The following is a 205,838-nucleotide window of genomic DNA, read 5'->3' as shown; positions in this document are numbered from 1 at the left end:
TCTGGTCTCAATGCAACTAGCCCAATCTGCATCTGAAAAGCCATAAAGATGTCTAGAGCTTCGAGAGTGAAGGAAGATACCAAGACTAATAGTTCCTTTAACATAGTGCATAACCCTCTTTAGTTTATGAAAGTCTGCAACAGTGGGCTGCTGCATTTTCTGACATAACATGTTTGTAGCATAGGCAATATCAGGACGAGTTAATGTCAGATATTGAAGACCACCAACGAGGCTTCTATATTCAAGAGGATTGGATAAGGGAATGGAATCAGTTTGCAGGACAGATGGTCTCTGAGATAGAGGAGTAGAGATTGGTTTACAATCAACCATGTGAGCTCGAGTAAGGAGATCGAGAGCATATTTGGTTTGACAGAGAAACAGATCAGTAGAGATACGTTTAGCTTCAATGCCAAGAAAGTAGTGAAGATATCCTAGATCTTTCATGTGAAACTGAAGGCTTAGAGAATGAAGTAATTTCGAAAGTAACGGGGGTGAGCTACCAGTTAAGACAATGTCATCAACATATAGTAAGAGAAGTACTGTGTCTTGTCCATCATGAAGAATAAACAGAGATGGATCAGTTGAGCTGCAGAAAAAACCATTCTCAAGCAAGAAGTTATTGAACTTATCAAACCATGCACGAGGAGCTTGTCGAAGGCCATAAAGAGATTTCTTGAGGAGGCACACATGATTGGGTGTTTGTGACTGTTTGAAACCAGGAGGCTGTTCCATGTAAACCGTTTCAGTCAATGTGCCATGTAAAAATGCATTCTTAACATCAAGTTGATGAATTGGCCATTGATTCATCATTGCTACAGAGAGGACTAATCGAATTGTAGCATGTTTGACTACTGGACTGAAAGTTTCTGTAAAATCAATACATTCTTCTTGATGAAATCCTTTAGTTACAAGTCAAGCTTTTAACCTATCAAGACTTCCATCAGATGCCATTTTTGTTTTAAACACCCATTTGCAACCTATCACATTCATGTGATTAGTTCGAGGAACTAAAATCCAGGTGTGATTCTGATATAAAGCATCCATTTCTTCTTTCATAACTGTATACCATCCTTGATCTGCTAAAGCTGACTTGACTGATCTTGGTTCAGCAGGTACTTTGTACTCAGCAAGACAAGCATATCTAGGATTTGTTTTTATAATTCCAGATTTTGATCGAGTCTGCATAGGATGAGATGAAGTTGTACCATGTAAGATAGAACTAGCAGGAACTTGGTCGACACTATTTCCAGTTGAGTGTACAGCTTTAGAATCAGCTGCAGAACTAGACACTTCCTAATCTTGTGAGGAGTAATGATCTTGATTATTAGGAACTTCAGCTTGTGTTGTTGTAATGGAAGTGGGATTCCCCTGTTCTACAGGAGGCAAATAAGATGAAGTAGAATGATTGATGCCATTATTATGTAGCTGTCTTGTATAGTCATGTGAAGATGAAGACATGACACTTCCACTTACTGGGTCATCCAGAAATTTAACCTCTTCTGTCCACAGTCGATATAGTGTTGTATAGGGTGTGTGCTCTGTTACACAGGTCTTAGTAAAAGGGAAGAAATTTTCGTCAAAGATGACATGTCGACTGATGTATACTCGACCAGTAGTAGGGACAAGGCATCTATATCCTTTGTGACGTTCACTATATCCAATGAACACACAGGTAAGTGATCGTGGATCAAGTTTGTGCTGTGCATAGGGTCTGAGGCAAGGAAAACATGCACAGCCAAAAACTCTAAGATGATCATAGCTCGGTTCTTTCTGATAAAGTTTACTATAGGGTGATTGCATCAGTAACTTGGGTGTAGGAAGCATATTGATGATATAGATAGCTGTCATGAATGCATCAACCAAATATTTCAAAGGAATTTTAGCATGATAGAGCATAGCAAGACCCAATTCAACAACATGGCGATGCTTTCTTTCAGAAACACCATTCTGTTCGGTGTATGAGGGCAGGATACATGTTGCTTAATGCCACAGCTCTGTAAATGTGTCTGAAACTTGCGACTAATGAATTCACCTCCACCATCACATTGAAAGATCTTGATTTTGCAATCAAGTTGATTTTCAACTTGTCTTTGAAACAGAACAAAGATGTCATAGAAATCTGATTTTACTCTCATTGGATAAATCCAGCTGAACCGAGAGAAATTGTCTACAAAGATGACATAATACTTGAAGTTTTGAAATGAAGTGACTGGTGAAGGTCCCCAAATATTACAGTGAATCTTTTCTAAAGGTCTAGATGTTACAGATTCAGACAATGGAAAGGGTAGAGTAGTATGTTTTGCAACTTGACAGCTTTGACACACATTCTGTACTCTGGTATTGCAGTAAATGAGTTGTTGATTTTGCAGGTACTGCAATGTTTTCAGATTGGTGTGCGCTAAACGCTGATGCCATAGATCCTCTCCTAGTGCTCTATGTCTCTGAGTTAGGAATGCCTCTGTGGTATGAGGATCGACTTGAGACAACCCTTTAACTTTCCTCCCGAGCAGCAAAGTTGTGTTGGTGTAATTGTCCTTAACATATACACCAGTTTTATCAAAAACAAAAGAACATGGATAATAATCTGTTAGTTTCGATACTGATAGAAGATTCTTCTTTATATTAGGGACAATTAACACATCATTCAGAGGTAATGAAACCATTTTAGTATGTAACAATGTATTACCAGTATAGGTGATAGGTAGAAATGATCCATTTCCAATCATTACTGTATCAGTTCCATTGTATCTAGAAGGATTATGGAGAATACCCGAGTTTGCAGTAATGTGAGCAGTCGCACCAGTGTCTGGATACCATTAATTTCCTTTTGAATCTTCGATGTGCATAGCTGCTAATGCTATTGGAATTTCCTCTGCTTGGTATGAATTGTCAAAGCGATACCAGCAGTGAAGTGCATCATGGCCTGGACGTTTACAAATTTGACACTCCAATCTAACATTGTTAGTTGATTTATCAACCTGCAGATCTTTGGAAAAGGTTAGATTTGAAGAAGGATATGATTTGGTCTCTTGATATTGTTGTGAAGAGCCAGCATAAGGGCGAAATCCCGATTGGAACTAGGACCAGAGATATTACTAAATTGTCTTGATCTTGGACCTTCATAGTTGCCATTAATTGATCTGTAACTCAAATTCCTTCCAGGATATCTATAACCACGACCTTTGTTATTGAAAAATCGTCCTCTTCCATAACTACGTCCTCCACGATTAGTAACTCTCGAACCTCCAAAACCAGAGTTTTGCTGAATAGTTTCTCTGTCAATTTCTTCATTTTGCTGAACTTCAGTTTTTCTTTGACCATAGTAAGCTAGATTAGGGCTGTATTGGTTTGATGAGTAACTTTGTAGTCGTGATTCGAACCTTTCTAGCTGTAAAATTACTTCATCATACTCTGGCTGAGGTTTTAAGCAGTATATAGTAGTTTTCAGATTCTCATATTCAGGTCCTAATCCCTCAAGAACCCCAAATAGCTTTGTTATCTCATCTAAAGGCTTTCCTATTGCACTGAGTTGATCACAAATTGATTTATATTCTCTGAGGTAAACTGACAATGCTCGATCTCTCTTTTGGCAAGCTTGCAGTTTTCCTCTCAACTCGAATTCTCTAGCTACAGACTTTTGCATAAATCGATTGAGTAGGGTTTGCCATACCTCATATGCAGTGTCTAAGTCGATTATCAAACTCAGTATATTTTCTGAAACAACTCCACTAATCCATGATGATACAAGCTGATCAATTTTGATCCAATCACTGTAATCAGGATTCACAACTTCTGCAACATTTCCTTCAACTTCAACTTGTAATAGTTTTGCAGGCGATGGTATTTCTCCATTGATGAATCCAAATAATTCTTGACTGCGCAGAAACCTATGAAATTGCGCTTGCCAGAGGAGAAAGTTATCTTCAGCTAGCTTAATAGTAACAAAGTTAGAGATGTTGACATGAATCGGAAATGGATACTTTTGAGTTCTTGCAGTCATCTCTCACTTTCAAGTCTTGTTCTTACTATCAGCTTGAGCGAATCTTCAATCTGTTGTAGCTTTCGACATTGAAGACTTTCTTCCACATATGTAACTTGCCATTTTCGAAGGCTGATGAAAACGAAAACAACAGCAACAGTATACAGATTCAACGAAGGATAGATTCAGATTACCACATTGTTCGTGATGCTCTTCGGATTTGCTCTGATACCATGTGAAGAAGACGAGAACAGAAACAGAGGAGAAGAAGAAAAGGCTAACAGAGATGATGAATCGAAAAGAAAGTATTGAGCTTCTGTATTCAATCAATTTGAGAGAGAAAGAGTTTCACAAAGAGCACCACACTTTATCTTCTATACAACTCAGTATTTATCTCGTTCAACTTATGACGAGAGAACAACAAACTTGTTAACCGAACTAACAGAAGCGAAAATAACAGAAAAAGTAAGTATTCAGTTCCAACTTAAAACTGAATATCTATTATGTAATGAGCACGTGTTGTTGACGTAAGTCATGTTATCTTCGTTCAGCTTATCTCTATCCTCAAAAGTAGAATTAAGCTCGTTGCTTCCAGTCTTGATTGAATCACCAATAATATCATTTGTTACTTCATTTTCCAAATCAGCAGACTGCCTTACTTTACTTCCCCTGTTTTCACCAGAACTGATCTTTCGAACATCATCATTTAGCTTCGGCTTCAGATTGAACTTCCTTACTTCACTTTCCTTGTTTTCACCAGAACTTAACTCTTGATCAGCAGCATTTAGCTTATCAGTCGCATTTAGCTTCGGCTTTGACTTATATCCTTTAACAGTTTTCTCTATCGTGGTCCTCATGGGTACAAGTATTCAATATTTTTGGTACGACTTGAGTCGAGTAGTCCGTCACAGGATCATTCCACGCACCCCACGCGATGATGGGCTAATAAATGGTTTATGACCCTTTCAGCCTCCAAGGTAACTACTACTACTCGTGCATTACATTTTGATTCGGAGTCATTAGGGCTCAACGAAGCCGGTGGTCGGATGCAAAGGGCGGTGGTAGCAATGATTGAACCGCGGCAGCTATATCTAATTTACCGAAAAGGAAAAGTGCAACATGAGGAAGGCATTTCAAGAAATTGAATTTATTAAGGATGAAATAGTATTTATGAATATATTTATGATACTTAAAATGACTTACAAATTTTGCGAAAAATCAAAGGCAGATCAATACCCGACCGGGCAGACCAGCAACCATGGGCCGTTTAGGCTTATTGAACACCTGAGTCGTGTGTAACAGTGTCCGGCCACCGTTCAAATCGATTATTGGACTATTCAATCCCAAACTAAAACAATTGCGATTCGAGCTCGAGTATATAACAGCTCGAGCTTTACTCGACTCGACAAAATGCATACCCTAGAACACGAGGGACGCACTTATTTTGAGGGCCAAGATCAATACTAGTGTTTTCCTCAACGGTAGAAGAAAGCAAAAGTTGATTGGCGGATTATGAGGCCAGGAGGGAGATGAACTTGACCACGGCATCGACGGCGTTCTGAGCAGCAAGGGAGGCGAAAGTGGTGGCCTCATTGGAGAGCGAGGAGCCGCCGCCGGCCAAGTCGGAGAGAGACCTGAAGGCGATGAAGGGCGTGCCGAGCTGGCGACACACCAGAGCAACGCCGGCACTTTCCATGTCGATCGGAGTGGCGTTGAACTTGGAGCTCAAGAACTCCCTATAAGCTCTGTTGTCCACAAACACGTTGGCGCTCACTCCCCTCTCCACCATCACCACCCTTGGCGTTCTTGGCAAGCAGGTTGAAGAGTTGACACAAGCCTCTAGCTTCAAATCCTGCATTTCATGTCAAGTAGATTATTAAGTTTTGACCGGCATTCGTGGAAAATCACGTAGTGTTTTTGGAAGCAGCAAGGTTATTGTTTTTACGAAAGTTAATTACCGTGATTTTGGTCGATAATTTATAGTAGCTCTTGTCAACCGGAACCCAGAAGGCAAGCTGTCTGACTTCAGGAACGCCGTCGATCGGGAAGACCTCTTCGCGCTGATGCCACACCCTGTTCAGAAAATTTCCCACTCCCTCCCCATTTCTAGTCGCGTTGTTGTAATCGTCGAATTCGAGATACCCGAATTCCCTCGTGTCGTCCCCGCTCGATTCGAAAGCTAGCTCATCGTCGGGCCCGTCACCAAATCGCTGCATGAGATTAAAAGCAAAAATATAGGGTAAAAATCCCACGACGAAAATGATGAGGGGACTCGGTAGGCTTGACCATAATTTCCCTTGTTCCGTCCTGAAAACTTATGGTGAAATGGTAATAAGTTAGGCTCGACCCATTGCCTGTTCGATATAAATCTAAGTTAAACACCTATTGTAGGGAACATCTATTGCGAATTTTTAAGGCGATTTACAAAAAATTAGGGTACCTGCCAATTCCAGAGTCCGGTGTGAGCCCAATACTGTGGAATAGTCACGTCTCCGATCTGGAGTTGAGGATTTGCATTGCCTGCAATCCCGTAGTGCACCACTCCCTTCACATCAAATAGAGCGAGAAGCAATTCTGTGGTTATGCCTGCATTGAGCTTCAAAAGCAAAAATAAAGAAAAGAAGGAGGGTTTATCAGGAAATTATCGCGATCAAATAGACCAAATTCTTAATATATAGATTGGGAAATGAAAAAGGGAACAAAAGATGAATCAAATGGATATGTATATATACTTACCATGCTCAATCCAGTCATGACAATGACTACCTTCTTATTTTTGACCTTCCCAAATCGAAACCTCCTTCCTACAAGACATGAAATTACCCGTGAATTTAGTGTGCGACTATGTCTTGTCCCCTCAATTCAAGTAGAATTTAGGTTGCAACTTTACCCGTGGCGTAGCTGACTCATGCCATAATTACATGAAACGATCGGACAGTCTAAAAGTGACCCAAAATCGATATAACAAGGTTTTATTCGCAGGCAATATCATGATGAAATTAAGTAGCCAAATCCACGGTTTTTGAAAAAGTAGCATGAAACTGAATGAAAATGGTCGAGTGTAAGGCACTGTGAGTGTTGTGCTTCCTCAAGTGAAGGCACGAACTCTGAACTTATGTACTTGATCACCAGTTCTAATTTTCTTTTACCTAAGATATCCAAGTAAGGGAAGTTCGGATCGGATCGAAAGCTCGGAGATTGGAGAAGAGGGCTCATCTCGAAAGAGTTGGGCACGATTACTCCCGCGTATGGACCTCGGCTGTTCATCCTTCTGATCTTCGCCATCGAGCTCGGAGGGACTGCTGCGCCATCTGCTGTCTTGACCATTCCAGCGACAATCCCCAAAGCAAGAATCCCCACAAGCGGTGCCATTCTCAAATGACTCACCATCCTTCAACTCTTCCAATTCCAGAGAAAATGGCAAGAAGAAATCAGAAATTTAGATAGCTCAAGGTGTGAAGATGGAGACGTCAAACCGACCATAACAAAAAAAGAGAGAAGAAGATAGAGACGTCAATCATTGTATTTTTGGGGGAAAGTTTGGTCAAATTATCTTGTGTGTGTTTATCGCATCGTGGTCCTCGTGGCTTCAAGTATATACAATTTCTCAAGCCCGGCCCAGGATCATTCAACGCACTCCAAGCGATGATGGGGCTACTTTATAGTTTATTCCCCTCACATCCCACGTGAATTATAGTTTATTGCTCATGCCTCACGTTTTACTTAAAAACTCATTGGTTAAGAGCCTTGCATCTCGGATTCGACCAATGATATCTGTCGTTCAGACTAACTTACATTAAGTTCACGTTTATTGCCTGTGTGTGGAGCGGCGCCCGGTATGGATGAGCATAAAAGGATGCGCGTTCGAATGTCGCGTGTTACAAAAATAGAGGAACGATTTGAAATGGTGAGTCTCCACGCCCCCTCAGCACACCGCACGTGACCAAGTACCGCCGTTGTATGGTGGGTGGAAGGAAGAGAAACCACTAGTAAAGCCCAAGTCGCGGCTTGGCTGAAACCTTTGGCACGATGGTTGTGGGACACGGGCATGACTTGACTTGTAAGGAACAAGTCGTTCCTAACAAGAAGTAGAACGGAGAATTATTTATGAAAGAAGAGGTGAATAATTTGGATAAGGCAAGCAAATGAGTCCAAATTTGTATAATAAGGTTTTTAAGCTCTCACATCATGCGTCAATATGTGATAAGCCTCTCGATTCAATCATGAATCCCTTAATGGATGATTGATGTTATATTTAAGGGCACGTTTGATAACAATTATGTTATCGGGAACAATTTCTGAGCAAAAGAACGCGTTTGGTAACTGCACAAAATTTCTAATTCTGAAATAAAAAAAGAACATAAATGTATTTAATAACCGCATAAAATTTCTATTCCAATTCTTTTTCAATTACCTTTTTAGATGAGTGTAAATTTGATATTGAATTCTCATAGACCACTCACCAATATAATTATTTTCTCATGAGTGAAGAAATCATATTATATTTTATTATATTTTCAATTTCAAAAGAATTCGAATTTAGAATTCCATTCCATTCTAAAATTCTATCAAATCATAGAAATTCTATTGATTAATTATATTTATACTAAGTAATAAAAATATTAACTAATTAAATTTTTTATTAAATAGTAAATAATAAACTATAGTATAAACTATAAATATAAATACTAAATAATAAATTAAAATACAAAATTAAATATGTATTCTATATATAACAAAATTTCAATTCCTACTTCAAATCATTTTTTTTATTTTTTAAATAATTTTTTTATTTAATTCCTTTTTTTCTTCTTCTTTTCCTTTCTTTCTCCTCTTCCTCTTCTTCTTCTTCTTCAAGGTGGCCGGTCGCCGGCCTTGGGATGACCAGTGACCGGCCAGATGAGGTCCAGCAACCTCACTGGAGCGTTGCCAACCCTTGGCGAGGTCATGCCTCGTCGGCCAAGCCTCACCGACAGTTGGGAGCTTGTTTGTTAAAAGTGTTTTTGTTCATCGGAACAAAATTTCTGTTCTTTGCTCCGGGAACAAAAAAGAAGTTTATTAAAAATTTTGTTCTCGAGAACAGATTTGAAATAGAAACGAGAAGTAGAAAAAAAATAGCTTCTTATTTTCGGAAACAATTAGAGAAACAATTGTTCAAGGGAACAAATATAGAAAAAAATGTTCCTATTAAAAAATTGTTCCCAAGAATAGAGTGGTTACCAAACGTGCCCTTTAGGGTCTGTTTGTTAAAAATTGTTCTTATTCCCCGGAACAAAAATTTCTGTTCTTTTGTTTCGGGGAACAAAAAAAGAACAAAAACGTATTTGGTAAAAATTTTGTTTTCGATAACGAAATAAGAAGTAGAAAAAATAATTTCTTATTATGAGGAACAATTTCGAGAACAATTTTCTCTCTCTTCTTTTTCCTTCTCTTTTTATTTTTCTCTTTTCTTTCCTTCTTCTTCCTTTTGGCCGGTCACCGCCCGCCATGGCCGGCGACCGGCCGACGAGGGCCGGCGATGCCAAGCCTTGCCAAGCCATCGCCAGGTCGGCGTTGCCCAGCTAAGGCGAGGCTCCGGCGCAAGGCTTGACCTTGCTAGGCCAGGGTAAGGCCAACCTCGCACCACTTGGGTGAGGGCAAGCCTCGCCGGTGGCTTGGCCAGTGGCTTGGGAAGGCTCACTTGGCCACCGAGGCCATTGTTGAGGCTTGGCCTTACCCGGCCCTAGCGAGTTTTTGACGAGCTCATCGGACCTCACCCAGTCGGTTGCCGGCCACCACCGTGGCCGGCAACCAGCCACAAAGGAGAAAGAAGGAAAGAAAAGAAAAAGAAAGAAGAAAGAAGAAAAAATGAAAAATATAATAAAAATATTGAAAATTTGAAAGAAATAACAAAATTATACCAGTTTACCAAACGCATTTCTATTCTTGAAATATAAATTTTTTACAATTACTAAGCGCGTTTTTATATTCAGAAATTGTTCCAAGAACATAAACAAAAAAAAAAAAATATTTCTTATTAAAAATTATTCTCTGAAACAGAATTGTTCTCAAACGCGCCATTAGTTATCATTGACATTAGATCCACTTGAGCGTTAAATCAAAAATAAATATAGACATTATGGTAGATTCTACATGACAAATCACTCCTATTTCGGGGCAATGGCAGAGAGACTTCACAAGCTACTCCAAGAATCTAACGTTCAAATCGTTCAGTGATACCGCTAGGAAAGTCAACTTCGACTACCAATTTATTCCCAGGGAAGACAAACATTTCAGCAATAGAATTCGGATCTTTTGATGTACTCAATTTGTAGGCTTGTCATTGGTTAGGCTTTAGATATGTCTCTATCCCACGGTACCGATCGTATGACGACTCTTGTGCCGTGAGATAAGCATCATGCTATTTCAAACTTGCCCGGTACACATTTTGCTTGCACAGACCCCGCATATATCCTCTCTCTCCCCCATGGCTCGTGGATGGTCGCATTTGGGCTGCCCTCCCATCTCTGCCCTCGTTTCTTTGGGTTCCAATCTCGCATCATCATGATTGTCGGGATCAAGGCCGCTCGAGGTAGTCGACCGGACCGGACCAAAGCTTAATTCAAGGCGGTGAGTGCTCGGCGATAGCCTCCGTCTCCGAGCATGTGGTGGTGCTAGCAGAGAGAGAGAGAGAGAACGGTGGTGTCACGGCTTCTGCAGGGACTATGAGACCGGTAACGTAGGCATCTTTGTCATTCTAACTCCTTAAAGTTTGTATGAAGCTAAAATTAGAGTGAATTTAGCGCTACACTATTGCATATTATACAAAAGATTTGAAAAGGTGAGGAATAATCATAAATATTTTTATTTCTGATTAAAATCAGTCTCAATTCTTAATTTATTGGGCTTCAAAGGTGAGATCGACAGGGAACCAATCAAAACATGACAACAAATGGCATATCTTCGTTGACCGGACGATAATCTTTTTTCCACGAATCGACACAAAAGGTACTATGTTCGGCCTTTTCTGGGGGGTGAATTGTTGATTTCCGAAAATAAAATTCCCCAAGATGGCATCAAATGCTGATAGAGGAAATCACTCGACAATGGCATCAAATGCTATTTTATTTTTTTTAAAGGGTATTTTTCTTTTTGGAATCTAACTTGTATAACGCAGACAATCATGTCCCGTCGATGCAATGTCTCTCAAGAATTCGATCTTGTCTAGGCAGAAGGAGAAAAATAGAAGCCAAAAGAGGGACGAAAATAATATCTCTAAAGCAAAAGCCAGAGGACCCGCCATTAACATGATTTTAACTTTGAAAAGGGCACGAAGGATATGCCAATTCCCACCATTATTGCTCTCGGAAAAGGGCCAATGATGCTGTCGAGCTAATATAAACTCTCTCTTTTCTTTGCTTTGTCATGACCTGCGTTTATACCAGATGTTATTTTGGGGAGGACAAGTCAAAAAAGTCTTCATGTCCCCCATGGACAATGTCTTGCTGCATGAACATGCGAGAACATAACGACAGTCAAGAATCTGAGGTAAAATTACCGCCTAAAATTGTCAATTTATCTGAATAGACCAAGATAGACTAGTGAGAACAAATGTGTTCAATGTAACGTGAGGTAGATTCAACTGAAAAATGGATTGTCACAAGGCAATTGTCTTATCTAGGGCCAAAACTTAAACCTTTAAATTAAGGGTTAAACAATATGAGCGAAATTCAAATAGTCAGGGACTAAATTAGAATCTTTTCTCTCTCCATTCTATGTCTTTTTATAAACCGTTGAAAAATGTGAATATTGATGGTTTCAAAACTTGTGATTGGATATATAAACGTTTAAGATTGAGATTGTTTGGGTCCCATATATTATATGAGAATATAGGATCTCCATCCCTAAGAATCATCTCTTCTAAGACAACGTCAGCTGTGAGCAAAATCTAATCCTTGTAGGGAATTCTCGATTTCTACTTAGCAAAAGTTTAGCATTGGTGATTGAACAGACTTGATTATGCTTTTAAAAAAAAGTTTAGAACTTATTTGTGATGATTGAAAGACGTAATATTTGATTGTAAAGACGACTTTTCATAAAAAAATTCCCATTTTTGTCCTCTAGCTTGCACCATTATTTGATCTTGCTCTGCAGCTCTTTCATGTAATGGAATACTATAATTTCTCATGTTTTCAACTAGTACTTTGGCGAGTCCTCATTAGTCACTCAAATAAACCGATGACATGAGATATTCTGGCCAACAATATCAATTCTAGTGATGATACCCAACATAAACATAGTGAATTTGGTATCAGTCTTTTCCTATGGATTTTCGACCAATTTTTCCCAGCAATACAAAAATCTTCACAAATTTAAGAATCTCATATTGACATGACTCAACATGCTTATGAAAAAGTACATTGTTGGCAAACTCGAAAGTGATATGTATGAACTTAGGATATGTCGTTTTTTAACATGTTCAGCCAAAAAAAATAAAAAAAAATAGAACAAGAACAACGTGAGTCGATTTAAATTCATGATATGGAATTTGACTAGCGAACACAAACTAGGACTCAAGACAAGCCATCCAAGAGCCAAAGGTACATACATGGTTTGCTAAGCTCAGCCCCATATGCAAACGGTGAAATGACTTGCAAATTGAAAGGCAAATACCTTTTCTAAGCATAATAATTACAGCAAAAGGGCACTAGAAAATACCACTAAATTGACAGGGATGAGCTAGGTTAATTTATCGAAGGATGCCGTTGTCCCCCGAGATACACAGCACAAGATGACTCCATCTTTTCTCTTTAACATGATATACGGCATCATGAGCAATCAGCCTTTCACCTTTTTCTTTTATTTCCTTAGCAGATTGACGGCTCATGATGTTATATCATCTGATCATGAAGCTCTTGCTGTACTATTTTCCCTAAAACCCCAAGTCATTCGAAGAAGTCTCATCGTAGGCCTCCTCCTCCAAAAGCAGAGGCCCAGTAGTCCGCTCCATTGTCGCTTCCTACTTGGAGCGTGCACGAGACCGGGACCAGACACAATCCTCTACTCCTCAAATCGTTCTTTGGCTCTTCATTGATGGATTCCTGTTGAAAAAAGTGCAAGAAGAAATTAGAAGGATGTGAATTTGTTGATCGTAATGACAAATAATTGCAGTATCTAAGTATCTTAGGATAGGCTCTTAACAGTAGATTCATGAAGAAGTGATAAACTCTTTGCCATGCTGTTAATTAATTACCAGTCACTGTTTATCTTAGTCTTAACGATTTTTACCGTGTTTTTCCGGATTAAAGATCATTCTGTAGACTAAAAAGTAGGCTTTCTGAACCATTCTTTTAGACCCATCCCCGACTTAAAACAGTTATGTGTATCAATACAACATCTATCAAGCTACATGACTACTCCCAAGCAGTGAATGCATTTCAGAATGGGCGAACTATAATTTTTTTTTTTCCCATTTTGTGTGTATTGTGCAAACTATGTTTCCCTTTACCCGTCGCTGATGGAAGCAATTGATACCCAAGCAGCATTCTTTCTTATTGACAAGTGCCATGCACAGTGGCTATTTTGCTTTTCTTGTATGCTCGATGCTAACGAAAGAAAGCTCTGTGGGGCATGTCTACAAATCCCTGAGGATCCTCAGGGATGGGTGATTGTTGGATCGCAAAAGAATAGATTTCAGTCGTCCATTGATGACCTTTGAAATGTTTGTATAGTACGACATTTTGTGTGGGGAGTTCGACAAATAGCAGGAGGGCCTGAGGGACCATATAAACCCCGCATGTTTGTGTATTGATCTCATATCCATGACCGTGCAGAGGGAGAAAACAATCCATTTTTGAAAACGTTACTCCTCTTTACCTTCTTTAATGAATGTAAACATCGTTGTAGATCTCTATAAAAAGCTAAAAACAGTCTCTTTGTTTCTCAAAGTAAGTCTATAAAGCTGAAAAAGAAATAGTGAAACCTTTAGTCAATCTGGGTTGTCTACTTTAATCAATCTAAAGTGATGAAAAATGGTGAAGTCTTTATATTGGTGTCTTCTTTTAGTTCTTTACAGCAATAAACTGAACATATTCTTAACTTTCCCAAAAAACAAAGGTAAATACTCCATTTACTCTAACTATTTAAGGGATCCGATAAAGCACTCATACCTGACCCGAATCCTCAGAAAACATAGGACTCCTCTCCCCTCGAACCTTGCATACAATTACGTACTTTAATCAGTAAAATTTGTAATACATATTAAAAACAAACGTAACATGCACATGCGCATGTTTGTGCACTTGTCAAAGCAGAAAAAGTAGGGATTTCTTACAGATTGATGGTGCCTCGTTTTTCCTGAAGCACTGCCAATGTAAGGTGAACTGAGCGCCTGCAAAGAAAATTAAACAAGAAGAATATTTAGTACTTCCTGTAACTATTGAAAGAGACATCATCGCTAGTCCATGTTTTTTCTTTTTTTCTTTTTGCACAAAACCAAAGGGATATGGAATATCAGCTAAAGAAAAAGCAACCACCTCAATTTGATTCTGAAGAAATCTGATATACCCGATAGCTTCTAATAGTACTGAAGCGGTGTCGGTCTGCAAAAAGATCCAACAAGAAAGAGATAAAGAAGGAAAATAAACCAGTTACAAAGTCTTTATGTACTCACTTCTTCTATATCTCATAATCACAAAAAGGAGAGACAAAGTTTCATATAATCTTGAAGAAAGAATGAGAGACTAATTGCTCTTGAAAGAAGTAATAATGCGACATAATTTAACACGTCTCCAACATTTAATACCTTTCCAAATGGGGAAACTAGCTGGTGCAGGGCGGAGATTCTGTCTCCTAATTTCTCTTTCCTCACCTGTTACAAAAACACCAGAAGAGGGAAAGAAATGATTTAATAAATGAAGTAAGATGCGTTTCGTCTATACTATTGTTCATTCTAAATCCACTTTCCTCACTTTCTACTTTTTCCATCTCTGTTTTTCACTCGATTGGAAAGTAAGATGTTAGCTTATATGAGAGATTGATGCTGCTGGAACTAGTGGACAATGAGAGAGAGACAACATTGCCCGTTGCACACGCGCTTGTGTGTGTGTGTGTGTGTGTGTGTGTGTGTGTGTGAGAGAGAGAGAGAGAGAGAGAGAGAGAGAGAGAGAGAGAGAGAGAGAGAGAGAGAAAGAGAGAGAGAGAGAGAGAGAGAATGATTAGGTACCTTGAAGGTATTAGATTGGCTGGTTGAAGGAGGCTGGACCTTAGCTTTCTTTTGTACCCCACCAGTTGCATTGCTGTTACACTGACGAAAGAGCAAGAATAATAAAAAAAAAATGGCATCAGAATCTTATTAATCTAACAACAATCTCATGTTTTTTAGACAGGAGAGACTAATGTGAAAAGCATAAATAGCATGACTAGAACTCAACCCACTCTTTTTTATTGTTTGGGATTTTCGAACTGATTCACAAAGTCATAGTTTTAATTTATGTTACATGCATTTATTCAGTACGCATCAAAGGAAACTGAAGAAAATTACGGACACATAATCTCTTACTATCCCTTTTATTTAAAAATTTTCCTCACCTCAGAGGATAGATCTGGTGGGGTTTGCCTCTTATTAACTGGCTTCTTGTTCGAGAAATCCAACATGCTGCTGCTGAAACTTGTGGTGACACACGACTTGGGTGGTGAATTAGGAATCATAGCGTGGTGATGATGTTGAGACCAAGCAGACTTGTTTGTTGTCCCTTGAAGAGCATGATGATCACTTGCTGCACCCCCATACACACCGTAGCTGCTTGCTGAATCTTCCTGCTTCACATGAAGATGATGATGCTGATTGTCGAGAACAGAAGCATCATTCGGGGATTGCTGAAGCACTTGTTGCTCCTCCCAATCCTCCACCCTCTTTTCTTGTAAGTAATTCATCATCACACTGCTCTTATCTTCTTCTCCAACCAATCCACCCCTAAAACACACCACATGACCCACAAATTAAGCTTATATACATATATCCATACATGCAAATTTATGTGAGATTGAAACAAAAAAGATGGGAACATGAGAGAGAGAGAGAGAGAGAGAGAGAGAGAGTTTATTACATGAGGAGTTGGCTCAATGACTCTGGAAGCTGCTCTTGGTTAACATTATTATTATAGACCCAGGAAGGATTGAGATGAAATAAAGAAGAAAGAGAAGAACTGGGTGGGTATGGAAGGAAGAGGTTAGGAGAGGAAGAAGAAGAGTGGCAAAAAGGAGAGCGTGGTGGTGGAGGATTGATGTTGTTCCACCAGTAATTAGGGTTACCAGACATCATGTGTTGCACTGGTGATGAGCTCTGCAAATAAAAACCTTGCTTCATGCCTCTCTCTCTCTCTCTCTCTCTCTCTCAAACCCAAGGAACAGAAAAGGAAAAGTCTGCACAAATATTTCACACTGTGCTTCCTCTCTCTCTCTCTCTCCCCCCTCTGTGCTTCTTCTCTCTCTGTCTCTCTCTCTGTGTCTCTCTGTCTCTCGAAGGATAGTGAAAACAGGGAGTGTGTAAGGTAGTCTTTGTGGAAAACTTTGGGAGGTTTTCTCGGCCTCTGATTAAATAGAGGAAGTGATGTGTTGCAAAGTAAAGTAGTCTCTGAGAGAGACGGAGAGACTCATTGCTCTACGAGAACCCTTTTGTGTCTTTGTTGCCCAACTTTACTCTTTAAATATATTTGCCCTCGTCTGTTTTTTCCCCTCTCATTGCCTTTTTTAAAATGTGTGCTTTCCTTTTTTTCTTTCCCTCTCTTGCTTTTTACTTCCTTTTGCTACCTTTGTCTCAAAGTTGGACAGGAAAGGTGATGGCATTTTCTTTTCTATAGGGGGAGGAAAACTGGAATTAATGGATGGACTACAGTGACCTTGAGTGCAGGATTCTCCCACATCCCATCTACGACAGGTGTCGAGTTACTAAATGTTAAGTAAAGTAACTATTTTTTGTGGTTCAGTGAAGTAGTAACTTTTAAGTTCGTATATGTATTAGATTGGTAAAACTTACATGTATAGGTACCGCTCATAGATTCTACAAATTAGAAGTGAATATTGCTTTTGTGAAGTTATGTAGATAATTTTCTGACAAAATACCCAACCAAATAACATCAATCTTAACTTCTGGAACATTACTCCTCGGTAGGGGAGTATCGACTCTTCGGCTTGGAAGTCACGCTAACTTGAAATAATCTTATTGTTCCATTCTTGATTTGACTCCAAAAAGTTCAAACGAATTTAAAATTTCCGTCACATGTCAGAATCTCATACTCTTTAAAAAAATTGTTCTTTGAAAATTTCAAAAATTCATATTCATTAAAAGATTGTCGTAGATCTCAAATGAATTATCTAATCATGAGAAAAAAAAAAGTTTCAGGGTCTCTATCGACTAGCAAAATGGTTAAGGCGTGAAAAACCTCTTACAAAAAATAATTATAGCTAGCAATGGGATTTTGGGGTTTCTATGTTTATTCCATTTAAAAGCTTAATGGAAAAATAAATAAATTAGATAAATATAGAGAGAGATTTTTCTTTTTTTTTCTCTTTTACCGACCAATTGGAAAAAGAGGAGAAGGGGTGATGACGAGGAAGACAAGATTTAAAATTTGGGTGATGAAAGTTTTGACGTTGGTATTATTCGTGATGGTGTCATCTTCATGGACAGGGAAGTGAATGATGGATACCCTGCAACCATATGCTTTTGTATTTTATGTCTAACGGTATAAACAGATAAGAGTCTGAAAGCTGAATGTGAGGGTGACCCGTGAGAGAGAGAGAAGAGGAGAGGAGAGAGAGGACACCCCACACTTCTCATAGAGGGTCAAAATCTAGGGTTTAGAGATTCCTAATTGATTTCAAGATATTCAAGAGAATGCTAAGGGTGTTATTAATAACTAAAATATTGATTTCCCACAACAAAGTGTAAGCGGGTACATCGCCTTTGAGTACCTAGAATGAAGATTCAACACTGCCGGTGTTTAGTCCGTCACTTTGTTTCTTGATACGGGTACATCCTGATTTGGAGAGAGCTTATTATGTCATATTATCTATATCATGCAACACTAACGTTGTCATTAACACGACCGAGTGATCTAGTTTTGAGGCCGACCTAAGAGAGAAATTGCCATTGGCTTTCAAGAGTTCCGATAACAAGTTGATCTGATTGGGCGCATGATTCCACATCAACACGTCACACTAGTGTGAATAAAGGACGAAGAAAAGCCAAGGTACCACGCTGAAATCTTTAATCAATGTAAAAGGGTTGTTTTCTTTGTTTAAGAACCCAAATGGCTGAATCTCATTTCACGTGCATGTAAGTAAAGATCATCGGATCATTTAAAATGCAGTGATGGGCATGAGTACCGCATAAAACACTACTTCTCTCAAATATAACCCAGAAAAACTTTCATTCATTCAGTCGAAGTCACTCGAGCATGGATTTTTTTCTTCATATTTCCTTAGTTTCGAGGAACATTCTGCCTAAGAATATTAAAATGACAAAGGACATGACAACAGAAACTAAAATATGAATAGATTCATTCTCTTCGGCGATTGTTTATGCTCATATTCCGCGGCAAAACATTCCCCAAGCCCGCATTTTCATACGACATCCAAACAAGCAAACAAGCCCTTGAAATCCTCGAGCTGCTGTTCATTTGTTTTATTAGGACAATGAATTCTTTTGATGATTAATATTCGTTTTTGAACGATTATTTTATGGGGGATGAATGGCGGGGGGGAATGTTTGGTCCTCACTGACAAATTTTTTTGTCACGGGGCACAATGTCTTATGTGGCATGCACCCTTTCCATGTAGCTTTCTTTATATTTTAATCCTTGTCTCCCTCCCATGTCCTTCCACAGAACAAACATGGAGCTAAACCAGCTCTCCCTTGTCCTTATCTCAGCCCTTATATTCCTCTCTCTCTCTCTCTCTCTCTCTCTCTCTCGGAAAATCTTTTCGATATTATGTAGAAACTATAGTAGCAACAAAGTAATAGTCTTGATCACATGAAAGATGGCGGGACAAACCAAAATATTGTCTGTCACTTCACAGGGCAAAATTATATCATCAAATTTAAACCATAAGTTGTCACGTAAATCAGATAGAGAAAACACATTGTTGAGCTAGTAAAAGACTCGTGCGGCGCATGGCACAAAAAAAAATAAAAATTCTTTAGCTATTTTTTTTTTCAATTTTTAAAGATATCACTATTTTGGTTCTCTTTATTTATACAATGTCATTACATGTTAATTTTTCAATGCCAAATATTTCTCGTACCATATTTCGCTTTCTAAAAATGAAAATAAAGAACTAGGCAACTGCTTGCTATGACCAAGGAGGGGTATTCCGGATATTCAGATTAGATTAATTTTTATGATGTTTATTGGAGCGAAGAAAGACAGCCTCTAGGGTCGGTTCCTTTGTAAAGGAAGATAGCGAACCCACGCTGAAGCTTACCTTACCCCAAGACAGATCATAGGATAGAGTGAAACGTATGATGGTGCTCTAGCTCGGACGGACTAGATAATGGTAAGTTTGTCTAGCCAGATTTTGTTCATTCAGCTCTTAGCTTTTCTCCTGATGTTTCGATTGGTTACTTGTGCTGACTCTACTCTTAAGTGGAAGAAAGAGCTCAAAAATCCATCCATACTTTCCAAAGTTCATCCATGACTGACCGTGACCGGACTAGACCAATAAATGTGCTGAAATATGGATATTTATGGTTATATGTATAAATCGATCACTCTATTCATGGCAAAAACCTATTTATAAGAAAATGAATGAAAATAATTTGATCTAAAACTCAATTAATTTGACGTTGATTGGAAGAAATAAATAAGAAAGCAAATCATAAGCTATTTTTTTTTGTAACAACTTTTGTGATATTGGAAGGATCGAACGTTGTGAAGGAAACTCAAATGTAACAAAGGATATGCTCACCACCTAAAAAATCCATCCTAGGATGCACGGTGTGTAACTCCCCACTCGATAGGATCCACCAAAGACATAAAGTTCTAGAGATACTCTAATCTAACAGATCAAATATGAAATTTCATTTATCAAAGCACCCTAACCTCAAGGAGGTCCTAAATGGATTTATATAGATTCAACTTGGAACAACCCTCCAAGCTAGGCAATTTCCAAGATATCTTATGTTTTATTTTCCAATTAAGACTAACAAACCCCCAAACAAAAATAAATATGAAATCGACTCTTGACTCTAGAAACGAAATAGATTGCACTGGACTCAACAAAAACATAGAAATACTAGAAAGATTCATTCTCGAGTAAAACTGAGCACGAGTTGGTAATTTGACCATAATTTTCTTTAGAAGACTCCAGATTGCTTGAAACTTGTTGCATTAGAAAGTAGACACATAGGGTTTTCCAATTTTATATTAGAAGACCAAATTAAAGCATGGTATCATCATCAAAGCTCAAACGAAAATGGCTCTTGAAATTCTGCCCACTTCACCTCTCAGCAATTTTGCATCGAGCATTGGATAAGGCTTACTCCTCTTGAGATGATCCTTCATCATTTTGTTCTTAATCTTACAACACACTTAATTCTAACAATGAGTAGGAGAGATGACCCAGAGTTTCGACTTAACTATTAAAATTAAATGAAAATATCATCTAATAGAACATAACATGGAAAAAAGAAACTTATACACCTTGAAAATATCATCTAATACAATATAGACGTGCAATACAAGTTTTTAAAATGTATTTGTTTGGATATATAAGTTATGTTTATACAAGTGAATTTTCAAGAAAATAAAAATCAACTTCATGTAAGTATGTATGTTATAAATACATCAAGTTGTGAATACGATTTCTTAAGTTTTTGCTGAGTTAAATAGACTATATCATATATTTCATTTTTATAGTTGGTTGAATCATCGAAATTATATCATTTAAGTAAAAGTTGCATCATTCAAGAATGTTTTTTTTTTTTTATCGTAGTCATATAAATTTTGCTGAATGAAATAAATTATAGTTAAATATATTTGGTTTAAGTAAATAACAGTTTCCATCATTCGAATTGATAGTTCATCATTTAAAATTTATTTAAAATGTATGCTTAAAACAAGCTATATCATTTTAAAATGTAGTTGAGATACTTTCTGTTTATCAATTTAAAAAAAAATTAAACTCAATAAAATATAGCTGGTAAATCAACTACTTATCATTGGTTGAATGTGGCCACGTGAGAAAATCATGCCATGTGTTCTGCCATGTGGCCACATTATTTTAAGTGATAGATGTCTGACAAAATTATGCTTTGTGTCTACCATGTAATATTATTCATTATTTTCTATTATTTTAATGTCATTTCATGTTTATTCTAAATGGCTTTAATCAATAGGCGATAAAACAACATAAGTATAAATTAGCTACGGTTTATTACTTGTTTCATGTTAATGTTTTTATAATGAGTTATATTACATTATTGTGTTTTTTTTTCTTTTTTTTTGGTTATGAAAAACCAACTTGTATTGCAAAATAGGTTAAAAGGTGACTCCTTCGAGAAGTTAGAGCAAGTCATTGTCGCTCCTTCTACATTGGCCTCTTTTTACATTTACACATGAAAGAAATGACACGCCAAGTTTCGACAAATAATTTGTCAATCTTAAATTAATCTTGTCCTTAGTATAATAACCAAAATGAGAAGATGGAAATAGATCAAACGATCCTTATCGATTGAGAAGATGGTAAAAAAGTGTGATTGGTGTTGGTTTTCATATTAGATGCACGTAGCCAACTTTATCACCAAAGCTAATACCATTCAAACTTTACCATCATCTTCTCAATCGAAAAGGATCGTCAAATCTATTCCCATCTTCTCACCATTGTCATTATAATAGCCGTAAGATTAATTTAAGGTGATATAATTAAGATAGACAAATTATTTGGTGAAACTTGGCATGTCATTTCTATGGTGTCCGAATAATGCTTGTGAAAAAGGCGCTCTTTTTGGGTTCCATCTTCTTCGTGCTTGGATCATAGGATTCCTTCATCACATGCTCGAAAATTCTCTGCAATCAAACCAATATTTTACCTTTCTTATGATCCCAAGACAGACTTACTTTACGACTATATATATATATAACAGCTTTGTAGTACCTCTAAAAACCCTACGTCTTGTCTTCTTTTCTTGGTTTAAACGCTAAGCAAACACAACAGGAAAAAGAGAGATTCCGCGTAACAAATATTCCCTAGGTAGCTATTCTAATGTCATTATGCAATTGCACTTTTTTTTTATGTTATTACATCATGAAGACAAGAGAAGTGAGATGCAATAATTGGCGGAAAAATATTAAATGAGGCACATGTTTGCGATTTGCATAGTTAAGATTTGAAATATTAAAAAAAAAAAAAGAGTAAAAATAATTTTATATTCGAACCAAATGAAGAGTACAATCCCCCTATACAATAGGGTCGGAAGATAGTTAGACCTAATTATAATTAATGTAAATTACAATAAAAGTATCTCAAATAGTAATGTTACACCGTAATCAAATATATAAATTTAACATGCTCAATGAAATTTATAATCAGAGGGAAGCAGAAGAAACATTTTGTTATAATCAAGCAATACAAAGAAGAGAACTATGGCTTGATGTCTTTCAGATGTTTTTTTCCCTCGGAAATACACCTACTAATCTCACATATTCGCTTTCACAAGAATCTCTTTGTAAAAGAATACGGAAAAACCACGTAAAAAATCGCTACAGCTTTATCTATAATATATTTGGCGACCTTACATTAATGTGGGAGGCACATTGGAGGATCCTATTGAAAGGGTTCGAACAACTGACTAACCTTAATCAGGCCCTTGCCGGAGACAAGGCGCCACTCGAGCACCTCGCTAGGCTTGGTCAAGCCCCCTAGCACATACAAGTAGGGGTGTAAATGATTCGATTCGGTTCGGTTCGATTTTTCGACTTTTGGTTTTCAGCTTTTTGCATTTGTTTTTTTTATTTTGTTTTTTTTTCTATTGTATATATTTTTCATTTCCAAGAAATAAGCTCTTATCGGTTTATTGGTTTAGTTCGATTTGGTTAACCGATAAAAACCGAACTGATAACAAAAATTTCAGTTTTAAATGAGAATCGAACCGAATGAAAACTAAACAAAAAAAATTGAATATTTTGGTTCGGTTCGGTTCGGTTTTCGATTTCTTTTTAACGCCCCTACATACAAGCACGAACACCTTGTCCGTCTTTGGTTAGGTACCCACCCTCATCTTTAGGTGCTCGTCAGTTGTTCAAGCAACTATAGGGCGTCATCCCGCCACTTGTCAAATCCTTCGAGCACCAGCTCTTGTCATGACTTATGTAGCACCGACACGACACAACACACCGACACGTCATTTCTTAAAAATAGAGAATTTTGACACGTTCCGACACGTTATATATTAAATATATTTTTATATATAAATACATAAATAAATAATAATAAAAATAGCCTAGAATTAATTTACACGAAAAATATTAAATAATATCATTCATTATTTTAATTTGTTACAATAATACACTAAACTTAGAGGAAAAAAACATTGTTTAAAGAAAAATGCTGAAATGATATTTTTAAATTTATTTATTTATCATATATAGCATTTTTCAGTACTTCTTTCATAGTAAAAGACTTTTTAAAAAAATAAAACAATTCTAAAAATACAAAACTAAAAAAAAAAAAAAATTGACCCCGTGCGTGTATATTTTTAGCAATTTTATTACTTCTTTTATTACTTCTTTTGTGTATATTTTTAATTTGACCCCTCAAGTATTATAAATTTTTAAAATTGACTTCGTGTGTGTCGGAATCGCGTGTTGGAATTCTGGACTCGCGTGTCGGAGCATGTCGGAGAGAGTTGACCACATGTCGGATTTTTCGACACTCGTTGACCGCGTGACGGAGCGTGTCGGGAGGTGTCAGAGCGTGTCAGACACGTGTCGGAGTGTCAGACACTACACAAAAATTTCTGGAGTGTGTCCGTGCTACATAGGTCATGACTGCATAAATTCCACTTTCGAACCATTTTGCTCATCGATCGCATTGTTTTTAAGATTGATTTGGATTCAAACTCCATACATCATTTCAACAACTCTCCATAAGAAATCCCGCTGTTGTGTCATATTTATGCTATCTCCATAGCTTCGCAATGGGACCTACCTACAGAGAAACGAAAATATGATGGTTCTAAACGTACTTGAGAAAAGCAAAAGTGCAACCGGCAAGTCCATTAACGTGCGAGTCAAATGCTAAGTAGCACCGACACTGACACGCGACACGCGACATAATACGACATGCCGATACGTTGTTTCTCAAAAAATAAAGAGTTCCGACACGTTGTATATTAAATATGTAATTATCTCAATCAAATTAATTTGAATTAAATTCATAAATAAATAATTAATTTAAAAAGTTTACAATGAATTTATACTAAAAATATTAATCCGCCATTTATTAATATCATTCATTTTTTTCAATTTGACAAATTCAACTTTATTTCAATAATTCATAAAACTTAGAGAAAAAATAAGTGATCAATATTCTGGACTCGCATATTAGATATGTTGGAAAAGGAGAAAAAAACTTAAGGGGCGAATTGTGTATCACGAGAGAGTCAAAAGAGAAGACTAAGTTTTTCTTCTTTCTCCATTTATTATTTTTATTATTGTGCTTTATATATATATATATATATATATATTTTTGACCTCTCATTTTTTGAATTTTTAAAATTAACCTCGATATTGAAAACTCGTATATCAAAATTCCAACTTGAGTGTCAAAAAGTATCGTGAAAGTTGACCAAGTGTCGGATTTTCTCGACATATGTTGACCGAGTGTCGACACGTGTTAAAATGTCCGACACGACATGAAAGCCTTTGAAGAGTATTGGTGCTTCATAGGTCAAAGGCCATCACATCGTTGAGCCAAAGGCAAATCAATCGAACTACAGTTTCCCAATAGAAGGATGGATGATCATACAAGCTAACAAAAAGACTCCTTTCCAACGCAATTTACACTAATGACGAAAAGAAAATCATTTTCTTTAAAAAAAAAAAAAAAAGAAAAAAGAAAGATATAAAGTACTCCACTAATCTTACAAACTAAATGGATGCAACCTGAAATTACACTAATGACGAAAAGAAAAACAGTTTCTTTAAAAAAAAAAGAAAAGAAAGAAAGATAGTCTATCGCATAAAGTACTCCACTAATCTTACAAACTAAATGGATGCAACCTGAAATTCGGATGAAAGGACGGATCAATTCCTTAAAATAAGAAGATAGTCGATCCCCGAAAATACTCCACTAATCTTATAGATTAAATGGGATGCGAGCTGAAATTCGAATGGAAGGACAAATCACGAGATTCTTTACACACTGTGCTGCAAAAAGTAAAACTTATATTGCGCACCCAATTTATAAATATATGCTTGTTTCTCAATTATTAAGTTGAGTCCATATGATTCTCAATAAGAATATCGATAATACTGTAAAACCTCAAGAAATTAATATCTTAAGGCAACAAGTGTGGCGACTAAAGGCAGCCGCTGCCTTTATATTGTGTTCAATGATATTATTTGTACATTTTTTTGTAAGAGAAAAAAAGGGAATAGATATAGGGAAGAGGAGCAATGCTAGGGCTTCAATTATAGTAACATTTGTACATCTCTTTGTAAGAGAACGAATGGGGATAAATACAAGAAAGAGGATTATAGTAACAAATTATAGAAAATAACAAAAAATATATATATACAAAGACAAATCAGGGAACTAATCATGGAGGAAATTTTTGTTGAGCTGTAGCCTTGCTACCTAACAAACACAACACATTAAATCAAGAAGAAAGGGAAGTGATGATAACGAAAACCATCGTTATTTTGATTTTTTTTTCCTCCTTCGTTGTATAGTATATACACTTCACATTGTCTCATTTTAAAATCATTTATTGAGTAGCATGCCTCAAACAATACATTTTAGGCTCACACTAAGGACGATTAGCTAATGAAATTATTCCCCCAATCCTTTACAATATACTTTTAAGGAATAATGCAAATTCGTTCTTGGTGACAGATTAGTGGGGGCCACGGTGCTTAATTTATTTCCTATTAAGTTGCATTTCCTATCAATTATGAAGGACAATATCTCAGTACTCAATTTTTAAAGTACCATCGACGCTCCTCCCTTTGTAAAATTAACAATTGACCAAATCCAACTAGGGACCCGCATCCCGATGCATCCACGTCATCATCTCCACTATTCTAATTAATTTTAATTTTTTTGGCCCAAATAAATTTTATTAATCACCCATGCTTTTTTTTTTTGTCTTCTTATCCATCGCATGCGAATTTCTTTCGACAGAGTAAATCAGTCACATAATTACACCACCAATAAGGCCCGAATCAAAAGTCGAGGCAATGACTCAAACCTAGGATTAGACTGATCTCTACCACCCAGGACGATCGTCTCTCCATCACATGCAAATCGGGTCGCCGTCCTAGAGATACCACTCGAGATCAATCGGATCCTAATGGTCAATGCTCTCAAATCTCAGTCAAAATCCGTAAAGAAAAGGACAATCAGTGGTCCAATTTTTATCACGGACCGTCTTCATTTATATGGCTACGACTTTGCCGCCGGAGTAAAATCCAATCAGCCCAAACAGAGACCAAAGAGAGAAAACAGATAAAAGTGAGATCACATGCCTCCTTGCCAGAGAAAGCGGAATTTTTCCTGACCAATACAAGAAGAAGAGATACGATTTTGTCCCCGGTCCGTGACGTGCCACGCTATGAAAATTAAGTATGGGAAAGGCTATAAACCTACGAGACGATTTTTACAGGTTCATTGATTCAACTCCACATGGTGCCAAAGATACCTATTTCATCTGTATGGGATTTCGACATTTTTAACAGTGGTCGAAAATGAGTTAGATATTTTCGTAAAGATGGTTCAGAAGTTTTAGGAATTCGCGTGCTCCTGCCCATATTGTCTAGCTTTGGATCTAGCTGTTGACGAGGAGGAAGGCGAACAGGAATGGCTCCTTTTTGTCCTCTCACTTGAGCGCTTATGGAAAGCATTCTAGGTAGGGGCTCGAGCAGAATAGTTCTAGTTATTTTTCCAGTGTCTTAAAAGATCGGTTAGATCTAGGGCGCGTTTGGTAAAGTTCTATTTCGAGAAACAATGTTTGAATAGAAATATATTTTTCTAATTCTATTCCCGGAAACAATTTTTGAATAGAAGAACGAGTTTAGAATCGCATAAAATTTTTGTTCCCGGAATTTAAAAAGAATATAAATACGTTTGATAAATTTGTATAATTTTTTTTCTTTCTTCTTTTTGGCCGATGAGGGCTAGTGGCCTTGCCTTGGCTAGATGAGCTCGAGCTCGCCTAGATCCGGCGAGGCCGAGCTCGCCCGTGGCCGACAACACTTCAGCGAGGTCACCGGCCAAAGAAAAAAGAAGAAGAAGAAAAATGAGTGTTTCTCGGAATTGTTCCCGGAAACAAGAAACAAGTTTTTTCTACTTCTTATTTCTATTTTAAATCTGTTTCCGAGAACAAAAGTAAGAACAAACGCGTTTTTGTTCTTTTTTTGTTTCCCGAAACAAAAGAACAAAAATTTGTGTTCCGGGAAACAGAAACAAATTTAAACAAACAACCCCCTAGTCGCCGCATCGTGTAAATTGGTCTCTCCTTGCGCACACCTATGATTGCTTGTTGCTCGTGTACCGAGTAACTATAATATAATATAAGAAGTTCTCAATCGACTCGATTTGGGCCAAAGAAGACATGTCTAATTTCCTTTGATTTTTGTTTGTTTTTTTTTTGGGACACTATAGATGACATAAACGATTCCTTAAATTTGGTCAAATGTGCAATGCCATCTCTAAACTTTTAATTCATTCAATGTAATTCATAAATTTTGGTCCAATGTTCGACACCATCCTTGAACTTTTAATTTGTTTAATGTAATTTATGAACTTTGATCCAATGTTCATCGTGGTTCCTAAACTATCGATAGATGACAAATATGCAATTAATTCCCTAAACTACATAAAAATATTTAGAAGTTCAAATACAACATTAAACAAATCAAAAGTTCAAGGATCATGTTGAACATTAGATTTAAATTTAATGGCCATGTTGAATAAATATAAAATTTATGAATTATATTTTATATTAAATCAAAGTCCAAGACTTGTACAATTATCCCGAACGTCACGCTTCCTCATCGCCGCCCGGGGCTACTTCTATACCCGCGTGCTACTTAATAAACTCCGATTCATTTTATCAGTCATGATTTCTAAAAGTAGAGAGAGAGAGAGAGAGAGAGGGAGAGGGAGAGCGTGGTGGGCCCGGAGGCCCAAGGTTGTCGGATAGCTCGGGTCCTAGGGGGCTAGTTGGCTACGGGCTAGATGTCTGGGCCGACCATTGGATCAAAACGAAAGCGATGCCTGTCTTTGGACTGTACGGCCGACAGTAGAGCTGGGCCCACCCGCAATTCCCCCTTACCGACCACCAACGACTTCCTCCATCCTTTTTCCCTTTTTCCTTTTTCCCTTTTTTCCTTTTTTTACTTTTTATTAAATTAATCTTTTTTTTGTCACGACTAGTTGCTCCACGAGTCCAAGTTGGCCATCATTTCATTTTATTTTATTTTATTTATTTTTTTCCCCCAATCACTATTATCACATGCGAAGTACACAACTAGCGGTTGGCTCCCCGTTTTTTAAATGTCGCCCTTCTCTTGCTCAATCATTGGTATTTATGACGTCACCAACACGTCAATTGTGACGTATTGGACATCATGAGAGCAGCACCTTTCAAGACGGCAAGAACAAATAATTCATGCTATAGCTTCAATATATATTTCAATTCCCTTTTGATTTTAGTTGAGTAATTCCAAATTATCATCATCAAATTGTGTATGATTGCATGAAAAGTGTGTTTATCAGCCAAGAACGCAAAGAGCCGCACGCATGATCAGACCCTATTAATAATGATATCTGCGATTTCGTGCATGATCCAATTATAAAGAGTGATTGTAATGCTTCTGTCAACACTTTGGAAAAATGCTTTCACAACAAAAGAGAGAAATAATGATTAATTAAAGACTCCGAGCACTTTCCAATAAAATTCATAGCTGAAACATATGGAGCTAATCCACACGTCGAGATCTCGTGGGATGACTTTTTTTTTCACTTTTTTCTTTCAATCGAAATGAATGGTGATGACTTGCTTTTGTTCGTATTGAAATGAGGAGGGGTGATGTTTACATGCATTGATTTTTTCTAAATTTAAACAATCCAATGCAAAAGGAAGAAAGATGCGCCTGGCCCTAGTGATCTGTTCTTCTCCGACAACTTTCTTCTAGTAAATCGATTTGTCAAACAAAAATAGAAGATGAGTGGATAATCTCGACCCATTAAGTTAAGGCTGCTTCGACCCCCCAAAAAAAAAAAAAAAAGTTAAGGCTGCCCAATTAGAGAATCATCTCCTTCACCTAATCCGACAGCGACACTGACTCTCTCTCTCTCTCTCTATCTCTGTGACATTTGGTGGTTGACCTCCATAATTGGGCGGTGGAAGCAGCAGAGGGTCACGAAGCCCTCATCCTACGCCCGCAACGAACGTGGGGGAGACAAATTTCCAACGGAGATCATGCTTTGTAATCATGCTTCTTGGACATTGTTGCTCTTGCCATGGAGGTTTATTTGTGTCCCATGATTACCACTAGTTTGAACAAAGGGTCTGTTCGAAAAAAAATTATTTTCTGACTTTGATGGAAAATCAATCATTTACGAGATTCCATGAACTAAAAATAATAAATTTAGATCCCGAGAGGGAGGGAAGATGACTCTTCCTTTTCACAAGAAAGAAATCACTTTTCCTAAACCCTTCGAATTTTATCATGAAATTTTCAATGAAACAAATGTATCCAACATCCCCCAAACCTAATTAATTCATTGTTTTGGGAAATTAGGTAAGTTTATCATTAAAAGATTTTGGAATTGTAAGAGAATTCTATTGTAGATGCTCTAATCTTAGTTCACATGTCAAGATTCAATCACGAAGTTAGATGAGTGATGTGTTTCGACGCCTTGGGTCACTTCATTATTGGATTTAGTCCTCGTTTCTTCTGCTTTAAAGTTACGATTAGTTATCAATAAAATCAACATGATTGGGGGTGTCCAACACAAAGGTAACATCAATGCTTAAGACAAAATCAAGCTAATGATAATAAGTGCAAGCATCCAAAATTAGCCAGCTCGACATGAAAGATGTAGGTGCAAGAATTTCTAACCCTCAAAGAGTGTCAAATTCGTCGTCCTCACATGCAGAAATTCTGAAAATTTAATGGAAATACTACTGATTGTTATAAAAAAAATTAAACTTTTAGGCAAATGCGTTATTTTATATTTAAATGATTCAACAGAATTTATTTTGGTGTCATCAACTACTTATTGTTTCTCTTAGGGGTACATTGATCAAGTTAATGTGTTTGCAGACCTATAGCTCTATTCTCGAATTTGCTTTACATATATATATGAATAGCTGTAAGTTGTTATGTATTCTCCCCGTGCAATGTGCAATATATCGAGTATCATCGAGAAGAAGATCATTCCGATCTCCAATTAATTAATTTGATCCCCAAAATATTATCGACAATCTAATACCTAAATTTTGGGATCTCTTCAAACTTCCGGTTCATTCATCCAAGAATAAAGTGCAGTAGAATCATCCCTCAATTGCCCTAAAACAATTTAGGTTAAGCATGAATAGATTGCATCACTCGCGGTCATCATCTTTCAAGCTGCCTAAGTTAGACGTGTTTAGCGGGCAACTTGCTGGACTCAATCAAATGAATTTTGTCCCCTTCTTGTACTTGAAGACTAAGTTGACCAAAAGTGATCATCTTTAAGTAGTTTTCATTAGTCTAATCCAAATAATAAGTTAACAAACACATGTCAATCACACTCTCATCAGAATAGACATCCCCGTTCACCCTTTTTTGACAATTTCTCTTCGAATGCTTTCTTTTCGTACCACAAGAAATATTATCAAATCGAAAAGATTGATGCGAATCAGTTGACCCTACTGACTCAATCCAATCCTAAAGGTTGATCAAGACAAGAAATAACTCTATTGAGAGGTGTTTCGCTCAGACAAATTTGGTCTCGGATATCATTTTACTTTAGATTCTCGAAGCACCAATCTTGCCGAAAGGGGTTAATTTCGTGAATAACATAACTTGGTATTGTTTTTCTTTATTATATTTGCATGATCTCACTTTTGTCGTTTTGACTTTTCGAGATTTTTTTGAATATTGAAGGTGGAAAATAAGAGATGTAAGATTACGGTAAAGGTGATTAGACAAGGATTATATTTTTCAAATCAACATGATTGAAGTTCTGAAACACCATCATCAATCATGCTTAACGGGAAAACAAAAACTAATTCATTAATGTAATGAATTTAACGTCATCTACATCAGACTACGGTTAGTGAAATCCGGATTCGTACAAATTCAGAATGCTAGTTTTAAAAAAGAAAGACAAGAAAAAAACTTTTGCGAAATTTGAATCTTGAGATCTTAAATTTGTTAAAATCATTACTGAATCCCAAGCATAGAGTATAATTTCCTTGATCTTCGTATTTATCTATGTATGTATATATGTGTCTATCTATCTATTATGAAGGGAAAGCTTGCCTCTCGGTCTCGCTTTAATATCCCGTGATCGCATGCTTCCCATATCACAACCAGTAAGTGTTCCCTAATTTTCTAATTTTCCCTCCACTACTCATAATTCATTTTCGCATTGCAGAAATTTTCTTTTAGTTTAACAAAAATTAAGCCGGACTAGAAATGAATCTTGGTAAGATTTGACGTAACCGTTTCAAATAAAATAAATAATGAAATAAAATTCAATGAAGGGCGACCTATTGGATCAATTGCTGTTCAATTTTGTATTTTTAGGCACGGCATGTGCACTTTCTAGCAAGTAATCGAGCTCCTAGGGTCGCAGTAGCCTATCGGTGGAGGTGAACTTCTGGTGGCCTCATCTGATCTTTCTAATTTCTGATCCATCCGCCGGGAGCTCCGTATGGGGATTTCCCTTATGAGACACCAAAGCTTTTTCTGCAATAGCCTGAGGGAAAGAGGAAGTTCATCCTCTGATATACTAGAAGCAAGCAAGAGAGAGGAGGGATCACTTCCACGCCCCAATCTCCCCCCCGGAAGAATATGTGCTTCTAAAAGATCTTTTATACTGTGCCCAATCCCGAAGTTAGTTCTATACATATGACCAGCAATAAGAAAAATAAATGCAATAGCCAAATGATGATGAGCAATATCAGTCAACCATAAACTCTGTGTTTGTGGATAGAATCCCCCTAGAAGGGTTTGAATGGCAGTTTCTAATCCTTGGGAGGTACCAAATAAATGACTATTTGAATCGGGATTTTAGGCATAAAGATTCCACTGACCTAGAGTTCAACCTTGGAGAAACTCAGGCTAGCTTGAAGTCACTACTCGCTCTATCTACCTCTTCTAAGGAAGATCATTTTCGTTTCGATCATGTCATGTCGCTCATGCCACGTCCTCCTTTTGTTTTTTTTTGGAGCAGCACCTATAATCGCAAGCGATTCCAATTGGCCGAGTTGCCATCCCAGGAATGAATAGTTTGTCTTTCAAAACAGTAGCGAAGTTGCCGACAGAAGCAACGCTTGTAACGAAACAAGTATATAAGATTAGAAACTTACATAAGAAGCATAATGCTGTAAAGCATATGGAACCTTCTGCCTCTTAACTACCGCTTTTCCTCTGTACATTATGTTTAAAGTTTTAGCACCCTTTCCGACCTTTCTTTTCCTTTCTTCGTGTTTGATTTGCCATGCTGAAAAAGCGTTCAGGTAATAATGTATTATGAGAACTGAGGAATCGAACAATAGTGTCTCCCTTTCTATTATTAGAAAAGAAATGGTAGGATTCGAGACCATAGCAACGACACCATGATAACTAAAGTTCGATGACGACTCGAACAGCTCTCCGCCTTCTCATCTCAAGACTCGAGCATAGGAAGAGACGCACAAACACTACAGTCATCGTATCGATAATTGACACCAATAATTAAAGAGAGAGCGAGCCTTCCTATCAGGAATGAGAGGCAGCTCATTAGCGCACCGACACACAATAAGAACAACGAGAAACTGAGATAAATCTCGTGCATGTAATAGAAACTGACCGTATCCCAAGGCTATAACTATACTCAATGGTACAAGATCCGTATCGGACTCGGACTGAAATTCTCCCCTGGACTACCCTGTAAGCATCTATAATTAGTTCCTACAAAATTGCAGAAAGATGAAATTGATTGGGGATTCCCTTCAGGGAGTAAAGTTTCTACCACTAAAGCGAACCAGACGGGAAGCTGAGTTCCTGGTGCTATTACGTGCATCTCAATTCATCATCAAGAATAAGCTGGCCCTTCTCTTAGTCTAAATAGCAAGGTTTACTTGAAGTAATTCTTCCTTCGAATATTCTTATCCATCCTTGTCCTTCAACACTCTTCTGCGTCGCGCAATGTGACAAAAATGGCTTCCACACTGAGTCATCATAACTCATCATGAAGCTTCGACTCCGGCTCGTCCACGCTCTCCTGCTCAGCTTTTTCATCGGCAGTGCCATCTGTAGCCTTTGTTGACTGGTCATCTGCAGAGGGTGCTTCCTCAGAAGCTGCATCGGACGAGCCTGTGCCATCTGTAGCCTGTGTTGACTGGTCATCTGCAGAGGGTGCTTCCTCAGAAGCTGCATCTGACGAACCCGTGCTCTCAGGTTTACTCTCTGCTGGCTTCTCTATTTTAGGCTTTGGCTTCGGAATTCTATTTATAATTGCAACCTAGACAAATAGCAGCAGAGAATCAATACACCTAGTAAGTCCGACATAGTTACACTAGTACATTACAAAATGTGGAAACTGAGGGACAAGAGTACCTTATCTTGCAAAGTGAAAACCTTCATATATACTTCTTCAGATGTAAATGCAGGTTTTGAAAACCCAGCAGTCCTACAAGATTGATAATAGCAAAAGAAACATGATCATATAGCACAAGATAGGTTCAAAGAAGTATTACAGCCACTGCAGCGACTTAATATATGCTTAAAGGATGGGGGAACTAGAATTGACAGAAAACATGAAGTGTACATATCCTACAAACTGAGGGCACGTGCAGTAAAGGAACCTCAGTAAAATCAGATGTGAAGAGCAAAATCAGGCCCCACAAGATGATAGAAATTTCTTATTGGACAATTGTCACAGGGCTTTTTCTCATATAAACATAAACCCCAACCAATTTCTAGGGTCTAGCTCTTCAATATTGAGCTGACTGTATCTGCGACATTGAAAATTATCATTTGCAATTGATCCTTGTAGACATGGGAATATTCCATCTACGTTAGGACAGGTTAGGAGGCAGGACAGGATAAGATTAGATATGAAAATCCCCTGGAATGTCTATACCCTATCTCCTGTTAAAATGACCGAATATGATAGCAAATATTATCAGTTACTATCTAATTCAATGTTTGGCAAGTATTAAACAGAAATAAATTGGCTACAAAATCAACAAAAAGAATTAGGCCTGCTAAATTATGGCTAGATGATCAATATTTCTTGCCAGCCAAGAAAAAACTTCATCAATCAGCATCGAGTTGAAAGTAACTGTGTCTGCAGCTGGCATATCAGAGAGAGAGAGAGAGAGAGAGAGAGAGAAGCGAAATTTCCATCAATTTGCTGATGCTGATGACTAGTTCAAAAGACCCAAGTTACTATCAAATCCTGGCTCTGACTTGGAGAGACAGGCAGAGCCAGAGGTAGGTGGCAACATGCTTATCGGAGATCATTGTTCTACTGTTATCAATAATGGGGAACATGCCAGCAATGAGCCATAGGAGTTATACTTTGGCCTCATCTAAGCCTTCACCGTCTGATTGCTTAAACAGTATATGCTATTTTAGGGCATCTCCAAAAGGTGATTCATTCTTCTATATTATTTCCAAAGTCGTATACAGGCAACCAAAGATAGCCTCCAAACAGTAGCCAAAAAGGAGGCTCTTTCATGCTTTTAGTACTATATCTAACCCCAAAAGAAGAAACAATTAATTCATCATGCCCCTTTTAGTTTTATGGGTCTTATTTACATGGGCAATGGCATAACTTCAAACTTAGACCAATCACAAGATACTAAACCAAAAAACAAAAAAATGTAAAATTGGCTCATTTCATTGCAGCAAATATCAGGTGGACCACAGGCCAGGTGATTAAAAAACGAACCGAAGTGAAGAACCCAAGTTGAAAAGAAATAATTAGCATGAAACTCACTTCTGTTCAGTCTCCTTCTCATCCAACCAAATCTTTAAATTGTCCGCCTCTTTTAGAACCTGTAGGGCACACACTTATTTATGCCTTCAGAAGAAGCTTATTTGAAATAATCAAAATAACCTGAAGACAGTCCTAAGCAGAAATGAGATGACAACGCACCTCATCAATTTTCTCTCTAGGAAGCCAGGATTTTTTGCTTTCCCAATCCTGTACAATCTGAGAACCAAAAAAGCAATGTCAGGGTGGTGGCAATCCACATTACATTATACACAAGCAGTCAATAACATAGCAATACGAAGATGCAGAAAAAAAAGAAGAAAAAATATCAATGTTAAAATTAAATTGCTATTTTGTGAACTATTGAGGTCGGTTCTAGCCATACATAGGACCTACAATTCTGTGAAAGAGAATACAGGTCAATTTGCAAAGCCCATTGAAAACCACAGACGGCAAAAGATAATACAAGAAGATAAAGATGGTGGAGACTGGAGAGAAAATTCAAGTGGAACCGTCAACAATGTATTTTGATGTGCCTATTCTGTTTCTAAGAAGAAAAGAGGCTCTTTTCTTCATCCCTCAAGAGATTCAGCATAGTAAAACAGTTTGCCTAATTGTTGTAGAACACATTGTGTTGAGGTCTCATAGCTGGTTACAGAACTTTGGAATAACTTGCACTTTGGACCACTAAGCTTTGATTCAATTCATCAAGTACACAACTTTTACTTGCTCGCAAGTGATGATGCAATATGTCCTACTTCCATTTATTTTCAAAAAAAATATCCAAAGTGGCTGCCTGGAGCATGTCATCACCAACAGTACAATAAGCAGCCATTTAGAATTTTAACTGAAAAATTGGTCATAAAATGCCCAAAGTGCATCAATTTGCAAATAAATACACGTTCAAATTCAATGAACAAGAGTAGAGTTCAGCATGTCACTCCAGAATACAGTAACCACCATTGAAAAGCATCCCTCCTACTAGTGTCATGTTTAAACCAACAGCACACATGTGCATCTATACTTCAAAGTTTATCTTTGAAGAACATGAGATTTTGTCATGCTTTGATCGTGACACAATCACTAAAAAAAAATCCTTTTGTAGCGAATCATTTTCTAGGAAAAATTTAGAAGCTTAACACAAAGGCAGAAAAAGAAATAACAATAACTTGGACGTTGATTCACATCACTTTGATATATTCAGCCACAAATCCATAGATCTACCAGATGTCATAGAGATTGAGATTAAAGAAACAATAATCTATAGAACTCTGAGACTAATAAAAGGCTATTTCGTCATGCCCGATGTCGTCAATTGACAGTCCACACACAATGAAAAGTGTTGCCAAACTAATGCTCCCAAACCTAAAAAAGTTTGTTGTTATTACATGTAGAATGAGCATGCAAGAAGTCAAATGGACATAATCACTCTGTCATTTCCAAAACCGCAAGGAAAATGCACCAACACATAAGAATTGCCATGAACCTTGTGACAGCAATAGAAAACTGAAAGAACTTTAAAACAGATTACAAGGAGGCAGCAATGAGAGAGATCATCTAAAAAGGAGCGTATACAGGAAGCTAAAAGTAGATATTAGCGCCGACAACCAATCTATTTTTGAAGGGACAAACAGGCTCATTCTTGTCACTCATCATAGTTAGATACTGGCCATTGATAAGTATAGGCTTGAATAAATAGTTCTCAAGATTAATATTGGGCAATCAGAAAATAATAGAAATAAAATTATTTCCAATGGGAGTGCCATCTACTTTCAATTCACAATAACCATTTTTATAGATACCTTTTGCAGTTGATCCAGGTAACTTCGAGCATGCCCAACTGCCGCTGGCCGTTCTGTAAGTTCTTTCAATCTAAAAGGACCAAAATCTCATGGTTAAAGTGTATATTGCAAGCTAAATAAGAAAATGACAACTGAAAGAGAACTGTTCCAGATATTCCCTTGGTCAAAAGCCATCATTTCCTCTTGAGGATAAAACCAACCTGAAAAAAATTGGATCACCAATTGCTTTTAGCGAATTCAAACGCTCCTGAAACTCTGCCGCCGTACCATCTTCACCATCCATGTAAAGCCATTCTTGCACCTAAAACAATAGCCAAATAACTAATTAAATACCAGATTACGTTGTATTTGTCTAAGCTATTGGGGACGAGAGGGAGGGAGGGAGGGAGGGAGGGAGGGAGGGAGAGGATAACCTCATCAAGCTTTGCAATGAAAGATTGGCGTTCATCAGCAGTAGAGACCTTTTCAAGTTCCTCAGATGTCTCAATCTGTGAGCAACAGGAGGCAAAAACATTAGCAACATTAGTTAGCATGATAGACGATAGGGCAAGTAGAGGAGAGACACAAATGCAAAACCTTGGAACAATGGAAATGAAGATAATTTGAAAGTCAACAATGTCCTCCGGCAATACAACATTAGACCAAATCCAGAGATACAAGAGATCATATAATTAACTCTTAAAATTATGGACAGAAGCAATAGACTATAAGCATCTGAATGGGCTTCGAGAGAAAGAGACATAATTATTCATAGATCATTCAAACTTCCTAAACTTCCTAAATCAAGATTCTTACTTTTTCTTTTGTAGCATATATGTAACCTTCCAAATTGTTCTTCAACTCGGCAGTTCTCCTTCTCTCTGCATCCTTCTTGTCAAGTAGTTCTAGTTTGTTCTTTGCTTCCATAAAAGATTCTTCAGGTAGAGATATCCCAGGACCCAATGTCTTGTTAATTAGCTGGAACCAAAGCAAAATTATGACTCGATAATGCCAAAAAAAGTCATGCAAAGGAAGTATCATGAAAGAATTGTATTAGCAGAACGTTCTCAAAACATTCTTTTTACCTTCAGCGGAACCCTGTATGTACGCTTTTTCAATTTCTTTTCCGTACCCAAATCTGCAGACCCTTGTTCTACTTCACTAGAGGTAGTTTTGTTATTCCCGCCATCATCAAGCTGTGTCTTCTCCGTGCTTTCTTCAGTGGTACTGTTAGAACTATGTTCAACTGATACATTCTGGGAAGCATTAGTGGAGTTTTCCAAAGTCGGTTTCTTTATAGGAACTTCAACCCACTCCGATATCTCAACAACAGCTTCAGCCCGTTCCAACGAGAGTACCCCACTTCTACTAAGAGAGAAATGCAGATTTGCCTTTATTGGTGAAGACAAGTTTCTACCTGAATATCTGGAAAAAAATAATTAACAATTAATGCAACCATGTCAGAGTTTATTAAAAGTAATTCATGGAGGTTAAGTTTGCTGCAGAGATATTCAGAGATAGCACCATATCAAGAATAATCATAACTCTTACTTCTCAGATGCATCTGCAAGTCCAGACACTGCATATTGAGCAAATACAGGAGAGCTAACACCAGGAGGTAAAAGGTCTTTACTCTCGTATGCAAGTGAAACCTCAAAATCTTTGTTGTGAGCAATCGATCTATACATCTGTCAGATAACAATGACAATAAGCAAGTGACAAAGAGACTATAATAAGCTGGATCTTAGGTGATTCTTCATCATCACCGCTTCCCTCAGAGGAAGTTTTCAAGATTGATATACCTTACTGGGAAGCTTTTTCATCCGGGGCACAAGTAGCTGCCTTGTGTTGTCATCTTTAACAAGATCAGGACCTTCTAATTCCATAACAAACCCAAAAGGAGAACCATCAATCATCCCTAGCTTCCTATTCAACTTAATTCCATCACTTAAATTGGCAGCATATAATGCTGCACCAAGAACTACAGCTTCATCAGCATCCAGATGTTTATCTAGCTCTTTCCTTCCAAGAAATTCTTGCAGTTTAGCCTGTTGTGAGTCAAGAAGGAATCCTCATCAGAATCATCCTCTTTCAACTAAAGCAAGAGTAGCAGACAGTTAATTCAAACTTAAAAGCAAAACTGTAATCGGCTGAATGAAATTGGTACACTAATCAAAGACAATAACAAGGATTCCCTTTGATATTGAAGTCACGCGAAACGAGCACACATTTTTTCATCTACCAGATAGTCATCCACGAATTGTAACCCTACTTGGTGTAAACTCTACTGATGCACCAACCTTCTATTTGGAATAAGTTCTACTTTTCGCTATTATATCTTGATACTCCACAGTATCACGCAAAGCACCAGATATTTTTACTGTACAAATATTATCATATGAAAACATATACAGCTTTTTCATAGTTTTTGAAGTTAAAAACGAAATTAGAGTTTTGGCAGATAATCATCAAGTAACATCTTGCTGAAAAAAGCTGCAACAGAGGGGCCTAGATTTATTATTTTCTAAATGCAACTGACGTGAGACGTTGCTGTGGAGTCGTGAAATTTAATGTTTCGTCTTTCTTCTCACTAGGTACATGGGAGAGGAGCGAAAATGTTCCACTAAGGGGTGAGATTTTGATCTGATGTTTTCTTTTTCTTTCCTTCTGTGAAATAAGGTGTGGGCGGCAAGGAAAAGCTTCTACAGTCCAAGCAAAATTAATAGTATCTATAGCTGTTACTCTAGCATCCTTACAAGCAAGATTGACACCAAAAACAAACAGTTAACTACAAACTTGGCCCATTCGTAAACTGTCCAAATGAAGAAATTACAATTCAATATTACCTAGTCACATTATAATTGTTTTTCTCAAATACACTATATTTGCAGGAGGTAAGAGAACATCTACTTCATAAATGCCCAATAAAGTACATTACAAATCACACACCAATACCCCGGCACTATTATTGGTCACTAGAAGTGGAAATTACTAGAATTTGAGGAGCTCCTGCAGATGAATCTCAAAGCCAAATTATTACTCTATATCTAGTTTGAGTATGGATTTACTGCAATTAGCATATCATGACTACCTCTCTAGAGAAATTCATGAAATCAAAGGACAGACAGATAACAATGTTTGCCCGAGAAACAAAGAACAAACCTGCAACTTTGGCACTCTAGTGGCACCTCCAATCAACTCCACCGCATATATTTCATCTGCCTTCATACCAGAGTTCTCAAGGACTTCTTTTAGTGGTACAAGAGCTTTCTCCCACAAATCTGCACAGAGCTCTTCAAACTTCTCACGGGTAATAGTACTCCTGCAGGAAAAACATATTATGGATTAGTGTTTCAGTCTTAATGTACACACCTCCGGTTTTCATAAAATTAATAATATTCAGACAATGACCTAGCCTACTTTTGCATGAACTACATAGAATAAACTAGTATGCCCATGGTGCTCTACCCAACAGTTCCATTCATTCATGGTGAAACTGGAAAAGGGAGAAGGCCAGCCACACCGTCAAGCTGGTCGTGCGTAGAACAGACTCATTTTATGTTCGTTTTTTGGTACATAATGAACAATCATAGCGATCATCCATACTGATTTACTACTGTAACTTCTTCATAGTTACAAATTAGGCTCTGAAGGAATGTAACTGGATACAAATAAATTACAAATTCAACTTATTTACCATCATTTCATAAGTTCATATATTAGGATACAAGGCCAAAAAAGACATGGCATATGCCACTGCGTGATGGCTTAAAAGGATCCATGTCACCAGTCACCATTAAAAAGCAAAGGCTCAGTTGCCATTGGTACAATATATAATGGTCCAGGATGTACTGTATAAATCTCAATAATAATCTAATATCTAGTTAGGTTGTTGCTCATACTTTTCTATTGCTATATGACACAGTTGGAATTATATAATTAATCACGACGAATACCAATTTGAAAGGGCTATACTCTAACTGAGCACTAGTCTATGTAGCTCCTAAATTACCAAATTCCATGTGAAAGGAACCTAACAATGCTGTACTACAATGTAGAAAAGGATATATGGAATGTTATTTCGGTTAATTAGCACTGGAGATGGCCCTCAATATAATTATCAAAAAGAGCTTGCAGCACTCTTGAGAGTGAAGGGTAGCAGATAGAAAAGCAATGGCAAAAAACCGGCTTTCAGTTTGACAAGTATGCTTTTTATCCAATCTCCATCTTTGAGAAGTCATAATTTATGTGATACAATAGAAAACAGCTCATAATGGAAAAATGAAAGGCACGCAATATATAAAGACTCGTAATAAGTGATAGGGCAAATTGCCAATCATGGAAACCTCATGCATGTGGACAACATTTTGCACACAAAAGTCTATGTGATTAATGCTTCACTAACCTGAAGTCCCGATCATCATACAAGGATTCAACTGATATTGGAGCCATTGTGTTTGCACTCAAAATTTCCTTTGTCCGTTTGACCTGTTTTTTTAATTTAGCCATTGCCTTGGGGAATTTTCGCACATCAATCCCACTTCCAACTTCTTTGTTGAATTCATCTGCAAAGTACTCCACCAGCCTTAATTCCATATTTTGACCTCCAAGTTCAGGGTTCCATCTAACATCCTTGACCTGCAGGCACCTTAAGAGTTGTAATCATACTCAGGAAGAGAAAACTATGCACTTCACATGGTGAATGAAGTGAGTGTCTTAAAAAGAAAGTGCACACGCATGTGTATAGAAAGAGAGAGAGAGAGATCCCAACTGCTAACAAGAATTAGTGAACACAAATAGGAGAGAGGCTAACGGAGAATATATATGCATGACTCTGGTGGTTAAAGCCACGTCACTTGCAAAGGTTAGCAGTCACAGAAAAGTGGCTGACCCTAAAGATATATGCTTGGGAAGCCTAGGCATTGCACACAAAACAATCTGGGTGACGTCCAAGGGATCCATCAGCACTGAGCTCTTTTATGTTGAATCATAAGCCTACCCCCCCCCAAAAAAAAAAAAGGAGCAATAAGTGTTGGTACCCCCTTAGCACCTTCATAATGAAAAGTCATTTGTCATTAAACAAAATGATTTCCCAATTTTCTCCTTGAATTCGAACACAAGATATCCATTCCTAGGGTCTGTGCTCAGCATTTGGACACTAAACAGACCTCCATAGTTGAACCATTAATTTTTTCGTTATGGACAGGTTCCTTCTTTTCTACATATTAGACAGAACTAGCATCGATTGCACAAACACAGAAAATGCCTTGGAGCAACTTCAAATCAAATCTACTGCTGCCCAGAAGCATCACTCTGTCAACATTATTAGAGCATGTCATCTAGATTTCCTAGGAAGCACAGATTTCCTTAAATTGGCATCTTCATATGTCTTCCCATCCCAAGCAAACTATTCCTAAATTCCACCTTCACAATTCACAAACTTTACCCTTTTTAACCCAGCCAGCCATTCTAACCTTCTCCATGGTCCGACTATTTTCTTCGCCATTCTATAAGTAATATAAGTTTGCTGACAGATACCCATCTAAATAGCTGCTCAGTTAAGGCATCAGTAGAATAGGCAAACATAACAAGTCATTCTACCTGAAACTGGTTGACCGAAACCGTCTTCCCAAACTCCTTAGCATTATAAGCCGAGAAATGCACCAATGTTGCATAAGTACTGCTAGACCCCATATCATAGAATATAACATTCCTTGAGCCATTCGAGAAATCCTTATCGATCCCATACTGCAATGCCGCACCGGAGTGCTCGTGCACCAGCGACAGGACATTGATCCCCGCCAGCTGAGCCGCCTGAAGCAACCCCTTGCGCTCGGCCTGCCCAAAGTAAGGCGGCACCGAAATCACCATGTCTTTTATCGGCACCTTGGAATGGAACTCGGCCAATCTAGCCGCGTACCCCAATATCATAGCCACCAATTCCTCGACCGAATAAACGGCCCCATCCTCCCCCTCGCCGCCGCCGCCGCCGTGGATCCTGAAGGCCACCGCCCCTCGCGAATCCTCCACGACGCTGAACGGCAGGTACGTCGAGTCCAGGGCCCTCCTGGCGTGATCGAGGGGCTTCCCGAGCAGGTCCCTCACCTGGGAGAGCACCCTGTCCGGGTACCGGGCGACGAGGCCCGCGGCCTCCTCGCCGATCAGGCGGGCGCCGGGCTGGAACGCCACGAGGGCGGGGGACTTCCGCTTCGACATCTCGTTGATGGCGACGGTGATGGGGCTCTGGCCGGGCCGGATGTTGACGACGGCGACCTTGATCCACTCCGAGCCGAGATCCACGCTGGAGACCGCGGATCGGGCGGGGACGGGGGCCAGCGAGAGGACGGCGAGCCACAGCACGAGCCCGAGCCCGAGCCCGAGCCCGATCTTCGTCGTCGGCGCCGGCGCCGGCGGCGGCCTCATCTTCGATCGCCCTGCCTCCGCCGTCGCAGCACGAAGCGGGGAAAAGAGGAGCGATTTTCGGTTTTTTTCTTTTTTTCCTCGCGTTCTTCGATTTTTTTCTTTTTTTTTTTCCGTGCTTCGTGGACGAGCAAAGCGCAACGGGCAGCTAGAACAGGGTGCAGTGTGTATATATAGTGGAGAGGCGAGTTGGAAGGCGGAAGGGGCTCTAGCCAATGGGAGGGCGCCGCGTGGCGAAACGCACACGTGGCTCGCCAGGAGGCGTTTCGATGATGCGGGTTTCGTCGTGCCTCTTGCTCCATGGAGTCTTTGGAGAAAAGGGGGAAGTCTCCAGGTGGAAAAGTCAGCGGGGACACTGTCGTTTATTATTGCAAATACGGCATATTTTTCCCCGAATTTTACGATTATTAAACAATATTTTTTCTGTTAAAAAAAAACATAATATTTTTTAATATGTTTATTTTATCGCAATTATAAATACCTTTTTTTTTTTTTCTGTTAATACACTCAATGGGCGCTACTCTTAGGAGATAAAACCTTATTTACAAAAAGAGGGTCGGCCAACGGCAATAAGCAACAAAAGATGTCTTGGGACGACGGATGGGAGGCTTGCCAATAGCAAGGGGGAGTAACGAGAACAATTTTTATTTTTATTTCTATAATAGAAATATAAAATTTTTACTTTTTATTTCTATCCAAATACCATTTTGGCTAAAAAATTATTCTTATTAAATGAATTTCAGTTACAAACCAAATAGTTATCATATGCACCATTAGCAGTCAGGTGTGGTAATGAGAGCCATTGACACTCTCCCCGCCAATGGAGGGCCGTTGCCTCAATTTGGGGCAAGGGTCGTGCCCTAATTGCAAATTTGGGCGAGGGCCGCCCTTGCCGTCTGGGTCAAGGATTATTAGAGAGAAGGCATATGCTATGGTGCGGTAAAAGTGCCAAAGAAACGTCAGGGTCGAAAGCTACCATTTCCTAATGTTCCAATTGCGTAAACATTGGGAATGAATTGAATGAAGAAGGGAAAGTTGGCGATGACTCTTTCTTTAAAAAAAAATAAAAAATTATAGGATTGGTTGGAGGATAAGAGGATTGACTAAAATGACTGATCGGGAGTTCAAGAAAAACTTTTTTCTAACTTGTTAATCACGTCGAAAAATACAATGTCTAGGAACAAGATATATAATCTAATACTATTATTCTAAAAAGAGCCATATTCAACTTGTTATCGAGGAGTTAGGATTGCAATCTTTCTTAACTCTCGTACTTTTCTAACAAAGTCTTTTTGATGGGAGTTGGTTCACCTATTGCATCCCATGATTTCTTAATGCGATTACCATCCAAACCTTCATCTTCATCATCCCATTTATTTCTCGAGCACACAAATAGAATCCATTTATCGCCCTAATCAGCCATTATCACTCTATATTACCTTCTCATCATCGAGATCAAATTTTCATGCCCTTTCAAAAGTTTACATGCTCTACCAAGAACCCTCCACTCTTCTTATAGACATCTAATAAAGGTTTAGAGATGTAAGATCTCCATTTATTTCACAAGAAATAAAATGGCTTGGATGTTATTTTTCTGAAATATTATAGCTTATTAAATGATAAAAAATATTTTATTATCGACAACAACCTATGTCTAAATATTTTCTTGGACAGCAAATTTTTTTTGTTCCTTCATTTCTGTAAACGATTATTTTTAGGAATTTTTTTTTCAAATCATTATTTTTTTACGAAACAAACGAATTGAGTATTGCATGTAATAAAAATCTGGGCCTAGGTCAATGGTTTCATGGGCTTCTTCTTGGGCCGGGGTTTATGGGCTTGGGCTTTCCGTCTGCTGGCCCAAACTCTCTCCCCCTTTAAAACTCCCAAGTCACTTCGTTTTCCGATTTCGAGCGTCTCTGTCTTCTCGCTTTCTCCCCCTCTTCCATCCTCGAAGCCGCGACCGGGGCGAGAGCAGCAGCTCCTCCGCCGCCCTCCGCCGCTGCTCCAACGCGCGATTAGGGTTTTCCTCCGCCGCCGATGCCGCCGCATCCGCCGCATCCGCCGCCGCCGATCCGGGACACGGCCCTGTCGGAGGAGGAGATCACCCGCCTCCACCGAATCCAGAGGACGGTGTTGCAGATGCTCCGGGACCGGGGCTACCTCGTCACCGACGGCGAGCTCAACATGACCCGGTTCCAGTTCATCGAAAAGTACGGCGAGAACATGAAGCGGGAGGACCTCGTCATCAACAAGCACAAGCGCAACGAAAGCTCCGATCAGGTAAACCCGCGGCCGATAGGGTTTTCGAGCGCTCTGTCGCGCCGGACGTCGTCAAAGTTTGATTTTTTTTGTTTTTGTTTTTTTTTTTTTTTTTTGCGCCGCAGATTTACGTGTTCTTTCCGGAAGAGGCGAAGGTCGGGGTGAAGACCATGAAGACGTACACGACCCGCATGAATTCGGAGAACGTGTTCCGGGCGATATTGGCTGTTCAGCAGAATTTGACTCCCTTTGCTCGGACTTGTATCAGCGAGATATCGACGAAGTTCCACTTGGAAGTCTTCCAGGTAGAGTCCACTGGTTTTGCTTCTGTTGCCATTCGCCTGCTTCGTGTTGGGATAGAATAGATGTTCTTGTCATCGAATCGCATACGGATACGGGTAGTTTGTGGCGGTAAGCATGAAACGTAGGTTGCATCACGTTGCTAATCCCATTGGGCAATGCGGGATGATGGCTAGCACAGATTTATGAGCCCTTATTATTTGGCTCCCCAGTGTTCAAGTGCTCACTAGATGATGTGAATTTTAAGGATTGGGCAGTCTTTTCTTGTCTTTGGCATCACTTGGTGAAGCGAGCGAGGAGATGTCAGTATGTCCCATTAGTAAAGATTGCTTTTTTGAAGTCTGGTTTCTGCACGTCATTGTGTATGCTTATGGAAACCACTTTTGGAACCTGATGCTCTTTCACGAAATGAATGACCAGTTGATGTCATGAAACGGATGGGCAAGAATACATTAGTTTGTGTAATAGTCTGAGCGTATATTATTGCAAAAGTCATGATGGCCCCATCCCGTACTTTCTGCTTGAAGAACATATGGTTGAACCTCAGGCGAATTTCTTCCTATTCTAATCAGCTGCATGTATTGAATTTGCCAAAACCATCAACTGTGGATTATAGCAAGACTTTTGGCTGTTTATTGTTTATGATGGATGAAAAGCCACCTTATTTGACAAATTGTCATGGTTCCAAGATAATTGAATCTGGAATCTTTTGAAAAAGAATTGCTTTCTGTCTTATTATGTTAGCAGTTGTTCAGTTGATCTTGCTTCTAGTTGATAATACCATTACCTGTATTTTCATCTAGTTGGATCCTAATAAGTGCTTTTGAGGCAGCATAATGCAGTGTATCTTCAAGCCCTTTTTTTCTTTATAATGTCATGTTTTTATGTTTGGCTGCCTGGGTCAATTATCTTTTCTTCCATTGAGTATCTTGTGTTGTTATGGTGCAGGAGGCGGAGTTGCTAGTCAATATCAAAGAGCATGTACTCGTTCCTGAGCATCAAGTGCTTGCTAATGAGGAAAAGAAGACTTTGCTACAGAGATATACAGTGAAAGAAACACAGGTTAGTGTCCACTGGGATTTGGTGTTTGCATGCTTTATGTGGATGCAGCTCTTCTAATGCATACCTGTGCATGGCATGCACCCACAGTAATTTTTATAATGTATTAGTTGGGAAATATGCATGATTATAAGGTTTGGCCTTCATGCTGTCATTCCAGAGCAGAAGATCTGCTCTCTTTGTATATATTGCTCATCTCTTCACGTTTTTAGGACTCTAGCTTAAATCCCAGCCAAACATCTTTGAGTTACGTTAGAGAAGATTCTTGTAAGATGATAGATTGATTGGTGTAGAAAAAAGGCATTTAAATGTTGCAGGGCATATCCCACTTGACATTCACTTCTTCTCAGGGAACTGTCATTGCCATTTTGGCATGTTTGGCCAGCCTTTCTAGTCTAAATAATTTCTTTTTCTGGCGGTGTTGCTTTATGTATCTGCCCCATTCTCTATGGACCTGCTTCTCTTATTTTTATTATGGTATGAGTTCAATATTATTTCCTGTTACTAATTCCAGTGGATACTTACATCATGCCGTTTCTCATTGTTTTGTATTCTGGGGGGATCGAGTTCAGCTACCGCGTATCCAAGTCACTGATCCGGTTGCGCGCTACTATGGCCTGAAGCGTGGACAGGTTGTGAAGATCATAAGGCCGAGTGAAACAGCAGGGCGATACGTCACTTACCGATATGTTGTCTGAGATTCCTATTCTCCAAGCCCAGTGTTGAACTCGAGTCATAAATTATGTATAGCAGGTGCTGAGGAGGCACAAATGTTGAGTTCTGTGGAGTTTGCTCTTTTGCCTGTCCGTCCTTGCAAAAGCTGAAGATGCCATAATCTCGAAGCGGATGATCTTCTTTCCAAGCATCTGATTCTGTGGGAACTCAGAAGTTACAGTGTGTCTGTATAATGTCCTATGATTGCAAGTGAGACGTTGCTGGGCTCGTTCCTAACTGCCTAGCAGATCCATGTATTTGTCTGGCAGATAATCCATTAAAGTCGTGGCTGTTCCTGGGAGATTTTTCCCCATTGTTGAAAGAACAGTTATTTCATGGAAATAGAGACATATTAGGGTAGGCTTCTATTTTTTACGAGTATACTGCTTAATAATCGATGGTATAACCAACTCATTGCAAGGTTAAACGTCACCAGGACTCAGGAATCAATCCATTTTCTGTGCAATGGTAATTTGAAACGAAGATTTCTGTCGAGGATGTTCTCGAAACCAATTAACGGGAGTCGAACAAGAATTGGTCCGTTTTTATTTATTTATTATTGTTATTTTGTGCAAATGCAATGTTTTGAACAAAGTCCACAGCCAGATTATCAGTTTTGAGATGACCAAATTTGCGACGCCTGGTACGGTAACGAAGGTAGTAAAATTTAAAAAGCCTCTGCAACCTGTTATGTAAGGATAAAAGAAATATAAAGCTCTCTTTCTATGGTCTGTCACCAAAATGTAGCTGTCGCGGTGAGACACCGTACAAATTACCATTGCAATTCAAACTTTGATATAATCTTAATATGTAAGATCAAAACTCATTCTCTCTCCTAAAATTGGTGTCGCCGATCGTCCAAAGGTGGTTTCGGCCCGCTAATTCTATTCATCTCCTGCCTTGGCATCTTCAATTGCCTCCCCGAGAGTGAACCTGACGAACCTCCTTACTTTCATGTTCTCGCCGAGAGCTGCGATGGTTTGCTTCACCTGGTCCTTCACCAATAGAGAGTCGTTCTTGATGAACGGTTGCTCTAGGAGAGCAAGCTCTCCGAGTCTCTTAGAAATTCGTCCCTCCACAATCTTCTCTCTGATGTTCTCTGGTTTCGACTGGAGGTCCTCTCTCTGCATCTCGAGCTCCTTTTCTCTCTTCACAATGCTCTCAGGAATTTCATCGATGGAAACGAACTCTACCTGAGGGCACGCTACCACTTGCATTGCCAGATCATCGACCAGCTCCTTGAATTTTTCACTTCTACCCACAAAGTCCGTCTCAGAATTGACTTCAATCAGCACTCCAATGCGAGAGTCGTGGATGTAAGAACCAATTCGGCCTTCAGCAGCAAGGCGGCTTGATTTCTTGTCTGCAGTGGATAGACCCTTCTTTCTGAGGTACTCTTGAGCCTTCTCAAGATCGCCTCCTGTTTCAGAGAGAGCTTTCTTGCAATCCATCATTCCCGCTCCAGTTTCTTCACGTAATTGCTTGACAAGTGCAGCAGAAACTGCTACCGTCGGTGGCCTGTGAAAAGGAGTTAGCATATTGTGCTTGTAAAATTTGTGACAAGAAAAGATTGCAATGTTAAATGATTCAGATGAAATGTCCATCCAATGGTCAAAAGACTCAGGTTTTTCTATGAGCGTTGCTGCGAGAAGGAAGCCAATATCCATATGTGCACGTGCAAGATGAGATACTTCATGGACTAACAACAGGTTTGTCTAATAGGAACAGCAACAGATTCTACACAAGTATTTGCAGTCCAAATGAAGCGATGGATCACCTGTCTTTAGTTCTAAAAGAAATCTAAACTTAAAAATTGTTAATGCACCATACATTAAGATCTTCATGTTCACGATCGTATCTAAAAGTAGGGATGGTGCCAAAGAGAAATGGCAGGACATTAATGTAGCCACAAGAGTATCAGAAACAGGACCAAGTTAGCATCAACATTATCAGAAATTGCTCACAAGTGATAGTCTAAGAATCATTGGGGATTTCAGTATACAATAACTCAGGGAAAGCACTAGCTTACTTTTGAACAGTTTCCTCGGCTTTGGCAGCTACAGGTTCCTCTTGCTTTGGAGGTGCTTGAGGTTTTGCCGTTGTTTGCGCAGCAACCTCGGCAGCAAAATCCTGGCTCTTCTTCTCCAATCCTTCTCCAAGATTGAGACGCACAAATCTTCTAACTTTAATATTTTCACCAATGGTAGCAATTGTCTGCTTCACCCAGTCCTTTACTACCATCTTGTCGTTCTTTATGTAGGGCTGTTCCAGTAGTGCCAACTCCTCAAGCCTCTTCTTGATTCTCCCTTCAACAATTTTTTCTCTAATCTGCTCTGGCTTTGACGAGAGATCCTCCTTTTGCATCTCAATGTCTCTTTCCTTGCTGACAATTTCTTCTGGGACATCCTCTGTCACCAGATACTGAACTTGAGGGCATGCAGCCACTTGCATGGCTAGATCATCAACCAGTTCCTTGAAAATGTCACCCCGAGAGACAAAATCCGTCTCGCAGTTTACCTCTATTAGGACTCCAATCCTGCTATCATGAACATAGGAGCCAATTCTGCCTTCAGCAGTTGCTCTACCGGCCTTCTTTTCTGCACTAGCTAAGCCTTTCTTTCTTAGGAATTCCTGAGCCTTCACAATGTCACCTCCACTCTCTGAGAGAGCTCTTTTGCAATCCATCATTCCTGCACCAGTTTCTTCACGAAGCTGCTTTACAAGAGCTGGTGATATACTGGCTGCAATAAAGGACCTTTAACATCAACATCCACTGTATGCACTAAAAATATCAGCATCATATAGAAAATGTTAACCTTTTGGTCCACTTTTGTTTGGCAAACCACTGCTAGCATTTCCACTGGATACAGCAACAGTGCCATTTTCCTTGGTGACATCTTCAATTGGTGCTCCAGAAGATACCACAGAATCACCTGAAGATATTGGTTCAAGTGGCTCATTTGTGGCATTATCGAGTTTTGTCTCTTCAACTTCTTCACTCTGACTGTCTGAAGACAGGATTGCATCATCTGCAGGTACTCCGGATATATCAGAAGTGTCCACGATTCACAGAAGGCAATACATGGAAGCATTATCAGAAAATACATCAAAGAAATAGGAAACAAAGGGTCCCATTGAATGAGAAGTTGCACTGATATATTGAGATATATGAGTGGCATACATCCATAAAAATGTCAGCCATTTGAGGACGGACAGTCACCACATCACTGGAAAAACTAAATGAAACTTTTTACAAGCAATTTAAAAAGCCAAAAAAGGTGAGGAAAAGAAGTGACTAGGAACCTTTAGCATCTGGAGAAGAATCATCTGTCTGCACATCTGAGCCAATCATGCTGCCCTTTTCATCCGTAGAAGTTCCTAGCCCATTTACTTTTCCAGATACTCCATCAGCAACTTCATCTACAGTTTTAGGTTTTTCAATTTGTTCTTCCTCTTTTGGTATGGCACTATCTGATTCACTCTTTGCGACTTGGTAGGCTGTTGGGCTTTCTGAAGATGAGAGCTGACTAGTTGTCTCCCCAGAGGATTCAGGAACTTCATTACTTGTCTTTTCATCATTTGGAGCAGCCTCCTCAACTACCAATTCGCCCGTCGGAGCCACCTCCACAGGTACCAACTCATCTTTTGGAGAAGCCCCCTCAGCTACCAACTCGACAGATGATTCTTTTCCTTCAGTAGTCAAGGCTTCAGGACTGACCTCCACTTCTTCCACAGCTGCTTGGGTAGCACCATCCACACTTTGTGACAAGCTTGAAGCCGCACTTTCTGGTTCACTCTTTGTGACTTCATCGGCTGTTGGGCTTTCTGAAGATGAGAGCTGACTAGTTGTCTCCCCAGAGGATTCAGGAACTTCATTACTTGTCATTTCATCATTTGGAGCAGCCTCCTCAACTACCGATTCACCCATCGGAGCCGCCTCCACAGGTATCAATTCATCCGTTGGAGAAGCCCCCTCAGCTACCAACTCGACAGATGAGTCACTCCCTTCAGTAGTCAAGGCTTCAGGACTGACCTCCGCTTCTTCCACAGCTGCTTGGGTAGCACCATCTGCGCTTTGTGACAAGCTCAAAGCCGCAATTTCTGATTCCTTATCATCAACAGTGGAACTGGTTGACTCCTCATCTGCTTTAATGTCTCCCAGATCCACACCAGCTGAAGAAGCTGCGGTATCTCCATTCACAGTGGAAGGGACCGTAGCTGTTGTTTCGCTGCTATCTGCTGGTTGACTCAGCACTTCAGTAACTGATGCAGTTTCACTTTTGCCTGCTTTTCCTTGTATTTCATCAGAAGCAGTTGGCGCCATTGGTTTCTCCAATATTTCTCTCTCATTCAAAAATGCAGAAATTTCCTTGTTGTTCTGGAATGCCAGCACAAAAGGGTTTGTTGCAACATGTACAACACCTTGGCTAAGCTGAGCATCTAAGTTCTTAAGATTTTCTTCCTTCTTCATTGTCAATGTAGCCTGTCCTCTTGATATCCGTAAAACTCGAACGTTCAACCTCTTGACCTATCTCAAGTGAGGAGCCTCCCATCATGCTTACAAATCCATCATCAGATTCTTCTGATGTTGGCAGAAACCCTTCTTCACCCTCAGGAAGAGATATAAAAGCACCAGACCTGGTTAAATTCTTAACTGTGCCCTTAAGATCTTGCCCCTTCACAAACTTCGAGCTTTTCCTGGCCTCATCTCTCTTCTGTGCAACATTACTTTTTCTAGAAGGTCTAGGCCTATCGCCACTTGCAGGAGCATCTCTCCTTTGCAGTGTGTCATCACTTTCACGCATGGATAAAGAAATCCGCCCTGTCTCATTATTTGCTTCTAGTAACCTGACCTTTACCTCTTGTCCAACAGAGACAATACTTCCAACATCCTTAACGAAGCGGTCACTCAACTGGGAAACATGTACCAGGCCATCGGTGAAAGCTCCAAAATCAACAAAAGCACCAAATGGCTGTATAGATCTTACTTTCCCAGTAAAAGTTGCCCCAGGAACCAATTCTTCATTCTTTATAGGTGGCATTTCACTTTTTCTAGCGGGCTTTGACCGTCTAGCTTGAGCAGGCATTGAACTTGATTCTGGTTGGACAGAGGCTTGCTCGCTCGTTTCAACTTCACTAGGTGTGCTTTCAGATGATTCACTTGAATCTTTCTCTGCAACAGGAGGCTCTTGTTCCTCTGTTGCTACATCAGTTCCTGTGGCAAATAGTATGTGACTCCTATATTTGCAACGCAGCCCATACCCCAATCTTGGAAACAATATGATGGATGATGGTAGAGGCAAATTGTGTCCTCTTGAGAATGAGGTGCGAGTTGGCCGTGTCCCTGATATGCCGCATTGGGTAGATCGGTTATTCTTCCTTCGCAAAAAGGCATTTCCAGGAATAAGGGTGATATTGCTCACAGAAGATGGAATAACTGGAGTCATTTTGTCTTCGATTAATGCAAATTTTGTACAATATGCAGCTATGATAGCTGCTTATTTTTGCTTCACCTGGAAGAGAAATGAAATGGGTTAACAATTAACATCGAGATATTTTGGCCCAATGCCTATCTAGACTGAAAGACATGCAATAGGAGTAGCACGCACAAGAACCAGGATGAGATGCACTAAACAGTCACTGAAGACCTAGGTATGTCCAAGCAATATTCTGTGTTCACAAGCAAAAGCTCAAGCCTAAATCAGCACCTTAAATGGAGCAAAAAGCTAGAATCAGCACCTTAAATGGAGCAAAAAGCTAGCTTATGGCTGTCCTGTCTCATTTGTCTTATGGCTGTCCTGTCTCATTTGTACATATAGATTGATGAGTGATTTTACTAGCTCCAATTTCAAACATCATAAGAGGAGTACATCGTATGCTCGCCAAGCCCATGAAATGGTTAGAATCACAAGGAAAGTGCTGAAAAAGAAAATCAAGAGTGGAAGCTTCTTTTCACCTCTTGTGGAGCACAATCATTGTAAAGTAGGATCCATCATGGTTTACTACATCATCTGCTTGTCAAGTCTATTATTTTAAAGTTTTTCCCCCATGGTTGTGGACAATGATCTGCTTCTCAAGTATGGCATGTGAGACATACAAGCATGGCCTAAACTTAACTTTCCTTTTATTACGAATTTTTTTCTACCCATCAAATCTCACTTAATCTTATGCCAATGAGTTAGAATAAGTGAAGCACACTAGCTTCTCCTTTGACAGTAGTTATCCCATGTAAGATACACTTTTCATTCACTACTTACACATACATTGTAACAAAGAAGATGAAAGCTTCACTCCTAGCTCCCCTAAATAGACAAGAAGCGATCATCGTTCACTGTTTCCAAGGAGAGACCGATGATTATTTGTTTTCTCCATCTGAATTTAACAAATGCTGGTAATTAGACAGTCTAAATCTCAAACAACGATCATCTTTGCAATAAAATTGCACCGTAAGTTCAGAGAGCAAAGAATATGTTCCCTTCGCATTGAAATTCCATAGAAACTCTCCTTTCACTTAAAGAAGAGACCAAGCCATAACAACGCAAAGCAACCAACACAGAGCCACAAACTTAACCTTAAAAAGCATTCACCTCATAAAATAGTCAAACTCCACAGCTCAGTCAATGCGAGTAAATTAGCATTTTTTTCTTTCATATCGTGCAACAAGTCTTGCATTTATCTGCTCAGAGTAAAATTGTTATCTAAGTTGGAGTGCTCAACTCTTATCCGCATGCTTCCCTGACATGGCTAAAGGCACAATTCCGATGAACATAAGCACTGGACAACCACAGAAGATTCAAAAAACGGACAATAAATATTTAAAGTAGAATATTTCACATTACAAGGACCAAATCCTCAGACACAAATATCGCAAATTCAAGTAGAATTCTCCTAACCACCAATGAAGACAATCCGAAAAGATAATGCAGCTCAGCAGCACAGCCGAAGAAGGCGAAAAATTTCACGAAAACGAACATTTTCACAGCAAAATGTATAAACAGCTCTTTCTCCGCACTCCGGATTAACCGAACACCGACTCGCATAAATCCATCGCCCGAGTTCTTAGCAGCGAATTGAAGACTCCAAAAAAGCAACGGATTAAAAACGCGTTCGTCATCCTCAATCGCCGCGCAGCAACCGCAAGCGAGCGCGTTCTCTATACAGTAAACGGGACGGGAAGCAGGCGCTAACTCACCGGAATTCGGCGAACCGCAGAACCGGAGGCCGGCGGACAGAGAGCCGCCGCCGCCGCCGCCGCCGCCGCCGCCGCCGCCGCGGACTGGAACCGCGGGGATGGTGGAGATGAGCTGGCGCTGGTTGGAGAGCGCCGGAGCTCAGCGGAGTGGCGAAGAAGGAGAAGATGAAGAAGATGACGGTTGGAAGGAGAGGGAAATGAAAGGTGGGACTTTGGAATCTTATCTTATGCTCCTTTCTCTCTCTCTATATCTCTTTCTCCGTCGCTCTCTGCGCGCCCTGCTCTCGGTGTCCATATCCAATGGCCATCCTTTCTCCGGCTGTCCGGCTCGGCTCGGCCGATTTGGACCATCTTGAGATTAATATTATGAAAAATCTTATATTGAAATACTTATTACAAATGATAAATTTATCATTCGTTAATTTTCATTAAATTTTATTGATAATTGACGGGTATATTAATTTATGGTTTCACTTTTCGTTTTGTTACAAGTATATCGATTTGTGATTTTTCGTTTTATTAATTCAATTAAATAGAAACTAGACCTATTAAACAGGCAGGTCGGGCTGAGTTTGAATCGGGTTATAAATAGTCTGACTCAAATCAATATATTTAATCTGTTTATGACTTATTTATTGTAGTGCAAATTTTTTGACACATATCATATTCGACCTATATCCAACCCATTTAATTAAACTTAAAAAAAGCTTATTTCTTATGATTTTTTTTTAAAAATGGTATTAGTAATATATTTCATGCAATACAAATTTAATACACGATTTTTATAATTTTTTAAAAATAGATTTTTAAATTATTTTTATTTTGTTTTTTAAGAATATAATTTTTTTTTCTTCTTCTTCTTTAGCTAGTCGCCGACCACAACAACGATCGACGATCGGCCACAAGCGAGCCTCCAGCTTGCCGAGCTCACCCTCGCCCGACGCCGACGAGCTCAACTCTCACCGGACGGCGAGGCTCGAGCCTCACCAACGTCCGGCAAGCTCGAGCCTCAAACTCATTGGATCTTGCTAGCTTGAGCTCACTCAATCCTCACCGTGCCCTTAGCTAAAGGAAAGAAAAAAGAATAAAAATTAAATATAAAAAAATTATAATTTTGATTTTAAAAAATATATTTTTCTAAAGTTAAAGAGGGAAGAGAGAGATTGTGAGACTTTAGTTGAAAATGAGTTCTAAGTCCAACCATTTAAGAGTCATTTATTTTTTTTGAACTTTCAATCTTTAAATCAATTTAACAAGTTTATTTAAAAAATAAGTAATTCATACATGATCAATTTATTATTTAAATGGGTTATATACGGGTCTAAGACCCATTTTCCCCCTCTAATGGAAACTAACTATGGAGGTTTTTATGATCAAAATATTAATTTTGGATAAATTTATCATAGGCGTATCAGTTTATGATTTTTTTCATGATATTAACCCCAATTATTATGTTAGACCGACAATAATAGCAAATCTAATTTCCTACTTCTAATATACATGCTAAATGAATGTAGATCACTATCGGTGAAAGAACAATCGAAAGCCATGTGTAAATACGTGCATTGTACATGCTTGTCGTAGGCACATACGCTGTTATTTGGATAAGGGGCTCATGATATTTTCAAACCCCCCCTTATTTTTGTGCTCTCTCGACCTTTTTTGTCATTCGAATGACCTATTTTCTTTCGAGCCATGGCGTATGTTATTACGTGTAACTTGATTCGGTTATAAAATGTAAAAAAAGACAAAATGCTTCTTTGTCCTAGCTGAAAGGTCATAAATCATTTCTTTGAAGAATACGTCAAGAATTTTTTTTTTGGAAAAGCAAATGAACACTTCTAATAAAAAAACGATTTTTTTTTTCTTCTAAAGACTTGGGCCCAAAAAGCCACGAGTGGAAACAAAGATGAGAAAACTGGTCGTGTGGACTCTGGTTTCATGAGACGAAAGCCCAATCAGAAACAATAAGTGGGCCTTATCATAATAAGATATAAAGGCCCATGAATCAAGGCCCATTCAATATACGTTGGGCTTGGCTCAACCTTTTTGCTTTTATTTTTGTGCGGAATTCAACCTCACATGAATCCAATATAACAATTTCAGATTTTTAAAGATTGAGAAAAGAAATCCGGACCTAAGCAAATCCCCAAAATGATTCATTTGGTTCCTTATACGGATTTCCGGATTACTTGAATGCAAAACAAAAAGAAGACATTGTTGGGTAAAGAGCAAGAAAAACATATTGTATCAATTGAGGGATACAGGGTGTACGGGCATCATAATACGTTAAAATAAAAAATGTAATCACGGAGCCTACCATCTCTACATATCAAAAAATAAAAAAAAAGAGGCAGGTGAAACTTGTGCAAGAGAGGCCCTGTATACAAGCTGATCACTGAAACAACACATTGCTTAGACTCATTTTATTATTCGTGTGATCCACATAACATGTAAGATTCATGTCGTTTCATGAGATCCGATCATAAAAAATCTCTCCCGTGTTTCTTCCAAACATCACCGGTTGAGTCAATAACGAGTCTCGGCAATACTTAGTCGACCGCCATCGTCGCTAAATGTCGCCTAATCACTTGTCCAAGAAGCTCATCAGTATTATCGAGCAAGCCAAATAGGTTATAGGTGCGTCATAATGCAATGCGTGGTGAGGTACGCACACACAAGTTTAATATTAGATGGGACAAGCTTAAGCCGCAAGCCTATCGAACCATGCATTCACCGTCGGCGTTCCTCATGATTCGGACACAATCAATCGAGAGGATTTATTCATTAAAGCCTACCAACCTTACCGCCAATTGATCCTTTCACTTAATCATGATATTGGAGGTAGTTCAGACATACCATTATTCCCTCATGCATTCCGTTACGTGGTATGTCCACATTTTGACTGATTTTAATGCATTTTGACGCAACCCTAATGATCCGAGAGGAAGAAGACAAGCCTAGTGTACCTTATTTAGGGTGACTATTTCTTCATTTTGATTACTTGAGCTCTGCTAGTTTTATGGGAATTGGATGAGTTGGAAACTACTTTCTTATAGGTGATTGCTTTTATTGCCCTAAATAATTAGTCAATGAAAGATATTTTCATCATCGACAACAATTTATGTCTAGGTATTTTCGTGGATGAAAAATACTACTTTTTCACTCATTTTTATAAACAATATGGGTGATCCTTCCAGGAAAATGTTTTATAAGTCATTCATTTTTCGCGAAATTAATGGAATCTTAATGAAAAAGCATTTTTCTTAACATTGATTAATTACCAGATATGGCCATTTTTCATGCATCGGTTATGATGTCCACTTTAAGGCTGTAAACTTTCTCTTTCAATCGGTTGAAAGCCATAATTTTATACAACATTCACTTGAGTGCTGTAAATTTTTTTAAAATGATGCGGCATAACACTTGTAGTGCACATTTTTTAAAAGTGATAATACTCAAATAATCAATTGAAAGTTATAACATTTAAGCGAATGTGTTTTTTAGAGGTCATAGCACTCAAGTAATCGGAAAAAAAAAATGTTACAACCCTTAAGTGAGTATTATGCGGAAATTGTGACACTCATGGTCTGCTTATACTGTTTATTGCATAAATTACATATAAGAGAATCTATCGGGATCGAGCGTATAGGAAATAAATTTTTCTACCAACTCCATTTTATTAAGAATTCACCATTGAACGTCCATTTATTAAACAAGAACAGACACGCAGCAAAAGTCTATGTGCGCGACCATTCTTTAGGACAAGTGTGCATGTAAGTTGTGTTTGCGACAGAAGACAAAGCATGCATTGTTGGCAATTTCATTAGTCATCATATTCCTTGGCGGGCCCAATCAGACCCTCTTCTTTCCCCCCACAAAGCATTGCAATCAGAATTTCCATTTTACACATGGCTAGTGAAAATTAGAAAAATTCTCTGAAAAAATTAGTCATATAATCATTCTTATGTTGATCAATAGATAGATAAATAGTTACATAGAGATTTATTACTTAAAACCAAACTTATGTACGGAGAATATTATTTCCATGGCATATTCAATTGGGGGAACAAATCCACTTGTATATTCCACAGGTAATTTATAAATAATCTTGCTTGGAAATAAATTTAAGAGAAAAAAAAATATGATTATGGGAAGAAACTTAAAGAAATGTCACATGATTGAGCAAGATGACATCAAATCTACTCAGACTACATTACAATAACAGGAAGAAGGCTCACAAGTTGTCGTGCACGGATTGCAAGCTACTTAAATAAGATGCTCTCCTTCCTTCCCAAATTGCTTATATTCAAATTTACTAGGGCATTCAAAGAGACATATTATATTTCCCACGTGAGAGACGTTGTGGACCTTAATTTAATTGTCTTTCAAGTTTAGTAAACAAAAACAAAAACAAAAAAAAAAGGAGTATTATCGACCTTATATCATGGACTTGGTGGCCTTTATACTCTAGCAACTATCAACAAATAATAATTTAAGTTTTTGAAATTCCTCGATAAGATTGGGCACGATAATTCATGGCATTGGAATTTATCCACCAGGTGTATAATCTACGTGTAATAATAAAAAAAGGAAAACAAAAAATATTCGTAGACTAATGACGAGGTTTTTGCATTTGATTGAACTTAATATGTGAATCTTGTGCTGTTACTTCGAATGGACGATTCTTCTATTCTATTAAAAAACTGGATTTTTTTTTCTGTGTGTTTATAAGTGTAAAAAAACTATTGTTAAATAAAAAAATTACTAGTTGTCTAATTTCCCAGCCACTTGTTAGTAACTTACGGCTAATTTTATGAAATAACCAACTACTTTTTGTAATTTGAAAATTACGGGCTTACTTTTTATCAACTTTAATTTCCCTTTCTTAGCAATTCATTAAATTTACAGGATCTTATATCCTTTGGTCAATTTTTGTTTGAGTGATTTAACAATATTTTTACGACTGAATAACCAATTATTTTTTGTTACCAACTCTTATTTGAGTTATGTACTAGCATATATTTATTCCTTATTCAATTTGTCAACTTTTGTTATCATTTACCAACCTTTATTTGTCATTCTTATGAAGGCCTTAAATTTATTAACACTTTATGAATTTATTGACTTTTGTTTGTGTAACTTACTAGCTTTTCTATCATTAGGTTAGTTTTAGCTTGTCGACTCTCATCTGAGTTTTTTACTAAGGTTTATCAACTTTTTATTTCCTTATCCACTTTTCCATTGAATTACCAATATTGATTTGCCTCTCTAATCCCTCTGAAAAATCTATCACTTTTTACATAATCTTTTATTTACCTTTCCTACTTACCAACTAGTATATGAAACTACCAGCATCTATTCGAGAGACTTACCAACTTATTTCCAATTCAATTTTCAATTAGTTTGAGTTTATTACACCATTTATTTGTATAAGAGTTAGCAAAGTCAAAGCATTAAAAGTCATGCAAGTAAAAGTATATGAGTCAGATTAAGAAATTGATCATTTATAAACTATTGAAAAAGTCGGCTTTTTCGTAAACTGTCTTGATACATTACCAATAAGTTAACTGCAAAAAAAAAAAAATAAAAAAAAAGTCAGCCGTCATTAATCGCCAACAGTTTTTAAACATTCAGCCTAGGTGCCTCCGCACCTAACAAACGAGAATTCCTAGACCTGGTAATTTCACTCTTCAAATGATTCATACATTCTACATACCTATGCCAACGATATGCTGCTTTAGGAAAATACATCATTGTCATTGTTGGGTTAAAAATCATACCGGTCAACTTGCTTCAAATGGCAGCAAATCAGTATAATTCGATGGTTCAGTGTCAAACTTCTGTTTTTGTCGGGGCCACTAATGGTAGATTTAGTCAGGAGAAAACTTCAAAATGTAGCATCATGATCCTAGAGCTCTACCTAAAGCAGCTTAGATATCACCTTTAGTCAGTACATGAATTCATGAATTTATCTTATCTGGGCATGTTGGTTTTCTGACCGCCATGGACCAAATGCTTTAGATTAATCTTGCTTTTTGATCATGTCGATATCCTGACATTTTCCATAGGATATATTCTTTTTAAACTGGCAAAATGAAGAAAAGAAATCTTAAAAGCACTGTCCCTACGAGGGCATTTCCACCCATAAGTTTAAGAGCCCAAAAGGAAAGGTGTCTGAAACGAGCTCTGCACACTTTTAGGGCATCTCCAACATGTGGGTCGAGGAAGCTCCCCATGAAGTTTCCAAGGTTCAACATCCCCCGCAATATATTACGGCTGACATCATTATATATTCAATTCAACAGAGACTTCTTATAGTATAATAGCCAGAAATACATGGAAAATCTCCCACTTTGGGCCTAAGACATGAATTCATGGGTATAATATTATAGTGTGACAGTACAGCATCATAACATAAGGAAGATCTAGGTATCCGTATCTCCCCCATAGGGTCCGATCCCTGGGCTCAATCATGCATCGTTTTTATAATCGACCACACACCATAGAGTCCCATATACTTCACTTACCACCACATCAAAAGACATATCTTTATTTTAAGGTATGCCCACATGATGATGAGTAACGTTACCAAACTCCCAAGCTGGTTTTTTCTTCCGATGGCTTATTATCCGATGAATATTCAACGCATGCTTAATATAATAATTGCTTGAATTTGTCATTGAAAATGACCATCTATCAAAGTTGACGTCATTGGTTTGTAAGATCTTGAGATTTTATTTGTTTATTTCTTGCGTTGTGAATGTCTAGACCAATGAACAAACTATGGGTCGAATTTAAACATTAAGTACTGAGCATAGCGATGATCTTTCTTTTTATTTTTTGTGCTTTTTAACAGTGAGCCAGTGTTGGTATATGTAGCATTCTTGAAGTTAGAATTCGTACCCATGTATGTTAAGAGATCGAGCTATTTGGAGATCTCCATAGAGAGGGTAAGCTGAAGCATGCGTGCTCAATGTGAAGATTTCTCTCTATAATATAAAGCAAACCATAATCATTCTTTGACTAAATTTTAGATTTTTACAAGAAGAGAGAGAGAGATATTGACCTCCCCACAACATAAAAAGCAATTACTTCAGCCTAACTTGATGGATTAGATATACTGCGTGTCTGTTGATGAGCATCGAGATTATTATACTCTAGTGTGAAGTCGAATTGATTATCTTTGACACTATTCAATCACTTTATTATAGATAACTGGGTGGCTTACTTTATCGGTCAGGAACATACATTGTAGATGTACTTCTCTCTGCTTGAAAGGGTTTGGCTGCCAACCTTCTTCATGATACCTATTTGCGACACAAGATACAATCAAAACCCTTAAGCACTAAGTCATATTATTCGACGTTGCTTCCCTATACTATAATCAGATGTCGTCAGGTAATTAAAGCGAATAAAAAATAAAATTACTAATCAATTAGCACCAATCCAATTGCTCAAAGTGATCATTGAACCTTTGCCCTCTTCAAGAACTAAACAACTAGATCTCCTTTTAGGACCGAAGCTTCACCTATAAAAAGCACACATCATACGAACTTTTTCCCACAAAAACAAAGAATAAACAATGATGAATAATATTATTCTAAATCATGATCCAACAAGGCAAGAGCTTTTATGTATTGTACTTCAATCTTCTGCGAGAATCTTGGAGGATTTTGTCTTTCCTTTTTTCCTCGTTTAACTTAATTCAAGAAGCGGGGAACAGAACCCTAAAGAGAGGATCACCTAGAGAAACTCGCAGGCCCCTCCCTCCATCCCAATGTCTCCCCGCTCCAACCCTAGAGGGCCTGAATGCAAGCCCCCATGCATGTACTGCGCGTGTATTGGGAATATTCAATTTGCGTGATCTTATATTTTATGTAATTTAGGATATGATTTGGTGTGAACATATGTGATGTACATAACTTTAAGAAAAAAAAATTGGGAAAAACAACTTAGCGTTGTTCAAGGGATTTTCTTTGCGCAACGTGTTGAGTGTCGATGCACCATCTTGGGGTTTGCATGTGCCCTCAAATCTACAGTAGATATGATATATTCTCTACATATCTTCATCCACTCACATTTGTCCTTGATTTTGTTTTTAAAATTTTTCCCCTTCATTTTTTTATTTTAATAGTAGATACTTCAGTTGTCGAATCGAACCTAATCTGCTAAAAAAATTCCTTGTTTTCTTCGATATTCCCCTTTTGCCTATGAGATCCTTTATTTGTTGGCATTATCATTTATTTTATCCAAAAGATAAATGGTCCATCCTCTCTTTCTTCTACAACTTCATAAAAAATTACCATAAGAAGGGGACCATTAACTTCATGTCCTCAAACCCTGTTAAGCAATAATGCGATAAGAACCAATCCATTAAAATGTCTAAGACGTATTTGCGACACGCTAGCTTGGTTCTCTAGAAAATTCATGTCTCTTTGCTTCGGCCACTCCATAGCCGGATAGACAACTTTTCCAAAGGAAAGAATAATACCATCATCAGAGTAAAACTAATAATTACATCGGGCCTAATTAGCATAGATCGCATTGAAAAAAAAAGAAAAGAATTAGGCACGAATCGAACTCGCTTAAGATTAGATTAACTTTCCTGGGCTTCTTGTATGCGATTAAGGATGCAGGGCAGAGAGAGGTCAACACCACCACATGCGAGTGTGTTCATGTTTGGTGCATCATCTGATTCACGACACGCAATACAATATTTGGTTTTAGCCGATGTCGTGAGCTAACATTCTGAATGGACTGCATTGTTCACAGGTTTGCGTCAAGAGCCGGTAATGAAATAATGTGGATACACTTGGCTGCTTGCTGGCCACAAGGCACGCTCGAATGGAGAGCAAAAAAACAAAAAAAAATTCTTAAATTTTTAGTGTTTCAAATCGAATGCTTACAACGTGCATCTTAATTAATATTTTAAAGCGCATCTTTTTCTTAATTTCTTTGTTACCTTGTACGCTTCGTTCAAACTCACCACCTAATAAATTTTCATATGAGGGCAGGTGATGTTGACATGGTACGCTGTAACAGTGTGGGGAAAGCTATGGATGTGGCATGATCTTTGACATTTGAGAAGCTGAAACGCCACTGCTTATTGGTGACTTGGGCTCTTGGGTTTTGTCACATCAGAAAAGAAAATCCCACCCTTACATCGTTAATTTATTATATATATATATAATGGCAGCTGCAGCCTTGCAAACTGACAATTGCACAGTAAAGCGATAAGGTAACAAAGGTTTTAGGTTTAACATCGTCATGCATATGCTTACCTACTACTAAAGAGCTTAGGTCCCGGTGCAGGGTATCTATATATATGAATGCCCCCAAAGGAATTTGAATTCGATCTAGGAAATTGACCACTGATTGCATCTATGACTGCATCTTACGGATCAGTCAACAGAATTTGATCAGCAATTTGATGGCTAAATGTCTTTTCAAATAAAAACAACAAACAAGAAATCGGGATTCTAAGGTTTGAATTGTCAGCGAAGTGGGTGAATTTCATCACGTAAAGAAAATCTCACTGGCTCAGTTGATGACTGACGCGACGTAAAAGTTAATTATTTATATAGAGTCCATAAATATATTTAATGTGTAGAATATTCATCAAGGAGGTGAAAAATAGGACTTGCGAAATTTACTCTAGATTTTAGCTCTATGACCAACCTTTCGGAAACCAATCACCCTAATTTTGTGGGATTCAAATGCCTTCGTTGGTACCATTTGACTGTCTTGATTATGAAATCACACGATTCATAGACCACACAATGGAAAACAAACCAAGATAATCCTTGAAATTCAAGTCATGTGCAAGGATGATGACCCGAATATAATGCACGTATGCTGAGAGACCACAGCCTCACCGGTGAGAGTTCATAGAGACCAAGAGTTTCAAGTTTTTAGTATGTTTTCTTATATATTTGAGTGAGATTTTAACTTGGACATTCTTTTTGTTGCAACGTGATCTTGTTATGATATATAAGAGTCAAGTTTGTTAACTAAAAAATTTAGCGTGGTCCAATTGACACTTATTTAAAAAAATCAACTCATATTAATATTATAATTTCTTCGAGTTAGGTGGGGTCAATTGTCCCATCTCGACATTACCTGCTTGTAGCTAAGTTATAAAATTTTTCTAGGCGAATGGGCAAGTCCCAAACTACCAATGAAAAACATTGCACCCTTGTTAACAACCATACCACATATGGCTTAGGTCGTTTCACCACATTATTTACAGACTCTTTCCTTGTCCTGCATCGATCCTCATAGATAACGATGAATCTAATGCGACAAATAATCAATTATAAAGTTAAACGGCCCGACAATGGCGGATACAAATGATCCTTTTTATATTCATGAAACTGATAATCCATATATGAATCTTATCTCTTAATCATGGAATAATCAAGAGAACTATTCAGCTTGGAGTAGGGCCATGAATTTGGCACTTCAGGCAGATACTAAACTTTGATACAACAAAAAGCCAGATTAAAAACATTTTAGAGTATTTGGATGTTTATGTTATATTACAAATAACATATAAACATTAAACTAAATTTCATCTTAGAGGATATAGATATGTGTTTGTCGGATATCTTCAAGGAAGTTCAAGGTTTTAAAAGTTATAATTTGGAAACTAGGGGCGCGCATGACAAAATTTTTAGAATATATATCAATTTCTGGCCATAAATTGATTTCTCAATTTTTATTTCATAGACGAGTTTTTGAACAAAGAAATGCATTTGATAACGATTCAAAATTTCTATTTCTGGAGTAAAAATTCGTTTGATAAGAGAATAAAATTTCTAATTCTAGGAGCAGCGACAGCTGGCGTTCAGTGGCTGGAGTTTGATATCCGGCGATCGGCATTTGGCGTCTAGCAATTGACGGCGGGTGGTTGGAGTTTAATATCCAATAATCGGCAACCGTCATCCGAAGTCGGCATCGGCGTCGATGTCCGGAGTCCGATGTTCGACATTTGACATCCGAGTTCGGTGGCCGGCGGCGGCCGGCGATGCTTTGCCAACGGCTTGAGTCCGACGGTCGACATCTAGTGGTCGATGGTGACTGGTGGCAACCGGGCGATCGATGGCAGACGTCAAGTGGTCCAATGGTGGGCCTCCGGCATCCAATGGTTGGCAATGAGCAGCCAATGATTGACAAGCATCCAACATTTGACGGCTGGTGATCGGTGACGGGCAGTTGGAGTCCGATGGTCGATGGTTGACGTTCGGTGGCTAGCGGTCAATGGTGGTGGGCAACCAGCAACTGATGGCAGGTGTCTAGCATCCCACAGGTGGCGGGTGGGTGATGAATGATGACGAGAATGAACGATGAAAGAAGTTTTGATTTTTCATTTCCATTCAAGAAATAGAAAAGTTAAAAATTTTAACTTCTAATTTCTACTCCAAATCTATTTATGGAATAGAAATTTGTTCTAGAAATAAAAAAAATAAAAATGAAATTACATTATCAAACAGATTTCCGTTCCAAACTTATTCCAGGAAATAAAGAAATAAAAAAATAAAAACGTTGTCATGCGCGCCTAAGAGAGTACGAGTCCCCACACATTTACAATTCCATAAAAATATTTTTCAAGGACATTGAAGTTGATCGCAAAGTGGCATGTCAAATGAAATTAAGGCATTGGAATTGATATGATACTTGGACTGCCGTTACTAGGCCACACAATGTACATCCAAATAGATATAGGGAAAAATACCCAATCAATTCTAAACTTATTGTATGGGTGTCAATTTAATCATAAAATTTAGCCCCAAACCTTTGCGCAAAATTTCAATATCGTCATTAGGTCATTTTTTGCTTGAAATTGCTGATGCTATGGTCAAGTTATCGCCTGCTGTCTTACATGGTACACTTCCACGTCAATGATTTCTGATTAAAATTGACCAAAATAATTACATTGTAAATTCACATAAATACTTAAAACAAAATTGGTAAAATTGAAAAGTTTAAGATTAAATTGATATCTATACAATAGATTTATGATTGATTAGCTAAGTTTCTCAATATATATAAATGAGTCTATAAGACGAGATTTAAGAGTGATGGAAGTATCGAAAGATACAGTGCATGCTTAGTGGCTAAAGAATATGCCCAAAAAAGAGGATATAGATTATAATGAGACTTTTGCACTAGTGGCCACAATGCTACCTCTAGAAGTGTTCTTGCTATAGTTGCAATCAAACAGTGGGAGGTGTTCATTTAGATGTCAATTACGCCTTTCTTCATTGAGATTTGATGTTATATACAGGCTTTGTTCATCTCACAAAAAATAAATAATTTGAAAACCATTTTTTAAATGAAATCGTTTGCATTGCTAGAGATGATTAGTCCATGAGGATAACAGTTTATGTATAAATTTTTTTTGTGTACGATGAAAAATATTTTTCATTAATTTATTTTTGTAATGATACAATCTATCATTTTTAGGAAAATATTTTTTTGAATTATTTATTTTCAGCTAAATAAACGGAGCTCTAGTTAGACTACAAGGATTTCAATGTGGTTTGGATTTGACAAAAGATTAATTTGTTTGAGTTAATTGAACAGTTAAAAAACTTACTTGTGTGGGGACTAGGTGTACAATAAAGAAAAAGAAAGCATTGCATTTCCAAGCATAGTTGCCGATAAATCCGTGAAGAAGAATAAATATTATGAAGTTAAGAAAAAGATATCTTCCCATTCCCCACTAAAATTGAATATAGAATCCTTTTGTTTTGCGAAAAATGAGCGTTTTGGAAAACATTTTCCCAAAAATGATCTCTGGTATTGCTTTTAAACTTAAAACATACCATATCACAGGTTTTAGAGTCATTTTCAACTTCTATCAAGATTCCATTTATACCTTTAATTGAACGATTATAGTAAACTATTACATCTAAAAACTACCATTTGCTAAAATCCATTGATCACAGCTCATATTTAGACACACAAAAATTATGACATATTAACAAAGTAAAAGTTTCAGTCATAAAAATTATCGAAAATGAGAATTTAGACTAATGGTTTCAAATTACATAGAATGCTGTAGGATCACGCAAAGACATAGAGCAAAAAAAAAACACAAATATTTGTTCCGGATTTCCGATTGCCGATTTTACTTAAAACCTACGTGTTGGAACATGTTCTCTAATTTTTGGAACATGAAATCTATCTTGCATATGTTAAAGCTTGGAATCGGACCCGTCCCTACCAGTTCGACTGATCTAGTTCCACTTTAGAACTATGCTTATTCCTAAAATATATATATATTAAAAATTACATCGTAAAAAAATCAATCCACGAAGAAGCAAATTCTCTCCATATGCATTGTTCACCCCTAACGAACCGAAAAGTGGCACTGTCTCTCGAGAACCCTTAAACAAACAAGCTTAAGAGAACTAAATATAAAATTAATTAGAGCTCTTTCCTCAATAAAATAATTAAAATCCTTTCTTTTTCCCAATTTTATTTCTCTCTCTCTTTCTCTCTCTCTCTCTCTCTGTCAATTTGCGCAATTCCGATTCTTGTGCTCAAACAAGCAACATCGCGGAGGTGATTTGCGTAATTGCACGAGTTCACGTGTCGGATTAAGGAAGAAAAAAATAAAGGAGGGGAACCTGTGGGATTCCCGCTTTCCACCACAAAAACAACTCATATCATATGACCCCACGAATCATGCGTCGAACAGCTCGATTAGATTTGGTTCTTAGCATTAATTCGCTTCTCCCCTCAATCGACATCCCTAGGTCAAATTAATGTGCGAACCAAAAATATTTTTTCCTGCAAAAAAATAATAAATTATGAATAACCATTTTCCCCATATATATATATATATATATATTTTTTTTTTTTCTTTTTATGTAATGTATCGATCGCATTGAATGGTCGCCATTTGGGAAGTCAACCGCCGGGTGAAAAGGGCAGACGAGATTTTCTAGAATCTATAATTATTAATGGACGATTTGGGGTCCAACATTATCGCTTAGAATATCGCTTCGTTTCCACATTACAGCTAGGGTTTTTCGTTACGGTTTTTATTATAATGGTAGGCTTAGGATTCATGTGGTGGGAAGAAAATGATTAAAAATTCGAGAAATGAAGGGTAGAACAGATGATCGGACGGGACCACGACTGACCAGAAGACTTTGTAACATTAGCGATGGTGGGGGAAAAATCCGAAATCACTACAGGAGAATCGAGCTAATTCTTCTGTCTTCATTTACATGGAAGTATCATTGCAAGATCGGATTTTACTGGCATGATCGAAATCCACGCGACCGAACAAAATGCAGGGGGGCAAGATTTAATCAAAGTCGGTTGCATCAGATTTCGTACCTACATCGCGTATATACGTATCGTTTCTTACCTTATACACCAAACAAAATTATGACAATTAATGGTAATGAATGTGAAATCTTGATTTAAATTTAAATTTAAATTTATTTTGATTTTTTAACTTTTAACTTTTCATTTTGCATTATTCCGTGAGCGTGACACGCAAGTCGTACCTCGAAAAAGTAGGAGGGGCGAAACTGATGAGCGAAATGAGGGCACATAGGCAAGTGCATTATTATATTGAGCTCGTTCATGGTGCACTTGGTTTTTAAAAAAATTAAATATGTCGAACCTAAGTTATAAAATAAACTCTAATTACGTGTGGGGGCTACTGGCTAGGAAAAACCCTTATCTTATTCGAATTTTTTAACGCTTGAATCGTAGACAATCGCTTTCAAAGTCGTAGTCTTCGAAGTCCTTCTTGAGGAGCTCTTGAAAAAAGGGAGGGAGAGAGAGAGGGAGAGAGGAGTAAATAATTTCGAATATAATAAGGGGAAAATTGTCCAAAGAAAAGAATATTAAATGATGAATATGTTAAGAGTTTGCAAATATAAGGAAAAGGGAGGCATAAAATCTAGAGCATATAAAACATGGAAATCTATAGGCAATCCGATCCAGCGATGCAATAATTAGTGGGGAGGTGTTGGCAGAAAAAAACCAGCTTAAAAAGAGGCCAAAGAGATCTCTGTGATCTCTCACTTGATCACCATCATCGATCAGCTCACATTTCTTGTAATTTTTTTTTCTATCTATCTGTGGGGGGAGAAATCTTCAGGAAGGAGAAGGAACTCGTTCTTGCTCTCTGCTTGATTTTTAGTGGAAAAGGGAGGAAGAGATATAGAGAAGGAAGATGGGGAGCAGTTTCTTTGGGGATCCGAACATGAGAGGCTCGTCTTCGTCGTCGTCGAACTCGACAAGGAAGAGCAAGAAGAGCAACCCGGACAAGCCGAAACAGCCGCAGAGGGGGCTTGGGGTTGCTCAATTGGAGAAGATCAGATTGCATGGCCAATTGGGTTGTCCCAGCTTCCTTCCCAGCAATTCACTCCCCAACCCTTATCACCATCCTCATCCTCATCAACCCTCCACCTTCGCTCAAGTAAGTCTCTCTCTCTCTCTCTCTCTCTCTCTCTCTCTCTCTCTCTCTCTCTCTCTCTCTCTCTCGCTCTCTCTAGAGGAAGAATGGAGGATTTTGGTTAGGGGGTTGTTCATGTTCTGGTGTATATTTGCACATGCAGGAGGATTTGAGAATGCAAAATGCTTATTCATCAATACCATCATCATCCTTCTCTCACTCTTCATCTTCCTCTCCCTCAGCTTCTTATGGATTCAACCCCCACTTGATGGTAGGTTATAAGGTTATACACAGTACCAATCACTCCCCATGCATTCTTATTAGATGGCCAGATCAAGAACTAATGTATATCGAAGTACCATGATTTGTGCCTAGCGAGTCGCCACAAATGTGCATGCCAGAGCTCACTCAAGCTTTTTCATTTAAGCAAATCTTCTTGCTTGAGTCCACCTTTTTACAATTTCCTGTTAGTGATTCTTATGTATGTTTTGGCACAAAACCCAGAAACCCTAGGTATATATTTACTTTCTCGGCCAATTTTCAAGTTCCCACTGGCAAAAGCGATTTCATCCTTTTCCCTTCTTTCGGGAATTTTCCAGACCTTTTCTTTTTATTAATGTCTAGTATCCCAATCCGAAATATAATGTGCCAAGAAGAGAGAGTGTTAACAGTGCTTGAAAAATCCATAAGGGTATTGCTTTCTAGCTAGGTCTCTTGTTGTGGGTCCCTAAAATTCTGTTTGAATGTGATTTTGGTGCAGGTGGGTTTGAGTGATTATGAGAGAGCAAACATCAGATATGATGATTCCCAGCCTACTAATATCGCAAGGTACAAAATTGGCTTTGCCAAGTTGAGCAATTTGAGTTTTCTAAAGGCTTAATTATTGTGGGTACTTATGGTCAAATCTCTAGTACATAATGCAATGCTGTATGTTTTTGTCCTTATGATGATTACTCAGTTGGAACGCTGGCAATGGCATCTTGGAGATCCCACAATATGGGCAACACCCAAATATGACCAGACACCTCCTTAATCTTCAAGTTGAGGTGTCTACTTTTTTTCCCCAAGTTCTTTATGTGAATATATCCTAAATAGCCACCCCATTGTTTCACCACTTGTTCATAATGGACGCATGTTATTGCTTTATATTGATTTGTGAAGGATTTCGATTGCAGGATTCTCAAGAGAAGAAGAACAAGAAGCACAGAAGCAGCTCGACAGGCTCGAGCAGCCAAAACTCCGAGTCTAACGACAACCAAGAAGTAGATTTGGAGCTCAGACTCTCGCTCTGATATCGATCATATCATGAGAAAGGATATCGCGGGGATATTGAATTCCAATGCTCTTTACTTGCGTTTGCGGAAGTTCAGTACGATGGGAATCTATGGAAGTGTTTGAAAGGTGGAGCAAGGAAACTGAGGCCGACTTATTTGAAGTTTCATCTACGAAGAACTTGTGTAATGAAAGGTAGATTGACTTCTGCACAAGAACAGTGAAATATTTTTTTCCCCTCATTAGTTGTCAAAGAAAGGAGATGTGCATTGTTTCTTTTATCTTTTTACAAATCTATAAGGTTCGCCAAGAGCGTCTTTAAATCTTTTTCGGATTGTCCAAATACACTTTGCTTTCTATGCTCAACAGTATATGAAAAGGATGTAGAAAGCAACCAAAAACATTGAACATGTGCAATAGAGATTTCAAATAATGCGAATAATGATCGTACTTTGTGATTGGAGATTGAGATTCTAAATTGAGGCTGTTAGTGCTGGACAACTTTCAACACTTTTGAGGGAGCATCAATTACCTATTAACAAACAAATATGGTTTGCGATAATAAGTGATAACATATCATTTTGTAAATGTCGTAGATTCATGTCCAAAGCCACAGAGAAAATGAGGGGGTAGTTTTAATGACATGTTGTTTTAGCTGTATTATGAGAAGATAACTCGTAATATGTGTGATTATGATGCGCATGACATGATGGTTTCCATACCCTTGTCAACACAGAAATGGTCCTTAAAGTTAGAAAGGTGTGCGTACTATGTTTCTGTCATCCACAGGAGGAAAATTCCCAAAAATGAGTTCTTGAAGTAGCTCCAAAATTAGCAAGATCTCTTCTTTATTTCAAGGTTTTCCAAACATAAAGCTTGAACGGTAAGCAATATAGATATCACATTGATTTCCGTTAGATCCTACAAAATGATGCTGCTCCTGAAAAGCTCTACAACTCTAGGGTGTTGAGTGAATCTCTCAAATTTGAAAAGCTAGGCTTAGCGTTGATGGAAATGAGTAGTTCTCCATCTTTTTACTGAAATTTTTAATTTGAAGAGGCACTGCATATCATTAGGTTCTCTTAATGTGATGGATAAAACACTACATCAATCAATCAAAATTTCTACATGTCGAGATATCTATTCAGAATCCTTCAATAGCTTCTCTACCCTTAACCATCAAAGAAAAAGAAAAGAAAAGAGCCTCATTTAGCTTCTTCAACACACACATGACTTCTCCTAGCTAAATCATGTCCCAACTTTCTTCAAAGCTAAGCTAGCAAATAGCATTATAAAGAGATACTATATGCTTATGTTAAGGCAATTTAATTTAAAATAGGTAGAGACAAAATCAGTACTCTTGATTCCTTTTTAGTTCTTTTGGATGCTTTGTCTAGTTCCATGAATGATTGACAAAATTAATTTATCAGGCAGTTTTTTTCTGTGACCTGCATTCAGTCAAGTATGCTTTGTTTGTCTTTTGGCTTTTGACGCACAGCATTTTCTTTTCTAAAAGAGAAATATTTTCATGCATTGCTCTTGTTATGATCACCTTCACTCAGCATCACTCTTGTCAAAAATGGCATGGCCTTAGAGTACTATTGCTAACTTTTAGCCGACTAATGCCACTCATTTGGCACTTTCTGCTTCTTTTTTGGTTTGAACATTGCCACGCAGCCATTATAGTGTTCATTCTGTGAAGAACTAAAGCTGTAATCCCTTATTCATATATCAGTGTTTGCCGCGGAGCCATATTATACTTCCATGAAGAATGACTATAGACGTCATTTCTCTATTTTGAGCTTGATGATGAGGGTTAGCGACACTGTGCCCCTCAAGTTTGGGATCTGTCTCATCATGTCTCTCTGTTGTTATTAATTTAACCAAGGTATCACTCCAGGATTTACCAAGAGCCGTCTTCGGCGTAACTTGAAACCTATTGTCAGTAGCCAAATAAACGCTAAACCTTTGTAACTTGAACCCACATATCTCTCGTGTCCGACAACCGACTAACGAATCTTGCCCATGGTTATTATGACATTTTGAAAGACAAAGCTTGATACACAAGATCGATTTCCATCTTGACAGTCTAAAAGTGTAAGCTATTACTTATTACGAATGAGTAGCCTGAGTGACCTATGATGTAACCCGGGAAAAAAACTTGCCCTTCAAAAGTAATGTTATTGCTGGAGGTTTCTGATTCTAGAACAAGGAATTAACTTCCAAATTGATCATGTCTCTGCATTTTTTGTGGGTCCAAAGGACAATCTAATTTCTGTGGACTGGAAAACTTCAAAAGGTGACATTTATTGTCCATTAATTTTAAGCTACTGTATTCATTCCTTTGATATAGGGTTTTCCTGAGAGAGATGACCCGACTCCTTACATGAGGGTGCGTAATAAAACCAGTCCGACATAAACACTATCTTGAGTCAATGAATGCTTACCTTACCATAAACTCTGGAAAAGAAAAGAAAACAACATACAAGTGATGGAAAGCTTTCTCTCACGTTTCTCTTTTCTTAGGTAAGGCAATGCACGTCGCGAGTTTCTTCAAAGCTAAGCCACAGCAACAAGCATCATTCATATAGCAGACACAAAGCAACAAGCATCATTCATATAGCAGACACAACACAATCAGCTTTTAGGTAGTAAGGAAATTAAACTTCAGACATGAAGAGAGAAAGTCGCTCACAGATCAACTTTTTCTTATGCTGCTTTGGGATGCTTTATCATTGCTTTTGTCAGGTTTCGATGGATCTCTTGGCAATCTGATCCTTTAGCATTGTCTTGTCAGGAAGCTTTTGGGTTATCTTTTTGCTGTATAACTTGTTTTTCATTTTGCTAGTTATCACATGTATTTAAATAGTTTCTCTTATCAGTTTCTACCACTATTTTATGACTTTCTGGAAGTCCATAGGCTTTTCGTGTAGGAACATGTTCACAAAGGCTAAACATAGTTTGGCTTTAGAGCCATATCATATTTAGCATGAATGCGCTTTGGTTTTTTTTTTTTTTTATGACCGAGAGACCGCCGGAGATCACCCTTTGGGGATCACATGACCCTCCGGTGCTCTGTAGCACCGGTAGGGCCTCACCGTGAGCGCTATTTAGACGTAAACCCTTGGGCTGCGTTTGGCAGTCGGGATAAAATTCGGGATAGGATATGATTTATCCTATCCTACGTTTGGTGCTCGCTCAGGACAGGATAAAGTCGGATATAAGGGGAATATAGACAGGATAAAATTATCCCATGGGGGAGGTGGGATAAAGGTGGATAGGATTTCTAATGTCCATATTAGGAAAGTTATTTTTCTCGAATAATAAATTTATTAAATTAATAAAATTGAAATTATATTTCAATATAAATAATACTTGAATTACAATTTAAAAAATTAAAAATTAAAAAATTAAAAATGATTATTTGAATTATAATTTAAGATTTTTAATTAATCCTATTTTAATGTATATATTCAACTATAATTCTATCTTATAATAAACATTCAATCTATAAATTAAATATTTATATTTTATATATATTTATAAGTATTTTTGTATTTTAGCTATGTTAGTACAATTTACTATTTGATAAAATTTTATTAAAGAATGATGAAAAGGGGAAAAAAGAAATAATAAAGAAAATAATATAAAAAAGAAGAAAAATAAAATAAAAATAAATTAAGGAATAGTGTTACAAGAGATTTTCACCATTTCCATTTATGAACATTTAGGTTCATTTACAATGATATACCGTTTATATAAAAAAAAAAAAAAATGTACATGATATGATGTCATATCCGACTTTAATATTGTGATTCACCAAACAATTGATAGGATATAAAAAAATCCTAGGATTTCATATCCTATCCTATCCAGTCCTATCCCGATTAGAAATCCAGACGACCAAACGTAGCCTTGGGGGTTGGCCTAGTAAACCACCCCTGAGACCCCCACTTAAGTAGCAAGCATGCGGAGATTCGAATTCGTTCCCTCAACGATGAAGTAGTGAGGCCCAACCATCACAACTACCTACTGGTGGGTATAAATGCGCTTTGTTGCCATGGCCAAAGTCATAGATTGCAACTAAAATGACATTTTTGTGAAGCTCTTCAACTTTAGGAATGATTCTGTTTTTTTCCTATGTACAAGTAAATTTCCAAAAGAGTTGGTAATAAGCGTAAACACTCATAGATTGCAACTAAAATGGCATTTTTGTGAAGCTCTTCAACTTCAGGAATGATTCTATTTTTTTCCTATGTATAGGTAAATTTCCAAAAGAGTTGGTAATAAGCGTAAACACTTGCGTGCAAAAAAAAAAAAAAAAACAAAAATACCATTTCCTAGTTTTTAGGTAACTTGTAAGTGAATTTCCAACACTTTTGTCAAATCACAATCTTCAATTTGCAAGTTACCGATTTTTATTTTGTCTGTTTTACCAATCCTTAAAATTACCAACTCTTACATGAACTTATCAATCTTATTTCAGTGACTTACCAACTTCTTTCCAATTAAATTACTACCTCTTTTGGGTTCCCCTTTATATTGGAGTAATTTATAAATGGGGATAAGAATGTCACAATTGCCCTAACTTTTGTACAGTAACCACTTAAGGTCTACAACTTTTTTATTGATCACTTGAGTATCCTAACTGTTAAAAATTATTCACCACAAGCACTCAAGTAATTGATTGAAAATATATGACACTTAAGTGAATATCCTGTGAAAGTTATAATGCTTGTGGTATCATTTTCCCTTTATAAACGATTATTTGGCTTTTGTGTTTTGTCAACTCATGTTATCAATTTCCAAGTTTTTCTTAATAATGCCATAAGCTATCAATCCTTAAACGAATTTACCAAACTTTTTTCGTTTGGCTTACTAGCTTTTTTTCTCATTAGTGTACTAGTTAGTTTTGGTTTACCAACTATTATTTGAGTTGCTTACCAAAGTTTATTTAATTTATTTTAAAATTTACCAACTTTTCTATGGAGTTGCTAACTTTATTTATCTTACTTGCCAAATTCTTAGAAATTACTAACCTTATTTTAGCACTTATGAAATTTTCTTCGATTAAGTTAGGTGCTAATTTTGAGTTATCAACTCTTATTCAAGTTAGTTACCAATACTTTTGTTTATATTACTAAATTCTCTTATCTCTGACCAAATATATATATATATATATATATATATATATATATATATCTCATAAGGTACAAACTTTTATTTTTTATTTTTACCTATACCTTAATTTTTTTTAATTATTATGTGAAATTACCAACTTTTATTTGAGTGACTCATCAAAAAGTTGGTAAGCTGCTCTAATTAGGGTTAGTAATTTCTAGCAAGAGTAGGTAAATTGAGGGCATTGCTAAGAAGTGCCCTCAAAAGTTTGTAAATGATAAGAAAACGTGGTGAATAAAAAAACAAAATCAAAATATCCTTAGGTAAGTTGAATGACATTTGGAAACCCAATATTATGTGCCAATTTAATGGAAAAAAGTTGGTAAATTACACTAACTTGAGTTTGTTATCTTTGAAAAAAGTTAGTAAATGTAAGGAGCTGCTAACCAAGGCATATAAAATTGGTATAGAGAATTTAATTTTGGTAAATATCTCAAACAAGAGTTGATAACCTAAACTAAGTTGGTAATTTTAACTAATAAAAGTTGGCCAATCACCTTAATTTAGGTTGACAATTTCATTTAAGAGAGTGAATTCAAAGTGTTAGTAAGTTATGCAAATAAAAGTTATTGCTACCAGTTTTACCTTTTCAAATTGGTAACTTGCAAACAAATTGAAATTTACGATCGATGTAAAAAACCCACATTTTTTTTTTTGGTTCCAAACGATATAGTTCTGCTGAGTTCAATATCCCTTCCCACAAAGTAGTTATGAAACTCAAAGCCGTTGAATTGAGTATGTCCACTAATATTTGCTGATGCCCTAGGAACTTGATAAGACAACGAATAACCTTAGCTTATGCTTGAAGCGATTCCAGCCTGCTCAGCTTTTTCATTTTCACTCGTGGAAAAGATGGCTGCTTTAAAGCAGCCTTGCTTTATTACCTTATCTGTCAAAATGTTAAAACTAGGAACCTCAAATCAAGGCACGGATGCAAGTAATGTGGATCAACTGCGTGTCGTGTCAATCGACAAGGAAAAGATTGACGAAGACAAAAAGAAGCTTACTCGACAATGCGATTCCTGGCCAGCAGCTAGAAGTCAAGCAGTGAAAAGGTTGTGTATTGCGGAAACGCTAAGGGGTAAATTCCCGGTTGACTGCTGTGGCTAAAGTACATATCTCCAAATTATGTCAAAAGAGATTGGAGGTCCATGATGAGGTTAAATCTGAGCAAGCTCAAGCCTTCATGTGTTTTCTATTTGTTATGTCATAAATTATGCGTATGTACAATATATCATCCCAAGAACCGGATGTCGGATATTAAGTTGCACCCTTTGTTGTATTGTTTCCATCGGACACTATCGTTGAAAAAGAATATTTCGCATTAAATACCATTTAATTTCTTCAAAGTACTATCCAAGGTACCATTTAATATTTTCCATGAAAATCATTATCAATGGAAATTGTTGGTGTTTATTTGTTTGGTAGTTTTAAGGTAAGTGATTTTCTTTTTGCTAGAAAGAAAAGTTGTTTTCTCCCAATCCAAATTTGTTATTTTCAACCTACGGAAAACGTTTTTCAATAGATTGATTAGTTTCCTATTGTCCAAATGCGGAAAAGTCGGAAATCAATTTCCCAAAAGTAATTTCCTTCAGACAAATGGGCCCTTAGTCGCTTACTGTTTCCCATTAATGCGTTTTTGCTTTTAAAACTCTTCTTTAGATCGTAATCAAGAAATGAAATGAGGACAAACCAACATTGTCTTTGCATTATAAGGAATAGTGCTTCAAAAAGAAGGATATCGCTTCAAAATCTTAAATCAAGAAAATTTGTGCCTGTCATGACCTCGCTAGATCTCAAGAATCTAAGGAAAAGAACGACAAGATTGGATCCATTTAAACGACAAGACTGGATTCATATTCCTCCCGACATGGGAGTTGTGATTTGAATTCGAATCCGATTTGGGGTTGGAAAGCAATTTACTGCAGATTTTTAAAAATCTCAATCTTAAGGTGTTAACTCATAATATACGCCTTTTACGATCATTTGATGGAGAAAAGATTGAGATAATTTATCGGATTCTGGTTAAAGCGCATGAGTTGCAAAAGACTAAAAAATTTAATGCATTGGACGATTGGAATCATTAGTCAGTAAACTACTTCCAAAATCCACGAATCAAACTTGAGTTATGCAATTGCAAAATTCACTTAACTTCGATCGTACATGAAAAATTACCAATGAATAAGCATAAATCACATCTCAATGCTTGGGGATATGATTGGTTGCGCTAATGGTAAACAGAAACTTATTCTTTTGTTTTTTGTTTTTTTTGGTCGGTAAACAGAAACTTATTCAAAAAAATGCAATATGTTACACCTTGAGCAAAAAGGAATTTGGTACTCATACGATAAATAGTACTCTCTTTTTTTGGCTAAATGAATAAGAGAATATATCTAATATAGAAGGCAAAATCTCCAATTGGCTCGCTTTTTTGTTTCCCATCAAATCCCTCGTGAACTCATTTTTCTAATTGTAAATCAAATAAGGGAAACGATGAAATTGATAGAGAAAAGGATATAAAAGGGATGACAAAGAGATTGACTATTCACTTTCTATTAAGAAAGTGCGTTTAGGGAATTCCTTAGTTGCCCTTGCACTCCAATCAACCTCATCCTTACACTGCGTGAGAAATTTAGAATTATTTTCATTGATTTTTCAAATTGCATATAGAAGTTTGTTTTCTCTTCTTAAAAAACTAGTGAATAATTTATTTATTTTTTTCACACAAACCTGTCGGGTACCATGTTAGCAAGTCAATTGATAGACTTCAGGCTGACACAGCAGAATGCAAGGCCCCAACAGGGGCCTCCTGCGTAGCTTAGTAACCTAGGGCATAACCAGGATATGTTCCTTATGTTAACGTGACAATGTCCGCCTATCCTGCTCTCCAATTCCTACCATACATATATTTTGGGTACTCGGGAACCGCCGTACAACGTAAACCCAGGGGGCACTAGTGCGGGAACCCACCTCCCACGGCACCCCACTTAAGTCGCGCATCGTGATGAGTTGGGGAATCGAACCCTGTCTAGTGGTGTGGTCAACGTACGCCCGAACCAACTCGCCCATCACGGGGTGGGTTCTTGGATAGGTGGGAATAAGGAAGTGACAATTGGAGAGTCCCACCCTTGAGGGTTCTTCTCTTTGTTTCTTCTCTCTTGAGCCTTTTAAGGACTAACTCAAGTCCAAGAGAAGAATTTATATAGGAGCAAAAGAACAAGATAATGTCAATTTTTTTTTTTTATATATTTCTCCATGCAACTAAAATTATAAATTTTGTTGTTAAACTTATTATCCAAAAGAATCTTGCATTCATAATCAACAAGTACGCATTTTTCTTCAAGGTCCACTGACCCTCGTCTCTGGTTGATTGCCAGCCATCGTCAAGGCCCAACAACTGGCTATAGGAGAAAGGAGAAGGAAGGGAAAAAAATGAAAAGAAAACAAGAAGAAAATGATCTTGTTTTAGAAATTGTTCTTAAGAATAAAGAAGTCGTTTTTTTTTTTTTTTTTTTTTTTTTTGTTTCTATTTCAAATATATTTCTATGGGGAATAGAAAAATTAGTTTATATTATCAAATGGATTTTTGTTCTTTTTTCTGTTTTGAGGAAGAAAAGAACAGAAAAATAGAATAAGAAAATAGTTACCAAACATGCCATAAGGAAGCATAATAATGTAGGCAACTCTATAACTAGGAAAAGTGGCATCATGGAAGGCTCTATTTGTTCAATAAAAAATGAATGATTTCAAAAGTATTTTCCTAAAAATGATAACTTGTATTGTAATTACCAATGAAAATGTTCTCGTTGTTGACAACAATTTATATGTAAACATTTCAAAAACGATGAAAATATTTATTGTTTATTTATTTTTATAAACGATATAAGAGATAAGTTTTAGGAAGATAATTTCTAAATGATTCATTTTCAGAGAAACAAACAAAGCTGAAGTTGAATAAAAAATACAAAGCCGAAGTCTGATTCTTCATGATGGAGACGCAAAGCTTGAAGAAAAATCGGATATCATACTTTTGGAAAGTATGATATACCATAACTTTAACTATTAAATAAATGCAATTTGAATATCATACTTTTGGGAAGTCAATCGACGCGCACAAATTCCTCGAGCCGACGACTTATTCATTCATCTATTTCAGTACTGATTAGCTGAACTCAGGATTCATGGGCAACGACCCAATTGATAATTTGAAAATTCCCCAGCTTCTGCAAACGCCCGTGAACGTGCACACATCAAGCCGAAGAGCGAATGGAATTGAATTGAATTGAATTTGAATCCGCCGGTGGAATTTATGATTGGGAATGAGTCCCACGCACGATCCTGCGGCTGCTCTCCTCGTTCCCACCGCGTCCCCAGCTGGACCACTCCCTCAACACCAACCCAAACCTAACCTCAACATGCCCAACCTTTCTCCCTCCTTGGACCCTTCAACATGCTCGGCCAATTCCAAGGCTGTCTCTCGCTAATCACTTGATTTAGCTCTGTTCCCCGGTACTTAGAGAAACAAAGGGTCTTGTTCCTGGCATTGTGGTATTAACAAAATGTCTCCTGCAGTCCACATTTGACTAATGAACATCCTAATCTGACCTTATTTCCTTAAAAGCATTGGCTCCTGCAGAGTCCGTGAAACAAACTTTTGCATTTTTGCAGCAACAATCGGGTCCCCCGATTGCGACTAATGCAACCAATGCGATACCGACTTTGATGGGCGTCAGCCACCCTGAGTAAATTGGCTGTCAATCACCGGCCGAATCAATAGCAAAGTCCTTATTTTCTCTGTGCGTGCTGAGAGTTCAGAACTTATCCCGGGATTATGTGGCTGGACAAATTGTATTCAGTTCAGATTCCTACTATGGCACACAGACAACATGGGAAATTGAAAAATTAGAAGGCCTGCTCTCGCCTGTGATGCAAACAACTATCTGTGCAAGACCTTGACAAGGTCATCGGAATGTAAAAAATGCATTTAAAAGTGTCATACATTCAGGTATGCCTGAGGAGCTCATGACTCACGAGCTATAAAAGCTCTCATAAGTTAGAGGAACCATCATCCCCTTTCAAATTCGTAGGCTCCGACACAGTACAAGAGGGGGAAATCTTCCTCGATTTCGAAATGGCTAGCTTACATGTCTTGTTGATGGCCCTCGTCCTGTGTGGAATCGCGCTGCATCAAAGCCATGTCGAGGCCAAGTTCTCCAAGAGCATGTACATCAACTGGGGCACTCAACATTGCTCCATTTCAGGCAATGGCGAAGACGTGCAGCTTGTTTTGGACCAAAATTCAGGTAATGCCCGTATCCCATGCTTTGTTAGATGTTTTCTATACTTCAGTTTCAGATTTTATGCCGGACTAAGTACATTCATATGATCAACAGAAACAGTTTCAGGTGTTCAACATAATATCTTCAACGATGAAGTGAAATCTGTAGTGCATGAAAACACCAAACCAGGAAAACATATGAGATATCTACATAGAAACAATCATGCAAGAAAATGCGCAAGATTCACCATGGTTTTTTAAAGATAAAACTAGATCGCAGGTCGATGCAGAAACTATTTGAAGGCTGTTGCACTAGATACATGATAGTTGCACAAATCAAGCCTACCTTGACCACTAGAACTATGAAAAGGCTCTAGGGACCAGACTTGATAAATGTTCAGTGTCATTGATGACTTGATTTTGCAGGCTCCGGAATTCAATCAAAGAGGGCCTTCTTGTTTGGAAGCATTGAGATGCTAATCAAACTGGTACCCGGAAACTCTGCCGGAACAGTCACTGCATACTACGTAAGTGCAATAAATCGAAGAAAGATGGTCTTTACAACCTCTGAAAGAGCTTATTAAGCTTTTTCCATCACCTGATACATGATCTAAGCACACACAAACACTCGTGTACAACCCAATTGGTTAAATTCTTATTAGCCTTTCAGAGTGCTTTGTATGCAGTAGCACACACGGAGACCAGTGTAATCCCCCCTACATTGTATCTTTTTGCAGCTTTCGTCTACTGGAAGCCGGCACGATGAGATAGACTTTGAGTTCCTAGGCAATGTGTCCGGGCAACCGTACATCATCCACACCAACATCTACACACAAGGTAACGGAAGCAGAGAACAACAATTTTACCCATGGTTTGACCCAACAGCTGCCTACCATAATTACACCATCCACTGGAATCCAACAGAAGTTGTGTAAGTTAACTTCCTCTTCTTGTGTCCTCCTCCAAAGATACCATTCGCTAGGAACAGTGACAACGAAGTCATTTCCCTCTAATTAGTTAATCCATATCGTCTACTATTCCTAATCTGATATGCAAGTACTTAATACCTCTCCACTAATCTGCAACCTCATCCTCGACCATACTTTTTGACAAGTTCCTTATGTGTCAAGATCACCAAGAATGACGTTAGACATGTGACCATAACTTCAGGTGGTACATTGATGGATTGCCAATTCGAGTATTCAGAAACTACGAGAGCGAGGGAATAGCATATCCAAACAAGCAAGGGATGAGGGTCTACTCGAGCCTATGGAATGCGGATAACTGGGCGACAAGAGGAGGTCTAGTCAAGATTGACTGGAGCAGTGCACCATTCAGAGCAGGACTACATAATTTCAGGGCGAGGGCTTGCAAGTGGACCGGACCCGTCAGCATAACCCAGTGCGCCGCCACTTCGCCGGCCAACTGGTGGACAGCCCCGACCTACAGCCAACTGAGCTTTGCTAAGCTTGGGCAAATGAAGTGGGTCAGAGACAACTACATGATCTACAATTACTGCAATGACACCAAAAGGTTCAATGGCCAGATGCCTCCTGAATGCTCCAAACCCCAGTACTAAGAGAATGGTCGGCTCAACAGTATAACTCATACCATGGCAACAGAATCGAGCCACACCAAATTATACTTCCTCCACCATACTCTATCCAATTACTACCATCCTTTTGTCCATCTACGAAATTTGTTCACTCGTTTCCTTGTGTTTTCCAACAAATTGGTCGTTTTTCTACCGTCATATTGTAATCGCCTTGGTAAACTATTGTGGTCCTCCTGGAATTCTTTATAGACACGAATTCAACTCAGCAGTTCATATCTCATCATAGCAGACTATGAGCTAATCAATCACAAGCTAGGATGCAGAACAAAGAGAGAGGAAAAAAAAACTAAAAAGGTTCAACTTAGCTGAAACAGAGGATAAATACAAACAATGGACGCAAAACTGGATCTGACAAGCGAAAAACAAGAGCTTTCATCGTATCCGAGATACAAAGCCAGACATTCACAAGATGCAAAGCCAGACACCGACAACGATGAGACCCGTACCCAGAACCGCGGGACCCAAGCGGGTCTCCTCGCCGAGGGCCGCGCCGCAGACGGCGGTGGCGGCGAACGTGGTCGCGTTGGTCACGGGCACGGCGAGGGAGATCGGCGCGTGGCTCAGGATGGCGAAGAAAGTGGCGGATGGCCGAGAGGTTGATCACGAAGGGGACCGAGTACTGCCAGATCAGGATGAGGCCGAGCCAGCTCCTGAGCGAGGCGAGGGCTCTCCGGTGGATCTTGCGGCGGTGCTGGGGACCGGCGGGCGGCGGCGGCGGCGGCGACTTGAGGGATTGGTCCCAGAGGATCGCGCCCCGCCGCATGAGGGCATTGGTGGCGCCCCAGACGAGACCGACGGCGACCATCTTTTCTACGTCGCCGATCATCTCCGATTAGAGCTCGTGGTTCGTCGCGGCTGAGGAACTCGCCGTCGCCGGAGGTGACGCGGGTACCTTGAGCATTCGGACGGCGCTATATGGAAACGAGCAAGGGTCGTTCGTGTTCGTCTTGCAAATTATTTTATATTTTGGGTGTTTTCATTTCGCAAAAAGTAAATAATATAAAAAGTATATTTCAAAAATTGACCGCTTGTAGTGTGTATAAACGAAAAGAAATTCCTTATTTATGAAAGTACATAAACATACACCGTTCACAGTACTAAAAATAATTATTATCAACTAATCATTCTAAGTGATATAAATAATTATTTCTTTTAAATTATTAATTTTTGCGAGAAAAAAATCTGGCGAAAAGACGCCGGCGATTATCATGTTATCACAACAGAGTAAGTTGGCTCAATTATGTCGTTATTCCTACGCATGGGATGCCTTTGAAGATCGGGGGGACTTTTCTGGCGACTTTGGCGCCCCCCGGACGCCACAATAGCCTCTTTCTTATTTTCAACTTCGACGTATTCCTACGCATGGGATGCCTTTGAGAGGGGCTTTTCCAACTTTGGGCGCCCCGGGCCACAATAGCCTCTTTCTTATTTTCAACTTCGACGTAGTCGAGTTTTAGGTTAGTAAGGGTGTTTTTGTTCGGGCAAAAATTTCGTGATAAAAGAAAATATTTTTTTGATATACTCTAGGAAAATGATTAATTTTCTTTTGTCTATTAATTGTCACCAAAAACGTTTTCTTGTGTTTGGTTTTCATTTGATGAATGATCTCAAACTCATTATTTTATCTCTAATAAAAAATCAAATTTTTAAATTGTTTTTTTATTTTTTTTTCTATTTCCTTCTCCCTCCTTAGTGATGGCCACAGATGAGCTTGAACTTGCAGGCCTTAGATGAGCTTGAGCTTGCTAAGTTTGATCAAGTCTTGAGTTTGCCAATTGAGTCATGACTAGTTGCTTGGCTACTGACGCTCGCTGAGGCGGGTGGTCACTAAGGAAGGAGGAGGAAGAAACATAAGGGGAAAAAGAGAGAAAAAGAAGACAAAAAGAAGAAAGAAGGAAAAAATAAATAAGATATAATAATAATGATAATAATAAATTTAATTAAAAATTAAAAATAATTCTAAAATTTTAAAAAAGAAACATTTATATAAGAACAACCTTTTCATCAACCAAGGACTTGACTTCAAGCGTTAATGATCCATGCACCATCTCTATGAACCTAAGCCTAAGGGTTGGAACCAGAGGTAGAGCATTGTATATTCAAGCATGACCTCTATAGACACAAGTTCGGGTGCCGAAGTATTAGGTATGGGCACTAAGGCTTCGGGCCTCATCCTGATAAACTCGGGTTGGAATCCAGGCTCGACCACTAGGGTCCCAAACCCCAGCCTCGATGGACTTGGGCTTGGCCTTGATGGAATCGAGTTCAGTCTCTCGAACTGTGAAACCCAAGAACCAAAGTTGGGACTTTCATGTGTAAGTGTAGAGTTTTTGAGTCTAAGTGTGGGTTCTTTTAAAGAGGAAATCGTATTTCTAAATATAAGTTTTGGTTGGAAAACCTTTTTTGCTGACTCATTTTTTAAGATAATCAAATGTTGGAAAAAAGGAAAATAGTTTCTCAGAAAATGTTATTCATGAAACAAATGAACTCTAAGATAGATATTTATTATCACGACATCAAACAGTAATTGCCTAAAGTCACTCAATAATTTTAACCAACACATATAATAATTTTATGATTAATACCACAAAAAAGGTCAAACTAGTATTCATAAAACAAATTTACCAAAAATTAATTTTTTGACCATCCAAAATTGGTAAACCCATGATAAATTTATTCAAAACTAATTTTCTCACCACGCAAACCTCAAAATAATACACATTGACAAATTTACCATAAACTAATTTTTTGACCTCATGTAACAAATTCATCCAAAATTAATTTTTTAATGACCAAAAACCCTATTTATAACAAATATATCATCCGTCAAATTAAATTAATAACACGAAAAATATATAATTGGTATATCTATGACAAATGAATGATAAAACCTTTAATTTGTATACTCGTAAACTATCACATGTCATCCAATTTAGTACTTTGATAGCAAAACTTAATGGGAATCAACAAAGGAAATTTATTGCATGTGTACCGATTTAAAATTTTTGTGATAAAAAATTAGTTTTGGGTAAATTTGTTACAAATATACCGATTTATGATTTTTAAATGAAAAAAAAAATTAATTTTGAGTAAATTTGTCACTAATGCACTAGTTTGAGTTTTTAGTGATAAAAAAATTAGTTTGGGATGAAATTTGTCATGTGTGTACCATTTAGATTTTTTCATTATTAAAAAATTAATTTAAAGTAAATTTGTTATGTATATATCGGTTTGAGGTTTCTCATAATATTAATCCATAATTTTATCAATATATTCCATTTTTATAGGTGATCACCAAAACTCTTGGTGTGCGGACATATAATGTGCACGGGGATTTACATAGTCTCGATGGTTGCCGGCTCCGTATTTGTTATCTTAATTAATTCCATTAGAAACGGCCGATACGGTATCGACAAATAATTAATTTGTTATCATCACATCATGGCAATAGTTGCCTTAGGTCCCTCAATAAATCTTAACCAACACGTATAATAATTTTATCGACATCTTTCATTTTCAGAGGTGATCGCCAAAAATTCACCTTCTCTCAGTACGTGAAAATATAATATGCATAGGCATATATAAAATCTCAATTTGTTGCCAGCTCATATTCATCATCTTAATTAATTTCGTTAGAAATGACTGACATGATATCGGCGAATAATTAATTTATTATCATGACGTCACAATAGTCGTCTCGAGTCACTCAATAAATCTTAACCGACACATATAATCATTTAATGATATCTTCCATTTTCAGAGGCGATCGCCAAAAAAATCCACAATTCTCTTGGTACGCGGAAAAATGATAATGCTCCGACATTTACAAGGTCTCTATTGTTGTCAGCTCCATATTCATTATCTTATATAATTTCATCGAAAGTGGCTGATATGGTATCGGCGGATAATTAATTTACTAGACCAATAATTGGTAGCTTACAAATTACACCTAATATCTTAAAATATATCTTACCCAAAGAAGGAAGCATTCTCAAAAAAAGCCGTGGGGGGGGGGGGAAAAGGCCAAATCGGCACAATTTAGTAACGCCAGCTGGGCAAAACCACCAGGAGGGCTCATCCCCATCCCCAACAATCTTATCCACTCTCCAAAGAAACCGGTCAAAGTCAACCAACCCCTTCCGAAATATTAAAAAAAGAAGAAGAAGGACAAAAGAAAAAAATAATAATCTGAAATGCCGTATATACCCTCCAATTTCTGGAATACGTTTTTTTTTTTTTTTTTTAATAATAAAATGAAAATCGCTGTCTCTCCATCCGTCGTTAGTTGGCGAGGAAGCGTCCCCTCCCCCCCATCCGCGAGTGGCTTCCGTTTCCGCAGATAACAGATCGGGAAAACGCATTAAAAAAAAAAAAATATATAAATTACGGGAAAAAAAACCAACCAAAAAAGAGCACAAGCAATCTCTCTCTCCTCTTTCTCTCTCTAGCAGCTGCTCCGCCGGAGTTCGTGAAGCCCTAGCTCTCTCGCTTTATGCCGCTTCGGATCCGACCCTCCCCCTCCCGCTCCCGCTCCGATCCGTAGCTGCTGCAGCTGCTGCTTCTCCTCCTCCTCCTCCTTCGTCGTCGTCGGCCATGGAACGCGTCGTCGGCGGCAAGTACAAGCTCGGCCGCAAGATCGGCAGCGGATCCTTTGGCGAAATTTTCCTCGGTCGGTTCATTCGTGCCGGAACTTTTTTCGTTTCCTCTGCGTGCGTGCGTGCGTGCGTGCGTGCGCCTGTGTCGTTTGATCGGCGATTGGATTTGGATTTTTGGATTTGGAGAATTGGTGGAGGACGCGGTTTGATTGATTTCGGTGGCGTTGTTTTTGTTTGATCCTTTTTTGCAGCGTCGCACATCGACACGCTGGAGATCGTCGCCGTGAAAATCGTGAGTTCCCAGTTCGGCTGTTTCGTGCGGTTTTTCTAGCGCTTTACCGTTGATGCATCGATGAGCTCTTTCTTTATCTATATTTTTTATTTTTATTTCGCGCGCTTGATTTTGTGGGGATTATGATCTGATCCCTAGCTCGATCGATGGGCAATTGAATGCATCGGTGGGGTACTCTGGCGAATGAGCTGAGTTAGATTGTTATTGAATCGTTTGAACGAGGAGCTTAATTCGCTGCTTAGGGTGATTTTTGTAGTCGCTGAAGTTGCTTTTGTCGCAGGAGAACAACAAGACAAAACATCCGCAGCTGCTATATGAGGCCAAATTGTACAACATTCTTCAAGGAGGGAGTACGTGTTCGTTTCCTCGATCGGATACGAGGTGTCGGTGCATTACGTGTTTAATTGACTTGATATTTCCTTTTTGGCATTGTTCAGGCGGTATTCCCAGCTTTAAGTGGGCTGGCGTGGATGGAGAAGATAACGTGCTCGTTCTCGATTTGCTCGGGCCCAGTCTCGAGGACTTGTTCGTGTATTGTGGGAGGAAGTTTTCGTTAAAGACGGTCATCATGTTGGCTGATCAAATGGTAAGTGTGAAATTTTTTGAGAATCTAGCAGTCGAGTGAGGAAAGATATTTATCTCATCTTCCCGTTATGGACCATAAATCAGCCTAAAGTTTTTCCGGTATCGCGTTTTGGTACTTGTAAAGCCTGGCCGGCACATGAGCTTAGCTTTTTCCACTTTTACTCTTAATGGTTTTTGTGAGTTATTTTTTTAAGTTAGTTACTCATTCTACTCTTGCTTAATGGTATCGTGGCTTTTTTTTTTTTTTTTTTTTTTTTTTTTTTGTCTCACGAAGTTTTTATTTTGTAGCTAACCAGAATTGAATATGTGCACTCAAAGGGATTTCTTCACAGAGATATCAAACCTGATAACTTTCTCATGGGTCTTGGTCGGAAAGCAAATCAGGTGAGGGTTATGATTTTTCAATGACGTCTGCTGCTGCTGTTTAGAGGCAAGCCTTTTTTGATTCGTAAATTTGCCATTTGTCTCCTGTGTTTTTGGATGTTCAGGTTTATGTAATTGATTTTGGGCTTGCAAAAAGATATCGAGATGCTACAACCAACCGGCATATCCCATATAGGTCTGTGCTCCATCCCATAAATCATTTACTGTTGCTGATTTCTTATCTCAACTGGATAGCAACATCTTTGCCTACGCCCTTTATTTTGTGTTTTTCAGTTGCGCATATATTCTAGTTTTTGCTTTTACATTGAAAATGAACCATTGCACATTTAGAGTATTTATTTCATAGATTCATGGTTATGAGTATTGCATTGCTTGTGCAGGGAGAACAAAAATTTAACTGGCACTGCAAGGTATGCGAGTTGTAATACTCATCTTGGCATCGGTAAGTTACCTATTCATATTATGTTACTCTCATTTTGTCTCTCCTCTTGAGACTCCTGAACATTTTACAATATTTTATTTAGAACAAAGCCGTCGAGATGATCTGGAGTCACTTGGATATGTACTGCTATATTTTCTTCGAGGAAGGTAAACCATCTTTCTCAGCTTTTTATTGGCATTGGTTTTTCTGTGAGGAAATCATGACTATCAATAGATCTTTGGACAAAATGAAGACACATTTATTATGATGTATAGTCTTTGGGGCCATTTTGCTTCTCTTATTGTATATGATGACAGCAAGATGAAATTTCTGTTTTCTGTAGCCTCCCGTGGCAGGGATTGAAGGCAGCCACAAAGAAGCAAAAATATGACAAAATATGTGAGAAGAAGTTATCAACTCCTATTGAGGTGTGTCTCACTTATTTGTTTTAACAAGTTCGCTGTCAGGTAATTATCCATGAATTACATTCTCTGAATGGTCATCTCTTCATGCTTTGAAGGTTTTGTGCAAATCTCATCCGGTGGAATTCGCATCATATTTCCATTATTGTCACTCATTGACATTTGATCAACGGCCAGATTATGGATTTTTAAAGCGCCTTTTCCGTGACTTGTTTTCTCGTGAAGGTATGGACCGTTCATTACAATTAGATTTACGTTAGAGAATACTTTGATCAAAGAAACAGCATGATTGGCACGTTTTATTGTTTAAATTTTTCAAAAATTTATTTCTGTTACCTTCAGATTAAGCATGCACCATGCTCATCAATTTCATTCTCGGTAATCCATACCGGATTTGTTTGCTTTTCAGTACATGAGGTTGTTCGCAGAGGTTGCAGATTTAATTTTCTTTTGATTGTTTCTCTTATAGCTGCTTCTGGAATTTTTTTTTTTTAACTGTGAATGGTAAACAAGTAATGTAAGGCCCCCTGTAGATGATCATATTTACCCAAAAAAGTTTAGACCCTGTTTTTGTATAGGGGTTTCATAAGTGGCCATAGCTTTACATAAGGAATATAATTTATAGGTGACAGGAATGGAAGAGAATCTGTTTTATGATCAGCGATAAGAATTACCAAGAGTACACTCTTTAGTTGAAAAAATATGCATTTCAGATCCACCTTAGGGAAGGATAATCTAGGATGTGCAATTGTCGAAATATCATTGTGGTTCCTTTGACACAAAATGTTTTTTCTGGTTTTCTTTCCTTAGGATATGAATTGGACTATGTCTTTGACTGGACCATCCTTAAGTACCAGCAAGCCCAAAAGAGCAAAACTCAGCCTCGGATGTCTGTGAGTATGATTATTTTCAGTCTAGCTTGTTTTGGTTGAAAAGTAACTGTTGACTGCAGGCTGTTGAAAAGGATCAATTCGATTATGGTTACTTTTGATTTACAATTGATATCTTGATTTCATCATTCCTTTGATAAGATTGAGTTCACTTTGACAGCCAGTTGCTGGGGGAAGCAGCAATCCTGTGGTGCCAATGAAAATGGAAAATAATCAAGGTTAGAAATGGCTCATGTGCTTTATATCTATGAATAGACTACGACTTTATGGTGGCTTAAATTCTTTTATGCTGTACTAAGCTTTTGGGTTACGGACACTTCTAATTGGGCTGATAGCTTGTGTGTTGACAATGTCATTGAGATTAGGAGCATGGCACTCTCGTCCCTGCTAATCTTCCTTAAATAATTCCTAGTCTGTTCGAGAGTTAGATAATGACATAATATCAAATGATTATCTGTTTAAAGCAAGAGACATTGCTCAAGTAATTTTCATTGCTAAGAAAGCAACTTATCTCTATTTACATTCTCATATATATGACTGCAGCGATAACTTCCCTTCAAGGTTTTTGAATGTGAAACATAGAGTAATGATATAGTTCCTCCTTTGGGTTTTATTATTGAGTCTTGTCATTGTCATCTTGCTTGGCATTGTGTATCTTCTTGGAGAAGATATGGAATGAGAAATGCATCTGTGCAGTCTCCACAACTTGACAAATAATGCAAATGGAATCCAGAAGTTCATGGTTGACATATTTTGGGGAAGTCTGGATTATTGTACTTTGCTTGTTAAGTGTGACTTCTTGCTGTAACCGGAATGAAAAAATACATGTGGCATCAGACTGCACATATTTCCCATCTCACCTCCTTTAGAGAGACCCCTAGTTTATTAAAAGAACCCTCTGTGAAGTCCTGCGCATATTTTGATCTGTAAGTGGTGAGGATGAATCACTGTTCCCTATATTGGCAGGAAGTTCTACTGTTGGTAGACTTAGCATGATAAATTTCTCAATCCTTCTTCTGTTGAATGACTGCAGGAAATACTAGCGCTGCCTATTCGGTTGAGGCCAAAGAGCGTCTTAGATTGGGTGGTGCTGCTGGTCCTGCTGTGCAGATGCAATTTAAGTCGCCAAAGGGCAAAAACCCGAGAGATGAACAACCTGCTAACAAGCATGTAGGCCTCTCAATGAACTCTAATTAGGTGGCCCGACAGTTAAAATTGGCATAGATTAATAAAGAATGAAATACATGCTCCTGAGTGGATCTTTATTGGAGTTTGTTTGCTGATCTGTTCAGTCATGGATGTTAATGTGACTCTGTCAATTTTTTTCAGGCCATTGGTGAAGCTAGCATGCCATCGACTTCCTTTGCTCTGGGTGGTATCACCAAAAGGAATACTCTGAAAAACCAATTTTTAGCTGAAGCTGCAAACTCTGGCAATGACAATGGTAATAGAGTTGGTCAGTCGAGCAGCTGGATTTCATCACTCCAGCGTAATTCATCTGCCAAATAAAACTGTGGTGAGTTGCTGAATTTATGCTGTCTATTCATTAATGACAATACTCCTGTTTCATCATTCATGCTTTCTCTCGCATTTCTCTTCTCCAAGGCCTGACAAATAATGCCTTTTCGAGACCTCCTTACTTTGGTATATTTATGCAACCATCTTGTTGAACTTGTGTACTGATCTGTTGATAACTATAAAATTATTTGACTGGATGTTATATTTCTTTACCCCAGATGAGTAATTGGTTGAGGACATTCTTCTTGCATTGCTGGAGGCTTGGAATGTGCAGGGATGTGCTCTGGCCAATGTCTTTCATGCATTTCTAGGGATACTTCCATGGGGAGACGATCTTCTACTTTGACCGTGAATCTGGCTGGCAGGTTTTTGATAATCTACTAGCGAAAGCTGGCAAGCTCCAAATGGTTTTTGAATCCAGTGAATTGGGACCCGATGAATTGCATTAGTTCTTCTATAGGCACCAGCTGGCATTTTTCCTCTGAAGGTGACTACAACCTATTGGTGACTATGAGATGTAGACCATGATAAAGTCTGTTTGTTGTACAGAGACGTCACAAATTATAGCAACCTTGTATTTATGGGATTATGTAGTGCTGAATTCAGACAGAGGTTTGTTTGTTTGTGTTTTTCTTTTGAGATCGTTGTCTTACTGAATTATACACTTTATTCTGTACTGTTTGGTGGTTTTCCAAAGCAATTCTCTACTAAAGTTAGGTTCAATTTGCTCTCGTGTTTTGTATTTATATCTTTTAAATTCTGCATCAGGGTGTCTGGACTCTGGAACTTCCCAGGAGCGTCTTTTACCTCTGGTGCTTACTTGTTTCCACCGCTTGTGAGAAGTATTTGCAGCCAGAGGGATCTTTGAACGAAGAACGGCATGCACTCTCACTTGCACATGAGGCAAACATTAACTTGTGGATTTCACAAATGGACTTTTTTCTCTGCATGCTTGTACAAGGCATGCACGATCTTTTTGAGGATACTCCATCTCCACATATTGTTTATGTTTGGACAAATTCTGATCCTGGACATGCGGTCACAGTTCAGGTTCCTGAAACTTTTCATAGATGTTCTGTCTATACACGGGGACATCTTTCTTCAAGAGCTCCTTAGGCTTGGAGATCAGGACGGTAAAAGGTGGAGTTAGGGGGTGCAGGTTTGCAGTAACTCCTGATTTCTCTTCTTACTGGTTCGTCATACTTTTGAAAGCTGATATGTACTGTAGTGGACCCTGGGTTGTATAGCTTTCTGTCTGCGGGATTTGAACCTTCATCTGGGAGTGAGTCCTTACAAATCTTTTATTGGATATTAGTGGTTGGTTCTCTTCCTCAAGAACTTACAGGATCAGATTCGTAGCTTGGTATGTGTTGGTATTTTGACGACATTTTGTGAACTTTGTTACTTCTCTTGTTTTACTGGGGGAAGTTTGTTATTTTGATGTCTCTGTTTCATGTAAAAAATGCCTTCATGCCATCTTCCAGTGACATATTAGGGTTGCTTTCTCTTTTGCAGGAGTTATTTGTCATGTAATATGAAAAACTACAGGAGTAAGCATGCCTAACTTCTGTTTCGGGCCAAGGGATGAGCCTATGTTGGAAGATCATCGACCAAATGTGGTATAATGATTTTTTTCCCCTTTCTTTCTGTTGGAGGTGGTATAACAAGTTTGAGTAATGAATTTGGGTCTACAAAATAACTACACTTATTGGACTTAGCATATTCTTATTACTTGTCGAATCACTTGTTTTTGCGAGACAATATGACTTGTTTAAATGCACTCGGCAATGGACGCATCACTTGGTGTGTAAATCTTTGCAGAATACATCTTCCAGGTTTTATCGGAGTGGTGGAAATGCATGAATATTATCGGTTCAATTCAACCACTAGTCCTCCGAGTACTGCCTCGGTAAAACATTTGGGAGAAAGCTAGCAAATAGCTTGCGGCATCGTTGTCTCTTGCCATTCATGTTCCATTCATTTGCCGACTTCGGAGATCAGGGACGGAATAGATCCATGGTATAACTTCTTGGCGTAGAGTCTGGACCAGCATCATGCCTAACATGAGCTGAGTCATGTCAATATATATTGGACTAAATACACCTGCGGTCAGAAGAGGGCATGATGACTACACATGATGTGATGTTAACCACGTTAGTCCCCAGATAATGAAAGCGGTGACCATGCGGCGGATATTGTTTTGTTTAGAGCTGGTGATTAACTTGATGCGGGTATGCTTTAGATTCTCGTACACGACCGGCTTCGGCAAGAGCTTTGGACGAATCTCACGAGTCAATCTTGGGACCTACGCTGGAGGTTTCAAGGCGGTCGCCGAGCAAAAACCACACATTTTGACCTCGGCTCCTGGAATGAAAAACGCGTCGAACTCACCTGGATTCGAGAAGTTAAATCACTCAAGACGACAAATTTGTGAGGAAAATCATGATGGGTGGTGACCCTTCCGGTCATTTCATTTTCCGTGCTTGGGCAACGGGTGATAAGACGAGACGACGAAGTGACGACAAAGAGCCCACTAAAACCTAAACAAAAGAAAAACCTTTGGAGCACCACATGTGCCTGTCAGCTTTTCAGAGGCTTGGTAGGTTTTTCCGCTTTTTGCCTGGGTAAACGTTGTATTCTATTGTTTCAGCGACATTCAAGCTCCACTTGTCCCGGTTGCGGGATGTCGTTTTTCTTCTTTAAATACGAGGGGGGCCCAAAGCTTTTAACTGAACACAAAAGGGTTGGCTGGTGAATGGTGAGTGAAAAGAAGGAAAGCGTACACGTCGGAGCTGATGAGCGAGCGAGCGAGGCGGCGGTGCGATGAGAGGCTAGATGCGTCGTAAAGGCGATCGCGATGCTTTCGAGACGGAATGTTGGGTTGACGCGAACCGGCACCCCACGTAGGCATAGTATGAAAGGAAGGAAAGCGTACACATTGGAGCTGATGAGCAAGCGAGCGAGGCGGCGGTGCGATGAGAGGCTAGATGCGTCGTAAAGGCGATCACGATGCTTTTGAGACGGAATGTTGGGGTGACGCGAACCGGCAGCCTACGTAGGCATAGTATGAAGTCGCTGTTATGTTCATTGCGCCTCTCTTTCTGCTGTCTGCTCGCTCAGCTAACCGAAATGGAGAGAAAATTGAAGGGATGATGGGGAGAAAGTAGGAGGGATGCTCTTAACCAACCACGCAGATGATGCAAATTAGTTTGGTTGGTCATTTCGGCTCCATTTATTTAGCATTGAGAAAGAGACTTTAAGACCTAGCGGCCCTGCAAAATGGAGAACAAGAGTGATCTTTAGATTACCTTTTGAAAAATTGGTTCAGAAAAGATTTGGGAAAAGTGCCAAAAAAGTTCTAAACCCATTGTATTGGTGTTGATTTAGTATTAATTCAGTCATTCGGCTAATTTTGGTAGGATATTATTGACATGGATGGTTGGATGTTGACTGACCTAAGTGACCATGCTTGGTGAGGGCGAGGCTAACATTTTATCCTAGGTACCATCCCCTTAGAAAGAGATGGTCGAGCGTTAAATCTTATCTATGAATATTCTCCCACCTTTTCTCTTTTCTGGTAAGATGATATATGGAGTCAACTACAGGAGAGAGAATTGCCATTTAGACCCTAAGCCGATCAAGTGTGCAATTTTTCTTACATCATTCAATTGAAGTCGCCTACTTCTTTTGACCTACGAAGATGGGGGTGGCAATCTTATTGCATTTGACTCTAAAATGGACTAAATCCAGATAAGCTTTTAGAGGGAGAGAGAGAGAGAGAGAGAGAGAGAGAGTAGCAACGACAATGGCCTCTTGCGGAGGACCACTTGGACAAAAAGGCGAATGTCGGGATGTGGGAACTGGTGGTGCGTGTGTGGCTCTCGTATTCAATCCTTAAGCCCCGGAAAAAAAAGAAGGATTTTCTTGCAATTACGGACTGTCGTATCCCAGTAGGTGGATCCCGGATCACAAGTTTAACTCAAAACCATCGTAACGATTAATCGCGTCAATATTATCATTATTAATGGTTTGTGATTTGTGCAAATAAAGTCTTTAAATACCGATCTCATTGGCCTAAACCATCCACACATGCGGATGCGAGATGACACGGAATTTCACACTCTCTAAAGGCCTAATTTCATTAAAATATAAAATACCATAAACTTCAGATTCATTCCTGATTCTATCATGATTTTTTTTTTAATTTTTTTCATTTGATCTCAAGTCGGTCTCGATTAACTTTTGATCAAGAAATTGACATTAGGAGGCTCATGTTGTTAGGCAAAGTTGTTGACAAAGATGTAGGTTCCGACAATAAGGCTACCCTCGATGTCGAAAAGTTAGGATCGGGTGGGCAGATTTAAGATTAAAGCGAAAGTTTATAAATTTTTTTGAGCCAAAAAAGAAAATAAGAGTTCTCTAACAAGATTGGGATTAAACCTAAAAAGTTAAGAAAAAAAATCTACCCTCTATTAGTTTACGTCAAATTTTATCATCAAATTATTAAGTTGAATAGCTCATAACAATTGACGCATATTCCAGTTTAAGATTTTACCTTTCATTCGTTACAAATGTATCGGCACGTGATTTTTTGCGATCAAAAAATTTATACGGATTTGGATTTTCGGCTTTATTGACTAATATTCTTAGGAGGGGCTAAATAAATCCCAACACAACACCACCGCCACCACTGGTGCCACGCGCGCGCTCCTCATACCAGAAAAACCAACCTCCTCCCCTGCTTTTACCCGCGACGTGTCCACCTTTCATTGCCCATTCCCTCTCTCTTCCTTCCTCCTCCTGCTCCTGCTCCTGCTCCTGCTCCTCCCAACTTCGTCTTCTTCCTGCAAGTCGAGCGACTCTAGAGAGAGAAAGAGAGAGAGAGGCTGCCTGATTGGGGCTGCGGGCTTCGCTGTCGTTTGACTCGTCCACAGTCCTTTCGGTCTATATCCATTCCGCAAGTAACCCTCTCCCTCGAAAGCTTTATTTTTTTTTTATTTTTTACTTAATAAATTATTCGATAAATTATTCCTCGTCAGTGGACTGGCGTCGCTGCTTGCTTGGATTCATCCTTCCTTCCCTGTTCATCATCATCATCATCATCATCATCATCATCATCATCACTTCCACTTTCCCCTCCTCCTCCTCTTTCTCGTTTTCCGTTTCTCATTGCTGCTGCTGCTGTAACGGCTTCGCGCTTCTGCAGAAAGAAATCGGAGTCCGAGTTCGGGAAATCCGGATCGGGTCGGGGAAATCTCCTCGCTCCGATCTGCGGCGAGCTCCGGAGGAGGAGGAGGAGGAGCCGGCGGCGGCGAATGTCTTCCCGCGGTCGCTCCAAGTGTGGCGGGATGCGAATCGGGTGATGGTCGCTCCTCTCCGGTGAGGTTAGGAGCTGCTGCTGCTTCTCGCGGGTGTGGCTATGGGGTGCGTGTATTCGAGAGCTTGTATCGGGGAGATATGCGCTCCCAGGGAGACGAGGATCAGGGAAGCCGACAACGGTAGGGCGCGGGCGGCGGCGGCGGCGGAGTTCCCGGTGTTCTCGCCGGGGTCTTCGGATGGGCCGGAAGGGGAGATGAGGGATCAGTTGAACCAGCTGAGCTTGACCAGGGACCCCGAGGCCGGCATCACTAGGCTCTCCAGGGTCTCCGCTCAGTTTCTGCCCCCCGACGGGTCGAGGACGGTTAAGGTGCCGTCGGGGAACTATGAATTGCGTTACTCCTTCTTGTCCCAAAGGGGTTACTACCCGGATGCTCTCGATAAGGCCAACCAGGACAGTTTTTGCATCCACACGCCGTTCGGTACTGACCCGAATGATCACTTTTTTGGGGTGTTTGATGGGCATGGGGAGTTTGGGGCTCAGTGCTCTCAGTTTGTTAAGAGGAAATTGTGCGAGAATCTGCTTCGAAATAGTAAGTTTCATGCGGATGCTGTCGAGGCTTGCCATTCTGCATTCCTGACCACTAGTTCGCAGTTGCATGCCGATGTCTTGGACGATAGTATGAGTGGAACTACTGCCATTACGGTTTTGGTTAGGGGCAGCACTATATATGTTGCTAATTCAGGCGATTCTAGAGCAGTGATAGGTGAGCGGAGAGGGCAGGATATTGTGGCGGTCGATTTGTCGATGGATCAGACGCCTTTTCGAGAGGATGAACTTGAACGGGTGAAGCTCTGCGGTGCCCGTGTCCTCACATTGGATCAGATCGAGGGGCTGAAGAACCCTGATGTACAGTGTTGGGGAACTGAAGAAGCTGATGACGGTGATCCACCTAGAGTTTGGGTACCAAATGGAATGTATCCTGGTACAGCTTTTACGAGGAGCATAGGCGACTCGATTGCAGAGACCATAGGGGTTGTTGCCACCCCTGAGATTGTTGTTCTGGAACTCACGTCCAATCATCCCTTTTTTGTGCTCGCCAGTGATGGAGTATTTGAATTTCTCTCCAGCCAAACTGTAGTCGATATGGTAAGGTTGCTGAGCTTTTTTTTAGTACCAGAATATTAAGTGCTGCACTTTTGCCTGGATGATGAACGAGCTAGGAAAGAGTGACTTTTTTCCTAGACCTTGCTGGACCAGTGTTAAGTAAATTTGGATTATGATAATATTTTTCTTAGAACAAAGAACATTACTATTATTGCTTAATCAATGTTAAGCTTTATTGTGGAGGCGAAAGTCTACCTAGCAGAGTGTTGGTGCTTTATTTTTACCCTCACTCTTTTTATTTTATTTTATTTTATAATAATAAAGGACTGTCTCAACAGCATAAGCTATTGCTTCTTGACCATAAAAAGAAGGCTGTTACTGTGAAGAAGAGATATCTTCACATTAGAAAATTATCCTTCTTTAGAATATATGGAATGTGAACCTCATGTATCCCTGCTGCTTCAAATTTCTTAGACATTGATGAGGAAAGATTACCGATTACCTCATATCAAATGAATTTTCCTTCTCAGTTATCCTATCAGTTCTTCTAATATTGCTAAAATTTTGCAGGTTGCCAAATTTAAAGATCCTCGTGATGCTTGTGCTGCTATCGTAGCTGAATCATATCGACTTTGGCTTCAGTATGAAACTCGTACAGATGATATTACAGTGATAGTTGTGCATGTTAATGGTCTAGCTGAAGTAAGAACACCTGCTTTCAACAATTTGTTGAGCATCCATATTTCTTGCTTAATTGATAATTTTAAGCTGTGTTCCACGATAACTAAAATGCATTTATAATAGGGAACTGCTTGTAAAGTAGCAAGTCCTGGCGCTGTTATGCGAGCCCCCGTTCCTCAGGTTGTGGAGGTGACAGGATCAGAATCTCCTTCAACCTTTAGCTGGAGTGGCAGGAACCAACGAGTGAGGCATGATTTATCAAGGGCTCGCGTTCGAGCTATTGAAAATTCTCTAGAAAATGGGCAAGTTTGGGTTCCTCCTCCTCCATCACACAGGAAGACTTGGGAAGAAGAAGTAAATTCTGAACTAAAGCAACCTAATTATTAACTTATACTTGTTGGGCGCTCATTCATTGTTCTTCCATGCAACAGGCACACATTGAGCGTGCATTGCATGATCATTTCCTCTTCAGAAAACTTACTGATTCTCAGTGTCATGTTCTGCTGGACTGCATGCAAAGAGTTGAGGTCCAGCCAGGAGATGTTGTTGTTGAGCAGGTATCTCTCTCTCTCTCTAGAGTCTTTTTGGTGGTGTCATGTTTCCTTCTGAGCATCACTCATATTTAAACATAACTTATTTATTCCTTATATCCGAAAGACAAGATAGTTCAATAACATCTCAAAATGAGGAAGTAGTGAAAGAAGTGGTCAGAGTATATAGAATTTCAGATAACCTCAAAATGTAGTAGGTTCAGGTTTAGTGTGCAATGTAGCTTAAAACTAGTAAGAACTAAGAACTAACATATATGATGGGCAGAACTATGCATACGGATGAGGCACTTTAAACTTTTCTTTCTCAACTTGCTGTGATTGTCGCACAAGGCTCACACCAATCCCATGGGCTACATCATGCGCATTATTCATCTGAGAAATTGAATGACCTTCTGCATCTAATTATCAGTGGAGCTACATGTGATATGACATGAAAATCATAATTTGCAGGGTGGAGAAGGTGATTGCTTTTATGTTGTTGGCAATGGAGAGTTCGAGGTCTTAGCAACGCAGGTTCTGGTTTGATTGATTTATGCATATAATATCTGTAGTTCACATTGATATACACACTGATGAACTTTGGTAAATTCCGTAATATTCATTGATTTTCCAGAAGAGCTTCCTTATATTGTCGACTATTCATTTGTTGTCATTGGCGAGACTCGATGATTTTAATGAGGTTTTCTCGTGGAGATTGGGATCATAGCTATCTCCATTGCTTAATGGAATATTATTTTGGCAGGAAGAGAAGAATGGCGAGATAACTCGGGTTTTGCAGCGCTATACAGCCGAGAAGTTATCATCTTTCGGAGAGCTTGCACTTATGTAATTATTTCCTGTTGTTACTTTCATTTGTTGCTGTACCTAAACGTTTTCCAATATGTCGACTCGAAAATAAAGTGCATCTCAATGAGAGCAAATAAATACAAAGGCAATAAAAAGTTGTCGACATATATCATGCAAAAAGTAAGAACTTGAAAAATGTTAGAACCTGAATTATTTAATGCCAATGACTGGAGCTGCTTCGATCAATCTGAAATGTCTTTCTTCCATGATGTTTCAAGTCTAACGTGGCCAATATTCAAGACTTGCAACATACCCCATGAGATTTGGTTGATTTCTTGTCAAGTTATTAACTTGATTTCTTGAAGTTCTCAGACTGTTCGAAGTCAACTATCAGTCATGAATGATAATTAGTCCAAAAAAAGTCCTTAACAAAATTCTGTCATCACAGGTATAACAAGCCACTCCAGGCATCTGTTCGAGCTGTCACAAATGGAACTCTGTGGGCTCTGAAGAGAGAAGATTTTCGAGGGATTCTTATGTCAGAATTTACTAATCTGTCATCATTGAAGTTGCTTAGGTCTGTGGATCTTCTGTCGAGGTTAACCATATTGCAGCTTAGTCATGTTGCAGATTCTCTTTCTGAAGTCTCCTTCTCTGATGGGCAGACAATATTTGATATGGTAAAGATTGCTTTTGTTGCTGACTTATATTCATCATGGCTGTGTCTGCTCTCTTCTTATGTCTCTGCTATACTTCTTTCGCAGAATGAAGGTCCATCTGGGCTATATATCGTCCAGAAGGGACTAGTGAAGATCACTCTCAAACCTGAGATGATTAAGAGTCCTAATATCTTCAGTCTCAAATGTGATTATGTAGAGGATGAGGATAATCGAGAGAGCAGTCCAGAGATATCATTGGAGAAGAATGAAGCAAGTTATTTTGGTGAATGGGTGCTTCTTGGTGAAGAAGTTGGTTCAGTTAGTGCAGTTGCCGTTGGTGATGTCAAATGTGCCATTTTGACGAAGGAAAAGTTTGACTCTGTGGTGGGTCCTCTTGCAAAACTATCTCAGGATGATCAGAAGTGAGTTGTGAAATTATATTCGGTTGTCATATCTTTTTTTGGAAGTTCACTGATTCATATTAAACGAAGGGGGCATAACTTATACAGGATAGAAACTGTCAATTTGAATTTTTATATATATATATATAAATATATATTTATATATATTTATTTATATATATTTTTTATCTTTATGTGTCTGATAAAATTCACTCCTTTTTCTGACAGTTGATATTCAATGATTCAGGGAAAGGGATCATGATCCAGACTTCATCAATGACACTACTAAAAATACCCATGTTTCTGCCCTAGATAAAGTTGACCTCTCTAGCTTGGTATGGAAATTGCTCCTCTCCTAAAAAAAAGTTAAGATATTGAAAGAAATTGTTTCTTAGATTATTCTTTTTATCTATGTAGGAGTGGAAGAAGTGCTTGTACTCTACTGACTGCAGTGAGATTGGGCTTGTACTTCTAAATGAATCAGGTTAGTGTGTTTGTCTACATTATGTCATGACTTCACTCTTTGGCTCTAGATGGCCCATGTCTTTAGTGTTGGTTTCCACTTTGTTCAGATTGACCAGTATATGAGATCTTGAAAATTTTCATTAATGACATTGTATAAACTTAAAAGTAACTGATAATTTTATCTTGTTTCAGAAAGTTTGCTTAGTTTAAAAAGATTTTCGAAGCAGAAGGTCAAACAACTTGGAAAGGAAGAACAAGTGTTAAAGGAAAAGAATTTGATGAAGAATATAAGCCCTTCAGCTTGTGTGCCACAAGTTTTATGCACTTTTGCTGATAGAAGAGAAGCTGGCATACTGCTAAATACCTGTCTTGCCTGTCCTTTGGCTTCGATACTACACACACCACTAGATGATCCATCTGCAAGGTTCTGCGCTGCCTCCATTGTAAATGCCTTGGAAGTGCTCCACAAGGTTGGCCGTTTCTTTAAAATAACAGCTTCTATATTTTTATTTACTTCTTTCATATCCTAATTTGTTTATTGAAGTTGTCAAATATCATTTTCACTGTACTTTCTGTCTAATTTCAGAACGGTGTTCTCTACAGAGCTGTGTCTCCTGATGTTCTAATGCTGGACCAATCAGGATATATACAGGTTAGTGTTGTCAAAGAGTTTTTCTGGGGAAACTTTGCTCTTAAATTACCAGCTGAAGATAATCTCATGTTCTTTCATTAAAGGAGTGGTTTTGGAATTTTATTGCATTTTCGCATAGGTGGTAGACTTCAGATTTGGGAAGAAGTTGTCTGGTGAGAGAGCATTTACCATATGTGGAATGACGGACTATTTAGCACCAGAAGTTGTCAGGGAAGAGGCCATGGTTTCCCTGCCGATTGGTACATACTTAACTTATATTAGGTCTTCAATAGATGCTCAACCTGGCCTGATAATCGGAATTTTGTGAAGAAGTCTCTTTTGATTTGGTTTTATTTGAATATTATTGATGCTTGTTGCGAACAATAGCACTCTACTCTTGCTGTTACACAACTGAACCTCGCAGTGTTCATGCCTAATGTGACACTGGGACTCTCTGTGCTGCCTAGTCTTGGATTTGGTATGCTTGTCCCAGGTCGTTTGTTTTGTTCCAAAGTTCATAATGGTCACAGTGGCATGGTGATTGCACAATGGAAGATGTCTCCAAGCTATCAAATTGAGCAGGATAGTCCAAATCTGAATACTGCATACTTCATCCGATAAAATTTATAGAAGAATGATACCTTGATCTAATGAAGCGATAGGCAAATGTTTTGGCAAATTTAGTTCTATTGGAAATGAATTAAGTTATGATGGTGACTGCAGAACTCGAATGAGGAAGAGATTTCTCCTGATCTGTAGTTAAGGGAGGAAATATACAATTTGCACAGATCTATTGCTGTCTTTGTTTAATATACAAGATTGTCAAACCTCAAGCACAATAGCATTTTGCCAACAAAGCATGGTCAGTGGATTGTGCTGAAAAAAAAGAAGAAGCCAAATTTGTTTGACACTTGTCTCAAGCTGTTGGTGTGGTTTGTTCTGGCATTCCACCGCGTTTGCAATATCTCAGTGAGATATATCAAAATGACTTTCTCCTTCTTTCATCCTTCACCCTTCCTCTAAATAGCATGAGAGTAAATGGGTGGTCAAAATAAAGATCTTTCTATGGTAATGTCACTACCTACATTACCCTTTCATGTGATACACATTTGATACTGCTCACTAAGCGAAGAAAGTTTTTCTTAGTTAGGTTTAAGAGACTGGATTTTGTTATACTTTCCCTCTTGAAGACATTCATCGAAGTTCAGAAGTCTATTTCATATTGGCTGCAACCCTTGAATAAGATGATGGCAATAGTCATGAAAACATTCATACCAAGTAATGGGTTGCTGAAGGAATTTAATTGGCTGATGCAGTTTCCAGTAATATGATCGAGGACTATAAATTTTATGGCTACGTAGACATGTCTTCAGAAGATAATTCTGGAAGTGCTCATGCCTTATTTTATTGCGTGGGTGACGGAGGTCAAGGTTTCTTATGTAGTTGAGGTCTACTTTAGTAATGCAGGCGCAGACTAGACCGCCTTTTTTGTTCCATGTTGCTTTGAAGTTGCCTTTGCAGCATCCTGAATACGTTGTTATGCATGCAGGTGGGCTTTGGGAGTCTTGATCTATTTTATGCTGCACTGTGAAATGCCTTTTGGTTCGTGGAGAGAAAGTGAGCTGGACACATTTGCAAAGATTGCGAAAGGCCAGCTATCTTTTCCTGAGACTTTTGCCCAGAAGCCGTTGATCTCATCACAAAGGTTTTCTTCAAAATACCTGGCTACCTGCTTCTCTTCTTGCCCCTCTCCCCTCTCCTTACCTCTCCAAAACCATGGCTAATATGAATGTGATAAAAAGATTGACAATTTCTTCTTTCCAGTTACTTGATGTCAATGAGAATACACGACTGGGAAGCCAAGGTCCTGACTCTGTCAAAAGTCATCCATGGTTTGACACTATTGATTGGAAGGGGATTGCAGCCCACAGTTTTCCTGTTCCTCATGAGATCACCTCCCTTATTTCTCAACATTCTGGTAATAACATTGAGGACCGGACTGTTTTTCATGTTTCACCTTCTAGAGATGTGGATGAGCTCAATACTCCTGAATGGCTGGACGACTGGTAGTCATTAAGTGGATTCTGGATTAGTGCAACCTTTCTGGAGGTTCTCGTTTTTGCTATTGATTCCAGTGCAGGAACTGACACAAAGGAAGGCAAGGGATATTACGAGGGACAAATACGATCAATCTTGTTTGATATCTCAGTGACGTGGGAACAACATCGAAGCAACCAATTTTTTTTGGGATGGTTCTACTGCTGCTAGCATTTTGCTGTTCAAGCAGCTCGAGGCATTCATCAGTTGATAAAGTTGTTCGCTAGTTTCAGCTCTCCCCATCCCAGTGTATATCTTCCAGTACTGTAAATACACATACGTGTAAATGTAAATATAAGCAGATTTAGACGACATATCAGTTTTGCGGAATACACCTCGGCAGCTGATGAGTAGATTTTGCGATCTACTGTATCCATCATTACTTTCGTAGGAAGTTTAATCTGCTGTTCTTTTGTTAACTATAGAGTGATGGATAAGCTTCAAGCGATCATGCAGTTATCTTTGCATTCATAGTCGACTGCTTGTAGCCGCTTGTTGTGAGTGTTTCTACAACTAGAAGAGCTTCATTGTCACGCTTCAGGGGTACGATTCGGTTTCTGATTCAATGTGAATCTGGTCTCACTCTAGCAATTATTGCATGCATATTAGTACGGTCGTTATGCCTCCGTATATTTCATTTTAGAGTAATTACCACATATCTTTGTATCATCGTATACACTTCTTTCAGACCCTCCCCTGATGACCCCAGGAATTAGCATTCTGGTTAAAAGACCTTGTAACCATACTTAAGGACAGTTCCGTAGGTTTGCCATTTTAAAAACAAACTAAGAAATCCATGCCGATACGTCATTTCCAATGCAAAAGCACTTGGGAATTGGGATGTCGCTCCAGGAACCTAACGCAAGATCGAACTAGATTGATATGCAATATTATCTGAACTTGCCCCACCTTACGATTTTATTATTTTGACAAATCACATACAAAACCCTCGTGTCTAGTCTTCCACGTTTGTTAATCATTTAAGTTGTTTAGTTTTGCTTAGCAATTATCAACAAAAAGTACCATGATATAAACTTACCTTCTTCGTGAATTTTGTCCAACGTGATGGTACTTTATGGTTGCGTTTGGTGGTCTGGATAGGATAATTTGTTATCCTATCCGATGTTTGGGAATGTCCACCGGATTGGACAAACTCGGATACATCTAAATAAAGTGCCAGAGAAAAGATCCAGGGGAAGGGGTGGGATAAACTCGGACTAGATAAGTTTTTTCTTTTTCTTTTTGTTTTTTTAATTATGGAAAGGAAGAACTTAACAAAAAGAGAAGATATTGTAAGCATCTACGTCAAATGGATGCCTCCGCCTCTCCGATTCATTGTCAGCCCTCTTCTTCCATTTCTTCTCCCATCTTCGCTTCTCGTATGCTAGCAATTGGGTGCCCCTTCGTTTTGATCATGGACTTGCTGAATCTAATGACCAAGAGTGGCTTTTTGAGACAAATTGGGCAAAAGTTTTCTCGTAGGCATTTGTGGAACTAATTGAAGCATTGCTTGTGCCACCTCAAACATCGGTGACCGGAACTTTGGCTCCACCTGCAGCACTTCATCGACAATGCTAGAATCCTTACGAAGTAAGTTGGACGTCTCAAGGGAAGTGGGGAAGATAGTGATGGTGATGGTGATGGAGCAGCTATAAATCTTTGGTATCGTCAACAACTTGGGACCTCGATCGATTGGAGGCAATGCAAAGACTACTCTGGTGGTTGCCTAAAATTCCCCCACCCACCCTCTCTATCATAGTCTAAGATTTACCGATTTGCGTCGCCACTGCACGACGATGTTGGTACTCGCTGTTTTCAATGGTGGCCACTGCGGAGGTGGCCATAATTCCTAAATCTAGGATTTTTCCATGGCCTTTAATTAATTAAATTTTCTATTTTTTAATTTTTTTAATTTAATTGAATATCATATTTATTTTTTAATCTTATCTTGAAGTGTGCCAAACATTTGATAGGATTAGATATGTTCACCTTTATTATCTAGGTGCTGCGTTTGGTGGTTGAGATAATAATCAGGATATGATAAGATAAAGTAGGATATTAAATCCTCTAGATAATAAATGCGGACATATTTAATCTTACTAAGCGTTTGGCACACTTCATGATAAGATTAAAAAATAAATATGATATTCAATCAAATTATAAAATTAAAAAATAGAAAATTCAATTAATTAATGGAAAAATCCTAGGCTGTGTTTGGTGGTTGGGATAATAGTCATGGTAGGATATGATAAAGTAAGATATTAAATCCTCTAGGTTTTTCCATGGCCTTTAATTAATTGAATTTTCTATTTTTTAATTTTATAATATGATTGAATATCATATTTATTTTTTAATTTTATTAAGAAGTGTGCCAAACACCTGATAGGGTTAGATATGTCCGCCTTTATTATCAAGGGGATTTAATACCTATTTTATCATATTCTATTCTGATTATTATCACGACCACTAAACGCAGCCTATGTGTATGATTGCATATAAAAAAAAATTGACTACACAAAGTTGAATGTTGCGACCTAAATTTTCGGCTGTGAACCGTTTGGCTAATGGATTATTAACCCTAGACGTAACTCGGGCTCTCCCAAGCCCATACCAATTCGCGACTTATATTCAAATTCTTAACATACAGATAGATTTTATCTAAGAGTTGCCACTAATCTATTTTTGGTAGGTCGATTAGAAACCTACGTAAAGTAAAAGTAACGGGAGTTTTACTTTACTCCTACGAACTAGAGATTTATGAGTTCGGGGACTTGGTTATGCTAGATTTCTCTAACGCCCTTTTGGTACCATTCTTTTATTTTCTAAAATGTTTTGTAAGCAGCTTGAATTAATTTTAAATCTATTCCCTAACATGTGAGGTGATCATACGGGTGCGCAAACCACCAATTTAACACCTAGATAAATAATGAATAAATTGCAAAATAAACTTACTTCAAGCAATGAAAGCATCTGTAATTTTAAATTAGAATCCACATCAACAACCCTAAATATGATTTCTAATTAACATGCAATTTCTTTTATTTATTTTCACTTAATTAATGAAAATCATGCAATATGCAATGCAATATTAACTAAATGACCTAATTCTAATGACATGTAATTTCTAATTAAATGGACCTAGCAACAATCACTAAATGGCATGCATTTCATGAATCTAATTCTATATGACACGCGCATGATATTTTTGTATTTTCTTAATAGGGTATGCAATCTATCCTAGGAATTGAAACTAATTTATCCTAAGTCATTTTTTTTTTTTTTTTTTTGCATTTTTATGTGAAATTCGAAACTAAAAACATATGAAAATTATCTGGCTAAATTAAGATTCTATCCAACTTATATTAAGGATTAGGTCAGGCTAAATCCTAATTTAAACCAGGATATTATCTTAACCAATCAATCTTTAACCTAAGATGCAGTTTATCTAAATTAATCTAAATTTAAAATGAAATATGCAATTTATCCTAATGTGCAATGACGTACCAATGATGCCATAATTCTACATGACATATGCATGCTGATTTTTGTTTTTTTGTTTTATATTAATTTTGAAATAAAAATGTCAAATAATTAAACATGCAATTTAAGCTAGTGAAACAAAAATCTAACATCCTAAATTTATGTTTTTTATTTTATTTTTATTTCGACAATTCATGATGAATAAAATGCTTAATCTAAATATGCAGATAATCCTAAAGCATGCAATATTCTAACTCAAGCATATTTCAAGATAAATAAAGCAATCAAGACAAGACAGACCATTCAAAATCACCAAAGATATCACACATCGGTCAGATCAAGGGATAATATTTCGCTAGTAAAATCGATAAATCGATCTTAAGCCTTAAAGATCAAAATATCAATTTTATTCCCGCTTAATTAATTATTTCATCTAAAGCTTTATAGATGAAATAAAAAACCCAGGCGCGGTTGTGAATCAGCTGGTATGTCAGAATTTCCAATTATGCATAGGGAAATATTTCAAATAAGTAAACAAGAAATAAAATAAAAATAAGATAAACTTGCCTAATAAAATAAAAAATACCTAATTTGATTTTTTTCTTCTGTTTTTCCTAAAAAGAAATCTCGGATGTCGTTCGGAGCTCCGGAACAATGAGTAGCTTGTTCGGCGTGGGCGGTGAGGGTAGACGCGACGAGGGACTCTGGCGGAGCGGGGCACCGGTGAGGGGGCCGCAAGGGCAGCGGTGGCATTGGAGCGAGGCGGAGCGGATGCTGGACGCTGAGGAGGGATGTTGGTCGCTCTTCGAGGCAACGACGTCAGGCGTTGCGGTTGCTGGCGTCAGGTCGTTGGAGTAGAGGCTGAGACAGCAACGAGGGAGTATAGTGGAGTCGCGACTTTTGGGCAAACGGGGGCGAGCTCAACTCAGATCTATCGGCGTCGGGTCACGGTTGGAGCACGAGATGTCGAGCGCTGGGGCGCGGACAACAACGGCGTCGCGGACCGGCGCAGGCTTCAGAGGCGATGGCACTTGGAGACAAGACAGGGGGAAGTAGTGGTGGCACGAAGGTGGTTGGCGGAGGCGGTGCCAGCGTCGGTTGGTACGGTTGTGGGGCTGGTGCGGCCGGGGGGCTCCTCCCGAGGAAGATGAACAGTCGCGGTCCCCCATTTTTTTTCTCTCTCCCACGTCACTCACGTCACTTCTCTTCTTTTCCCTTTTTTTTTCTCTCTTTCTCTCTTAAAACCGAAGAAGGCCCTCCCTTTTTCTCCAAATTTTTCGAAATTCCTCCCCCCCTCGTCTGTACATGCACAACACCTTTTTATAGGGGAAAAATTTAGATCTTTGAAGCGTATTTTGTTTCTAATTTTACTCGTGCATAATTTTCTGAATATATCATTGCACCACACGTGATATTCTCTTTTGTATTTTTCACATATTCTATCCAAAATTTTCCTTTTTGCTCGAAAATACATTCTTTGGTGTATAATGCCTAAAAATATGAAAAACTTGAACGGAATATGTGAAAAATCTTCCCTTCACCGGCGGCTTAAAAAAAAATGAAAAAAAAATGTTTCTAAACTATATGCCATGTGTTTTTTTTTTTTTTTTTGAAATCAACCCAAAAAATTTAGATGTCAACAGCTGTCCCTCTTTGAAGGTGAGCTCATAGAGGTTGCCTTCAAAGATAAATTGAGACCTAAATTTTGATCATGCACATACAATGAAAGATTTTTTGTTAATGAATTCCATTTTTTTTAATGCAATTTATATGATGCATGGAAATGCTAATGCAAATGATAAATGAATCTACATGGAATAACTTACCTTCAAGGAGGATAGAGTAATTTGAGATAGTTGGCGTTACATGTCCAGGACCCGTATCATTCGACAGTCACCCGGAATAGCAACATGGCTTTGCAAAGAGACTGCTTTCCCAGAACCCGTTCCATTCTACGGTTGCCCAGTATGATAGTGTTTGGTTGTGTCTAGGACTCGTACCATTCTACGGTCGCCTAAACGGAGATTCATTTTCTAGGACCCGTACCATTCTACGATTACTTGAATGAGGAAATAGGTGTTGTCTAGGACCCGTACCATTCTATGGTCGCCTAAACGAGGATTCACTTTTCAGGATTCGTACCATTCTACGATCGCTTGAATAAGGAATAGGTGTTGTCTAGGACCCGTATCATTCTTTGGTCGCCTAAACGGGGATTCACTTTCCAGGACCCATACCATTCTACGGTCGCCTGAATAAGGAATAGGTGTTGTCGAGGACCCATACCATTCTATGGTCGCTTGAATGAGGAAATTGCTTTTCTAGGACTCGTACCATTCTACGGTCGCCTGTTAGAGTAATAAATGTTGTTTAGGACCTGTACCATTCTACGGTTACCTAAACGAAGATTTTGCTTGGCTAGGACCCGAACCATTTTTCGGTTGCCCAGCGTTGCAACATAGATCATTTGACTAGGACCTAAACCTTTCTTCGGTCGCCTTAATCAGATTGAATCTAGAGAGAAATCTTCGAAGACAACTCAATTGAGTGTTAGTGTATTCAAAAGGGAAATACCTGTGCAACGACAAGTATATAAGGTATGGATAGACATATACTTACCTGGTGACATCCTTATTTATTGGGGATATGTCTCCTGTAAAACATGGTTGTAGGAGAAGCAATATGCACATGCATTAATTCAAGTAAGGTTCATGCGTAATGATTTCTATCAACCATGCATCACCTAATGGGAAGGATTTCAAAAGAAGATTCTAATCTGAACACATGAGTGTCATGGATGTGTCAAATGAGGGATCCTTCAGTCTGAAAGAACTTTTCACTCATCCTTTTTAAAATGGCTGTTTTATCTTGACCTTTGATGCAGGATTTTAACAATCGTTCTATCTCACCATTGTCATGCCAGACAAGGGTCTGAGCAATCTCGCAAGTGGTACGATCTTACCAATCTGAAAGGTCTTTAACAGGGACCATACTGTTGGCTTGGTCAATGGCTTAACAAAGGGGACTCTTTGAGTCGAGGCTATTGGAAAATGTCATTTCGCAATTGTCTTGGGATTTTACAAGTCAAGAAACACATGAAATGAGGTAGAAATGATCTTACTCGTACTTCTTTAAGCGATGCTTTCAAACATATGAACTCTTACGTTAATTCAAGTGCCTTAATCTGAAGAGACTTTGCAAGGGACGTAATGTAGGCTTGGTTCATGGGTTGTGAAATGAAAGTATCATTAGGCTCAAAAAGTGTTTAGAGGGTCAAAGCTAGTGATCATTTTGACATTTCCATCAATTTTCTTCACCGTCGAAGATTTCTTCTCATCAAATCTCCATTGATTGCAACTACATTTGAGTTTTAGTACTGCTTTGTTGGGGATACGACTCATATATCAAGAGTTTGATTTTTTTTTTCTTTTATGGGCATTGGCCTTGCTTTTACCAAGCACATTGCTTTTTCATGCCCCATTTTTTTGCACTTATTTTCCTTGAATAGAGTCTCCATTTTGTCAGCATTGTAGTTCATGCTACTTGAATGTTTTTGTCTTGCCCCAATGTGGGGGATGATCACCAACTGGGTTTAATATGAAATGAATCCATAAGCTCAAGTGGGCTATGCAATGGATAAAAGTGTATAGAATAGAGAAATGACTGCTCTTCATCATCTTAAGGCACTTCAATTATCGTACAAGTGACACTACGAAAGTAATACCCGAAGATTGATGCAAGTGTAAGTAAGAAAATTCCTACCATTCATTTCAAACTTGTCCCAATGTAGGATGATCCTTGACAGGGATGATTTAAAAACTCTTCATGTGTGTGGGCTCAAAGGGCTCAACAATGGGTATACCTGTAGTATTTCGGGTAGATGAAGAACTACCTCTCGTCACCTTGGTTAGTGTACCCTTTGCGAGATCACCCTCTTCCTTGCGGGCATGGAACTCTTCCACACAACTTACCGAGGATTAGTGTATGGGATAGTGTATGGAACAAGGCTTGCCTTTCATCATTCCAAGGTATCTCATTTGACACATTCAATTTATCTCACACAATTCATTAAGGAAGAAGAATGCAAGATTCATAACAAATTTGAATGATTCAACTCATTGAGGCATTTTATTAGTCACAAAAATACTTGCAATTCAAGACATGACATGGCAAATTCTATCATGGATAATATTTCTTGACAACATCAGCATTAACTGGAGTGGAAAACTTATGACCACCCATCTCTGCTTGGATCAAGGCACCTCTAGGAAGTACCTTCTTCACCACATATGGGCGGCTGTAGTTTGGAGCAAACTTGCCCCCAAAATCTGGAATTGGATTGGATCATCTTCACGCCTTTGCATGCTATAAGACCGTCTCTAAAACATAATGTAGATGGGTCAAAAAGACAAACGAGGTAAATTATATTTTTGAAAGATTTTTTTTTTGAAGATATTTTTTTAAAGCAATTGGAAAAGTATTTTTTTTTGTAAGTATTTTGACACAAGAAAGCATGATGAAGCCCAGGCCTCAGAAATCTCATTAGATTTTTTTATTTTTATTTTTATATCGGCTAGATATCATCACCGGGCTGATTTGGTGTACTTTATCATGCCCTCAAAATAAAACTTGTAATTTTATTGATATTCATCAATTAATTACATTTATTGAATGGAAATGCGATTTTCAAGCCCTAAAAAGAGAGTGAAAGAAGAAATTGAAAACAAGCCTTAGAAAGCGATAAAAATTCCCGCGCAAGGGAATGTGGGAAAGCAGTAAATGAGTTACTCTTGTGGGCCAGGGCCCATCTCCTCCGGAGGTCCTTCGTTAATGGTCCCTATGAAGACGTCATCGAAGAGACTAGTGATTCCTTCCAATGCATCATCGGGGTTTTTTGTTTCCGGGGGTGTCGGATCATCCATGCCGCTCCATCCATCTGCGACAATGCTGCGGGGATCAATGTAGAAACTAGTAGGAGCCATATACTTCACCATATAGTCGAATTTTCCACTTGGCTGCCCCAGGGTGTTTATTATTTTTGCTTCATCCTGTATCATTATCGGGGAGCTAGGGAATGTCTCACAAATGCTAGGGGGTAGTGGGTTTTGCCTTCCTCACCCTTGGTCAGGTGGCGGGTTTCGTCTTTCTTGTCTTCGTTCTCCAAAACTTTCCCCACCTCTTCCATGGTACCTTAATCCAACAGCACAGGACCTCTGAGGGGCTTCATTGGGACTTCGAATACCTTGACCATTTCCTTCAAGGCCACTACTAGGAACAAAACCATTTCCAATCGTCACCCTTCCCATCATAAGGGCAACATTTGAAACTTCAGGAGCGGGTGGTGAGTCTCGAGATGCATGTATGGTGGACACCAACTCAAATGAGTGGTAACTCGATTTGACTTCAATGTCTGGTTCCAGGATAGCATTGATCGTACTCTCATGCTCTGGTAGAGGATTCTTCTAGACGTTTGGCCGAGCAATTTGAAATGAGAAGGCCTTCGTGTCTAAGAGGTTTTGGATCTTATGCTTGAGAGTGAAACATTCATCAGTTGAATGCCCCAGTTCACCGCTATGGTAGTCACACTTCTTCATCGGGTCGTAGCCTCGAATGCTTTCACGGTGAGGACGCTTCGGTTCACTAGTAAGCAAACCTTTCTTTCTTAGGATTGCCAACACTTGGGATGGAGATCCAAGGAGAGGGGTGAACTGTCTTCTTGCTTGGGCAACTTGTTGTTTCCTTTGATTCATCTGGATAGTCGGGACACGATTAGTACTTTCTTGGCTATAAGCCATATTCACATCTTCAGCAGCCTCTTTATCCTTCTTGGCGAAGAATCTTCTACTCGATGGCTTAGTAAACCAGCCTTCCCTTATCCCCATCTCGATTTGTTCTCCCATGGGAATGAACTGATTGAAGTTTTCAACGTATGTGCTGGCCATCTGGTTACGGAACTCAGATGGGAGAGTTTTGATAAACAACTTCATCAGCTCCTTGTCAGTAGGCTCAGGAGTGATTTAAGCTGCCAGATTTTGCCATCTCATGGCATACTCCTTGAACGATTTGCTCATCTTCTTCTCCATCCTCTCAAGGTCTTCACTGGAAGGTGCAATGTCCATGTTGAACTTGTAAAGCTTGAGAAATGCATTGGCCACTTCATTCCAGGTGTCGAGAAGGTTCACATTCTTCATGACATACCAACTTAGCACGGGCCTGGTCAAACTCGCATGGAATGACTGAATCACGAGGGGCTCGTTCTTGACATATTAGGCCATGCGTATGTGGTACATCTGCAAATGAGCTTTTGGGCAGGAAGTACCATTGTATTTCTCAAAATCTGGCATTTTAAACTTCTTCGGCATTTTGACATTCTCATAGACGAAAAGGTCGATTGGGAGTGAGTTTTGTGACTCCTGCAGTTGTTTCACTTTCTCTTCCAGTTTTGAGAAGCGTTCATCCTGCTCCGTCTTAGGGACGTTGACAAGCTTAGCTTTTTCCACATTGATTGGGAATGGGTCATCTTCTAGCTTAGGCATGTCATCCTCACCCATTTGGGCCTTGTTTGCCTGCTTCGGGACAACTATCTCAGGGAGAGCAGGTGTAGGTGCCGGATTCACTCGGAGAGATTGGATTTGAGTTGTTCTAAGTTCTATAGAGGTGGCTAACTGTTGGAGTTACCCTTCCATAGCGGAGCTACGATCACGCATTTTGGTTTGGTCGGCCATTCTAACTCTTAATCGTGTAATAATGGGCGAGCGTGGAGGATCCGTTATCACCTAAATAATAAAATATGAATACACATAAGCATTTCACATAAAACGTGTCGGTTCATGACGAAAGTCTAATTGCTCTTATTCATTAACGAAATTGTTTGGCATTGACAATGTAAAAACACTTAAAAAGCTCTAGACAAAAAGTAAATGACTCAACTTCCTAAGCATTAAGCTAAAGTAAAAAGACTGGATAGATTCAAGCCACTTTATTTGGCTCGATCCATAAACAAGTGGGAAGCCAATGCTTGACGTAATTGCCTCTTCTCTTTGGCATCCTTCTTGGCTTGCTTCTCAAGTTCTTCAATCTTCCTCTTGTGACAATTAAGCTCCGCTTGCTGAGTGGGCTTTTCAGTCACATTTGGGACCTTTGGGAGATATTCGGTCAGAATCTTGTGTCGATGGATGTATTGAGTCATGGCATAGTAAGTCTTTTCCTCCTTTCAAGCTCATCTTCAGGCAAGCTCAACTTTTGCTCGCGACATGCGAGCCAAGCTTGTTCGATACAGCGAAGCCATTTTTTGTGATCACCATCCTTGGCAGTGAATTGGACTTGGAACAAACCAAGCTTGAGAGGGGGTGGTAGATCCTGCACAACTTGATATTGATGGGCCACTCGGAGTGGGTAGTAGGAAGTGGCACCGGTGATCCCTAACAGCGGGATCGGCTCATTATGGTCATGAGAGAGACACGCCTTAGAGACTTGGAACCATTTAGCATGCCATAGGAAAATCTTGGTATTCGGATTTTTTAACAATTTGACCCATTTTGAGTAAGAAAGATTTGGAGTTCGATTCTGATGATTTTTGAATACCTCAATGGGATGATGGGAATCAGTGACATTAATAATATTCATGCGAATATTGATTTTACTCATATGAGAAAAGAACTAGATTTGTAAGAGTTCAATTGGTGCATGAAAGGTTTTATCATCATCTTCTTTAAATCGGGTGAGTGACAAAAATGTTTAAGCTAGAATAGTGTTGACAAAACTAATCCTAGCACACACTTGTTTGACCACCCATGCGACAACAGGACTAATGGCACCTTTACGAAGAGGAAAAACAATAAACCCGAAAAAGGCTAGGAGGAAGATCTTACTTTTTAAGAGAGTGTTAGCATTAGTAAAACTCCGATTTAGGAAGGAAAAATGACATGCAAGACAATTATCTTTCAACACTCGTTTAATCTGACTCTTATCCATCCTAAGAAAGTCAAACAAAATTGATTCAAATCTATTCCAAAAGGTGGGTTTATTAGTTCCAATTCCAAAGGTTTTCCTATGGTAATGCTGTATTCCTCTAAAGTCGGGGTCAACTCGTGCTTATCGAATATGATTGTTGATGTTTGGGGGCACAAAAAATGAGCGAGTGCTTGCATGACGCCACTTTGAACATCAATGTCGAGGAGGGGAACAAGGCGACCAAGTTTGCTTTCTACATAGCTTTGACCATCGTGGCCTAGACGATTCCACCATGATTTGAGTTTAGCCTTTGATGCAGGCACAAATCGAATGTCGGATCTTCCCATTGTTTATAGACCAAGACTCGACCAACCTAATGTCATGGACTGACCAAAGACATAATAAAATAAGTAAATTGCAAGAGTAAAGGGTAGGAAACTTCACTAGACGATTAAAGCAACCGCCTAGACAAGTGCATGAAGCGTGAGGTTTGATTTCTAACTAGGAAGGCTAAGCAAGGTAGAGTTAAAAAGGTGGGATGACTTAGTTGCAGCCTCGCATACTAAGTCAAGTCCTCATAACTCCGGCTCAGTCAAGAATGATACCCCAATGCGACGCAGCTTTGCGGGCAGAGGTAAACATTCTTGACACCAAGAAAAACTTTCGGGATTGTGTTGGGCAACCTCTACTACGCGGCCTCGCGGTCGAAGTTGTATCCAACTTAATACCATCCTAAATATCCTAATGCAGCCCAGGTCCGGCGACAGGTTGTATGTGCAATAATGTAGTGTTAAATGCAAGGCATGCACAACAATTTAAATCAAGTAACACTTCAATAACTTGAATTCAGAACATTCATCTCAAACTCCAACCTACAAGACAAGGGTTAGCAAAGACTACTCCTCTTATATCTCCCCATATGCAAGAACATTTAACACGTAAATGTTAGGGATGTACCTGGAATCCTCGTTGCCAAACAAAAACATTTCAAAAAAAAGAAAAACATTTCCCCAGCGGAGTCGCCAAGTTGTTGCGACCTAAATTTTTGGGTGTGAACCACCTAGGGTTTAGCTAATGGATTATTAAGCCTAAACTTAACTCGGGCTCTACCAAGCCTATACTAATTCGCGACTTATGCTCAAATTCTTAACATGCAGATAGATTTTATCTAGGAGTCGCAACTAATCTATTTTTGGTGGGTCGATTAGAAACCCAAGTAAAGTAACGGGAGTTTTACTTTACTCCTACGAACCAGAGATTTATGAGTTCAGGGACTTAGTTACGCTAGATTTCTCTAACACCATTTCGGTACCATTATTTTATTTTCTAAAATGTTTTGCAGGCAGCTTGAATTGATTTTAAATCTATTCCCTAACATGTGAGGTGATCATACGGGTGCGCAAATCACCAATTTAACACCTAGATAAATAATGGATAAATTGCAAAAACAAACTTACCTCAAAGCAACGAAAGCATCTGCAATGTTAAATTAGAATCCACATCAACAACCCTAAATATGATTTCTAATTAACATGCAATTTCTTTTATTTATTTTCACTTAATTAATGAAAATCATGCAATATGCAATGCAATATTAACTAAATGACCTAATTCTAATGACATGCAATTTCTAATTAAATGGACCTAGCAACAATCACTAAATGGCATGCATTTCATGAATCTAATTCTATATGACACGCGCATGATATTTTTGTATTTTCTTAATAGGGTATGCAATCTATCCTAGGAATTGAAACTAATTTATCCTAAGTCATTTTTTTTTTTTTTTTTTTTTTTGCATTTTTATGTGAAATTCGAAACTAAAAACATATGAAAATTATCTGGCTAAATTAAGATTCTATCCAACTTATATTAAGGATTAGGTCAGGCTAAATCCTAATTTAAACCAGGATATTATCTTAACCAATCAATCTTTTACCTAAGATGCAGTTTATCTAAATTAATCTAAATTTAAAATGAAATATGCAATTTATCCTAATGTGCAATGACGTACCAATGATGCCATAATTCTACATGACATATGCATGATGATTTTTGTTTTTTTTTTTTATATTAATTTTGAAATAAAAATGTCAAATAATTAAACATGCAATTTAAGCTAGTGAAACAAAATCTAACATCCTAAATTTATGTTTTTTTTTTTTTTTTATTTCGACAATTCATGATGAATAAAATGCTTAATTTAAATATGCAAATAATCCTAAAGCATGCAATATTCTGACTCAAGCATATTTCAAGGTAAATAAAGCAATCAAGACAAGACAGATTGTTCAAAATCACCAAAGATATCACACATCGATCAGATCAAGGGATAATATTTCGCTAGTAAAATCGATAAATCGATCTTAAGCCTTAAAGATCAAAATATCAATTTTATTCCCACTTAATTAATTATTTCATCTAAAGCCTTATAAATGAAATAAAAAACCCAGGCGCGGTTGCGAATCAGCTGGTATGTCAGAATTTCCAATTATGCATAGGGAAATATTTCAAATAAGTAAACAACAAACTAAATAAAAAATAAGATAAACTTGCCTAATAAAATAAAGCAAATATACCTAATTTGATTTTTTTTTTGTTTTTTCCTTAAAAAGAAATCTCAGACGTCGTTCGGAGCTCTGGAACAGAGAGCAGCTTGTTTGGTGCGGGCAGTGAGGGTAGACGCCGACGAGGGACTCCGGCGGAGCAGGGCATCGGTGAGGGGGCGTCGAAAGGGCAGCAACAACATTGGAGCAGAGGCAGAGCGAACGCCGAACGCTGAGCAGGGACGTCGGTCGCTGTCTTTAAGGCAACGACGTCAAGCGTTGCGGCTGCTGGCGTCGGGTCGTTGGAGTAGAGGTTGAGACAACAGCGAGGGAGTACAGTGGAGTTGCGACTTATGGGCAAACGGGGGCGAGCTCGACTCAGATCTACCAGCGTTGGGTCACGGCTGGAGCACGAGACGTCGAGTGCTAGGTTGCGGATCGGTGCCGGTTTCGGGGCGATGGCGCTCGGAGACGAGATAGGGGGAGCGGCGGCGGCGCGAAGGTGGCTGGTGGAGGCAGTGCCAGCGTCGGCTGGTACGGCCGCGGGGCCGGCGTGGCCGGGGCTCCTCCCGAGGAAGATGAACAGTCACGGTCCTCCCCCGCCCCCTTTTCCCCTCTCCCACATCACTCACGTCACTTCTCTTCTTTTCCCTTTTTTTTTTCTCTTTCTCTCCTAAAACTGAAGAAGGCCCTCCCTTTTGCTCCAAATTTTTCGAAATTCCTCCCCCCCTCGTTCGTACGTGCACAACACCTTTTTATAGGGGAAAAATTTAGATCTTTGAAGCGTATTTTGTTTCCAATTTTACTCGTGCATAATTGTCTGAATATATCATTGCACCACACGTGATATTCTCTTTTGTATTTTTCATATATTCTATCCAAAATTTTCCTTTTTGCTCGAAAATACATCCTTTGGTGTATATTACCTAAAAATATGAAAAACTTGAACGGAATATGTGAAAAATCTTCCCTTCACCGGCGGCCTAAAATAAAATTAAACAAAATGAAAATAAAATGTTTCTAAACTATATGCCATGTGTTTTTTTTTTTTTAAATCAACCCCAAAAATTTAGGTGTCAACATTGAATAATATTTTGACAAAAGTGAACTCTCAACATCCTCATCGATTGTCGTCTCTTTTGGGGCCTTTTGGGCTTCTCATTCGCTACAGCCGCAGGTACTAACTGAGAGTGCTAGTTTGAACACCTAGAGGGGGGTGAATAGGTGTTTAAAATAAATCTTGGCAAATATATGCGGAATAAAATAAACTTCAAACAAAGGAGTCAGGGAAGAGAATAAGAACACAAGATTTATAGTGGTTCAGCTTAATCCAAGCCTACGTCCACTCTCCCACACTAACAGCCTTCTTGGTTGGATTCCACTATGCAATCAACAAGAGATTACAACTTCGAGTGCAAACACTTAGTAGATCACACTATCTCACTAAGTCACTCTTTTGATATTTCTCTCATGATCACAAACGTTTAAGCTCACAAGAGACAAGTGTATGATCGAAGATCGCTCAGACTTTGGAATTATAAATTCTACGCTCCGTTTCTTACTTACTCATCGGTCCTTCATTTCCTTAAATACTCCTCCACTTCCAAACTAGCCGTTGGACAGTATCTTGAGGATCGTCTTCTAATCTACCCGTTGGACAGATCTGTATCTAGAAGATTTGGTAGCCGTTGAGTGACAAAGGTAAAATCCCAAATTGATTCTGATCGCCCATACAAACAGAATCTTGGTTTCCATAAGTAAAGTTCCTTCGTATAGAAAGTTCTTGTCTTCAAGATCCAATTGTCAATCAATTAGATTGAGTCAATCAAATCAATCTTGATGTGGAATCCAAACCAGATCACTAGCTTTTATATGATTGGGCTTGAGTTACGTTCTGTCGAATCTGGATGTAAAGTCTGAGAGTTTACAATCTGAGCCTGAGTGCAATAGACTTTACAATTTGAGTCTGAACATATTCTGCTTTAGCATAGAGTCTGTCTTCTAGTTCAGCTTCAGCATAGAGTTTGTCTTCTGGTTCTTCCAAGTATATATTTGATAATATCTTTTACACGTTCTATCATCTGCATAGCCTATTACTCAACCATCAAATACATTAGTAGCCTTTGATTTATTTTGTCATCTTCAAAACATCATAAAGGATTTCCCTAACACTAACCAAGTCTATATAGTATTGAAACATGGTCAATGGATTGGCTGCGGTAACATGTTTGCATGATTATACGTCGTGTATACTTATCTCCAAGGAAGCATTTCCTTGTGAATTAATATCATATATGAATTGGTACCTGACATCAATGTACATTAGATTTTTGATCAAATGATTTAAGTTTGATAATACAACTAAGAAGGGGTGAATAGGCCATTTAAAAAAACTTTGAACACTTCTCATGGAATAATTCAAGTTTAACTTCGAAAAGACGCGAAAACAAATTGATAATAGCAACAAGAACTCTACAACAGAGATAGTCACAAATAGATAATTCCATAGTTCCCTTAACAGCGAGAGAAGATGGCATTAACAGTGCGAGCTTTGGAGCTCCGGCGAGTCTAGTGTAGCAGACTCCAACGGAACCCTTGATGAGTCGAACACCCACACTCGGATCCGAACCACACCGGAGCTCCTCCACAGCGACAATATTAGTCACGGTCGCACTGCTCAGTGAAGTCAACGAGGTCAACAGTTTGCGGTGCCCAATTTTGTCACCTTGCAGATTTTTTTTGACCAACTAATTGCACTCTTATCGTTGCAAGAGTGTTAGAGAAATCTAGTGTAATTAAGTCCCCGAACTCATTTAGTCTCTGGTTTGTGGAAGTGAAGTAGTTCTCTCGTTACTTTATTTGGTTTCTAATTGACCTATAAAAAATAGATTAATGATGACTTCTAATTGAAAAAATCATTCATATGTTAAGAATTTGAACCTAAGTTGCGAATTGATATGGATTTGGGAGAGTTCGAGTCTGAGCTAAGTTTAGATTAGGTCGCGTTTGGTTGAGCATTTGCAAGGGGCTTTGGCCTTTAAAGCACCTTAGGGAAAATACAAAGCGTTTGATAAACATTTTTGAAGTTTTTTTTTTTGGCCAAATGCTAAACATTCCAAATGCTGAAAGCCCAATACAAGTAGGGAGGCAGAAGAACAGCCCACGTGTCATAACTTGGCTCGGGGGGACACTTAAGTGCCTTTACTTCAAAACGGTACACTTAAGTGCCACTTTCTTTTTCTAGTGGGACACTTAAGTGTCACCTCTGACGACCCTTGCCAGAAATCCTACGTGGCAATATTTTATTATTTTTTATTGCCTACGTGGCTCGCCGGAGAGCTGAGTCGGCTCTAACTCACTAGAAACGACGTCGTCTGCATAATAAAAGCCCAAAATCTTCCAAATATGACGTCGTCTCCCCAAATACCCTAAATCTAAAACCCTAAATCGGCCAAAATCCCTACTGAAGTGCTCGAATCCAAGTCTCGAACCCTAATTTTCATTTGCCCAAAATTCCTTCGTCGAATCTTGGAAATGGAGAGCAGGACTCGCAGCAGCGCCTCAATTTCCTCTCACCGAAGCGAAGGAGAAGGCCAGCGTTTCTGTTTTTGTGGGTTACCGAGTCCAAGAAGAACATCGTGGACTCGAATCAATCATGGGAGAAGATTTTATGGATGCGCCTAATATAAAGAAGCGTCGAAGTGCAAATACTTCAAATGGGTCGATGCAAAGTTCTCTGACCGAGCCACAGAGGTGATATTGGATCTACTTCATAAAAGACATCAATCTCCATCTATGTTCGTGGACAACTTGGACGATGTTGACTCAATGCAAGCTTAAGCGTCTTCAGTTAAACTTTTCAACAATGAAGTCTCAATACACGCTCAAGCATCTTCAACTAAACCTTTCAAGAATGAAGTTTCAATGATGAAAATTGAACGAAAGTGTTACAAGCATTTATTATAGTGTTGTTTTGTTGTCTATTATACTTTATGATGAAATGTAAAGTACTTAAAAATGAGAAAAAGTTTCTCCGACTGCCATAGTTAAAAATGGTGTTGTTCTGGATTAAACGTAGGTTTTTTTCTTTTTGAAAGATGTGAAGAAGTTTATGTTGTTCCACAATATCATTGTGTCTTTGTTGTTGTTTGTGCTGTCATATGGAAGTTGCCATAAGTTAAATTACCATCATCTTCTTTGTTTTGATGCAGACCAACATATACACAAGACAAACATGAGTGATTACCCGAGTGCCATAAGTTATATTTAGTAATCACTTAAGTGCTAGTCGCGATGAAAAAAGGATCACTTAAGTGAAGTGATCAGTTAAGTGTCACTTGTAGTTAAAAATGAACAGTTAAGTGCCAAGTTTTTTAGAATATGACCAGTTAAGTGCCAATTTTTTTGTGGGTTTTCTTTAAAAATTGCGCTAGCCACCACCATCGGCTGCACTGCCAACCATCACCACTAGCCACACTACACACTAGGCGCTCAAGCCACCACCATGCTGGTGGTGTTGCTGCACAAGGTACTAGTCCAAGCTGAGCCTTGCACTAGCTTGCACCAGTACACATGGTGTAAGATGTGCAAACTGCACACTTGTACCAGGTGTAGGTGCAACATAAGCCTATAACCCCCACCACAAACCCATAATCACCGGGCATAGCCACACCAGTACCCCAGCCACTACATTAGCACCCCAACAACAGACTCACTACCACCAAACATCACCATCCACCACCACCAGCCACACAAGCACTCCAGTTACCACCACAGAACACCAACAGCAGCAGCAGCAGCAAGTAAAAGCAGAATCCATGACAAACAACAAAAATTGACAAGCAGCGTAAGATTATTTTATTGATATTGAAATTAAGTCTCACAACATCAATGAATGACAAATTAAAGAAAAAGAAAAAAAAAGATAACCATCCATAGCAAATGTTATTATAACGTTAACGTTTACATAACTGTTTTGACTCCTAAGCTCCACAAATCCTATCACGTCTCATCTCATCAATTAATATGCATGACACCCCCTTCGTGCTCCTTTCAATGGGCCTTTCACTTGATTCATAATTCTTGCACTCTTTCTAACTGGATGTGCAACTTCTTCTTCAACCTTCTCAATATCCACTGACTCAGATGGAGCTGCAAATGTTCCAGGCCAAATTGATTCAAAAGGAGCTGGAGCTGCAACTAGGTTCTTTCTCTTCTTTCTTGTTGGCACAGTTGATGTTTTCTTTTTTGTTGGTGCAGCCATTGATTCTTGAGTTGGGCCTGAGATAAGAACCTCTGAACTTCTCCCAGGCTACAAAAAAACAATAAATTGTTAGCAAAAGTCTACAGCATAAATGAAATTAAATGTAGCTAATAAAACTTACATTGAGAATAATTGTTTCAGTACGCTCATCTGTATAAAGGCCATAGTCATATTGTCTTAACTTCTTCCCAAGTGCTTCTTTTATTTGAATAGGGGCGTCACTTTCAGGAACTTGTCGTTTGTTGGCTCTTTTTCTTGCTTTCTTGGGCCTTTCAGCTACAGCCGAGGCTTCTTCGACCAATTCTTTAGCCGTGCGTCTTCTAGATGGCCTTTATGTAGCTGCCCCTTTACCTAGCCTTCTTTTAGTTGTCCTTCTATGTAGCCCTTCAACTTCAGTGACACCTCCTTCTGTTGGGCCTTCTGGTGGTATTAGTGGTGGTACTTGTGGTGCCCCTTGTAGTGATTCTTCTGGTGGCCCCTGTGATGACCCTTGAGGTGGCTCTTGTGATGATTCTTTAGTTGGCAGTTGAGTTCCAACTTGCTTTTTTCGAACTTGAGAAAGAGGCAAAAGACACTATAAATATAATATCGGGACATATAATAATGTAAAGAAAATAAAAAACTGAATACAAATGGTTGAATTTACCACTAGGTATTTCTTTCGCTGCTGAAGAACAGTTGACTGAACTGGCCGTGATGCTGCTTGGGCTAATCCTTCAGCTGGCCGTGATGCTGCTTGGGCCAATCTTTCAGCTGGCCATGATGCTGCTTGGGCCAATCCTTTAGCTGGCCGTCTTCTACATTGCCTTCTTTGAACAGGCTGTTCAGTTTCATGACTTACTGGGGTTCTTCTTGTGACCTAACAAACACATTACATACAAGGCCAATATTATGTACATTTTTATGATAAACGACAAAGCAACATAAACATAAAATAAATTTCATGACTTATCGGGGTTCTAGTTGTTGACTGAAGAACAGTCGACTCACTTGGCCCTGCTGTTTGCATTTCTCCAACTATCTCTTCACTAAGCCCTTCACCTTGCCTTAATGGTTGTTGTTGCTTCCTCAATTGACAACCTTTAATATTATGGCCTGCTAGGCGACGATAAGAGCACGTTGTCTTTGCACCCGCCTGTTTATTCTTTGCTGACCCGAGACCTCTTCCTTCGCCATTCTTCGTCTTTGTTTTGTCCTTCCAATTTTCTTCTTCAGTGGTAAAGATTGAGGTGCTTCATGATCCGTGGGCTCCCAAAACTTGCTACTTCTAATTGGCTGCATCATGAACTGATAGGAAGCAATGTATTTTGATTTATGGTACCAATCATCGATGTAATCATCTGTATTGTCGCCCTTCAATTGGATGGCACATATGGCATGTGCACATAGAATTCCACTTACTTGCCATGCTCTACATGAACACTTCCTACTTCCTAGATTGACAACATACTTATCAGCACCCTTCATTATCTCATATCCGTCATCTCCATTCCAAATGGGATGACAATGCCTACTTGCAGCCAAGTTCTCATCCAATTTCTTGGCAATCCTAGAACCATATTGTCTTGTCCATTTTGTAGCCTCATCTCTTTGTTTCTGTAGCCGAGTCATAACCGTAACTCGTATATCTTCAAGTATTGAGATGACTGGTTTGCATCTGTCATTTATTATCTTCGAATTAAATACTTCACAAATGTTGTTGTCGACGTTATCGCACTTGAACTCCTCACTGAAGAATTCCCTGCACCAATGCTTCGGTTCTAGTTGAAATAGGGTAACACAACCTTCCTTTGTCAACTGAAGCAGTCCTTCTTTGGCTATCCTAAAGTCAGCCATGTTTGCACTCTTTGCTAATTGCCAAAATTGCAATTGCAGCTTATCCCATTTGTAGGTCTTTGCCCAATTTCCGTATATGTGCCGCACACACATTCGATGTTCAGCATGGGACAACAACTCGACTACTGCTGGAACCAATCCCTACAATAATTCAAAGTAAGAAATACTAGAGCAAATTACATGTTCATATTACAAAGCAAACTATTGACTAAATTTTTCAAAAAGTAAGCATTACCTTTTGTTAGTCGCTCATAAATGCCCACCCTTCCCCGTTTGTTATCTCCAAGTCAGCCATAAGATTTTTCAAGAACTAGGACCAATTGTCCTTGTTCTCAATTTTTACAATAGCCCAAGCTAGTGAGAACATTTGGTTATTTGCATTTCTTCCAATTGTCGCCAACAATTCTCCCTTGCACAAGCCCTTCAAGAAACAGCCGTCCAATCCTATAATCCATCAACAACCAGCTAAAAATCCTCGTCTGCATGCATCAAAGCACACATAGAACTTATCGAACTTGGTCCCATGATTAGGAAGCGGTCTCTCAACCACCTCTACATACACTCTACTTGTAGGGTTTTGCAGCCTACACTCCCAAGCATACTCTCATACCTGCCCATATTCCTTAGCATACTGACCAATAAGTATCTTTATCACCTTTTATTTTGCTCTTTTGCACTGATTCCTAGATACATTGATGCCTACACTCTCTTTCACCAGCATCCTAAAGTTAGTAATTTTCATCTCGGGCATAAGCTTGATTAGATCGAAGAAGTGCTTGGACAACCATGCACTTGTTACCCTTTTGTTTTGAAAATTAATGGAACAAGTGTGTTCCTCTTGGTAGGCTCTAATCTGGAAAGACCCACTCTTCTTAACAAACGTGCCGTAAATCTTCCATGAACAGTTTTGCTGCGAACACCTAGCTCTTACAAATTTCTTGGTATTTCTAATGAAATCAATATTTCTTTGTGCAGCAATGAAGTTCTTTAGTATAGCTTCCCTAAATTGTATCACATCATGGAATTTCATACCTACTGACAAAGTAAGAGAGGCAACTGATGGATCATAGGAAGGGAACTTACTTTTCCTTCTACGCACAACTCGTTGATCTTCTTCAAGTTCGTCCTAGGAAGTAGCGGTGTCGATGCTTTCTTCATAATCTATCTCCTGGCCAGCAACACCAACATTTACAGGGCCTTCGTCTCTGTTTGAAACTTCATTAGCTACCTGTAAAGTTGCAAATCTATCTGATAAAAAGTCCATTTGTTTTTTTCCTTGACTGTGTAAGCTCTTCATCATCGTCGTCACTTAAGATTAATAAATTTTCAGCTTCAGCAGCCAACCCTTCATCGTCATCGTCATCATCACCATCATTGGATTAAGCTATTTTCCAATCTAATTCAGTGATGGTGACATCACCTATGTCACAATCACTCTGGTGAACAGCATCTGCACCCCTCTCCTCCCTGTCTTGTCCATCATGCCCTACTTCATCCCTAACCTCAGTACTAGCTTGAATACAATCTCCTTCTTCTCCTACTTGGGTGCTATCTCTGTCATCATCTTCGTCCTCACTATCACTATTGTTTTCAACAAATACTTTTGCCTCTTCGCCATGAAGATAATGATATAAGACATCCCTAAAACCATTATCATCTTCCAAAACTCTCAAACCATCTCTCAAGCCTTTCCTAGGAACACAGTATTGTAACTTTTGTACTCTACAAGGCAAACATGTCACTATATTCCTAACAAATCCAATATAAGACGCATTCTTTATATCTATAAAGATAGTACCCTCATTCCTCCCCTCATACTCCTACTCATCCTCCCCAATCACAAAATCCCCACCGTAGTAAACGATGATAGCAACATAGTCTTTATCATGAGCTAATTCTGCAACAAAAGAGGACAAATATACAATTAACTTTTGGGACCACATTCACAAAGGACAGACAATTGCAAGTGGAGGTCCCTACCCTCTTTATTAAAGAAAAGAAGAAAGAAAGAGGGAAGATGCATAGGTCAGATGACAACTGCAGCTTGAAAAGAGGCCTCAGGCCAAGGACAAATAGAGATGGGACCCGACAACTACTTTGATTATGTTGTCGCATTCCTTTAAAATATGGAGAGATCCCTTAGCATGGGTCCTCAACAATGCAATTTATTAAAAAAAATCACCCAGAAGTCCCCATCCCCACGACAACAAGAGATTCGATTTGAACATGTCCAAGGTCCAATACTTTGAACCTTAACAATCACCAATCACCATCGCACATTTCACATCCGACCACTACAAATTACTTTCGCACATCACAATTCTGTTGGAGAAATCTTTCCAGAATATTTTGAAGCTGACAAAACGTTTCTATCAGTCTAGTCTGGATAAATACAGACCTTATGTTTAGAGTCTGAAGACTTTCAGATCACCAGACTCAGCACTCAAGACTCAAGACTCAAGACTATTCTCATTGACAGTTTTTCTAATCCAGTGACGAAGGCAATCCAAAGCCAAAGTATTTGGTTGAGGATTTAGTCCTATCCTCTAGAGAAGATATCTTGGCTGGACAAAAATAACGGATTCTTTTATTCGTAATCAAGATCGTTTGAAGATCCGATGATCGACGAAATATTCTTGGAAGGTTCTATTCTTGGAAACCAAGATCCTGATTGTATGGGCGAACATGATTGATGGGCTATCGTTAGGTTCCTTTAATAGCTCGAATGATCTTCTTGATTGATTCCGTCCAACGGGTAGATTGGAGGAATTCCTTTGGTAAGTGCCAACGGGTATGATGGCATAAAGGAGTATAAAAGGAAGACGTTCTAGTTGCTTTAGTGCATGATCGATAGAGAAATTCCAGTCTCGAAGCACCTTGATTATTAGTCGATACATTTTGAGCAAAATTGTACACACAAAGAGTGTCTATACTTAGTGATACCTTGAGCGAGTGTGGTAGATCATCTACACCGAGAAATCAAGGGAGAACAACGCTGTAACATCTCTTTGTTCATAGTGGAATCCAGCCAATAGGCTGTCAGTGTAGAAGAGTGGACGTAGGCTTAAAATAAGCCGAACCACTATAAACCGCGTGTTCAATTTTCTCTTCTCTCAGTCTTACTTTGATTATTGTTTGTCTCAAATCTATCAACTGTCTAGTATTGTGCAATTATTGAGAAAAATCCTTTATATACCTATTCACCCCCCTCTAGGTACTTATACTAGCTATATCAAATTCAACATCAAACCCTAAATCACACATCACAATGGATGAGGCGACGTCGAGCCCTACACCGAGCCTACATTTCGAGGCCGATCCTAAACTGTCAATTCGAACCCCCCAATAGGATTGTAGCACCACATCTGAGCCATAAATCTCACATCAATACCATCCAAGCTTGAGCTTTCCCAGCTGACCCCCAAGTTTCAAGTCTGAGCCCTAATAAACGAGTCAGAGCCCTAATTTCACCACAGGGGAGAGGAAGAAGAGAAAAAACCTGAGCAAATTGACGACGGTGAGTGACGACGGCGAGCGATGACGGCGAGCGACGATGGCGAGTGACGACGGCGAGCGATGACTTGCGAATGGCGACTTGCGAACGGCGAGCTATGAATGGCGATGGAGAGGACGTCAGATCCGGTGTGAACCAATGGGCGAACGGTGAAAATCCAAATAAGCAAAACGATGTCGTTTAGCACTAAGGAAAAATGACGTCGTTTAGTTTGGCCAAATGCACAGTGGATGGGGCGACGTCGTTTTCCTCCTCCACGTGTGTTTTTTTTTTTTTTAATAAATTGCTACGTCGGTTAAGCATGTCGCCAGAAAATGCCACGTATGCATTTTGGTTGGTTTTTGGTCGGATTGGCACTTAAGTGTTCCATTTTACTCCGATATTGGCACTTAAGTGTACCATTTCAAAGTTATGGCACTTAAGTGTTCCTCCGTGCTAAGTTATGGCACTCCAGGTGTCCCAACCTCCAAGTAGGGATCTACTTTGGGCTTTAAGCATTTCAAAAATGCTAAATCTATTGTTCACCCATTACTGTTCATCTTCTTCCTCATTCATAATAGCCATTTGTCTTCCTGATTTGCTGCTTGAGTCGGGTCTCTCGGCGGTGGTCGCCGAGGACGTGTGATCCTTTATAAGAAGAGATGTTGCTGATATTTCTTTTATAAAACAGTACTTTGCGAAATTTCTTTTGATTGAATTGTGACTAATGGCAGCAGAATACCGATCAAAATTTGAATATCCTTTCGTTCGCTGAGCGATCATCCTCTCATAGTCAATTCAAGAACTCAGGTGGAAGAGATCAGACATCAGAAGGAACAGAGAAGAGGCGAAGATGGAGGAGAAGGAGGAAGGGGTGAACTTGAACTGGACGCTGCCGGTGTCGAGTGTGCAAGAGCTGGTGAGGCAGCGACAACCGGATGCTGTGCCCCCCAAGTACCTCCGCGACGACATAGTAATGGCTAGTCACCATCGAGAGTTGTCGCAGGGCTTGCCTCGCATCAATATGGGGAAGCTGATGGATACTCCTTCTCGATCCACCGAGCTCTGCAACCTTCACTCTGCCTGTCGTCAATGGGGTCTTTTCCTGGTACGATTTCTACTTGATCATTAGCTTAAACACATGTAGTCTTATGTTTGTTGCTGTTACAATACCCGCTCTTTTTACTTCATACTCTCAAACTGGACTTATTTTACTAGTGGGGCGGTAAAATACCTGATCCCAGGCCCAGATTTAGGAGAGGGTTGCAAGGGGTCACCAGCAACCCCGCTGGCCATTGCTGCCGCCCCACTAGCGATGGGGGTAGCGGCCAAAGGTGGCAGGGCTGTTTGTTTGTTTGTTTGTTTTTTTAATATATATATTTTAATTTTTAATCTAATTTAACTTTAATTTAGGTTGAAATTGTCTTAGGATGAAAATGCCCTGGATTGGCCGGAGTATCTAGTTGACCCGCGAGTCAATGAAGTTAGGTCATTCTTTAAAACATCCATAATCACTTCAAGCCCTTACTTAAAAAAAATGAGAATATTTCAAGTTTTTATTTGAAATAAGATTCACTTTAGACGTTTATTTTATTTTTGTTTAAGTGAGTATGTCAAGTTACTGAGTCATTTCATGCATTTGAAATGGCTATTAATTTAGAATCCATTGAGATGATCTCACGGAAACATGATCGGCATCATTTCATTGATCGGCACTATCTTCATGTATGACACGAACCGTTGTCATTGAAAAATAGAAGGATCACGATAGTATCTCCATGGGAATGGAGTTTAATTTGGAAAAGCATAAAATTGTGATGTTGCGGTGCATTGGAATAATTGAATATTAAATCACGTTTTTATCTAACAGCTTAAGCTATTACAATAGTCGGCTGTAGCCCTACAAAATTTGACATGGTGAATGTGCAGTTAGTGAACCTTGGAGTGTTGGATGAAGGGATGAGGATGATGAAGGAGAACGTGCAAGGGTTCTTCGATCTGCCCCACCACGAGAAGCAAAAGTCAGCCCAGAAACCCGGAAGTCTCGAAGGTTACGGGCAAGCTTTCGTCACCTCTCACGACCAGAAGCTGCAGTGGAACGACACGATCTTTCCTCAAATGCCATCCTGCTCATGCAAGAAATCTCGATCTGTGGCCAAAAAATCCCCCGGAATTCTGGTCATTCGGTTTCCATCCTTTCCGTTTATGTCATGTTTGTGCACTTCGAGGTGGCTAAATTAAACAAATGTTAATTGTGAATGCTTAATCGATCAGGATAGCACTGGAGAAATACAGCGAAGATATGAGGAAGCTGGCAGCGGAAGTAGTGAAGTATATTGGAATGGCGTTGGGGATTCATGAAGGCGAATTGGATCTGTTGACGAAAAGTTTCGGAGAAGGGAAATACGAGGTCAAGATGAATTGCTACCCAGCATGCCCAGAACTTGAGAGAGCAATAGGCCTGTTGCCACATGCCGACATCTCGGGGATCACCCTGTTGACGGAGTGCGGCAACATCCCTGGCCTTCAGGTCCTTAGAAAGGACAACTGCTGGGTCATGGTTCCACCCATTCCCGGTGGCATCGTCGTGAATTTAGGTCAAATCATGGAGGTTTATAGCAATGGCACGTACAGAGCGCCGGATCACAGAGCAGTGGTGAACAAAGAGAAGGAGAGGGTGTCCATAGCAACCTTTTGCTATCCCAGCCCGTCTCTTCCGGTCGGACCTTCTCCACAGCTCCTCGCAGCCACCGGACTCCCCCCTATCTACCAAACCCTCTCGAACTCGGAGAATTCTGTAGTGCTTCTTAAGCCACAAGCTTGATGATGCGGTTCCTTTCATCGACACTCTCAAGCTGTAGACACCGAACCGATGTGTTTGTCCTTTTCATCTTCTTCTTGTACTGTGAGTCGTGAAGATGCTTTTAGGTTGCTCTCCCTATCCTGGCATTTCAATAAGACGGTAGAAGTTTCAGCTTGCAGGAGGATCTGAGTGAGGAGCTGAATTCCCGTCGGGAAGACGCGGCTCTAGGAAGCATTTCGGTGGCCTTTTCCAGTCTTCAATCTTAATGTAAAGTGCGAATGGTAACGTTTCTGTTCTTTTTTTGTTCTAGGAACAAACAAAAAAAGTGTTTACGTTGGGGAACAATTTTTGAACAAAAGAACGCGTTTGGTAACGTTTGTTCCGGAATAAAAAATGAATAGAAACACGTTTGATAAATTTTATTCTTTTTTATTTCTTTTAATTTTTTAAACATTTTTATTTTATTTTTCATTTTTTTCCTTTCTTTTTTATTTTCTTTTTTCGGCCGGTCACCGGCCTCCGGCGACCGGCCGACGGGGCCGGCAGCCTCGCCCGCGCCGGCGATGCTCGGGCTCGCCGGGGCCGGCGACGCTCCGGCGAGGTCGCCGACCCTCGAGGGCATCGTCGGCCCTCGACGGCCAATCGCCGGCCATGGCCGAGCCGGCGACCGGCGAAAGAAAAAGAAGAAAAAAAGAAGAAGAAAAGAAGAAGAGAAGAAGAAGAGAGAGAAGAGAAAACGTTTCTTCATTTTTGTTTTTTTTTTTTTGGAACAAGAAACAACAATTTGTTGTTTCTTTTTTTGTTCTTATTTTGGTCCGGAAACAAAAAAACAAAAAGAACAGAAACGCAACCAAACGCGTTTCTATTCTTTTTTGTTCCCGAAACAAAATCCGTACGAAGTGTTCGAAACGTTTCTTTGGAACGTTTCCATGCACGCCCTAAACTTCTTTGCATCGCTATGTTAACATTAACTTTCATTTCGCTGATTTCATGAGAAGTGCATGTGTGAACGCCGCAGAACTCAACATTTTTCAAAATAGCTACCTCCAACTACAGATGTAGCCACTTTTGTTCATTATGTCTAACACGAGGCGAAAGTGCTAATTAAATAAAAAATCGATGTTTTCATGACTTGTGCATCTATATTGTATTATCTATTGGAAAAAATAACCATTTGAAATAAAATGAAAATAATATGATTGGTGCTAATTAAATCACAGTTGCGCAAACGTGCTAAGCACGCCTATTAATTAATAATCGCACATCCGCACGCTGGTATTGTGGGTCCCACACTCCAACCTTTTCTTTGAATAGACTAGAAAAAGCTCATAATAAAATGACATATCTCCTCCCAACTTTCCTATGTGAGACAATGAAAAATCACATTTTGTTTGTTTTACAAACAAACAACCAACATTATCTTTGTGTTTGCATTCCACATTCTCCTTGGAAATCTACATGATGTCGTTAGAGTAGGAGATGATTTGATTCTAATCATTCTAATTGCAAGTTAATTGATATGGTCAATTCATAAGATAAGATATTTGGAATATAGAACATGAAAAGTTATTTTGATTTGATTTTGATTATTCTAATAGAGAGAGCCCGTTGGTTTGTGTCTGCTCCAGTTGAAAAAAGGGAGAGGGGGCGTCCTCGAACTCAAGTCCTTATTTGAAATTTCCCAAAAATCAAATGAAATTTTAATTTAATCAAATCATTTAAGTCCATCCTAATTAAAGTTGTCAAATGAGGTTGTTGTAGGACACGAATGATAACTATTTTATTCCAGGCCCTATTTTTGGTTAGAAATATATTTTTTGATTTCTATTGTCTAGACGAATTTCTAAACAAAAATACATGTTTGATTATGATATGAAATTTCTATTCCTCGAATAGAAATCAATTTAATATTTCTTCCGAGATATCTCTCCCTCTTGGGCGGCGGGGTGATGAGCTTGCATATGGCAAGTGGGCGGCCGACGGTGGCAAGGGCGGCGATAAGAAGATTTTTTTTTTTTTAAATTTCTGTTTTTAGAATAGAAAAGTAGATAATTCCTACTTCTTATTTTTGTTCCTAACCTATTTTTGGGTTATATATTTGTCTCGGAAATTGAAAAAAAAATTACGTAACTAAATGGATATCTGTTTCAAACTATAAAAAGAAGAAGAAGAAGAGAAACTTATCCCTCAATCTACAATAGTTAACTGGATTGTCAAATAGGCTCACAACTATGGTAAAATTAGGGCTGTTAAAAACCTAACTGAAAACCGAAGCGAACCAAAAGCTTGTTTTTTTTTTTTGTTCGATTTTCATTAAAAATTGAATTTTTTTAATCAATTTGGTTTTTATCGATTCGGTTAACCAAACCAAATGGATAAAAAAAAATCATTTAAGTTTTTCTTTTATTCTTTAAAATTTTTTTTTTTTTTTAATTTTTGATTTGATTTGATTTGATTTGATTTTTTTTCCTTTTCGTTTTTTTTTTTATCCTTCTTCATTGGCTAGTCACCAACCACGGTGGCAACTAGTGACCGGCCAGAGGTGAGCGGGAGCCTCGTCATAGGTCGGCAAGACCAAGCTTGCCCGATACTGGCGAACTCGAGCCCTACCAGATTCGTCCACCTGGGCAGGGCTTGAGCCTTGCATAGCTCGCTGGCATTGGGCGAGCTTGACCTTGCTTGATCACAACAAGCTGATTGCTAGCTGCTACCATGTCTAGCGACCAGCCAATGAAGAAGAACAATAATAAAAAAGAAAGAAAAAGAAAAAAAAAAAAAAAGGAAAAAAAGAAAAGAAAAAGAATAAAAATAATTAAAAAAAATTAAAAATTGATTTTTTAAAATAAAATTTATTAAAAGGGGTGCATGTAAGGAAAAAAAAAAAAACAAAGCAAAAATAAAAGTAAAAACTGAAAACCCGAATTGAATCGAACCGAACGAAATTGGGATTTCGGTTCGGTTTGGTTTCGGTTCGAATTGGATTTCGGTTCGGTTCAATAAATTTCTTTATCGATTCGGTTTGGTTCAGTTTAACTTTTTGAAAAATCGAACCGAAACGAACCATTTACACCCTAGTGGCAATGCATTAAATATTTCTTGGATTTAAATAACCTTGTATGGTGAGTGATTGGTGTAACGTCTCTTTACAAAGAAAAATAAAGTACATGATTCAAACCCAACGCATGTGGTTTGTAGGAAAGTCGACGGTTACAAAGAACTGACGAATACCCATGTGATCGTTGAAACATATATCCGAAAAAAGGATATATTCACTAAAAGTCTTAAAACTTGTTATAAAAGTGTAATTGAGTTCTAAAACTTATAAAAAATGTAATTAAGTTTTAAAACTTGGTAAATTAGTGCAATTGAGTATTTCCGTTAATTTCGTCCAATAAGAATAACAAAAAATGCTAATGTAATTTTTTTAATATTTTCTCTCTCCTAAATGGCAATGACATGGCTAAGACATGTGGAACACTAGGCTAAAATGATGTTATTTTGAATATAATTCTAATTTTTTAATCATAAGATTAAATTAATAAAATAGGAAATATTAAAAAACACAAAAAGAGTAAAGGCGAGGACGGAGGCCTTTGCCGCTAGCCACCTAGTTGTTGAAAAGGGCTGGTGGGGGCTTGACAAGGGTCGACGGGGTTGTTGGAGCCTTGGCCGGGGTTGATAGGTGAGGGTTGCAACCTTTCACCCAAATCTACGGCCCTTGCCCAGCTATGGTGGCCTCGATGAAGGTTGCCAACCCTTGGCAAGGATTGCTAGCCCTTGGCACGGTCCGCGACCCTCCAAGGGCCACCATAGTTGGGCAAGAGTCGACAACCCTCACCTACGGATGGTGAGGGTCACGGGCCTTGGCCAAGGCCCCGGTGACCCCCGGTGGCCCTTGTTGAGCCCTTGCCGGCCCTTGTCGACAATGAGGGCGATGGCCGTAAGGGCCTCTGCCCTTGCTTAGAGCATAATTTGTTTTTTTTTTTGTCTTTTGAAATACTTATTTTATTTTATTTTATTAAAATTTTGGTTAAATAAATTAGAATTTAATCTACCTCATTGTTACTTATGAGAGAGAAAGTACTAAGAAAAACACGTCAGCATTTTTTGATAATCTAAATTGACCGAGTCAACCGAAAGATTTGATTGTACAAATTTGACAAATTTTAAGATTTGATTGCATTTTTTATAAGTTTCTAAATTTTTTTAAATTTATGATAAGTTTTAGGACTTTCAATGTATATGTCCTAAAAAAAACAAAAGTGTACACTTTGTTTCCTAGGCTGGCGCTCAAAGTCAACCTTGTTGTGCTTGGCCGAAACGCTAAAGTCAACAGCTAAGAGGACACGCTGCGACATTTCTTCTATAAAACAGTACTTTGCGCCAATTCATCCCATAAAAAAATAAATAAACAACGTCTCGTAATCAAATTCCATACTTTGTAGTCCACATTCAATGCCTTGTTTCCTAGGTTGGCGCGCAAAATCAACATTGTTGTGCTTGGCCGAAATGCTTAAGTGAAGAGCTAAGAGAAGACGCTGCTGACATTTCTTCCCATGGAATTGTGACTAGTCGCGGTAGAATAGTCATAAAAAAAATGTGACTATTCTTTCGTTTGGTGGGCGATCGGCATTATATAGTTGAGTGAAGAACTGAGGCGGAAGAGATCAGACGGCAGAGGGAACAGAGAAAGAGGCAAAGATGCGGGGAAGGGGTGACCTTGAACCGCACGCTGCCGGTGCCGAGCGTGCGGGGAGCTGGTGAGGCAGCGGCGGCCGGATGCTCTGCCCCCGAGGTACCTCCGTGATGACACGGTGGTGGCTGATCACCATCGCGAGTCGTTGCAGGACTTGCCTCGCATCGACCTGGGGAAGCTGATGGACCTTGCTTCCCGATCCACCGAGCTCCCAAACCTTGACTCTGCCTGTCGTGAATGGGGTCTTTTCTTGGTGCGGTTTCTACTTGATCATAAGCCTAAATACATGTAGTCTTCTGTCTATTGATGTTGCAATACCTGCTCTTTTTCCTGCATAATCTCTCTCAAACTAAAGGACTTATTTTACTAGTGGGATAGTAAAATACCCGATCATAGGTCCTCCGCTTGTAGTCACCGCCCCATCGCCGGTGGGGTGGCGGCAATGGCCATAGCGACCCTTGCCCAGATGGGAGGAGGGTCACCGCCTTCTCTCTCGTTTCCGCAAGTGCCCGCAACCTTGCTGGCCATCACGGCCACCCCACCAATGATGGAGCGGTGGCCACGGGTGGAAGGTTTGCTTTCTGTTCCTTTAAATTTCATCTTTTTAAAATTTTAATCTAATTTTATTAAAATGTAAGTTATATAGTTAGTGATTGAAGAAATAGAAGAAATCTTTTTTTTTTTGTATTGCATCTTAAATAAAAGAAAGGGTTAGTCACTTTTTCAGCATTGACCGATAGATATCAAAAGGGTAGCGCTCCGTTTTTTGATTTAAATTTTTTTTTGGGCGAAATAAAAGATATGTCGATCGAGCATAAACGTAACAAATACAAAGAAGGGGCATTGTTCGCCTAGTAACGCCACCGAAAACACCACTTCCCAACCGACTTGCACGTGTTAAGCTTGCGATCGGCATTTATCGCTCAAGATTAGCGTTATGAAAACCTTATATTCGCGATGAGCTGGATGAGAAGAAACTCTCATGTTCGGTTTTGAGCATATTTTATTTCATAACTAGGGGCAATATAATCCTTACATAAGGGCCATTCCATAAATCTTTACCAAATGTGACATCGGATCGGTTCCTTTATTTAGAGCTTCCATTTGATTTCTCAAATTTTTTGCTCATATTGTTCTCTTTTATATTCATCTTTGGACAAAAATGTCCTTGATTAGCTGGATTATTTAGCCCGTTGGTGAGTCGACAAGGCTGGGCCCTTATTTAAAATAGAAGGATCATGATAGTATCTTCATGTGAATAGGGTTGTATGTGCAGTTGGTGAACCATGGAGTGTCGGATGAAGGGATGAGGATGACGAAGGAGAACGTGCGAGGTTTCTTCGAACTGCCCCACCATGAGAAGCGAAGTCAGCCCGAGGCCCGGAAGTCTCGAAGGTTACGGGCAGGCTTTCGTGACCTACCACGAGCGAAGCTGGGGCTGAACGACATGATCTTCCTCAAATGCCATCCTCCGCATGCGAGAAATCTCGATCTATGGCCACGAAATCCACCCGAATTCAGGTCATACGGCTTCCATTCTTTTCGATTACGTTATGTCTATGCATTTCTAGTTAGCTGAATTAAGCGATGTTGATTGCGAATGCTTAATCGATCGATCGGGATGGCACTTTGAGAAATACAGCGAAGATATGAGGAAACGCGCGGGCGGTAGCGAAGTATATTGGAATGGCGTTGGGAATTCATGAAGAGGAACTGGACTGTTGGCGAAAAGTTTCGGAGAAGGGTCGTGCCGGTCGGGATGACTTACTACCCGGCGTGCCCGAACCCGAGAGAGCAGTAGGCATGACGCCGCATGCGACGCCACGGGGATCACCCCGTTGACGGAGTGCGGCAACGTCGCTGGCCTTCGAGTCCTTAGAAAGGACAACTGCTGGGTCACGCTCCGCCTGTTCCCGGCACCATCGTCGTGAATTTAGGCCAAATCATGGAGGTTTACAGCAATGGCACGTATAGAGCACCCGATCACGAGTGGTGGTGAACAAAGAGAAGGAGAGGGTGTCCATAGCAACCTTTGCAATCCCAGCCCGTCTCTTCCGGTTGGACCTTCTCCACAGCTCCTCGCAGCCACCGGGCTCCCCCCTATCTTCCAAACCCTCTCGAACTCTGAAGAATTCCTGCAGCGCTTCTTAAGCCGCAAGCTTGATGATGCGGTTCCTTTCATTGACAGCCTCAAGCTGTAGACGCTGAACCGATGTGTTCATCCTTTTCATCTTCTTCTTGGATCGTGAGTCGTGAAGATTCTTTCAGGTTGCTCCCCAATCCCGACATTTCAATAAGACAGAGAAGTTTCAGATTGCGGGAGGATCTCGAGTGAGGAGCTGAATTCCCATTGGGAACACGCCGCTCTAGGAAGCGCTTCCGTGGCCTTCTCTCGGTCTTCAATCTTAATCTGTGAACTTCTTTGCATTTCTAGGTTAATATTAAATTTCATTTCGCTGTTTTCAACATTTCGTTGATTATATCTACCACGTCATCCGTAGGTAAAATCTATATTGTATTATCTTCGCGTCGCATTCTACGTTCTCCTCGAAGTCTACGTGATGTTGTCGCCGGAGGGAGAGACGGTCAGCTTGTTTTCATACGTGCACTAGCGTAATAGCCCCAATTGACATTCCTCTTCATTTTTGGAACCAAATTATAAAAAATGAAAAATTACATCCCACCGCAATGTTGCCGGGAGAACACAGTTTGGCGTCCTCGCCTTTCCAACGAATTGGTGGCGAGTCGGCGGTGATGTTGGCGCTATGGCAGGTCCGGCGATGGCAAAGGTGGTTTTTTGGGGGCGAAAATGCATTTTCCATTTCATTTAAATAGATAAAGTGAAGGAGCAATCCAAATGGGCTTCAACACACAAAACATCCAAAAGGGGCTGAGGGGGGCTGCAAACCTAGCATTGAGGAAGAGCTCGGTGATATGTTGCTTTAGCGATCTAATCCGCTGCTTTATTTTGGACCTAGAGCAGTGGGCTAAACATAAAAAAGTCATACAAGAAAGCGCGGCCCGACCATCTTTGGCAAGTACTTCCAACATCCCAAGGAGGTTGGTCTTCACACGTGAGTGACTGAACTAAAGAAAAATCGTCGGACTCCGGTTCCACGAGACTTCTCTGCCCATGTTCTCTCTGCTCCGATCTTTCATAAAGCGCATGCCTTCAAGCGGCGCAAGGGCTTCCGCGTGAAGAGGCGATTGAGCCCGAATTAGACAAGCGAATCCTCCCGAGAGCTTCCCTGTGGCGTCTTGGCACACACCGGCGATTGCATACTTTTTTTTTTTTTGGTCGAAGGCGATTGCACGCTTAGTGGAGCCAAAAACGAAGGCTGCGTCCGCATTTGGTAATGTTTCTGTTCCGGGAATAATTTTTGAACAAAAATAGTATTTTGTGTTTCTGTTCCCGAGAAGAATTTCTAAGTATAAAAACGCACTTGGTAACTACACAAAATTTTTACTCCCGGAAAAGAACTGCGTTTGGTAAAATTATATAATTTTGTTGTTTCTTTTAGTTTTATAATATTTTTATTATATTAACTTGATTTCTTGAAGTTCTCAGACTGTTCGAAGCCAACTATCAGTCACGAATGATAATTAGTCCAAAAAAGTCCTTAACAAGATTCTGTCATCACAGGGATAACAAGCCACTCCAGGCATCTGTTCGAGCCGTCACTAATGGAACTCTGTGGGCTCTGAAGAGAAGATTTTCGAGAGATTCTTATGTCAGAATTTACCAATCTGTCATCATTGAAGTTGCTTAGGTCTGTGAATGTTTTGTCGAGGTTAACCATATTGCAGCTTAGTCATGTTGCAGATTCTCTTTCTGAAGTCTCCTTCTCTGATGGGCAGACAATATTTGATATGGTAAAGATTGCTTTTGTTGCAGACTTGTATTCATCATGGCTTTGTCTGCTCTCTTCTTATGTCTCTGATATACTTCTTTTGCAGAATGAAGGTCCATCTGGGCTATATATCGTCTAGAAGGGACTAGTGAAGATCACTCTCAACCTTGAGATGATTAAGGGTCCTAATATATGCAGTCTCAAATGTGATTATGTAGAGGATGAGGATAATCGAGAGAGCAGTGTAGAGATATCATTGGAGAAGAATGAAGCAAGTTATTTTGGTGAATGGGTGCTTCTTGGTGAAGAAGTTGGTTCAGTTAGTGCAGTTGCCATTGGTGATGTCAAATGTGCCATTTTGACGAAGGAAAAGTTTGACTCTGTGGTGGGTCCTCTTGCAAAACTATCTCAAGATGATTAGAAGTGAGTTGTGAAATTATATTCGGTTGTCATATCTTGTTTTGGAAGTTCACTAATTCATATTAAATGAAGGGGGCATAACTTTTACAGGATATAAACTGTCAATTTGAATTTATATATATAAATTATTTATCTTTATGTGTCTGATAAAATTCACTCATTTTTCTGACAGTTGATATTCAATGATTCAGGGAAAGGGATCATGATCCAGACTTCATCAATGACACTACTAAAAATACCCACGTTTTTGCCTTAGATAAAGTTGACCTCTCTAGCTTGGTATGGAAATTGCTCCTCTCCTAAAAAAAAAAAGTTAAGATATTGAAAGAAATTGTTTCTTAGATTATTCTTTTTATCTATGTAGGAGTGGAAGAAGTGCTTGTACTCTACTGACTGCAGTGAGATTGGGCTTGTACTTCTAAATGAATCAGGTTAGTGCATTTGTCTACATTATGTCATGACTTCACTCTTTGGCTCTAGATGGCCCAAGTCTTTAGTGTTGGTTTCCACTTTTCCCATGTCACTTAAGGAAAATGAAGATAGCCCACCAATCCTACTCGCCCATACAATCAGGATCTAGATTTCCATAAGTAGAACTTTCCAAGTATAATTCGCAATCACCAGATCCACATTACTCGAATCATTTGCAATACGAATAATAGATCTTACGATGCTATCTCCAGCCATGAGACAATCTTCAACCAATCGAATCAAATCCTTAAAGATATACTCTCATATGAATAAGACTTCTTCGTCGGTCTAGGAACTGTCAATGAGGGCAGACTTTAAATCTTGAGTTTGGCGGTCTTCAGACTTTTATGGAAGGAAACTTTAAAACAGATAAGGAAGTTTTCTCCAACATTTCTAATATGTTTTCCCAATACACATGGTGTGCATAAGTCAGATTTTTGGTACTTTAGGTTGGGTAGTCCACGAACAAGCTACTTTGAAGAGATCTTGGTAATTTGCTTCATGTTGATATGGCCAAGCTTTCGATGCTAGAGATTTTCTTCATCTTGAATTGAAATTAGACATTGAGATCTTTCTAGATTGATATCCAAAAGATAGATATTCCCATGTCTTCGCCTAGTAAATGATTGTAAAAGATCTTTACTAGTTCCCGAACATATTCCTTCTTAAAAATTGATCTTGAATCCGATTAGTCGCATAATTGGCTGATGCTAAGCAAGTTGTAGTTGAGTCATTCCACTAAGGAGACGTTGTTGATTGTGAGACTTCCAATTTTTACAGTTCCACATCCAACAATTCTTTCCTTGCTATTTCCGCCAAAGGAGACTTTTCCATCAATTACTTGCTTAAGTTTAATAAAGCAACTTGAATCTCCAGTCATATGTCTTGAACAGCCACTATCCAAATACCATTTAATCTTTTTTTTGATAGTGACCTGTAATAAAAAAAGAAACTTAAGCTTTTTGTGACATCCTGAAATTCAGGTTCTGATTTCGATTGAAATGGTTGGGCATTTCATCAACGCATTTATAGTTATTTTCCCTGAACTGATCACTCATGGGATAACTAGTCTATCAGGTGAAGTCGTTAAGAAATTTTAACGCATTAGACTTGAGAATTCGACCAGGAAAATGACTACTTGACCGTTCAAATCTGCAAGAGATTTTTACGACACAGTAAGATCGATTAGAAATCGGAGATATGTTGACTCGACAAAGGTATGTGATTAAGTGTGGGTGATTCCACCTAATTGCACAATTCTTGTCGATCGGTACTAGACCGATTCTTCTGTTGTTTTGATACCCCGTGTTTGTATTTGAAATCTTGAGATTTCCATGACAACCGAGAGTCGCTAATGTGTTGAAGATGTACTTTGTGGCTTGAGAATAATCAATCACATGTTAAATGCACGAAAATTCTTAAAAGCTACCCGGTAGATTAGGACGCACTAAATTCGCGCCAAATTGAAATTAACCGTGAAATCGAACCTGAATTCAGAAATTGAGAGTTTTGTTGCGTCACAAATCATTTTAGGAACGTCGACTCATCCTCAAAATATTTTTTCTACAACCGAGATTTTTGGCGGAAAAGCAAAGTAAGGCCGTTTTTATTCGAGATTGTCAGATGGCTATTTTTGATCAAATCTTTGGAAAGCAAGTTGGATCCTTTGATGGGGAAAAGTCATAAGAAGGTTGATGACACATGGGTTAAATTAATTGAGCTTCAATTGGATGGAATTGATTGAGAATTGATTGAATTAAGTGTACAAGACTTCATGTTACAGCGGAAAAAGAAATTGGACCCATTGAAGATAGTTGTGGAAGATTTGAGTTAGTGGAAGATGACCTCATGTGAGGTCATGGTGGGCCTTGTGAGAGAAAAAAAGTGGTTCCCTCCTTCTCTCTCCTCTCTCTCTTTCTTCCGTCACCTCTCTCCTTCCTCTCTCCCGTCGTTGCTTCTCTCTCCCCCATCTCTTCTTGCTGCTCGATGGATTCCACCAGACCAGCGAAGGGGAGAAGCCGCATGCCTTCGTCGTTCACCGCCGCACGCCGTCGCTCAGCCCGCTCGCCCTCCGCCTCCTTCTCTTCTATCCTACTGCCGATCGACTAGCCCCTTCCTTCCTCTTGTTTGTGTCATTGCAAACCCAGAAACTACAGAGGAGAAGTCGGATCAGCCCCTCACGCCGTCGCACTCCCTCGCTATCGCGCCGAACCGCCGTTTGTCGCCTCTCCTCGCGCGAGCTGCCCCACCCGTCGTCCGCCTCCGGCCGCGTCGTCCTTGCATCTCCGTTCATCTTGGTCGCTGTTAGGAGTCGTGGGAGCTCCCTTCGGTCGCCGTGCACCCCGCCTCGCCACCGAGCTTCGCCTAGCCCCTTGCCGCCCTTGCTTGCCTAAATCAGCCACCGATTTCCCCTCCTTTGGCCTCAACGAGCAGCGAACAAAGAGGAGAAAAATGGGTATGGCAGCAGCTTTGTGGCCCGTTTTGGCCGGCTTCTCGACCTCGGAAACTAGGCCCTCTTTGGAGTGAATTGATCCCCTTGGTGTCCTCGTCGATTTGAGCTGCTCGGATCGCTAATCGGGTAAGTTTAACTCACTAATCCCCGCTTAGTAGGTTAATCACGTTTAAGGGGTGTTTAGATTAGACTAAGTAGATTTAGGTGATTAGATTAATTTATTTAAATGTTAAGTGGATTAAGGGATGTGATTAATTTAGTGGATAATTAATTAAGGCTAAGTAAATATTTGGATTAAAGTAATCGTGTTTAAGCCTTAATTAATTAATTTAGATTAAATAATTATTTCGAATTTATATTATTATTATTTATTATATTATATTATTATAATAATATTATTTTATTTACTTTTAAGAATAAATTTAATTATTTATTATTTTCCGGAAATTTTGACCGGGATAGTCGATGACTGGAATTTTATGTTGATTATCGTGGTGCAATCTGTTTATTTATTTGAGCGTTAATTTGTGCTGAATTGAATTAATTGTGAATTTAGGATTTATTCCTAAATTATCTGATTTTGGTTATTAATGGAAAAATAACCAGGCGTTGGTTTACAACGCCAAAAATATGTAATGGGCTGTTGAAATTGGTGGGATATTTGTAAATGAAATTATATATTTTAGCTAAGGCCAACCATGTACTCACACATGGCTATTTATCGTGAATGATAAAAAAATTGATGAATTGACTATATGGTTGGAGTGGTATATTATATCGGCCTACGGGCGATATGTCAGCTTTGGGTGAGCAGTATACCGGTATACTATATCAGCGTACGGGTGATATGTCAGCTTTGGATGAGCAATATACTTTATTATCAGCTTTGGGCGAGCACACACACACACACACACACACACACACACACACACACACACACACACACACACACACACACACACATATATATATATATATATATATATAGTATACTAAATTGGCCAGGGGCCCTAATCTATCAGCTTTGGGCAATCATATACATAGTATACTATGTCTATAAGCTTTGGGCGAGTTATGCTATCTTTTTCAGCTTTGAGTGAGCAGTCTTAGACTATGGTCAGACTTTATAGATAGTATTGAATGTACTGACTAGGAAAATGTCGTGGTGACATGTAATCGATTAAGTCGATTGATCGCTGAGTTGATTTGATTGGTGGAATGTGATTGATTGCTATAGTTATCAATATTATTGATTGAACTGATGTGCAGGAAGGAATTGATGCCAAGGTAAGCCATTTGACTTGTGTTGTGCTTAGGCAGCCCTTATGACTTATTGGCTTCCTAATCGAATCCCTAGATGACGGTCGTGGAGGATTGGAAGTCCTGGAGTTCGGAAGGTGGAGGCTGAAGAATCGGCAAATGGGTCTGACTAGTGGATGTTAAGACAATCCCATTTTTGATAAGCCGACAATTTTGCAGACAGCCTAAGTTTGTAATTAACCAGTTTGTCTATAAAGACTTGTCTTGGTTTGAAAAATATGATCTTACTTTTCCATCCCATTGTTTGATTGTTTGGGGATTTTATTAAGCTTCCGCATGCGTATATAAATGAATGGGTCGGTGACTTTCCTGGGACGTTGCAAATAAATTGACCAGTTAAGGGATAGGTGATATTGCTAGTATGAGTACCTAGAGGGGGGTGAATAGGTATATAAAAGATTTTTCTTCAATGATTGCACAATACTAGACAGTAGAAGGAAACGTTAATCAAAGTAAGACTGAGAGAAGAGAAAATTGAACACGTGGTTTATAGTGGTTTGGCTTATATCAAGCCTACGTCCACTCTTCTTCACTGACAGCCTATTGGCTGGATTCCACTATGAACAAAAGAGAAGTTACAGCACAGCTTTGCCTTGATTCCACAGTGTAGATGTTCTACCACACCTCCTCAAGATTTCTCACAAATATAGACTCTCTTTTGTATACAAGTATTCGCTCAAAGGATTTGTCTAAACAAAAAGGAGCTTCAGACTTTGGAATTCTTCTATTGCACACACCTTGAACAACTAAGACAGTCTTCTTTATATACTCCTTTATGCCATCATACCCGTTGGCATTTACCAAAGGAATTCCTCCAATCTACCCGTTGGACGGAATCAATTAGGAAGATTGTTCAAGCTATTAAAGGAACGTGTTGATAGCACATCAATCATGTTCGCCCATACAATCAGGATCTCGGTTTCCATAAGCGAGAACCTTCCAATAATATTTAGGCAATCACCGGATCTTCAATTATCGAGTCAATCTTCAATTAATCAAAAGACTTCGTTATGTTTTCTCCGAGATTGATAAGGTTAAATCCTTAACGAAACATCCAGTTTTGGATAACCTTTCTTCAACGGATTAGAGACTGTCAATGAGGATAGACTTTGAGTCTTGAGTCTGGCTGTCCGGAGGTCTTCAGACTTTAAACAGCAGAGTCTGCAAGCCTTCAGACTAGACTGGTAGAAACGTTTTGTCAACTTCAAAACACTTTAAGAAGATTTCTCCAACAATAGGCGCGTGCCTAAGGATTGGGGCATGACACTTTCTTTGGTACCCACACTTTTTTGGGTCCAGTAGAGTTAGTGCAATATACGGTCTTTGCCCAATCCTTCTTAACATGCCTCCATACCATAGGAAATTCTTTCTCAAAGTGTTCTGAGCTGTTACACTTAGAACATCTAAGAGCACTTCGACCAACAGGTTTTACGAAGACTTTTTGAAAATGATTTCTATAAAAGGCTTTTGTAGGTCTTTGTTTGATTCTTTCATTTATTTTTGGAAAATCAGTTGGAGGAATGGTTTCAAAAGTTATTCCCAGGCCTGATTTGTTAAAGTAAGGTCTTTGTACTGAAAGAATCTTTTCCAATTTCTCGGATCTCATAAAAACCCTTTTGAAATACTTGAAATATCAGTTTTCATAAGTGTGTTTTCTTTTGAAAGAGAGTCTGCATTTTCTTTTAAAGTCATAAAACTTTTATCTAGATTTTCAAACTTTTCTTTCCATAAAATTTCCTGTTGCTTCAGTGTTGAATTCTCCCTTTTTAGCTTAGAAATCCTCTTGAGAGAGGTTTTGAGACTAAGACACAATTCATCAATATATTTCGAGACCTTAATATGAATTTTAAAATTAATTACCTTGATTTCACTATTTGAATATGAGTCTGTATTGATTTCGGAGTCTGAATTTGATTCTGATTTTGCCATTAAACAAATATTGGCATAATCATCATTACTCTATTCGCATACAGTATCACTCCAAGTTTCTGCTTTTAGCGTCTTTCTGTATTTCTCAGCTTTTCCTTTCGTTTTCTTCACCAAGAGACAGTTGGGTCTGATGTGTCCCTTTTTCTTACATTCAAAGCAAATCACATCTTTATTGGATTCATCATCCTCAGCTGATTTGTTTTGAAATCTTTGAGAGCTTTGTTTCTTCCAATTGAATCTTCTTCTCTTTTTGTTCGCTTTCTGAACCTTATTATCATGAGAGCAAGTTCTTCATCGTCCATATCGTCTTCGAGTTTGTAACATCGAGTCGTCGTTAGATTTTAAGGCAATAGACTTCTTACCTTTGGGATCTTCTTCTTCATTGATTTGCTCCACTTCATAGGACTGAAGTGTTCCAACCAATTCGTCAACGGATAGTGGCCTGATCCTTTGTGTTTTCCTTATTGAAGTCTTTACGTGATTCCGCTCTTTGGAAAGTCCACACAACAATTTGTTAACCTTCATGGGTTTTGAAATTGGTTGACCCTGATACTCAAGACCATTTACGACTTCGTAAAACAACTAAACATGTCGCAATAGATTCTCTGGCTTCATCTTGAAGGCTTCATATTGACCGAGCATAATATTGATTCTGGTTTCTTTCACTCAATCTGTTCCTTCATGTGGCATCCTAAAACTTCATGACAACCCCTAGATATGCCATGAACCATGAATAGATGATGGAAGCGGCATCGAACTATGTTATGGTCATTGGCTAATAGATTATAATTTAATCAAGGCCAAGCATTTAATTGACAATTATTTGGTTGGAAATATACCCTATGTCCATGTGTGATTAAGAATTTGTATTAAAGGATAAATTGATAAGGAAATTCTGTTTTTGGCCATGAACTTTATAAGTTGGATTTTTCATTGAATTATATTACAAAGTTTTATGGCCAAGTGAATAAGTGTAATTAGGTATTTATATAAGTGGGGATTTAAAGTAAATTGTTAAGAGCAATTATGGGCTTATTTAGTATTATTTTTGGGTCATTTAAAAGTTGGACTTTAGACCCAAAAGTATTGGACCCAAAGTGGGCCAAGAAGCCTGGCCCACGAAGCTCAAAGGAGCTGCCGTCGACCGAAGGAGGAGAAGTAGAGGCCCGCCCAAGGGAGGCCCATCATCTTGCATGGCAAAATTAACAAGTGGCAGGGGAGATTAGCCAAGTGTCTAGTGCCATGCTAAATCAAATGATTGCTAATGATGAAGGGGAAAGAAAAAGAGGAGGGGCGGATTGAGAGAGAGGGTTATCGACGGAGAGAGAGAGAGAGAGAGAGAGAGAGAGAGAGAGAGAGAGAGAGAGAGAGTGAAATCGAGAGAGAGGGGAGAGCGAGTGCGAGAGAGAGGAAGGGAAGAAGAAAGCCTGTTGCTGCTGTGTGTTCGCCTAGTTCCGCCGTCGAGCCCGCCTTGCCCCGCCGTGTACTTACTGTGATTTTGCTTGGATTAGAAGCAAGTAGAGTCATTTGATCTACACTTTGCTTGCTGTGATTGTGTGTATTGTATGGTGAATTTCGGATGTGGTAGAGGTGAGGATTTTCGAAGTTATGGGAGTAGATCCTTAGTCTAGTATTCTGTTTTCTGGAAAAACAGTCCGACCTTTGGTGATTTCGTGAGCTGCATGTAATGTTCTAGTTGGAATCTCACTTTGACTTCTTGATGAAAGTTGTATAGGACTTCTTGGAGAGTAACATATAAAAATTTGAGGGAAAACGAAAAAGTATTTGTTGGTGAAACCATTTTTTTTTCAAAAATACTAGATCTGGAAACTGTTATGTTGATCTATTGTGATTCTGTGAATTTTGTGCAAGTATCCAGTCCAAATATAATCTCGTGTCCTTGATAATAGTTATAGATGAAATCTTGAGGAGTAACATACTGAAATTTTAGGATAAACGGACAAGTATTGGTTTGGGAAATGATTTTTCTTTGAAAGGGTTAAATCAGGACAGTGAACCGAGAGTTAGGGAGAATTATAAAAATTATAGCTTTTAATAAAGAAGGAATTATACTTCTATTTCTTCATGGGAATTTTACCTATAGGTATCATCTATTACATATTAAAATATCAGAATTTTGGGAGTTTATTTAAGGGCTTAATCGAAATTATTTCTGAAACTGTGCAAAAAGTGGTGTTGGAAATTCTGTTGTTGTGATCTATGGACCTACGTGATTGATGTGAAACTTTCTTGGCATGATGTTCTTCATGAAATATCTTTCTCTAGGTCTTGCCTACATTATGCTAAATTTCCAGAATTTATTGAGATTTTTTACTAATTTTTCAAGAATTATTACTAAAGAGGTGCATTCTGTTTTACCCGAAAGTTGTTCCATTTTCAAAAACCAATGAATTGCTTTATGAAATGTGATATCGTGGGTGTTATGTGTACTGCATATATGGTGACATTTGGCATATCATATAACATCAAAAAGGCTGGTTTAGACCTCTGATATTGTTGCATCAAATGACATGTTGAAAATGAGACATATATGTGACTATATATTGTGATAATAGTGATACCATCGGAGGTGTGAGCCGACCATGCCCCGGGAGTGTCGGGATGCCCGGAGTGTGTGCCGGATGCCCGGCGTGTGTGAGCCGGAGGGTCCTCGGGAGTTTCGAGATGCCCGGTGGTATATCGGTACGTAATTCCAGGGGAGGCTTGGTGGTATGTCGGTACGTAATTCCGGAAGGCAAAAGTAACCATTTTCATGGTGAGCCCCGGTGATTCCTCGTGATGCTAGGTGGGATGCAAGATGCTCAGAGGTGTGTGCCGGATGCCCGGAGGTGTGTGCCGGAGGTTCCTCGCGATGCCAGGTTGGGTGCGAGCAATAAACGAGAGATGCAAACATTGGTCCCTGGAAGAAAAATGATGAGATCCTATTGAATATCAAAATGTAAATTGAATCATGCGCATGGGTGTGTGCATATGGCATGATGCATGATCTACTCACGAAAGTAAATTGATGCTATTTGACATTGAGAATGCGATCATGAAGGCTTGAGTGGATCTCATAGGGATGTATACATGAGTGTATGGATGATATGAATCATGAGTATGTATGTGCATATGGCATGGGATGAACCTCATGGAAATACAAGCATGACTGCATGGTGGTATATGCACGATGGCATGATGAGATATGCATGACTGCATGTTGATATATGCACGACTGCATGGTGATGGATGCTCGAATGCATGGATGATATGTGTTTTACTCGTGATATCTTGATTGTCTTGCTTGTTGCATTGTGTAGTTTGATGGATCTTTACTGCTAAGTGGTTGTACTCACCCATTTGGGGACTAATATTTCAGATTGAGTGATGCCTCTAGCACCTGTCACACGTGGTACATTTTATAGATTACCGTTTGATGTTGAGGTCGAGTGCTCGGAGCACCCTTGCATTGGTGTTCATGGTCTGGTGTTTATCCGCGTCCGTGTTTTGGTTATGTATGATGTGGGCCTACCTGAAGGCCCCATAGTACAAGAATTTCTATCTGTCCATGTTCGTCGAGATGGGAGGATGATGGGAATGCTGCCGCTGCCACCGGCCGATGCACCGGGATGGGTGTGATAGGAGCGTGTGACTAGTGGAGGTTGACATTTCTTTGGGATGGCCGACACAAGTTGATGGAGTGATGTATATGTCTGATGTATAGTCGGGTTCTTTTGGGTTAAGTCGAGCTTAGTTAAAGTCTTGGCCCTTTTTGTACCGACTTGTGAAATCCATCTTAGTTATGTAAATAAAAGTGATTCGGCTCTAAAGTATATATATAAGGTTGTAGTTGGTGTGCATTGCATTGTATTATTTAGTTTGTGTACGGGTTAGGGAGATGACGAGTATGCTTCCATTATACGAACTGCACTGGGACCGATTGAGATGATACGAACCCCCCAGGATTTATGTACCCGCTGCAATTCAAATGGTATCAGAGTGACTTGTTATTAGGATAAGTGATAGGTAAGTGAGCTGTAACGACCCTAGCGGATCGGGGGCCGTGTCGAGGGGTGCCACACTTCATAGGTGATGTGCAGTCTATCCCAGACTTCTTTAACTGTTTCACAAGAAGATATTCTATCATATTCAGTAGGAGATAATGCACATTATAAGGAGTAGATTGCTTTTGCATTAAGAGCTTATCTCTTGGTTATCTCTTCTTGATTCATATCGCTAGCCTCTATAGCTTCTTTCCCCATTTCTGAGATTGTTATAGCTTTAAGAATGATTCCTTTGTTTACCACATCCCATTCCAGAGGATCTTTCGATCTTAGAAATGCTTTCATCTTGTTTTTCCATATGCTGTATTCCTTTCCATTGAAATAAGGCGGTCTGGTGTTGCTTTGCCCTTCAACCAAACCTAGAGCCAACATACTAGCCATGGATCTTTAACTCTGAAGTAAAAACACTTCAATTAAATGAGTACACAGGCTCTAATACCAATTGATAGTGCTAATAAGAACACCTAGAGGGGGGTGAATAGGTGTAAAAACAAGTTTTACGAAACTCAACAACTTAATTCAACTTATATGAAAACAAAAGACTTAAGTAATAAAAGATTTGTAATATAATATATAAGACTGTGAATTGAGTAAAGAGATAAGGGAAAGAGAATTGAAACGCGATATTTTATAGTGGTTCGGCTTAGACCAAGCCTATATCCACTCTCCTGCACTGACAGCCCACCGGCTAGATTTCACTAAGAATCAAAAGAGATGTTACAGTCTCACGTCCTTGAGTCCACAGTGTAGAGACTCTACTACACTTCCTCAAGGTCTCACAAATATCTAATCTCTCTTTTGAGTACAAATTTATGCTCAACAAATGAACCATCAAAGAACAAGGAGCTTCAGACTTTGGAATTTATCTATCTCGCACACCCTCAAATAACTAGAGCATCTTCCTTATATACTCATTCATGCCTTCATAACCGTTGGCACCTTCCAAAGAAGTTCATCTAATCTACCCGTTGAACAAAATCAATTAGGGAGATCGCGAGTTATTTAAGGAAAATGAAGATAGCCTACCAATCTTGCTCGCCCATACAATCGGGATCTAAGTTTTTATAAATAGAACATTCCAAGTATACTTCGCCAATCAACAGATCTAAATTATTTGAATTAATTGCAATACGAATAATAGATCTCAAGATGCTATCTCCAGCCGTGAGATAATCTTCAACCAATGAATCAAAATCCTTAAATATATACTCGCATCTGGATAAGACTTCTTCGTCGGTCTAGAAACTGTCAATGATGGCAGACTTTAAATCTTGAGTCTAGAGGTCTTCAGACTTTGATAGAAGGAAACGTTTTGTCAACTTCAAAACAGATAACGAAGTTTTCTCCAACAAATTGGACATGTCTTTAGAAGATAATTCTGGAAGTGCTCATGCCTTATTTTATTGCGTGGGTGACGGAGGTCAAGTTTTCTTATGTAGTTGAGGTCTACTTTAGTAATGCAGGTGCAGACTAGACCGACTTTTTCGTTCCATGTTGCTTTGAAGTTGCCTTTGCAGCATCCTGAATATACGTTGTTATGCATGCAGGTGGGCTTTGGGAGTCTTGATCTATTTTATGCTGCACGGTGAAATGCCTTTTGGTTCGTGGAGAGAAAGTGAGCTGGACACATTTGCAAAGATTGCGAAAGGCCAGCTATCTTTTCCTGAGACTTTTTGCCCAGAAGCCGTTGATCTCATCACAAAGGTTTTCTTCAAAATACCTGGCTACCTGCTTCTCTTCTTGCCCCTCTCCCCTCTCCTTACCTCTCCAAAACCATGGCTAATATGAATGTGATCAAAAGATTAACAATTTCTTCTTTCCAGTTACTTGATGTCGATGAGAAAAGTCATTTATGGTTTGACACTATTGATTGGAAGGGGATTGCAGCCCACCGTTTTCCTGTTCCTCATGAGATCACCTCCCGTATTACTCAACATTCTGGTAATAACATTGAGGACCGGACTGTTTTTCATGTTTGGCCTTCTAGAGATGTGGATGAGCTCAATACTCCTGAATGGCCTGACGACTGGTAGTCATTAAGTGGATTCTGGATCTGTGCAACCTTTCTGGAGGTTCTCGTTTTTGCTACTGATTCGAGTGCAGGAACTGACACAGAGGAAGGCAAGGGAAATTACGAGGGACAAATACGACCGATCTTGTTTGATATCTCGGTGACATGGGAACAACATCGAAGCAACCAATTTTTTTTGGGACCGTTCTGCTGCTGCTAGCATTTTGCTGTTCAAGCAGCTCGAGGCATTCGTCAGTTGATAAAGTCGTTCGCTAGTTTCAGCTCCCCCCATCCCAGTGTATATCTTCCAGTACTGTAAATACACATACGTGTAAATGTAAATATAAGCAGATTTAGACGACATATCAGTTTTGCGGAATGCACCTCGGCAGCTGATGAGTAGATTTTGCGATCTACTGTATCCATCATTACTTTCGTAGGAAGTTTAATCTGCTGTTATTTTGTTAACTATAGAGTGATGGATAAGCTTAAAGCGATCATGCAGTTATCTTTGCATTCATAGTCGACTGCTTGTAGCCGCTTGTTGCGAGTGTTTCTACAACTAGAGGAGCTTCATTGTCACGCTTCAGGGGTACGTTGGGTTTCTGATTCAATGTGAATCTAGTCTCACTCTAGCAATTTTTGCATGCATATTAGTACGGTCGTTATGTCTCTGTATATTTCATTTTAGAGTAATTACCACATATCTTTGTATCATCGTATGCACTTCTTTCAGATCCTCCCCTGATGACCCCAGGAATTAGCATTCTGGTTAAAAGACCTTGTAGCCATACTTAAGGACAGTTCCGTAAGTTTGCCATTTAAAAAACAAGCTAAGAAATCCATGCCGATACGTCATTTCCAATGCAAAAGCACTTGGGAATTGGGATGTCGCTCCAGGAACCTAACGCAAGATCGAAATAGATTGACATGCAATATTATCTGAACTTGCCCCACCTTACGATTTTATTATTTTGACAAATCACATACAAAACCCTCGTGTCTAGTCTTCCACGTTTGTTAATCATTTACGTTGTTTAGTTTTCCTTAGCAATTATCAACAAAAGGTACCATGATATAAACTTACCTTCTTCGTGAATTTTGTCCAATGTGATATGTGTATGATTGCATATAAAAAAAAAAATTTGACTACACAAAGTTGAATAATCTTTCGACAAAAGTGAACTCTCAACATCTTCATCGATTGTCGTCTCTTCTGGGGCCTTTTGGGCTCCTCATTCGCTACAGCCTACAGGTACTAACCAAGTCTATACAGTATTGAAACATGGTCAATGGATTGGCTGCGGTAACATGTCTGCACGATTATACGTCGTGTATACTTATCTCCAAGGAAGCATTTCCTTGTGAATTAATATCATATATGAATTGGTACCTGACATCAATGTACATTAGATTTTTGATCAAATGATTTAAGTTTGATAATACAACTAAGAAGGGGTGAATAGGCCATTTAAAAAAACTTTGAACACTTCTCGTGGAATAATTCAAGTTTAACTTTGAAAAGACGCGAAAACAAATTGATAATAGCAACAAGAACTCTACAACAGAGATAGTCACAAATAGATAATTCCATAGTTCCCTTAACAGCGAGAGAAGATGGCATTAACAGTGCGAGCTTTGGAGCTCCGGCGAGTCTAGTGCAGCAGACTCCAGCGGAACCCTTGACGAGTCGAACACCCCCACTCGGATCCGAACCACACCGGAGCTCCTCCACAGCGACAATATTAGTCACGGTCGCACTGCTCAGTGAAGTCAACGAGGTCAACAGTTTGCGGTGCCCAACTTTGTCACCTTGCAGATTTTTTTGACCAACTAACCGCACTCTTATCGTCGCAAGTTTAGTTCAATTGTTGAGCATCTTCAATTCGTGGCCGCATATTCTTTAGCCAGTTGAGCACCATCGAGCCACCTCACCGTGAGCCTCACCGAGCACCGCCATGTTGAGTTGTGAATAGCAATGGAATATCCGAATTTGGAAGCTACTATTCGAATTAGGTAAAAATCTTATCAAATTTGATTTCATAATATTTAGTTTCCTTATTTGAAATATCATTGATGCATGTGATTGAAGTTCTTGACGTATTGTCTTATCCACAATCTCAAGTAGTCTTTTAAGTTAGGATTGTACCTTTATTTCACAAGGTGTATACAATTGACGATATGATTTTTAGTTCAAAATATGACTTGTAATCGCATAGAAAAATCATTAATCCGATCTCACGCCCGATATATGATTTGTAATTTTGTTAAAAATTGACTAACCTAATCTCATGTGTGAGATACGTTTCGTCAATTTATTTCAAAAATTAGATGGGTATCAATCATATTTTGCCTGATTTGCTACTTGTGTTTTTTTTTTTATGCATTTGCTTGAATTGATTTTGCTTCTGTAAAATAAAACCCAAAAAAATAATAAACATATTTGAGTTGGATTAGGTTTATGCTAGAATATTGCTTGTTCTAGGATACTCTATATGTTTTGATTAGGAAATTTATATAATCCGAATTAAAAAAATACCAAAAAAATTAATTTAGGATGTTAAATTTTCTTTTTATTAATTTAAATTGCATGTTTAATTATTGGGCAATTTTAATTTCCACATTTATAAAAAAATAAAAGAAAAAAAGAAAACATAAAAATATCATGCGTGGGTCACCTAAAATTAGGTCATCCCTTGCACGTCATCTAGTCATTCAATGGTTAGGATCATTTGAGTACATGACATATTAGGATCGTTGCATTTAATATTTTCCTGTTATTATATTATGTTAAATAATTAATCACGTGTGACATATAGTTTGCATAATGGTTGCATGTTACTTGTCATTTTTGTTAAGCATTTTTTACGTTATTGCATTGCATTGCACATAGATTAAGTTTAATTTAATTAAGTGAAAATTAAAAAAAATTGAGTGATTGCGTGGTAATTATAAATTATATTTAAGTTGTTGATGTGATTTTTTAACTAACATTGGAGATATGTCATGAGGTAAGTATTTCCTTCCTATGGTCACAATTTATTTACTGTTTTGCTTTATTGAGTATTAAATAATTAATCACCTCACATTTTAGGAGTAATTTAAAATTAATGCAAGCTCCTTACAATTTTTTTTTTTGAAATAAATGAGAAAATGTACTGAAAGAATGTAATCTAGCGTAATCAAGTCCCCGAACTCATTTAATCTCTGGTTCGTGAAAGTGAAGTAGTTCTCTCATTACTTCATTTGGTTTCTAATTGACCTATCAAAAATAGATTAATGACGACTTTTAATTGAGAAAAATCATTCATATGTTAATAATCTGAACCTAAGTTGCGAATTGATATGGATTTTGGAGAGTCCGAACTAAGTTTAGACTTAGGTCTCGTTTGGTTGAGTATTTGCAAGGGGGTTTGGGCCTCCAAAGCGCCTTAGGGAAAATACAAAGCGTTTGGTAAGCATTTTTGAAGCTTCTTTGGCCATGCAGGTAAGTTTATGAAGGGCTGTCTACACCCAATAAACGAGTCTATAATCAATTAACATACTGCAGTACATATCAGGTTTGTGTGCTAAGTTAACATTGTTGTGCTTGGCCAAAATACTAAAGTCAACGGCTAAGAAGAGATGTTGCTGATATTTCTTTTATAAAATAGTACTTTGCGCAATTTCTTCTGACTGAATTGTGACTAATGGCAGCAGAATACCGATCAAAATTTGACTATCCTTTCGTTCGGTGAGCGATCATCCTCTCATAGTAAATTCAAGAACTCAAGTGGAAGAGATCAGACAGCGGAAGGAACAGAGAAGAGGCGAAAATGGAGAAGGAGGAAGGGGTGAACTTGAACTGGACGCTGCCTGTGTCGAGTGTGCAAGAGCTGGTGAGGCAGCAATAGCCGGATGCTGTGCCCCCCAGGAACCTCCGCGACGACATAGTAATGGCTGGTCACCATCGAGAGTTGTCGTAGGGCTTGCCTTGCATCGATCTGGGGAAGCTTATGGATCCTCCTTCTCGATCCACTGAGCTCTGCAACCTTCACTCTGCCTGTCATCAATGGGGTCTTTTCCTGGTACGAGTTCTACTTGATCATTAGCTTAAACATATGTAGTCTTCTATTTGTTTGCTGTTACAATACCCGCTCTTTTTACTTCATACTCTCAAACTTGACTTATTTTACTAGTGGGGCGATAAAATACCTAATCTTAGGCCCAGATGTAGGAGAGGGTTGCAAGGGGTCGCTAGCAACCCTGCTGGCCATTTCTGCTGCCCCACCAGCGATGGGGGCAGCGGCCAAAGGTGTTAGGGCTGTTTGTTTCTTTGTTTTTTTTAATATATCTTTTTTTTTTAAATTTTTAATCTAATTTAACTTTAATTTAGGTTGAAATTGTCTTAGGATGAAAATGCTCTCGATTGGCCGAAGTATCTAGTTGACCCCCGAGTCGATGAAGTTAGTTCATTCTTTAAAATAACCATGGCCACTTCAAGCCCTTACATGAAAAAATGAGAATATTTCAGGTTTTTATTTAGAATAAGATTCACTTCAAACATTTATTTTATTTTTGTCTAAGTGAGTATGTCAAGTTAGTGAGTCATTTCATGCATTTGAAATGGTTATTAATTTAGAATCCATTGAGATGATCTCATGGAAACATGATCGGCATCATTTCATTGATTGGCACTATCTTCATGTATGACACGAACCATTGTCATTGAAAAATAGAAGGATCACGATAGTATCAATTGGTATCAGAGCAATCCAGGTTCTCTGTTCCTGTATTGCGACTTCTAACTAGATGACTAGAAAAGGTTCAACCGTTCGATTTGATATTGAACGATTCACTGGGAAGAATAGTTTTACACTATGGCGAAGAAGGATGAAGGATTTGTTGATTCAACAAGGTTTATCAAAGGTTCTTCTGGGAAGATCAAACAAGCCAAACACCATTACTGATGATGATTGGGCTGACATGGAGGAGAGGGCATGTAGCGCAATCCGATTGAACCTATCGGATGAGGCCCTTTAATATGTAGCGGAAATCGAATCTGCTCCGGAGGTATGGCTCAAACTCGAAAGTATTTATATGACGAAATCTCTTACGAACAAGTTGTTCTTGAAGAAGAGATTGTATTCACTTCAGATGAGTGAAGGAGGAGATCTGTTGGAACACCTCAATGTGTTCAATAAGATGATTAGTGAACTTACAAGCTAGGAGGTAAAGTTTGAGGATGAAGACATAGCGCTTCTGCTACTGGCATCGTTGCCGGATTTGTTTGACCACTTGGTGACTACGCTCCTTTATGGCAAGGAAACCCTGGAGATCGGAGAGGTGACTGTTGCCCTAAATTCAAACAACACTCGGAAAAGGGCAAGTAGTTCAAAATCTTTGGGAGAGGGACTCTTTGCAAAGGAGAAAAGCAATCAAGGAAGAGGAAGATCAATGGATCGAGGATTGAGTAGCAGGGGTCGATCAAAATCCAAGGGAAGGTTCAAAGGAAGATGCTACATGTGTAATTAGGAATGGCATACCAAGAGATTTTGTCCAAATAAGAACGAGAAAAAGAAGAAGAGCTCGAATGAGGCAAGCATAGCCGATAGCATTGAGACCAATGATGGGGATGTCTTGTCCATATCGTCGGGGAAGGACACCTTTGAAGATTCGTGGATCATGGACTCCGGATGCACTTTTCACATGTGTCCTCATCGAGAAGCCTTTGATGAGTACAAGGCACATGATGGTGGTTCAGTTCTCATTGGGAATGATACTTCGTGCAAGACTGTGGGTGTTGGAACCGTGAAAATCAAGATGTTTGATGGCATGATTAGAACCTTGACAGATGTGCGTCATGTTCCAGGTCTAAGAAAGAATTTGATCTCATTGGGAGCACTTGAATCCAATGGATGCAAGTACACGGCTCAAGGTGGAGTCTTGAAGGTGATTAAGGGAGCTCTGGTTGTTCTTAAGGGACAGAGGCACGGGAACCTATATCGACTTATAGGAACCATAGTGCAAGGTGGAGCATCTGTGTCCATGGATGCTAGCATGGAGAAAGATAACACCTATCTATGGCATATGTATCTCGGGCATATGGGAGAAAGATGATTGATGGAGCTTCACAAGAGGAATGCACTCAAAGGTATAAAAACATGCAAATTAGATTTTTGCAAATTTTGTGTGTTTGGAAAACAATGCAGAGTTCGGTTCAATGCTGCAACTCATACAAGCAAGGGCGTGCTCGAGTATGTACACATCGAGGGAAGGAATACTTCGTGACATTCATTGACGATTTCTCTTGCAAAGTTTGGGTCTACTTCATGTGACACAAAAGTGAAGTCTTTGAAAAGTTCAAAGAATGGAAAGCTGAAGTTGAGACTTCAACGGGGAAGAAGGTTAAGTGCTTGAGATCGGACAATGGAGGAGAGTACAAATCGACACCATTCATGGAGCTTTGCAAGAATGAAGGGATTAAATGTCACTTCACAGTTCCGGATACGCCCCAACAGAATGGAGTAGCGGAAAGGATGAACCGGATCTTATTAGAGAAAGCTCGAAGCATGAGGTTATATGCGGGACTGAGCAAGGAGTTTTGGGCAGAAGCTGTCTACATGGCATGTTATCTTGTGACTAGATCAATTGCAATTAAATGCAAAATTCCCGAAGAGGTATGGACTGGTAAAATTGTCGATAATTCTAATTTAAGAATATTCGGTTGTCTTGCTTTTGTACATGTGCAGAGCTCAAAACGCTCGAAGTTGGATCCAAAATCAAAACAATGCATATTTCTCGGTTACGAGAAAGGAGTGAAAGGCTATAAATTATGGGATCCAAGTGAGAAGAAAGTTCTGACGAGCAGGGATGTTATATTCGATGAATCTGCAATGTTGAAGTCAAGTTGCGTGCCACGTGCAGCTGCTGAAGAGGAGAGTGATAAATCTATCGTTAAGGTGGAGCTTGAAACCAGAGAATCTGCAGAGAATGACGAGTCATTGGATGAAGCTCCGGAAGTCAAAGAAACAGTAGAAGTTCCTCATACCATTGCGACGGGTCGAGGAAGGCGCACTCCCAAAGCACCGGAGAGGTACGGTTTTGAGGATATGGTTGCTTATGCTCTTACCGTAGGCTCTGGCGATCCAAGCTCCTACCATAAAGCTTTGAAAAGTGATCACAAAGAAAAGTGGATGACCGCAATGATGGAAGAGATGGAGTCGTTACAAAAGAATGAGACATGGGAACTTGTGAAGAAGCCCAATGATCGGAATGTCATTGGTTGCAAATGGGTTCTTCGAAGAAAGGAAGTAGCAACGGAGAAAGAGCAAGAGAGATACAAGGCCCGACTTGTTGCTAAGGGCTATGCATAGAAGGAGGGGATTGATTACGACGAGATATTTTCCCCTATTGTAAAACACACATTAATTCGTGTTTTACTAGCTATGGTAGCCATGTATGACTTGGAGCTTGAGCAGCTAGATGTGAAGACGGCATTCCTTCATGGTGACTTGGAGGAGAAAATCTATATGGAGCAGCCCGAAGGCTTCAAGGTGGAAGGAAAGAGGATCATGTTTGTTTGCTCAAGAGATCACTTTACGGTTTGAAGCAATCTTTGAGGCAATGGAATAAAAAGGTTTGATTCTTTTATGCTTCGTATTGGCTACATGAGGAGTGTGCATGATTCTTGTGTCTACTACAAAGTTTTGGATGATAAGTCGCTTATTCTGTTGATGCTCTATGTTGATTACATGTTGATTGCTGCAAGAAAAATGAGAGACATTAATTCCTTAAAGTCTCAGTTAAGTAGTGAGTTTGATATGAAGGATCTTGGTGCTGCAAAGAGGATCCTTGGCATGGAAATCTTTCGAGATAGACATGCAAGTAAGCTTTGGGTAAATCAAAAGAAGTATGTTGAGAAGGTCTTGGAGCGGTTCAACATGGGTAAAGCTAAACCGGTTAGTACACCCTTAGCAAATCACTTCAAATTATCTGAAAAACAATGCCCTGTTTCACATGAGGAAGTTGTAAAGATGTCTCGAGTACCCTATGCCAGCGCAGTAGGGAGCCTCATGTATGCTATGGTTTGTAGCAGACCGGATTTGGCTCATGCATTGAGTCTCGTTAGCCGATACATGAGCAATTCGGGTAAGGAGCATTGGGAAGCTGTTAAGTGGATCTTTCGTTATTTGGCTAGAACTGTCGGAATGGGTTTAAAGTTCAGTTCCAAAGGAGGATCGATCAATTTAGCAGGTTATGTTGATTCAGACTTCGCTGGTGATTTGGACAAGCGAAGGTCCATCACGGGATATGTCTTTACTCTTGGTGGTGGAGCTATTTCGTGGAAGGCAATGCTTCAACCTACTGTAGCATTGTCTACAACCGAAGCTGAGTATATGGTAGTAATTGAGGCTGCGAAGGAAGGAATATGGTTGACTGGTTTGGTCACAGAGTCGGGTATAAAGCAAGAAAGTGCTACATTATATTGCGATAGCCAGAGCGCAATATGTCTCGTGAATAATCAAGTGTTCCATTCTAGTGTGAAACACATTGATGTTCGGTACCATAAAATTCGAGAATTTGTGGAGAATGGTAGCATTGCTTTGAAGAAAATCCATACTAAAGATAATCCTGCAGATATGCTCACGAAGACAGTTACTACAGAGAAGTTCAAGTCCTGCAGGGACTTGATTTCTCTCACTCATCATTGAAGTTGATGGAGGCCGCACCGATCCAGGTGCGGGCGTACCTTTGCGTAGGTATGGTGGAGGGAGAGATATATTCGTTTTCTTGGTTCAAGTGGAGGCTTGTGGTTTATTCAAGCCAAAGGTGGAGATTTGCTGATGTTGTCTTGAATTTCACAATATTCAATCGGGAAATCTAGGAAGACTTGAAGATTGCAGGCTATTTGTTTCCTAATATATTTCCTGGATTTGGGTTTTAAATTTGATAATATCTTTATGGTGGAATTCCTTTCCTACTAGGTTTAGGAAAGTGGGGAGATCTATTTATTTCAACATTATACCTTGTACTCTTGTGATACGCTCAAATAAGAAATTGTCTCTCTCTCTCCCGTGCACGTAGGCGGATTTTTCACTGAACCACGTAAATCTCCGTGTTCTTGATTATTCTTGTTTTCTTTCTCATCTAGTTAGGGTGTTCTTCTGCACAACAGTATCTCCATGGGAATGGAGTTTAATTTGGAAAAGCATAAGATTGTGATGTTGCGGTGCATTGGAATAATTGAATATTAAATCACCTTTTTATTTAACAGCTTAAGCTATTAAAATAGTCGGTTGTAGCCCTACAAAATTTGACATGGTGAATGTGCAGTTAATGAACCATGGAGTGTTGGATGAAGGGATGAGGATGATGAAGGAGAACGTGCAAGGGTTCTTCGATCTGCCCCACCACGAGAAGCAAAAGTCAACCCAGAAACCCGGAAGTCTCGAAGGTTACGGGCAGGCTTTCGTCACCTCTCACGACCAGAAGCTGCAGTGGAACAACATGATCTTCCTCAAATGCCATCCTGCTCATGCGAGAAATCTCGATCTGTGGCCAAAAAATCCCCCGGAATTCAGGTCATTCGGTTTCCATCCTTTCCGTTTATGTCATGTTTGTGCACTTCGAGGTGGCTAAATTAAACAAATGTTAATTGTGAATGCTTAGTCGATCAGGATAGCATTGGAGAAATACAACGAAGATATGAGGAAGCTGGCAGCGGAAGTAGTGAAGTATATTGGAATGGCGTTGGGGATTCATGAAGGCGAATTGGATCTGTTGACGAAAAGTTTCGGAGAAGGGAAATACGAGGTCAGGATGAATTACTACCCAGCATGCCCGTAACCTGAGAGAGCAATAGGCCTGTTGCCACATGCCGACATCTCGGGGATCACCCTGTTGACGGAGTGTGGCGACATCCCTGGCCTTCAGGTCCTTAGAAAGGACAACTGCTGGGTCACGGTTCCACCCGTTCCCGCGGCATCGTCGTGAATTTAGGTCAAATCATGGAGGTTTACAGCAATGCCACGTACAGAGCGCCGGATCACAGATCAGTGGTGAACAAAGAGAAGGAGAGGGTGTCCATAGCAACCTTTTGCTATCCCAGCCCGTCTCTTCCGGTCGGACCTTCTCCCAGCTCTCGCAGCCACCGGACTCCCCTATCTACCAAAACCCTCTCGAACTCGGAGAATTCCTGCAGTGCTTCTTAAGCCACAAGCTTGATGATGCGGTTCCTTTCATCGACACTCTCAAGCTGTAGACACCGAACCGATGTGTTCGTCCTTTTCATCTTCTTCTTGTACTGTGAGTCGTGAAGATGCTTTCAGGTTGCTCTCCCTATCCTGGCATTTCAATAAGACGGTAGAAGTTTCAGCTTGCGGGAGGATCTCGAGTGAGGAGCTGAATTCCCGTCGGGAAGACGCGGCTCTAGGAAGCATTTCGGTGGCCTTTTCCGGTCTTCAATCTTAATCAGTAAACATCTTTGCATATCTATGTTAACATTAACTTTCATTTCGCTGATTTCATGAGAAGTGCATGTGTGAACGCCGCAGAACTCAACATTTTTCAAAATAGCTACCTCCAACTACTAATGTAGCCACTTTTGTTCATTATGTCTAACACGAGGCGAAAGTGCTAATTAAATAAAAAAATCGATGTTTTCATGACTTGTGCATCTATATTGTATTATCTATTGGAAAAAATAACCATTTGAAATAAAATGAAAATAATATGATTGGTGCTAATTAAATCACAGTTGCACAAACGTGCTTAGCACGCCTATTAATTAATAATCGCACATCCGCACGCTGGTATTGTGGGTCCCACACTCCAACCTTTTCTTTGAACAGACTAGAAAAAGCTCATACTTATAAAATGACATATCTCCTCCCAACTTTCCTATGTGAGACAATGAAAATCACATTTTGTTTGTTTTACAAACAAACAACCAACATTATCTTTGTGTTTGCATTCCACATTCTCCTTGGAAATCTACATGATGTCGTTAGAGTAGGAGATGATTTGATTCTAATCATTCTAATTGCAAGTTAATTGATCTAGTCAATTCATAAGATAAGATATTCGGAATATAGAACATGAAAAGTTATTTTGATTTGATTTTGATTATTCTAATAGAGAGAGCCCGCCGGTTTGTGTCCGCTACAATTGAAAAAAAAAAGGGAGAGGGGGCGTCCTCGAACTCAAGTCCTTATTTGAAATTTCCCAAAAATCAAATGAAATTTTAATTTAATCAAATCATGTAAGTCCATCCTAATTAAGTTGTCAAATGAGGTTGTTGTAGGACGCGAATGATAACTATTTTATTCCAGCCCTATTTCTAGTTAGAAATATATTTTTTGATTTCTATTCTCTAGAGGAATTTCTAAACAAAAATATATGTTTGATTATGATATGAAATTTCTATTCCTCGAATAGAAATTAATTTAATATATCTTCCGAGATATCTCTCCCTCTAGGGCGACTGGCAGGTGATGAGCTTGCATATGGCAAGTGGGCGGCCGACTGGTGGCAAGGGCGAGCGATAAGAAGATTTTGTTTTTTTTTAATTTCTGTTTTTAGAATAGAAAATTACATAATTCCTACTTCTTATTTTTGTTCCTAACCTATTTTTGGGTTATATATTTGTCTCGAAATTGAAAAAAAAAATTGCGCAACTAAATGGATATTTGTTTCAAACTATAAAAAAGAAGAAGAAGAGAAACTTATCCCTCAATCTACAATAGTTAACTGGATTGTCAAATAGGCTCACAACTATGGTAAAATTAGGGCTGTTAAAAACCTAACTGAAAACCGAATCGAACCAAAAGCTTGTTTTTTTTTTTTTTTTGTTCGATTTTCCTTAAAAATCGATTTTTTTAATTAATTTGGTTTTTATCGATTCGGTTAACCAAACCAAATGGATAAAAAAAAAAAAAAATCATTTAAGTTTTTCTATGAGATCTTGAAAATTGTTTTTATTTATTTTTTTGATTTGATTTGATTTGATTTGATTTTTTTTCCTTTTCGTTTTTTTGATTTTATCCTTCTTCATTGGCTGGTCACCAACCACGGTGGCAACTAGTGACCGGCCGAGGGTGAGCTGGAGCCTCGTTATAGGTCGGCAAGACCAAGCTTGCCCGATGCCGGCGAACTCGAGCCCCACCAGATTCGTCCACCTAGGCAGGGCTTGAGCCTTGCATAGCTCTCTGGCATTGGGCGAGCTTGACCTTGCTTGATCACAACAAGCTGATTGCCAGCTACTACCATGTCTAGCGACCAGCCAATGAAGAAGAAAAATAATAAAAAGAAAGAAAAAGAAAAAAAAAAAAGAAAAGAAAAAGAATAAAAATAATTAAAAATAATTAAAAATTGATTTTTTTAAATAAAAATTTATTAAAAGGGGTGCATGTAAGGAAAAAAAAAAACAAAGCAAAAATAAAAGTAAAAACCGAAAACCGAATTGAATCAAACCGAACTAAATCGGGATTTCAGTTCGGTTTGGTTTCGGTTCGAATTGGATTTCGGTTCGGTTCAATAAATTTCTTTACCGATTCGGTTTGGTTCGGTTTAATTTTTTGAAAAATCGAACCGAAACGAACCATTTACACCCTAGTGGCAATGCATTAAATATTTCTTGGATTTAAATAACCTGTATGGTGAGTGATTGGTGTAACGTCTCTTTACAAAGAAAAAGAAAAGTACATGATTCGAACCCAACGCATGTGGTTTGTAGGAAAGTCAACGGTTACGAAGAACGACAAATACCCATGTGATCATTGAAACATATATTCGAAAAAAGGATATATTCACTAAAAGTCTTAAAACTTGTTATGAAAGTGTAATTGAGTTCTAAAACTTATAAAAAAATATAATTAAGTTTTAAAACTCGTCAAATTAGTGCAATTGAGTATTTCCGTTAATTTCGTCCAATTAGAATAACAAAAAATGCTAACGTATTTTTTTTTTTTTTTATATTTCCCTCTCCTACGTGGCAATGACATGGCTAAGACATGTAACACTAGGCTAAAATGATGTTGTTTTGAATATAATTCTAATTTTTTAATCATAAGATTAAATTAATAAAATAGGAAATATTAAAAAAACACAAAAGAGTAAAGGCAAGGACGGAGGCCCTTGCCGCTAGCCACCTAGTTGTCGAAAAGGGCTGGTGGGGGCTTGACAAGGGTCGAACGGGGTTCTTGGAGCCTTGGCCGGGGTTGATAGGTGAGGGTCGCAACCTTTCACCCAAATCTAAAGCCCTTGCCCAGCTATGGTGGCCCTCGATGAAGGTTGCCAACCCTTGGCAAGGATTGCTAGCCCTTGGAATGGTCTGCGACCCTCGCCAAGGGCCACCATAGTTGCGCAAGAGTTGACGACCCTCACCTACGGATGGTGAGGGTCACGGGCCCCGGCCAAGGCCCCGGTGACCCCGGTGGTCCTTGTTGAGCCCTTGCCGGCCCTTGTCGACGATGAGGCCGATGGCCGTAAGGGCCTCTACCCTTGCCTAGAGCATATATATATATATATTTGTCTTTTGAAATACTTATTTTATTTTATTAATATTTCGGTTAAATAAATTAGAATTTAATCTACCTCATTGTTACTTATGAGAGAGAAAGTACTAAGAAAAACCACGTCAGCATTTTTCGATAATCTAAATTGACCGAGTCAACCGAAAGATTTGATTGTACAAATTTGACAAATTTTAAGATTTGATTGCACTTTTTATAAGTTTCTAAATTTTTTAAATTTATGATAAGTTTTAGAACTTTCAATGTATATGTCCTAAAAAAAAAAAGTGTGCACTTTGTTTCCTAGGCTGGCGCTTAAAGTCAACCTTGTTGTGCTTGGCCGAAACGCTAAAGTCAACAGCTAAGAGGACACGCTGCTGACATTTCTTCTATAAAACAGTACTTTGCGCCAATTCATCCCATAAAAAAATAAATAAACAACGTCTGTAATCAAATTCCATACTGTAGTCCACATTCAATGCCTCGTTTCCTAGGTTGGCGCGCAAAATCAACATTGTTGTGCTTGGCCGAAATGCTTAAGTGAAGAGCTAAGAGAAGACGCTGCTGACATTTCTTCTATACAACAGCACTTTGCGACATTTCTTCCCATCGAATTGTGACTAGTCGCGGTAGAATACTCTTAAAAAATTTGACTATCCTTTCGTTTGGTGGGCGATCGGCATTATATAGTTGAGTGAAGAACTGAGGCGGAAGAGATCAGACGGCGAGGGGAACAGAGAAAGAGGCAAAGATGCGGGGAAGGCGTGACCTTGAACGCACGCTGCCGGTGCCGAGCGTGCGGGCTGGTGAGGCAGCAGCGGCCGGACGCTCTGCCCCCCAGGTACCTCCGTGATGACATGGTGGTGGCTGATCACCATCGCGAGTCATTGCGGGACTTGCCTCGCATCGACACAGGGAAGCTGATGGACCTTGCTTCCCGATCCACCGAGCTCCGAAACCTTGACTCGCTGTCGTGAATGGGGTCTTTTCTTGGTGCGGTTTCGACTTGATCATAAGCTTAAATACATGTAGTCTTCTGTCTATTGATGTTGCAATACCTGCTCTTTTTCCTGCATAATCTCTCTCAAACTAAAGGACTTATTTTACTAGTGGGACAGTAAAATACCCGATCATAGGTCCTCCGCTTGTAGTCACCACCCCATCGCCGGTGGGGTGGTGGCAATGGCCATAGCGACCCTTGCCCAGATCGGGATAGGGTCACCGCCTTCTCTCTGTTCGCAAGTGCCGGCAACCTTGCTGGCCATCACGGCCACCCCACCAATGATGGAGCGGTGGCCACGGGTGGAAGGTTTGCTTTTCTGTTCCTTTAAATTTCATCTTTTAAAATTTTTAATCTAATTTTATTAAAATGTAGGTTAATATAGTTACTGATTGAAGAAATAGAAGAAATCTTTTTTTATTTATTTATTGTATTGCGTCTTAAATAAAAGAAAGGGTTAGTCACTTTTTCAGCTTTGATCGATAGATATCAAAAGGGTAGCACTCCGTTTTTTGGGCGAAATAAAAGATATGTCGATCGAGCGTAAACGTAACAAATACAAAGAAGGGGCATTGTTCGCCTAGTAGCGCCACCGAAAACACCACTTCCCAACCGACTTGCACGTGTTAAACATGCAGTCGGCATTTATCGCTCAAGGATAGCGTTATGAAAACCTTATATTCGCGATGAGCTGGACGAGAAGAAACTCTCATGTTCGGTTCTTGAGCATATTTTATTTCATAACAATTAAGGGCAATATAATCCTTACGTAAGGGCCATTCCATAAATCTTTACTGAATGTGATATTGGATGGGTTCCTTTATTTAGAGCTTCCATTTGATTTCTCAATTTTTTTGCTCATGTGAATGGGGTTGTATGTAAAATAGCAGGATTGATGAACCATGGAGTGTCGGATGAAGGGATGAGGATGACGAAGGAGAACGTGCGAGGTTTCTTCGAACTGCCCCACCATGAGAAGCGAAGTCAGCCCAGGCCCGGAAGTCTCGAAGGTTACGGGCAGGCTTTCGTGACCTACCACGAGCAGAAGCTGGACTGGAACGACATGATCTTCCTCAAATGCCATCCTCCGCATGCGAGAAATCTCGATCTATGGCCACGAAATCCACCCGAATTCAGGTCATACGGCTTCCATTCTTTTCGATTACGTTATGTCTATGCATTTCTAGTTAGCTGAATTAAGCAGATGTTGATTGCGAATGCTTAATCGATCGATCAGGATGGCACTGGAGAAATACGGCGAAGATATGAGGAAACCGGCGAGGCGGTAGCGAAGTATATTGGAATGGCGTTGGGAATTCATGAAGAGGAACTGGACCTGTTGGCGAAAAGTTTCGGCGAAGGGTCGTGCCAGTCGGGATGACTTACTACCCAGCGTGCCCGGAACCCGAGAGAGCAGTAGGCATGACGCCGCATGCTGACGCCACGGGGATCACCCTGTTGACGGAGTGCGGCAACGTCGCTGGCCTTCAGGTCCTTAGAAAGGACAACTGCTGGGTCACGATTCCGCCTGTTCCCGGCACCATCGTCGTGAATTTAGGCCAAATCATGGAGGTTTACAGCAATGGCACGTATAGAGCACCCGATCACGAGTGGTGGTGAACAAAGAGAAGGAGAGGGTGTCCATAGCAACCTTTTGCAATCCCAGCCCGTCTCTTCCGGTTGGACCTTCTCCACAGCTCCTCGCAGCCACCGGGCTCCCCCCTATCTTCCAAACCCTCTCCAGCTCTGAAGAATTTATGCAGCGCTTCTATAGCCGCAAGCTTCTTGATGCGGTTCCTTTCATTGACAGCCTCAAGCTGTAGACGCTGAACTGATGTGTTCATCCTTTTCATCTTCTTCTTGGATCGTGAGTCGTGAAGATGCTTTGAGGTTGCTCCCCCTATCCTGACATTTCAATAAGACAGTAGAAGTTTCAGATTGCAGGAGGATCTGAGTGAGGAGCTGAATTCCCATTGGGAACACGCCGCTCTAGGAAGCGCTTCCGTGGCCTTCTCTGGTCTTCAATCTTAATCTGTGAACTTCTTTGCGTCTCTAGGTTAATATTAAATTTCATTTCGCTGTTTTCAACATTTCGTTGATTATATCTACCACGTCATCCGTAGGTCAAATCTATATTGTATTATCTTCGCGTCTGCATTCTACGTTCTCCTCAGAAGTCTACGTGATGTTGTCGCCGGAGGGAGAGACGGTCAGCTTGTTTTCATACGTGCACTAGCGTAATAGCCCCAATTGACATTCCTCTTCATTTTCGGAACCAAATTATAAAAAATGAAAAATTACATCCCACCGCAATGTTGCCGGGAGAACACAGTTTGGCATCCTCGCCTTTCCAACGAATTGGTGGCGAGTCGCTGGTGATGTTGGCGCTATGGCAGGTCAGGCGATGGCAAAGGTGGTTTTTTCGGGCGAAAATGCATTTTCCATTTCATTTAAGTAGATAAAGTGAAGGAACAATCCAAATGGGCTTCAACACACAAAACATCCAAAAGGGGCGTGGCGCGCGCGCGCTGCAAACCCAGCATTGAGGAAGAGCTCCGTGATATCTTGCTTTAGCGATCTAATCCGCTGCTTTATTTTGGGACCTAGAGCAGTGGGCTAAACATAAAAAAGTCATACAAGAAAGCGTGGCCCGACAATCTTTGGCAAGTACTTCCAACATCCCAAGGAGTTTGGTCTTCACACGTGACTGACTGAACTAAAGAAAAATCGTCAGACTCCAGTTCCACAGAGACTTCTCTGCCCATGTTCTCTCTTCTCCAATCTTTCATAAAGCGCAAGCCTTCAAGCAGCGCAAGGGCTTCCGCATGAAGAGGCGATTGAGCCCGAATTAGACAAGCGAATCCTCCCGTGAGCTTCCCTGAGGCGTCTTGGCACACACCGGCGATTGCATAGTTTTTTTATTTATTTATTGGTCGAAGGTGATTGCACACTTAGTAGAGCCAAAAATGAAGGCTGCGTCCGGGGCTGGTTGCTGTTCTTGTAGCTTAGGGCGCGTTTAGTAACGTTTTTATTCGGATGAATAATTTTTGAATAGAAATAGTATTTTGTTTTCTATTCCCGGGAAAAACTTATGAGTATAAGAACGCGCTTGGTAACTGCACAAAATTTCTACTCCCAAGAAAGAACCGCGTTTGGTAAAATTATATAATTTTGTTGTTTCTTTTAGTTTTATAATATTTTTATTATATTAACTTGATTTCTTGAAGTTCTCAGACCGTTGGAAGTCAACTATCAGTCACAAATGATAATTAGTCCAAAAAGTCCTTAACAAAATTCTGTCATCACAGGTATAACAAGCCACTCTAGGCATCTGTTCGAGCCGTCACTAATGGAACTCTGTGGGCTCTGAAGAGAGAAGATTTTCGAGAGATTCTTATGTCAGAATTTACCAATCTGTCATCATTGAAGTTGCTTAGGTCTGTGGATCTTCTATCGAGGTTAACCATATTGTAGCTTAGTCATGTTGCAGATTCTCTTTCTGAAGTCTCCTTCTCTGATGGGCAAACAATATTTGATATGGTAAAGATTGCTTTTGTTGCAGACTTATGTTCATCATGGCTGTGTCTGCTCTCTTCGTATGTCTCTGCTAAACTTCTTTTGTAGAATGAAGGTCCATCCGGGCTATATATCGTCCAGAAGGGACTAGTGAAGATCACTCTCAACCCTGAGATGATTAAGGGTCCTAATATCTGCAGTCTCAAATGTGATTATGTAGAGGATGAGGATAATCGAGAGAGCAGTCCAAAGATATCATTGGAGAAGAATGAAGCAAGTTATTTTGGTGAATGGGTGCTTCTTGGTGAAGAAGTTGGTTCAGTTAGTGCAGTTGCCATTGGTGATGTCAAATGTGCCATTTTGGCGAAGGAAAAGTTTGACTCTGTGGTGGGTCCTCTTGCAAAACTATCTCAGGATTATCAGAAGTGAGTTGTGAAATTATATTCGGCTGTCATATCTTGTTTTGGAAGTTCACTGATTCATATTAAATGAAAGGGGCATAACTTCTACGGGATAGAAACTGTCAATTTGAATTTATATATATCTTTATTTGTCTGATAAAATTCACTCCTTTTTCTGACAGTTGATATTCAATGATTCAGGGAAAGGGATCATACTCCAGACTTCATCAATGACACTACTGAAAATACCCATGTTTCTGCCTTAGATAAAGTTGACCTCTCTAGCTTGGTATGGAAATTGCTCCTCTCCTAAAAAAGTTAAGTAATTGATAGAAATTGTTTCTTAGATTATTCTTTTTTATCTATGTAGGAGTGGAAGAAGTGCTTGTACTCTACTGACTGCGGTGAGCTTGGGCTTGTACTTCTAAATGAATCAGGTTAGTGTGTTTGTCTACATTATGTCACGACTTCACTCTTTGGCTCTAGATGGCCCATGTCTTTAGTGTTGGTTTCCACTTTGTCCAGATTGACCAATATATGAGATCTTGAAAATTTTCATTAATGACATTGTGTAAACTTAAAAGTAACTGATAATTTTATCTTGTTCCAGAAAGTTTGCTTAGTTTAAAAAGATTTTCGAAGCAGAAGGTCAAACAACTTGGAAAGGAAGGACGAGTGTTAAGGGAAAAGAATTTGATGAAGAATATAAGCCCTTCAGCTTGTGTGCCACAAGTTTTATGCACTTTTGCTGATAGAAGAGAAGCTGGCATACTGCTAAATACCTGTCTTGCGTGTCCTTTGGCTTCGATACTACACACACCACTAGATGATCCATCTGCAAGGTTCTGCGCTCCATTGTAAATGCCTTGGAAGTGCTCCACAAGGTTGGCCGTTTCTTTAAAAACACCAGCTTCTATATTTTTATTTACTTCTTTCATATCCTAATTTGTTTATTGAAGTTGTCAAATATCATTTTCACTGTACTTTCTGTCTAATTTCAGAACGGTGTTCTCTACAGAGCTGTGTCTCCTGATGTTCTAATGCTGGACCAATCAGGATATATACAGGTTAGTGTTGTCAGCAAGTTTTTCTGGGGAAATTTTGCTCTTAAATTACCGGCTGAAGATAATCTCATGTTCTTTCATTAAAGGAGTGGTTTTGGAATTTTATTGCATTTTCGCATAGGTGGTAGACTTCAGATTTGGGAAGAAGTTGTCTGGTGAGAGAGCATTTACCATATGTGGAATGACGGACTATTTAGCACCAGAAGTTGTCCAGGGAAGAGGCCATGGTTTCCCTGCCGATTGGTACATACTTAACTTATATTAGGTCTTCAATAGATGCTCAATCTGGCCTGATAATCGGAATTTTGTGAAGAAGCCTCTTTTGATTTGGTTTTATTTGAATATTATTGATGCTTGTTGCGAACAATAGCACTCTACTCTTGCTGTTACTCAACTGAACTTCGCAGTGTTCGTGCCTGATGTGACACTGGGACTCTCTGGGCTGCCTAGTCTTGGATTTGGTATGCTTGTCCCACGTCGTTTTATTTGTTCAAAAGTTCATAATGGTCACAGTGGCATGGTGATTGCACAATGGAAGATGTCTCCAAGCTATCAAGTTATTCGACCAAAAAAGAAAAAGCTATCAAATTGAGCAGGATAGTTCAAATCTGAATACTACATACTTCATCCGATAAAATTTATAGCAGAATGATACCTTGATCTAATGAAGCTATAGGCAAATGTTTTGGCAAATTTAGTTCTATTGGCAATGAATTAAGTTATGATGGTGATTGCAGAACTCGAATGAGGAAGAGATTTCTCTTGATCTGTAGTTAAGGGAGGAAATATACAATTTGCACAGTTCTATTGCTGTGATATCCTGACTTTCCAGTCATGATTTCAATTGGATAAGTTGGCCTTTTCATCGGCACGATTATAGTTTTTTTCTCGGAGTTGGCCATTCATGAGATAACTGAGACCTATCAGGTGAAGCCGTTAAGGGATTTTGAATGCAATAGACTTGATGATTCGGTCAGGAATCGACTGCTCGACCGTGCTAGTTTGCAAGGGTCATTGCGACACAATTAAAAATCGATCAGAGATGGGGGATAGGTTGATTCGACTGAGATAGTGATCAAAGTGTGGGTGATTCCACCTGATTGCAAAATTCTCTTCGAACGACACTAAACCGATTTTCTACTGTTTTGGGTACCCTTTGTTCGTATTTGAAATCTTGAGATTTTCACAGCTACTGAGAGTTTTCAATGTGTCGAATGGGTTCATTGTGGTTTGAAGAAAATCGACCATGGGTCAATTGCACTAAAAATTCTTGAGAGCTACCCGGTAGGTAAAGTTACACTAAAAGTGCGTTTGATTGAAAATAACTGCGAATTTGAATTTGATTTCAGAAATTTGAAGTTCTGTCGTGTCATGAGTCATTCTGAGAACGTTAACTCACCTTTTGATGAAATTCCGGTGCGTTCGGGATTTTTACGGAAAACCGGGTCAGACGATACGGAAAATGAACGGAAATTCAGATTGGCCGATTTGAAGAGACTTTTGACATCTGGTGCAAGTGAATCGGTGAATGGAAGTCGTTTGGGCTTTTTCCGATTTCAAATTGGACCTCAATTGAATTTATTCGTCCAGAAAATCAGATACCGAGAAAAAAATCAAATGGAAGTTGGTTTCGAAGAAAATTCGTGGGATTAAAGGACCGTTTTCAATTGGATTTCGAATGTTGTATAGCTTCAATCCAGCTTTCATCAATTAAAGCTTATTCTATACTTTTGGGTTCTTTTTCATAAATAAGAGCCACAGCGCTAGACTCTTCATGCTTTTTGGATCTTGTATGGATTCTTTCATCAATATTACCAATGATGAGTTCTTTGGGATGACTAGACTTGTGCTTCCGGTTGCTGGTTGGTCGATTGACTGCTGAACTTCTTCTTCAATTGATTCTTCAATATTCGTTCATTGTTATCCTTTTATAGTCTGAGCTGCTTCAGGGGAAGTAGACTTTGTAGAGTCTGGAGTAGGTTCAAATTCTTTAGGTTGAGTTTGGATCGATTGATTTTGTCGAGTCTTGAAATTTGACATTCATTGACTCTTCCACAGACTGAGTCTTCTTGTTGTATACTCTGTAAGCTTTGCTGGATGTTGAATATCCAAGGAAGATTCATTCGTCTGATTTTCTTCAAATTTACCAATTCGATCATTTGCTTTTTCAAGACAAAACATTTGTAATCAAATACACGAAAATAAGAAACAATTGGCTTTTTCCTTTGAACAACTCATAGGGGTTTTCTCCAGAATAGGTCTTAAGAATATTCTGTTAATAATATAACAAGCTGTAGAAACTGCTTCAGCTAAAAAACGAGAAGAAATATTGCTTTCAATTAAAAGAGTTCTAGCCATTTCTTGCAAAGATCTATTCTTCATTTCCACAACTCCATTCTGTTTGGGAGTGTATGGAGAGGAGAACATATGCTGAAATCCAGATTCATCACAAAATTTTGTAAAATCATGATTTTCAAATTCACCTCCAGGATCTGTTCTTATACTCGAGATAACATACCATTTTTCATTTTGAACCTTTTTAGCAAACTTTTCAAAGTAAGAGAAGGTTTCAGACTTGCCAAGAAATATACCCAAGTGAATCGTGAGTAATCATCCACAATTACCATGCAGTATTTCTTACCTCCAATGCTTTGCGTTACGGTTGGTCCAAAAAGATCCATATGCGAAGCTGCAGTACACGGTTAGTGGAAACTTGATTTATTGGTTTAAAGGAATTTCTTACCTGTTTTCCCAATATACATGGTGTACATAGATCAGACTTTTGATATGATAAATTGGGTAGACCACGAACAAGCTTCTTTGCTGAGATTTTGGCTATTTGCTTCATATTGACGTGCCCAAGCTTTCGTGCCATAAGTTTGCTTCGTCTTGGATTGAGATTAGACATTGTGATTCATCTGGTTTTACATCCAAGAGGTAGATATTTCCATGTCTTCGACCCATGAATGACTGAGTAGAATCTTTACTAATTCCATAACATATTCCCTCTTGAAAGTTGATTTTGAAACCAGTATCACATAGCTGACTAGTACTGAGCAAATTGTAATTGAGCCCTTCCACTAAGGAAACATTGCTGATTTTGAGATTTCCAATCTTTACAGTTCCAAATCCCACAATTTTTCCTTTGCTGTTTCCTCCAAAAGAGACTTTTCTACCATTTACTCGAACAAGCTTTATGAAGTAATTTCAGTCTCCTGTCATGTGTCTTGAGCATCCACTATCCATATACCATTTTACCTTTTTCTTGATAGTGACCTGCATTTAAAAAAGAAACTCAAACCTTCTTTGGTACCCATATTTTCTTGGGTCCATTAGTGTTAGTATGGTATGCGGTTTTTGCCCATACCTTTTTAACAGTTTCCAAATCATAGGACATTCTTTTTCAAAATGATCTGCACTTTGTTGCATTTTGAGCATATGAGAGCATTGCGACCTACTGGTTTTACAAAGATTATTTTAAAATGATTTTTGTAAGCATCTCTTAATGGGTCTTTGTTTGATTCTTTCCTTCACCTCAGGAAAATCAATTAAAGGAATGGTTTCAGCAATCATTCCCAAACCAGATTTATTAAAATAAGGTCTTTGAACAGAGAGAATTTTTTTCTAGTTTCTCAGATTTTTGTACGACACGAACCATTGTCATTGAAAAATAGAAGGATCACGATAGTATCTCCATGGGAATGGGGTTTAATTTGGAAAAGCATAAGATTGTGATTTGCGGTGCATTGGAATAATTGAATATTAAATCACCTTTTTATTTAACAGCTTAAGCTATTAAAATAGTCGGTTGTAGCCATACAAAATTTGACATGGTGAATGTGCAGTTAATGAACCATGGAGTGTTGGATGAAGGGATGAGGATGATGAAGGAGAACGTGCAAGGGTTCTTCGATCTGCCCCCACCACGAGAAGCAAAAGTCAGCCCGAAAACCCGGAAGTCTCGAAGGTTACGGGCAGGCTTTCGTCACCTCTCACGACCGGAAGCTGCAGTGGAACGACGCGATCTTCCTCAAATGCCATCCTGCTCATGCGAGAAATCTCGATCTGTGGCCAAAAATTCCCCCGGAATTCAGGTCATTCGGTTTCCATCCTTTCCGTTTATGTCATGTTTGTGCACTTCGAGGTGGCTAAATTAAACAAATGTTAATTGTGAATGCTTAGTCGATCAGGATAGCACTGGAGAAATACATCGAAGATATGAGGAAGCTGGTAGCGGAAGTAGTGAAGTATATTGGAATGGCGTTGGGGATTCATGAAGGCGAATTGGATCTGTTGACGAAAAGTTTCGGAGAAGGGAAATACGAGGTCAGGATGAATTACTACCCAGCATGCCCGTAACCTGAGAGAGCAATAGGCCTGTTGCCACATGCCGACATCTCGGGGATCACCCTGTTGACGGAGTGTGGCGACATCCCTGGCCTTCAGGTCCTTAGCAAGGACAACTGCTGGGTCACGGTTCCACCCGTTCCCGGCGGCATCGTCGTGAATTTAGGTCAAATCATGGAGGTTTACAGCAATGCCACGTACAGAGCGCCGGATCACAGATCAGTGGTGAACAAAGAGAAGGAGAGGGTGTCCATAGCAACCTTTTGCTATCCCAGCCCGTCTGTTCCGGTCGGACCTTCTCCCAGCTCCTCGCAGCCACCGGACTCCCCCCTATCTACCAAAACCCTCTCGAACTCTGGAGAATTCCTGCAGTGCTTCTTAAGCCACAAGCTTGATGATGCGGTTCCTTTCATCGACACTCTCAAGCTGTAGACACCGAACCGATGTGTTCGTCCTTTTCATCTTCTTCTTGTACTTGTGAGTCGTGAAGATGCTTTCAGGTTGCTCTCCCTATCCCGGCATTTCAATAAGACGGTAGAAGTTTCAGCTTGCGGGAGGATCTGAGTGAGGAGCTGAATTCCCGTCGGGAAGACGCGGCTCTAGGAAGCATTTCGGTGGCCTTTTCCGGTCTTCGCCTTAATCTGTAAACATCTTTGCATATCTATGTTAACATTAACTTTCATTTCGCTGATTTCATGAGAAGTGCATGTGTGAACGCCGCAGAACTCAACATTTTTCAAAATAGCTACCTCCAACTACAGATGTAGCCACTTTTGTTCATTATGTCTAACACGAGGCGAAAGTGCTAATTAAATAAAAAAAATCGATGTTTTCATGACTTGTGCATCTATATTGTATTATCTATTGGAAAAAATAACCATTTGAAATAAAATGAAAATAATATGATTGGTGCTAATTAAATCACAGTTGCGCAAACGTGCTTAGCACGCCTATTAATTAATAATCGCACATCCGCACGCTGGTATTGTGGGTCCCACACTCCAACCTTTTCTTTGAACAGACTAGAAAGCTCATACTTATAAAATGACATATCTCCTCCCAACTTTCCTATGTGAGACAATGAAAAATCACATTTTGTTTGTTTTACAAACAAACAACCAACATTATCTTTGTGTCTGCATTCCACATTCTCCTTGGAAATCTACATGATGTCGTTAGAGTAGGAGATGATTTGATTCTAATCATTCTAATTGCAAGTTAATTGATCTGGTCAATTCATAAGATAAGATATTCGGAATATAGAACATGAAAAGTTATTTTGATTTGATTTTGATTATTCTAATAGAGAGAGCCCGCCGGTTTGTGTCCGCTACAATTGAAAAAAGGGAGAGGGGGCGTCCTCGAACTCAAGTCCTTATTTGAAATTTCCCAAAAATCAAATGAAATTTTAATTTAATCAAATCATGTAAGTCCATCCTAATTAAGTTGTCAAATGAGGTTGTTGTAGGACGCGAATGATAACTATTTTATTCCAGGCCCTATTTCTAGTTAGAAATATATTTTTTGATTTCTATTCTCTAGAGGAATTTCTAAACAAAAATATATGTTTGATTATGATATGAAATTTCTATTCCTCGAATAGAAATTAATTTAATATATCTTCCGAGATATCTCTCCCTCTAGGGCGACTGGCAGGTGATGAGCTTGCATATGGCAAGTGGGCGGCCGACTGGTGGCAAGGGCGAGCGATAAGAAGATTTTGTTTTTTTTTAATTTCTGTTTTTAGAATAGAAAATTACATAATTCCTACTTCTTATTTTTGTTCCTAACCTATTTTTGGGTTATATATTTGTCTCGAAATTGAAAAAAAAAATTGCGCAACTAAATGGATATCTCGTTTCAAACTATAAAAAAAAGAAGAAGAGAAACTTATCCCTCAATCTACAATAGTTAACTGGATTGTCAAATAGGCTCACAACTATGGTAAAATTAGGGCTGTTAAAAACCTAACTGAAAACCGAATCGAACCAAAAAGCTTGTTTTTTTTTTTTTTTTGTTCGATTTTCCTTAAAAATCGATTTTTTTAATTAATTTGGTTTTTATCGATTCGGTTAACCAAACCAAATGGATAAAAAAATCATTTAAGTTTTTCTATGAGATCTTGAAAATTGTTTTTTATTTATTTTTGATTTGATTTGATTTGATTTGATTTTTTTTCCTTTTCGTTTTTTTTTATCCTTCTTCATTGGCTGGTCACCAACCACGGTGGCAACTAGTGACCGGCCAGAGGTGAGCTGGAGCCTCGTTATAGGTCGGCAAGACCAAGCTTGCCCGATGCCAGCGAACTCGAGCCCCACCAGATTCGTCCAGCTAGGCAGGGCTTGAGCCTTGCATAGCTCTCTGGCATTGGGCGAGCTTGACCTTGCTTGATCACAACAAGCTGGTTGCCAGCTACTACCATGTCTAGCGACCAGCCAATGAAGAAGAAAAATAATAAAAAGAAAGAAAAAGAAAAAAAGAAAAGAAAAAGAATAAAAATAATTAAAAATAATTAAAAATTGATTTTTTTAAATAAAAATTTATTAAAAGGGGTGCATGTAAGGAAAAAAAAAAAAACAAAGCAAAAATAAAAGTAAAAACCGAAAACCCGAATTGAATCAAACCGAACTAAATCGGGATTTCAGTTCGGTTTGGTTTCGGTTCGAATTGGATTTCGGTTCGGTTCAATAAATTTCTTTACCGATTCGGTTTGGTTCGGTTTAATTTTTGAAAATCGAACCGAAACGAACCATTTACACCCTAGTGGCAATGCATTAAATATTTCTTGGATTTAAATAACCTGTATGGTGAGTGATTGGTGTAACGTCTCTTTACAAAGAAAAAGAAAAGTACATGATTCGAACCCAACGCATGTGGTTTGTAGGAAAGTCAACGGTTACGAAGAACTGGCAAATACCCATGTGATCATTGAAACATATATTCGAAAAAAGGATATATTCACTAAAAGTCTTAAAACTTGTTATGAAAGTGTAATTGAGTTCTAAAACTTATAAAAAATATAATTAAGTTTTAAAACTCGTCAAATTAGTGCAATTGAGTATTTCCGTTAATTTCGTCCAATTAGAATAACAAAAAATGCTAACGTATTTTTTTTTTTTAATATTTCCCCTCTCCTACGTGGCAATGACATGGCTAAGACATGTAACACTAGGCTAAAATGATGTTGTTTTGAATATAATTCTAATTTTTTAATCATAAGATTAAATTAATAAAATAGGAAATATTAAAAAAACACAAAAAGAGTAAAGGCAAGGACGGAGGCCCTTGCCGCTAGCCACCTAGTTGTCGAAAAGGGCTGGTGGGGGCTTGACAAGGGTCGAACGGGGTTGCTGGAGCCTTGGCCAGGGTTGATAGGTGAGGGTCGCAACCTTTCACCCAAATCTAAAGCCCTTGCCCAGCTATGGTGGCCCTCGATGAAGGTTGCCAACCCTTGGCAAGGATTGCTAGCCCTTGGAATGGTCTGGCGACCCTCGCCAAGGGCCACCATAGTTGCGCAAGAGTTGACGACCCTCACCTACGGATGGTGAGGGTCACGGGCCCTGGCCAAGGCCCCGGTGACCCCCGGTGGTCCTTGTTGAGCCCTTGCCGGCCCTTGTCGACGATGAGGCCGATGGCCGTAAGGGCCTCTGCCCTTGCCTAGAGCATATATATATATATATATTGTCTTTTGAAATACTTATTTTATTTTATTAATATTTCGGTTAAATAAATTAGAATTTAATCTACCTCATTGTTACTTATGAGAGAGAAAGTACTAAGAAAAACCACGTCAGCATTTTTCGATAATCTAAATTGACCGAGTCAACCGAAAGATTTGATTGTACAAATTTGACAAATTTTAAGATTTGATTGCACTTTTTATAAGTTTCTAAATTTTTTTAAATTTATGATAAGTTTTAGAACTTTCAATGTATATGTCCTAAAAAAAAAAAAAGTGTACACTTTGTTTCCCAGTGCTGGCGCTCAAAGTCAACCTTGTTGTGCTTGGCCGAACGCTAAAGTCAACAGCTAAGAGGACACGCTGCTGACATTTCTTCTATAAAACAGTACTTTGCGCCAATTCATCCCATAAAAAAATAAATAAACAACGTCTGTAATCAAATTCCATACTGTAGTCCACATTCAATGCCTCGTTTCCTAGGTTGGCGCGCAAAATCAACATTGTTGTGCTTGGCCGAAATGCTTAAGTGAAGAGCTAAGAGAAGACGCTGCTGACATTTCTTCTATACAACAGCACTTTGCGACATTTCTTCCCATCGAATTGTGACTAGTCGCGGTAGAATACTCTTAAAAATTTGACTATCCTTTCGTTTGGTGGGCGATCGGCATTATATAGTTGAGTGAAGAACGAGGCGGAAGAGATCGGACGGCGAGGGAACAGAGAAAGAGGCAAAGATGCGGGGAAGGGCGTGACCTTGAACCGCACGCTGCCGGTGCCGAGCGTGCGGGAGCTGGTGAGGCAGCAGCGGCCGGACGCTCGCCCCCGAGGTACCTCCGTGATGACATGGTGGTGGCTGATCACCATCGCGAGTCATTGCAGGACTTGCCTCGCATCGACCAGGGAAGCTGATGGACCTTGCTTCCCGATCCACCGAGCTCCGAAACCTTGACTCGCCCGTCGTGAATGGGGTCTTTTCTTGGTGCGGTTTCGACTTGATCATAAGCTTAAATACATGTAGTCTTCTGTCTATTGATGTTGCAATACCTGCTCTTTTTCCTGCATAATCTCTCTCAAACTAAAGGACTTATTTTACTAGTGGGACAGTAAAATACCCGATCATAGGTCCTCCGCTTGTAGTCACCACCCCATCGCCGGTGGGGTGGTGGCAATGGCCATAGCGACCCTTGCCCAGATCTGGGATAGGGTCACTGCCTTCTCTCTGTTCTGGCAAGTGCCGGCAACCTTGCTGGCCATCACGGCCACCCCACCAATGATGGAGCGGTGGCCACAGGTGGAAGGTTTGCTTTTCTGTTCCTTTAAATTTCATCTTTTAAAATTTTTAATCTAATTTTATTAAAATGTAGGTTAATATAGTTACTGATTGAAGAAATAGAAGAAATCTTTTTTTTTTATTTATTGTATTGCGTCTTAAATAAAAGAAAGGGTTAGTCACTTTTTCAGCTTTGATCGATAGATATCAAAAGGGTAGCACTCCGTTTTTTGGGCAAAATAAAAGATATGTCGATCGAGCGTAAACGTAACAAATACAAAGAAGGGGCATTGTTCGCCTAGTAGCGCCACCGAAAACACCACTTCCCAACCGACTTGCACGTGTTAAACATGCAGTCGGCATTTATCGCTCAAGGATAGCGTTATGAAAACCTTATATTCGCGATGAGCTGGACGAGAAGAAACTCTCATGTTCGGTTCTGAGCATATTTTATTTCATAACAATTAAGGGCAATATAATCCTTACGTAAGGGCCATTCCATAAATCTTTACTGAATGTGATATTGGATGGGTTCCTTTATTTAGAGCTTCCATTTGATTTCTCAAATTTTTTTTGCTCATGTGAATGGGGTTGTATGTGCAGTTGGTGAACCATGGAGTGTCGGATGAAGGGATGAGGATGACGAAGGAGAACGTGCGAGGTTTCTTCGAACTGCCCCACCATGAGAAGCAGAAGTCAGCCCGGAGGCCCGGAAGTCTCGAAGGTTACGGGCAGGCTTTCGTGACCTACCACGAGCAGAAGCTGGACTGGAACGACATGATCTTCCTCAAATGCCATCCTCCGCATGCGAGAAATCTCGATCTATGGCCACGAAATCCACCCGAATTCAGGTCATACGGCTTCCATTCTTTTCGATTACGTTATGTCTATGCATTTCTAGTTAGCTGAATTAAGCAGATGTTGATTGCGAATGCTTAATCGATCGATCGGCATGGCACTTTGGAGAAATACGGCGAAGATATGAGGAAACGGCAGAGGTGGTAGCGAAGTATATTGGAATGGCGTTGGGAATTCATGAAGAGGAACTGGACTGTTGGCGAAAAGTTTCGGCGAAGGGTCGTGCCAGTCGGGATGACTTACTACCCAGCGTGCCCGGAACCCGAGAGAGCAGTAGGCATGACGCCGCATGCGACGCCACGGGGATCACCCCGTTGACGGAGTGCGGCAACGTCGCTGGCCTTCAGGTCCTTAGAAAGGACAACTGCTGGGTCACGCCCCTGTTCCCGGCACCATCGTCGTGAATTTAGGCCAAATCATGGAGGTTTACAGCAATGGCACGTATAGAGCACCCGATCACAGAGTGGTGGTGAACAAAGAGAAGGAGAGGGTGTCCATAGCAACCTTTTGCAATCCCAGCCCGTCTCTTCCGGTTGGACCTTCTCCACAGCTCCTCGCAGCCACCGGGCTCCCCTATCTTCCAAACCCTCTCCAGCTCTGAAGAATTTATGCAGCGCTTCTATAGCCGCAAGCTTCTTGATGCGGTTCCTTTCATTGACAGCCTCAAGCTGTAGACGCTGAACTGATGTGTTCATCCTTTTCATCTTCTTCTTGGATCGTGAGTCGTGAAGATGCTTTGAGGTTGCTCCCCCTATCCTGACATTTCAATAAGACAGTAGAAGTTTCAGATTGCAGGAGGATCTGAGTGAGGAGCTGAATTCCCATTGGGAACACGCCGCTCTAGGAAGCGCTTCCGTGGCCTTCTCTGGTCTTCAATCTTAATCTGTGAACTTCTTTGCGTCTCTAGGTTAATATTAAATTTCATTTCGCTGTTTTCAACATTTCGTTGATTATATCTACCACGTCATCCGTAGGTCAAATCTATATTGTATTATCTTCGCGTCTGCATTCTACGTTCTCCTCAGAAGTCTACGTGATGTTGTCGCCGGAGGGAGAGACGGTCAGCTTGTTTTCATACGTGCACTAGCGTAATAGCCCCAATTGACATTCCTCTTCATTTTCGGAACCAAATTATAAAAAATGAAAAATTACATCCCACCGCAATGTTGCCGGGAGAACACAGTTTGGCATCCTCGCCTTTCCAACGAATTGGTGGCGAGTCGCTGGTGATGTTGGCGCTATGGCAGGTCAGGCGATGGCAAAGGTGGTTTTTTCGGGCGAAAATGCATTTTCCATTTCATTTAAGTAGATAAAGTGAAGGAACAATCCAAATGGGCTTCAACACACAAAACATCCAAAAGGGGCGTGGCGCGCGCGCTGTGCAAACCCAGCATTGAGGAAGAGCTCCGTGATATCTTGCTTTAGCGATCTAATCCGCTGCTTTATTTTGGGACCTAGAGCAGTGGGCTAAACATAAAAAGTCATACAAGAAAGCGTGGCCCGACAATCTTTGGCAAGTACTTCCAACATCCCAAGGAGTTTGGTCTTCACACGTGACTGACTGAACTAAAGAAAAATCGTCAGACTCCAGTTCCACAGAGACTTCTCTGCCCATGTTCTCTCTTCTCCAATCTTTCATAAAGCGCAAGCCTTCAAGCAGCGCAAGGGCTTCCGCATGAAGAGGCGATTGAGCCCGAATTAGACAAGCGAATCCTCCCGTGAGCTTCCCTGAGGCGTCTTGGCACACACCGGCGATTGCATAGTTTTTTTATTTATTTATTGGTCGAAGGTGATTGCACACTTAGTAGAGCCAAAAATGAAGGCTGCGTCCGGGGCTGGTTGCTGTTCTTGTAGCTTAGGGCGCGTTTAGTAACGTTTTTATTCGATGAATAATTTTTGAATAGAAATAGTATTTTGTTTTCTATTCCGGGAAAAACTTATGAGTATAAGAACGCGCTTGGTAACTGCACAAAATTTCTACTCCCAAGAAAGAACCGCGTTTGGTAAAATTATATAATTTTGTTGTTTCTTTTAGTTTTATAATATTTTTATTATATTAACTTGATTTCTTGAAGTTCTCAGACCGTTGGAAGTCAACTATCAGTCACAAATGATAATTAGTCCAAAAAAGTCCTTAACAAAATTCTGTCATCACAGGTATAACAAGCCACTCTAGGCATCTGTTCGAGCCGTCACTAATGGAACTCTGTGGGCTCTGAAGAGAGAAGATTTTCGAGAGATTCTTATGTCAGAATTTACCAATCTGTCATCATTGAAGTTGCTTAGGTCTGTGGATCTTCTATCGAGGTTAACCATATTGTAGCTTAGTCATGTTGCAGATTCTCTTTCTGAAGTCTCCTTCTCTGATGGGCAAACAATATTTGATATGGTAAAGATTGCTTTTGTTGCAGACTTATGTTCATCATGGCTGTGTCTGCTCTCTTCGTATGTCTCTGCTAAACTTCTTTTGTAGAATGAAGGTCCATCCGGGCTATATATCGTCCAGAAGGGACTAGTGAAGATCACTCTCAACCCTGAGATGATTAAGGGTCCTAATATCTGCAGTCTCAAATGTGATTATGTAGAGGATGAGGATAATCGAGAGAGCAGTCCAAAGATATCATTGGAGAAGAATGAAGCAAGTTATTTTGGTGAATGGGTGCTTCTTGGTGAAGAAGTTGGTTCAGTTAGTGCAGTTGCCATTGGTGATGTCAAATGTGCCATTTTGGCGAAGGAAAAGTTTGACTCTGTGGTGGGTCCTCTTGCAAAACTATCTCAGGATTATCAGAAGTGAGTTGTGAAATTATATTCGGCTGTCATATCTTGTTTTGGAAGTTCACTGATTCATATTAAATGAAAGGGGCATAACTTCTACGGGATAGAAACTGTCAATTTGAATTTATATATATCTTTATTTGTCTGATAAAATTCACTCCTTTTTCTGACAGTTGATATTCAATGATTCAGGGAAAGGGATCATACTCCAGACTTCATCAATGACACTACTGAAAATACCCATGTTTCTGCCTTAGATAAAGTTGACCTCTCTAGCTTGGTATGGAAATTGCTCCTCTCCTAAAAAAGTTAAGTAATTGATAGAAATTGTTTCTTAGATTATTCTTTTTTATCTATGTAGGAGTGGAAGAAGTGCTTGTACTCTACTGACTGCGGTGAGCTTGGGCTTGTACTTCTAAATGAATCAGGTTAGTGTGTTTGTCTACATTATGTCACGACTTCACTCTTTGGCTCTAGATGGCCCATGTCTTTAGTGTTGGTTTCCACTTTGTCCAGATTGACCAATATATGAGATCTTGAAAATTTTCATTAATGACATTGTGTAAACTTAAAAGTAACTGATAATTTTATCTTGTTCCAGAAAGTTTGCTTAGTTTAAAAGATTTTCGAAGCAGAAGGTCAAACAACTTGGAAAGGAAGGACGAGTGTTAAGGGAAAAGAATTTGATGAAGAATATAAGCCCTTCAGCTTGTGTGCCACAAGTTTTATGCACTTTTGCTGATAGAAGAGAAGCTGGCATACTGCTAAATACCTGTCTTGCGTGTCCTTTGGCTTCGATACTACACACACCACTAGATGATCCATCTGCAAGGTTCTGCGCTCCATTGTAAATGCCTTGGAAGTGCTCCACAAGGTTGGCCGTTTCTTTAAAAACACCAGCTTCTATATTTTTATTTACTTCTTTCATATCCTAATTTGTTTATTGAAGTTGTCAAATATCATTTTCACTGTACTTTCTGTCTAATTTCAGAACGGTGTTCTCTACAGAGCTGTGTCTCCTGATGTTCTAATGCTGGACCAATCAGGATATATACAGGTTAGTGTTGTCAGCAAGTTTTTCTGGGGAAATTTTGCTCTTAAATTACCGGCTGAAGATAATCTCATGTTCTTTCATTAAAGGAGTGGTTTTGGAATTTTATTGCATTTTCGCATAGGTGGTAGACTTCAGATTTGGGAAGAAGTTGTCTGGTGAGAGAGCATTTACCATATGTGGAATGACGGACTATTTAGCACCAGAAGTTGTCCAGGGAAGAGGCCATGGTTTCCTGCCGATTGGTACATACTTAACTTATATTAGGTCTTCAATAGATGCTCAATCTGGCCTGATAATCGGAATTTTGTGAAGAAGCCTCTTTTGATTTGGTTTTATTTGAATATTATTGATGCTTGTTGCGAACAATAGCACTCTACTCTTGCTGTTACTCAACTGAACTTCGCAGTGTTCGTGCCTGATGTGACACTGGGACTCTCTGGGCTGCCTAGTCTTGGATTTGGTATGCTTGTCCCACGTCGTTTTATTTGTTCAAAAGTTCATAATGGTCACAGTGGCATGGTGATTGCACAATGGAAGATGTCTCCAAGCTATCAAGTTATTCGACCAAAAAAGAAAAAGCTATCAAATTGAGCAGGATAGTTCAAATCTGAATACTACATACTTCATCCGATAAAATTTATAGCAGAATGATACCTTGATCTAATGAAGCTATAGGCAAATGTTTTGGCAAATTTAGTTCTATTGGCAATGAATTAAGTTATGATGGTGATTGCAGAACTCGAATGAGGAAGAGATTTCTCTTGATCTGTAGTTAAGGGAGGAAATATACAATTTGCACAGTTCTATTGCTGTGATATCCTGCCTTTCCAGTCATGATTTCAATTGGATAAGTTGGCCTTTTCATCGGCACGATTATAGTTTTTTTCTCGGAGTTGGCCATTCATGAGATAACCGAGACCTATCAGGTGTGAAGCCGTTAAGGGATTTTGAATGCAATAGACTTGATGATTCGGTCGGGAATCGATTGCTCGACCGTGCTAGTTTGCAAGGGTCATTGCGACACAATTAAAAATCGATCGAGATGGGGGATAGGTTGATTCGACTGAGATAGTGATCAAAGTGTGGGTGATTCCACCTGATTGCAAAATTCTCTTCGAACGACACTAAACCGATTTTCTACTGTTTTGGGTACCCTTTGTTCGTATTTGAAATCTTGAGATTTTCACAGCTACGAGAGTTTTCAATGTGTCGAATGGGTTCATTGTGGTTTGAAGAAAATCGACCATGGGTCAATTGCACTAAAAATTCTTGAGAGCTACCCGGTAGGTAAAGTTACACTAAAAGTGCGTTTGATTGAAAATAACTGCGAATTTGAATTTGATTTCAGAAATTTGAAGTTCTGTCGTGTCATGAGTCATTCGAGAACGTTAACTCACCTTTTGATGAAATTCCGGTGCGTTCGGGATTTTTACGGAAAACCGGGTCGACGATACGGAAAATGAACGGAAATTCAGATTGGCCGATTTGAAGAGACTTTGACATCGGGTGCAAGTGAATCGGTGAATGGAAGTCGTTTGGGCTTTTTCCGATTTCAAATTGGACCTCAATTGAATTTATTCGTCCAGAAAATTAGATACCGAAAAAAATCAAATGGAAGTTGGTTTCAAGAAAATTCGTGGGATTAAAGGACCGTTTTCAATTGGATTTCGAATGTTGTATAGCTTCAATCCAGCTTTCATCAATTAAAGCTTATTATATACTTTTGGGTTCTTTTTCATAAATAAGAGCCACAGCGCTAGACTCTTCATGCTTTTTGGATCTTGTATGGATTCTTTCATCAATATTACCAATGATGAGTTCTTTGGGATGACTAGACTTGTGCTTCCAGTTGCTGGTTGGTCGACTCCAGATCTGAACTTCTTCTTCGATTGATTCTTCAATATTCGTTCATTGTTATCCTTTTATAGTCCGAGCTGCCGGGAAGTAGACTTTGTAGAGTCTCGGAGTAGGTTCAAATTCTTTAGGTTGAGTTTGGATCGATTGATTTTGTAGAGTCTTGAAATTTGACATTCATTGACTCTTCCACAGACTGAGTCTTCTTGTTGTATACTCTGTAAGCTTTGCTGGATGTTGAATATCCAAGGAAGATTCATTCGTCTGATTTTTCTTCAAATTTACCAATTCGATCATTTGCTTTTTTCAAGACAAAACATTTGTAATCAAATACACGAAAATAAGAAACAATTGGCTTTTTCCTTTGAACAACTCATAGGGGGTTTTCTCCAGAATAGGTCTTAAGAATATTCTGTTAATAATATAACAAGCTGTAGAAACTGCTTCAGCTAAAAAACGAGAAGAAATATTGCTTTCAATTAAAAGAGTTCTAGCCATTTCTTGCAAAGATCTATTCTTCATTTCCACAACTCCATTCTGTTTGGGAGTGTATGGAGAGGAGAACATATGCTGAAATCCAGATTCATCACAAAATTTTGTAAAATCATGATTTTCAAATTCACCTCCAGGATCTGTTCTTATACTCGAGATAACATACCATTTTTCATTTTGAACCTTTTTAGCAAACTTTTCAAAGTAAGAGAAGGTTTCAGACTTGCCAAGAAATATACCCAAGTGAATCGTGAGTAATCATCCACAATTACCATGCAGTATTTCTTACCTCCAATGCTTTGCGTTCTGGTTGGTCCAAAAAGATCCATATGCAGAAGCTGCAGTACACGGTTAGTGGAAACTTGATTTATTGGTTTAAAGGAATTTCTTACCTGTTTTCCCAATATACATGGTGTACATAGATCAGACTTTTGATATGATAAATTGGGTAGACCACGAACAAGCTTCTTTGCTGAGATTTTGGCTATTTGCTTCATATTGACGTGCCCAAGCTTTCTGTGCCATAAGTTTGCTTCGTCTTGGATTGAGATTAGACATTGTGATTCATCTGGTTTTACATCCAAGAGGTAGATATTTCCATGTCTTCGACCCATGAATGACTGAGTAGAATCTTTACTAATTCCATAACATATTCCCTCTTGAAAGTTGATTTTGAAACCAGTATCACATAGCTGACTAGTACCGAGCAAATTGTAATTGAGCCCTTCCACTAAGGAAACATTGCTGATTTTGAGATTTCCAATCTTTACAGTTCCAAATCCCACAATTTTTTCCTTTGCTGTTTCCTCCAAAAGAGACTTTTCTACCATTTACTCGAACAAGCTTTATGAAGTAATTTCAGTCTCCCCGTCATGTGTCTTGAGCATCCACTATCCATATACCATTTTACCTTTTTCTTGATAGTGACCTGCATTTAAAAAAGAAACTCAAACCTTCTTTGGTACCCATATTTTCTTGGGTCCATTAGTGTTAGTATGGTATGCGGTTTTTGCCCATACCTTTTTAACAGGTTTCCAAATCATAGGACATTCTTTTTCAAAATGATCTGCACTGTTGCATTTTGAGCATATGAGAGCATTGCGACCTACTGGTTTTACAAAGATTATTTTAAAATGATTTTTGTAAGCATCTCTTGTGGGTCTTTGTTTGATTCTTTCCTTCACCTCAGGAAAATCAATTAAAGGAATGGTTTCAGCAATCATTCCCAAACCAGATTTATTAAAATAAGGTCTTTGAACAGAGAGAATTTTTTCTAGTTTCTCAGATTTTTGTACGACACGAACCATTGTCATTGAAAAATAGAAGGATCACGATAGTATCTCCATGGGAATGGGGTTTAATTTGGAAAAGCATAAGATTGTGATTTGCGGTGCATTGGAATAATTGAATATTAAATCACCTTTTATTTAACAGCTTAAGCTATTAAAATAGTCGGTTGTAGCCATACAAAATTTGACATGGTGAATGTGCGTTAATGAACCATGGAGTGTTGGATGAAGGGATGAGGATGATGAAGGAGAACGTGCAAGGGTTCTTCGATCTGCCCCACCACGAGAAGCAAAAGTCAGCCCAGAAACCCGGAAGTCTCGAAGGTTACGGGCAGGCTTTCGTCACCTCTCACGACCGGAAGCTGCAGTGGAACGACGCGATCTTCCTCAAATGCCATCCTGCTCATGCGAGAAATCTCGATCTGTGGCCAAAAAATCCCCCGGAATTCAGGTCATTCGGTTTCCATCCTTTCCGTTTATGTCATGTTTGTGCACTTCGAGGTGGCTAAATTAAACAAATGTTAATTGTGAATGCTTAGTCGATCGGGATAGCACTTTGGAGAAATACATCGAAGATATGAGGAAGCTGGTAGCGGAAGTAGTGAAGTATATTGGAATGGCGTTGGGGATTCATGAAGGCGGATTGGATCTGTTGACGAAAAGTTTCGGAGAAGGGAAATACGAGGTCGGGATGAATTACTACCCAGCATGCCCGTAACCCGAGAGAGCAATAGGCTGTTGCCACATGCCGACATCTCGGGGATCACCCCCGTTGACGGAGTGTGGCGACATCCACGCCTTCGGGTCCTTAGCAAGGACAACTGCTGGGTCACGGTTCCACCCGTTCCCGGCGGCATCGTCGTGAATTTAGGTCAAATCATGGAGGTTTACAGCAATGGCACGCACAGAGCGCCGAATCACAGAGCACTGGTGAACAAAGAGAAGGAGAGGGTGTCCATAGCAACCTTTTGCTATCCCGCCCGTCTGTTCGGCCGGACCTTCTCCCGGCTCCTCGCAGCCACCGGACTCCCCCTATCTACCAAAACCCTCTCGAACTCGGAGAATTCCTGCGGTGCTTCTTAAGCCACAAGCTTGATGATGCGGTTCCTTTCATCGACACTCTCAAGCTGTAGACACCGAACCGATGTGTTCGTCCTTTTCATCTTCTTCTTGTACTTGTGAGTCGTGAAGATGCTTTCGGGTTGCTCTCCCTATCCTGGCATTTCAATAAGACGGTAGAAGTTTCAGCTTGCAGGAGGATCTGAGTGAGGAGCTGAATTCCCGTCGGGAAGACGCGGCTCTAGGAAGCATTTCGGTGGCCTTTTCCGGTCTTCAATCTTAATCTGTAAACATCTTTGCATATCTATGTTAACATTAACTTTCATTTCGCTGATTTCATGAGAAGTGCATGTGTGAACGCCGCGCAGAACTCAACATTTTTCAAAATAGCTACCTCCAACTACAGATGTAGCCACTTTTGTTCATTATGTCTAACACGAGGCGAAAGTGCTAATTAAATAAAAAAAATCGATGTTTTCATGACTTGTGCATCTATATTGTATTATCTATTGGAAAAAATAACCATTTGAAATAAAATGAAAATAATATGATTGGTGCTAATTAAATCACAGTTGCGCAAACGTGCTTAGCACGCCTATTAATTAATAATCGCACATCCGCACGCTGGTATTGTGGGTCCCACACTCCAACCTTTTCTTTGAACAGACTAGAAAGCTCATACTTATAAAATGACATATCTCCTCCCAACTTTCCTATGTGAGACAATGAAAAATCACATTTTGTTTGTTTTACAAACAAACAACCAACATTATCTTTGTGTCTGCATTCCACATTCTCCTTGGAAATCTACATGATGTCGTTAGAGTAGGAGATGATTTGATTCTAATCATTCTAATTGCAAGTTAATTGATCTGGTCAATTCATAAGATAAGATATTCGGAATATAGAACATGAAAAGTTATTTTGATTTGATTTTGATTATTCTAATAGAGAGAGCCCGCCGGTTTGTGTCCGCTACAATTGAAAAAAGGGAGAGGGGGCGTCCTCGAACTCAAGTCCTTATTTGAAATTTCCCAAAATCAAATGAAATTTTAATTTAATCAAATCATGTAAGTCCATCCTAATTAAGTTGTCAAATGAGGTTGTTGTAGGACGCGAATGATAACTATTTTATTCCGGCCCTATTTCTAGTTAGAAATATATTTTTTGATTTCTATTCTCTAGAGGAATTTCTAAACAAAAATATATGTTTGATTATGATATGAAATTTCTATTCCTTGAATAGAAATTAATTTAATATATCTTCCGAGATATCTCTCCCTCTAGGGCGACGGTGTGATGAGCTTGCATATGGCAAGTGGGCGGCCGACGGTGGCAAGGGCGGCGATAAGAAGATTTTGTTTTTTTTTAATTTCTGTTTTTAGAATAGAAAATTACATAATTCCTACTTCTTATTTTTGTTCCTAACCTATTTTTGGGTTATATATTTGTCTCGAAATTGAAAAAAAAAAAATTGCGCAACTAAATGGATATCTGTTTCAAACTATAAAAAAAAAGAAGAAGAAGAAACTTATCCCTCAATCTACAATAGTTAACTGGATTGTCAAATAGGCTCACAACTATGGTAAAATTAGGGCTGTTAAAAACCTAACTGAAAACCGAATCGAACCAAAAAGCTTGTTTTTTTTTTTGTTCGATTTTCCTTAAAAATCGATTTTTTTTAATTAATTTGGTTTTTATCGATTCGGTTAACTAAACCAAATGGATAAAAAAATCATTTAAGTTTTTCTTTTATTCTTTAAAATTGTTTTTTATTTATTTTTGATTTGATTTGATTTGATTTGATTTTTTTTCCTTTTCGTTTTTTTTTATCCTTCTTCATTGGCTGGTCACCAACCACGGTGGCAACTAGTGACCGGCCGAGGTGAGCTGGAGCCTCGTTATAGGTCGGCAAGACCAAGCTTGCCCGATGCCGGCGAACTCGAGCCCCACCACATTCGTCCCGGCTAGGCGGGGCTTGAGCCTTGCATAGCTCTCGGCATTGGGCGAGCTTGACCTTGCTTGATCACAACAAGCTGGTTGCCGGCTACTACCATGTCTAGCGACCAGCCAATGAAGAAGAAAAATAATAAAAAGAAAGAAAAAAAAAAAAAGAAAAGAAAAAGAATAAAAATAATTAAAAATAATTAAAAATTAATTTTTTTAAATAAAAATTTATTAAAAGGGGTGCATGTAAGGAAAAAAAAAAAAAACAAAGCAAAAATAAAAGTAAAAACCGAAAACCCGAATTGAATCAAACCGAACTAAATCGGGATTTCAGTTCGGTTTGGTTTCGGTTCGAATTGGATTTCGGTTCGGTTCAATAAATTTCTTTACCGATTCGGTTTGGTTCGGTTTAATTTTTTGAAAAATCGAACCGAAACGAACCATTTACACCCTAGTGGCAATGCATTAAATATTTCTTGGATTTAAATAACCTGTATGGTGAGTGATTGGTGTAACGTCTCTTTACAAAGAAAAAGAAAAGTACATGATTCGAACCCAACGCATGTGGTTTGTAGGAAAGTCAACGGTTACGAAGAACTGACAAATACCCATGTGATCATTGAAACATATATTCGAAAAAAGGATATATTCACTAAAAGTCTTAAAACTTGTTATGAAAGTGTAATTGAGTTCTAAAATTTATAAAAAAATATAATTAAGTTTTAAAACTCGTCAAATTAGTGCAATTGAGTATTTCCGTTAATTTCGTCCAATTAGAATAACAAAAAATGCTAATGTATTTTTTTTTAATATTTCCCCTCTCCTACATGGCAATGACATGGCTAAGACATGTAACACTAGGCTAAAATGATGTTGTTTTGAATATAATTCTAATTTTTTAATCATAAGATTAAATTAATAAAATAGGAAATATTAAAAAAACACAAAAAGAGTAAAGGCAAGGACGGAGGCCCTTGCCGCTAGCCACCTAGTTGTCGAAAAGGGCTGGTGGGGGCTTGACAAGGGTCGAACGGGGTTCTTTGGAGCCTTGGCCAGGGTTGATAGGTGAGGGTCGCAACCTTTCACCCAAATCTAAAGCCCTTGCCCAGCTATGGTGGCCCTCGATGAAGGTTGCCAACCCTTGGCAAGGATTGCTAGCCCTTGGAATGGTCCGCGACCCTCGCCAAGGGCCACCATAGTTGCGCAAGAGTTGACGACCCTCACCTACGGATGGTGAGGGTCACGGGCCCTGGCCAAGGCCCCGGTGACCCCCGGTGGTCCTTGTTGAGCCCTTGCCGGCCCTTGTCGACGATGAGGCCGATGGCCGTAAGGGCCTCTGCCCTTGCCTAGAGCATATATATATATATTGTCTTTTGAAATACTTATTTTATTTTATTAATATTTCGGTTAAATAAATTAGAATTTAATCTACCTCATTGTTACTTATGAGAGAGAAAGTACTAAGAAAAACCACGTCAGCATTTTTCGATAATCTAAATTGACCGAGTCAACCGAAAGATTTGATTGTACAAATTTGACAAATTTTAAGATTTGATTGCACTTTTTATAAGTTTCTAAATTTTTTTAATTTATGATAAGTTTTAGAACTTTCAATGTATATGTCCTAAAAAAAAAAAAAGTGTACACTTTGTTTCCCAGTTGGCGCTCAAAGTCAACCTTGTTGTGCTTGGCCGAACGCTAAAGTCAACGGCTAAGAGGACACGCTGCTGACATTTCTTCTATAAAACAGTACTTTGCGCCAATTCATCCCATAAAAAAAATAAATAAACAACGTCTGTAATCAAATTCCATACCGTAGTCCACATTCAATGCCTCGTTTCCTAGGTTGGCGCGCAAAATCAACATTGTTGTGCTTGGCCGAAATGCTTAAGTGAAGAGCTAAGAGAAGACGCTGCTGACATTTCTTCTATACAACAGCACTTTGCGACATTTCTTCCCATCGAATTGTGACTAGTCGCGGTAGAATACTCTTAAAAAATTTGACTATCCTTTCGTTTGGTGGGCGATCGGCATTATATAGTTGAGTGAAGAACTGAGGCGGAAGAGATCAGACGGCAGAGGGAACAGAGAAAGAGGCAAAGATGCAGGGGAAGGGCGTGACCTTGAACTGCACGCTGCCGGTGCCGAGCGTGCAGGAGCTGGTGAGGCAGCAGCGGCCGGACGCTCTGCCCCCGAGGTACCTCCGTGATGACATGGTGGTGGCTGATCACCATCGCGAGTCATTGCAGGACTTGCCTCGCATCGACCTGGGGAAGCTGATGGACCTTGCTTCCCGATCCACTGAGCTCCGAAACCTTGACTCTGCCTGTCGTGAATGGGGTCTTTTCTTGGTGCGGTTTCGACTTGATCATAAGCTTAAATACATGTAGTCTTCTGTCTATTGATGTTGCAATACCTGCTCTTTTTCCTGCATAATCTCTCTCAAACTAAAGGACTTATTTTACTAGTGGGACAGTAAAATACCCGATCATAGGTCCTCCGCTTGTAGTCACCACCCCATCGCCGGTGGGGTGGTGGCAATGGCCATAGCGACCCTTGCCCAGATCCGGGATAGGGTCACCGCCTTCTCTCGTTCGGCAAGTGCCGGCAACCTTGCTGGCCATCACGGCCACCCCACCAATGATGGAGCGGTGGCCACGGGTGGAAGGTTTGCTTTTCTGTTCCTTTAAATTTCATCTTTTAAAATTTTTAATCTAATTTTATTAAAATGTAGGTTAATATAATTAGTGATTGAAGAAATAGAAGAAATCTTTTTCTTTTCTTTTTGTATTGCGTCTTAAATAAAAGAAAGGGTTAGTCACTTTTTCAGCTTTGACCGATAGATATCAAAAGGGTAGCACTCCGTATTTTGGGCGAAATAAAAGATATGTCGATCGAGCGTAAACGTAACAAATACAAAGAAGGGGCATTGTTCGCCTAGTAGCGCCACCGAAACACCACTTCCCAACCGACTTGCACGTGTTAAACATGCAGTCGGCATTTATCGCTCAAGGATAGCGTTATGAAAACCTTATATTCGCGATGAGCTGGACGAGAAGAAACTCTCATGTTCGGTTCTGAGCATATTTTATTTCATAACAATTAAGGGCAATATAATCCTTACGTAAGGGCCATTCCATAAATCTTTACTGAATGTGATATTGGATGGGTTCCTTTATTTAGAGCTTCCATTTGATTTCTCAAATTTTTTGCTCATGTGAATGGGGTTGTATGTGCAGTTGGTGAACCATGGAGTGTCGGATGAAGGGATGAGGATGACGAAGGAGAACGTGCGAGGTTTCTTCGAACTGCCCCACCATGAGAAGCAGAAGTCAGCCCAGAGGCCCGGAAGTCTCGAAGGTTACGGGCAGGCTTTCGTGACCTACCACGAGCAGAAGCTGGACTGGAACGACATGATCTTCCTCAAATGCCATCCTCCGCATGCGAGAAATCTCGATCTATGGCCACGAAATCCACCCGAATTCAGGTCATACGGCTTCCATTCTTTTCGATTACGTTATGTCTATGCATTTCTAGTTAGCTGAATTAAGCAGATGTTGATTGCGAATGCTTAATCGATCGATCAGGATGGCACTGGAGAAATACGGCGAAGATATGAGGAAACCGGCGAGGTGGTAGCGAAGTATATTGGAATGGCGTTGGGAATTCATGAAGAGGAACTGGACTGTTGGCGAAAAGTTTCGGCGAAGGGTCGTGCCAGTCGGGATGACTTACTACCCGGCGTGCCCGGAACCCGAGAGAGCAGAGGCATGACGCCGCATGCGACGCCACGGGGATCACCCCGTTGACGGAGTGCGGCAACGTCGCTGGCCTTCAGGTCCTTAGAAAGGACAACTGCCGGGTCACGCTTCCGCCTGTTCCGGCACCATCGTCGTGAATTTAGGCCAAATCATGGAGGTTTACAGCAATGGCACGTATAGAGCACCCGATCACAGAGTGGTGGTGAACAAAGAGAAGGAGAGGGTGTCCATAGCAACCTTTTGCAATCCCAGCCCGTCTCTTCCGGTTGGACCTTCTCCACACTCCTCGCAGCCACCGGGCTCCCCCTATCTTCCAAACCCTCTCCAGCTCAAGAATTTATGCAGCGCTTCTATAGCCGCAAGCTTCTTGATGCGGTTCCTTTCATTGACAGCCTCAAGCTGTAGACGCTGAACTGATGTGTTCATCCTTTTCATCTTCTTCTTGGATCGTGAGTCGTGAAGATGCTTTGAGGTTGCTCCCCCTATCCTGACATTTCAATAAGACAGTAGAAGTTTCAGATTGCAGGAGGATCTGAGTGAGGAGCTGAATTCCCATTGGGAACACGCCGCTCTAGGAAGCGCTTCCGTGGCCTTCTCTGGTCTTCAATCTTAATCTGTGAACTTCTTTGCGTCTCTAGGTTAATATTAAATTTCATTTCGCTGTTTTCAACATTTCGTTGATTATATCTACCACGTCATCCGTAGGTCAAATCTATATTGTATTATCTTCGTCGTCTGCATTCTACGTTCTCCTCAGAAGTCTACGTGATGTTGTCGCCGGAGGGAGAGACGGTCAGCTTGTTTTCATACGTGCACTAGCGTAATAGCCCCAATTGACATTCCTCTTCATTTTCGGAACCAAATTATAAAAAATGAAAAATTACATCCCACCGCAATGTTGCCGGGAGAACACAGTTTGGCATCCTCGCCTTTCCAACGAATTGGTGGCGAGTCGCTGGTGATGTTGGCGCTATGGCAGGTCAGGCGATGGCAAAGGTGGTTTTTTCGGGGCGAAAATGCATTTTCCATTTCATTTAAGTAGATAAAGTGAAGGAACAATCCAAATGGGCTTCAACACACAAAACATCCAAAAGGGGCGTGGCGCGCGCGCGCTGCAAACCCAGCATTGAGGAAGAGCTCCGTGATATCTTGCTTTAGCGATCTAATCCGCTGCTTTATTTTGGGACCTAGAGCAGTGGGCTAAACATAAAAAAGTCATACAAGAAAGCGTGGCCCGACAATCTTTGGCAAGTACTTCCAACATCCCAAGGAGTTTGGTCTTCACACGTGACTGACTGAACTAAAGAAAAATCGTCAGACTCCAGTTCCACAGAGACTTCTCTGCCCATGTTCTCTCTTCTCCAATCTTTCATAAAGCGCAAGCCTTCAAGCAGCGCAAGGGCTTCCGCATGAAGAGGCGATTGAGCCCGAATTAGACAAGCGAATCCTCCCGTGAGCTTCCCTGAGGCGTCTTGGCACACACCGGCGATTGCATAGTTTTTTTATTTATTTATTGGTCGAAGGTGATTGCACACTTAGTAGAGCCAAAAATGAAGGCTGCGTCCGGGGCTGGTTGCTGTTCTTGTAGCTTAGGCGCGTTTAGTAACGTTTTTATTCGGATGAATAATTTTGAATAGAAATAGTATTTTGTTTTCTATTCCCGGAAAAACTTATGAGTATAAGAACGCGCTTGGTAACTGCACAAAAATTTCTACTCCCAAGAAAGAACCGCGTTTGGTAAAATTATATAATTTTGTTGTTTCTTTTAGTTTTATAATATTTTTATTATATTAACTTGATTTCTTGAAGTTCTCAGACCGTTGGAAGTCAACTATCAGTCACAAATGATAATTAGTCCAAAAAGTCCTTAACAAAATTCTGTCATCACAGGTATAACAAGCCACTCTAGGCATCTGTTCGAGCCGTCACTAATGGAACTCTGTGGGCTCTGAAGAGAGAAGATTTTCGAGAGATTCTTATGTCAGAATTTACCAATCTGTCATCATTGAAGTTGCTTAGGTCTGTGGATCTTCTATCGAGGTTAACCATATTGTAGCTTAGTCATGTTGCAGATTCTCTTTCTGAAGTCTCCTTCTCTGATGGGCAAACAATATTTGATATGGTAAAGATTGCTTTTGTTGCAGACTTATGTTCATCATGGCTGTGTCTGCTCTCTTCGTATGTCTCTGCTAAACTTCTTTTGTAGAATGAAGGTCCATCCGGGCTATATATCGTCCAGAAGGGACTAGTGAAGATCACTCTCAACCCTGAGATGATTAAGGGTCCTAATATCTGCAGTCTCAAATGTGATTATGTAGAGGATGAGGATAATCGAGAGAGCAGTCCAAAGATATCATTGGAGAAGAATGAAGCAAGTTATTTTGGTGAATGGGTGCTTCTTGGTGAAGAAGTTGGTTCAGTTAGTGCAGTTGCCATTGGTGATGTCAAATGTGCCATTTTGGCGAAGGAAAAGTTTGACTCTGTGGTGGGTCCTCTTGCAAAACTATCTCAGGATTATCAGAAGTGAGTTGTGAAATTATATTCGGCTGTCATATCTTGTTTTGGAAGTTCACTGATTCATATTAAATGAAAGGGGCATAACTTCTACGGGATAGAAACTGTCAATTTGAATTTATATATATCTTTATTTGTCTGATAAAATTCACTCCTTTTTCTGACAGTTGATATTCAATGATTCAGGGAAAGGGATCATACTCCAGACTTCATCAATGACACTACTGAAAATACCCATGTTTCTGCCTTAGATAAAGTTGACCTCTCTAGCTTGGTATGGAAATTGCTCCTCTCCTAAAAAAAGTTAAGTAATTGATAGAAATTGTTTCTTAGATTATTCTTTTTTATCTATGTAGGAGTGGAAGAAGTGCTTGTACTCTACTGACTGCGGTGAGCTTGGGCTTGTACTTCTAAATGAATCAGGTTAGTGTGTTTGTCTACATTATGTCACGACTTCACTCTTTGGCTCTAGATGGCCCATGTCTTTAGTGTTGGTTTCCACTTTGTCCAGATTGACCAATATATGAGATCTTGAAAATTTTCATTAATGACATTGTGTAAACTTAAAAGTAACTGATAATTTTATCTTGTTCCAGAAAGTTTGCTTAGTTTAAAAAGATTTTCGAAGCAGAAGGTCAAACAACTTGGAAAGGAAGGACGAGTGTTAAGGGAAAAGAATTTGATGAAGAATATAAGCCCTTCAGCTTGTGTGCCACAAGTTTTATGCACTTTTGCTGATAGAAGAGAAGCTGGCATACTGCTAAATACCTGTCTTGCGTGTCCTTTGGCTTCGATACTACACACACCACTAGATGATCCATCTGCAAGGTTCTGCGCTCCATTGTAAATGCCTTGGAAGTGCTCCACAAGGTTGGCCGTTTCTTTAAAAACACCAGCTTCTATATTTTTATTTACTTCTTTCATATCCTAATTTGTTTATTGAAGTTGTCAAATATCATTTTCACTGTACTTTCTGTCTAATTTCAGAACGGTGTTCTCTACAGAGCTGTGTCTCCTGATGTTCTAATGCTGGACCAATCAGGATATATACAGGTTAGTGTTGTCAGCAAGTTTTTCTGGGGAAATTTTGCTCTTAAATTACCGGCTGAAGATAATCTCATGTTCTTTCATTAAAGGAGTGGTTTTGGAATTTTATTGCATTTTCGCATAGGTGGTAGACTTCAGATTTGGGAAGAAGTTGTCTGGTGAGAGAGCATTTACCATATGTGGAATGACGGACTATTTAGCACCAGAAGTTGTCCAGGGAAGAGGCCATGGTTTCCCTGCCGATTGGTACATACTTAACTTATATTAGGTCTTCAATAGATGCTCAATCTGGCCTGATAATCGGAATTTTGTGAAGAAGCCTCTTTTGATTTGGTTTTATTTGAATATTATTGATGCTTGTTGCGAACAATAGCACTCTACTCTTGCTGTTACTCAACTGAACCTCGCAGTGTTCGTGCCTGATGTGACACTGGGACTCTCTGGGCTGCCTAGTCTTGGATTTGGTATGCTTGTCCCACGTCGTTTTATTTGTTCAAAAGTTCATAATGGTCACAGTGGCATGGTGATTGCACAATGGAAGATGTCTCCAAGCTATCAAGTTATTCGACCAAAAAGAAAAAGCTATCAAATTGAGCAGGATAGTTCAAATCTGAATACTACATACTTCATCCGATAAAATTTATAGCAGAATGATACCTTGATCTAATGAAGCTATAGGCAAATGTTTTGGCAAATTTAGTTCTATTGGCAATGAATTAAGTTATGATGGTGATTGCAGAACTCGAATGAGGAAGAGATTTCTCTTGATCTGTAGTTAAGGGAGGAAATATACAATTTGCACAGTTCTATTGCTGTGATATCCTGCCTTTCAGTCATGATTTCAATTGGATAAGTTGGGCTTTTCATCGGCACGATTATAGTTTTTTTCTCGGAGTTGGCCATTCATGAGATAACCGAGACCTATCAGTGAAGCCGTTAAGGGATTTTGAATGCAATAGACTTGATGATTCGGTCAGAATCGACCGCTCGACCGTGCTAGTTTGCAAGGGTCATTGCGACACAATTAAAAATCGATCGAGATGGGGGATAGGTTGATTCGACTGAGATAGTGATCAAAGTGTGGGTGATTCCACCTGATTGCAAAATTCTCTTCGAACGACACTAAACCGATTTTCTACTGTTTTGGGTACCCTTTGTTCGTATTTGAAATCTTGAGATTTTCACAGCTACTGAGAGTTTTCAATGTGTCGAATGGGTTCATTGTGGTTTGAAGAAAATCGACCATGGGTCAATTGCACTAAAAATTCTTGAGAGCTACCCGGTAGGTAAAGTTACACTAAAAGTGCGTTTGATTGAAAATAACTGCGAATTTGAATTTGATTTCAGAAATTTGAAGTTCTGTCGTGTCATGAGTCATTCTGAGAACGTTAACTCACCTTTTGATGAAATTCCGGTGCGTTCGGGATTTTTACGGAAAACCGGGTCGACGATACGGAAAATGAACGGAAATTCAGATTGGCCGATTTGAAGAGACTTTTGACATCCGGTGCAAGTGAATCGGTGAATGGAAGTCGTTTGGGCTTTTTCCGATTTCAAATTGGACCTCAATTGAATTTATTCGTCAGAAAATTAGATACCGAGAAAAAAATCAAATGGAAGTTGGTTTCGAAGAAAATTCGTGGGATTAAAGGACCGTTTTCAATTGGATTTCGAATGTTGTATAGCTTCAATCCAGCTTTCATCAATTAAAGCTTATTCTATACTTTTGGGTTCTTTTTCATAAATAAGAGCCACAGCGCTAGACTCTTCATGCTTTTTGGATCTTGTATGGATTCTTTCATCAATATTACCAATGATGAGTTCTTTGGGATGACTAGACTTGTGCTTCCAGTTGCTGGTTGGTCTGACAGACTGCTGAACTTCTTCTTCAGTTGATTCTTCAATATTCGTTCATTGTTATCCTTTTATAGTCTGAGCTGCTTCAGGGGAAGTAGACTTTGTAGAGTCTGGAGTAGGTTCAAATTCTTTAGGTTGAGTTTGGATCGATTGATTTTGTAGAGTCTTGAAATTTGACATTCATTGACTCTTCCACAGACTGAGTCTTCTTGTTGTATACTCTGTAAGCTTTGCTGGATGTTGAATATCCAAGGAAGATTCATTCGTCTGATTTTTCTTCAAATTTACCAATTCGATCATTTGCTTTTTTCAAGACAAAACATTTGTAATCAAATACACGAAAATAAGAAACAATTGGCTTTTTCCTTTGAACAACTCATAGGGGTTTTCTCGAATAGGTCTTAAGAATATTCTGTTAATAATATAACAAGCTGTAGAAACTGCTTCAGCTAAAAAACGAGAAGAAATATTGCTTTCAATTAAAAGAGTTCTAGCCATTTCTTGCAAAGATCTATTCTTCATTTCCACAACTCCATTCTGTTTGGGAGTGTATGGAGAGGAGAACATATGCTGAAATCCAGATTCATCACAAAATTTAGCAAAGTCTTGATTTTCAAACTCACCTCCATGTCTGTTCGTATGCTTGAAATAACATACCCTTTCTCATTCTGTACTTTCTCGACAAACTTAGTAAAATGAGGGAAGGTTTCAAACTTACTTGCCAAAAAGTAGACCTAAGTAAATTGTGAATAATCATCCACTATTACTAGGTAATATCTCTTTCCACCAATGCTTTGAGTTCTAGTTGGTCCAAAGATATCCATATGTAGGAGCCGCAGCACACGATTAGTGGAAACTTGACTTATTAGTTTGAAAGAATTTCTTGATAGTGTTAGTACGAACACCTAGAGGGGGTGAATATGTGTAAAAACAAATTTTACGAGACTTAACAACTTAATTCGACTTTTATGAAAACCGAAGACTTAAGATATAGAAGATTTGCAATAATATATAAGACTGCGAATTAAGTAAAGAGATAAGGAAAGAGAATTATATCACGGAGTTTATATTGGTTTGGCTTAAACGAAGTCTACTCTCACTCACCGACAGTCCACCGACTGGATTTCACTATGAATCAAAAGAGATGTTACAGTTGCATGTCCTTGATTCCATAGTGTAGAGACTTTACTACACTTCCTCAAGGTCTCACAAGTATCTAGACACTCTTTTGAATGTAAGTTTACGCTCAACAAATGAACTAGTAAAGAACAATGAGCTTCGTACTTTGAAATTCTTCTATCCCGCACTCACTCAAATAACGAGAACGTCTTCCTTATATACTCCTCCATGCCTTCATAACTGTTGGCACCTTCCAAATGAGTTCTTCCAATTTACCCGTTGGATAGAATCAATTAGGAAGATCTGGAGTCACTTAAGGAAAATGAAGATAGCCCACCAATCCTGCTTGCCCATACAATCAGGATATAGGTTTCCATAAGTAGAACTTTCCAAGTATACTTTGCCAATCACCAGATCCATATTACTCGAATCATTTGCAATACAAATAGTGGATCTTACGATGCTATCTCCAGCAGTGAGATAATCTTCAACCAATCGAATCAAATCCTTAAAGATATACTCTCATCTGAATAAGACTTCTTTGTTGGTCTAAGAACCGTCAATGAGGGTAGATTTTAAATCTTGAGTTTGGCGGTCTTCAAAGTTTGATGGAAGGAAACGTTTTGTCAACTTCAAAACAGATAATGAAGTTTCCTCCAACATTTCTAACATGTTTCCCCAATACACATAGTGTGCATAAGTCAGATTTTTGGTACTTCAGGTTGGGTAGTCCACGAACAAGCTTCTTTGAAGAGATCTTAGTAATTTGCTTCATGTTGATATGGCCAAGCTTTCGATGCCAAAGATTTTCTTCATCTTGAATTGAAATTAGACATTGAGATCTTTCTGGATTGATATCTAAAAGATAGATATCCCATGTCTTCGCCCAAGAAGGATTGTAAAAGATCTTCACTAGTTCCCGAAGATATTATTTCTTGAAAATTGATCTTGAATCTAGTGTCGCATAATTGGCTGATGCTGAGCAAGTTGTAGTTGAGTCCTTCCACTAAGGAGATGTTGTTGATTGTGAGACTTCCAATTTTTAAAGTTCCACATCCAACAATTTTTCCCTTTGCTATTTCTGCCAAAAGAGACTTTTCCACCAATTACTTGCTTAAGTTTAATAAAGCAACTTGAATCTCCAGTTACATGCCTTGAACAGACACTA

The 205,838-nt window shown here is 39.3% G+C and overlaps 16 protein-coding genes and 2 pseudogenes across 20 annotated transcripts; 13 read left to right on the top strand and 5 right to left on the bottom strand.

The window, feature by feature from the left end:
* Window positions 1–5,140: 5,140 nt before the first annotated feature.
* LOC104436748 (bark storage protein A) lies at window positions 5,141–7,526 on the bottom strand. Its single transcript, XM_010049615.3, has 5 exons — window positions 7,129–7,526; window positions 6,716–6,783; window positions 6,420–6,575; window positions 5,938–6,189; window positions 5,141–5,831 (listed from the first exon to the last, which is right to left on the bottom strand). Exons 1-5 carry the CDS (start codon window positions 7,367–7,369, stop codon window positions 5,490–5,492), a joined length of 1,059 nt encoding a protein of 352 aa, XP_010047917.2. The 5' UTR covers window positions 7,370–7,526; the 3' UTR covers window positions 5,141–5,489.
* Window positions 7,527–12,468: 4,942 nt separating this feature from the next.
* Window positions 12,469–16,633, bottom strand: LOC104436749 (transcription factor bHLH68). 2 transcript variants are annotated; one of them, XM_039310205.1, is made up of 9 exons: window positions 16,066–16,633; window positions 15,769–15,932; window positions 15,548–15,738; window positions 15,183–15,263; window positions 14,763–14,828; window positions 14,494–14,559; window positions 14,292–14,348; window positions 14,128–14,172; window positions 12,469–13,059 (listed from the first exon to the last, which is right to left on the bottom strand). In XM_039310205.1, exons 1-9 carry the CDS (start codon window positions 16,323–16,325, stop codon window positions 12,919–12,921), a joined length of 1,071 nt encoding a protein of 356 aa, XP_039166139.1. In that variant the 5' UTR covers window positions 16,326–16,633; the 3' UTR covers window positions 12,469–12,918. The 2 variants fall into 2 exon arrangements, with proteins under 2 accessions (XP_039166139.1, XP_010047918.1); XM_010049616.3 differs by having other exon boundaries at window positions 15,548–15,932; window positions 16,066–16,632.
* Window positions 16,634–33,196: 16,563 nt separating this feature from the next.
* Window positions 33,197–43,714, bottom strand: LOC104436750 (heat shock 70 kDa protein 17). Its single transcript, XM_010049617.3, has 14 exons — window positions 42,763–43,714; window positions 41,567–41,799; window positions 40,324–40,483; window positions 38,964–39,209; window positions 38,713–38,849; window positions 38,247–38,586; window positions 37,978–38,139; window positions 37,596–37,670; window positions 37,383–37,483; window positions 37,183–37,252; window positions 35,543–35,599; window positions 35,384–35,442; window positions 33,997–34,069; window positions 33,197–33,901 (listed from the first exon to the last, which is right to left on the bottom strand). Exons 1-14 carry the CDS (start codon window positions 43,582–43,584, stop codon window positions 33,617–33,619), a joined length of 2,820 nt encoding a protein of 939 aa, XP_010047919.2. The 5' UTR covers window positions 43,585–43,714; the 3' UTR covers window positions 33,197–33,616.
* Window positions 43,715–45,492: 1,778 nt separating this feature from the next.
* On the top strand, window positions 45,493–48,291 carry LOC104436751 (DNA-directed RNA polymerases II and IV subunit 5A). Its single transcript, XM_010049618.3, has 4 exons — window positions 45,493–45,864; window positions 45,969–46,148; window positions 47,092–47,205; window positions 47,775–48,291. Exons 1-4 carry the CDS (start codon window positions 45,622–45,624, stop codon window positions 47,898–47,900), a joined length of 663 nt encoding a protein of 220 aa, XP_010047920.1. The 5' UTR covers window positions 45,493–45,621; the 3' UTR covers window positions 47,901–48,291.
* A 318-nt stretch (window positions 48,292–48,609) lies between these two features.
* On the bottom strand, window positions 48,610–55,337 carry LOC104439162 (polyprotein of EF-Ts, chloroplastic). The gene is given in 6 exon segments (XM_039307956.1): window positions 48,610–49,434; window positions 49,946–50,657; window positions 50,733–50,945; window positions 51,220–52,429; window positions 52,431–53,429; window positions 55,109–55,337. Coding segments are annotated over 5 exon segments (3,702 nt in total). The 5' UTR covers window positions 53,364–53,429; window positions 55,109–55,337; the 3' UTR covers window positions 48,610–48,800.
* Window positions 55,338–69,967: 14,630 nt separating this feature from the next.
* On the top strand, window positions 69,968–72,173 carry LOC104436753 (protein SPEAR1). Of its 2 annotated transcripts, XM_010049619.3 has the most exons (5): window positions 69,968–70,559; window positions 70,699–70,806; window positions 71,296–71,363; window positions 71,494–71,581; window positions 71,711–72,173. In XM_010049619.3, exons 1-5 carry the CDS (start codon window positions 70,314–70,316, stop codon window positions 71,825–71,827), a joined length of 627 nt encoding a protein of 208 aa, XP_010047921.1. In that variant the 5' UTR covers window positions 69,968–70,313; the 3' UTR covers window positions 71,828–72,173. The 2 variants fall into 2 exon arrangements, with proteins under 2 accessions (XP_010047921.1, XP_010047923.1); XM_010049621.3 differs by lacking the exon at window positions 70,699–70,806 and having other exon boundaries at window positions 69,990–70,559.
* A 9,856-nt stretch (window positions 72,174–82,029) lies between these two features.
* LOC104436755 (probable xyloglucan endotransglucosylase/hydrolase protein 26) lies at window positions 82,030–84,067 on the top strand. The gene is made up of 4 exons (XM_010049624.3): window positions 82,030–82,291; window positions 82,693–82,793; window positions 83,004–83,197; window positions 83,437–84,067. The coding sequence occupies exons 1-4, from the start codon at window positions 82,120–82,122 to the stop codon at window positions 83,843–83,845; spliced, it is 876 nt and encodes a 291-aa protein (XP_010047926.1). The 5' UTR covers window positions 82,030–82,119; the 3' UTR covers window positions 83,846–84,067.
* A 10-nt stretch (window positions 84,068–84,077) lies between these two features.
* Window positions 84,078–84,835, bottom strand: LOC104436754 (transmembrane protein 234 homolog). The gene is given in 2 exon segments (XM_010049623.3): window positions 84,078–84,466; window positions 84,468–84,835. Coding segments are annotated over 2 exon segments (423 nt in total). The 5' UTR covers window positions 84,708–84,835; the 3' UTR covers window positions 84,078–84,283.
* A 3,438-nt stretch (window positions 84,836–88,273) lies between these two features.
* On the top strand, window positions 88,274–94,787 carry LOC104436756 (casein kinase 1-like protein 3). 3 transcript variants are annotated; one of them, XR_005549613.1, is made up of 17 exons: window positions 88,274–88,550; window positions 88,728–88,768; window positions 89,049–89,118; window positions 89,206–89,354; window positions 89,642–89,737; window positions 89,842–89,912; window positions 90,118–90,179; window positions 90,262–90,325; window positions 90,502–90,586; window positions 90,679–90,805; window positions 91,391–91,473; window positions 91,631–91,688; window positions 92,504–92,640; window positions 92,800–92,986; window positions 93,207–93,475; window positions 93,757–94,351; window positions 94,504–94,787. XR_005549613.1 is itself a non-coding variant. In XM_010049625.3 (15 exons), exons 1-14 carry the CDS (start codon window positions 88,475–88,477, stop codon window positions 92,977–92,979), a joined length of 1,299 nt encoding a protein of 432 aa, XP_010047927.2. In that variant the 5' UTR covers window positions 88,274–88,474; the 3' UTR covers window positions 92,980–92,986; window positions 93,207–93,714. The 3 variants fall into 3 exon arrangements, 1 of the variants encoding a protein (XP_010047927.2); XR_724085.3 differs by having other exon boundaries at window positions 93,207–93,600; XM_010049625.3 differs by lacking the exons at window positions 93,757–94,351; window positions 94,504–94,787 and having other exon boundaries at window positions 93,207–93,714.
* A 2,932-nt stretch (window positions 94,788–97,719) lies between these two features.
* Window positions 97,720–106,184, top strand: LOC104436757 (protein phosphatase 2C and cyclic nucleotide-binding/kinase domain-containing protein). The gene is given in 18 exon segments (XM_010049627.3): window positions 97,720–97,949; window positions 98,195–99,454; window positions 99,983–100,114; window positions 100,217–100,447; window positions 100,525–100,650; window positions 101,095–101,157; window positions 101,387–101,469; window positions 101,879–102,110; window positions 102,195–102,511; window positions 102,738–102,825; window positions 102,908–102,974; window positions 103,148–103,425; window positions 103,542–103,607; window positions 103,726–103,810; window positions 103,813–103,846; window positions 105,136–105,263; window positions 105,266–105,291; window positions 105,411–106,184. Coding segments are annotated over 17 exon segments (3,249 nt in total). The 5' UTR covers window positions 97,720–97,949; window positions 98,195–98,407; the 3' UTR covers window positions 105,657–106,184.
* Window positions 106,185–131,107: 24,923 nt separating this feature from the next.
* On the top strand, window positions 131,108–133,078 carry LOC120291662 (protein SRG1-like). Its single transcript, XM_039309328.1, has 3 exons — window positions 131,108–131,362; window positions 132,184–132,440; window positions 132,529–133,078. Exons 1-3 carry the CDS (start codon window positions 131,108–131,110, stop codon window positions 133,076–133,078), a joined length of 1,062 nt encoding a protein of 353 aa, XP_039165262.1.
* A 30,493-nt stretch (window positions 133,079–163,571) lies between these two features.
* LOC120291661 (protein SRG1-like) lies at window positions 163,572–164,514 on the top strand. The gene is made up of 3 exons (XM_039309327.1): window positions 163,572–163,834; window positions 163,931–164,095; window positions 164,187–164,514. Exons 1-3 carry the CDS (start codon window positions 163,572–163,574, stop codon window positions 164,512–164,514), a joined length of 756 nt encoding a protein of 251 aa, XP_039165261.1.
* Window positions 164,515–170,141: 5,627 nt separating this feature from the next.
* On the top strand, window positions 170,142–174,072 carry LOC120291660 (annotated as a pseudogene).
* A 3,503-nt stretch (window positions 174,073–177,575) lies between these two features.
* On the top strand, window positions 177,576–178,524 carry LOC104439072 (thebaine 6-O-demethylase-like). The gene is made up of 3 exons (XM_039309326.1): window positions 177,576–177,839; window positions 177,928–178,071; window positions 178,192–178,524. Exons 1-3 carry the CDS (start codon window positions 177,576–177,578, stop codon window positions 178,522–178,524), a joined length of 741 nt encoding a protein of 246 aa, XP_039165260.1.
* A 4,418-nt stretch (window positions 178,525–182,942) lies between these two features.
* LOC104423299 (protein phosphatase 2C and cyclic nucleotide-binding/kinase domain-containing protein) lies at window positions 182,943–188,150 on the top strand. The gene is given in 11 exon segments (XM_039309325.1): window positions 182,943–183,065; window positions 183,648–183,895; window positions 186,060–186,692; window positions 186,870–186,957; window positions 187,039–187,128; window positions 187,292–187,514; window positions 187,517–187,551; window positions 187,669–187,734; window positions 187,853–187,955; window positions 187,958–187,973; window positions 188,138–188,150. Coding segments are annotated over 11 exon segments (1,638 nt in total).
* Window positions 188,151–191,572: 3,422 nt separating this feature from the next.
* LOC120291659 (S-norcoclaurine synthase 1-like) lies at window positions 191,573–192,449 on the top strand. Its single transcript, XM_039309324.1, has 2 exons — window positions 191,573–191,817; window positions 192,005–192,449. Exons 1-2 carry the CDS (start codon window positions 191,573–191,575, stop codon window positions 192,447–192,449), a joined length of 690 nt encoding a protein of 229 aa, XP_039165258.1.
* Window positions 192,450–196,459: 4,010 nt separating this feature from the next.
* LOC104439070 (protein SRG1) lies at window positions 196,460–198,011 on the top strand. Its single transcript, XM_039309323.1, has 3 exons — window positions 196,460–196,723; window positions 197,612–197,859; window positions 197,960–198,011. The coding sequence occupies exons 1-3, from the start codon at window positions 196,475–196,477 to the stop codon at window positions 198,009–198,011; spliced, it is 549 nt and encodes a 182-aa protein (XP_039165257.1). The 5' UTR covers window positions 196,460–196,474.
* Window positions 198,012–198,284: 273 nt separating this feature from the next.
* Window positions 198,285–202,023, top strand: LOC120291658 (annotated as a pseudogene).
* Window positions 202,024–205,838: the final 3,815 nt, after the last annotated feature.

The sequence above is a fragment of the Eucalyptus grandis genome, chromosome 3, assembly GCF_016545825.1.
Source record: "Eucalyptus grandis isolate ANBG69807.140 chromosome 3, ASM1654582v1, whole genome shotgun sequence".
NCBI lineage: Eukaryota > Viridiplantae > Streptophyta > Magnoliopsida > Myrtales > Myrtaceae > Eucalyptus > Eucalyptus grandis.
This window is presented reverse-complemented; position numbering and strand designations above follow the sequence as displayed.

Coding starts and splice junctions, on each gene's coding strand:
- LOC104436748 (XM_010049615.3), bottom strand. CDS start 7,369: ATGGTGAGTCATTTGAGAATGGCACCGCTTGTGGGGATTCTTGCTTTG. Junction 6,784..7,128: donor CCCTTACTTGGATATCTTAG/GTAAAAGAAAAT, acceptor CATGTCTTGTAG/GAAGGAGGTTTCGATTTGGG. Junction 6,190..6,419: donor CCGGACTCTGGAATTGGCAG/GTACCCTAATTT, acceptor AATCTCATGCAG/CGATTTGGTGACGGGCCCGA.
- LOC104436749 (XM_010049616.3), bottom strand. CDS start 16,325: ATGAAGCAAGGTTTTTATTTGCAGAGCTCATCACCAGTGCAACACATG. Junction 15,264..15,547: donor CACCAGATCTATCCTCTGAG/GTGAGGAAAATT, acceptor CTCTTTCGTCAG/TGTAACAGCAATGCAACTGG. Junction 13,060..14,127: donor TTTCTGAGGATTCGGGTCAG/GTATGAGTGCTT, acceptor TTTTTTCAACAG/GAATCCATCAATGAAGAGCC.
- LOC104436750 (XM_010049617.3), bottom strand. CDS start 43,584: ATGAGGCCGCCGCCGGCGCCGGCGCCGACGACGAAGATCGGGCTCGGG. Junction 38,850..38,963: donor TGAAAAAGCTTCCCAGTAAG/GTATATCAATCT, acceptor GTTATCTGACAG/ATGTATAGATCGATTGCTCA. Junction 35,600..37,182: donor ACCTGGATCAACTGCAAAAG/GTATCTATAAAA, acceptor TTTGGTTCTCAG/ATTGTACAGGATTGGGAAAG.
- LOC104436751 (XM_010049618.3), top strand. CDS start 45,622: ATGCCGCCGCATCCGCCGCATCCGCCGCCGCCGATCCGGGACACGGCC. Junction 45,865..45,968: donor GCAACGAAAGCTCCGATCAG/GTAAACCCGCGG, acceptor TTTGCGCCGCAG/ATTTACGTGTTCTTTCCGGA. Junction 47,206..47,774: donor ATACAGTGAAAGAAACACAG/GTTAGTGTCCAC, acceptor GATCGAGTTCAG/CTACCGCGTATCCAAGTCAC.
- LOC104436753 (XM_010049619.3), top strand. CDS start 70,314: ATGGGGAGCAGTTTCTTTGGGGATCCGAACATGAGAGGCTCGTCTTCG. Junction 70,807..71,295: donor GATTCAACCCCCACTTGATG/GTAGGTTATAAG, acceptor ATTTTGGTGCAG/GTGGGTTTGAGTGATTATGA. Junction 71,364..71,493: donor CAGCCTACTAATATCGCAAG/GTACAAAATTGG, acceptor ATGATTACTCAG/TTGGAACGCTGGCAATGGCA.
- LOC104436755 (XM_010049624.3), top strand. CDS start 82,120: ATGGCTAGCTTACATGTCTTGTTGATGGCCCTCGTCCTGTGTGGAATC. Junction 82,794..83,003: donor GAACAGTCACTGCATACTAC/GTAAGTGCAATA, acceptor ATCTTTTTGCAG/CTTTCGTCTACTGGAAGCCG. Junction 83,198..83,436: donor TGGAATCCAACAGAAGTTGT/GTAAGTTAACTT, acceptor CCATAACTTCAG/GTGGTACATTGATGGATTGC.
- LOC104436756 (XM_010049625.3), top strand. CDS start 88,475: ATGGAACGCGTCGTCGGCGGCAAGTACAAGCTCGGCCGCAAGATCGGC. Junction 88,551..88,727: donor CTTTGGCGAAATTTTCCTCG/GTCGGTTCATTC, acceptor CCTTTTTTGCAG/CGTCGCACATCGACACGCTG. Junction 89,119..89,205: donor CAACATTCTTCAAGGAGGGA/GTACGTGTTCGT, acceptor GGCATTGTTCAG/GCGGTATTCCCAGCTTTAAG.
- LOC120291662 (XM_039309328.1), top strand. CDS start 131,108: ATGGAGGAGAAGGAGGAAGGGGTGAACTTGAACTGGACGCTGCCGGTG. Junction 131,363..132,183: donor GTCAATGGGGTCTTTTCCTG/GTACGATTTCTA, acceptor GTGAATGTGCAG/TTAGTGAACCTTGGAGTGTT. Junction 132,441..132,528: donor CCCGGAATTCTGGTCATTCG/GTTTCCATCCTT, acceptor TTAATCGATCAG/GATAGCACTGGAGAAATACA.
- LOC120291661 (XM_039309327.1), top strand. CDS start 163,572: ATGGTGAATGTGCAGTTAATGAACCATGGAGTGTTGGATGAAGGGATG. Junction 163,835..163,930: donor AAAAATCCCCCGGAATTCAG/GTCATTCGGTTT, acceptor TTAGTCGATCAG/GATAGCATTGGAGAAATACA. Junction 164,096..164,186: donor AATTACTACCCAGCATGCCC/GTAACCTGAGAG, acceptor CCTGGCCTTCAG/GTCCTTAGAAAGGACAACTG.
- LOC104439072 (XM_039309326.1), top strand. CDS start 177,576: ATGGTGAATGTGCAGTTAATGAACCATGGAGTGTTGGATGAAGGGATG. Junction 177,840..177,927: donor AAAATTCCCCCGGAATTCAG/GTCATTCGGTTT, acceptor GTGAATGCTTAG/TCGATCAGGATAGCACTGGA. Junction 178,072..178,191: donor TCGGAGAAGGGAAATACGAG/GTCAGGATGAAT, acceptor CCTGGCCTTCAG/GTCCTTAGCAAGGACAACTG.
- LOC120291659 (XM_039309324.1), top strand. CDS start 191,573: ATGAACCATGGAGTGTTGGATGAAGGGATGAGGATGATGAAGGAGAAC. Junction 191,818..192,004: donor AAAAATCCCCCGGAATTCAG/GTCATTCGGTTT, acceptor GGATTCATGAAG/GCGGATTGGATCTGTTGACG.
- LOC104439070 (XM_039309323.1), top strand. CDS start 196,475: ATGCAGGGGAAGGGCGTGACCTTGAACTGCACGCTGCCGGTGCCGAGC. Junction 196,724..197,611: donor GTGAATGGGGTCTTTTCTTG/GTGCGGTTTCGA, acceptor TTGTATGTGCAG/TTGGTGAACCATGGAGTGTC. Junction 197,860..197,959: donor CGAAATCCACCCGAATTCAG/GTCATACGGCTT, acceptor TCGATCGATCAG/GATGGCACTGGAGAAATACG.